At 33.1% G+C, this 232,519-nt stretch overlaps 15 protein-coding genes across 29 annotated transcripts; 6 read left to right on the top strand and 9 right to left on the bottom strand.

The window, feature by feature from the left end:
- The first annotated feature begins 10,014 nt into the window (after nucleotides 1–10,014).
- Nucleotides 10,015–13,513, top strand: LOC112639766 (ester hydrolase C11orf54 homolog). The gene is made up of 8 exons (XM_025414743.1): nucleotides 10,015–10,038; nucleotides 10,532–10,650; nucleotides 11,090–11,695; nucleotides 11,771–11,869; nucleotides 11,941–12,113; nucleotides 12,338–12,605; nucleotides 12,727–12,926; nucleotides 13,315–13,513. Exons 3-8 carry the CDS (start codon nucleotides 11,128–11,130, stop codon nucleotides 13,453–13,455), a joined length of 1,449 nt encoding a protein of 482 aa, XP_025270528.1. The 5' UTR covers nucleotides 10,015–10,038; nucleotides 10,532–10,650; nucleotides 11,090–11,127; the 3' UTR covers nucleotides 13,456–13,513.
- Nucleotides 13,514–17,144: 3,631 nt separating this feature from the next.
- LOC112639767 (ester hydrolase C11orf54 homolog) lies at nucleotides 17,145–19,209 on the top strand. The gene is made up of 6 exons (XM_025414744.1): nucleotides 17,145–17,498; nucleotides 17,574–17,672; nucleotides 17,739–17,911; nucleotides 18,143–18,410; nucleotides 18,532–18,734; nucleotides 19,044–19,209. The coding sequence occupies exons 1-6, from the start codon at nucleotides 17,183–17,185 to the stop codon at nucleotides 19,185–19,187; spliced, it is 1,203 nt and encodes a 400-aa protein (XP_025270529.1). The 5' UTR covers nucleotides 17,145–17,182; the 3' UTR covers nucleotides 19,188–19,209.
- A 2,604-nt stretch (nucleotides 19,210–21,813) lies between these two features.
- Nucleotides 21,814–22,804, top strand: LOC112639758. The gene is made up of 3 exons (XM_025414730.1): nucleotides 21,814–21,955; nucleotides 22,419–22,749; nucleotides 22,796–22,804. Exons 2-3 carry the CDS (start codon nucleotides 22,447–22,449, stop codon nucleotides 22,802–22,804), a joined length of 312 nt encoding a protein of 103 aa, XP_025270515.1. The 5' UTR covers nucleotides 21,814–21,955; nucleotides 22,419–22,446.
- An 86-nt stretch (nucleotides 22,805–22,890) lies between these two features.
- LOC112639768 (ester hydrolase C11orf54 homolog) lies at nucleotides 22,891–24,801 on the top strand. Of its 2 annotated transcripts, none has more exons than XM_025414746.1 (6): nucleotides 22,891–23,059; nucleotides 23,135–23,233; nucleotides 23,327–23,472; nucleotides 23,698–23,971; nucleotides 24,093–24,292; nucleotides 24,602–24,801. In XM_025414746.1, exons 1-6 carry the CDS (start codon nucleotides 22,903–22,905, stop codon nucleotides 24,740–24,742), a joined length of 1,017 nt encoding a protein of 338 aa, XP_025270531.1. In that variant the 5' UTR covers nucleotides 22,891–22,902; the 3' UTR covers nucleotides 24,743–24,801. The 2 variants fall into 2 exon arrangements, with proteins under 2 accessions (XP_025270531.1, XP_025270530.1); XM_025414745.1 differs by having other exon boundaries at nucleotides 23,300–23,472.
- Nucleotides 24,802–41,060: 16,259 nt separating this feature from the next.
- LOC105251081 (gephyrin) lies at nucleotides 41,061–44,301 on the bottom strand. The gene is made up of 11 exons (XM_011257607.3): nucleotides 44,128–44,301; nucleotides 43,668–43,822; nucleotides 43,409–43,596; nucleotides 43,134–43,341; nucleotides 42,703–42,981; nucleotides 42,574–42,640; nucleotides 42,361–42,475; nucleotides 42,001–42,276; nucleotides 41,719–41,858; nucleotides 41,446–41,633; nucleotides 41,061–41,377 (listed from the first exon to the last, which is right to left on the bottom strand). Exons 1-11 carry the CDS (start codon nucleotides 44,156–44,158, stop codon nucleotides 41,147–41,149), a joined length of 1,878 nt encoding a protein of 625 aa, XP_011255909.1. The 5' UTR covers nucleotides 44,159–44,301; the 3' UTR covers nucleotides 41,061–41,146.
- A 391-nt stretch (nucleotides 44,302–44,692) lies between these two features.
- Nucleotides 44,693–49,543, bottom strand: LOC105251082 (CLK4-associating serine/arginine rich protein). 2 transcript variants are annotated; one of them, XM_011257608.3, is made up of 14 exons: nucleotides 49,266–49,542; nucleotides 48,880–48,977; nucleotides 48,637–48,812; nucleotides 48,345–48,560; nucleotides 48,072–48,247; nucleotides 47,842–47,915; nucleotides 47,428–47,775; nucleotides 46,919–47,326; nucleotides 46,740–46,844; nucleotides 46,572–46,620; nucleotides 45,973–46,036; nucleotides 45,800–45,905; nucleotides 45,470–45,718; nucleotides 44,693–45,238 (listed from the first exon to the last, which is right to left on the bottom strand). In XM_011257608.3, exons 1-14 carry the CDS (start codon nucleotides 49,395–49,397, stop codon nucleotides 45,220–45,222), a joined length of 2,220 nt encoding a protein of 739 aa, XP_011255910.1. In that variant the 5' UTR covers nucleotides 49,398–49,542; the 3' UTR covers nucleotides 44,693–45,219. The 2 variants fall into 2 exon arrangements, 1 of the variants encoding a protein (XP_011255910.1); XR_003123662.1 differs by lacking the exon at nucleotides 44,693–45,238 and having other exon boundaries at nucleotides 45,635–45,718; nucleotides 46,568–46,620; nucleotides 49,266–49,543.
- An 848-nt stretch (nucleotides 49,544–50,391) lies between these two features.
- LOC105251087 (serine/threonine-protein kinase minibrain) lies at nucleotides 50,392–131,086 on the bottom strand. Of its 5 annotated transcripts, none has more exons than XR_003123664.1 (10): nucleotides 129,952–131,086; nucleotides 111,244–112,344; nucleotides 79,827–80,077; nucleotides 60,483–60,651; nucleotides 60,087–60,254; nucleotides 59,725–60,011; nucleotides 59,481–59,627; nucleotides 58,842–59,274; nucleotides 57,660–57,758; nucleotides 56,063–56,211 (listed from the first exon to the last, which is right to left on the bottom strand). XR_003123664.1 is itself a non-coding variant. In XM_025414742.1 (10 exons), exons 2-9 carry the CDS (start codon nucleotides 111,392–111,394, stop codon nucleotides 58,141–58,143), a joined length of 1,710 nt encoding a protein of 569 aa, XP_025270527.1. In that variant the 5' UTR covers nucleotides 111,395–112,344; nucleotides 129,952–131,086; the 3' UTR covers nucleotides 56,063–56,211; nucleotides 58,130–58,140. The 5 variants fall into 5 exon arrangements, 4 of the variants coding, with proteins under 4 accessions (XP_025270524.1, XP_025270525.1, XP_025270526.1 ...); XM_025414742.1 differs by lacking the exon at nucleotides 57,660–57,758 and adding an exon at nucleotides 58,130–58,244; XM_025414739.1 differs by lacking the exon at nucleotides 57,660–57,758 and having other exon boundaries at nucleotides 50,392–56,211.
- Nucleotides 131,087–134,182: 3,096 nt separating this feature from the next.
- LOC105251083 (serine/arginine repetitive matrix protein 1) lies at nucleotides 134,183–140,211 on the bottom strand. 3 transcript variants are annotated; one of them, XM_011257611.3, is made up of 8 exons: nucleotides 140,041–140,210; nucleotides 139,425–139,441; nucleotides 138,829–139,185; nucleotides 137,755–138,408; nucleotides 136,481–137,360; nucleotides 136,245–136,293; nucleotides 136,065–136,094; nucleotides 134,183–135,814 (listed from the first exon to the last, which is right to left on the bottom strand). In XM_011257611.3, the coding sequence occupies exons 3-8, from the start codon at nucleotides 139,149–139,151 to the stop codon at nucleotides 134,892–134,894; spliced, it is 2,859 nt and encodes a 952-aa protein (XP_011255913.1). In that variant the 5' UTR covers nucleotides 139,152–139,185; nucleotides 139,425–139,441; nucleotides 140,041–140,210; the 3' UTR covers nucleotides 134,183–134,891. The 3 variants fall into 3 exon arrangements, with proteins under 3 accessions (XP_011255913.1, XP_011255912.1, XP_011255914.1); XM_011257610.3 differs by having other exon boundaries at nucleotides 139,270–139,441; nucleotides 140,041–140,209; XM_011257612.3 differs by lacking the exon at nucleotides 139,425–139,441 and having other exon boundaries at nucleotides 140,041–140,211.
- Nucleotides 140,212–141,130: 919 nt separating this feature from the next.
- Nucleotides 141,131–144,104, bottom strand: LOC105251084 (speckle targeted PIP5K1A-regulated poly(A) polymerase). Its single transcript, XM_011257614.3, has 4 exons — nucleotides 143,749–144,104; nucleotides 143,328–143,431; nucleotides 142,904–143,206; nucleotides 141,131–142,829 (listed from the first exon to the last, which is right to left on the bottom strand). The coding sequence occupies exons 1-4, from the start codon at nucleotides 144,006–144,008 to the stop codon at nucleotides 141,328–141,330; spliced, it is 2,169 nt and encodes a 722-aa protein (XP_011255916.1). The 5' UTR covers nucleotides 144,009–144,104; the 3' UTR covers nucleotides 141,131–141,327.
- A 28-nt stretch (nucleotides 144,105–144,132) lies between these two features.
- On the bottom strand, nucleotides 144,133–145,899 carry LOC105251088 (tRNA 2'-phosphotransferase 1). The gene is made up of 2 exons (XM_011257620.3): nucleotides 145,688–145,899; nucleotides 144,133–144,745 (listed from the first exon to the last, which is right to left on the bottom strand). The coding sequence occupies exons 1-2, from the start codon at nucleotides 145,697–145,699 to the stop codon at nucleotides 144,158–144,160; spliced, it is 600 nt and encodes a 199-aa protein (XP_011255922.1). The 5' UTR covers nucleotides 145,700–145,899; the 3' UTR covers nucleotides 144,133–144,157.
- Nucleotides 145,900–146,313: 414 nt separating this feature from the next.
- LOC105251086 (protein PET117 homolog, mitochondrial) lies at nucleotides 146,314–146,739 on the top strand. The gene is made up of 2 exons (XM_011257618.3): nucleotides 146,314–146,469; nucleotides 146,549–146,739. Exons 1-2 carry the CDS (start codon nucleotides 146,330–146,332, stop codon nucleotides 146,691–146,693), a joined length of 285 nt encoding a protein of 94 aa, XP_011255920.2. The 5' UTR covers nucleotides 146,314–146,329; the 3' UTR covers nucleotides 146,694–146,739.
- LOC105251085 (protein lin-52 homolog) lies at nucleotides 146,709–148,145 on the top strand. 3 transcript variants are annotated; one of them, XM_011257617.2, is made up of 4 exons: nucleotides 146,709–146,895; nucleotides 147,455–147,532; nucleotides 147,618–147,710; nucleotides 147,782–148,145. In XM_011257617.2, the coding sequence occupies exons 1-4, from the start codon at nucleotides 146,865–146,867 to the stop codon at nucleotides 147,913–147,915; spliced, it is 336 nt and encodes a 111-aa protein (XP_011255919.1). In that variant the 5' UTR covers nucleotides 146,709–146,864; the 3' UTR covers nucleotides 147,916–148,145. The 3 variants fall into 3 exon arrangements, with proteins under 3 accessions (XP_011255919.1, XP_011255918.1, XP_011255917.1); XM_011257616.2 differs by having other exon boundaries at nucleotides 147,612–147,710; XM_011257615.2 differs by having other exon boundaries at nucleotides 147,600–147,710.
- On the bottom strand, nucleotides 148,005–150,685 carry LOC105251091 (chymotrypsin-like protease CTRL-1). The gene is made up of 7 exons (XM_020027453.2): nucleotides 149,669–150,685; nucleotides 149,386–149,591; nucleotides 148,979–149,087; nucleotides 148,682–148,863; nucleotides 148,503–148,601; nucleotides 148,237–148,409; nucleotides 148,005–148,109 (listed from the first exon to the last, which is right to left on the bottom strand). The coding sequence occupies exons 1-7, from the start codon at nucleotides 149,854–149,856 to the stop codon at nucleotides 148,005–148,007; spliced, it is 1,062 nt and encodes a 353-aa protein (XP_019883012.2). The 5' UTR covers nucleotides 149,857–150,685.
- A 54-nt stretch (nucleotides 150,686–150,739) lies between these two features.
- LOC105255887 (PI-PLC X domain-containing protein 1) lies at nucleotides 150,740–157,353 on the bottom strand. 3 transcript variants are annotated; one of them, XM_025414720.1, is made up of 7 exons: nucleotides 157,213–157,353; nucleotides 154,196–154,433; nucleotides 153,635–153,889; nucleotides 153,139–153,347; nucleotides 152,127–152,331; nucleotides 151,376–151,646; nucleotides 150,740–151,236 (listed from the first exon to the last, which is right to left on the bottom strand). In XM_025414720.1, the coding sequence occupies exons 2-7, from the start codon at nucleotides 154,290–154,292 to the stop codon at nucleotides 150,996–150,998; spliced, it is 1,278 nt and encodes a 425-aa protein (XP_025270505.1). In that variant the 5' UTR covers nucleotides 154,293–154,433; nucleotides 157,213–157,353; the 3' UTR covers nucleotides 150,740–150,995. The 3 variants fall into 3 exon arrangements, with proteins under 3 accessions (XP_025270505.1, XP_025270506.1, XP_025270507.1); XM_025414721.1 differs by lacking the exon at nucleotides 157,213–157,353 and adding an exon at nucleotides 155,078–155,428; XM_025414722.1 differs by lacking the exon at nucleotides 153,635–153,889.
- Nucleotides 157,354–168,807: 11,454 nt separating this feature from the next.
- Nucleotides 168,808–232,275, bottom strand: LOC105255888 (insulin-like peptide receptor). Of its 3 annotated transcripts, XM_025414750.1 has the most exons (10): nucleotides 231,899–232,275; nucleotides 225,304–225,506; nucleotides 216,720–216,865; nucleotides 177,446–177,826; nucleotides 176,364–176,847; nucleotides 174,972–175,398; nucleotides 173,719–173,881; nucleotides 173,420–173,597; nucleotides 172,671–172,830; nucleotides 168,808–172,587 (listed from the first exon to the last, which is right to left on the bottom strand). In XM_025414750.1, the coding sequence occupies exons 5-10, from the start codon at nucleotides 176,618–176,620 to the stop codon at nucleotides 169,504–169,506; spliced, it is 4,269 nt and encodes a 1,422-aa protein (XP_025270535.1). In that variant the 5' UTR covers nucleotides 176,621–176,847; nucleotides 177,446–177,826; nucleotides 216,720–216,865; nucleotides 225,304–225,506; nucleotides 231,899–232,275; the 3' UTR covers nucleotides 168,808–169,503. The 3 variants fall into 3 exon arrangements, with proteins under 3 accessions (XP_025270535.1, XP_011263725.1, XP_011263724.1); XM_011265423.3 differs by lacking the exon at nucleotides 225,304–225,506; XM_011265422.3 differs by lacking the exons at nucleotides 177,446–177,826; nucleotides 231,899–232,275 and having other exon boundaries at nucleotides 225,304–226,805.
- Nucleotides 232,276–232,519: the final 244 nt, after the last annotated feature.

Raw genomic sequence — 232,519 nt, 5'->3', positions numbered from 1 at the left:
TTATTGTATTCAAGGGCATTTTTCTATTTTGATATTAATAAAGATGTTTTTATTTTGACTCTCTATGCTAATTTTATGGATCTTATTTTTTCTTTTTTTTTTTACTTAGACACATTATAATAACTTATAAAAGGAATAAAAAACAGTATGCTAAAAATACAGCATGTTATAAAACTACTCAAGATATTCCTGGGTTTACATCTTTCTCCTTATACATACAATAAACTCATTTAAAATGTAAAAGAAGTATTTTATAATTAAAGGTGAGAGAGAAAAAGAGAAATAGAGGAAATGTAATTTTATAAATGTATAAACTAACTAAAATTGCATGAAATATATAATTTTATAAATGTATAAACTAAAATTGCATGAAAAAATATTAATTTTTCTAAATAAAAAAATTGTAAATAAGAAATCTTTTAATGTTTTAATTTCTTTTTGCCAGAAATTTTTGTTTAGAAATTGTTCCTATCCACGAAAGAGATAGTTAATTCTCTAATATTTATATCTTATTTTAATATTTATATCTTATTCTTTTATATTTCATCCTGTACTTTTTATTCTGTGTACTTCTGTTACTTTGTACTTTTCTTAACATATGATACTTTCTTGATATATGAAAAATCTAATAACATTACATGATCATAAGTTATATTAATCTTAAAATTCCCCATTAAACATATATGTATATCCCCAATAATAATTTTATTCACTTTATCCTTCCTTTCTATATTTCTTTTATGTTCCTTTAATGTTTCAATATCATTAGTGCCTTCGATTTCCTGTTCTCTATCTTTCATGACTACTAAAAAAATACATATATATATATATATATATATATATATATAATACTATATATCTATATATATTATGTTATAGAGAGAAACAAACTCCAAAAGTATTTCGAGATCGGGATGTTGATGCTGCAATAACACAAGGGCAACATCCCCAGCTTAAGAAGAGGGAGAGTTAGCATCCTCAGACCGACGTGGAGTATCGTCTGCTATTTGGCGGATGCCAGACGACTTTCAACTTTTATTCGGCTAGACTAGCCGGCGCTCTGGCTCCAATAGTCTGGTCGTTACCGCTAAAAAGGGAGACACGCAGACAAAGCGGGGGAGTGGAGAAGAGGGTTAGATTATCGGCGGACCGAGGCAGCTGGATGCGAGAGAAATGGCGAGAGCGGTTGGCGGAGAGAAAGAGAAAGAGCTATCAGAGGGCCAGAGGAAACGCGAGGAGAGGGAGGAGGGGAGGAAAATCCGAGAATCGTAGGGATATCGATTCATCCAAATATCCGCGCTTCCAGCGCGAATACGGGATGGTCCTCGCATCCATCGCGATATCAGATTATCGCGTTATGTTGTGCAACGGCACTTTATTTCCCCTCCCCCCCCTTCTTCTCCTCGCTACCCCTTTCTATTCCCTTCCCTTTTCGCTAACTCCTCCTTCTCTGTCGGGTCGATGTAAATTCCATTATTGGCCGACCGATTCCGCCGCGTTAAACGCGTCCACGCGTGTATATCGGATACTCTCCGCATTTATACGAGCATCTCCGAATGAGATGCTCGTCCGTCGAGCGCGGTTACCATCTTCCTTCAGCACGGAAAATGGATTTCCGGGTAAGCTTCGAGGCTACCGAGAAAAATCCGAGAAGACTTACATCTCGTTCGAGCTCCTTTTTATGGCACCTTCGCGCGAGAAACGTGAAAAGAAACGATATATATGTATGTATCTGGTCTTTGGTAGGGGGAAAAAAAGAAAGCGCAATGGCAGGAAAGATATGTCCAAAGAATTTGCGTTCGTTCTCCCACATCGCGGCGATTTAAACGTTCTATTCGATAAAATTTTGAGAGCGCGCTCTCTAATAAAAAAAAAAAGAAAAATATGAAAAATGCACCGAGAGATGCACGAAATGCGGCACAGAAATCAAACAATTCAATTTTTATATATTACATGAATATTTGCCCTACGAATATTTTAAGTGATTAAATTTTTAAACTGTCAACTTTGTGAGAAAAAAAGTATGTTAGAATGGACGAAGTGCATATGAAATGATATGTAAAAGTAAAAGTATTATGTAATTAAATTATATCATTGTTCCATATAATTGTACGAAGAAAGAGAAATAAGCACATCTCGATTAATGCTAATTTGCGCACATATACACACACACAATTAGCCTATTGCCATTTACGTCATGGCGATGAAATAACAATTCGTTTTGATTAAAGTTTCCTTATTTCAACGAATTAGTTCCCAAGTTTCCAGTTGTCGATCAATCCTCTGTACGCTGAAATATTGTCCTTCTTTCTCTGTTTTTCGATAACTTTAAAGGGATTACGCGAACAAAAAGAACAATTGAATTCCTCCTGAGAAAAATAATCGCGCTGTCAGCAAACCGGCGCAGAATGAATTCTCATAGAAAAGCGGTAAAATATTTGGGGTGGCCTTTCTCTTTCTCTTTCTCCTTCTCTCCTTAAGTGCAGATTAAAACTCGAAGGGACCGAAGGCGATCGGTAATTTTTCTTCCTAAATCGCATCTCTGTAGTCGTGCTCTCTTCTTCATCTATATATACGATATGCCAGAATACACGCGTATATATTAGAAGCATTCGGGTATTATCGAAAAGAAATAATTCGCCGATGCTTTTGTGTTCCAAATGGTTATAAATTGAAGTGGAAATCTATCAGAGGAAAACGAATACATTGATTGTAGACGGAAAATTCGTTCTGAAAGAAACAGATATCTGAAATGGAAGGATCAATATGTTAAATTCTCATCGCATGCGTTTCGTCCACTTCTTATTGAAACATTTTCAATATCGATATGTATCATTTCCACAAATACTTATAGCATGATATAATATTACTCATAAATTTATTAGCGAAATGAAAGCTCAAAGATTTTATTTTTTCTCATATAGAAATACGTAATAATACGAGAATATATTGTAAAGAGTTTCCCTCGATATATATCGTTATATATTATTTTATATTACATCAAGCGTATATTACATTTTTTTTCAAATATTGAAGCATTAAGTTGCACTGAATAAGAGAGAGAGAGAGAGAAATGCAGTATACTATATGTACATTGACTTTATATAGGAAAATTTATATAGAAGATAAATTCTTTTAACGCGTATTTTATTATTAATACACAAAATTGCTATCGTAGCCTATAAAATACTTTTGGAAGAAAAAAATTAACTTACTCTTTTTTAATCTCTTAATCATTACTCTTTTTTTGTTTTAAAAATTTTGAATATAAAAAATCCTAATTTCATGTTAGGATATCAATAAAATAATTGTAATATTAAGTATAAATTATATAACAATGACATTAAAATATTGAAATAACGTTATTTCTCTAGCAAAGAAGATGTTTAGAGAGAAATTTCTTTAATAAGGGTTTTTCTCAACTGACTAATAGAGTACTATTTTATATAATTAAACAAAACAAAATTTTTGCACTTTGATATAATTATTATATTTGAATATTTTATTATTATTAGTAATTATTTTATTTTATTTGTAATGTTATGTTACACATATGCACATATGAGCAGTGGTGATTTATATAAGTTAAATAAAAATTCAGAGTTTCTTAAAATAATATTGTTCTCTAATTTTCAACGATTTCTTTCCTTTCAGAAATTTAAGTCTACGATATTAAAGACTTTTGTTGAAATTACGAAAAGCTGTATTAATATACAAAATATTTGCAGAGAAGATATAGAAATAACTTTTTTCAATGAAAATTAAACGACTGTGCGGAACGTGTAATTGCGCAGGTTGAAAATTAATGACTGTTGAAAATAGCATAACCGAGCTGAAATTTTAAAATTTTCATTTTCATTAAAAAGATAATTATATCTCAAAGTACAATGTTCCTAAATATACAACTTCTATTACTTGTTGGATAGCTCGATCGAAGTTGTGCAGCAAGCAAGTTTTTATTAAACGAATAAATTTATATATGTAGTATTATTTAAAAAATAAATATTTCTTTCTTTCATGTAAATATTTATTTGTTAGATATGATTTACTTGTTAGTTAGATATAAACATTTTCTCTGTAGTATATTTTATTATCTTAATAATAATCATAAGATTATAAATAAATTACTAGTATTAAGCAATTTTTATGTTCTTCATTTTACGAAAAAATATTTAAATAAATGCGCTAATTAAAAATCTATTATATTGTATCAACTTAATGAGTCTATCGCGCTTAAAACATGACCGAAAATTATTCAAATAACGAAAAGAACACATGGAAGTGTAGTTAGTTAGCGCATATAATACAGAAACATATTTAACGTGTGCAACAGGTGGTCGTATCTATGACGATTCAAATTAAATATATCCAAAATTAAATGTATTACTTTGTATCTAACAATATCTTCGGCTTTTGTTATTTTATCAATCGCACAATCAGTATCTTCTACCAAATAATATAGTCAGTCTTATCAGTCTTATCAATCTTAACTTACATTGTTGTATAGAAATTGTTAGTATATTGTAATATTATATATATTCAAATTTTTTAAATTGTGAATAAAAAAATTCCACAAGATTTACAAAATATAAAATTAATTAAATGAATTATTAATTGTTATCATTTTTTTCTTTCTTTACAATAAATTTATATAGAAAATTGTTTTTTTAAATAAGTCTTTCAATAAAAGAAAGTAAGTACCATATTTTTATAAATTATATGCATTTAACAAATTTATTTACGCTCATACACATACAATTTTATAATATAGTTTCTTTAAATCATATACGAAAATTATAGGTATACATGTATAGCAATTAATCTATTTTGCATTTATATTACCTTTTTTGTATAAGGGGAATTTGATCTAATTAGCGAGAAAGTATAATTCTTATATAATATATCGACATACTGATATTTTTGATCATTAAGGACGATCGCATATTCAAAGCACAGCTTTAAGAGTAACTACTTAAGATACAATCTTACTAATGACTCTCGCATTTAAGGATTTAGTATAATGATGCAAATCTTATTTTACGAAACGCATATACATTAAAACAATTAATAAAATCGCGATAATGCAAATCTGAGAATATTATTCTGTTCAAGAAAAACAATGCAACAATCAATTATTTAACACTTTTGTATTGCTTTCTTCATTTATAATTTTACGTAATTCTTAAACTATATATAACGAACTACTATAACTGAACTACTTCTTAAAGCTTATATTTATTGATTAAAAATAATATAAGAGTACGAAGATTCTTAAAAACAGATTTTTATAAAAATCATGTTTATTTTTTCTTGCATTTCTGACGATAATTTTAAAAATTTTGTTTGAGGAATAATATATTGAAAATATTTAAAATTAATAAAATACATTTTATCCATTTTTTAATGTAAATCGTTGAATTTGAACAAGATTCATAGAACTATTATTTTGCATTAATCGAATAATGTTTCTCGAGCAAGGGTTTTGAATTTTCTGCAAGATATAATGTATACATAAAGAAATATGTGTATTAAGTGTAAAATAAATTCGTCTATTTGTTAATTAATGCGTGTCCTTTTGCAAACATGATTCTATGGCAAATTGCATGATTCTCCTTCCCTATTGCGTTCGGTGTGCGTGCTACGAATTCGTGAATAAGGAATCGGTACGGAAAATGGCTACATGTATATATCAAGTGGTTTATTTCATCAAGTTGGAGTATCAAAAAGGGGAAAGAAAGAAGAAAAAAGACAAAAAACTTGCGTCTTGAAATGCAAATTCGCTCGACGATACTGAGCTCTGTTTACGAGATCAACGTGCTACTACTTGGATTAGGCTAAGAGCCTAAGTCTGCGGAGTGTGCAAAAGTGCGAATGTTGAGAAGAGATATTCTTCCAACTCGGAAAGGGCAGGGGAGACTATTTATCCTATTCTTACATATATTTGTAGATGTCATTGTGAAATCGTGTAGAAATAAAAATAATGTAATGCCACAACGATATAACAATAATACAATTACTGTTGCGTACATAAAGATACAGTACATATTATTTTAATAATATTATATAAAATTGCGAAGCAAGAATACATTTAAAAAATGCAACATTATGCAAATCTTTTCGAACATAATATATTAAAAAATAATTGAAAGTATTAAAAGTATTAAATAATAAAATTTAATTGAAAAATCTTATTTTATTAAAAATCAACAAGAGATATATCAATTATAAAATAAAGTATCAGTACAAGACAAATATTATTTATTATATTTTTATATAATAAATCATATTATATATTATATAATATTATTATTTTGATAAATATTAATTATTTCGCATTTCTCTCTCGGCGTATGAGAGATACATAGATAAAATTTAAAGAGGCAAGGAAAGAGAAACAGATACATCATCGGATATCCGTTAATTGGCACGCTCGTTATTTTTCGTTCTGATCGCCAACGACCATAAGCCAGAGCCGGTTAGCCGCGATATCGAAAAACAATCAGAGACTCACACTAACATCGCGACGTGACTTCTACGTGCGATCGCGCGCCGCGCCCTTAGAAAGGGCAAAGAAGAGGAGCGACCTCGAGTTAATTCTCATCGTATATCCTCTTTCGATATTTCCTGAATCGCTTTATCCGTACTCTCTCTCTTTCACCCTCTCTATCTATCTATCTATCTATGTATCTATCTATCTCTCTCCCCTTCTCTCTCTCTCTCTTCCCTTTTATCCCCTTCCGACTTTTTACCCCAGCGCTCCACCGTCAACTTCTCGTTTTTCCCGTCGATCCGACGAGGAAGAGAAATGCGAGAGTCAGGTGGCAGTTATCGAGAAAGAGAGTCGATATAAAATATGATTCTCTTCTTTCCCCTCTTGCCATAAGGTAAGACGCGCCCGTTCTTCGCGAACACCGAAATAACGCACCTCGTTAACGTGTCGTCGTATATCTCCGCGAGATTCTAATTTCTTTTTTCTACCGTAATTCAAGCTATCTCATCGATGCGCTTAAAACTTAAAGAGCTCAAATCGATTATATGTACGCAAAATATATAAGATGTAAAATATACGCTGATGATATTTTAAGGAGCGTATATACACGCAATCTCGATGCGAGACTCCAAGTTTTCGCAAATACGCAAGGGAAACTTCGGTTTAATTTAAAGTTGACAGATCTCTCAATGTAGCACGAAACACGTGTCCACTGTAAGATATTTGGAGAAGATGTCCTCTATTTATCTAGCGCTATATTTCCAGATCACCCGCGTGATTTAAGAGACTTTCAGAATCTTGTATCCAGAACAGATTACTTGCAGGGATTAATCGGATAGAGAGATACGAGAAGATTTTTAATATAAACTCACGCTAGTTAGAGAAATATTACTTCTCTCTTAAATCCCTCCAATGGTCCAACTCTATGTTCGTTTCATCACTTTGACAGAAAAAAATTGAATGGACAAAGCGTCTTATCCATCAATAAGGCGAAAATGAACATAGCGAGATAAATAAAGTACTTGAAATTAGAAGAATTTTGTAAAATTTCCTCCCATTATTATAAATCATCAAAAAGGTATAAGATTAAGTTATTATATTTTAATTTATTTTTGTCTTTTTTCTATTTATTTATTTTATACTTTTACTACATATTCTGCACACACGAGAAACTGGGAGTTAAAGGAATGAATGAATTTTTTATTATTTATAGAAGATTATTAAAGTTATTACTCTATTATTATTATATAAAATAAACTTTTTTTCTATTTTGTATTACATTATTTAAAAGCAAATCTAAAATTTCTAAATTCTAATTAAATAATTAAGTAATTAATTTCGAAAATTAACACCTTTATATATTTTATGAATCTTATTTCATTTATTGTATTTCATTTATTTCATTTATTTCATTTATTCTATATAAAACATTTCCCTTTTTCTCTCTCTATTTTTATCTCTCTTTGAAAGAGATAAATCGCTGGTTGAATCAGGAATTTTACCAACGATTCGCAAAATATTTTACTATTTATCGGTTTCCATAAACATCCTGTACAGATCAGTATAAAATATATTGTAGTATTTATTAATGTATTATACTGCTGCAGTGAGACAACGCGTGGACTACACGTTACTTTTACATGTTACTTTTACAGAATCATCAGGTGCGTTATCATTATCGACTTCATCGCGAATGACAACATTTCGAGACGACATTGAATCGGCTCTCGAAAAGCAATCGAATGCCGAAGCTGGAGGTGTTGACACGTCATCGTGTGCGATTTTAATTTTTATTTCGCCACCTACAGACTCTTCCAATTTCCGGTTCATCGGAGTGAGAAAGCGTGAAAAAGAGAGAGAAGGAGGAACCGCATCCGATGTGCCTGCGATAAGATAATAATTCATAACGCCGACAAAAAAATAGGGACATTTCTCTTCGCGTCGACGCGGCGAGTAAAACTTATACTCGCCCGGCGCCAAAATTTCGACGGTGAATTTTCTTTCTCTTTCTCTCGCATTTTCATTATCGCGCAGACTCCTCCAATACGTAGTAAACGCTGACCTACTATGCATCCGACTTTTCGCGATATTTCATAACTCGCAGCGCGAACATCGCGGGGGTTGACGCGCGTCGCGCGCAGACGAGTTATAATAATGGAGAGCTCTGCGCTTTCGGAAAAGCGCAATAAGCGGACTCTCCTCGGGTATGTATTTTGTGACATCGCGTCGGTTGGAAGGTCAGCACGAGGCGGCATGAAAACACGAAAGAACAGAGAGCTAGAGAATTTCAAATATATACATATACATGTCAGCAGACGCTCTCTGAATTTAATACACACACATAACGTTCCCGTAATACAATAACAAATATTTCTACAGATATGTCTCACGTATACATAATTGGGAAAAGTCACAAAATGCGAAATAAAAGAATATTTAATACAATAAAAAAGTTACATTAATTAACTAATTATCTAAATTAAGTTATTAATAGCCATTACTTAAACGTCGGCGTTTTGTAAAAAGCTTTTATGAAAGGCTCTTTTTGCAAAAAAAAGACTGAATTTAGAGGGAGCCTGCGATATAATCGTTTGCCGTTCAATGAAACGCGTATTTTCGCGCAAAATTACGTTCATTATATCGGCTCGTGATATTACGCACTTTCACACATCCGTTACATCTATCGAATTTTTATTAGATTTTAGAAATCTAATAAATCTAATTATAATATATTACGTATGTCATTACCATCTATTAAAATCAACTTAATCATGAAAATGTAATACACGCACATTTTTCTTTTCTTCTATGAATGTTCTAATTTTGAATGATATAAGTAATATTGTTTCAATAGACTGATGTCTCTTATTTTATTTATGTTACATTACATTTGAGGAAAGAATTTAATTTCTCAGAAAGTCGCTAAAATTTCCGATGTGTATAATGAATAAGATAGATGCATTCTCTTTCTCGCGAAAATCGAGATTTCGAAGAGAGTACTTCGAAGCAAATACGCGACGAGAGGAAACGAAGGTCTTAGGAACTTATATTGATCCACTCCGAGGAGTACCCGTCAACACTCCGATAATGAATTCCGGCTATTTGTTTGCCTGACTGAGGTTCTTCGAAAGAGAACTTTGTGTCATCAGTCGCGTGCGATATCCTTACTCTTGCCATATTGACGGCGCTAATTATTTAGGCATTTATTTCTTTTCGTAATAACGTAAGAAAATTATTTAAAATTTAAGGAAATTATATATATAAATTAAGACAGATGAATATCTGTAAGAAAATAAAAGTACATTTTATATTCCATGTAAATAAATATCATCATCACAGTATCTTTTAGGCATAATTAATTAATCTTTGTGCTCAGCATTTAATGTATGTTTGGAGTTTTTTCTTTTAAAAAATGTGCTTAAGATTATATGTATAATATATACGCTACACTCTTAAAATTTGTTATATTTACGTTTCCAAAGGCTCTCAAACATATTATTTTCAAAAGTCTATTAGATATATTAACTTCACTAGAAGTATACTAAAAGGTATATTTTAAAATTTATTAAAATTTTTTAAGTAATTTTAGCTTTCTTACATAAGTTTTGCATAATAATTTACAAAAAAATTTGATGTATGTGTAGTAAAAATAATTAAATATATTTTGTACATTATGTATAAATATTATTTATATGTACGTGTATATATATATATATATATATATATATATACCATGTAAAAATTATATATAAAGTATTAACACGTTAAAAGATAATGATTTCACCAGGTAATAAACCATTTTAAGTTTTGGGAAAAGCGTTAATAACTTGAAGTCAAATTTCAAGCATGTAAAGCAAAAAAAAGTTTATGAATTTAACATCTCGTCCAAATCATCTCTTTTTATTTGAAGAATAAATAAGAATTTATATTTCAGTTTGTGTGTGTGTTGTGGAATGAATTCAAAATTGATTTAACCTTTATCTTACTTATCATTGTAACAGCTAATCTAATGTTTTGTTTACTCTTTCTGTTACATTTAAGACAACAGTTCTTCTTGAAACGTGCTATGTAGTTACTCATATCTAGCGATCTATGAAAGGAAAAACGTGATTTCAATGATAATATTAATTAATATCACGAATTAAATACCATAAATTTGCGTAAGTCTGAATATATAATATTTATATTATAGAGAGAGAAGTATATATGTTGTGTATTTGTTCGTATTAGCAGATGTGTGCAATAAGATTATGTAACATCTCGTAAATTTTTAATCATTTAACGATATTATTTTAATATATATGCAATATGAAAGATGCAAGGAATCGATTAGTTTATAGAAATATATATCTTTTCTAAAACAAAAATAATATTCAATTAAAGAAATGATCTATTTAATCTACATAATAAGCGAACTTTCTTTGTTATTACCGGATTTACCCATTCAAATCATATAATTTTGTGCGCGTTTCTGAATGTATATTAAAATACAAAATTAATATAATATACTTTTATATTAAAAAATACGAGATAATACCCCATTATACGTTTTACTCTCTCAATTTGATAATCATTTAACAATTTTTAATAATTTCATAGTTATCTCGTAATATCGTGTCCGTCATATATCGAGCATCATGGAGCCTATTCCGCGTCCTGTCCCCAATAATCATCACGAAGATGGAAATGATATTCGACCGAACGATAATGCCATTGGAAGAGATAATCATATAGAAATTGAAAATGATATTATACCAAACGGTGACGCTTTAAGAGAAAATAATCATCTCGAAAATGAAGATGATATTGAACCAAACAATGTCATTGGAGGAGATAACATGAGATTTGAAGATGATATTGAACCAAACAATGTCATTGGAGGAGATAACATGAGATTTGAAGATGATATTGAACCAAACAATGTCATTGGAGAAGATAACATGAGATTTGAAGATGATATTCAACCAAACAATGTCATTGGAGAAGATAACGTGGAATTTGAAGATGATATTGAACCAAACAATGTCATTGGAGAAGATAACATGAGATTTGGAAATGATATGAGACCAAACCATATTAATGAAGGTGAAAATCCAGGTGGAAATATACCCAATGGTTATGCCAGCGATCCTGAAGATGAAGGTCAAGATGTCATGTCAAAGAGCTACCCGTTGGATTCATTATCTCTCGAACACATAAAAAATGGTACGTATATGAAATTCATTATTCAATTAAAATATGTGATATTTTATATATTTCTCTTTATACGTAACAATATAGTTCTATACGTTGGATTGCATCAATTATTCGACGAATTTGAAATTAAGGTAGCTAGCTGCCCTTGTTTAACCCGACCGCCATACAATCTTGCCGCAGTTGGTAAGAATAATAATAAACATTCTTGACTTTCTGTGTTATAAATACAATATAACACATTTATATTTTAATAGGACTATCTGGTAATCCATCTATTTTAATAACGGGTAATGTAAAGAACTTAATGCCCGTCCCAATAAAAAATTCTACAAATAATATTCGACGTCTATTACTACAACGTTGCTACAATTTCTTTGTCATTGGAGCAGGTTATGCCGCGAAGGAATCTATGCCTGCCAACGGTCATGTATGTATTATCGATAATTTTCACACAAAAATAACGTATCGGCTACTATAAAAGAAATACAATGCAGAAACAGTATATTGCTTCATTTTTACAATATATCTTGCTATATACATTAATGTAATTATATTTATCACTAATTTTAATACCCCTAACTTAACTTATTATATTTCTCTCTCTCTCTTTTTCTTTCTCTCTCTCATTATAAAAACCCATTTCTGTTATAGTTTATTATTAACGCAACAATCTCGCCACCTGAAAATGTTATTAATAATAGTCGTATCGGTTATGAGGAAGCTAATACTGGGGAAAGAATATTGAAAATCATCAACGATCCCAATGAAATGAAATGTTCTATGTTGGGCAACTTCTATCTCAGCGAAGGCAGACCAGGAAACGTAATTGAAGTACGCGCTAAAGGTTGCAGAACCAGTGATTATATTATAACATTAATACAAAGTTGTCTCTATCATTATCAAAACGATAAAGATATTGGTAAAAAATTATCTATATGAGAGTATAGTTTGATTAATTGAATAAAGAGATTAATGAACTATAATGAAATTGTTTGATAAAAATATTTCATCTATAAATAATTAAATTTTTCATATTTTAGGTCTAGGTGGTGTGCTTATGACAAATGGAGGACGAGTGATGCAACTTATTACACCAGAAAATTATCCGGAAAGGTTTCGTACATTACAAGATTTTTACAGATGGTTAAGATGGCATGAATTAAAAAGAAATCTAATAACTGTTGGTGCATTAGCCAACATGCCAATCCATTATTTCGGACATTTGAGAAATGAGGGGACTGTAAGTTACTTGTTACATATAAACAAGCGTTATTTTTAAATCATTGTTTTTAAATTTTTCATTGTTAAATGGAACATGATTAAATTACGAATTCTAGTCTTATTTTTTCTGCTTTTATATTTCCAAATTAATTATTATTTACATGCATTTTTAAAATCTCCGCTATCCATGTTAGGTAAATTAATATATCATATAAAATATATCATATAAAATATATCATATAAAATATATCATATAAAATATATCATATAAAATATGTCATATAAAATTTTATATAAAATTTCCTGCTTGTTATCTCGACTATTGTAACATTATTGACAATGTTAATACTTCATTTTTTATGATACATCACGAAATATTTATATGTCACAAGCTTTATGTTTTGCAGATTTTCGAAGTGACAGATAGTTTCAAATTTCATAGTTTCTCCAATCATGATGCAGTCGGCCAATTTATGAACGATGTCACGCCGAATGAAACGGAGTACGTGTGTTACTTCAATGTAGCACAAAAATGCTACTTCGCTTAGAAAGGATAAAGTTCTAAGTTCGCACAATGATTATATGTTTTATTTTGGAATACAAGAAATTGAGAACACAATACATATTAATATTTTAATTATAATGTGACTGAATCATTTAGATCAAATGATCTATGATTTTGTTTTAATTAACGATGAAAAATAGTATCAACAAAACGTTAAAAAATTCGATGATATCTTTCCATAAACTTTCCGTCTTAGTCCGTGCCTAAATAAAAAAAATTTGTTAGACTTCTTTTATCAACAATTAATATTGATTTATGTATGTACAAAAAGTACATATTTTGATAAATATGACTCTCTAAAAAAAATTAAATGACAACAATGGACAAATATAAAGCAAATATAAAACTGTATCTATTGCAGGACGTAGATTTCAATACCTAAAATTATTGTAATTCGTGATGGTATATATTTTATAATATATTTTTATAATTTATTTTATAGTACTTTTTTAAAATATATTTTAAATATGTTTATATTTTCTCAATTTAGAAGCTTCAAATTTTTTACATAGATTTACACATAACTTACTTTTTTTTAAATTACCTTCATCGCGTTGTTATTACATTAAAGACAATTTACGAGTTCGCTCGTGATTTTTAAATTTCTAAATCTTTGATATAAATATATCTTAAATATAAATATATCCATAATCTAAAATTATATTAACCTGTTATCATTTATCAATACGGTCTTATATTTGTTTATACTGTCATTTTTTTATTATATTGTGATGAATGTGTTATATTCGGCAAGAATCAATAATTTGTCCCGACATATTTCATGGGATTAGTAATATATATAAACATATATGGATTAGAAAAGTAAAATAATGTTTTTAATAAAAAAATTAATAATAATATATTATTATACGATAATATATCATTACTCTCAAAATTTTTCGAATAAAATTATACTACAAGTAATTTATAAAAAGTTTGTGAAATACACTCACACGCAACACACACACACACACACACACACGCACACGCACACGCACACGCACACGCACACGCACACGCACACGCACACGCACACACACACGCACACATATTTATATTTATATTTATATATTATATATATTTATATATTATATATATATATTATTATATATATATATATATTATTATATATATATATATATATATATATATATATATATATAATTTATAATAAATTTATAAATATATATGTTCATATTTTACATGTTTATATATATATAATTTATATGTATATAATATATATATAATATATATATAATATATATATAATTTATATGTAATATAATTTTTATATGTTAATATACATATATTATATAATTATATTATATTATATAATTTTTATATGTTAATATACATATATAATTATATATATTTTGCAAGCTTTTCATAAATTTAGTATTTATGTAGAAAGTAAATTTTTTATAAAATGATAATCTATAAAGATTAGCATTTATAAAAAAGACTACGCTTCTTTGTAAAAAATATAGTTTTACGAAAAACCATATCATGTTTATATAACGATACATGTGTAACATCTAGACTCATATTTTTTACACTCATCACGTTATATTTATAACGTTATAATATACAGTATTAAAATCATTAATTAAAAATATTGTAAAAAATTAATAGGATATCATCTGAATTAATTAATATATTAATCGTTACAGTACGCATATTTTATATTAATAGAAGATTAATGTAAAAAATTTAGAATAAAAAATTAATATGTGTGAGCAATGAAAAATGACTTTTATTTCTAAAGATCTAATTTGTAAAATAGTAATCTTAAATCAAACTATAGGCAATACGAAACTTTATTTCTCTGTAGTATTATAAATTATTATTTTACTTCTGTACACAACTTAATTAATAATATTTATTTTATAATTTCTATCTTTTACACTCTTTTGTTTGTACTTCTTTATATTAAAAGCAACACAAAGAATTTACCGTTATAATGTTTCTACAATTTTTATAGGAAATGTAAAGTTTAGAAGTAAAGTATTCTTCGTAATTCGGAAGAAGCAAAACTAAGCATCCGGAAACTGACCATATACCATTAGAAGAAAATTGCTAACACCAGATTCTCGTACAAATTTTACTGCACTATTTACATATCATGTATGTATAAATAGAAGTCGGAAAAGACGAGAACGTTTTGAAGATTGAAAAAATTCGTTTAAAAAATTCTTGGTGACCTTGCTCTGATCTTGGCGACGTTACCCGAGGTTAAACTCATAGCGCCAGTAAATAAATCTTTTGAAATCCTACAACTTTTATCTGAAACATTTTTTTCTGAAATTCTTAGTTTTCGAGATATTTCACCGTTCCGGTATTTTTTATAATTTACATAAAAAAAGGATAATGGCTTTTGCATGAATATTGCATAATAATCTACATAAAAAAATTATATGTGTATATGTGATAAAAGTAATTAAAATTATTATGTACTACTCGGACATATTATATAAATATTATATATATGTATATTATACATATGTGTGTGTGTGTGTGTGTGTGTGTGTGTGTGTGTGTGTTTGCGCTTGTGTGTACAATTGACTTTACAAGAAATTCTTTAAATTTCGCAAAAACACATTTTAACTCGAAATTAAATTTTAAATCCATAATATTAAAGAAATTTTATGAATTTAATTACGAATTCAAATCATCTTTTTATATGAAAAATATGATAAGAATAATATATTGTAAGAATTTACATTTTCAAATTTGCTGGTGAATTCAAAACTTCTTTAACCTCATATTGACTTGTTATTGTGACCGTTAATTTTATAATTTGTATACTTCTTTCGTTTTCTGTTACATTTAAAACGACAGTTCTCCTCGAAACGCTCCGCGTAGTTATTCTTATCTGCGATCTATGAAAGAAGAAACGTGATTTCAACGATAATATTAATTAATATCTCGATCTAAATCATAAATTTTACGTAAGTCTAAATATATAATATCTATATCATATTTAGAGAGAAGTAATATCTATATCATATTTAGAGAGAAGTATACTATGTGTTTTGTATTCGTACATATTAGAAGATGTACATAGTACATGATTATATAATACCTCGTAAATTTTTAATCATTTAACGATATTATTTTAACATATATACATTATAAAAAATGCAAGGAACGATTAGTCTATTAAAATATATACCTTTTTTAAAACAAAAATAATATTCAATTAAAGAAACGATCTATTTAATCTACGTAAGAAGCGAACTTTCTTTGTTATTACCGGATTTACACATTCAAATCATATAATTTTGTATGCATTTCTGAATGTATATTATAATACAAAATTAATATAATATACTATTATCTTTAACAATAGGAGATAATACTCCAATACGTTTTACTCTCTTCATAATTTGATAATCTTTTTAAAAATTTTTAATAATTTCATAGTTATCTCATAATATCGCGTCCGTCATAAATCGAGCATCATGGAGCCTATTCCGCGTCCTGTCCCCAATAATCATCACGAAGATGGAAATGATATTCGACCAAACGATAATGCCATTGGAAGAGATAATCATATAGAAATTGAAAATGATATACCAAACGGTGACGCTTTAAGAGAAAATAATAATCTCGAAAATGAAAATAATATTGAACCAAACAATGTCATTGGAGAAGATAACGTAGAATTTGAAGATGATATTGAACCAAACAATGTCATTGGAGAAGATAACATGAGATTTGAAGATGATATTCAACCAAACAATGTCATTGGAGAAGATAACATGAGATTTGAAGATGATATTCAACCAAACAATGTCATTGGAGAAGATAACGTAGAATTTGAAGATGATATTGAACCTAACAATGTCATTGGAGAAGATAACATGAGATTTGAAAATGATATTGAACCAAACCATATTAATGAAGGTGAAAACCCAGGTGAAAATATACCCAATGGTTATGCCAGTGATCCTGAAGATGAAGATCAAGATGTCATATCAGTGAGCTACCTGCTCGATTCATTATCTCTCGAACACATAAAAAATGGTACGTATATGAAATTCATTAGTCAATTAAAATATGTGATATTTTATATATTTCTCTTTATACTTAATAATATAGTTCTATACATTGGACTGCATCAATTATTCGACGAATTTGAAATTAAGGTAGCTAGCTGCCCTTGTTTAACCCGATCGCCATACAATCTTGCCGCAGTTGGTAAGAATAATAATAAACATTCTTGACTTTCTGTGTTATAAATATAACACATTTATATTTTAATAGGACTATCTGGTAATCCATCTATTTTAGTAACGGGTAGGGTACGAAATTTAGTGCCCGTCCCAATAATAAATTCTACATATAATATTCGACGTCTATTACTACAACGTCGCAACAATTTCTTTGTCATTGGAGCAGGTTATGCCGCGAAGGAATCTATGCCTGCCAACGGTCATGTATGTATTATCGATAATTTTCACACAAAAAAGAACGTATCGGCTACTATAAAAGAAATAGAATGCAGAAACAGTTTATTGCTTCATTTTTACAATATATCTTGCTATATACATTAATGTAATTATATTTATCACTAATTTTAATACCCCTAACTTAACTTATTATATTTCTCTCTCTCTCTCTCTCTCTCTCTTTCTCTCTCTCAATATAAAAATCCATTTCTGTTATAGTTTACTATTAACGCAACAATCTCGCCACCTGAAAATGTTATTAATAATAGTCGTATCGGTTATGAGGAAGCTAATACTGGGGAAAGAATATTGAAAACCATCAACGATCCCAATAAAATGAAATGTTCTATGTTGGGTACCTTTTTTCTCAGTGAAGGCAAACCAGGAAACGTAATTGAAGTGCGTGCTAAAGGTCGCAGAACCAATTATGATATCATAACATTAATACAAAGTTGTCTCGAACGTTATCAACCCGATAAAGATATTGGTAAAAAATTATCTATATGAGAGTATAGTTTGATTAATTGAATAAAGAGATTAATGAACTATAATGAAATTGTTTGATAAAAATATTTCATCTATAAATAATTAAATTTTTCATATAATAGGTCTAGGTGGCGTGCTTATGACAAATGGAGGACGAGTGATGCAACTTATTACACCAGAAAATTATCCGGAAAGGTGTCGTACAATAATAGATTTTTACAGATGGTTAAGATGTCATGAATTAAAAAGAAATCTAATAACTGTTGGTGCATTAGTCAACTCGGTGCCAATCCATTCTTTAGGACGTTTGAGAAATGAGGGGCCTGTAAGTTACTTGTTACGTATAAAAATGCGATATTTTTAAATCATTGTTTTTAAATTTTTCATTTTTAAATGAAGCATGATTAAATTACGAATTCTAGATTTATTTTTTCTGCTTTTATATTTCCAAATTAATTATCATTTATATGCATTTTTAAAATCTCCGCTATCCATGTTAGGTAAATTAATATATCATATTGTAAAATTTCCTGCTTGTTATCTCGACTATTGTAACATTATTGACAATGTTAATACTTCATTTTTTATGATACATCATGAAATATTTATATGTCATAAGCTTTATGTTTTGCAGATTTTAGAAATGACAGATGGTTTCAAATTTCATAGTTTCTCCAATCATGATGCAGTCGGCCAGTATATGAACGATGTCACGCCGAATGAAACGGAGTACGTGTGTTACTTCAATGTAGCACAAAAATTGTATACGGATGTCTAAGAATAATTTCTAATTTCGCAAAGATTATCTGTTTTATTTTAGAAGACAAGAAATTAGAAACTCAGTACTGATTAATATTTTGATAATGTGACTGAATCATTTAGATTAAATAATCTATGTTTTTGTCTTAATTCACGATGAAAAATAGTATCAACAAAACGTTAAAAAATTCGATGATATCTTTTCATAAACTTTCCGTCTTAGTCCTTGTCTAAATATAAAAAATTTGTTAGACTTCTTTTATCAACAATTAATATTGATTTGTGTATGTACAAAAAGTACATTTTGATAAATATGACCTCTAAAAAAAATTAAATGACAACAATCAACAAATATAACACAAATATAAAACCGCATCTATTGCAGGACGTAGATTTCAATATTTTAAAATTATTGTAATTCGTTGATAGTATATTTTAAATATGTTTATATTTAAATATGTTTATACTTATATTCTCAATTTAGAAGCTTCAAATTTTTACATATAGATTTACACATGATTTACTTTTTGTTAAAATTACTTGTTAAAATTAAATTTCTAAGTCATTGATATAACTATAATTTAAATATAAATATAGATATATCTATATATAAATATATATAAATATATCTATATATTTATATATAGATAATCTATATTTATATACAGATTATATTTATATATATTTAAATATAGATATATCTATAAATATCTATAAATCTATATCTATAAATATACAATACATATATCTATAATTTAAAATTATGTTAACTTATTATCATTTATAATCGATACAGTCTTATATTTGTTTATACTGTCATTCTTTTATTATATTTGGATGAATATATTATATTCAGGAAGAATCAATAATATGTGCTGACACATTTCATAGGATTGATAATATATAGATATATCATAGATTAATAATATAATAGATTAATAATATATACATACATGGATTACAAAAGTAAAATAACGTTTCTAATAAAAAAAATAATAGAAATATATTACAATATTATATATATATGTATATATATATATATATATATATATATATACATATATATATAATATTGTAATATATTTCTATTATTTTTTTTATTAGAAACGTTATTTTACTTTTGTAATCCATGTATGTATATATATATATATATATATATATATATATATATATATATATAATATACTATAACTCTGAAAATATTCAGAGTAAAATTATACTACAAGGAATTTATAAAAAGTTTGTGGAATACACACACACACACACACACACACACACATATGTGTGTATACATATATATATTATATATTATATATATGATAAAATGATATATATAATATAAATAATAAATTTATAAATATATATATACATATTTTACATGTTTATATAATTTATATGTAATTATGTACATATGTAATTATATACCTGTATATTTCGCAAGCTTTTCATAAATTTAGTATTTTCGTAGAAGCTAAACTTTGTATGAAACGATAATCTATAAAGATTTTTTAGCATTTATAAAAAGGACTGAGCATTTTTATAAAAAATATAGTTTTACGAAAAACCATATCATATTTATATAACGATACATATGTTATCACATCTAATAAACTCATATTCTTTTATACTTATTGCGTTATGTTTATCACGTTATAATATACAGTATTAAAATAATTATGTAAAAAATATTGTAAAAAATAAATAAGATATCATCTGAATCAATTATATTAATCGTTAAAGTACGCATATTTTATATTAATAGAAGATTATTGTAGAAAATTTAGAATAAAAGATTATGTGTGAACAATGAAAAATGACTTTTATTTGTAAATATCTAATTTGTAAAATAGTAATCTTAAATCAAACTAGAGGCAATACAAAACTTTATTTCTCTGTCGTATAATAGATTATTCTTTTACTTCTACGTACACAACTTAATTAGCAATATTTACTTCCTAATTTACTTCCTAATTTCTATCTTTTACGCTTTTTCTGTTTGTACTTTTTATATTAAAAGCAATACGAAAGCAACAAGAATTTGCCGTTACAATGTTTCTACAATTTATATAGGAAAGGTAAAGTTTAGAAGTAAAATATTCTTTGTAATTCGAAAAAAGCTGAGCATAGTATCTCAAATATAGTATTTTCCTTTATGACACTATATAGTAGTCCTTTATGAAATATAGTATCTTCCTTTTCCTCTTTCCTCTTAATAGCTACTGCATAATAATTTACATAAAAAATGATAATGGCTATTGCATAATGACTATTGCATAATAATCTGCATATAAAAATTATATGTGTATATGTGGTAAAAATAATTAAAATTATTATGTACATATTACATAAATATTATACATATGTATATATATGTGTGTGTTTGCGCTTGTGTGTACAATTGATTTCACAAAAAATTCTTTAAATTTCGCAAAAACATATTTTAACTCGAATTTAAATATTAAATCCAAAAATTAAAGAAATTTTATGAATTTAATTACGAGTTCAAACCATCTTTTTATTTGAAGAATACGATAAGAATAATATAATATAAGAATTTACATTCTCAAATTTGCTGGTAAATTCAAAACTTCTTTAACCTCATATTGACTTGTTATTGTGACCGTTCATTTTATAATTTGTATACTTCTTCCGTTTTCTGTTACATTTAAAACAACAGTTCTCCTCGAAACGCACCGCGTAGTTATTCTTATCTGCGATCTATGAAAGGAAAAACGTGGTTTCGACGATAATATTAATTAATATCTCGATCTAAATCATAAATTTTACGTAAGTATATAATATATAATATATAATATCTATATCATATTTAGAGAGATAAGTACTCGTATACTATATGTTTTATATTCGTACGTATTAGAAGATGTACACAGTACATGATTATACAATATCTCGTAAATTTTTAATCATTTAACGACATTATTTTAACATATATACATTATAAAAAATGCAAGGAACGATTAGTCTATACAAATATATACCTTTTTTAAAACAAAAATAATATTCAATTAAAGAAACGATCTATTTAATCTACGTAAGAAGCGAACTTTCTTTGTTATTACCGGATTTACACATTCAAATCATATAATTTTGTGTGCATTTCTGAATGTATATTATAATACAAAATTAATATAATATACTATTATCTTTAAAAATAGGAGATAATACTCCAATACGTTTTACTCTCTTCATAATTTGATAACCTTTTTAACAATATTTAATAATTTCATAGTTATCTCGTCCGTCATAAATCGAGCATCATGGAGCCCATTCCGCGTCCTGTCCCCAATAATCATCACGAAGATGAGAATGATATTCGACCGAACGATAATGCCATTGGAAGAGATAATCATATAGAAATTGAAAATGATATTATACCAAACGATGACGCTTTAAGAGAAAATAATCATCTCGAAAATGAGGATGATATTGAACCAAACAATGTCATTGGAGAAGATAACATGGAATTTGAAGATGATATTGAACCAAACAATGTCATTGGAGAAGATAACATGAGATTTGAAGATAATATTGAACCAAACAATGTCATTGGAGAAGATAACGTGGAATTTGAAGATGATATTGAACCAAACAATGTCATTGGAGAAGATAACATGAGATTTGAAGATGATATTGAACCAAATAATGTCATTGGAGAAGATAATGTGGAATTTGAAGATGATATTGAACCAAACAATGTCATTGGAGAAGATAACATGAGATTTGAAGATGATATGAGACTAAACCATATTAATGAAGGTGAAAATCCGGGTGGAAATATACCCAATGATTATGCCAATGATCCTGAAGATGAAGGTCAAAATATCATGTCAAGGAGCTTGAATTCATTATCTCTCGAACACATAAAAAATGGTACGTATATGAAATTCATTAGTCAATTAAAATATGTGATATTTTATATATTTCTCTTTATACGTAAAAATATAGTTCTATACATTGGACTGCATCAATTATTCGACGAATTTGAAATTAAGATTGCTAGCTGCCCTTGTTTAACCCGACCGCCATACAATCTTGCCACAGTTGGTAAGAATAATAATAAACATTCTTGACTTTCTGTGTTATAAATATAACACATTTATATTTTAATAGGACTATCTGGTAATCCATCTATTTTAGTAACGGGTACGGTACGAAACTTAGTGCCCGCCCCAATATTAAATTCTACATATAATATTCGACGTCTATTACTACAACGTTGCAACAATTTCTTTGTCATTGGAGCAGGTTATGCCGCGAAGGAATCTATGCCTGCCAACGGTCATGTATGTATTATCGATAATTTTCACACAAAATAGAACGTATCGGCTACTATAAAAGAAATAGAATGCAGAAACAGTTTATTGCTTCATTTTTACAATATATCTTGCTATATACATTAATGTAATTATATTTATCACTAATTTTAATACCCCTAACTTAACTTATTATATTTCTCTCTCTCTCTCTCTCTTTCTCTCTCTCATTATAAAAACCCATTTCTGTTATAGTTTATTATTAACGCAACAATCTCGCCACCTGAAAATGTTATTAATAATAGTCGTATCGGTTATGAGGAAGCTAATACTGGGGAAAGAATATTGAAAACCATCAACGATCCCAATGAAATGAAATGTTCTATGTTGGGTACCTTCTTTCTCAGTGAAGGCAAACCAGGAAACGTAATTGAAGTGCGCGCTAAAGGTCGCAGAACCAATGATATCATAACATTAATACAAAGTTGTCTCTATCATTATTGTCATTATCAAAACGATAAAAGAATTGGTAAAAAATTATCTATATAAGAGTATAGTTTGATTAATTGAATAAAGAGATTAATGAACTATAATGAAGTTGTTTGATAAAAATATTTCATCTATAAATAATTAAATTTTTCATATAATAGGTCTAGGTGGCGTGGTTATGACAAATGGAGGACGAGTGATGCAACTTATTACACCAGAAAATTATCCGGAAAGGTTTCCTACAAGACTAGATTTTTACAGATGGTTAAGATGTCATGAATTAAAAAGAAATCTAATAACTGTTGGTGCATTAGTCAACACGCCAATCCATTATTTCGGACGTTTGAGAAATGAGGGGCCTGTAAGTTACTTGTTACATATAAACAAGCGTTATTTTTAAATCATTGTTTTTAAATTTTTCATTGTTAAATGGAACATGATTAAATTACGAATTCTAGTTTTATTTTTTCTGCTTTTATATTTCCAAATTAATTATCATTTACATGCAGTTTTAAAATCTCCGCTATCCATGTTAGGTAAATTAATATATCATATTGTAAAATTTCCTGCTTGTTATCTCGACTATTGTAACATTATTGACAATGTTAATACTTCATTTTTTATGATACATCACGAAATATTTATATGTCATAAGCTTTATGTTTTGCAGATTGTAGAAGTGACAGATGGTTTCAAATTTCATAGTTTCTCCAATCATGATGCAGTCAGCCAGTTTATGAACGATGTCACGCCGAATGAAACGGAGTACGTGTGTTACTTCAATGTAGCACAAAAATGCTACTTCGCTTAGTAAGGATAAAGTTCTAAGTTCGCACAATGATTATGTGTTTTATTTTGGAATACAAGAAATTGAGAACACAATACTTATTAATATTTTAATTATAATGTGACTGAATCATTTAGATCAAATGATCTATGATTTTGTCTTAATTAACGATGAAAAATAGTATCAACAAAACGTTAAAAAATTCGATGATATCTTTCCATAAACTTTCCGTCTTAGTCCGTGCCTAAATAAAAAAAATTTGTTAGACTTCTTTTATCAACAATTAATATTGATTTGTGTATGTACAAAAAATACATATTTTGATAAATATGACTCTCTAAAAAAAATTAAATGACAACAATGGACAAATATAAAGCAAATATAAAACTGTATCTGTTGCAGAACGTAGATTTCAATACCTAAAATTATTGTAATTCGTGATGGTATATATTTTATAATATATTTTTATAATATATTTTATAGTACTTTTTTAAAATATATTTTAAACATGTTTATATTTTCTCAATTTAGAAGCTTCAAATTTTTTACATAGATTTTCACATAACTTACTTTTTTTTAAATTACCTTCATCGCGTTGTTATTACATTAAAGACAATTTACGAGTTCGCTCGTGATTTTTAAATTTCTAAATCTTTGATATAAATATATCTTAAATAATCCATAATATAATATAAATATATCCGTAATCTAAAATTATATTAACTTGTTATCATTTATCAATACGGTCTTATATTTCTTTATACTGTCATTTTTTTATTATATTGTGATGAATATGTGATGAATATGTTATATTCGGCAAGAATCAATAATTTGTTCCGACATATTTCATGGGATTAGTAATATATATAAACATATATGGATTAGAAAAGTAAAATAATGTTTTTAATAAAAAAAAATAATAATAATATATTATTATACGATAATATATCATAACTCTCAAAATTTTTCGAATAAAATTATACTACAAGTAATTTATAAACAGTTTGCGAAATACACTCAAACGCAACACACACACACACACACACACACACACACACACACACACACACACACACACACACACACATTTATATTTATATTATATATATATATATATATATATATAATATATAATATATAATAAATTTATAAATATATATGTTCATATTTTACATGTTTATATATATATAATTTATATGTAATATAAGTTTTATATGTTAATGTAATATACATATATAATTATATATATTTTGCAAGCTTTTCATAAATTTAGCATTTATGTAGAAAGTAAATTTTTTATAAAATGATAATCTAGAAAGATTAGCATTTACAAAAAAGACTACGCTTCTTTGTAAAAAATATAGTTTTACGAAAAACCATATCATGTGTATATAACGATACATATGTCACATCTAGACTCATATTTTTTACACTCATCACGTTATATTTATAACGTTATAATATACAGTATTAAAATAATTAAGTAAAAATATTGTAAAAAATTAATAGGATATCATCTGAATTAATTAATAGATTAATCGTTACAGTACGCATATTTTATATTAATAGAAGATTATTGTAAAAAATTTAGAATAAAAAATTAATATGTGTGAGCAATGAAAAATGACTTTTATTTGTAAAGATCTAATTTGTAAAATGATAATCCTAAATCAAACTATAGGCAATACGAAACTTTATTTCTCTGTAGTATAACAGATTATTCTTTTACTTCTAGGTACACAACATAATTAAGAATATTTACTTCCTAATTTCTATCTTTTTTGCCTTTTCTGTATGTACTACTTTATATTAAAAGCTACACAAAGAATTGACCGTCATAATATTTCTACAATTTCGATAAGAAATGTAAAGTTTAGAAGTAAAGTATTCTCTGTACTTCGGGAAAAGCGAAACTGAGCATCCGGAAACTGACCGTATATCATTAAAAGGAAATTGCTAACACCCGATTCTAGTACAAATTTACTGCACAGTTTACATATCAGACAAAACCGTTTTGAAGATTATCAATAAAACTAAATTTTCATCAATCGTAATAAGATTCCTGAAGAAAAAATCTTAAGTGTAGTGAAGAAGAATGTTACTCATCTTTTTTTTTTTCTTTCTTTTATTTCGTTAAAAATGTTCCTCCTCTAACTTTTATAGTAATCGAAGAGGACTACTTATTTCGAAGTCCATATTCGGATAAAAGTTTCTGCTTTTCAATATGATATGATCCCAAATTACATGAAAAGTCACACATTATGAAATTACTCCAGTTTTGAAATACATATTACGATATTGAGATAGATTTTATATATAAAAACTAAAAACTAAAACTTTCGCATCTGCTATAAACTATAAAGGTAATGCAAAGTTAAACAGAGAATACCAAGAATATATAATGTAACATACTAAATGTGACTTAATGTATCTATTATGGAATTATATTTATTAATTATTACATGATTTAAATTAATTTAAATGTATTTTTTAAATTTAATTATATTGCAACATTTTTTATTTGAAAACATAAATAAATATTTTTTCAAATTTTTTCAAATTTTTTTAAAAGGCATGTACCACAATCTTCTGTATATGTTTTAAAAAGTTTACAGAAGAATTGTAATCTCAAATATGCGACTATATATTTAATCTACAATTTTGAATTCTTCAATTTAAAACTATTCTTACTGTCATAACAAGAGATATATATTTATTGTGTTTTCAAAACAAATTGCATCGAATAATATATAACATGCATAGATGAGATTAAGAGATGATTTATATTTTCAAGACATTCATTCATACAAAATAAGATCTACAAAATATGATATTTTGTTTATATAGGCGACAATTTCTGCTGTTTTTCAGAGTAAATTGATAAAAACATATTTGCAGATATATATGTATTTATTAAAACTATATATAAGATTTTTAATTCACTTAAAATTTTCTGTCATCATTTAACTGAAAATTATTATTAAATATATATACAAAGACGTGCGTTGAAGATTATTGTCGTCCTCTTCTAGTTTCTTTAATAACTTTTTAAACAAAGCAAAATAAGTAATTAATCATGTCGAAGTAAACTAACATATTTGAAAGTTGCTGAAATTATTTATGTGTAATTAAATACAAACTCTATTACATACTTCGCTATTTTTCTCGTCATTGATGAATAATCACTTTTTGCCACGAGGATTAATTATTTCGCGCGATTATTTTCTCAAAAAAATGGAATGGAATAAATATTTTTAAACATTTTTTTAAAAAACATGTACAATAATCTTCTGTATATGTTTTAAAAAGTTTAGAGAAGAATTGTAATCTCAAATATGCAATCATATATTTAATCTAAAATTATGAATTCTTCAATTTAAAACTATTCTCACTGTTATAACAAGAAATATTTATTTTGTTTTCAAAACAAATTGCGCATCGAATAATATATAACATGCAGGAGCAAATATTATAAATTAGTATTTCATTACAATCCTTATAAACAATAGTTATTTTTCTTTTCAGTGGTGTACTACTGATGAATGAAGAACGTGTGGTGCAACATATTACAGCAGAAAATTATACGGAGAGTTTACATGATTACGCAAATTTTTTCATGGAAAAAATGCTATGAATTGTACTGCATGGATCTAATAGTTGTTGACGCAATAGGCAACATTCCAATTCGAGAATTACGCATAATGGACCTGTAAGTTACTTGTTCATAAACATTATTTCTTAAATCATTGCTTTTAAATTTCTTACTTTCAAATGAAATACAATTATTGTAAACATTGCTATAAAAAAGCATTTGTCAACGATGCTGTAAGTAAACAATTTATCTTTTCTTTCATGTCTATTTCCTGTGTTTGTGCCTCAACGCGTCACTTGCGTCTATTCATTCCTATACAAAAAATAATTGTTAGAGTGTGCTCTATCATCCAGAGTCGGATTTGGGGGGGGGGGGCAACAGACGCTGAAGCCCAGTGGCCTCCACAAGAGGGGGGCCTCCACAACACAAATTTTTGGGTAAAATTTCCTATCGAATAGTATACAACACAAGGTCTATGTATATTACTTGACCATGTTATTTTGCAATAAATTATTTAAACAACATAAAAATTAAACATTTACATTACATATAATTCGCATTATATATGCAATGTAAATATTTTTAAAAATTAAGAATGATGTCGAATATTATACATTAATCTTGATTGTACAGCTTTGTAAAAATGATATATAATTTTTTGATCTTACATTATAACTTTTAATTTTAATATTCTATAAGAAAAGTCTTATAGTATATATTAAAATTCAGTATAATAAATTATAATATAATAAAGTTATAATAAATAAATAATCCTACTATATAAAATATTATATCTAGTAATCCTAACCATCCTAAACAATTTTGGTGATGCTAATAATCCTAGTGATCTTAACAATTCTAACGATCATAACAACCTTAATGACCCTATCTAACAATCCTACTAAGGGATCCTAATAACTTTAACGATCCTAATAATTTCAATGATCCTAACAGTCCTAATTGTTCTGCAAATTAAACCAATGGAAATATGCGATTTTTTGAGATTTGGGGAATATGCCCTAATTAGGATTTTATTACATGAACGCAGTGTTTCTTTATTTTTCGCGGGTTTCTGAGTTTATTTCTATATGTTATTATTTATTTTATGCGTACCCGTTTATTTTATCCGTTTAATTTACGCGTTTATTATGTGCCATTGCACGTTTTTAGATTAATTTACTTTTCGAATATCCAGGCATTTGACTATTTTTGGCCAAGGATAAAGTAACTTTGACCTGTATCATAGATCAATGAAGAAAAAAACCTCCTTCCGTTGCCGGCTACTTATTTTCACATGAGCATAATTTTGCACTCATTTACAGTCGTAATATTATGACCGTTTGTTATCGTCTTAATATAACTTTGCTTTAATTAATATAATGCTATATAGTGTCAAGTTAATCAAAATTAAATGATTACAATTTTTATAATATATAAATTTTATAATATATAAATAATATTATTTATAATAAAAAATTTATAATAAAGATTTACGATAAAATAAATTAATTCCACATTATTTATACATTTTCTACTATATTTTCACTCTATAGTATCATTCATTGGTCTTTTTAAACATTCTTTTTAAACATTACATTCATTGGTCTTTTTAAACATTACATATGGTTTAATAGATTAATAACTTACTTAGATTTATATCAATTAAAGCAAAGTATTTTAATGTTACACTACATAAAAATGATGGACTATAAAAAATTAAAATAATGTCTGTATGCATTATAAAAGTAAATTATTATATAGTATTAAAAAATAAAATTACTGGTATGTTCTTTATGTTTTGTATTTATGTATATTATTTATTTTAAATAAAATAAATAATTGATTATAATTTAAAATTAATTAAAAAATGAAATTTTCCTTTAATTAATATTTCAATTTTGCATTTTTAATAAGTTTTAATATATATTGAAAAAAAACTTCAAAAAATTATATGATTTAATTTGTTCTAGCCCATCCATTTTAAGGTAACGGACCTAGAATCAATCTACAATCTACAATCTACAATCTACATCTACAAGCTCTACACAAATCCGTTACCTTAAAATTAAATAAAAGTTTTTCACTCACCGACACTGATGCGCAACAGCGGAGTTGTCAATATTGATGCTACGTTGTCTGTAACATACAAATATAAAATTCATATAATTAGCAGCTCATAAAATAATTAATCTTTCATTATATTTAATTATTATTGTACGCACCGAATTTTATATCCGATATGTGCAATAATAAACAAATAAATATACAAATAAATATACAATTTTTTAAATTCTAAAAAACCTATTTTTTTAAATAGAAAGTTTTATAGGATTATTTATATACAACCTTTTTATTTTGAATCTTTCTTATTTCATCATTCAGATAAATGACTCAAATAAATACGTGTACGCGATATAATAATTAATATAAATAAATAATATAAATAGTACTCACCATCAGGTTGTTCCGCCGATGCAAGATGCCTTTCCTAGGCCTGCGCCTCCTCTCAAATCATCAGAATTGTTAGGTTGATCTATAACAAATAGAAGATTTAAATTGTAATAACATCATGTAATAATTAATATTTCAAAAGTTATTACATGTATTGAATTTTACATTCGATACATATAATAATAGCAGATTAATAAAATAATAAATTTTAGAAAAAAATACCAATAATTCTCTAATACTTTATAAAAGCTTATATATAGCTAATTTTATAAGATTGTAGATTTTATATAAAATTTATAAAAATCTTTTTCTTCAAAATTCTCTCTTATTTAAACTATATAAATAAAAAATCAAATTATTGCGATTAATTGTTTAATTTAAATTATAATAAATATATTTAATATTTAATATATAATTACAAATAAATAAATTACTCACCAGAAGGTTGCTCTGCCGGAGCCCGATGCCTCTCCTCAGCCTCCTCCTCCTCTCAGTCTTGGACGCACGATACTTTACGGCACTCCCGCACTCACGAGCAATATTTTTATCGCTATTTTCGCACTTTTACGCGCGATACTGAACGGCACTCCCGCACTATTTCGATGCGATTAAAAATTTTATATTTGATCGCGCGATATATATACTTAATATGTATATACTTTTAACGGCACTCCCGGTTTCGGTACGAAAATCCCATTTCATTTATGAGAATCAGCTTCGAGTCAACAGGTCAGGAATGCAACGATACAACGAGCAAGAATTAAGCCCAAACCGGAAAGAAGACGAAACGATTGACGGAAATAGAAGAAAATGAAGTTCACCAACTCTTTTTCGCATAATTCTCCTATCTCGTATCGAACCTGGACCCGCTAAGCATGATTTCAGGTGCTCCGCCCAGACATATTATGCCTCCCGCGGTTGTTATATGCTACACTAGACTGGTGGACGGCAAAAGAAGAGGATACCCACATTTTTTAAATGTTTACATCTAGCAATTTAAAAAATGGGGTGGCAACCCCTTTTACCGAGCGAAAATCATGCCTAGGGGAATCCACTCGACTCCTCGACAGGGTTAACACACGCAGTGCGTGTGGTCGTAGACGAGCAAAGAAAAGGGACCCATTGACGACCATTCCGAACAATCGATCGAGTTCTAACCAATTCGGACCGAATCACTTGACGGAGCACGAAGCACGAGTGTACGTTGCACGGTGCAAGGTGTGCAAACTCGAAATCCTAGTTAATTGGCATCGAAAGTAGAGACTCGTGACAATAATGAAATTGGAATTTTTATAAAAGTCCAACGGAGGCGCGAAAACGCGATGACGCGAGAAAGTTAAATGCAAAAACGCGGTAACGAGACGCCGCCGTCCGAGACACGTTGACGGCACCGACGACGGAAAGTCGACGACGCAATGCGTCCAATGTATCAAATGCACATACCACATATGAGCCACTGTGCGACTCATAGCAATGATGTGCTGGGTACTTAGCTTCCTCTTCAAGCTCCTTGAGATTTATCCTAAATAAAAAAATTTAAAATAAACCTCAAGGCACCATCCAAGTACTGAGCCACCCCACCGCGTCAAGGTGTACCCGTGGGAGGTTGCATTACATAAATTTATAATATAATATAATTTATATATATGAAAGAGAAAGGGAGAAATTTATATTATATATAATTTTATATAATTTTTTATATAATTTGTGTGGGATTGATTATATCATTCAATGTAATCTGACTCATAGTGTTTCCGATTTTTACGTCATATACGAAATAAGTATGTAAGCATTTAGTTAAAATAAAAATTTTTTTTCTCATTATAATGTCTACTTATATGAATATTATTATATATATTATATATAATAATAATATATATATATATATATATTATATATAATTATATATATATATTATATATATAATATATATATTATATATAATAATATATTCCTGCAGAGTACACTTCATTTTCACTGTTAATTTACTACGCACACAAGATTTTTATTAAAACGTCTTAGCTCTCGCACGCTGTTACCAGACTGCATACGCCAGCAGCACGCAACTACAGCTGACAGCTGAGCAGACATGTGAGTGTAAGCATATTTGTATATATAAATATTTAACGAATTAATTGAACGAATGCATTCCGATTCATCTTTTCGTTTGGTATATATAAATATTTAATTCACTATTTGACTGATTGCATTCCGACTCGCTTTTTTATTCGATATATATAAATATTTAATTAACTAATCGAACGATTGCATTCCGATTTATCTTTTCGTTCGATATATATAAGTATTTAATCAATTAATCGAACGATTACATTCTGGTTCGCTTTTTCCTTCGGTATATATAAATATTTAACGAATTAATCGAACGATTGCATTCGGCTTGCTATTTTACTCGCCGCGTTACAGTGAATATTGCACGAGAAAGGCAGGCAACATGCGCGGCGTCGTGCACGATTCGACCGCGCGCAGACGAAAAACGGCCAATTTATATCTCGACTTCCGGATGCGATAGCGATTTCGTTCTTTTTGCATAAAATTCTACACCATTTCGCGGGACTACCGTTTAAATCTCGTCCCGATCGCCCGAGGAGCGGCTGACTTACAGTGAATATCCGAAATCTGCTTCTTGGACTCACACTTAAGTGTAATATTTATATGTATAAAACATACTATCTTAAACTGAATCAATGAAAATTTTTATTGATTAAAAATGTAACATAACTCACTAACAGTATCCCTCATTTAAGTAAGCATTGTGTCTTTTTATAACATTTTTTGCGAATTATTTATATAGAACAATAAATGTGTTTTTAAAATCTGCAAATAATTTTTTAGAAGACATAGTTAAAATGTTTTAAATATATTTTTTTCTAAATGCAAATCGAAATTATCAATGAATTAATGTAAGTTAATTACAACAATATTTTATAGCTGAAAAACAAAAGAATATATGTATATCTAAACATTTATATAGATGATATATTATATTGATATATTATATGATTATATTTATTATCTAAACATTTATACAGATGACATTGATTGCTTTAATTGTAATATACGAATAATATATCAAGTACACCTTTTTAATAAATCGAGTTTAAAGAGAAAATGCTCAAAACTACATCGTTATAAACGAATATGTAAGTAACTGAAATATATGAAATAAATTTGTGCGAGTAACTAAATTGAGACATAAATCTTGTACGCGATAAGAAAGTGATGACAGGCGGACATGAAAATCGGTATTATTTTGGTTTAGTTTTTATCTGCATATCGAGTTACAATAGATAAAGCCGAGTCGAGGCTCGCTCCGAGTTTGTCCTTTAAAAGCAATTAGAGAAAAGGATGCAACGAGGGTGCGACAAGGATGCGAGAAGAAACGCGAATAAGACGCGAGATACTTCGTGAGTGACAAAATCCGAGTTTTTTATTGGATTTAAGGATCGAGGATTTATGATTATTGGCTATCGATTGAGTCCGCGTAGAGTTTTTAGCTCGGCAGTCCTCGCGGATTATTTAGGTCAGGAAAAATTCGGGATGCCAATATATGATACATCTGACGCGAATATTAATCGTTTCGCAAAGGCCAAACACAAATTAAATGTAAATACATTCAATTTTAATATTTTTATAAATCTATTTTCTAATAAAATTAAGTATCTAAATTAATTGATTGTAAAATTAATTATTACGCGCAATCAATTTTTTTGCCTTTTAAACAAATATTTAATATTGTAAATTATAATTATCCAGCATTATCTTGAACATAAACTTTTAATAAAAATTCAGTCTATTTAAAAATATCTAATTCTTATATATAAAGTATATAATTACATTATTGTGAAATATTTTATAAAATATTGAACTATCTTGAAATATCAATTAATACGAAAAATATTTTATTATATTATTTGGAATATTTTAAAATAAAAACTGAAATATTTTTTATATATGCGTTATATGCTATATGATATAATAATTAAGAATAAATTCGAAAAGGTGAAAAAGCAACAGGCATCAATATGTCTAAAAGTAACATGAATGATAAATAATTTATAAATGACTTACATTTTATATTTCGTTGCTCCGTATGTGTTGTTGAAGCTTTTCTCCTTTTTCTCTCTTTTCCGTCCTTTGCTATTTCTTCGTAGCACTCACATTCCGAAAATACGAATAATAATAATTAATTATATATGGAACGATCGCGAGAGACTTTGCACGACACTCCCGATCGCGGAATAATTACATGAGAAACGCACTATTTATTACAAATGCTTCGTTTTATTAATATTATATTAACATGAATTATAAAATCGAAAGATTAATCTAATGATAAATTCGATAATATACGAAGAATATCGTTTCGCACTATCTTACTCGAGTGTCGTCGTGTGAATGATACCGTGGAATGTAATTAGCGCGCTATTGTATACGCTGTCAGGGCCATACATTGTATTATTGTCTGTTCAAAATATTTTACGTACTTTGATAAATATATACGCGAAATTATAAAATCGAAAGATTAATCTAATTGAAAATCATGATAATCGTTCAATTAATAATAAATTCGATAATATACGAAGAATATCGTTTCGCACCACTATCTTGCTCGAGTGTCGCCGTGTGAATGATACCAAGACCGCGGAATGTAAACATTAGCGCGCTATTGTATAGATGTGCGCCGTCAAGGCCAAACGCTGTGTTATTGTCTGTTCGAAATATTTTACGTATTTTGACAAATATATACACGAAATATTTTAAAGTATAGAAATTTAGATTTTAAATGATATAAATTAATTATATAGTTATTTGTTGAAGGATCACTTTCATTATGTAAATATATATTTATATTTACGATTCGATCGTTTTACTGCACGATCTCAATCTGAATTACATTTAAATAATCGAAAAATAGATAAAGAGTCACGAATGATTAATATTTGATTTAGTAAGGGGCAACAGGGGCTGAAATCCAAGGGCCTCCACTACAGGGGGCCTCCACAACACAATTTTTTGGGTAAAATTTCCTATCGAATGGTATACAACACTTACAAGGTCTATGTACATTGCTCGACCTTGTTATTTCACAATAAATTATTTAAACAACGTAAAAATTTCTATTTGATTTTGATTTAAAAATGGTTTCTCCACCTCTTCATTGCCCTAGGGCCTCCCCACCTTTAAATCGGCCCTGAAAATATGTATAACTTAATTTCGAGATACATTATGGATAAAATAAATTTCGAATTACATCTTGATTGCAATTTAAAAATGCATTTGTATAAATAAAATATACAATTGTGTAGTTGATATAATCTGAAAAAGTGATGAATGATTTAAAATATGTATCGTTCAAACTGCGTACAGCTCGAAAATCGCATTTATAATTTACAAAACTATTAATTGATATGACCGATCTTAATTTCATTTTAGCAATTCTTCCCCAAATACTAGCAATTATTTCTGTAATTTAAAATTATCCCTTCAGTTGGTACAATTTTGAATATTCAACGATATTCAACAATAAATTTCTAACTCAACAATTATTACAATACTGGCACTGAAACATAAAAACGCAACATCTAAATCACATTTGCATTAAACATAGACATTTTATTTGTTAAAATATCGTGCGGATGCAGATGCAAGAAATGGCATTAAAACGATGGACCACCGAGGAATACAAAAGTGTCGGCGTTAAATCTTATTCAGTAGTTTTTGGAAGAGAAGAAGAAAAGAGAGAGAGAAAGAGAAAGAATTATCGTGAGAAAAAAGCACGAATAAAAAGATAGGTGTTACTTCGATAAAGTTCGCGCTCGGTAATAACGAAGTATATGTCGCGCGAACTTCTCGAACAGCTCTGTGACAGTTTCAATTTAAAGCGACCGTATTTCCGATAGTGATAAATCGACCGCACCCAGAGACGAGGTGAAACCGTTATCGGTTCGTAAAATTAAGGACGAGAGAATACGAAAGTCGCGTGATTAGCCGACCCCGGATTAATCGTCGAAACAGAGAAATCGAACGCAACGCACACGCGAATAAATGTCGGATTTATGTGCGTAATTGCGGCACCTCTCGACGATGTTAGCACCTCTCCGATACTCCGATACTCTTGTACATACACGTGCGAGCATTATTATCTGCCGTTCGCATATGCATATGCGTATATATACGCGTATATATGTATTCTCACGTTACTCTCGTACACATGTATATAATGAGAGAACGCAAATCAAATAGTACGCATATATTGCGTGCGATCATATATGCGGATAAATATATTGTACTTGGCACTTTAAAGAGGAAATCAGACATAGCATAGAGAGATCCGTAATCTAGAAAGTTATATCCACTTGCACGATTTTATAATATTATATAAGATTGTGAAGAGATATATTCTAGCTCTATCATTTGCAATTTGCTCGTTTCAATATTCGACAAATAGTTCTCGATAATGCTTGATGATATCTACGTTTCGAAATATCCATTCGTGTGTTTGCGCGAAAATGACTTATATAAGTGATAGAATAACATTTTTTACGAGAATTTTATGCGTTATTGAGAATTATTTATTTTTATTTCGCATTATTTTCTAGATAACTGCATAAATAATATCGGGAAAATATACTTAGAATACTTGAATAGTATTGATGCAATATTTTTAGTTATCTTATTAAAAAAATGTATCTTTATTATATATTTTAAGGCAAACTGTTACGCAAACGCATTGTGTCATATATTAGCATAATCTCGCATAAGGTACCCGCATCTCTCTCTCCTTCATAACACGCGTTATAGCATGTATCGATCCGATATCGACATTAGCAAATGCACCAATGCACTTTAATAGTTAACATCTCGCATTATGATTTACGTCCATAACATCATCCGCATTATAAGCTATGAATCTTCAAGTTCCCAGTTATATATATTTTCTCTCTCTCTCTCTCTCTCTCTCTCTCTCTCTCTCTCTCTCTCTCTCTCTTCGTTCTTTTACCATATAGTCCTTTTTTCCAAGGCAATAATAAATTTCGAAACTTTCGAGAGGATTTTGATACAGAAGATTTCAAGTATCGATTTAATATGCCTGTTTTAAATGGATTCGCGATCGATCTTTATACACATATGTATATGCACATACGTACTCATATATATGTATGTGCAATTATCCGTAAAGCGAACATGTTACACTAAATCCTTCTCTCACAAGATTATCTATGTTCTTCGGAGACTTCTGGATTGCTGAATAATTTCAATTACCGCGCAAGCCTCGAACATATATGCTAATGAGACAGACGGCAACCGAGAATTTCATTTGATTAAAGAGAATTTCATTTGAATAAGGCAATTATTAAGAGATTCTAGTAGCAAAGAAATTTTTAAAATAAAGTGCATTTTATTGTGTCGCTCTTCAAATCAGATAATTTCAAAGAAATTGAAAAGATATATTGCAATTCGCGTAAAAAAACGTAGAATTTTTAAAATTTCTTATCCTCCTATGTATGTATGTATAATGATGTATTAAGTGTTTATTTTATATTTACACTTGTATTGATATCAAAGGATGAAAATAATATTTTATTGTCGGAAATATTTACAACATTAAATTGAAAGCTCTGCTTATTGTTAGCAAAAATTTAAATCCTACTTAATGAAGATTTGATTACTCTTTCTTAGTGGAAATTAAAAATTTCTTATCCTATTTAACAGAAATCCAAACTTTGTTTAGCGAAGATTCAAAAGAATGTCTGAACTTCATTAAATACCCCAATTTTTCTTGATATTGGAATAATTATAATTTCAAAGATTGAAACATATTTCTTTAGATAAAATATTAAAATTTATTTTAATACTTTAATAATTTTCAGTAGAAAGTGTTCAATGAAATAAATTCTACACATAATATAAAGATCTGCAATAAAAAATTAGATTATTTTATTCTTTTTGAATCAAAAGTATCAAATTTATTAATCAATATCTAACGATATTTTGTTGAAATATTTATAATAATTAAGTAAAAGAATTTTAAAAAGCATATGATTTTTGTATGTTTAATTATTTTAACTGTATACATATACAATATTTTTCTTCCTTTAGTATTACAAATAGCACTTCAAATAGCATTCTTTCCACGTTCTTGGGCGTGATCATTGGCTCGATCTATAACCAACAAAGTTACTATTCTTCACAAGACGAGAGCTGAATTGTGAATTACAAAGTATTATGCAAGCTGGTGAAAGCTCTGTCTAAGAGATCTCTAGGTAACATTTTAATAAAAAAAATTAAAAATATCTTTTATATATACTTATATTATTATATATTACTATAATTATATTTATATTATTATATTAATTTTAATATATATAATCATTTATTATAAAATGCATAATGTTAATGTTTTTAGTAATATTTTTATATATTCTAAATATATATTGTGTTATATAACGTATATGTGTTGTAAACTATTTATTGGGAAAGATTTGGAATATTTGGAAATTATGGCAATATTTCTTGAATAATATTTTAGCAGCATTTTATATTTTACTAGCATAATATTTGTATAATGAATGTATTACATACATAATGAATGTATTTAATTCTATAAAAAATCGACCTATAAATATCGACCTATCTCTCTCTTATTGATCTATTTATAAAATTATGTTGATATTATATTATATTATAGCGATGTTTAAAATAGAAGATATTTTATGTTATACACATAATATACATATATGTCAAAGAATATATATATATACAAATGTAAAATAATTCAAATATGTTTAATGAGGTTCATTGCTCATTAACAATACTACTTTGTGACACGTTTTGTTATTTTCAATTAGAATCAGATAATATGCGGTAAAGTCTCGAAATACAACATTCCTCAATTGCTTTCTTAAGAAATCTACTAATATTACAAATATATAAATATAAGATTGATTTCAGAACTTTAATTTTTATAATTATGTGTAATCATCATTCTTGTATTTTATTTGTTTCGATCTTCCTCTTTCTATTTTTTTCTTATTATAAGTTTGAATATATTTCAATAGTATAATTGAATACATTTAGGAAATGTTTTAGAAATCCACACATGGGATATAAAGGTATAATATTAAGGTTTGAGAGGCTATTTTGAATGATGCGAAAAGTCATTTTCGCATGAAATAAACCGTTATTTTCTTTATTTCAACTTTTAGATAGATTGTTATGAGATTCGCTTTTTTGTATAATAAATCAATCAAATTAAATAAATTAAAATAAACAAAGTCATAAACAGAAAAATTTACATATATCTCTAAGAGAATTTTTCCATCCAAAAATTATTACCATAATCCATGTGCCGGAATTGCTTGCACGTAGAATTAAAATTCACAATGTCCTTTATGTTGATAATCTGATATTTTAAAATTACCGCAATTATCTCTTTAGGTAAATTCATTATTGTAATCATTTCGGAAAAAATATAGCGAAGCACAAAAAATTTAAAGTTTCAATTAGAATTAACGAATTTAACGTTCTATTATATTTTTGTTTATAAGTAAACGAAGTTTACTATACTAATTAAAGTCAACTGAGCGTTTCCTCTGTTTTCTTATATATTATAATTATATATATTTTCTTATATAATTACATTCGGCGAACTTGACAACATTAGTATAGTTAACTTCTATTAATATTCTTTTAGCATTTGACATAAAATATAATCATAATCTGCCTACTCATTTATTATTTTTTCTTATTTTTTATTTATTCATATCACAATTTATTCACATCACATTGTATAAATTATCTCATTTTTAAAGGATTGATGAATTGTTTCAAAACTTTTTCCTATTAAACATGGCTAATCAAATTATTTAAAGTTAAAAATATTTTAAAGACTTACAAAAAATCTACTTGTTTATCAAAAATATAATACAAAATTCTTTAGAATATTTTTTGAATCTTTTTCTTTATATTGATAAGATATATTTTAATACTTTGTCTAAATTTATAAATAGATATGGTATATGAATGTAATAGAGAAAATATATTAAAGAACGCCATGATTTAAACAAATTAAACAAAGGTATAATATAAGTTAAAAATATCGTATTAATGAATTCAACACATTAGAAGGAGGCATAAAAGTAAATCGAGAGAGATAGCAACATATTTCTTTCAATATCTATAACAAAAAGTTTATTTTGAGAACTAAGAAAAAGAGAGAAAGAGAAAGATATATATATGAAAAGAGAGAAAGAAAATTCTACAGGAGATAGCTAAAAAATTTATTCATATAATAGTAAGAAATATGAAATTAGATATATTATCCCAATCGTTCCCAAAAGTTTTGCTCGCGATTTTAATAGATATTACTTAAAACCGATAAGCATCGCTGGTAGAATACTATTCTTATCTAGCTTTTGTATCTTCGTTGTCCGTCCTGGTAGCATTAAAAGCGCGTTAGCGCCTTTACAGCTAAGTAGCTTACTGCTAATTTGATCCCCCGTACTATAGGCCAACGGGTATATTTCATTATCACTCCATTTCAAAATCACTCTTACGTACTCAGGGCGCGGATCCAAATTATATGTTGACATTAACTGGAAGATATGTATAACAATAGTGCAAGCATTTCCACGTTTTGAGATATAAAAATAATCTTACAAACCATAGCTTGTACTATGATGGGTTCGGAAAAATCACCGCGCATCTCGTTTAGAAGGGGTAAAAGAAATAAATGTGCGGTAACAATAGCAGATACTGGATTTCCTGGTAAACAGAGAAAATATTTCTTTCTGCTATGATACATACATGTTGCAAACGTCGTTGGTTTTCCTGGTTTCATATTTACTCGACCTAAGAGAAAAAGTTCTTCATGTATTCTTCCTGAGAAAACTTTAAATATTTAATATTGATAAGTAAAAAAAGTTAAGGTATATACCAAAATGTATAGTAGCTTTGAAATATCTCTCTAAAATAGGTTTCAACATATCTCTATCGCCCATAGACACAGAACCTGTTGTCACAAGTATATCTACTTTTTCTATAGCTTCCATAATTTTGTGCACCATAGTAGACTCACTACAAAATAATAATTATATTAGTGTAATGTATTAATTTATAATCATATTAATAAATTAATATCATTTAAACAAAATTATAATAAATTAAATATATTAATAACAACATGTGCAAAAGACATAATAAATTTCGATTTATTTACTCATCAATTGCAATTCCAAAATCCAAGGGATAGTAACCATTTTCTTTTAATAGTGTAATTAGAGTTATTCTATTACTATCATAGACATGTCCTGGTTTTAAAAATTCTCCAGCTTCTTGTAACTCATCTCCAGTAGACAATACACCTACAGATGGAAGTTTATTAACTGTAACTTGTTTGCAGCCACAAGCTGCCAGAAGTCCCATCTCTATTGAACTAATACTTGTGTGTGATTTTAAAACTAAGCTTCCTTTTTTTATATCACAACCAATGGGTCTGCAACAATACATAGGAGGAAATAAATAAATATATGGTTTAAAATTTACATAAAAAAAAATATGTGAATAATGAGTTTTATACCTGATATCTTGTCCTTCTACTGGTTGAGTCATTATTTCAATCTCTTCTTCTTCCATTTTATCAGAACTCTTTGATATTAACTTGGTATCTTCAACTTGTACAACCGCTGTTGCTCCTGCAATTAGAAATAAAAATAATAGTGAATTCCTTATGATGAATAAATCAATATAATGTATAATTTGCAGTATAATTATTAACAATAAAATCGCTTACCATCAGGAACGGGTGCTCCAGTATTCACACGTACACAAGTGCCAGGTTGAAAGGAAACCAATGTGGGCTGAAACAGTTGTTTTTTGTAGTTCTAACTTATTACATTGCATATTTATTATTGCAACTTACTGTAGTCCCTGCTTTTACACCACACAATACTTTTCTGCTACCTTTTCCATCGCTTGCTAGTACTGCATATCCATCTTTAATAGAAGCTCTAAATGGTGGTAAATCATAATTGGAATTTATATCTTCAGATAATATTCTGCCATAGGCATCATTTGCATTTATAATTTCAACTTCTCTTTCTTTTTCGATACTTCTACGAATCATTTCTGCTGCTTCTTTTACAGAAATCATAGGAAATGGGGATTCTCTAAGACGTGTTGCTACATTTTCGAAATTTATCTGGAATAAATTAATTATATATGCACAACCTCTTACAAACGTACACATACATTATTTTCTTTAGAAAAAAAAAATATATATATGTATATATATATATATATATATATATATATATATATATATAACAGTTATTATTTATAAAAGTGTCTTACTGGACTTGTGCAAGATTTGTTATGTAAACAAGATGTAATATTATGTTGCACAATGTTATGAGTATCTTTAATTTTTGTTTTATTATCTAAAATCAAATCTACTGCATGTGGTATCGCATGTGCAATTGCAGTTAAGCATTCTGTTGCAGCTTTTGTTGAGCCAGGCAAATTAATGATCAGTGTTTTATTTCGTATTCCACATACAGCTCTGAAAATATATTAAAAATATAAAGGTTACATAACTTTAAACATTATAGAATATAAAAAAACATTACCGAGAAAGCATAGCCATTGGTGTTACTTTTAGACTTGATATGAGCATTGCTAGAGATATTCCAGGTGCTTCTTTATGTATAATTTTTTTAGTAGCCTCAGGTGTAACATCTCTGTTAGAAAATCCAGTGCCACCAGTAGTGAGAATAACATCAGTTTTATTTCCATCGCTCCAATCAATTAAATGTTTCTGCATTGCGCAAATATAATAAATTAAAATATCAATGTACTATACAAGATAATATATGCTTACGTAGTTACCATTATTAAATCCTCTTCATCTTTCACAATTGCGGTGCAAGATACTTCTCCTTTAAGTATGTTTCCTATTGAGTTTTCATTTTTATTATTGATAAGTTTTTTCAAAGTAGGGCCACTTTCGTCTTCTTTCTCACCACTTGCACAAGTATCGCTTACTAAATAATTACATATATACATATATAATAAATATATTAACAACTTGCATCGACATTTACAAATAATAATTAGATCATTCTATAAAATGAGAAATAGTCATTTATTTCCATTAGATTACTAATAGTTAAGAATAATGAATATAAAAGTGCATCATATGTAACCTTAAATATATAATTTAAAATATTTTACAATCATCCATTAAAATTGATTTTATTAATGTATGTATTTTAATGTAAAGTGTACACACACATATATATATACATACATATGTGTGTGTGTGTGTGTGTGTGTGTATAATACATACCAGTTAAAATTGCATATTTTATTAGCACCATTTTTAACAATTTTAATAATTCTTTAATGAATTTTACTTTGAGCTTCAAGTAACTTTGATAACCAATCTCTCATCTAAAAAAGTCAGTGATAGCCATTGATGCAATGATATGTATACATATATATATGCACACAAGATAAAACGATTACAAATTTATGAAGATAAGGAAACGTGTATATGTATACTATATTATTATGAACACATACATACACACATATCTTATATACATATAACAGTATGTCATTTATGCTGTTTCATGGAGTGTGACCATCATATGATAAAGTGAAGTACGTGATACATCTCCAGTAATTCACTTTCGTGTGTAAAAAATCATACTATTAATTATTTTTTTCTTGCAAATGTAAAAACAGATCTTCCAGTCTCTCTACATTATACACACTGAAGTAAAATCTTTAATAAATTTATTAATAAGTAGGAAACACTTTTGTGTGACTTATGTTAAAATAACATAGAACTATTAATAAGTAGTAAACACTAATGTAAATGGTAGCGTACAAAATAATTACTATTTGTCTCCTACTGAGCAATGGGTCTTTATTGTGTTAAATAGTTATCTAACAATAATGTACCTATAATAAGATAGCAAAGTGCATTTGATTCTGAAATATGATTGTATCACATTTCCAATAAATGATTCTTGTTGATCTTGTTGATCCGTCTGTTTTTGCTCTGTTCAACATTAATTACTTTTATATAGCTTTTACTAGCAAACAACGTAAGAAATGCTTACATTATTTTTACAGTAGTACTTCTACTTCTTATATATTTGCAAATATGCATAAATTATGTATAAATATTTTTTATATCAGTTACTTTTATATATATTGTAAAGCAGATAAGATCAAACTAATTTATTTATGACGTACGTTTTAGAACAATTACATGCTTACATGATACTTATTTCATATATCTTTCCTTCAAAACATGAATTTTTAAGCAATTAACAATGACTCAAGGAAGGAATGCAGTTGTATAGGAAATATTCATAATGTTTCAACTTATTTGGATGGAAGATTAACTGTATTCTGTTGTCTCCTGAAGTCAGTAGTCGACTAGGCCTCTGGAATAATGCAAAATAGGAATAATTAACAGCATATAAATTTATTTTATGTACTCAAATGCAATTGCACCGATAATTATTTAAATAAACATTAATCGTCGTTTAAGAAATGTTAAACATTGATTGATGAAATAATTTTCTTTCTGTATTATGTGATTAGTATATGCAGCATTTGCATACTCTCGATGCAATTCAACTTTAATAAATAAATCAAGCGAGGAGACATTTTACCGACTGCTCCTCGGACTCAACGAACGAAGTGGTGAATCTCTGTATTTTCTACGCGATTCAGTTCGGCTCCGATCGCGATCATCGCGTCGATCTCTCTCTCTATCCCGCTCGCGTTCACGATCGCCGTCCATATCACGCCTCTCACGACGCACATGATGCCTTGGACTACGGTTCGGGCTCGGTGTACGAGATATAGAAGAGCGCGTGTCAGAACTATGGCCTTCATAACGATGCCTTCGTTCTCTCTGCCTGTGAGAAGTAAAAATCAATATTATTATCAATATTATTATTCAAATGGATGTATCTGCACGTCAACAAAAAATTATTTACTTTCTACGAAGTTTCAAAGACATTTCTCGTATCTCATCTTCTCGATCCTGTCTTTGTTGCTCCATCTTCTCGATTCTCAACTGTTCTGCCTTTTTGTCTGCCTTATCTGAAGAGATACATCTTTAATTTCCTTTTTATAATACAAGATATTTTTTTATTGCACATCAACTAACATTGCCTGTTTAATAAGGCCTGCATCTTCTTTTTAAGCCGCTCCTGAGGTGTGATTTTCAATGACTGAAAGATTTAAACTCTTAAAGGTTTATAATTAAATAGCGGATATTTGGCATAATTTAAAATTCTAGCCCACTATATATATTTAAATCAATATGTATGTACTGATAATATATAAATATGTTATGTTATTAATTACAAAACATAACTGAATATACATACAAAAAATTTATATCCTCTATTGAATGATTAATAAAACGCAGCTCTAAGCAAAATAATTAAAAAAAATAATGATAGCAATGTGATAACAGTATAATTGAATTTAAATCCGTTGGGTGATATGTATTTTGTGCATATCATGAAAATGTCAATTTCTTTGTGACTCTAACAAAATATGTTCTAAAATATATTAAAAATAAAATATCAAATAAAAATATAAAATATACAACGTTGACACGTCAATTATGTAATACAACAACGAAAACGAGAAGCGCTTTATAGGCTCCTCGTTTGGATGGTACTTATTTAGAGACAAGTATGTTTTGTCTTTATTCTCTGCGCGTTAAGTGACTAAGAAAGCGTTATGGTTCTTACTGACTTTGTGTCCGACACCAGAATTTGTACTTAACCCTGCTTTTGGCTTGTTCCTGAAAAAGATTTAAAATATTCATATACTGACCTAAATATATGACAATTCATATATATTCATTCAAATAATTTTAAATAATTTTAAATATATCAAATCGAGATCGCGTTTGTTGCTTACATGCTTGTGTTAATCGGTGTTTTCGGTGTTGTTGAATTGGATTTTTCTTCATTATCAGATAGCTCTAGTTCGAGGCTTGATGATTTTCCGCGTCGACCATAATACCTATATATAAAAAAAAAATAAGCTTTGTATAAAGTTTATATTAATGTTCGACAAAATCTGCATAACATTTTTACCTTGGCAGTGTTGGTATCTTATTATCGTCGCTGCGCGATCGTTTACAACTAGACTGACTCCTTGACCTTGACCTAGATCTCGATGGAGATTTTGATCTGGAACGAGATTTGGATCTCGATTTTGACGGCGAATAGCGTTTCTTTCGATAGCTGTCCCTTGAACGGCTCCTGTTGCGTGATTTAGATCTGGATCTCGATTTGGACACACTGCTCGAGGATGAGCTCCTCGACTTCTTCAAACGCGAACGAGATCTGGACCTAGTCTTCGATCGAGAAATTGAACGCGATCGAGATCTACTGATACTTTTGCAGCGCGAGCGTGACTTGCTTCGCGTTCGTGATCGTCTAGAATGACTTCTTGTTCGTGATCTTGTGTACTTTCGAGCTCTTGAACGCGTGCCTCTAGATCTAAAATAAAAGAATGAATATTGAAAACATATAACAGATTATAAAACATTTATTTAATTTTTTTCCATATGTTAATTTTCTTTTTCTCTTGCAACACTTACCTAGAACTTATTCGGGATCTACTTCGCTTTTTATCATGTGTTCTATAAGATTTAATCCTACTAATGGAGCGTGAACAACTTCTTGATCTAGATTTGGATATTTTCCTATTAATGGATCTCTCGTTAAAAGCAGGACTATCCGATCTTCGTCGTCTGAGATATGAATAATTGACTTTTCTCGAATTCGACGAAGACACATGTGATGTGCTACCATGAGTTTCTTCTTCCCCACCAAAGCTCGTGATATAAGTAATCTGTCCGGTATTTACAGGCGATGCGGATCGCGATCGCGACTTGGAAGAGGATTTTCTATAAGGATTGTACTCTGGACTCTCTCTAGCTGCATAACTAAAGAAAAAAACGATATAATATAATAATGTAAAATCTATTCGAGGAAATATAACAAATTATTACCTAGGAGGACTCATAACACGACCTATCATTTTTTTTTCTCTAAACGCACGCCGTTCTCTACGTGATCGTCGACCCTATTTAAAATAAAAATAGATATGCATCACAATAAAGTTTTTTTATATATCAGAATAATATTTTAAATATTAATTATATTTTTTATATATTATTATATTACTATAATACTTGAATTAATATAATCATTTAATGTAATCATTAATATAATCATTTACCGAATACATAGCTTTTTCCTCTTCCTGCTTTCGAGCTTGTCGCAAGGTTTCAGCTTCTTCAAAGTCTTGTGTTAAAAAGCTAAAATAATCAGCACCTAAAAGTCCATATTTTTGAGCTACCAGATTCATTTCATGTGCCTGAGATGGTTCTATCTGAGATACGTCCACACATATATCTAATAAAAAATAATGTTATATTAAAAAAAAATTATTCCTTTCTTCTAATATTGATTGTAAGTACATTAAATATTGTGTAAAATAAAATAATTGTACCTAAATCTATATCGCTATCTTCGTCATCTCCCTTTTCCTCTGATATTACTGGATCTCCCGATTTTACTGGCTCGGGTATCGGTTCTTCTGTTTCATAATTATACCCGATTGCAGCATTATTGGCAGATTTTTTCTTATCCTTTGCAGCATCCACTTTTGTGGATGAACCAAATTGTTCTTCCACATGTATCTGATGAAGAAACTTTTCTTCAGTCACTAAACAGAAAGATATTTAGATAAAAACATGAAAAAAATTATCAAGCAATTTTGCAAAGGAAGACAAACAACGTACCACCCAGAAATTCATTTTGTACAATTATACGATAGCGTTCATAATTGATATGTCTATCTTCACTTGTCAGAGCAATATCAACATCAATAGTATCCGGTGCCTCTGGTATCCAATCTAGGTGTGCTCGTACATCGAAACGATCTATGAGATTGTCATCATTGTTCTGCCATGGCATCCTACCAATAAAATGAACTTTTCTCATTTAAATCTATTATACTAGTGCTTGATTATTGCAACACTCACATGTTTGCGGGACTAGCACCTGCGGCAGCTATTGCCGGATCCAAATATATCTTGCATGGTCTGCCGTGTAGTTGGAGAAATTGCGTAGGATCAGACTTCTAAACGAAGCATAAAAGTATTCAATTACAATACAGTAATTCTGAGCCTTCCAATAGCTTTCCTTGTTAATTCAATTTTACAACATAAAAAAACAAAAGTAAGGAAATCCAGGACGTGTAAAAAAAAAATTTTGACAGACTCTTATTATATTAAAAATTAATATATATAAAGTGGAGAGATATTTTCGGAGAAATAACTTAATACGCTGATTTTTTTTTTTTTTTACTATGTAAATTATATAAGGCAACTTGTTAGACGCGGAAAGTGTACATCTTTCGCGATCTTACAATTTTCTCATAGTAGTCCCGTCTACGTTCCGCTCTACGACGATAATCGACCAGCATGCCACGAATCTTCTTTTCCTGCTTGCGTGCCTCATGCCACATTCTGCCGCCGGTCTTCTTCACGGAGAAGCTCATTTTCACCAGGAGGATTAATTTCGCGCGGCTAGCTTGACGTGGATGCCATTCGATCGCCTGTGCTCGCCAAAAAATTGAAGCACTAATAATTGACACGCTTTCTTATCCCACGAGATGGACATATTGCCCTCCAGAAGACTAGTGACCTCTCTCGACGTCGACTGGAACCGTTGCATTTGTACCCTCAGACCACTGGCGGATTATTTTGAAAATGTGGCGATCAATATTAAATTATTTCGTTATACATATATATAATTTAATTTACAAATTTATTATATATATATTATTATGCGTAATAATAAGATTACAGCAATTTGATATTTATTATTCTTATATATTCTTGTAATTATCTAAGTAATTATCTAAGAAAATAGCTAGAAAATCACTAGATAAAGTTACATCAATATAAATGAAGATTTCTTTACCTTTTACTTCAGGTTGGATCATCAAAGTGCACATAATCTCTCTCATCATTATTTGAAATAAGAGAAGAGCATGTATTTCATGCTTTTCAAATTCTTCTTCGAGATAACATTCAACGAGTTTAATTACATTGTAAACACATATTGAATATATTTCAAAATACCCACTTTTATATATCAATATTTTTAATTGCGAGCAACAAATATTTGTGGATCGAGTATGAAATATCAGCGGAAGAAAAAGGTAACAACAAAAGGTGAAGATGGTTTTGTTTATTATTAACCTTATGTAATATCGTTTCAAATTTTCAATTACATTATTATATATATAATAATAATTATAATAATCATCATAATAATGTTATGACAATGTATACACGTTAGATACAAGTTTCATTTTCCTTCATCCGGTATAGAGTTTTTGTTAATTATTTTTTTTTTTCATCTTAATAAATCGGTTTTTTGTTTCCCCCTTTCTCTCTCTCTCTTTCTCACGCACACACATACAAACGTACATACGTATCCACATGTACACATTTTCCTCTCGCTCTTTGCGTTCATTTCTTATATTCTTTTTTTGTCCCGCTTGTGGTGCATGCCATTGCGCCAAACGAGACATCATCAAAACATCACATTACTTCTCTCTCTCTCTCTCTCGCATACTTAATTCTCAAAGGACGCTCGCATATCGCCTCTCAGGCGCATCAGTCATATTATAGTTATATTTGTTTCTGAACACAATGCTTTTACACATGACGTTAGGAAACTTAAGTTACTTTATTTCCCCGCCGCGACACATGTTCCAGTGATTCCGGAATTAAGATTCGCGAGCGCGAGCTTCATAAACGGACTTTTACAAAGACCGCTTGTACAAACACGCATATACACATACACACACACACACATATATATATATTGCATTAGATATATTAGATAAATATGAAATTTTACGTCAAATCATAAAATTGTCAAAAAAAAAAAAAAAAAATGCAAACAAAAGAATCATCATAGGTGTAGACATTAATAAACGATAATTGACGAATATGTTATGTAACGAATGATACGATCGAAAATTAAAAAAACAAACCAGTTGCCTGATTCATTCGTTGGAATTATAAAAAAATTATTTAATATAATACTGGCTGCGTTCAAAAATCATGGTCAGTTATCTACAATCAGCTGTTGTACCGCAATTTCGAACGTACCTTGTAGTATATATGAGTAGAGAAGTTAAAATAAAAAAAAATAAATAAATAAATCTGTATAATTATTTGAAAAAATACAGGCACATGTATAACGTGTGCACATGTATAAGAGATATATTTTTTTATGTTTATAATTTTCAAATTACAATTGACGAATGCGAAGAAAGACGAGATTTGAAAAAGTTACATTTGAACGGCAAATAATGAAGAAAATCCGTCGAAAAGTTGCATTATAAACACTAAAAAAATATATAATATGAATAATTAACACTACAGTAAATACAAAAGTATGTATCGCATACACATTTATCTGCGGACCAAGATACATATAATTAAAACATAATTTTTCGACATATACCATTTTTTCTTTCATCATCATTCTGATCTTAAGAGTTTCTCCTACATGAAAAACAATATATACATAGTATATGTGTATAACTTGAAATACAGCGAAATAAATCACTGGAACATGAATCGCGGCTAGCTCTTACGTTATTAAATGTATACATCTCTGCTGTCTGCTAATTGGCTTAAATACTTTGCATTTTTGCGACAGTTGTTGAGTGAACAAATTCCAAGAGACGGTGATTCTCGAAAATGAAGACGCGCATACATCGGAAAAAGCGAAAGGAATCTTAAGGGAAGTTCTTTTTTCGTTCTGCTCATCGCGGGTCCTCTCTTTTCCATATTGGGAGACTACTAAACATACGTTTAAAACGCATTTCGTCGCGTTTACGTGGCAAATAAAGATCCTCTTATTATTCGCACAGCCACGTTCGGCACGCTCGTTTACGCTTTCAATATTTTACAGATCTCTCTAGCTTGCTTTCATTCGAATGCTCCATCTCCGAATGTCGTACCTATCGTGGCCTTTCTCTTCGCGCACTATGCGAAAAAAAAAATTGTCCCTAAATTTATCCGTCCGAATGACGGCGGTCGTTAAATCGCGCTAGGTTTCGCATCATTATATCTAATCGATCACTTTGTTTCTCTATACAGGTGTTTAAAGAAAAAGAAAAACAATAATTATTTTCAATTAAAATCAACAATTGTCCAAAGCACACAAGAGCTATGAATTTTTTACTAAACGTGACGCTGTGCCCAGGAGCCCATCGTGGAAATTGTGCATGTTCTCTTGATATTGGCTGAAGAAAAAGAGACCAGCATCGAGCGATATATCGCCCTTGTGTGTATACGAATCATCCGACATGGAAGGATTATCTTAGATGTGGATACCTTGTCACGAAACAAAGTCACCGACGAACGAGATTCAAGAGAGATATCTCTCTTTTTCTATTTCTGGACGATAAAAAATAGTTCTGTATAGCTTGGAAAATACGATCGCGATTCGATTCTCTGCGCGAATAATGTTATGAACACCATGTTTGTTTTTGGAACTGGTGAGCACAGCGTTAAGTTTGTAACAATCGGAATTCGGAAGAAGGCTCGTGCGTTGTGATATCTTACACGCGACATTATCTATATCTTATAGAGCGTACTGATTTTTGCCGTTCAACAGGATATTCTTTCGCGAGGAACGCTTAAAACTTGTCACAGAAAATTCCGAACGTTCCGCCCGTTTAATTTCGCTCTCTTTCTCTTTCTCTCTTTCTCTCTCGCTCACTCTCACTCTCACTCTCTCTCTTTCTCTCCACATTCTAATAAATTATATTATCCTGTACAACTTTTTTTTTCCAACTGCTGAAATTATTAAAAAAGATCATTGAGGTAAGGTGCGCGACATATTCTGTTTAAAGTTTTGGATAATTTTTGTGGAGTTTTTTTTTCTCTTTTTTTAAGTATATTTATTATGTCACAGTGAATCTCTCTATTCTTTTTTTTTTAAGCATTGCTTTCGAGCTATCTAATCACAACACAGATTCATTACGACTCTTTGAATTTTTTAACGTATCTTAAGCACTGATTGCCGTAAATCTGGATGCATTATAAAAACATTTATGATACAGGTTTTAGGGCGTATCGTATTTTCTATTTATCCGTTGGAGATTTACATTATTACTGTTAGAAAATTTGTTTTCGCTCGGTAACTTAGTATAAATTCGAGTATAACAAACCTCAACATCTGAGTTGCAATATAGAACGTTTCGCGCGCGTGTGAAATCTTGTTCAAACGTATCCGCAAATGTTTCTGTGTTGCAGGTGTATAAAAATATACAAATCATTCGAAAGGCCGCATGAAGAAAATGATTCTTAGCAGATCGAATGGCTTGTGAAACGTTAGACTTCTCAGCTCTACTCGAAAAAGTATTTTATATTTCTCTCATATATATATTTACAACTAATACAACAAGAAAAATTCAAATCTAAACTTCACAGTGAGACTCTCATTATTACTTGTCCAGAAAATACATTGTAAGAATCCTCTTGGTCGTCTAATACCTTTTTCTTTTTTTTTTCTTTTTTTTTTAGCCAAGCTCTTTTGACAACAGTCGCGGTCATGCAGACGAAATACGGTGCTTATAGCCGCCGCTATCTACGCGTTAAAATTTGTGTACAAAAAAAGAAAAATATAGCAATTAAAACGTTAAAGATGACGGATTAGGAATTATACATGCAGCTTTATTTTTACGAGACCTCTCATAAAGCAATTAAAATTAGATCTAGAATGTCCTAAAGTAGCTACACAGTAAATCGATACGATCCGTCAACAAAATGATTCCGCGTTTATCTTATATATAATATAATAAATAGCATACAGATAAATTATTATCTAAATCTTAGGTCTCCGTGGAGCATTCTTTTTTTCTTTCGTATATGTATGGAAGTATAAAAAGCCGCAATTATATAAAATATATTTCGTAAACAGATTTAAGTATTTCCACATTTTTTTTTGCTATCGTGATTACGAAAAAAGCAACATGCATAATTCTTTAAGATTTCTTTCTCTTTACAGCGTATATTATTATAGTTTCTATTAAAAGTGTCGTATTTTTTTATTCTCTTCTTTTTCTTTCATAACTTATCTGGGCTGTGTAGAGGAATTTATTACGGTTGCATTTTAATGGTCTGCCTTCAGGTACTAATACTACACTTTTACAATTGGTAGTTTCACAACGAAATGTACGATTGCGCGTTGACAATAAGAAAGAAATTATTGGCTTCTATCTTTTTGTTCGTCATCTAGTTTTACAATATGTCAATAATCGAAAGGGATCACATTTAATTGATTAAAAACCATTTCATGGCCGAATAAAAATCAAATCTTGTGTACAAAGAGGCTAATATAATGATCGATGCGAATGGCATAAGCGACCATCGGAGCAAAACGGCAAAAATCAATGACGATTGGCGTTGGAAACGTATGCATGTGAGAGTATACGCGCGTATTGTTTATTATAAAGTATCTAGATTTCTCATATGATTATATTCCATTCTTGATCGATCTTACGTGTATGCTGTTTTTTAACTTTCTTATTACTGTTTTTTTTTTATGTATAAATATGTATTGTTGTTAAGCCGCGCGAACCCCGTTTGTTTAAAGTCCTTGCTCAACAACAAACTGACGTTCGCAACTTGCATCCTTGTATTTTCATTAAAGTAAATAAAATGATTGAGTTTACATTGTCTTGTGTACGTGTGTGTATGTATATGTATGTGTAGGTATGGATGGGTGGATAAGTGAATGTATGTGTTACCTCTTCACACTTAAAAGCTAAATCCTAAAGCTGCACTCTTATCATTCATTCTAAGTGTATTGTACAAATAACTAGTCAACGCGACTGTTTGCTCGCAAGTACTTGCTAAACTGTTTACATCCGTGACATCGTGTATAAAACTCTATTGGAGTACATGCTTACATTGGTAATTCTTACTTTTCCTTCTTTTTTTTCTTTTACACAGTAATAATAGTAATTATCACTTTTTCGCTCTCTAGGCCACACAGTTTGATTGCCGAAAGTTTTCCCGCTCAGAGTTGTTTTCTCTAAAAACTGCTCAGAGTGTTCGTGGAAATCGGGCAGGACCCGAGAGGCCAGCTGGGTTCATCCTCACTAGACCATTACCACCTGTCCGTGCTCGAAGCTTTCGTCAATCATCCGTGTTAGACATGTAATAATATCCACGCTCAATGTGTAGGGCCAGTCAGCTCGATAAAAGATACGAAAATACAGCAACGTAACAGAAATAGAGGTTTACCTCTCCCATATTTTCCCTTTTCCTTTCTTTTCCTCGCATGTTCTCGTTTTCTATCCATTGGTTTTTTTCACACAGTCGTTATCGCCGCCAAGCTTATAGTAAACATCTCCGCTTCTGTGATCTCTTAATCTCAGAGAGAGATTTGAGCTTTGTGACTTGCGTTTGTCTCGTGGATTTTTTCGGGGAAATTTTTCGTTTGTATTTTTCAGAGAATTGTTCAGCCAAACCAACATGTGTCCGAAAAATTTGTTGAATTCTCACTGTCGAAGTTAATCGCTGATTGCGAACACTGATGTGCTTTTTTTTCTTTTTTTTGGCTCTATGCTTCGAGAAAGCAGCATCGGAGAATGACGTTTGAAAATGTTTACAAGCCATTTCCTTTTCCTCTTCTCTTGCCTCTTTCTTCGTCTACGACAATAACATAGCGTAGACGAACGTTCAAAGTATGCCACGATCTCTATCCGGTAATAAATCAGCTAAATCGTCTTCCTCTTCCACCAATCTTGCAAATTGCCTACAATCAGCTGTATTGTCCACTTCTACCACCTCAGTGAATAGCGACCGGGCTCTGTTGGACGCAGACACCGACCATCGGGCTATCTTCCCTCTCCGCTGGATCTCGCTGGTTACCGGTCGACACCGTCGATGGTTGTCTGACCATCCCATGCGCGTCGGCGGTCGAGTAGCCGTAGTTGTAGAAGTTCTGCTGCTGAATCATCGGCGAGGTCATCATCGCGGGCAGATGGGGTATATTAGGAAGAATTAGGCTATTGTACGATCCAAGGGAGCTCTGTATCAGGGAGCTGTCCATGGATTGCATGGACGTCGTCATCGGGGCTGACGCGGGCGCCCCGGCCGATGTCGATGGGTAGCCCGTTGTTATGGCACGCCGACCGCCCGTGTGACGAGGCGAGGACTCGCAGTCCATGGGTTGATAACCGCCACCAGGGAGACTCGACGCCTGCATCTGCTGCAGACTGCCGCCGCTGCTGCTGCTGCCGCTGCCACCCTGTCCCGACATGGTTACCAGTCCTGGGACATCGAGAAAGGAAAAAGTCAATTTGAGAGGTCGAGCATTAATTTTTCGATATATATATATATATATATATATATATATATATATATATTTATATACATATATATATTTATACACACTAAAATGCCATAATCATCCACGCAAATCGCTCTAGCTCTTACAATTGAATAATGACTAATGGGAATAAAGAGAAATAAAATCGTCAAACGTCTACAGGGACATGTTTGCAGGCAATAATCCACCGCTAATACCTTTCTTTTCACGCACATTCCTTTGGCGAAAATGACTTTCCGATCATGTGTTTCCTTCTTTAAATACTCATCGTACACTAAAATATTAAATTGCAAATACTACTCTCTTTAATACAATTTCTTCTTTCATCTTGTAAATTTATGCAGTTGATAAAAATTAATCAAATTTTACGTATAATTAATTACGATTTTAAATTTATTACGATCTTAACACCTACGATGCTTTCATTACAATTTATGTTTGCATTATATTTGTAGAATATATGCGCTTATAGAGTATGATTGAAATCATACAAAATCATTCAAATAATTATATCATATATTTTACAAGTTTTTAAGTTAATACGAAATTATCTGCCTGATTTGTTCGTTGTTTATATAATATTACGTAATCGCGATGCAGCGTAATCTTTTCTTAATTATGTACGTAATAGTTAATGTGCAATTGGGGCATAACATTAGCGTAAACTTAAGAAGAGGGATGTATGATAAATGCATATATATATATGTATAAGTATATATTACTGACGGACAAGACTTATTTCACAGAAACGTTACTATTTCATGTCCCATTTACAGCATTGCACTTGATAAAGTGCACAATGTAAGCAGCTAAAGCATGCATAAAAAAACTAGAAGACAATGATGTGACTTTTCTACAAAACAGAAATTCGCAATTAACACAGAGATGCAATACTTTTAGTTGGAATATGTTCTGCAATCGTGATAAAATGCAATCTATCTCCGACAACATTCATATACAACGATCATTAGTTGCTTTCAATCATCGATGAAAGCAAAATGATGAAAAAAAAAGAAACATATTCCAGCAGTCTCACACGACGTTCTTTATCCTTTTATTTTTTTTTTGTCCTTATATGTTCTAAGATATTGTCATCAAAAAGGACAGTCTTATATAATAACGAATGATCGACCTCGAAAATGGGCACTATATAAGTTATATTAAATACATTAATGTTAATAAAATTAAAGAAGACACGGGCTATAGAGCAATGTCAATCCGTGTCTGTCAGACGGAATATATCTTTTCAAGCAAGCAAAGGCTTCGCGCAATACATCCGAGGCCAGGATATGATTATTAGGGATATCGTTAATCTTTCAGCATGTGTCTGTATATGTATTATGTGTGTGCGTGTGTGTGTGTATAGGATTGTTTGTTAGATAGAACTTACTTATGTTAGTAAGTAAGATTAGGGTTGGGGCCTAGGACAGGTCGTCGCCGCCCCGCGGATACGACAGTCATCGAGCCACGTATTGTCCCCCCATCATATCTACGGGCAACAACAAGTATCGTTTAGTTTGCGCAGAAAATAAAAAAATGTATTATTAAAAGAAAAAGAGGGGGAAAATCGAGGGAAGAATCAATTGCGAAATTGTATGTATCTTACGAAATTATCGTCGTTCATTCATACGTTGTCGTTGACATTGCCTAATATATTAAGTAATTATTTGATTAATTAGGTTCTGGTTTTTATAGAGAATAGCTAAAAAATATCTCATTTCATATTATGTAATATATAGGACAGATAATATTATATTAATTAATATAATGGTGGAGAATTTATTTTCTGCACAAATTAAAACCTTCCTAAACTCTCAATATAAATACAACTGTCCGTCCTGAATTTCTATTTATATCTACCTTGTGCTTAATTATTCAGAAATGGTCAATAACAGCTCAGAGGTATCGTTAGCCACAATCAAACGTTTCTGTCTTTTAAATCGTTTGCAAGAACGGTGGAAATTCCTGTAAGCAACTGTCAAAAGACTTTATTGCAGCCTGAACAGAATATGTGATTGCAGTTAGATATTTCTTTCTTTCTTTAGATATCTGCCTCTTTTTAGATATATTATTTTTATATGTATATTTTGTACAAAATTATCTATCGATAAAAAATGGGCAGTAACAATTGTAAATTTTCTTTCTGTATCGGCGTTCACATTTGTTGAAAAGGCCGATTCAGAAAAAATTACGGATTAAATATATCATCAGGCAATCAAGTATGATATTAATAATGAATGATGAATGAAATCAAGCGACATAGAGCCATACTTTGATAGTAAGATTATGTTTCTCGCTGCAATTAATCGTTTAACGTACAGTTATTGTGACAGAATGCAAATCTGACATGTTTTCAACTTTAATACATTTAGAAGTAGTCTGCGCTTGATTTAAGATATCATACGCGGAATGAGCAAGAGAAACGCGATATAATAATGTTGAAAACCTGCCAGAGTTTCGAAGAAACTCAGATGTGAAGCACACAAATGCGTAATTCGGATTACTTCTCTCCTCTATGTTACACAATGATTCGGCGAAATCGACCGATATCGCGCGATGGTCAACGACTCACCGTGATCCTGGCTCATCGACACCACTGCCGGACTCGTGCTCGCGCTATTGGCAGCAGCGACATTCGTGTTGGTCCCCTCATCGGCCGTCCTCTTAAAGAAGTTGTGTTGGAGCGCATAATACGGCGTTACCCTCGTCTTCGGATCGAAATCCAACATCCGTACGATTAGGTCTTTGAACTTGAGATAATCGGACATCGAGTGACCCGGTTCTCCTATCCTCCTGCCGCCGGGGCCGCCGCTCTCAACACCTAGAATATCGTGTAAGCGCCTCGTGCCAGGAGGTTTGTATTTTTTACCATCCTTGGATTTTTTCAGCACATACGAGCCATCCGTGGGGACTTTGTCAAAGTACTTCCGCGCCTTGTGCGCTTGGTCCAATATATGTTTCGGCGGCATTCCTAGTACTTCTACAATTTTGTTCATTTGATCGACCTGCAAATTACGCGAAAAATCTTCTTTAAACAGAGATTTACTTTGATACAACAATATATGTGCATTCATCAAGCAAATTCATATTTGTCATATGTTCTTAACATAGTCATAAACTCCGATAGCATCTCGTGCTATTAATAAAAATTATCGAGAGCTATGGACTTGATTAAAGAGAACAATACACAACGATCAGGTTATTTTATTACCTCATTGGCCCCACTAAATAAAGGTTCTCCCGTGTGCATTTCTACTAAAATACATCCCAGACTCCACATGTCTATCGCGAGGTCATAAGGTATTCCTAATAGAACTTCTGGTGATCTGTAGAACCTGGACTGAATATACTGATATATCTACAAACATGGAAAAAAGAAGAAGCAAGTGAGACATGGATCGAAGAGCGACTCGAAGAGCCCGCGCGGGATAATTAACATCTTATGAGATACCCACTCTTTGTCCAAGTTGACATGAACTACCAAAGTCGACTATCTTTATCGCACTTCGTTTGGGATTGCATAAAAGGATGTTTTCGGGTTTCAGATCACAGTGAATGATGTTCAATTCCGGTGTAGACAGGAACAAGAGGGCAGTACACAGTTGCTGTGCAAACTTTCTTGTCAGATTTAATGACACTCCTCGGAAATTCGTATTTCTAAGTAGGTCATACAGATTATACGACAGCAGCTCGAACACCAGACATAAGTGATTTCGCCACATAAAATGCCTCTTTAGTTTAACTGTAATCAAAAGAAGAAGGAGATGAAAAATTAGCATCACGCGTAAATATATCATTCTTACACAAGTAAACGTACCTATATAATACTTGTTGTCGGTATCCGCTCTGTTCATCATTTCCAATAGCCTAACTTCAATTTGCGCTTGATTTAGAAAAGGCTTCTTGTTCTTGATGATTTTTATTGCCACTTGCGTCTGCTCTTCGTGATCAAACGCTTTCACTACTTGGCCAAAACTGCCTTTACCTGCAAACAGAAAACATGTAAAAAAACTATGCAGGATAAACGATTGAAATATCTTTTGCAACCATCACAAATTAAGAAAGTCTTGTAAAAGATATTGTACGAAATCTACGAGAAACAATTATTTATATCATTGGAAAATATCTCATATCAATTCACACGATACAACAATTATTCCGATATTTCTTGCGCAATAACTTATGCTACTTTTTTAATTTTTTTTTCTCTTACCTATTAATGAATCGATCTCGTATCGATCGAGGAACTTTTCCCCATTCTTGATAATATAATCGTGATTATCGTCGTCCCAGCCATCGTTGTAGAGTTTCCTCTCTTTTTTATGTGAGCCATCCTCTCCTTGCATCTGCTGTGCCCTCCTTTTCTTCTTCGCATAGTAAACCTGGAAAAGAAGTGGATATAAGCAATCGTTGCGATATTTCTCATGTATAAAGGTCAAAATTCGTTAAAATTCACACGCAAAGATATTGAAACGAAAATATTATTACAATATATAAACTAAATAATTTTATAAATATAACAGTCTTGTATTTTATATATTATTATGTACAATATTTGTCTATATATTTTTCCTTGTTTTCGATTTACCGGATTTTTTCGCATTATTTATTATTAAACCGCGTTTTATAGATCCTAAAATTGGATCATAGTCCTTTTATCAGGTCGCAATTCGTGTAATTATCACGTTTATTGATAATGAACGATATTGATAATGAAAATTCAAACAATTGATCGGTTGAAAAGTTCGTTTATAATAACTCATCAGTTCAAAAGTTCGTTTATAATAACTCATCAGTTCAAAAGTTCGTTTATAATAACTCATCAGATCAAGTCTAATGGAATTATACATAACAAAGTACATCCCAAAGTTATATATTCGCACAGGTAGAACTTAGGTCCATGACGTTCCGCGAAAACGAGGAGAGAACGCGCGTCCGATCGATCGCTTATATTTTTCACGACGTATATAAATCCGCGGTTATGCCGCCTTATTCGCCTGTAAAGTACGCCCTAGTCAAAATGCCGTCACGATTATCCGCCCCTCTCTCTCTCTCTCTCTCTCTCTCTCTCTCTCTCTCTCTCTCTCTCTCTCTCTCTCTCCATCTCTCTCCTCCGTCTCTCGCTCTCCTAAAAAGCGTCATATTCGCCATAAATATCCCTCGTCTACGAGGAAGGTGGAAGGACGGCGCGCGACGAGAGGGTGGAAGGCGCAGAGCGGGGGCGGACGGGAAGGGAAGCGAAAGGGAAAAGGGCGCAGAATCCGATCTGCCGCCTCGTCCGGGAATCGATATGCTCGCGACCACGTGAAAACCATGCCGTTCGAAAGCGCCGTCGGCTGTGCGACTCGAAGAGTCCGTCGACGACGACGACGACATATTCCCGGACTCGTGTTCGGTCGGTCGTGCCGTGCGAAATTTTCGGAAGAAAGCCGGGGATGAGGAAGAGAGGAATCGACAGGCGGCAGGAGGTAGGGGGCGAGAAGGCTCCTCGCGGATCGGGCAGGATCGAGGTGGTTGTTCCACTGCTGGCACGCCTCTACCACCCAGGTCATCGACACGGTGATGGTCAGCGCTGTATCGGCGTCTAGTTACTCTATTTCGGCATCGATTGTGTGTACCGTCGAAGAAGTATACGAGGGGTACTCGGTGCCGCCACCGCCATCGCCACCACCCACCAGCCCCCTGCCACCCACCCCCACCCCCGCCCCTGCCGCCCACCGCCACCGCCGCCACCGACGCCGCCGCTGCCGCGGCGCGGCTAATGAACTCTCGATGCCGGGGCTCTCTTCCACACTCCCCGGAAGCGAATCGCCCCGACGACGGAGCGCTTATTTTTGACTTCGACTGCGTGTCAGCTCAATTTATAAAAGGAAGACCGGCTCTTCTTCGTTGTTGCTCGTGCAAAACGGAAGAAACGCGCTAATTTCCATGTCTCGTTGATGCGACAGAAAGTTTCGCAAGAACGTAAAAACTGTCGCTACTGATGAATGCAAAGAAAGCTATTATCATGTGCGATAAATCGACAGAAGTTTTCGTAAAAAATTGTCAAGACTTTGACAGTTATTTATTATTTTTGACAATTCATTCGAAAATTCTTTAAAACCCCCCTCAAAAATTCAAAAATAAAATCTTTGTATATAAATGTGTTATTTTAATTAATTAAATATATCGAGGAGTCGTATATTTTTTGAAATAATATCACAATTTTGAAATAATATCAGTTGAATTCTTTTTATTCAGGAAGAATAAACGTTTCTTAAGTAAATGTTTCTCAAGAAATCATATTTCTTATGATTCATTAAATTTTTCGAGAAAAAAATATACAGTAAAAATTAATATTACTTTCATCATTTTCAAAAATTCAAGAAAATGCTTACTATATTTGTCATTAATTCACGATTGTTTAAAATATAATTTCCAAGTTGTTTTAATTTATATTTAGCGAGGTCCACTTTCTTTGACAGGTGAAAACAGTCTCTTTCACAGGATTTCCAAATAAGATTTTTTTACCCTAGATTTGTACACTAGAGTTTAAGAATTAAAGCATTTAAAATATCGCATCTGAACAAATGGCATATCGTTTTTTTTTTATTTTAATTTATAGGTTCTGTTCGGGGGATGAGATCGGAAATCCATGCGGGATCAGATGATCAACTACCTTCCTACGTGAAAGTTTTCGCGAGCGAAACATTCGTATATGTTTGCACTGAGAAAAAACAACTTGTTAACTTAACCAAACCGTTTATTAAATTATTATTTTTTAAATTGAAATATTTAAATATCTAAGTTAAATGATGTCATGTTAGATTTAATATGTATTATTTAATTTAAATAGTTATAATAGTTATTTTAAATTTAAATAGTTATTATTAAATTATTATTATTATTAAATAGTTATTATTTAAATTATTATTATTATTAAATAGTTAAATATTTTAATTAAAAGAGTAATAATTTAGTTAAATAGTTCAGTGAAGTTAACAATCTTTTTTCTCAGGATGGCAATCCATGAAACGCCAGGTTAACATTTTCATTAATCGTAGGCGCGACTCTTCTAAGGAGCGTGACCTCATTTCGCGTAATATGGGTTAGTCGCGCGGAATCGGAAATTTAATTCTCGCGCACGAACTTTTCTATTCTCGTCGCATTTTCAAAACAGGATTTTTCGATTCAACTTTTTTCACCCGCTGCCGGGAAGTAGTCCAAACCCGATCCGAGGGAGGAAAGGGATTTATCGCTCGCGATAACACGAAAGTCACGTGACGCTTGATCTACCGCGGAGGACAGGTAAAAAACTTGCATATTAATTCATATCTTAATTTCGGAAAGATAATCCAAGCGAAAATCGAGTTTCGCAATTCCATACAAGTATTTTCCATATTTTTCCAGACGGGAGACACCTTGGACTTATTGTCACTCGAGATTAGATACCATGGCTCCGGGCACGTGTCAATCAAATCGATCACTATCCGTCGATTAGGTTTCGTTCGTACGTAGATAACGCGAAGACAGAGAGATAAGCAGGTTTAAAAATTTGTCGAACCAAGCCTATAGATTCATGGTCATCTCTTCTCCCGTTATCTTCCACCGAGCCTGTTATCATCGCGAGCAAAATCATCGAGGGACGCTCAACCAAACTGCTGACAATCTATCCTTCCTCCAGTCACTGAAGGATTGCTATCGTTTGTTCTTTTTCGCTTCAAGTGTGATGGCTCTCTTTCTCTCTCTTTTTCTTTCTCTTTCTAGCTTAACTATAACGATCTGATGCTGTAGCGAGAAAGAACGTATGATCAGGGACGGATACCTCTATAGAATACCGAAAAATTATCTGCACGAAGCATGTTAATTCAAAACATTTAATATGCAAGAAGATAAAAATGTAAAACACACATACATGATATTATATAATATTATAAATTAAGAAATTATAATTTTTTTTTAATTTTACAAAATCGAAGCGACCAATCAAATTTTTGTTAAAAAAAATCGACTTTGAGATAATCAAAGTATCTGTTAATCTTCTGGAATACGTGTAATTTTTTAACGACTTGCCTACAGACAATTAGTAAAGGCTCGTGATTGTGAAAAATAATTTTATGCAAGAATTTATATCATATTTTATTTATAATATTTATAGTAACATATATAATATATATAATATATTGTATGGAAAAAATAAAACAGAATAGACATAACATCATGAAAAAATAAACGAAGCATAAGGAATCGCATCATATTTTTTTTCTTAATGCAGAAAATATTTTTCTTAATGCAGAAAATATTTTATTTAAGTTTTATTACGTTTAATAATTAGATTATTCGATATTTCACAGATTCATATGTGTATCTCGATGTAATTGGTGTGCTTTCCTGTACATATTGAAAAAATATAGCTATCGTAATATGATATTAAAGCTAAAAAATGGGGGAAAAATAAGCCTTGTGCGATTGGCACCTCTAGTTTCTGCCTTCCTGTCTCTTTTCCTGTCTCGCGTCATCCTTCTTCGCGCATGGTCGTCCTCTCTCTCGTTTCTGTTGCTATGCGCGAGTGCACGAGACCGGCCCCATATGTGGTACGTTCATTAGCTTTACCGAAAGCAGCCCAGGACCCACTGATGAACGCCCAACGAGAGAAAAGGAGGAGGAGGAGGAGATGTCATCATTAAGGGGAAATCAATTCCGAATTACGAAATCTGTCATAAGAATTGACACAGTAAACAGAGCCCATATAAGGACATTTTATTGCTCTCCTCATGTGTGCGTCATTCTCGACCAATGGACTTGATTTGAGAGCGAATTAGAACGAAATCGTAAGAATTAAAATCGGAAAAATTATGCAAAAATTTTTAGAGTCGATCTCTGGAGGAAGGATAACGATTTTCTCCACGATCTTCTTCCTGAACGAATGATTAGTTTATTTCGAGGTCCGCTCGGCGCCGATGATTAGTGCGTTCTTCGCGTTTTACGAACGAATCTCGCTAAGTAGATTTTCGCGTCGCGAAATCTTAAAAGGTCCGTTGAAACAAAACGTCTTGAAAAATACGAAGTTGGATTAAATTATCTCGCAAGGATTCCACCGCTTGGGAGAAGTTAATTGCGACGTATATTAATGGCACGGATAATCCTTTGGTATCCTTTCGTTTTCTCAATAAAATTTATACTTGAAACATGAAGGTTGCGCAATGAATTTCAATAAAGTATTTATGTAAAGAAAGAAAAATAAGATTTTAACAGAAAGACTTAGAATTTTTTTAACAAGATTGAAACTATCTTATCAGCTAATGCAAAATTAATTGTAAGCAGAATATTACTTCGAAACTTCTCATTTTAAAAACAATTAAATTCTCAATGAAAATTATTTTAGAAAGATAGAATAATAAGAGAAAATGCAATTTTTTTTTTCTAGGAGAAAGAAAATCTACAAAACTTGGGAATTACGTATAAAATGGCTTATTATTAGACATCAACACGTCATTCCCGTTATTGAGTCATGTTAAGCGACAGAGTGCTTATAATGGTACAGACTATAATAAATCTATAAATCTCTTTCCGAACAAAATGGAATTTTCCCAACTTTTCCGCTTAATAAACTTCCGCTTTCGCGTACGCAATTCTTGTTCGCGAAAAGGGGAAATCTCGGCGAGTTATTTATAAATCGCGTTTGGCAATACAGCCGTCATTCATGCCGCACATATTAGAAAGCACGTACATACATGGTAGACTTGCTGAGGAGCGGTATAAACGCGATCGCATCGTCAGCTGACTGGATGATGACGAGTCGACATAAATTCCGACGCGGCGACGTCACGCACGACAGTTAGCTTTACATTCCGCACGCGCCGCTTTTCCGCCCCGTTTTATCGCAATTTTGTCCACATCGCGTTGATAAAATTGGCCCGTAAAAATGCCTAAACGCTATTTAACGCACGTTGTTGACACGCAGCCTGTCTTTTTTCACCTAAAAATTGAAAGAAAGGCGAATTAGGAGGATACGAAATACATTTATAGGTCGATAATAATTTCTTTTTTTGCGATATATAGGAAGAAACTTAATTTTTATCAGCTCCCTGGCAAATGTATCACGAAGAAAAATTAATAATCGGAGAAAATCAATCGACGATGACATATACAGGGTGGCCCCGAACGTTCCAGCCAGACTTTGAGATCTTATAGGAAATTTAATTCTGATCAAAAAATTTCCTATAAATATGGGTCGAGAAATGCTTCCTTAACAAGTTATCGCTCAAAAACCTCTGATGAAGGAAGAGCAAAAGGTGAAAAATAATTTTTTTTAACTAACTTTTATTTTATTTTCATAAAAGGAAAAGATTTTTATTTTTTATTTTTATCGTTTTTTTTTTTTCAAGAAATTTATTTAGTTTCATTTTATTTTTATTTCATTTTCTTTTCACCTTTTGCTCTTCCTTCATCAGAGGTTTTTGATAACTTCTTAAGGAAGCATTTTTCGACCCATGTTTATAAGAAATTTTTTGTTCAGAATTAAGTTTCTTATAAGATCTCAAAGTCTGGCTGGAACGTTCGGGGCCACTTTGTATAATAATCGCGAACAACTAATACATCGAGAAGCTCCGACGTCTTGGGACAATCTGATATAATCCTCTGTTAGAATGCCTTAGTAAAATCTATATTTTATGCATACGTGTAATATATGCGTGTCAATACATGTATCAGATCTCTTTTCAATGTCTCGCCCTAGATAAATCTCATAAGGAATCTATCCATGACACATGTAAAACGCGGTCATGTTTCTTTTTGACGCTATATGTACTAGATTGCGACTGAAATGTCTTATCTTGCAATTTTCAAATTATACCGAACTTGTAATTATAAATTGTCTCGGATTCTGAGTAAAATTGACATATGTATTCACCTTTCTTTGGCATTTTCACAAAAATGGGACATCTACGGGCATCCGTAGCACGAGTCAACGTTATGGAATGATAGTATATATGTTATATATATTTTTTACAGACTCCGTAGGAGTCATCCTCTGGAGGAGGATTTGCTCGAAAGAGAAAGAAAACGAAGGAATGCTACGTCATTGGATGACTACGAAGCCGTTATGAATATCTACCTTGCTGAAACGAAGGCCACACTTGGAGAATGTAAAGAGAAGGAGAGAAAAGGGGGAGAGAAAAACGAGAAAAAAGGAAGGAGAAAGAAGTGACATAGAAAATGATCAGAAAGGACGATAGATAAGAAAGGTAGGTGGATAAGAAAAAGACCTGAAAGAAATCCGATTCATATCTAGGATATTCGTATCTTGTATTTCAATAAAAATACGCGATAACAATAAGAAAAGCGATTCTTCTTCATGTATATTCATTGTTAACATTTAGATTTCTTTACTTTAATTTGTAGTTCTTTTTAGATTTTTCAAAGTATCTAGTTTTAATTAAATCGTAAAGTCAATCGCTTTAAGACAGATTTATTTACTAAAATATATATCAAAAATTGAAAAATTGTAATAATGATTTTTCTTTCAAAATAATGCCTTTCTATTCTAGAAACTCGGACAAATATATTTAATTAATTGTTTTTCCATTACATTTAAAATAAATTGACAATAGGAAGTTTAATGTAGTCTAAATTTCTCTTTTCATTTTTGACATTTTAGATTCCAGATACTTTTCATTCTTGCAAAAATGCCATTAATTTAATTGGTAAATATCAAAATTCATTATCAAGCAGAGAGCATCAATGTACATCCAAGACAGAAGTAACTGTAAGATATTTTTCCAATTCTAGAAAAGAATTAACGGAACAACTGCTCGGCGACTTCGTTCCTCGCTCCGACCCTGAGGAAATAAGAAGCCGATGAGAAGGAAGAGCGAGGTAGAGATAGAAGAAACGTGATCAGGACTACCAGCCGAGTCATGAATGAAGTGACAGACGAAACGAGCGAGAAAGCCAGCGGCGGCGGCCGTTTCGCGACCTTCCGGAACGTCTCTACGTGCTACTTCTTCCTTCTCTCGCTTCGAAACAGACAGTCGTAGAAATCATAGTCTAGCCCAATGTCGCGCGCGATATTTATTGCAACGATCGACAAATATGAAAGAAGAAAAATGGAAATATAATTTCTATTTATAGAAAACTATTTTTTTTACCACAAAAAATTAAAAAGTATAAATAACAAATAATCACTTGATGACTGGATTACGTCGATATTTATAGTATATTGAAAAGACTGAAATAGCAACTAGATAATTATCAATATTTATTTATTTTTTCTACAATTTTTTTTAATCATTAAATTAAAAATATCGTTCTGCAACTTATGTTTACGATATTTCCAAGTAAAAGTTAATATTTCTTGGCATAATTTTATTCAATTCTAAAACAAAAAATTTCAGACAATTTATTAGAGTCTGCACGTGTGAGAGGATTTTCTGATTTCTCGAGAATGTTTTAAATAATCAATATTATAAATTTTCTCCGTATATGCTCCTTATGTGTACAAAATATCCAAGTTGCTATTTCAATTTATCATTTCAATACACAATATAATTAAAACAATATTTTTAAATAAAATATATGTCTCTGGAAAAAAGAAAAGACATCGCGCGTGCAAGAAAAATCCACTCGTGACGCTTTCGAAAGTCTCTTGTAAAATCAGCAGTATATTCTGCCCTTTCGAAAACGCTTCTTGAACGACTCGACGAAGTGCAGGGTGCAGAAGAGCGTTAAGTCGTACCTGCGACACCGTTTCTGAGTCACCGAGCTCGAGCAACGGTCAACGGAAAGTTTCGGCACAAACGACAGAGAGGCGATAGACAGAGGGAAAGAGATGGAGAAACAGACAAAGGGAAAGAGAGACGGACGAGAGTGCGCGAGAGGCTAATCTATCTCAGCAGCGAAATTATCGACGAGATCGGGACGGGCTTAGAAAAGTAATAGATAATTAGCGAGGGGGACGCGCGATTCGCGCTCTTCTTGTTTCGGGGTGGATTCCGAAAAACGCACGGACGGCCATTAATTTATCAAAGCGCGGGCGTGATAAATTAGAGCCCTCTTCTCTCGTGTCCTGCTCCTCCCCCTCCTCCTGCCCCGCGGTCGCACCTAGCTGTATGATTTATCCCGCGAGGCAACGCCACTGACCCCGCGACGTATCCTCGGGAGGAAAAAATAAAATTAAAAAATATATATATATATATATATATATATATATATATATATATAAACTCGAATATCGTCTCTAATTAGCGACATAAAAAGAAATCGAAATCGCACATGATCTCGGTGGCCTGCACTTCCCTTTTTTCCGATACTCGGATTTCGGGTTAACCACTTCATGTTCCGATAATCTAACAACGCTCTCGATATTTCGAGAGATTTCAAAATTAGACGGTAGAGATTTCATGAGCAACACAGATAAGGGAGAGATACCCTCTGACGCGCAGCTTTATCTTTTCTTAAAAGAAAAAGATGTAAATAAATGATTTTATAGCTGGCATGTTTTTTTAAAGGGATATATTTTGAAAAAATTTTCCCCTTAATCCTTTTAATTAAAAGACAATTTATAATATATAATAATAATAATAATATATAATTATAAAAATAATGATATATAATTATAATAATATATATAATTATAATAATATAATATATAATTATAATAATATAATATATAATGATAATAATTATAATAATATATAATTTAGAAAATTTATAATAATAAATTTTCTAAAATTATAACATATGAAAGGATTTAAATTGCAAGCAAATAGCAACATCAGATGCAATCGAAAGTTGTGCAAGTTTTACACAGCGTGCCTATAAAATTTGTATGAATGATTGAACTTCACAATCAATATACTTGAGTACTTTGATATTACCCAGCACGAATCCGCGAGAGAGACAAGCTCGTTTATCTCAGACACAATCGTTAGAGATACGTGAGGATCAAGCTAAACATCAAATATCAGAAGAAACGATCGTGTACCCCGCGTTATCTTCCACCGAAGTTCGGTTTTACGGAAGAACAAAGTTCGGTTCCTCGGAAAGTTCCACCGATCCCTCGTTTTTCGATCATCCGAGGACTAGATCGAAGCCTCAAGGACGACAAGGCCGGAGTCGACCCGAAAAGGTAGGAGAACTCGAACGACCGGCAACTATCGTCGTCCCTTTGTGCGAACGATGCCGCCGTCGCGAATTTGACAGAGAGAGAGAGAGATTTCGGCGAGATTTCAGCTCGAGTAAAATCAGGGCGGACTTTCACGGACGGGCGACACAAAACAAGGAGGCAAAACGCAAGACTACCATCCCTCTGTTCCCTCCGACTCCGAAAAGAAGCGGTCGTTCGCTCCTCTCTCCTCGGAGCACACATAAAACGTAACGCTTAGTTGCACATCAAGCTCATCGAGAGGCGGACATTAGAGTGAGATTTTATTCTAACCCATTTACATCGAATTTCAAGTACACACAGCTTCTCGTCACCTCTCGCGAATTGCTTGTCTCTCTCTGTCTCTCTTTCTTTCTCTTTTTCTCTCGCTTCTTTTTCATTTTCTCTCGTTTCACTTTAAATAACGCAATTATATCCGTGTGTCTTTTTGCTAAGAAACTTCTTTCCGCCTTTTCTTTCCAATATTTTTTGAAAAATTGCTTGGAAAATCGCTAGATTTTAGTTTCTTTTTTTATCAATCTTTCATCAATAATTATACAAGTTATACGTATAAAATATTATTTAATTTTTAATAAATTTTTATTATTTAATTTAAAATAATATTTAACAGTTATTTAATTTCTTTATATATTTAATTCTCCCGTATTTCTTTTATGTAAGTATTGTACAGAAAACGCGCGTTAAAATGATAAAGTATATGAATCATATAGATTATAGATAAAAAGAGATAGACATATTGAAATTTTGATATAATTGTTGTTGAAGATTATCCGCGGCAGAAAAGAGAATTATATTTAATGTATGAATTAAGACAGATAAGCGAATTGCGTTGTTCTTAAATGAGTGATCGGTCAACCGTGACTGCTGGAGAAATTGCAAAAATTTTCGATTCTCTCTTCGCTCTATTTAAGTCAGTTATTACACCGTATACTCTTAGTCGCATTCTTTTATACAATTTTATAACCACGTTTCGTACTAAACTATATGAAATATTTAATTTTGCGAGAACGACCAATTTTCATTTTAAATTCATTTTATTATCCTAATTTATTTATTTCTAAAATAAATAAAAATGATTTTGAAAAACTGCCTTTTAAATGCGGTTCATCTATCCTTGTCAAATTAACTTAATTCGATTTTAAGAAATAGATATATCATCTGAAAAATTTTTATCAAGCATGATTGAATTATTCAAGATGGAGAAGGTACAATAGTTTGACAATTTCATGATAACTGTCAAATCAAAAAACAAGCCTAGCTTGAAAAAATGTCAAATTAGCGTATATACATATTATTCGTTATTAAAGGAGTCGAGCAAGAACGCGATCGATTTTTCGCGAAAATACCCGACAGGGAGAAGCGGCTAGTTATGACTGCTAGAAAGGGTGGAAAAACGGCGGCCGTTAATTCGCGAAGGCTTCTCTGCTAATCTCGCGCAGCCTCAACTCGATTCTCGCGTCTTTCTTCCTTCGTCCTTGAATATTTCTCTCATATTATGGCGCGCACGCGCGAAACAGGCTACAACATCGCCAAGGATTTCGTAGAGAAGTTAAGAAAGTCCCTCATAAGATGGTTTCCGCCAACCATGTCTCGCGCATCATTACGTTATATTGCGCGACGCGATAAACAGAGTCCGCGTTATTCCCTAACGAGTTTTTAAAGGAGGGACTTGCGAAAGTAAAATACTGAATGGCGACAAAAAAATTATCCTCTTTTTTTTCTCGCGAAAATATTCAGGCAAAAATTGACGGATTCGTTAATTAGATCTTTTCCAGATGTAGAATTCTTGAGGACGCAGAAAGCAATCATCGGCAAGGTTTTCTCGTCGGAGCAGCTACGTTGAATTCCGAAGTGTTTCCACTCAAACGGCATCTCCAGTGTGCACGGGTCCTTACGTTACGTATACGCGGAATGAGCGGATGGCATCTGGGTCGTCTTTAATTATTCGCGAAGCTATTCTGACTTGTGACGAGAGCTTCGAGCGATGAGATTCGATTCCTCGTTGCCTTCCTCAACTTAACACGCGACCTACGATCTCGCCGTAAAACTCTCGTGCGACGCGACGTTGATTATTTCACAACCCAAGATGAAAATGTGCCGAATGGACGAGCAGCCCAGCTGATCGATTCCTTCCTCGGGGGAGGGAAAGGACATATTTATCCTACAAATTTTGGGCATGCGTATCTTAAAGAAAAAATTCGGAATTATTTTTCACATTATTTTTTAGAATATTTTAAAAATTTACATCTTGTAAATTTTGTTTCTCTATTTTTCCTGATTTAAATTTTCATCCCTCGTAAAATTATAAATTACAATTAAGAGCTTAAGTAAGTATTCTAGTTCCTCGTGCAACTACACCAGGTTGCAGATGCACATTCGATGCGAATCCATCGTCGCACGACAAGAAAGAAGCCACGAACAAACGCGCGGTGGTTGCACTTTCGACCCTCGACCCTCAGGTCAGGCTGCAACCGATTTAATTTCAAATTTAAACACCGTTTGAATTTAAATTTAACCGGCGCTGCCTGATTTCACACTGCGACTCGACGGCGAGTAAAATCCAAAATATTGCGAGCATAATTCAGGCTTATTCCTCGTATTTGGCGTGCTAGAAATCGCAAACTTACTACGATAATCGCTTATGTTAATTTTAATGAGATTTTAATGAGAAAACTACTATGCGAGACAATCTCTCGATATGCGTGATTTGATAACAAAATGCACCACATTAAAAAGCTATCGCTCTCAAAAGTTCTTGAATTAATACACTCGAGATACAAAAATCTTAAAACAATAGAATGCTAACAAAAAAATTATTTAAATTTTAACAAAAAAATATATTAAATTTTAACAAAATAAAATATATAATATATTAAATATAATAATATATTAAATTTTAACAAATAAAAATGTGATACATTTATAAGTGAGCAATTTAGATGATACTTTAACAAGCTGACAAATTAAGTATATGTCAGTAACTTAATGAATTATGATCTCAACACGAAATTTATATCGATTCGCGCAACGTTTCGGTCTCTCTCTCTCTCTCTCTCTCTCTCTCTTTTTCTCAGAATAAATGACTATAATGTAACATATAAGTTCATCGATGTGTGTAATTTGCCAAAGTCGTAATACGATTCAACGACGATAACACGCCGGAATTAGCGCGCGATCGATAGCAGGACTGGAAATATCATTTCGCGAAAGTGGCTCGCGAAATTTTCCTCGGTGACTTTTCGAAGGAGACGACGATATTATAGATTCTGAAGAAAGAGTATGAACTTTTAGGGAGTGGCGGCGCACCCCGTGCCCTTCGCTCAAAGATATCGGCTGATTCCGAAGACTTGGCGAGGAGAAAGAGAGATAGAGAGAGGGAGGGAGGGAGGGGGAGGCGGCGAGGGAGGCGAGAGAAAAGTGAACTCTCTCGGACTATTTTCTCTCCTCGCGCTCGTCCTTTTTCGCGTCTGTCTCACATACGAGAACCACTTCGCGGCCGCCGCTTCGATTTCGCAAACTTGCCTAAACAAAGTGTCGGCGCGGCTACGCTGCACAGGGAGACAGACAGCGTTTCTCTCGTATATATGTTAAATATTTCGCGCCCTTGTCCATTGTTTTCCGACGCGCGAATTGATTTTATTGGCTTTTCGACTCGGGAATTGTTCCACGTTGCGCGCCACGTGTCGCACAATATTGCGCACGTTGTCGATCACGAGGGATAATTTTGATTTCGGGGGAAAAATATATAATGTCGCGAAAAAATTTCGATTTAGCTTTCCTCGACAAGAGAGAGACTTTGATGTATTCGCAAAAATATTCAGAATTAAATTTCCGAAAAAAGGGAAAGCACGAGCGAGACTTTTGTAAAGAAAATATTATTTTTCCTTATTTGATCAAAGAATTTGTAAATCTCTATCATTTTTATATCCGGTTAGCTAAGTAAGAAAATATCGAGCGAGTCTCTTCTGATTTTCATTTCTAAAAAAACAGAAATTGCGCACGTTGTCGATCACGAGGGATAATTTTGATTTCGGGGGAAAAATATATAATGTCGCGAAAAAATTTCGATTTAGTTTTCCTCGACAAGAGAGAAACTTTGATGTATCTCGTATTCGCAAAAATATTCAAAATTAAATTTCCGAAAAAAGGGCAAGCACGATCAAGACTTTTGTAAAGAAAATATTATTTTTCCTTATTTGGTCAAAGAATTTGTAAATCTCTATCATTTTTATATTCGGTTAGCTAAGTAAGAAAATATCGAGCGAGTCGCTTCTGATTTTCATTTCTAAAAAAACAGAAATTGCGCACGTTGTCGATCACGACGGATAATTTTGATTTCGGGGAAAAAATATATAATGTCGCGAAAAAATTTCGATTTAGTTTTCCTCGACAAGAGAGAAACTTTGATGTATCTCGTATTCGCAAAAATATTCAAAATTAAATTTCCGAAAAAAGGGCAAGCACGATCAAGACTTTTGTAAAGAAAATATTATTTTTCCTTATTTGGTCAAAGAATTTGTAAATCTCTATCATTTTTATATTCGGTTAGCTAAGTAAGAAAATATCGAGCGAGTCGCTTCTGATTTTCATTTCTAAAAAAACAGAAATTGCGCACGTTGTCGATCACGACGGATAATTTTGATTTCGGGGAAAAAATATATAATGTCGCGAAAAAATTTCGATTTAGTTTTCCTCGACAAGAGAGAAACTTTGATGTATCTCGTATTCGCAAAAATATTCAAAATTAAATTTCCGAAAAAAGGGCAAGCACGATCAAGACTTTTGTAAAGAAAATATTATTTTTCCTTATTTGGTCAAAGAATTTGTAAATCTCTATCATTTTTATATTCGGTTAGCTAAGTAAGAAAATATCGAGCGAGTCGCTTCTGATTTTCATTTCTAAAAAAACAGAAATTGCGCACGTTGTCGATCACGACGGATAATTTTGATTTCGGGGAAAAAATATATAATGTCGCGAAAAAATTTCGATTTAGTTTTCCTCGACAAGAGAGAGACTTTGATGTATCTCGTATTCGCAAAAATATTCAGAATTAAATTTCCGAAAAAAGGGCAAGCACGATCAAGACTTTTGTAAAGAAAACATTTTTCCTTATTTAGTCAGAGAATTTGTAAATCCCTATCATTTTTATATCCGGTTAGCAGAGTAAGAAAATATTGAGCCAATCCCGATTTTCATTTCTAAAAGAATAGAAATTGCTCTTCGTATCGTTGCGCTTATTATGATATTAGGGGAAAAAAATTCCGTTTGCGTTCCTTAATAATGCACTCCGTATTTAGTACTAAATAACGCGGTAATACAGCAGTGATCGCAAATATTTTTCACGATACTACCGTGGCGTTGCTGAAAGTAACTGTATGAAATATTCAGCGATTAGAAACATAATGTTAGGGCGCGGGAATCGTTGCATTTTATCGACATCGCGCGCCCAGCGGTAACCCCTTTATTATTTCACGTTCAACATATAGATTGGAATCTGTAATGTTAGCCTAAATCCATTATTATCACACACATCGTACACTCGAGCGCCGTTAGAAAAATTACAACGTTGAAACATGCAACAGGTTCACGACGCGTCAACCCCCTTTTTTGTGCAGTTTGCGGCAAAATTAACGCAAGATTACCATGGCAAATATCAATCGGTCTCAATTTTTTTCTTTTTTTTTAATTCGCGATGACACCTACCGCCATCCACTACAATGCCCTTTCAAAAATTTCATACACATATACACACACACACACGAGGGAGAGGGATTGAAATTTATCACTTGAAGATTATTCCTTATAAACGCGGGCTCTTTCTTAAGGTATTACGATAAATCGTGAACGAGAGCGCGACGATAAGCGCGACCGCGACGAGATAAGACTCGGATTTTCCTCCGGTGGTAATATCCGGTCTGACGCGCTCCTTTTCCTGGGAACTTACGATTCCGCGAATAATCGGTGCGACGAGCGACCGCTCGACAGAGAGAGAGAGAGGGAGAGAGAGAGAGAGAGAGAGAGAGAGAGAGAGAAAGAGAGAGAGAGAGAGACGGTACGGACCGGCACGGTTGGCACCTAAGCGCATAGCTAGTCGACCTGCATCCATGGATATGCAGGATTCCGACGTCGATGGACCTCATACCACTGGAATGCACTCAACGAGCTACAGGCTCCGCGTACTCCGCAGGCCCCGGCTCTCTCTCTCTCTCTCTCTCTCTCTCTCTCTCTCTCTCTCTCTCTCTCTCCCCCCTCTCCCCCACCCCCGGACTCCCCCGTCTTCTTCTCCTCCTTCGAAAGGCACGCGCTTCTTCCCCGGCATCTTCTCCTTTCCATTTCTCCGTCTCTCTCCAGCTTCTCTTTTCGGCCTTCTTAACGCTTACCAGTTACCACTCTGGATATGTTAATGGCTTCGGTCGACCACTTGGGTTACCAAGCGCGAATCTCTTTGCCGGGAGTCGAGTTCTCGGCGGAATACTCTCGAGCCATTGAGCCGATCGATCGATCAATTGATCATCGGAAGTGAACTTTTGACACGTGACGCGCTGGTTTATTATTAATAGTCGGTGTGTATATTGTAAGATTGAAAAATGAGTTATTTCAAGCTCAGCCCCTTGAGCGTAAATATATATTATAATAAACCTACCCCCTTATCGAGTCGCTGCTTTACTTTCATACGATTCCTCCTTAACTTGAAAGACGGTCGCAAAAATAATAAAGAGTAACTGGAATATAAAAGCATAAAATTTCTCAGTCGAAAGAGTTCGTAGGCTTTCACATTTAGAGATACGCGTCCTTCATCGATACAATAGGATAACCCGAAAGAATCGCGAGGGTGGCCACTTTTCGAAATTACCAAAACTGCTGCAATAAGGGTAGAAGAAACCGTCTATTTGAGCTCCGTTACTTACCGTTCGCATTCTCGAAACGCTTTCAGTAATTTCGAAAAATGGCCCTTTCTCTTCGATCGATCTGTCTCACTCTACATGCGTCGTATCGAGTTGCGTGGGCGTATGACTTTCGGAAACAATGAAGAATTTAAAGAATTGACAACGAGCGAAGGGCGCAGCCACAATGCGGACTCTGCGGGCATTCCTTATAATTACGTATCGGTCCATAAATATAGCAAAGCCCCGCGAGCTTTATTGCTCTTCGATTGCGCTCGATCGATCGATTATGGATAAATAGAATCGCGGCGCCGCGTCGCGAACCATCTGACGATTGATAGCGCGCCGACGTTGTTTCCTTGATAAAATGCCACGGCTTCGAACGCAACGGTATGCGCGTCTTATCAGCTTGGAATGTGCGCGCGCACGCACTTCGATCGCCGATAATTTGTCCTTCGGAAACGCGGAAACGTCCCTCGCGTCAATCGTATCGATCCTGATCAACGCGTGCATATAATTATCGAGCGATATAAACGTAACCGAGGAATATAAAGGATTCTCAGTGATCGTATTTTTATCATCAATCTCGTGTATCGAAGAATTTCTTCCCTTATTAAGGCTAAATTTGTTACTTTAATGATTAAAATTGTCGTCTGATGATTAGCGATGAAAAATTTCATATTTTTATACAAAGATGTTAAATGTGTTCGATCGGGGAATTAATTTTTGGATGCTTGTGCTTGATTAAATTATTGTTGCATGAATTTGCAGAGATACTTATATGAATAGGAATGAAAATCCTTTTGAGTTTCTATTGTAAAAAATTGTATAAAAAAATTTAAATATCCATTGTTGCCGATTAGACATTAAAAAATAAAGGCGAAATGCGATCTGCGGTAAAGAATTTAACGGCTTTTCATATAAGGAGCGCAAATAAGCCTCGTGTTCCTCCCACACTCGCGATGGGATGATCCAAGAAGCAAGTTCCTCGTGAACTACATACACACATATTTCGTTTCTCTCGTGCGTGGGCGACTTTCTGTCGACTCGCAATCCCACCTTTGTCCTATACATTTCCGAGAGACACGTTTATATTATCGTTGACGTCATCCGTGATGCCATAATTGTCCAATCAGCTGTGACAGTCGCGAGGGTCGGAAGTTCCCAGGCTATCGCGATTTCGCGATCCATTCACTTTTTTCCTACACGACCAGATAATTGTCGCTTATACGATCGCACATTACGATTGTCCGATATCGAAGGGTAATCTGCATTTTATAATCTTTGCTAGTTGATTCGTTTGGAAATAGAATCTTTTTATCTCTTATTGCAATATTATTTCGATATTCGCTGATTAATTTATTAAAAAGAGCCCAAATTTAAATTCTATAGAAAGCACATGGTTTAGAAAAAAATTTTAAAGATATTTTACACGCGTATTGATTGATAAATCTCAATCTGAAAAATTCAATTCGAAATAATTTTATAAATTATTTAAGAACATTTAGAACATGAAAAAGGCGTAGCTTGTGTGTGAATATTATTTAGAATGATGATTATTTATCAAGGACTGTTTGAGTGTACAAAAATATTAAATATATAAATATAACCAAAATAAATTATTTACAAGTTGCAAGAAATTGCTGATGATTTCTCTGAATATTTTCTTATATATTATCGATAAAAGTAACGCGAGCAAGATCAAAACAATTATTTTTAACATTTACATAATAAAGTTATTTAGTCTAAATTCAAATTAAAATTTGGATTTATATTAATATAAATTATTATGTAAATGCTTAGCCCTAAATGTGAGAAATTTTTTACTAATTTAATTGCCTCCTATACATTGTATCATACTATAAATTACAGCAAACCATCTTCTTGTTAACGAAGATCCTACAAATGTCCTTTCCCCCCACAGATTTTCCTCTATGATCGATCCATAAATTCCGATAGACTATTTTCTCATAATCCAGATATAGATGCGCGCATCTATCACATGTCGCAAAGCGTGGGAGTAACCGAACAAACAATGCACGTAACCCTGTAACTTTATTTTCGGATATCTCGATCTCTGTGTCTGGTCGATATAAGAACTCGGAATATCCGCTCGGGCGATAAAGAGTCGCTTTTAACCTCGGAAACTTTCCACAGTTACATTTCGGCGGTCGGATAGAAAATGAAATAACATTCTGATACAAGTCAACAGAGTATCCCGCGTATCTCTCTCCCTCTCTCTGCCATTTTCAACATCCTCCTGCAAAATTATAGCCTTGCCACAAAATTCTTAACGTAACAATTACCTTAATAATAACCGTATTGCACGCGTAATTTAAATCTAAATCTAAAATAAGGAAACTTCAATTCCTCTTGACATTCTTAACAAGATTTAAATCGAGATATTTCAGAGAGACGAGAATATTAATTTGCCATTTTATCAGCTTTTTTTCAAATCGCGAGAGAAATACACAAATAGATACGCGAGACGGGAGGTTGACAGGACGCGTAAGAAAGGAGCCTGCTTACCTCGTTGATGTGTTTGTAGGTCTTGATGAGGTCGACGCTGAGTTTCCTGAGGGGCGCCGTCGCTGGATCGCGAAATCTGTGGGGTATCCTGGCCTGCATGGCGTGAATGTCCGAGGGGGTCTCCTGCGGGACCCCGCCGGCAGCCCCGCCGCCCGTGGCACCAGCACCACCGCATACCGCGGAGGGCATGGGCTCCTCGGCCACCAGGCGCCCGTAAAGGGGCGCACCGCCGGTCCCCGTCCTCCCGCTCACTGAAAGCATCAAGAGACAAACGGATCAATGCACGGCTCGACGAAAAGTACTCGCTTTTCGTAGTACACCTTACTTCATCTTCCGGAAACGTAACTTGTTATCGTGTTACTTGGCCCGGAAAGGGAGAGGGTGGATATATTTCATGGGTTTGTTTGATTTCATTTGATCTCATCGACTCTTAAGAATGTTTACTTATTTTCCAAATATTGAGAATTTAATGAAAATTCTACAGAAGTTCTTTACATATGTTCAGAATCTTTAGTACAATTTTGAAATCGATTCACTAAAGCGGTCACAAGTTGCAAGGATTTTAATTTGCACCGAATTAACATGTGTTCTTAGGGAAAACGTATAACCACGTTGGTTCAAATGACAAAAACACATGGAAATAATATTCAGAATTTGTTTAAAATTTGCTTACAGTTATCTCTTTAAGTTAAACGCGGAAGAGAATTTACCGGAGGATTGCAAATTCCAGGAATGCAAAAGAAAGATCTATTTATATCATAGATCTCGATATATCATCGAAATATTCGCAATTTGTCTGTGAGTTATTTTCATCGTTTCTTAAGGATGTTTTGTATCTATTTTCAAAATATTGAGAATTTAACGAAAATTGTACAGAATGTCCTTACATATGCTTAGAATCTTTAGTACAATTTTTAAATCGATTCACTAAAGCGTTCACAAGTTATAAGGATTTTAATTTGGATCGAATTAACATGTGTTCTTAGGGAAAACGTATAACCATGTCGGTTCAGATGACAAAAACACATGGAAATAATATTCAGAATTTGTTTAAAATTTGCAAAAGTTTAGATACAGAGGAAATATTTGGTCAAATAATATTATACAAGTACTAATTGGTTAAAAAGATATTAAATATAATTCAATGAAATTAGCCATGTATTTGACACAAGGCGAAATTCTCTGCCAAAAGTGAATCATTTTGATTAACAAAATTCGGAATATTTCGGTAAAAACGCAATAAATATTAAAAAATACATCTCTGCATTGTAAGTAAGATCAAATTGTAATATTCCACACAATTTCTCATACTCAAAATACATCAAAAGTGGATATATTTGTCAATATTGATTTTCAACTACTTTTTCGGATTGTACATACAAAGCATCCTTAAAGCATCCTTAAAGATTCGATTTAAAGAAGATTTTAAATAAATAAACTTGTATTCACAGATATTTATAGAGATTGCTTTTTATCAAATTGTGCCTTAATTTTAATATTATTTGTCTTTTTTAGTTTCTTTAAGCAAGTAATTCCTTTTAAAAACAGGTAAAAATTGAGAAATTGATTATCTAAAATCGACATATTTTATACACTGTAGAAATATTATAAAGATATTTATTCTGTAATAAATTATTTAATTATATGTAAATGTATTTCAAATTAAAATAATTTTTTCTGTTTTATAAAAACAACCTTTGATAAAATAGCATATTTTAAACTCTGACACTTTGAAATATAAAAATCAGATTATATCAATGTACCAAGCAGTTTCTTTTAGAAATAAACAATAAACATAAGAGTAAGAATTAAATAGATTATGATCATAGAAATAGATTATTATAGACATTCTTATTTGAATTAATTGTAATTTTCGCTAAAGAAAGTCACAGAAAAAATTGTTCAAGCTTCAGAAACTCGATGCAAATCAATCCAACATGTAAATGAGCAACCAATGAGCCATAAGCTTCTGATAAGTAAACAGACCAAGTTCATATCACTTCTGATAAAAAGTGCAGCGTATTAACTTTAATCGCCGAGAAACAGAGATATATCGGTTTATAAAATCTATTTTGGTATTTTTCTTCTAATCTATTTAATCTAGAGGCAAGTTTATGTAGAAAGATTAGTAAAATTTAAGATTCTAATCGTCTATATTTATATAGGAAAATCTTGTTAAAAAATATTATTTTTTGAATTCTTATTTATTCTGTATATTATACAAGAGAAACCTAATTTTTCACTTGTAACACACATCTTTCCCTATTTCTTAGTTGTGTTCCTTTAAAATGATTAGCCTCAGATCGCGTGAAAAGTTATCATCCGTCTCTCATGTTATAAAAACCGTAAAAGAGCGCGGAAAAAAAATATAAATAAAAGATTATAATAATATATGTTATTCAATGTTGATTTTTGAAATCTGCATCGTGTAATTGCAAAGGAGAATTTGATTGCATCGTTGTACACATCACGAGAAATAGATCAATGTGTGGCCGCAAGTTTATAATCAATGATCAATATTTGTATGTTTGCTGCTTGATGTTGACGTTTATCTGTTAAGTTTATCATTAGGTAATTAGATCCGCGGTATTAATTAGGCAACGTCAGGTAACCAAGTTGCAAGTTGTTTTGATCGATGCCGACTTTTCAGATTAATGCTGCAGCGAATAAAATCCTGTTACAGATAATGTACAAACTAACGCAAAAATAAATCTAATTTGACTGCCTAAATGTGTGGGCGTGTTTGTTTACACAAGCCCATAATTACTTTTTACTCATATAAATTAATCATGAATAAGAATTATCGCCAATAAAAAAAAAAAAGATTAATAATATGTATAAATAATACAATGAAAATATCACATAAAAATAGCGATAGAAATTTTACGCACATACGTTTGCGATTATAATAATTCGCAATTATATTTTCCCTTAATTTCAACATTCTAAGAGATGCAGATAAAATAACGATCTTGTCGGTGCGACACTTCTTCTGACGAGAGGATGACCGTTTATCCAAACATTTCGCCTGTTTTTATCGTCGTTAAAGCCGCTACGCGCGACGTAATTAGCATTGGAAAAATTTCGCGGAGAGAAGTATCTCGCGTTCGTAAATAAATATGCGATTAAACGCGACACGCGCCGCGCAAACGGAATCGGTTTTGTTGAAATTACTCCCGGATAATCCGGTAATAATACCAGAGTTACCGGGATTAAATGCGCGCGCTTATCTTTTTGCGCGAAGATACCTTTACACTGGCGATAGAGCTTTCTTCTAAACTGTACGTGGTTAATAATCTTTCCCTTAAATAACGCGCAACCTCACACGTCATTTCGATACATTTTTCCCCGATAAAAAAAATCTAAGTTTCTTACAAATCACCGCGATTGAGCGGCAAATTGTCATGTTCCTTGAAAGATATAGGGGAGGAAAAAAATTGGCGTGTTTATCGTTTGAAAGAGAATCGCAAGTTCGAGCTCCTAATCGAGTTGGAAGCGAGGCGCGGGACCTAAATCTCGCGGAAGTTGAACAAAGAGAGAGAGAGAGAGAGGGAGAGGGAGAGAGAGCGCGTATGCGGAAGTGTCGATAATTAACAACTCCGTCAGAGGGATAGAGTGTGCACCGGAGAATCGGGACGACGGCAGTGGCGGGCGGTCGTTAATTTTGATGTACGACTCTCCGTCCGTCCGTCCGTCCGTCTCCGTCCCGCTTCGGCTCTCGCTGGAAACATTACTGTCATTTTAACGATCCTGTTAGGCGGCGCAAACCGGCTTAACGCCGACCGCTTGATGCCGCGTTAAACAACTCCCTTCTTGGACTACCCTCGTTTCGCGGTCCTCACGGCATGATCGTAACGCGTCGAATTTACTTTTACACGGCTTGTTAGTCTCTCTTCAAGTGTGAATACATATGAAAAAATTAAAGGGAAATTATCTCCGATACCTCGAAAATTGAGCCTCGTATTGCCACTTATTTTCGTAAATTTTTTTCGCAAGAAATATTTATTCTCTCTCTTTCTTTTCTGATAAAAAATTTGTTAATTTATGGAACGAGAGATAACTTTCTCTTTTTGAAAAATGCGAATGTTTCATTTACTTCGAATAGCTTTAAAGTTCCTGGAGTCCAATTATATAAATTCATCTTCAGGATGTCTGACAAAATAAAGAATGCAACAATTTTAAATATTAAAATATCAAATTATATATATGTCTTCATTAATTGTTTACTAGTACGTCTTGCAAACAGTATATTTTACAATAATATTGTTTTGGAGCGTGGTTTCACAATTTATTAAATAAAGTTTCACCGCGCTTTATTTGCAGTGTATTTCGATAATAAAATGAGGAATCAAAAGAATGCGCACAACTCGGCTCGAACAAATGAATATGTGATAGATTGAGACAACAAATGAATGGACAAGTGTATAAACGAATGAATGAATGAATAAGCAATAGTGGATATAAGCGAATAGAATGCTTATTGCACTTTATACGATACTCTTTGCGAAACATTATAGAATATTTCCATACAAGTTTATCTTTGCTTAAAAACGCGATATCGCTCGTAATATAAATTTATTATTATTACGTAAATGTGAGATAAAAATATTATTCGAAATATCAATATCCATATCTTTAATCGTCGTGATATAAATATCTAATGTTAACAAAAAAGAAAAATATATTTTATAATTTAACGTGAACGTTTTGTTTACATTTATATAATATTTTATATTTTATTTATATTTATATTCTATCCAGTTTACTTATATTCGTATTCATTTCTTTTAAATTTTTGTTATTAAGACTAATTTATTTTTTATTTAAAATGATTAAATAATCGCAAGTCGATCAATTCTTTCTGCAAATTTACAAAATCTAATGATTACCTCATCAAAAATCAAATAATTGTAAATGAAAAAGTTTTTCGTTCAACTTATAAATTAAAATTGTTGTACACTTATATATCTAATCGCGCAAATGACATGACAAATTTGCACCTGAACGCAAACTGTGAGTATAATTTTTCACTGAACTGCTCGCCTGAGGTGAATAATCATTAGACGAATTGCTAATCGATAGACAAATTTAGTCAAGATACAATCGAGATGTGTCTATACGTCTTATAAATTACGATGTACATTTTCAACAACCTCGAAGAAACGAAGAGATCAACATCAACGAGAAGATCAACAGAAAGGCAATAGTCAAATTCTCCATCGTGACAGACGCGAGAGACAATAATTCACCCAGTCAACCGTTCGTCACGCGACTTTAAAGCACGTACACATTATCGGAAGGTGCGAAAAAAAAAAAAAAACCCGGGCGAGAGGTACGCACATGTGCGAGGACGAAGAAAAAGACGAGAGAAAAGGGGGGGAGGGGGGGAGAAGGGAGGAGAACGAGAGAAAGAGACGAACGGGCGTACAACGGGGGTAACGAGAAAATCACGACTAGGTCGGGTTAAATTTGCGGGCTGTCTATCCTCTTTGACCTCCGTTCCTGCTCTCCGAAAGCTTGTCCCCCTTCCCTTTCCTTTTCCGCCCGTTTCCACCCTCCTCCCGCGTATACACTCACCCCGACCTCCCCCGCGCCTTTTTTTCCTTCCTCCTTTTTTCACGAGCCATTACGTATCGGAAAGCGGAGAGCTAACTCCCGTCCCGGCTGCTCGCTCACCGTCGTGCTTCCATTTGAAATGTAGGCCAGGGCGCGGTTGAATGAAAAAAATATTCATTAACACGCGGCGCGCGAGTCAGCGGTTCTCCGTACGCGATCCTCCCCCTTCCGCCCCCTCTTCCCGGGCGCTTTCGCGTACGAGCGAATGCACCCGCACCGACGATGATAATCGTGAGGCCAATCCGATGTGAGATGCAGACGAAACGTCTCGTTTGCATGTCTGCGTCTTGCACGACATGGCCTCCCGGTTGATTGGCCGCGTAATCTCTCCCTTTTCCATAGAGGGTGGAGGATTTCGAATATACGTGGCATAGTTTGAAATCAAAGACCCTTGATATCGCGATATCAAAGAAACTAAATCTCGTATGATTTTTTTCCTTTCGTACGTTATAAATTAAAATAAATATATATTAAATTTATTAAAATTCTTTAATATGTATTTAAAAAAAAAAAATTATATATATATATATATATATATATATATATATATATATAAATTCTTCGTGATTGGCTTATTTATTTTAATATATATTTTAATATATATCAAAGAATTTATATATATATTAAAATATATATATATATATATATATCAATTCTTTAATATAAATTAAAATATATATTAAAATAAATAAGCCAATCACGATCGAATAATAGAAGAATCATCGAGTACAATTAAACTTTTCATCTTGGAATTTTGAGGATTCGCGAGAAGTGCAATTTTTTCCTGTCATCTATATTTTTTTAATGATAATTATATATAAAGAGCTATCCTCACGTATAATTCCAACTTATAAACGAATGATTCCGCAAATCAGCGATGGAGAATGCGCTGGATGTGAGAGGTCCGAGTATCGTCGACGAAGATTTTGCCCGTTCCAAAAATATATCCCGGCATGAATCGTGAAAAATTCAGGCGAACATATCGATACAGAAACAGGAAGAGGTCGGGGGGGAGGGGAGGATTATCCTGTCGGTCGATATAGGCGCGCCATTGCTGGAGAAACTGGAACGCTTCACGTGAGTACGCGAACTCGCGCATGGAATTCGCACGCGCGGATTTTTTTTTCCCTTCCCTTTTATTTGCTTCTGCTCCTTTATCACACGCGCGAAGGGCTGATGCAGATTCGAATTCGAGATAAAGCACGGATGTATGCGTATCGGGACACGAATCGGTCTCGTCGGATACGAATTATGGAGCACGTGGCCGCATAAATCTGTGTGCCATCTGTCACGCTGTGTTTACCGTCCCTCATTCTCACCCTCGAGACGTGCAATTTTGGAACCCCAAATCCCGAAACTCGGATAAATGGGATCGATTTCGACGGTGATGAAAGGTAACGTAACTGGCGTTGTAACTTAACAAAGTCGGCGGGCAAAAATTTCACCTCTTATCATACCCGATGAAGAGACGAAGTACACGAGAAAGATTATGTGTACGCGCAAAAAAAGACTCCTTTACGAAAAACATTTAATTGTCAAAAAAACTTAGATTAAATATCATTTAAAACATCCTAAGCCTCATTTCTCTCTCTAATTAATTGTAATTTTAATTATATAACTATATTAATATTTATATAACTTTATATAGCTATATTATTTATATGATTATATAATATTTATATAACTAATATTAATTAAAATTTTATATAATTTCATCGCAAGATATATAAATATTTTTTTCGACGCCTAATTTATTTACAAACTTTCCTGACAAAAGTTCAATTTCATGCTTCTGTATATTAAGTATAACTAACATGATTATATTAAATATAATTAAATATAATTATTACAACTATTTCGAGTTGTGCTTGCAAGACGCTCTTTATTATCTTTCGCATATTGCTGCCATGTTCGCGAGTGGTCGTAAAGCCTGAGTGAGTGGGAAAAATTCGCGATGCGAAATGCAGAGGGGAAATAACGCGAGTTGAGCACCGCGATCGCGAGAGGTCACGAAAGGCTGACATAGGCCGTGCGATAGCCAGCACGCATTCCACTTCCATTCATGCTTCTTGATCCACCTCTTTGCCCCCCCCTCCCCCTCCTACCCCCCGTTCACCTCTCTCGCAACCCTACGACATCCCCGTTTTGCTCTCCCTTTCCCCACACGCTCTCTCCGAGGGTGTATTTGCAGGTACGAGGGGGGGGAAGTAGCACGCGCGCGACAAACCGTATCTCTTTCCTCGCCGAATGATTCCTCGCGCGAGAAACTGTCAGCTCTATCGCGAAAACGATTCTTCTATCTCACCCTCTTCGGAGATCCTATATCGAGATACGAAAAGAGACAAGTGACCTGAAATCTGCTCCATCTCCTCGCGTAACGCGATTAAATTTGTTTTTACCTGGATGCATTATTTATATTCAGAAACTGACTGTAAGAGAAGCGGATCGATATTAAAAAGTATACACTGAGGAAAAAATTATCTTGAAATAAAAAAAATTTTAGTTAACTCACGAAAGCTATTTTTATTCGGTGGGTACTAATCACGTATTTTACTTGTATTCGAAACGTTTGCTTGCTTAAGTTAAGTATTTATTTACATATGTTTAGAAAAATATATATGCTTAAAATATATATAATTTTTAATTAAATATTTTTATATTTTAATTTTACAAAATATTTATTGAAATGCATTTTTCATTCCCAAAAATTTTAAATTTTTTAACTTTAAAAAATAATATATTTAACTTAATAAATTATAGTATATATTTTACGAAAATAGTATTTAAATATAAAAAATATATAAATGAAAATAATGTACTTAATATAACATGCATATTTAATTAAAATTAAATGCTTTTGCTTAAATGAAATAAACAATTCCTTTCATTTAAAGCAAAAGTTTCAAGAAAACAAATTTATTTGATTTAAAAAAATTTTTCCGTCAGTGTATAAGTTACTTTATATTTATTCTAGCTTTTTGCCTTTTTTTCGTTAATTAAAACGGAACAAGAATGTGATAAAAAATTAATTTTCCTCCATCCTTTTCGATTTACTCCGAAACAATTATCTTCCTATTTGTGCAAAAAAGAAAAACTAAATTGACCTCGTAACAAAGTTCCTTATAAAAAATTTGATTATCCTTTCACCTCTGTGATCCGAATAATATTGAGACGAGAGTTTCTCATGTTATGTAGTATAAATCCGCGAAGAGTTATTGAAAGAAAGAAAGAAAAGACCTATTTTAACTATCTCGGGAACCAGCGCATCATCGCTCGCGAGAATGTACCGGGTGAATCGCATTAACGCGACGCGTCTAATAATCGCTGCAGGTAACATTCATCGTGATGTTTAAAAAGCGACGATTAATTACGATCGCGCAGGAAACGATCATTATATTTCTCTCCTTTCCTAGAGAAATGCGGACGAGACATTCCTCTTTCCTGAGCCCACGTCGCTCGTGTAAAAAAATTATGCTAATAGAAAATATCTTCGTTTTCTCTAAGTGTCGGTAATAAATTATCTTTTTCTCTCGCTTTCTATATCAGTAATTGATATTTTCATTGCCGCTGAGCGCTGCCACCCCCGTTGGGGAAATCTGTATTTAATTATTAGTTCTTGATAGAGATATCAACAATACATTTCTCTACTTTACTCTCGATTCGAAATGATTCAGTCAGCCGATAGATGATCAACTCGTAGAATTTTTATTATGAGACAACTTTCGCGTTTATTTTTCGTATTAAAAACGTTTGAGAATTATAATAACTGTAATTAATGTAATTAATACCTATGAGAAAAATTATATTAACAGAAAAAAATTGTTTGATATACTATTCGTGGAAATTCTGACAATTTTTTTACTCCATAAAAATGAAACTACACTTTGTTTATTACGATTGTTCGATTTTCCGTTATTATTATAGAGATTGAAAAGAGGTTTTTCCTATTTATTGTATATCGAAAATAAATATTTGCAGTGGAAAATAAATTCTTGTAATTAAAGTCTTTAATTTAACGAGAAAAAACATTGCAAACTGTTTTCAATAAAAAATTCAACATGAGAAGAGCACAGTGGGCAAAGAAAAAATTATATAGACCGTCGAAAAATATGAGAAGAAACTATCTGACTGACAATTAAATTATATCAGGTTGAAATCTCAATCGGACATGTCCAAAGTCGACATCTGCACCACTAAGATTGCGGCTTTATTTCGTTGGCCACTGGAGTACATTGGGTACACCCGGTACAATCGATACGTAATACGTGTCACCGTTCATAATTGGCGTCTTCTCTCTCTCTTTCCCTCACTAGCCGGATTATACCAACCTACATGAGGAAATGCCAAAGCTTTCCATAACTAGTGTTACTCGCTTCATATATATCATTATATATCGACGAGTGTTCTTGTCAAAAAATCAATATTTGATGTGTTGCGCTCCGAAACTATAAATTATTATGAGTCTATTTATTCCGTCTTAGAATACTAGAGTACTAGAACGACTAGCTACAAATAACACGATGTATAGATATGAAGCGATAGATCGCGATATTAACCCTTTATTTGCTAAAACAGTTTCGAGGAAGTGGATCAATAGTATATATCCACTATTCTGTTTCTGATTCCTTGATGCTACCGATATATCGCGTGACGTAACAATCTATTTCGTATATAGAGTCGTATAAAGGAAGACAACTTATAAATCGTAATATTCCCTCTTATCATGAATTTATAGAATACTCTATTTCGTCATTATTGTTTACAAGATTTGAATATCTACTTCTTTACCAATTGTATTATGAAATATGATTTGTGGATATGAAAAGAAGGTCAACCATACAAGTGTGATTATTTGATTATCAGCATATAAAAATATTTTTCCTCTCTTATTATTGCTATTATTTTAAAATATAAATCACACACCGGCACCTCTTGAAATTGAAACAAATCTTAATAATTTATCATCTTTTTTATTGAGCGTAAAAAACATTTTTATTTTTGCAAGTAGATATTTTTTTGAGATATAAAAAAGAGAGATATATATAAAAATAATAAGAGATAATTCCCGAGAAATAAAAATCATGAAAGAGAAGAATCAGAATTTTCCATGACCAGCATTGCTCGCAAACTCCGCGACAACGAGGATGACGACGACAGCATCATATTGATCGATAAGCAAGCGCGTCGAAAGCAATGTATGTACGCTCTCCGCGAATCATGACTTTCGAACGCGAGCCCCGGGGGTAATATCGAAATCGCCAGTATTATGATAATTATACTAATGTGTAAAATGTGTATCTCTCTTGCATCTGTCGACGTGTGCCGCTGGATCAACTTCTCTTACGTAACTGTCGATCGAAAAAATCGAGAAAGAGGGAGAGAAAATATTTTAATCTTACAAATTTTTCTATATATATATATATGTATATATATATATATATATATATATATATATATATATAGAAAATATCTCCTTTTTTAATGTTGTATGAAATACTTTTAAATTAACGCATTTTTCGAAAAATAAATAAATAAATATTTAAGGTTTGCAAAACTACAGATTTTCGACAATTTCGCATGATATGAATAAACTTCTGAGAGAAAAGGCAAGTAATTAAGAATTATATAATAATAATTGAAACATTTCATGTATAATTTACATGAGTAGAAAATTCTTGATTTTTTTATCGTCACAATTATCGAAAAATCTCGCGCGAAGGATTAAGTGGTAAAAATGATCGCGTCGCGAAACGTTTGCTTATGTTTGTCTAGCAGATGCTGCGTAGGAGTGATGACAGGGTGACGGAGCGAGGCTCTTGCAATCAGAAATTCTCGTATGCGCAGTCGAAAGAGACAGAGAGAGAGACAGAGAGAGAGAAAGAGAGAGAGAGATGGCAAGTGCGAAAGAGAACAAGGCGGAGCGGAAAGACAACAAGGACAGATGGTTGTGTAAACCTATGTACACAGCAAGTCGCATGTGACTCGAATACGAGACAATCCTTCCGTCTCTCCGTGTCCTCCTCTTTCTCCATTTGCCCCGAATTCTCACGAGAGACCGGCAGATTTGCGAAATCCCGCGCTAAGGACCGCGGAGTGCCGTAAGTCGCAGTCATCGCGGACACTATCCGCTCGTATCTCGACCTGTTCTTAAGGGGACCTACTACTCCGAAAACGGAGGGAGGAGGGGAGGGAGATAGATATGAAAAAGAGAGACTGGCAGAACAGGAGGGTTGACGCGAAGGACAGAACGCCAGTAGCGAGAGGTAGAGACGAAGAGAGAACTCGGAGGTTTCATCCGAAACTTCTCGTCCCTCGTTTGCATAATACGTCCGAGGACGTCCGTTTTCCTCGTCCTTTTCGCCCGCATCCCTCTTCGCGAAAGGTCGAGAGCGAATTAAGGAGCTGGTGTTCGTTCCAAAGTATTTCGGCGCGAAACGCGTCCGCGTGCGTATTTATATTATTCAATAAAGAATAATTTAGCTATGTATTAGTTTAAAATATATATTTTTGTTAAATAAAATTATATATTTTTTTATTAAAAAAATATATAATAGCAATATTATATATTTATATCAATATTATTATTACATTTATATTAATATTATTTATATTAATATAAATATAATAATAATTTATATTATAAATTTATATTAATATTATTATTGTGATTGCATTGATTGTGAGGCAATCTTAATAAGATAAGCTAGAAATAAGATTCTTAATCGAAAGAAAAGGATCGATTCGCGTCGAAGAAAATTCCTTCGATTATGAGGTATAACACGTGAAAGTAATAAGACGATTGCGAATGTATCGAAATGATGAACGATGAAGACACACATCGACATTGATTCGATTCTTTATCCTTTTATAGCATCGTTGGCGATATTGTCACTAATTTTTAAAACTCATCGTTTGAACTTAATTACCAAGAAAGAAAGGGAATCAATTTTTTTATTTTAAAATGTTCGCTATTTTCTTTGACATTTTTTTCTTCTTATGTTACTCTCATTTGTCATGTAATTATGCTTATTTTTATTACGTACGAAATTCAAAATAGTCGAAATGCTATCACGGTGAATTTAAAATAGAGGAAATCACATGATATGTCATAAATATAAACGTTTATCTTTATGTATGTCCTCGCAAATATAATGCAAATGAATTTTTTAAAGAATATTTTGTCGCGTATCATATCATTGGTGTGCAACGTAAATCGATTTTGAAAGAGAAGCGATAACGTTCGGCGATAGATAGTGACATGAACACTGTCATAGCCGACCAACCTGTCATTAGTTTTATGTACTTGAAATCGAGGCACTACAATATTGCATCTCTTGATTTGATTTGCTCTTATTTCCGCACGTGCGTGTATGTGCACACATTATGTCATGTTGTTAATAGAAATATATTTCCTTTTCTCCATTGATCCTGTTGACTTGTGATGCAAGCGGAAGATACGCTAGCAACACGTGTTTATTTTCAATGTCTCTACTTGTCTCTACTTTCATACACCATTGATACAAAAATAACGGGAAGTTCTATCACAAAATATACATTTAATAATAATATACAATATTTAATAACAAGCACACGATTAATAAATGTTTGCGATAATACAACAGGATGTATATAAGCAACGACAGATTATGCAGGATTTATATAAGCTAACGACATGCTTGCAACGTAAATAAAAATTGATTAGTCTTGATATATAAAATCCGTCAAAAAAGTTCGAATCGTCAAGTATCTTGAATATCATTGCGTGTGATATATTTAAAAAAAGTATATATTAATATATTGAATAATTATATTAATAATATATTGATAATATATATATATATATATATATATATATATATATATATATTGATAATATATCGATAATAAATATATTGATTATATATTGATAATATATCGATAATAAATATATTGATAATTACATTAATCGTATCTTAGATGACTTTTTTACAAGATTATCTTAAATTTTGTAAATGGAAGCCCTATATTTTTGCTATTATACTAGTATTCTAGTAGCTGATATTTTCAAAATAATATAAATTTCTTTTCATTAAGGAATTTCTGACTTCAAGAGAGAAGATCAAACTAATATCGCTATAAAAGTGCAACACTTCATATCCTATATATATTTTTTTTCTTAATATTTCTATCGAAAACATCAATTTTCAAGATATTTGAACGATCTGGAATTTTTTCTAGTGGAAATCTCTCGCGGGTGATACTTAATATAAATACTTAAATTAATATTTTATATATATACAACGGAATGCAATTTTGTAAAGAAAAGAGAAATAAATACAGAGAGAACTCTTCAATGTATAAATGTTATCGGCTCTTTATTCACTGACCTCGTCCGATCTTGCGGCGCATTGCATATCTCTCTTTTTTTTTTTTTTTATCTCGTGCGATCTACTTTTACGTTCGAACGTGCTTTGACATGACAAATATGCGTTCGAATCGTAACTGATAATTGCCTGTTACCGGCAAAACGTACACATGCGACTCATCGTTGTTCGCGATGGCGGCTATAAAACTAGCGGAATGCCAAAACGTGACAGATACATTTCACTGCATCAAGTGCGCCGCTTACAAATTCTTCTTCTCGCTCTCTCATCCGTGAAAAATATTTGTTCGACACAAGAGAACAAAAACATAATATCTAAACAGGCGTAAAAAAAAATGAAAATTACCGTGCAATTAATAAATACTACAACTGTCAAACGTACACACTTATATATTCGAGACATTTCGTGCGAGTGCAACATAAATAATGACAAGATAACAAGAAGCTTTGCCGCTGTTGATTCATGCAAAATTCGCATCAATATATCGATTCTCTTTCTTCATCTTTCTTTGCTCTCGCGCACGTTGGTCTAAAAGGCGAGAAAAAGAGAGAAAACGCAATCTCGCATGAAGATTGCAACTATGCGGACGTTCAAGATCCGGCTATTCAAGGTTCGACGAGGGGAGATGGGGGAAGGGAAAGGGGGACAGGGGCAGCTCTCCTCAAGAAGTAGCTCGGTTGCGGCTCGTATGTTAAGTATCCCCCCTCCCCCGCTTTGTCTCTGTTCATCGGCGCGTTTCTAATCACTCCTTCGTTCTACAATGTAAGGGAAAAGCTTATTTTCTTACAGCGCGCACCTATTCCCAGTCGTATACAGAAATAAGAGGTCTCCCCATTTCTTTCTCTCTCTCTCTCTCTCTTTCTCTCCGCGTCTCGTGCCACACGGTATATTAATATGCCATGCGCGATCTATTCAATGAGAACGCTAATTAGAAGGTTTTCAAGTCACAACTGAGTCGCGCGATGTCGCGTACTTTTTATTAAAATTATAATTTAATTAGGCGACGATTGCGCTCGCGGGACATCGCGGCTATTATTGAGTTTAATTGAATAAGGGACGAGATAAGCGTGCCACGCGGTTGAGTTGGCGTCACGAAAAGAAATTGTCATCCCCCATTACGCGGACATATTCTCCTCCGAGTTAATCGGCGCGATTAAGCCTCGTGACTTATTCCCGGATAAGAAAAAAAAATCGGTTTAAAAAAAAAGAATAATATAAAATTTACACTTGACGGCTCGCGCGAAGGCCGTTCACCCTTCGGTATAGGTCGGCGAGTTTTTCGACAGCCGTCCTGTCCGCGATAAACGGCGCGGATGTTTAATCGATAAACAGGTGCTTAATCGAGGAAATTATATACGTCGAGTTATTTTTCGTGCGTGCGTGAGTATGCGTGAGAGAAACTCGCCCGAGTCTTTTTTTTTTTTACCACCCTCCTGCCCCTCTCGCTGCCACCCCCGCACCGGACGGACGCGGCTGCGCGCACGTAGGTGCGTGCAATACGTGCGTGTCCGCGTGGTTAAGAAGAGTCACGCGTGCGAGTTAACGCGAAAGATGGAGCGGAACGGGAAGCCGGCTTCTGCGCCCGACGTGATCGGCGGCGGACACTTATCAATCAATAGATGACGAAATTCCTATTCCCCGCGCGCGTCTACGGGGACTTTGACCGGTTAAGCACGCGTTATTTGCGTGGCTATCCGAGAAATCTGTCGGGCGATAAGCCGCAAAATGCCTCTCTTTTCCATTTCTTTCTCGCGTTCCGAAGGTGCTTCGGACCCCAAGGTTGCTAAAGCTTTGCTATCTCGTTTTCAAAAATCGAATAGTTTTCCATTTGCACCGCCGATAGTTGCGTTCTTATAGCCCCATAGATATCGTAAACAATCATGGAATTCTATAGTTTCCAAAGTTTTGACAGTTGATATGATTTAGTAGTTTTGGTCTTCAAGAAGGATTTCGAAACAATTTCTGAATCTTAATATAATTAAATTAATTCTGAAAAAATTGTTGAAAAATATTTCATCTTAAAACACACTAGAAATATATCATATCTAAAAATATTTCATTATAAATCAATTATATTATTTCTTTGATATTTCTCGTCGACGTTTGAAAAATAAAGGTTTTTAAAAAAAATTTACTCTCGTTGCAAATTGATTAAAAAAGATTATATAATACGTTTAACGTTGCAGAGAGATTTTTCGTTCTTGGAGAGCGCATATTCCAGTTTGAGGAACACTGCTCCTTAATGCGAGGGAAACTCTTATCGCGCGCCACGCAAGACAGTATTGGCCGCCGATATTGTTAACGCAAAGCGACAGCTTATCGGAACCGCCAAACTTAGCTTTCAAGCAAAATATGTGTGCGGCATGTTTATTCGTTCTGGCGGCGGCGATTATTTACCGCCCACGCATGGCGCGCCGTGCAAAGCTTCACACCGCGGAAAATGTTTACCGGTCTTGCGCGCGTAATTTACGCCATGTACAGATAAATGTCCAGAGTCAAATGGCGATAAACAATGGGCCTGATCAGCTGTTTTGCACGCTAAAATAATAAAAGAGAACAATACTGCGTGAACTAACAAAAAAAAAAAAAGAGAGAGAAAGGAAAAAATATTCAGCGCGAACATCTGTACACCTGTCTCGGACGCAAAATTGCAATTAGGCGTCCGTTGACGAAATAATCATGAAAATTCGGCGCATGCGTATCGGTAGTTTTTATTTTCATTGTACTCTCTCCAAGTAATTGTAACGTTTAATAAAATATCCGTCAATCTTAAGGCTTTACTTTAATGTAATCTGCAGATTACACGGATTGTTTTCGAAATACGTATCATATGTAAGCCCGAATTTACTCGAAATGATTTTCTCTATTCGTCAAGTAAATTTAAAAACTAATCAAAAACATTTGTAGTCAAATATAGTTACAATTAAAGTAAAAAATTTAGCTCAATTAATTTATTAATTATGTATAACAATAAAGAGAATAAAAATATAATATTAATAAAGTAGTCGCATGAAATAGTTAAAATGATTTCGATTATTTTTTAGAATTATTTTTTTGAACAATATATAAATATAGAATTGTGAAATACTGTAAAAGCGATTAATTTGAACAAAAATCTAGTCAAATATTCGGATTAATTTCTCATTTTCGGTCGCTTCACTCTTAAAATTATGCCTTTCTATTTTAATGAACATTCAGAATCATTAAATATTTTCGACATCAACAATTTACAATTTATAATATTTCTAATATTTATAATCCATAGTCAAATGGCGATAAACAATGGACCTAATCTTAAAACAATTAAATAGCAATTATTTCTGATGTTTTTAATTTTGCTTATAATTCTCTCTTTATATGTTCTTACAAAAAAGGACAAAATTGCTAAAACGTAAATATCTTCAATTTTATTACTCCTACTGATTTATAAAAGCAATTACAATCGCCATTAGCAATAAATTAGCGACTAATTAACATCCAACTATGCCAAAAGTCTCTGAGTTTTATTTCTAATCAAGTGCCAGATTAAAATAGTAGAAATATATGTACTTTAACTCATGAGAACAACAGTAAGTTTCGCCAAATCAAGATCAAGATAAGTATCATTTGATAACTCGATTGACCGAAAGAAAGAAAAAAAACCTTAAATACTTTAGGTTCTGTTGTTTAAACAAAATCGGGTAGGCCGAAAGGAATTTTCAGATAGGCAAATGAGGGATTGATGTTGGAAGAAAAAAAAATTGTAGAAAAAACGAGATCTTTCGTAAGAACGATCCTGACGAAACGACATGTCGGGCAGCTATCCTGCAGGACGATGCTAGTAAGAAGGAGCGTTCTGACTAGGAGAGAGGTAAAGTGTGATAAGACCGAGCGAGCAAGGGAAAAAGAAAGAAGACCGAAGAGAGAGAGAAAGAGAGTATGCGAGCGAGAGGAGGAACCAGAAAGGGGGCCAAGGAAGGCTAAGAGAAGCCGGCATAGCAACAGAAGGACCACTTCGAAACGAACAGCCAGTCGAGCGCGCTTCTGTTAGTTGCTGGCTGATGCTGCCACTGACTATGAAATCGCTCGGCTGCATCGCAGATGAACCAAAGCGCGATATAAAAGCAACAATTACAAGATAACGAATGAAATTTAAAAAATAACAAAAATTTAAAACAAAAGTTTTGTTTTTTCTCTCTCTTTCTCCCCTTCTCTCTTAAGAAAACAAAAAAAACATGCTAAAGAATAGAATTTAGAATATAGAATATAGAATATAGAATATAGAAACAAATAGGAAAGAAAGGAGAGAAAAACAAGAAAGAAATATAAAAAAGGGATAAAATAGAAAAGACAAAAGAAAAGTAGCAAGAGACGAAAAGCGAGAGGAAAGGGACAGGAGAGAGGAAGAGAAAAAGAAGAAAAGAGGGAAAAGAAACGCGGCAAAGAAAGGGTAAGGACGAACGAGAAAGACAAAGGGAATTAGAAAAAAGATGAACAGAGAAACAAGAAGAGACGTGGGCAGACGGACAAACAGACAGAGAGAAAAAGCGAGAGAAAAGATGGAAAGCGAGGGAGAGAGAGAGAGAGAGAGAGAGCAAGAAACAGAGGGAGCAAGGAAAGAGAAAGAGAGAGAGAGAAAGAGAGAGAGAGAGAAAGAGAGGGAAAGAGAGAGAGTCAGAGAGAGAGAAGAGTCGCGTATTGATCGTGTCGCACGGGGGTGGAGCAACCGTCGACCGACTGGCTGGTCTACCTTCCATGCGAGCCCGTCGCGCGAATTGCGGGGAAAGGGGTTGAACGGGGGGGGGGGGAACGACAGAGGAGAAAAGGGAGAGCAAACGCGCGCGCGGTCCTTCGGCGGTAAGGGTTCTTCGTCGTCCCGACGTACAACGTCTGGACCGGCGGAGGAATAGAGGGGATGCTGGAGTCGACGATGTCGTCGTCGTCGTCGTCGTCGTCTTACGTGGAGATAGGGTGTCCTCTTCGACATTGATTCATTTTAATTGTAGCTCGATCGTCTCTTTCCCAGATTTCCCGTGCCCCCTTTCGATAGAGAAACGATCCAACGGTAAAATGATTGTGCACGTTAGGATGGAACAGTCGTTCAACCCTTCTGGTTCACGCGCGCAGGGCGCGTTTCGCATGGGCGTGAAGGAAAGCACGCGGAGAAGAGCGGAGGGCGTAGGGATGAATGCCCTGGCGCTTCCTCTCGGAGGCGCTGCAGTCGATGGCCGCGCGATGGGAGACGCGAAAAGGGTGCGCGAGGGGTAAAGGCGGATGGTCCTTCGCGAACGAAAAGAGCTTCCTCGTGACTCGCGCTCTCAACTAAAAGGTGTCTGGCATCGGTAGGATGGACGCCATCTTAAAGATAGACGCGTAAAAGATAGATAAAGTGTTCGATGCGCGGCGGACATTCCACCCTTTAATCCTTCGCGTCCTTCAGCGCCCTTCACCACCCCTCGTTGAATCACGGAACGACGCTTAATGACGAGGAGATGGTACTGCGACTGAAGGATGCACGAAAGAAGCGACGACATCAAAGAGGAGAATAGTCCTTGGACGAAGGGAAGAGTCTATCTTCTTCAGATCGCTAATTCTTAGATAAACTAACATCGATAAAATTATTATAGAAATTTTATAAAATTTTATATATATTATATAAAATTATTATATAAGAAACTTATATAAGAAAAATTATATAAAATTGGATAAAAATATTCTTATTGTCCCTCTTAAAAAATAATCAATAGAAATAAATAAAAAGAAAAAAATTCGCGAAAATAATAAAATTTCATTACATATATATAAAATATCGTAATCTTTGAAATAAATGCTATCTTCAAGATCTGCCGTCTTCGAATCTTTGAATGAAATAAAATTTTTTTTTCAATCCTCAAACGGGACAAATAATCCCGGAACAACTTTCAGAGATAATCTTAACATAAAATTTCATTACAACAATATAATTGGAAATACTAGAAAACAATGTCGACCTCCGAACCTCGGAATGCAAGAGAAACGAATGCTCTGAAGAACCGTTGCGATAAACGACTCAAGTTTACGCTGTCTTTAGTCTTCGTCTCTCTCTATCTCTCGAGTGCGTCCTCGAAACAAAATTTCGTTTGCGGCCACCTTACGATTATCCTCGATCACTATGCCTGCTATCCTCCTCCCTCTCCCCTTCCCCTTTTTATCTTTCCTACCGTTTTATCTCTCGGCGAAATCGTTTTGAGGAAAAAAAAACATATCTCAAAGAGCCAAATGCTACCCTCTCTTCTCCAACATTTCTGAATGTCGACAAAAAGAAAAGCCGCTCGTCGATATAACAATACGAGATTTCAAAGCAGGCTTATGCGCATGTATATTTTACACCGCGAGATTAAGCACAATTTCTTTGATTAGAAGCGCGACTTTTACCCAGGTGACAGAGAGAGTGACAGACAAGAGATTCGGAATATCCTGCCGAATAAGTGCATTTCGAGCGAGCAAGTGATACGGTTTTTTCATGTAACGATGATTAATATATTTTCTCTCTCTCTTTCAATAACTACAATTTTAATTAATCAAAATAAATATACCACTGCGAGCAATCTTTGAGAGAGTGCATTATGATATAAATATTTGTATAAAAATACCGCAAAAATACACATATAAACAGTTCGCAGATAATATTTTTTGAAGGAGCAGTGATGCAGAATACAGGTGATCATTAACAAGGATATCCCGTAGATCGATGATCTCTAATCTCTCTCTTATTTTCGAGCAGTGCTTGTTTATATGAAAAGACGGCCCGATAAATTTCTGCATGAGCGAGAAAATAATTTCAGAAATTAAATCTGGAACATTTCACCTGCCAGATGACTTGTCTCATTATTAAATTAGCCATCTCCTCATGCAACGGTAGTCTTATCGCTTACATATTTCTAATGGTGGTGCTTACTACAGTTATCTCTTTAAGCTAAACGCGGAAGAGAATTTACTGGAGGATTGCAAATTCCAGGAATGCAAAAGAAAGATTTATTTATATCATAGATCTCGATATATCATCGAAATATTCGCGACTTGTCCGTGAGATATTTTCATCGTTTTTTAAGAAGGATGTTTTGTACCTATTTTCAAAATATTGAGAATTTAATGAAAATTGTACAGAATGTCTTTACATATGTTTAGAATCTTCAATACAATTTTTAAATCGATTCACTAAAGCGTTCACAAGTTTATAATTATTTCCATGTGTTTTTGTTATTTGAATCGACGTGGTTATACGTTTCCCATAAGAACACATGTTAATTCGATGCAAATTAAAATCTTTATAACTTGTGAACGCTTTAGTGAATCGATTTAAAAATTATACTAAAGATTCTAAACTTATGTAAGGATTCTGTACAATTTTCCTTAAATTCTCAATATTTGGAAAATAGGTACAAAACATCCTTAAAATTTGCAAAAGTGTAATTTAGATACAGAAATACAGAGGAAATATTTGGTCAAATAATATTATACAAGTACTAACTGGTTAAAAAGATATTAAATAAAAAAAATTGTTTTAAAAAAAAAATAATTCAATGAAATTAGCCATGTATTTGACACAAGACGAAATTCTCTGCCAAAAGTTAATCATTTCGATTAACAAAATTCGGAATATTACAGTAAAAACGCAATAAATATTAAAAAATACATCTCTGTACTGTAAGTAAGATCAAATTGTAATATTCCACACAATTTCTCATACTCAAAATACACCAAAAGTATATTTATATATTTCGGATATATTTCGTCAATATTGATTTTCAGTTACTTTTTGCTGGGATTATACATACAAAGCATCCTTAACAAAGACCTCACGAAAACTTTATTTCTCTGCGAAATAAACGCGGAGACGCATAATTTGTCGTTGTATCGCAAGATAGTCCCGCGCACGCCGTTTTTTTTTATTCTTTTGTTTTTTTTTGTGACAAGTCGCGACGCGGAATGTCATATGTCACTGACGTTTCGCATGCACAATAGCGTGGAAATCAACAAGCCGGTTACATGCTGATCAAATATATCGGATGTCTACCTACAAGTAATTGTATCGGCCGTTGTAACATTCACCCCTTTATCGTTTATGCTGTAGTATTAATTACCGCGATATATTAGTATCAATTAAAAAAATTCTGGAAAAAATCACACGAATACTAATGAAATTGGTTTATGAAATTTTTAGATAATACTATGCGTTTTCTTTCGGCAAATTTCACGCCGAGAGAAATTGCGAAAGCGAAAATTGTTCGTCTTTGTCATTATCAGCACTTTATGCGGAATATTAGATAAAAAAGTTCGACAACATAACGCAAGAAAATTAATTAAATAAAAAAATCATACGAATACTAATGAATTGGTTTATTAAATTTTTAGATAATACCGTATTAATTACCGCGATATATTAGTATCAATTAAAAAAATTCTGAAAAAATCACACGAATACTAATGAAATTGGTTTATTAAATTTTTAGATAATACTATGCGTTTTCTTTCCGTCAAATTTCATGCCGAGAGAAATTGTGCGGGAGCAAAAATTGTACGTCTTTGTCATTATCAGCACTTTATGCGAAATATTAGATAAACAAGTTCGACAACATCACGCAAGAAAATTAATTAAATTCAAGCAAATACCTTTTTAAATAATTATCGCGTTATAGCACAAGTTTCGAAATTGATTGCGATATAATACTTTAATTAGAAATTCGCGCGAGATGCAATCGGACTTGCCCAAGCTCTGTATAAGCTAATAATCTCGCAATAACAAATATCTATCGGTCGGTAGAAACGCTGCAACGCATATAACGCGGAACGTCGTGTAAGCCGCGCGATATAGATATACATTAAACTCGCAGAACCCTCTCCCGTCCCTCTTCCCCCCCTGCCTTTTGTTCGTTGCAGCATAACGCGAGATGTGAGACGCAGTTGGAAAGAAGGAGCGAGACGAGAGGCAGACACAACGCGGACGGAGAATGCGGCAGGAAACGCGAGATCAGAGAACAGCAACACATAGAGACAAACTTGGCCCGATATCTATTCGAAGTGTTGCGCTCGCTCGACTTACACCGCCTATTGTTCGAAGTATCGATACTGCGCTTCCGGTATGAGATCTTTTCGGTATCGCAAACCTTGATGTTGACTAGAGTATCAAATAAAAAAATATCAGCGCACTTGAAAAAGGATTTAGCTATCAGGAGAAAGAGAAAGAGAGAGAGATTAACATTTCTTGTATATAAATTAAATAAATTAATTTTTTTCTTCATAATTAAATTAATCCTCTCCGTAATTTTATAGAGCAAAAGAATCGATAATGTCGCAAATAAATGGCAAATAAATACGGTTCACCTGATATTGCGAATATGTACACTGATTAGTGTCTACGAAGGCTTTTGGAAATGCATTGAGTTCAAATAATTTTAAATTGAAAAGATAAACATAAAATCGATTATAAAGTTATAATTGTTTTATTAAATAGTGCGCCTAAAATTACACACATAATCAAAATTAATACATTAATTATTATTTTTTATCCAGCATTATAATAAAAACATTATTCAATTATATTATAACAGAAAAGAATTTTTTCTAATGAAAATTCAAAGTAACAAAATGTTCTTGGACTCCTTTAAATATATTACAATAACTTAAAAACCATTATTTACTGTCATTTCTCATACAGAAATTTTTCCTCTTATTCATATTTCAAAATAAAAAAATTATAAAGAATATTTTTTTTATAAATTAAATGTTATCAAGAAATTTTGCTGATAAAAAAATAATCAAAAATGTATATACAAAATGTTCAACTTTAGTGTTTCATAACTTTCTATCTTTTATATATTTTTCCGTTTATATAAATGCGATTATATATTTCAATCTTATAAAAATCCGTTTTATAAGTATAAAAACATTTCGATCACACGTATAGAAAGAAAGTTGTGCGCGTTTAAGGGTTAAATATCCGGCTTTCAATGAGTCGCAACTTTATAAGAGTTCTAGATTGAATTCACGTTTATACGATTTCTCTCTCACTTAGAACTGTTTTAATCCCGATATAGGGTTGCACAAAGTGACCAATCGTTCAATATCCACGATTACGCTATATAATAATAGTTTATAATTTTCATCAAATTGCTTGATTTTCAATTTGTAACAATAGAGGAAACAAATATAAATATATATAAAATTAAAATAATTATAACACATTCCAAAGATTATAATTTAATTAAAAAATGCATTTTTCATTGAACGGATTTGTCCATATTTTTTATATCCACGTGGGTTAATTTTCTTGGAACTCACTTTTCTCATAAAAAAAAAGGATCTCGAAAATCAGCGATTGAAAATTAAAAGTTTTCGAAAAAACGACCAAACAATTCAGAACTTTTTTTCAGTCTTCATTTCATTTTAAGTGAATTTTATAGATTGGACGATTAGTCGTGAGAAAATAAAGTCTAATGCCGGAAGTAAAGTTACGATAAACGACAATCTCGTTCGACATTCACGCCAAGAAAAGATCGATTAGATCAAAGAATTCCTAGATGAAAGACGACGAATTTGTTCTAGATTCGGAACAACTCATACATTACTGCAGCTGATGGTGTGTATTCATGCATTCGTAAAGATTCGCAATTCGCAAATTTACGCACACGTGTACGCGAGTACGGAAGGGAGATATCTGGTGGCACGATAGGGCTATATAGACAGTCTATGGCCTCCCTTCTGTCGACAACCGTAACCTTGCTGAAGCCAATCTAATTTGAAAATTGGAGAGGTCAGTGTCGGGAAATCGAGAGGGACGGAAGAGAGGGACAGAGAAAGATGCAGCGGATAGTGAAGAAGCCGCGCAAAGGGTGGAAAGGAAGAGTGGGAAGACTTGAAATCGCTCATTGTATGTCGATTTCGAATCGCTTATAACGATTCACTCGGTATCGTTTAATTTTGAAAATATTTCGCGTCTCATATAATATCGGAAAGAGATCAGAATGTTTCGGTTAAAATCAGGAAAGAAAAGATATAATTGACTACAATTACAGCCATTCGATGTTTCGAGTATTTGAGAAAAATACACAAAGGACTTTGCTATTATTAATTAATTAATTGTTACGAATCCATATATTGTGATATAAATAAAAAATAAAAATCTCGCGCAAAATGTCGTCAATCATGTACGGCTTGCTTATATACGAAGAAATTAAGGTGGAAAAAATGAAGAGGGTTCTCACGAGTCGTAAGGTGGAAAAGGTCAAACGACCTCGACGACCGACGGAGGGAAATCCCCTTTCATTCCCTTCCTTTCTCTCCTTTATAACAAGAAAACCACGCGCAAGAAAATTGCGAAGGTCGATTCGGTGATTACACCATTGTCACTATTATTTCATTAAACGAACGCAGAAGGTACGACTCGCTCTTTACTTCGCTCTTTCGCATTTCCATCGGAATGAAAACGTACAAACTCCTCGTATACGTGCGTGCATGTGCATCTTCGATGTGTAAAATCTTTAAAATATTTTTGTTTAATATTAAAAAAGAATAAAGTAATCTGTGAGGACTCACACACATACACACAATTATTTCCATTCAATTTCATGAATTTACATCGCGCAGGGAGAATCCTTGTATACCCTTTCTATTTACGCCCCCGCAACGATAAGCACTGTCATCATTATTGTTTCCTTCGTCGTCCGAAGAGAAAAAGAAATGGAAAAAGCAAGGCTGATTATCGGTTATTCGATAACCATCTCTCCCAACTTTGACATTAACGATCTTCTCGCGCTTCATTAGGCAATAAATATCGCCCTCTCGCCCTCTCGTACGTAAAGTTTGGACACGCCGTGAAAATGGCAACGACTAATTGAAGCCGTCTCGAGTCGCAGTCATCGTATTTCGTGTTTGGCAAAAGAATACGACGAGAAGAAAAGCTGAATCGCCATAGCTTCGGACAATGAACGGCAATAGACGCGAACCGAGACACCCTGATATTATCTGAAATCGCGGTTTTGACATATATATTCTAAGGACTCTATATTTGCACGTCCTCTTTCCTTTACTCGCTATTTGGCACTATTTTTCACGATTATCTACGAATATATTTTTTACATATTTTTATATTTATTTTATTATAAATATATTTTTATATATTTCTTATATTTATTATTTTAATCTACAACATACGAATGTTTATCTGCTCCCTAATTTTTAGCTTTTATATTTATGCAAAATACAATTGATCCTCAGGGGTTCTTGGTAAATGGTGAAAAAGGAGAAATTACAGTTAAATTATATTGATTTTACTTTTGTAAATGAGCAAGATTGGAAAGATAAGAAGAGGGAGATAAGGACAGGATGTATTTAATATAGCAAGTACTGGACGTGTTGTCACTTATGTTAGGCGATTCGAGCCGCGATTATTTTTTCGGACTGTCCGATCATAATCAATATATAAAATGACATCGGTATTTTTTTCCCCTCGCAATAGTACTTTATATATCAAGAATTACATCTTTCACATCGACGATCTCATTCTCTTCTACGATACATTTATTACCTTCTCTTACCTCGCGTTATTTACCTTTTTAATGGTTGCTTACGGAAAAATACATGAAAAAAAAATAAAATAAAATTTAATTACTCTGTAGTGCATATTTAAAAAAATCACACAAAATTTAGTTCTCACTAAAACATGTATAAATTTAAAGTTTATTTTTTCGCATTTATCGAGTTTTAAATCAAATATCACATTTGCAACGATTCCATTGATTCCAGACTTAGTCTTTAAATTCTCTTCAACATTCAAAAAATAAAATCTCATATAATTCTAATAAATTTTATTTCCTCCCTTCACATTTATATTATGAACGCGATTAATTAAATGGAATAATACACATAGATAACATAAATTTTAAATTTAAACGTGATCAAATGTCATTTTAAAATGAAAAAACTGCTGTATAAAATCTCTTTCTTTCTCTTATCATTCTCGTTCCTTTCTCTTTTTTTTTTCTTCTCAAGAGGTCAACGTCTGTCGATATCGGTCCAGAACGGTCAAAATGGTCAGTAGGATGCACAAGAAAGGAGCAGGGAGGGAAGATGCTGAGTCGAAAATACATATATACGTCATTCGATAGCCAGCCGGTCGAAGTTTTCGGATTGTCTGAGAGTCGTTGATCAGGCATCGGTCCAAAAACCGGCCGTGTCGTCGCGACGCTCGAAATTTGCATCGCTATTTGCACCGCCGATCGTGGCGAGAAAGTCGGGAAAACTTGACGTGTATCAAGTCCTTTTCTCATTTAAGCTTTATCATTCGTTAGCTTCACACGAGTATTTAAGCAATCAAATTGTTATAATAATATCGAGAGCATCAAAGAACTATAATTTCAAAGAGATTTTTTTAATTTTGATACTATGGAATAGCATTTTAGTTCATCTAAATTATATCGATTCCAAATTTTTATTAAAAAAAAAAAAAATAAAAGAAAGACTCGAAAAAGAATCCATGCATTATTCCAAAATTGAAACGAAAAATTATTGTCTTTTGCCGAGTGGTAAAACCACTATTCTCGTCATAAGACAAGTTGCGCCTAAGGAGGTCGGGTGTTTGCCTCTGTTTAAAAATATACGTCATATCCCCTTCCATCCCTCCCCCGCTTCGCGTCTTCTCTCCGCGTGGCCTACTACTCTTTGCTTCCTTCTCGTCTTCTCGTCTCTTTTTCCCTTTTTTTTTCTCTACTATCGTCTTTTTTCACGCTTCACGTTCATCCTCGCACGCATTCAAATGGCGAAAAAGAGAGAGAGAGGAAAGAGAGAGATGGCGACACGTCGATCAGCAGCGTTCAATGATTCACGACGAAAGAGTATTTTGGAGCGACGATCAATAGCTAGTAGTTATACGAAAGCCCGCGATTTTCAGCAGAGTAAAATCCACACGTGGAGAATTTCAAATCCCGTTCCTATGATCCACAAGATCGCGATTCACAAAGCATAGATCTGACTATAACGACAAAAATAATTTAAGACTATAAAAAATAATATTGTATGAATAATGTTACCGAGAAACTTGTAGCTTTAAATGTCGAGACAATGATCTATAAAATCTGTTGCATAAAAGTGACCCGATATATCTTTTTGTCAAAAAAAAAATTTTTGAAAAAATTCAGATAGATCAAAATAACGTATATTCTAATAGCTTCAAGATTTATTCTATTTGTGTTTTGAAATTGTTAATTTTCTTTAGCAATAATATATAAATTATAAAAGAGTAAAATTTAATAGCGAGTGATATTTAATTAATAATATAAATAATATTCACTTCTCTTCGGACAGGATTACATATGTCAAATTTGGATCTTTGTTCGTTTTAATATTGTGAATAAGAAAATAAAAAGATATGATGATACATGTACGAGAAAATTTATAATTGCATATTATAAATAAGAAACGCGGCCGCGTAAAAAAATTTGAAATCTCTGGACAATTCGAAAAAAAAATATATTCCCGAAAATCCAAATATTCTACACTAATCATTATTAATCTTCTGTTAATTTAACGGTAAATTAGCCGTTCCATTTGTGATTTTGTCGTTCAGCCATTATTTTCGGATTCGCCTGAATGCATCGAATTTATGCGCAAAAATTTTTCGCAAAAAAATCATACTATTACAAAAAATCGAAATTCTCTTCTGCGTATTTACTCATCTTAGTTATGGATGGGAATCGCACACGCGCGAGGGAAAAGGCGAGAGAGGTAGAGAAAAGAAGGGGGCAGCCCAACTTATTATCACGATAATTAACAATTTCCCAAGTCATCGGATCGCAAACACTGCTTTTAACATTGAGGTCGAAAGAACGTCAGGTCACACGTCGCAACACCGCATATCGGCGGCTCTTCAACTTTTCTCTCGTTCGCACTATGCCTTAATTATGAGAGATAATGAACGATCGATTACAATGTCATTGTCAATAATCTTATGTAAATTTTGTGTCGAATTAAAAAGTTATTTGTTTCCTCTCGATTATAGAGATGCTTACGTGGACGGTGATTCTCGCGAATGTAAGATCAATATAATCGATTAAGATATATACTTATATATATATTTCATTTCATATATTTGTATAAAAATTATTATGAAAATGATTGAATATAACACATTATATATTGTTTTCGAAAACGTGATTTCATGTTCCTCTCTCTAGATTTTAAAAGAGATTCTTCAACGATTAATATACATATAACTTCTTTGAGATATCTAATCAAAAATCTAGAAGATTATTTCTAAAAAAAATTGATAAAATAAATCAAAATATTTATATAAAATGTAATCGTTATGTCATATTCAAAGTCTAATTTTAACTTATTGTTGATATATTTTAAAAATGCGCCAACTTTGACTTGAATAAAATGCAATCTTGCAGAATCTCTTATTTCGTCTTGTCTAATTAATCAAAATTTATTGTGTTCTTAAATCACAATAATATTCCCGCATATTTTATTTTAAATTAAAATATCCTATACCTATTATATAATTTATAAATTTTAGCATGATCTTAGATTTATACCACAAAGTAAAATTCTATTAAAGCAAAGTTCGTTCAAAATTAAATAAAGGAAAAATTTTTATCTATTTACGAAACAAAAGAAATTAATCTTTCGAATATTCTTCAATTTTAATCACTTTTAAGTCCAAGAGTTATTAATTTTTTAATTCTTCAATAAAATTAAAAAAATAACAACAACCATATAAATAAAATTAAAAAGAAAATGCGAAAGATCTGGCGCTTTGTGCATATAATTAACGATTTAAGTTGAAAAATGATAACGTTTTTCCACGATATCTTACGATATCTAAATTTCCGATTAATTGTCACAATTAATATCCCGTAATCGCGAGGAACGCGAGAAGAAACAACATTATTGTCAGCAGCAATATTATCGGTTAGCATCACTGATCGAATAAAAAATAACACTGTCGTGATAAACACGGATACATCATCCGCAGCATCGTGCAGTTTCCTTCCTTCGTCGCCGGCTCGTTAAACGCGATTCATTATCGGACGAGAGGAAAGGTGAGAGGAAAGGGGGCGAGGGAGGGAGGATGAAATCGGCGCCGCGCCTTTTTTCCCCCCTTTCATCTAACAGCGAATAATGAAAGCCCGTTTGGCTAATATATATTGCACCTGCTAATTCAGGCCGTCCTAAAGCCCGCGGTTATCGCACGTCGCGATGCACCTGCATTATCGCCGCCATCATCTACTAGCGTTGTAGATCTCGTGCATGCATGTATCATAACGTCGATCTCTTTTCACTTTGCTTTGCGCGATGTAAACGCTAAAAGAGAAAATAGACGGCTCGATAAAATCGAACGAATAATCCCGCCGCGATTTTTTCATCCATTTCTTAGATGTCTAATATTTTTCCAAGAGATTCGTACGAAAAATCCTTTCTATGACAAAAATTTAATAGCATTAGAGTTAATTTTGTAGACTAATATTTATAAGAACAGTATTTTGCGAGTAAGAAAAATGGCAATATATTAAAGGTCTGTCGCAGAGTGTTATTTTCGAAGATGTGAAAAGTGACGAAAAAATGTGACAGCCGAGCGTAAATGTCAATTGTCAAAAGCCGGCGTGCCGTAACTTACAATTACACCGCTCATATTTTTCCTTCATAACACTAGCCTGTCGATGTTTCATAGCGCGTGCATATAAGCGTGTCAAAGATCAGGGATCGAAAAAGTAGCGGAGATACGCGTTTTTTCTCTTTCATTATGATTCATTTCTGATTAAGTGAATGGTAACTTTTATACGCAATATTCAACAATATTCTATTTTTAATTTAGACATCCCGCGAAATATATTGGTGATTCTCATATAAAAAAAAAATCAAAGCCGCGAATATTAACTATTTCGACAATTAACGTGCTTTGAAATGGGCTTACAACAAAAATCTAAATGTGCTATAAATTTTTTAAATTTATAACAATTTAAAGCCCTTCGTAACAGATCGACAAAAGCTGTTATTTACCTGGATTTTCATTTCAATGCATTTATACCTCGGTGTTAATTATTTTGCTTTTATTGTTTCGATACTACCAAATATAAAAGGTAAATTTTAAATTTTATAATGATTTATTTGTTAAACGGACTAATCCGAAATTACGTTTGTGCTGTAAAATTAATTTTACAAAGATTTGAAAAATTATATTGCTTTTGGTATCAAGATTTTCTTCCCAGCTCGACTCGAAATCTTTCCGACATCGCGCGTTCCGGATCGAGAACTCGCGATCAATGTACAGACTGCGAAATTTATCCCCTTTTCTTCTCTCCGCCCCCTCGCTCTTAAACCGATAATCCGTTTCCCGAGCGCGCACGTGCGCTCATCAAAACCAAGGGGAGGCTACGAAGGGAAAGAGGGGAGAAATGAATCTCGGAGATGCGTTTACTTACATTGTTGCTTGTGCCTGGACTCCATGAGCATCATTTGTTCGTGTTTGTGCCACGCAGCGTCGGTAGTGTCAGTTCCGGCGATGCCCCTCGCCCCCGCGGAGGGTGGCTGGACACCTCCGCGTGCCCCACCGCCCCCGCCACCGTACTCCATAACGGCGGTGGCACCCTACTCCGCCCTTTCGCTGCTGCCCTCGGCAGTCCTCAGACGCTCACAACATGGAGCCGGTCCTCTCTCGATGCCGCACACGCAACTGCTCTCTATATTTCCTCTTCCTTTTTTCCTCTCCCCTTCCTCTCCCCTTTCTCGGTTCTTGGCTTTATCCGCGATTATTCGCGTTCGCCTCTTTCTCGACGATTCCTACGCCAATATATCGGCCCGGTCAGCCCCCGTGAGAGAGACTACTCCTCTGTAGGAGGGAGAAACACTGGCGATCCAGATTGGGGAGCATCGAAACAACGTCCAAACAACTGTGACGTGACGTATCCTTTCGCTCTCTTTCGTCGTCGTCTTCGTCGTCTTGCTGTCTTTCACCCGACGATTCGGCCCTCTTCTTCAGGAGAAGCACCTTGAATCTTCCCCTCGTTCGAGGGAACTACTCTTGAACGTTTCGCTTCCCGCTTCTCGTCGGCTAGGGCGCGTTTTTCTCGCTCTCATACGAAAAATAGCTCTTATTTACACGCACACTCACGAGAGACTCGTCTTCTCTTATATTTATATATATATATATATGTATATACATATATTTATTTTTATATGTATCTTGTGTTTCTCCCGTTCTCTCTCTCGTGTTTTCTCTTTCTATAATATATATACATATATGTGTATTATGTATGTATATATATATTTTTTTTTATCTCGTTCGCTCGCTCTCACACTTTGACTAAACTTTTACTAACGTTTGGCGGTGATCCGTTGCGGTCTTTTTTTCTTTTCCTTTTCCTAAATATATATGTATACAGTCAGAGGGTTCAGCCTTCGTTTTTCTGTTTGTTAGCAGGTGCGTATTTCGAAAGGGGGAAGTGAGGAGTGGACCGCCTATTCACTTCGCGTCGCTGTCAGCCTTCATGCTGCAAATCGGCGGCGGGATAATGCGATAACACCTGAAATGAAATTATAAAAAAATATTAATATGTTGACATTGTACTATAGACGATTTATATTCGGCGAAATTTCGTGCTATCGTTGCGGATATTGCATCGAAAATATTGTGTATACTGTGCAATTCCATAATCACATATATGTATTGAAAAAGCTTAATTTTATATAATAAAAATTTTTCTAATAAATCCAAAATATAAAATTATATTTATATAAATATATATATATTTACATTAAAAAAAATTTTACATATATATTAACTAAATGTATAAATAATTTTTATTAATAATATATATTAAATAATGTATGTATATATATATATATTTTTTTTTATATAAATATATTAAATATGTATTACAAGAATTGCAAACTTCAATTTTATACATTATATTATTGCATTATATATATATATATATATATATATATATAATGCAATAATATAATGTATAAAAATTGAAGTTTGCAATTCTTAAAATGAAATTTAAAAAATCTGAATATCTCGTCGTAAGACTCTCGATAAACCATGTGACGAGCCGGTGCCCCATCATGAATGAATAATTTCTACAAAGTAGCAAAACGATCTGTATCCGAGAAGCGCTGAAGTTACGGATATTATTGTCGAAAATCCTACCGAAATCGTTGCGAAAGCGGCAACTAATTCGCTGATGCAACAAAGTTTATTTCGGTTTCAGTAGCAAACTAGCAACCGTTACATTAGCACAGATTGTTGCAAGCCGGCGGCGCAACATCCAACCTTCGGACCAATCGTCCTCCAGATGCCGGTTCTCAGACGGTTCGATTGCGATTCACAACGTCCTCGCGCGATCGTACTCTCGATATCTCAATAATTCATCGGCTCTTCTCTCTCATCTCGGCTTATTATTATCCCGATTATACTCTTTTTACGATGAGCACGATTGAATGTACGACTGTACATGCATTCGTTCCATTAAGGTGTCTCAAAATAAAATTCATCTCGTATAGTAAAATCTGGGATACGCGGATTTAAATAGCGGATCGGGTCAGCTTTTCGCGTACATCGATCCGATCCGCGGTAACACGTTTCACGACATATTGTCGATGACGGCCGTAAAGCTCTGAATAATTTTGCCAACTTATAATATCCATTTCTTTTTTAATATAATTTTACAAAGCTACTCGTCGCAAACCTACACGGTAAAAAACATTTTGTATTTCCGTTAAAATTTTCTCGTGTAAAAATATTTGTGTTAAATTTTTAACATACTCTTATGTTAATGTAACATATTATCTGCGTTATTTTGACATTTCTGCGTTGAGTTAATATTTCGTTTCTAAGAGTTAAAACAACACAATTAATATGTAAATGCACGAATTTTTGATGAAATATATTATATGTTAAAATGAACACATAAGTTGTGTTCAATTTTTCTCTCTATAACAGTTTCCATATGTTAAATCGACATATCTCTTCTGTTATTTATTATAAAAATGTAAAAATAACATTTTCTTTTAATTAAATTTAACATTATAAATATGTTAATTTAACATAAACTTTATTTCCAGATGAAGTTTAAGTGTTACACTTTTGTGTTAATTTTTAAACATATTACTTGTGTTATTTATTTACATACTTGCCTTCTGTTAAATTAACATTAAAATTAGAGTGGATAAATTGGGACATGTGAAATATGTTAAATTTAACACAAAATTTTTTACTGTGTATATATTAAAAATTCTTGAAAATTTTTTTAAATATCTTGCGTATTTTAAATTATTTATGTTAATAAAATTAACATAAATAAGAATTACACTCGAAATTAAGATATGTTAATTTTATTAACATAAAAGCTTATTTTGAACTACATATTTTAAATTTGTAACTCTAGCATTTCATGTCAAGCCGCCATCTAATTATGTGCAATTTTGTGATAATTTCAAGTATCGCTTCTAAGATTTTATATACAAATAATGTTATATATAATTTTCTATTTTTAAATAAATATCTATAAAAGAAAAATGTAAATAACATATGTATACGCGGATACGTTCAGAATTTAAGTCGCCAAAATTGTACTGAAATTATACTGAATTTTAAGCTCGGTCGTACTAAAATTATTTTTATTCAGATATTTAGAAATTAAAACCTAAAAATTAGAATTTTAGAAGATGTCGAAAAGCTTAAATTCGTTTGAAGCTGGCTTTACGATCGCGAGAGTTTTAGTTGCTCGATCGATCAATCTATCTTCGACCATGTACCACAGAGATGACGGCAAGAAATGGCAAAAAAGTCGTGGCGACACTCCCCGCAGTGGCATGAATGGTCACGATCGACCCCCTACACGCAAGGAAAAGCTCACTTTAAAGCGGGTAATCACGATAGCACGTCCTTATCTTAAATATATAAGTATCTCATTAATGTATACATATTTGGCGCACGCACAGGAATTAATGGAAAAACAGATTAAGAGAGAGAGAGAGAGACAATTATTAATTTCCAGGTCATCAATCGGACCAAATGAATGAAAAATAAGTCGAATCAAGATAATGCCAAGAAATTTGAAAGAAGAATGTTCGAGCTTCACACTTTAATTAAAAGTGTTATTATTCGATGTGATTTAACAATTGTTTAACACATGGATGTTATAGCAATTGTTAAACAATATCCAGCAAAGAAACAATTTTTTATGAAGCAAAATTTTTTATGAAGCATAATTTTTTATAAAGCAAAATTTTATTTCTAAATTTTCCTTTTTTTTATAGAAATTTTTCCTTTTTTTTATAGAAATCAAGCTTTACGTAAATAAATTTTAATAATAAATTTTAATAATAAATCTTTAAAAACTGTGTTCTGTCCACATAATATGTAATAATTAATAAAATTTTCTCCCTCGAATCTTTTGTATTGCGTCTAATAATTTTATAACTCGTTGCGATAATCAATACGTATCATTAAAGATAATCTAAAGTTAATATTGCGACGCAGCCGACAAAAGTAGAGCAAACGGATTCACAAGTGGTACGCAAGTAACCCTTTGATTGAATATTTAATATTGCTCAAGTCACATGCGGAAAATCATGTCGATCGTCGAAAAGCATATCATTTCCCTCGCCTGCCCTATTTTCCCGCGTTATTTTCTTCCTTCTCCTTTTCAAGTACCTTCCATGAAGCAACTTTATGACGACGTTTAACGATATTCATGAACAAAAATGTGTGACACACGATCCGCTTTAGATTCGAGAGGTATCTTTAAATACATTCGCGAACAAAAAAAATTGAGTAAATACGATCAAATATTTTTATTGGAGTTTAGTATCTGTATATACGTTAGTATATATCAATATCAGATAAGTGAAATCCGTTTTTCAACTGCCAAACGTATCAATCTTGAATTTTCAGTCGATAGGAAATCATTATTGTAGCATCTCTCCAATCCATATTTATAGTTCAACTATACATATATATATACACATATCCATTTTTAAAAAATTTAATTATAAATTTTTTAGTATTTATAGTGTCATCAAATGCTTGCTTTTAAACTTATTAGTGAGCTTTAATGCTTTTTTCTACAATATTAATTGTTAATTAAAAAAACCGCAAACAATGTTTATGCTAAAATTATAATAAAACACGTATAATTCTCTTTTAAAAAATTTTAAAAGAAAATTACTTCTTTCTCAAAATTTTTTCATGAAATTAATAAATTAATTTTAAATAGAAAAAAAATAAATTTCAAAATAAATTAATTTCAAATAATAAAAAAACTTTATAAATTCAGTAAAGATTATATTTCTTCATTGTATAAAATTATTATTATTATTTTATTGCTATTATTATCTTTATGTTCTTTCATTATTATTAATAACGCGTTTATACATTTGAATTTAATATGCTAAATTGACTATTATAATTGAGCTATATAATTTTATAGATACGTTATGTGTATATATATGTATATGCATAAAATATTTATAAATCATATAAAAAATTAAATGACGCAATAATTTGTTTAGGAATTGAATTTTTTATAATGTTTATAAAGCTTTGCAATTAATTTCTTACAACATGTATTTTTATTATATCAATTTTTAAATTTCTTACTAGAAATTTAAAAATTGATATAATAAAAATATAAACAAGTATTTAAGTCTCGTTTCTTTGCACTTTTGGAAAATTATTTTTATGCTGAAACCTTTTTTTTAATCATACCTGAAAATTTTTAACTCGAGGCCGACTTTTCGATTCTATTTTCTCGCACTACCTCTCTCTCTCTCTCCCCCTATATGTGTTATATAGATTGTCTCAAAACTGCCATTATTTTTCGTATTTCATCAATGTACTATGTTTATACACTAACATAAGCTAATCTATAAACTAATTTGTTAACAATAACCTATAGTTTACAGATATATTTTCTCACATTTCATATTACAAATATGAATATAAATTGATAATTGAACTATAAAAATTCCATTGAAATATCAATTAATTAGAATGACCGAAAAAAGTTGAGAATTTTGTATTTCTTCTAATTATTACAATTCATTCAAACGCCTCGTTCTCGCATAAATAAAAGCCATGCCGACAATTCTGAGACAAGCCTTATATACCGTAATGTAAACACAATTTCTCGGAAAGCGTACGACTGTTATTCAGCTCATTATAGATTTCGATCAACGACAACAGCAATCGAAAACAACGACGACAGCGAATTGCACACCGGTGCGGGCGGCGGATTAAAACGCGGTGCAAACGCGGGACGGATTTTCTTGGTCGCGATGGCGAACATATGTTTCCTACGTAGCCACGCAGCACGTACCCGAGAGCTTTTGTTCACGGCGCGCCGATCGATTCGAGGGATCGTGCAACATTGTGCGCTCCATAGAAACAGAACGAAGCGCTCAGGTTTGGGCCAGGTGGTCTTCGCCCTTCCCCACTTGACGCGACGGCGGAACACGGCACACGGCAGTTGGTAGGAACGCGAAACCCGCGCGCACCGCATCAACAGCTGTTTCGCGCGTTTATCGACGATCTGGAAAATCTACCCGATTCACCACCGTGCGCCGAGACTGGCTATCGACTTGTCGAGTCGGACGAATAACGAATGTTACGTTGCGATGCTACGTATCGTAGTGATGCGTGTTTACATTGTAACGTTTATCAATATGATATCATTTCAACCTGATGTCTTCCTTTCCCTTCCCGTGAATGAGACATCAAAATTCGGACATAATTAAGTGCTAATTTATTGCTCTAATTTCCAATTTATCGCTCCTACCAATTAGCGGGAAATTGATATTTATGGAGTGACATGAGGGTTGATGTAATGTTACGTTAACACTCCCGAATTTCTCTCCGAAATATATTTAGCGAATTGTAAATGAAAAACAAATACCAATTTAGTAATTATAGTTGCTAATTGTTAATTAATCGTGTTACACGATATTGCAAATAAATTTCAAAATATATTAATTTTTATGAATGCAACAATAGATAATACTATAACTGTATAAAATAATGAAAAATTAAAAATTAAAAATATCAGCTTTTTTCTGAATTAATCATCGAAAATTCGAGATTAGAGTAAACATATTAACAATAAATTAATGTTCACTTATGACACATATATCCGAATTTGATTCCTAATAATGGAAGTGTCAGATTAACAGAGGTCTCAAAATGTGGGATCTAATATTATCATACCTATCACTATCATATCCATAGATAAGTGAACGTCTAAACACATAATCCGATCGACCAGCTCTAAATTCATGTCCCAAAATGTAAATCATACATATATACAGACACATACACACACAGAGAAAAATGTATACTGTATTCAAATAAATATTATCATTATTTTATATCAAATAATATTATTTATTTTAAGTATATCATAAGTTTGTATATCCACAAATATATTATAAGTTCACCATAAGCATTAAATTTAATTGAATATATTCTGAATTTTAGTAAGTGCAGTATTTTAGTCAAAAATATTAAATTAAAACAAAAATTTGGTTTGCTTACTATAAGAGTTGACTTAAAGTAAGTTTGATTTTTCTTTGATACAACTTTACAATATTCTTGAAGAGAAAATAATTTCTTCTTTTGAGTACATGATAATGAGATTTTCTCACACTTGTGATGAGTATAATTTAAGACTATTATCAAGAATATATTCTTTATTAAAGAAAACTATTACTTAAAAAAAGAAAAATAAATTGAGTAATCGCTTTTCTTGATAGCAGAATAATATTTTTCTCTGTGCACACACACACATCATCGCGAATATAAGCGAGCAATAAGTTTACAAATAATTAACCTAGCAAAATTATAAACGTAACAAAATTATAAATTATTCACCCATAGTTATTCTCCTGATGTCTCTCCGGATCTCCTGTTCTCTCGTTTCTCCTTTGTTGCTTCCTCATGGCACTTATGCGACACTCACGAAAAGTTATTACGATTACACGATTAGATTAGGTTACGATCGCGCTCGCTTTAATCTAAAAAATACGACGATTGTACTTTCCATTCCAATACTTTCGACATTAATCATATTAATGCGATGCGTATTTTATTTTACACTTTATTGCGACGAAAAGATGCGAAAATCATAAGATCGTGATTCGTTTAATTTTTGAAAAACCACGCGGTCGAATTCACACAATGTTGTTCAATAGTACGCACGCACTTTATATATATTTTACTATCTTTTATTATAAATTTTAATTGTAATAATGAACGGGGAAATGATCGCGTACTTGTCATGACTGTGGTTCGTGAGATACTACGCGACTCGCATTGTTATCTACTCGAGTCTCGTAAGAATGACAACAAGGTGACCGCGTGTAAACACTAACGCTCTCAGATAACGACGCGAAAATTTGACGGCGCGGTTGTTTATACGCGATCATCTTATTGTTTGTTATCTATTGAAATAAAATTCGTTAAATATGTATGATTATTTCCTACAATTTTATTATATAATAAAAAACAACTGCCATATATAAAATACGTATATATTAATATAATATTAATTATACTATTAATTATAATATTTATTAACGGGAAATATTATGTGAATTCGATCGCATGATTTTCGAGGAGATTGTAAAGATTTCGTGACGCATCCTCTCATCGTAATACAAAATAAAATGTCCAATATCACATCGCAAGTACTATGAAAAGTGATGGTGTTGGTGATTGTGTTCTGGTTATTAAGGCGCGCGAGATCGTAATTAACTTTGTTTTTTTCGCAAGTAAATGCCATAAAAGAGCAGCAAAAGATGAATGTACAAAGAGAAAAAGAGAAGATTGTGAGGCATCGAAAGACGGCGGAGTAATTATGGCTGGATAACTTATAATTAATATTAATTTATATTAATTTATTGTCATTTATATAAATTAATTATTCGCTTATTTTTGCAATAATAACATTATATTGATATAAGATATAAGAAAATGTAAAAATAACTGATTATAGGTTACGTTTAAATTATCGTTTGCTCATGAGTCACATGCATATGTCAGATTTAATGATTGTATATTTCGAAATTTCCGTTAATCTTTCATCCATCCTACAAAGTTTCAAAAAAGAGAGATAAAATATATTTAATCATACCGAAATAATATTTTATAACAATGTAAAGCGACAGTTATATGCATATAAATATAGATGCATAAATATTGAATATAGGTATTTCAATCGGAGAGAAGATTTACGTGATGAACAAAATATCATTTCTATAGGGAATGAATTTAAAAAAAAAATCTGATAATAAAAAAAATATTATCGATTCTTAAATAAATTATACAAATAAATAATTAATATAAAATTTAAATATGCTTATCTATATCTATGATAATTAACCATTCTGCGATGAGCATTTTATTCCAAATAGAGGTTTTTTGAAATTTTAAGGTCACTTTTTTGTTTAAAATTATTTATTTTCACTTAATGCACAGTATCATCCTAGTAGAATCACCAAAAGAATCTATAACTTGTGAGATATTTAAGAAATTAATAAGTTTGAAATATTATGACACAAAATATTTTGTAAAGTATACTTTCCGGTAACTTTGTTTTAATACTTTTATAAGTCAAACAACGAATTGAATTGATTTTTTGTATAATTCTGTCTCCCTTAATATATTTTTTATATATAAATATCAATTTTTATGTAACAAAAAACATGATCTGATTTTGTTTAAAAAAAAAAAGTAAAGCTAATCTGAAAATCTCGCAAGTTGCATCCGCCTGGAACAAAATGTATTATATCACGGAATATATCTTCTTGATCAAACATTTATGTGAAATATTTTTTTTTTTCTAAAAACACATACTTTACGATTTAGTAGAGATAACTTTTAGTGACTCATCTCAATATTCACAAGCAGCAAATATTTCTTGTTTACAGCGCGGCCAACATTCACGCCATATTAGGCGGAACGTGCGTTTAAATGCGTTGCGATGCAGCGCGCGGAAGAGGTCGGCCGTCACATCATAATTAATGGCTATTATTATCCAGACATTCTTCACCAGACTAATAATAATACCCTCGCCCACTTTCTACGATCTATTTCTGTCCGCTTACGTATTACGCGGAACGTTCGCGCGCACGTTGATACGAAATGAAATTTTCGGCATTTATTAATGATTTCGCGAAATTGTCGATAAATCCGCGCGAGGATGTCGATTCTCTTTTTCTAATTTTTTAATAAACCTTTTATAAGTTTAATCAAATAAAGTTGGCTTAACTTTTTTTAAACGTAAATCTCCCTTAGAAGTGCTATTACTTTTCATTAAAAAAAATTTTAATTACTTAAAGTTGATGTAATATAACTCTAAAATCTTGGAATTTTATTCTTTTATTTAAAGATCAGTCTTATCATAATTATTTAAAGTATTTTATTTAAAGATCAGTCTTATCATAAATCTTTCTTTTTTCGAATATTTATATTTTCAAAAATTCTCTTTCTCATTTTCTTATTAAATTTCACTTAGAAAATCATATTTAAAATATATCAATTTAGTAACTAAAATTTTTTTGTGCTTACAATTTTTCCATTTTATACCGTAAAAATGTACATACGTATAAATCACAAAAAAACTGTAATAATATATTGCGCACAAGGCAAGTACAATATCGATCTATTCTCGGGCAATAATGTTATTAAACTGCAGCATACAATTATAAAGTATGGAACGTGCGCATATAGTGCCTAGCAACATTGGGAAAATGTATCCATATTCTAAGCTATGCAACTATGTCATGGTTATTGTGTGCATTCACTTTCAGGAATTTCAAGACGTCACCTGTGCACGAAATCTCTGCAGTGAATAAATAATTCGAGAAGCGAGAGTAATTAGGACTCATGTACCGTATCGAGGACGTTTACGGTTGTTTCACGCATGTCCTAAGATGACTGAAGATAAGAGGAAGAGAAAAATTGTCGCGTATTCTTAATTCGCGGGACATCGCTCAAGAGACGTTAATCGATATCGTGGACTTTAAGCCCCGCGATGTTGCAGAGTATCGTCTTATTTATTTATATTTACAAGTGCGCGCGACTGTCGCTCGTTCCTCGCTTCCTCGTTTTCGATGCAAGAAGACAACGGCACTTTATCCTTGACGTGAAAGTCGTTCGCTTTTCTTCCCTCATCCATTGACATTCTCGTCGCGACGTTGGCGACGACATCTCTCCCGTCTCTCTTCTCCTCTCCCCCTCCCCCCGGCCCCCTTTACCCTAGGCTCGTCTAAGACGTCGATATTGAAAACGCGTGACTAATGATTATTGGCCGTGGCGTGTTTAACAGCTGAAACGATACGCTCGATGCATCACGTGACTCCCATCTCTTTCGCTCGCTCCTCTTTGCAGAAAAAAAAAGAAACCTCGACAGATACTACCGCCAAAACGACTCGTGAGAATCGCAAATAAGCGAAGAGAAAAATCCCAAATAAGCGATTAGAAAAATAAATATATATTATATGTATTATATATAATATTTAATTATATATTATATAATTTAATTAAATTTACTTATATATTATATAATTTAATCAAATTGATTTGAAAAATTACAACTATCATATATATCAGCGAGAACTGCTCTATTTATTTTTTATCTATTTATCTATGATATTTGTTATAGATGGTTATCATTATCTATTGACGATAGGCGATGTAGATACTTTAGTTTCAATTTTAAAAATATTTTTGCCAACGTTTCTTATGCGTGTTGATTTATGCATATTGCTTGCAATTAATAATAAATACACACATAATTGCAAATTATATACAAAGTTATTTAAATTATGGTCTTGCTCGTAAAGAGTGTCCCTGCCATATGAAATGCTATAACGCGTAATAATATATATAAATAACACGTATAAATAATTATAAAAGTACACACACACATATATGCACATATGAATTATATCGAAAGATAGCGATCTACGAGTGCACGTGTTGTTCCTTCAGTTAATGAAGCACGTATTACACTAGAACTCGCACGGTCGCTTTAATGCGTTAAAGCGTACGCGGTGAAAATACGAGTGCGTTTTTGCAAAGGGGCGAGAAGCAAAAGAAAAATATGCACGTCCATTGCGACGCAGCGAGTTGCGGTGAATAAAGAAAGGGAAGAAGAAAGAGCCCCGGAGTTGCAATAGTAGCACGGTGGTCGTTGCACCTCTGTTAACCTGGCACTCCTGCCAGAGAAATCGAACTCGAATATACAACATAATTAAATGCTAATTTATTGTTCTAGTTCGAATTTATTGCATCTATCAATTAGTAATTAGAAATTAAAACAGAGATATGGAAATGTACATATAACGAGTTATATATATTTTATTCTTGCAAGTAAAAAAAAGATATTTTTTTTTAATTTGTCCACAGCAAATTAATCCAAAAAAAACTAATATAATTTCATCAATTTTATTAAAATATACTGAGAAGTCTAGATAAAAAATAAATAAAAGATAGATAAAAATATATGAAAATTGTGTATAAAATTATGAGAAAATAAATAAAATTCTCTAGAAAAAGATAAAAAATTCCAGTTGCATAAAGTATCCGTAATTGTACGATCATTAATTCGATGAAATGTAAAAAGACGATATCTTTCGATTGTCGCGCGACGTGCACAATCCGTAATAGCGCCGCGGGGCTAAGAGCAAGTCGACCAATAAGTATCAGCGTGGAACGTGTCGCCTATTATTAGACGCGTCGTTTCCGCGTACGGACACGCGGAGAATCGCGTCACATGTGCACGCGGCCTGACGCGCGAGAAAGCGCCATACGTCGCACACGCGACGACGTGTCGTCGCCGAAGGCAGGGAAGCCCGCGCATCGCATCATCGTATCTCGTCTAAAGCTCCAAGCTTTTCCAACGCTCGCACCTGGACGAAGAACGAAAGGTTGAAAATTCGAGGTGATTTCTTGCAAAATAGCGAGTATGAAATATATCTTTTTTCTAATAAAATTATATATAATATTTATATAATTTATTATATATTATATATAATTATATATAATTTATTACAATTATATATAATATTTTTAATATAATTTTATATATAATTTTCTAAGAGTAATAAAATTATATATAAACCTTGTAAATAAAAATAAATAAAAATATTGTAAGTAAAAATAGATAAAAATGTTGCAAATAAAAATTATTTTTTTATTATTGCATCATTTATATTATTATATCTGTTTCCTCTTGGTAATGTTACTATGCGAAAATTGTACACGTGTTCTCGCTCAGGGAAAAGAATCGTCGCTTGTACAGCGGACATACCTATCGGATGTGTTTGTGCGAGAGATTCATACCGTAATTTTGCCGAAACGGAAATCGACCGGCGCGTCGGAATTTTAAACAGACGTCCTTTCGTCTCGCGTGTATAAGATTTAATTGCAACGACCGTCACAGCAGGCTTGCTTCGCTAAAAGCAGATATGTAAACGCGAATTCGTCCCGCGCGATTCCGCTTATTGTGCATAACTCGAAATTACATCGAATCGCTGTTCATTAATGTCATAATGCAGTGAAAAATGCGCGTGGAATTAACATTCTTTTTTGTACTTGCTTGTACTATGTTTGACCGAGACGTCGAGACTCGGTAGAGGAGAGGGAATCTATTAAAAGGATTGTTATTCGGGATGCACTCTTTGTCCCTCCCTCTCTCTCTCTCTCTCTTTTCAATCAGACGTAGATATTGTCGACGGGAAAGGTCAAATAATTCCTTCGACGACCCTCGAAATATGGACGCGGGCGAAAGGTCAGAATTTTACGAGAATATATTCCTCGCAAGCGCACGTGGTTAAAGGGTAACGGGACAAAAACCGAATCGCGCGTACCAACTAAAATCTCGACCTTAAGTGGGTTTCTCTTAGGTATTTAAGTAGAGACTTAATTCATCGCACATTTAAAGCAAAACATCAATCAAGAATGATGCAAAGTTATTTCAGTTGTGAAAGAAATAAACTGACAACGTAAAGGCAGAAAAATTGATGCAGAGGTGTTTAACACATGTCAAAATATGTATAAATTTTATCGTGTCATGTTTTTCGCGTGGTACGATTTTTGCTTTTTATGATCATTTCCTCGTATTAATTCGAAATAGTGTCATCTTTTACATTATTATAAAATATTATGTATATTTTGAACAGATATAATCTCTCTCAAGATTTTATTTCAAACTTTGAACTCCCTTCCTTGTAAGATTTTTCACTGTATAATATTTCAACTATTTCCTCATTCGATGTTAAATAGAATTTTCTCTTAAAAATCAAAGCATGTGCATAATTTTTTAATTGTTAAAAATTAAAAATAAAGAATTTATACATGCAATTTAATTTTCAGAGATGTGTGCAAATAAATAATAAGACCTCTACCTCTCATTTTTGTCCCATTTAAATTATATAAAGTAAATTTAAACTTTCACCTTAAATTTAACGCAAAAATAATTAATTTCACTGACAAGAAGTGTCTATAATTGAAAATATTTCAACAGCTTTATAAATATAAAATTATTATACGCGCGCTTATAAATTCTTATAATGCATCTAAAAAGTTAAACACAATTTTAAAATGTATTAAATATATCATAAAGCGTAATTTTTCAAGCTTTATATTTTCACACAATCATTGGAATTTCAAAACTTTCTTCTCACGAGGCTCAATAGCACTCGATCGACAATAACCACGACATTGGTAATCGTGCCGGGGCATCCGGCTCGTTTTATCGACGCGACTTCTTTTACTGTGTAAACGAAAGCGTGTTTGCGCCTGATAAATGGAAAAATTCGAAAAAGTCTCGTCACGGGTCGGAATTTAACGCAAGTGTAACTCCGATCTGATAAACGTCATCTGTAACTGACCTACCATCGATATTTCGCACGTGTCTCCTTCGACTTCTCCGGCTTTCGCGACTGCACGAGTCGAAATCGCCGAAAAATATAATCGAATTCGTGGAATCTTACGATTGTACGTGTGCTTCTCGAGAGCGATGAATCAATTAGGGTACACATTGCAGCGATAAGAAAGATCGTCAACGCTGATTAAGCAGACGTTGAAATGCGTCGGAAAAAAATTGCTTGATTGACCTCTAAGTCAGCGCGATTTTTTTTTAATTCGGGCTGTACATCTTCTGCAAAGTATCCCCGTATCTATATCTTCATATTGCGTTACAACGATCTTATCGAGTGATTTTTTTCATTAAACTTTGTACAACATAATCGCCGATTTAAGATACAGTCTGCGCTTCGTTAAATAATTAAATCATGTAAAAAGAGACATTGATAAAACTAAATGTTTTATATATTTTTATTAAAAAAAAAAAAAAAAAATATATATATATATATATAAATGTACATTTCCAGCAATAAAATCGTGTCGTTTTATCAAAGGCAAATCAAGTTGTTGAAAGTTACATTTTATCAATATTTTATTTTCAAAAGCACGATTTTTACGTTGAAGGTAGCTTTATTTATTTGAATAGCGATATAAATTTATTTTTCAAAAAAAGGAAAAAAAAATGGAACCACACGATCTTTGCGCCGACGCGATATCTGCGCGAAAAAGTAGATTCGTTCCAACGGTAATTAGTTTATAACTGGAATTAAGAAGACAATGCAGTGCATTCCGAATCCGAGAAATTACACTCGGAGGAACGGATGGAGAAGACGTACAGAAACAAAATCACATTAATCGATACGAACGGAACGGCATAGAGAGAGAGAGAGAGAGAGCCGTATTCTTGTTTTAAAGTGCAGACATACGCGTCGTGACTCAACATGTTTCAGAGAACAGCATTGTTAGCGTCGACGCGTCGAAAGTCATACCGAATCAATAAAGTGGATCTCTGCACGATGAGTGCAACCGCGACGTAGGTGGCTTCCTCGAGGCGAATCTCCCGAGGAGAAGATCCTCGATTAAAAAATAAAAAGAAAAAAAAATCGGCGGCAGCCGTAATTTACGAAGTGGTCCTCTGGCGCGAGATCGTAATCGCGGATGTGTCGTTGTTCGCGGGCAATTTATTGATTCGAGGCACGTAATTTAATATCAAACTGATAATGACATCGCCGCGTCGAAATTAGGATCTTATTTCGCAAAGCTACGCACGTACACGTGAATCGAGCAGATTGATGCTTGAAAACACAATCGATGAAGCTATTGTACAAAGATGGAATACACTTGCGCATTTTCATGCAATCATGCATATATATAAATTGCAGTCAATTACAATTAGTTTACGATTGAGAAAATTATGAATGAGGGCAGAATTACGTAACTGCCCCATTTCATCGTAATTATAAAACAATTTTTAATAATATATTAATAAAGAATTTTATATTGATAAGAAATTAATATATAAGAAAAGTAATAATATATAATAAGGAATAATATATTAATAATATATATTAATAAGGAATTAATATACAAAAAAAAATAACATTGTACTTATAAAACAATTATTAATAATATTATTAATAAAAAATTTTAGATTAATAAAAATTAATCTAAAATTTTTAATATATAAATAAAGTAATAATGTATAATAAGGAATAATATATCAATAATATATATTAATAAGGAATTAATATACAGAAAATAATATATAAATATAGAAAAATAATACATAAAAAAATTTAATATGTGCAAAAAGATTACCTAACAGAGGAATCGCGTAAAACTGGCATATCTTCGAGGTCTGCGAAATGCAAAAAATCATTTGCGTATTACCGGGAATAATTACGAAAAGAAAAAAAGAGTTACACTCGTAATCCGCAAATCCATTATTAGTCTTTTTTTTTACTTCTCGAGGCTTTAATTTAGGTGTGAAAGAAAAAAAAAGGAGCAAACACACGTCTCGATTGACTCGAGATAAGGTATATTTAGATAAATGTGTTGTATCTCTTCTTGGAATCGGTCTGTATCAATTTTCGGGGGGAAGTCGACGCGTTAACTTCGAGATATCGAATCGCGCTCCCTCTCCTCGTCGGTTTTTCCCGCCTTCGGTTTATTACTTTTTCGGACGACACGCGCAATAACACGATTGCGCGATAATGCGAAACACGCGATGCAACGACGCGGACTTATTACGCGGTTCTTTTCCCACGTAATGTCACCATTTGTAGAAATTTTTGCAGTAAGAAAAGAAATTTTGACAGCATGTTTACGATATCTGGCGATAAAAAAAATATCGTCTTATCTCTAAATCTTTTGTGCGTGTATATGTGTTCGTATAAGAATTTTATCGCATCATAATGAGTATTAAAATTCCAGGGAAAACATTAGGAAATATATATGCATGGAAATTACATTTTTAAAATGTCTCCAAATATTATGTTATCGAATTATTGTGTGTGCCGTACATTTCTCATCGTATAAATATTCACTTTTCGTTTATATCTTATCGTTTTTTTTTATCAGATATTTAACGTTTGGTTTTTCCTCCTTATATTTTCCAAATTTCACTAATACATTTTCTATCTAGGATTATTAATTGTAAGCTATTTTCGATCAAAAACGTTTGATATCTATGTCATGATTCAGAATTCAATCTGACAGTTTGATATCTACAAGTATCTGATATGTGAATAAGATTGACAGATAAAATAACGATATAAAATCAATCGGTAAAATATGTCGGTTCAAATGATTTAACCACAAGACAATCCCGATGCATAAATATGCAGAAAGCGAGATCTAATGACTTTAGGAATGACTTAGTCCAGGAAGTGTTACGACGTTAACGAATCTTAATGTGCACACTCGTTTATTTTCAGGTTTTGTTCCTCGAAACTCCTTACAACTGTAAATACGACGGCAACACTGGTCGTAAACCTACCACTTGCAGTTTAATAACACGATTGCGCGATAATATGAAACGCGCGGTGACGCAAGGACGGACATATTCCTGTATTAAAGACGTATTAATATAAGATTAATTTTGTCACATCGATTTTGTGCATTCGAATCAAATTTCGAACTTTTTTTTTTGAAGATATTTTTACCTTCTCCGAAAAATAATTGTAATTAAAAGAATAAAATTAATTGCAAAATTATGTTTTGCAAAAAACTCGTCTCTCGAAAACGAAAATTTTCTCTAGTCACACTGCACCAAAAATAGCCACAGAATGCTCTCTAAAATCATTGATCAAGACTCTCTTTAATCAAGAGATACGAAGAAAGTAAATATAATTTTAGAAATTAAAATATATATCAATTTAAGTGATAATAAAAATATATAGATAGTATGTTATTTATAATTTTATTGCGATTGCATGTCAATAAACTTGCGACAGATGGAATAATTACACTGCAAATGCGTGAATATTTCATATGCCATACTATTCACTTTCTCATTTCTTTTTTAATGACGTGCAATCGTGTACATTTTAGATGTAATGAAGAATCGAATAAATGACACGCATTAAAAAGACTGGAAGAAATATTTAAAAGATTATGCAATTAAATAACACAATCAAACTACGTTAATTTTAATATGTATATATAATATTTTAATAATAATATTTTAATATTAATAATTTAATATATATATAATATATAATAATTAAATCCGCTTAACTCAATTTTTTCCTCCAGTCTATTAAAGAATAGAAAAATGTAAGAAATATTATCGATATATCGAGCGAATCAAGACACATTACTCCGGCAGAGAGAGAAAGAGAGAGCGCAATCGACGAAAAAAAAGAAAAAAAATAGAAGTCGGAGTCCCCCTCCCTCGAGGCGCTTAAACAGCTGTTCGGCAGCGGCGCGGCAACAGAGAGGCAGCGTTAATACTTACGACGAGCTTTGAGGTTAGGTCCGTCGTCGTGGAAGGATTCGCGGATCGGACGAGGGCGCACCTCGCTGAAAACGCATCTCTTCGCGTGCAACGAGCCTCCGCGCATTTCGAAACCGGGGGGCACGCTCGAGCGGGAGACAAACGCGGACGAACGCACGCTTACAACGCACACGTAAACAATGCGCGACGCGACGACACGCGCTCGCCTTTCGACCGTTCGATCGACTGGCGCGACGCGAGCGGTCGAATCTAACCTTAAAAAAAACTCGGACGATGAGAGCAGAAAGAATCGATGTTGCGTACCTTGGACGCGGCTCCTCTCTCTCTCGCACAGGCGGGAACGCGTTTTTCCCTCTTCGATCCTCCCCTCGGACGATCCCGACGACACCGTGGAACAGGAGACGAGGTACCAGACGGGGGTAGAATCTCGAGGAGGAGAAAAACACTCGGCGCACGACGACGAGGAAGAAAACCCGCACTACCGGGCGCACTCAATCATACAGATATGTGTATGTATGCGTGTGTGGGTGTGTTACATACGCGGCACACACATCACGTACGTTTCACAGATTTAACAGTCGCGCACTTCACTTCACAGAACGTGGGGGGAGGGGGGAATGAAAACTGAATATATATATATATATATGTATATCTCTCCGAGATGTGCACTGGCGGGAGGAGAATCACCTTATCGCCGAGCTGTCAACGCGCGCTGATTCGCGCGCCAACTTTTCGAGCGCGAAAACGACGCGACGCGGCTTCGCTCGCGAACGCACGGAACGACTCCCTCGCTCGTCGCCGAAAAGCAAGTCGAGCTGCCGCGAAGAACAGTCGCGTTTGACAGCCGAGCGGAGTCGGGGATCTGACAGTTGGAGAGCGCGCGCGTTGTCCGGTCTTTCAGGTTATGGTCGTCGGCGTCACCGCGTGCAGCGCGAAATCCCACGATGGCTCGCCGATCGCCTGGCCGTACTCGGCGATGATTTTCACGATTTTTCGACGCGACGCGAAAATGGAAATTCTCCTCCTCCTCTTCCTCCAAGTGGAGACTGAGGGGGTCCCCGGACCCCACGGGACCGACCGGGCGCCTTAAGGACGCGCCCCGATCTTCCGGCGTTCTTCCTCGACCTCGATCACGAGGCGCCCGCCGCCTCCGTCGACGCCGGCGCTGCCGCCAGACGGATGGGGGAGGGGGAGAGGCGACGGAGGAGAAGAGCGCGGTGCGGACGTGTACTACCGGCTGACACCCCCCGCTTGAGCGTCGCAATGAACTCGCCCAGTGTACGTAGGGTCAAAAGCACCGCGGCAAAATAATAACAGAACGCAGTCGCCGCCGCCGCTGTCGCCGCCAACGACGTGCGAGCTCGGCGGTAATCGCCGCCGCCGTCGTCGTTGTCACCGTCGTTGTTGCCGTCACACGAGCGCGACCTTCCTCTCTCTCCACCACCACCAGCAGCAGCAGCCGAAACTAGCCGTAACCGGCGACGGCGTCGCGCGAGAAACGAGACAACGTCGACGAGACTGCACGATAACAATGTTGTTGTTGTCGTCGTCGTCGTTGCTGTCGCGCTACGGTAGCAGCGCGACGGATGCTGCCGTTAATAACAACGTCGCTGATGTATTTGTTATTGTTTTTGATGCTCACGGGATTTTTGCGGCCGCCCGAGACGCTCCTCCCGGGATCGTCGTCGTCCTTGCTGTCGCTCTTCTTCTCGTCGACGACGTTACTGTTGACGGTGACGGTGGTGGTTGTTCGCGGCCGCGGGTTTTGGCGGGTTTCCACGGGCGACGAGCGCGCACACCACTGGCACACACCGCGGCCGCCGTGCATTCACCTCGTCCTCGCAGCACGCGCCGCCGCCGCCGCTGCTGCCGTCGCCGTCGCCACCGCCGCCGACACGCACCGACGAGCGCTCCTCCTCGCCAGCTCGCGTCGCAGCCGTGATCGGCCTCCACGAGGTCCCCCGCGGACGCCTCGTAGGAGCTGCACCGGGTTGAGATTGTTGTCGCCGCCGCTGCCCCTGCTGCCGCTGCCGATGCCTCTACCACTGCTGCTGCTGCTGCTGCTGTTGCTGTGCCGCCACGCCACACTGAGACACACGAGACGAGGTCGTTCGACGCACCACTGTTTCGCGGACGCGCACGAATGAGCACCGATCACGACGAGCCCGCGACGAGCGCGACGCGTAACGCGCGACGTTCTCGCAGCACACACGAGAATCGTACAACGTCCTAACCGCGGGGACACCGCATCGCTTTCACGGGCGAACATGGAGCTGGATCCATGCCGAATGCTTGGCGAATCGGCCGGCAGGCGGCGCACTCGGGCGCCACCGTCGTGACGGAGAGAGAGAGATAGCGCGCGCATATCTCGGCACAGCCTTCGAGTACCGCGCCGTCGCGCGACCCGCCGCAGGTCTGCCAACGCGATACCGCGCCGCTTGACAACAGCGAATGCGCCCGACTCCCGCCAGATGGCGCCCCGCGCGCGGTGCGCGCACCGCCGGCCCTACGCGTCGCGTCGCCCCCGCAATACCTAGGGTGATTTCGAATCGATATCCGGTGAACGAATTAAACGTCGATATCGAGCGAATTGAGATGCCGGACGCGTTTTAATTTACGAGTAGAAAAACCAAATTAATCGTTATTAATATTACGTTATAAATTACGAGTAGAGAAAGCAAATTAATTATTTGATATAAAGCTCAACTTTAAAAAAAATAAAATTGTCACGCTTTGGTTCGTGTATAAAAAAATCGACAGACATTTCGGCAATTGCATTTTAATTTTCGAGCTTCTCTGTATCTCTCTTTCTGACTTTGCGAAAAATGTAATCGCGAGGCAAGTATGCATAATTTCGCGTTGATTGCTAGAAGACTAAGAAAATCGCGATTTTTCGGGAAGAAAATACTTATCTTGAAAAGAGCTGTTAATTAAAGATGAGTCGTTAATCGTATTCGTAATAGAAAATAGATTTGGGATACAGTGATTTATTCTTCCATTTCTGCTGAAGTCATTAGGAATTACACGCGATGATAAGGCATTTACATCCGAACAAGGCTGACAAGGGAATTATTTGCCAGCAATCTTTGATCGATGAACTGGACGGTTCATAAACGCAAATCGCGTTAAATTGTAATATAAATTGTTCGCCGGAGCAATCGACAATTGCGTATCTGAAAATTAAAACAAAACAATTTAAGTATATTATTTAAGTATATTATTTAATTTAAGTATATTATTTAAGTATATTATTTAATTTTGAAAAGGCGCATTAACAATTTATATCAAGTTTAAAAGTATCAAACCATTTTTTTCAAAATATTGACGGATATACACAATTAAATAATCACTAAATTGTAAAAATGGTTTTTTTTATTGTATCATATACAGATATACAGATCAATTAATTGTATTGATCTATTATGTACTTCTATGTGCACGTTTATATATTTATTCTAAAGTAATCGGTATAGTATATGATTTATGTATATAAATATGTACACTTAAAGTAAATAAATTAAAGTAAATAAATAAAAATAAATAAAATGTGTTTCATATATATATCATATAAAAATATCACTAAACTAGTACAAAAAAAAAACAATTAAGAAGGAAAAATCACAAATCTGTAATATCTGTTATATCTATATAACAAATTTATTATAAATTATGAAAATAAATGACTTTGCTCTTAGTAAAATAATCTTTTAAAGGCACACATAATTATAATTAGAGGAAAAATGGATAAAAAAATAGATAGCCTCACTCTTGTAAAAGTATTATTACTTATTTAAATCAACTATTAAATTTGAAAAGCTTTACGTGTGCACAGAACAATTTGGTACATCATAGAAAGTATATTTAAAATATGAGAAAATATATATGTATATACATACATAAATTTTGCTCACTTTTTTCAACACATTGTCATCACAATTTAAATACTTATTGAAATAAATACAAATTTCGATATTACTTAGTGTCAACGAAACTATATAATAGAAAATCATACATTGTTAAGTGATATACATTGAAGATATATACATTGTTAAGTGATGGAAAACTTTATTAACAAGTGCACGCATACTTATAATGCATGACAGGTAAACATAATTATTATATTATTATTCTTGAGGTGAGATGGCACTCGATAAACTGTTTTCTTTATAAAAATCATATGTATAACGAAGAATAAATCAGATATGGCATGTATATAGTTCTGAATTAGTTTACAATAATAAAAGTCTTAATAAAATGAGATACGCTATTTAAAAATAAATTTGTTTATATAAATCCGTAAACATATATATTTTTCTCTTTTCTGATATATTTCTTCATATATATATATATATATATATATATATATATATATATATCTCTTTGCATAACATTTTCCGCATAACTATTCTACAATGATATTTCTATAACCATGAGAACAGATGGTCAATGAAATATCCAATCTTTAACAAGAAATAATAATGACCTATGATAAAAGGAATTCTAAAAAAAAATTATTTTCACAAAAAAATTCATGTATACTTTTTTGCAAATTCCATAATACATTCCATCCATAATCTTTATTGTTTCTGCTGTAAATCTTCATTACATTAGCGTTATTATGTATCATACGTTTTCTGTGTGTGTGTATTTATAAGGTTCATATATTGTTCTACTAATTGTATGTACTTTTTCTTTTATTAAATTGTCATATTTTTATCGCCAGTTATGCATATATAAATCTACAATAAAAGTGATAATAATCAAACAGTATTAATCATTGCGTAGTATGCAATGTTACAAATATTATAATACATATTACAATATTACATATAATATTATTCTGATTGTGACAAGTCTTGCAATGTGAAAAAGGAGATAATGATGTGGTTTTTTTTTCCAAACACTGTTCCATTATTTTTTTCCATTATTGGCGCGATTTGCACAATCCTTTAGTTAAACACATTTATGTAGAAATATTTGAGCATATATTTATATAATCCTCTTCATTCGGAACTCATTATGAATTCATGTTTAAAAATTCATCTCCCTTCACTTTTTTGATATCAATTAAATTTCATGTACATAACATCACAGAATAACAATTTATGTGTGGTTTTTATGATCATGTTTAATATAATATTCCTTGTAACTTTCAATATATACATATATACGTTAACATGAAAGTCATTAAAGTTATCATTACTGACATGATATTCTATTCGATGTATGTGTAATTAATAGTTTTAAAACTTGCCCCGAAAGTTTCCGCGATTTCGATACGATCTTCCTCCCTTTCCTCTCAAAATGTGACCTTTGCCTCTCAAAATCTTTTCCCTTCCATGCCAATCGTGTTCTCTTTGGAATGTATGGTCATCCACTAATTCATCGTCGGATTCTTCCAATTCCATTGGACTTTCTCCGCGGCTATGATCACTCCTCCTGTCATGGTAATCGTCGCGTTCCATAGAACGTCTATGATAATCTGGCGAATATCTGCTATGATTATAATGATCACGTGCTGCAATATGAGTGGAGAATTCATCTCTATTTCTAACAGGAGATTCTAATCTTAAGTTTCTAGATCCATGATCTACAGATTCTACATGATGTTCATGCTCGTCGGTGGATCTTCTAGAAGGAGATGTTTGTCTGTTCCAAAAACGTCTCTGCGAAGAATTATTTAAACTCCATCTGAGATCGTCGACGTTACGAAAACTGGAAGCATGCTCATACGGTTCCCGTATCCCGCTCCGATCAAGACGTTCCATTATCGGTCGCTTGTCTTCCTTTATTGGCGACTGGAGATCGATTAATAGCTGTGTAGGCGAATATACCTGTGTTGCAACGTCAACCATGGTGACATATACTTGCACGCCCTTCGTTTCCGTTTCTAATTCATCTGTTTGACAGATCTTCTGATGCATCTGAGTTGTCGATTTTGGAATCGGTATCGGCTGTTCCTCTTTGTTGCTCTCTTCCCAAAATATCTTGGTTTTGCCTTTCTGAAGAAGTATCGAATTCGATGTATGATCCTCGGCGTCATTTTTCGTATCACCTTCTTCATTGCGATCATAGAAAAATCTGCCCTTCATCTTTAAACGTGGATCCTCAAGTGGAAGCTGGCACAGCGCTTGTTCGCAATGCCGCATTATTTCAGGCTTGAATCCTATTAGTGAAAAGAAAACAGATTCACGTAGAATCAACAGCCGAAGGATGTGCATGCCGTAATGCTTATAAAGATACGCATGTCATGCTTCTTGTAATCTTCACGCACATTAATCATACAATAGGGCACACAAATGTCTTTATACAAAAGAGTACACTTTGATTATATATTAAATAGATACATCGCGCAACTTTCACATACATGAAGCGCGCGATTATAAACACTTTATTAAAAATGTCATGATTCTTACCTGGATATAGCACCGGTATATTAGATGGATCTAGAGGATGTGATAAAAAATATAAAAAATTAATATTATTTGACAAATTACATCAAATACTTTTTATGATTGATTAAAAAATGAACTGTATATAAAGTTCTTCTATAAATTTGTCAATGAAACACGAAACAAGTAAAAACATACTCGCACCTTTGGCTGAAACAGACGCTTCCAGTAGACTGGATAAGCTGGTTTTTTGCTGTAAGATCAAGTCATAAAAAAAAGGTTAATCTATTTTCTGCATGTTATTCATTTGTAATTGAAATAACGCTCCATACGATGAATCAAAATAAATTAATATCCACTAATTTCGATGTAGCGATAAACGCTTCCTCGAATTTAAAACAAGATAAAAAGTATTCATCGTAATTATGTATTAAAATTACTTTTGGTTTGGAGATGACCGGTGGTTCGGGTGTTTTCATTCGTTCCTCGTGCGGAGCATGAAATTCAGTGTACGATGTTGCTGATCCACGTTCCGCGTAATTCTGTGACGACGTGGACGGTGCAGTCGAATGATTCGAAGATTTGCTCGAAGATTCAAATTGACGAATCGGCGATCGTTGAACAGAGGTCATAGTGTGCGACGGATTATATGATATTTGTGTATGATCCATCACCGGTGCGGGCACAGGTTGTGGCGACGGTACCGGCGTAGGGAGCAAGGCTGGACAGATGGTCGATGGCGGGGGTGGTGGTTGAATAGGAGGGGCGACATTCGACTGATTATACATGACGGGACCGGAGGAATATTCGGCTGGAGGTAGGATGTGCGATGGCATGGGCAGTGGCGGTGGCATGGGTTCGAAATTCATTGACGGTACACCCGGCATGGATTCGAAATTCACAAACGGCGGTCCACTCGGGATAGGTAACATAGATGATGACGGCAAAGGCGGTGCAAGTGGACCTGGTTGGTGCATGTACGTCGAAGGCGCTACAGATGGTGGTGGTGGTGGTGGCGGTGGTCGAGGTTCCGTTTCTTGTTGATACACAGGTGGATTGAGCAGCGGTGCAATTCCTTCCATTGTTGCGGGTGGTACATATCCACTGCTGTTCACACCGGTCGGCATCATTGCTTCGTTTCTCAATTGTCTTGCCAGTTCGTTAATGAAGGGCGACCGCTTCCTCGTGCGCTTCTCCACAGATCTGCTGCGCGTGCGACTTCGGCGACGAGGGCTGTATCGTCTGCTTGTGGGCGAGCGGCTCGAGCGTCTTCTACGTTCCATACTGCGGCTCCTCCGATCGTGAGATCGACTTCTTCGGCTTAACAATTTAAAGTAGTTACAATTGCGATGTGTTAAGATAAAATTACTAAGATACAGTCTCTATTACATTAGTAGATATATATGTCTGTATACATATTTCTACATACATTACAATAAGAATATAAAACGTTTAATGCAAAATGCTTGTACAGCTCTCTCTCTATCACATAAATAGTAATAAACATATTTGTATAAAATGGCTCTTATAGTACACACAGGTACACGCACGCATACATACGCGGAACATACACACGTAGCGTAAAAAAGAATGATTATTTTTAAATTAATATGGATTGTGATTGATGGATTTTTCTAAATTTCTCTTTCTTAAATAAATAAGAAATCGAAAGTCTGAGAATTATATAATAAAAATTACGAATTATTTTTCTTACCGTTCATGTATCCATTCGGCGCGTCTTCTTCGCGATCGTTCAGCGCTCCACCTTCTATCTGCGCTGGATCGTCGTTCCCCGCTAAGTCGTCTAGGACTCCTTCGACGATCTGGACTTAACATGGGACTTCTTCGGTCGGAGAAATATCGTGGTGAATTTTTTCGTCTGCCTGGACTGTATCGATGAGGACTTCTATGTCTCTCCGCGCTTGTTCTGAAAGGACTCCTACGACGTTCCGGACTAGCTACAAAAGGACTCCTTCGTCGATGAGGACTCGATCGAAGTCTATCGGGAGTTCTGCGTCGTACCGGACTCGATCTGGAATAACGATCGAACGATTTGCTCCTGCGATGTTCTCTGCTTCGTTGCGCTTCGCGCTGCGCTCGTTCCCTATTTTGTTCCTCCGTGATGCTCTGAATGGCTTCAGTTTCCGTACCAGGTGGGACTACATTGTCCGAATCAAGCAAATGCTTAATCGCCTTCTCCTTTTCGGCAAGAAGTTTACTTTCAGTATCTCTCTTCGTTCGCATCTTGTCCCGTTCGATATCCTTCGTGCTTTTCAAAGGGTCTCGACGAATTTCCTCGCGTTTCTTCTCTTCTCTCTTCGGCTTTACACGGCTGTAAGATCCTTTAGGCTCAGGACGGTGGCGTTCCCTATAATTACTCTTACCATCATTTGTTTGCCAAAGAAATAATTATATATATATAACTATTATAACTATTATAAGTTTTCTTATTACATGTAATAAATACAGCAAAATATACAAATTGTCTGATAATATAGTTTTGTAACTTATAATTAAATTGCTAAAATTAGAGTGTAATACATCTTCTATAATATAAATTAATGTAATTAGAATGTAATTTATCTTCTATAATATAAATTAATGTGATTAATTCAAATAAAAAAAAAAGATCACAATTAATTATAATTCTTTTGTAATAACTGGACTTGTACATAAAAACATTTTGTACAAAAACACTGTATATGTATATGTATGTGTATGTGTATGTATGTGTACACACACACACACATACAACATAAGAATCATTTATATACACTAAAGACACTACCTAGAGGATCGTCTCTCTTTTCGTTCCATCGCATTTGTTTTGTCTTGCTCATTTTCGCGATTTCTCTCTTCATCTCCTTCCCATGCATCTACGACGTCCAATCCTTGCATAAAGTCTTCGTCATCAAGGAATTCTTGTAGTTCTTCATCTGGTATCTCCTTAAGACCCTGGATTGCACGTTGCACATCGTCATTGGTATTTTTCAACGAGGAATCCTTGAGTAGCTCATGAGGTTGCTTTATATGTATCTTGGCAGTAGGCTTCACGTCTTCTTGCTTTATCTCCACTTGACTGTCATCTTCTTTATCATTTGTATCGGTCATGTTGCTCACCAACTTATACGATTACTTCAATAATCTGAAGTAATCAATGTAGAATATTATTTTAATTATATCAACTTTTAAAATTTGCACAAAACTTAATTACTCCGCTTGTATTTACATTGTTACCACATTTGCTTCAATTCAATTCTTATAGGAAAGGTGATATAACATGCTCGAGCAAGTAGTTAGACGCAATTAGTTGGTTTGTGCTATTTTTTTAATTATATGGCTAGAGTTTATCGCATGTAATATCATATTCTATAATCTCTATACCTTATTCTTGAGTATGTCTGTAACATAACAAAGTTATTCAACATGTTCATTAAGATTCAATATAACACTGCAATTTTTAACAATTAGAAATACCTGTTTTTGCCAAATTCTATAACATTGATAAGTAACTGACAATGTAATAATTCAATTTGCATAAAATGTTCAATATAAATATACCTAATTGATTCAATCTAAGAAATGAAACAATAACTTTCTTAAATTAAATTTTGATTAACTTGATTTTAATTTATCAAATTACCTGCATTCTTTTAACAGAGATAAAATTATTTTTTATTACTTGACATATATATATAGGGAGAGAAATTAAATTAGAAATAAATGACAAATAATGTATGCAGTTGGAAATTTTGCTGCAGATAATTCTTGACTTAATTAGGCCGATTAAGTTAATCGGAATTTAGTCGAAGGCTTAAGATTCGGGGTTTTCTGTTTTGTCTCCGATGTGTAATCGTGAAAAAAATGTTGGGAAAAGAGATTGCAATATTATTGCAAAACTTTCGCATAAATGCACGTATCAATTATCGAACGATCGCTAAAAAGATAAAGATGCAGTCTTGCTTCAATATAAAGTGTGAATGCACGATTAAAACAATACCCTTAATGCGAAGAATGCACGCGAGTCCCGATGAAAAAGTCCTCTCTTTCTCTCTAATCCACCATATTGTTCATCTAACCTAACCCAACTTTCCTGATTAGATCTTAAATATCCTGTACGAGATTTCACTCGTCATCGTATATATATTTATGCAATTTTATAGAGATTATTTTTGCTGTTACACCTTACATTTATTAATAACGATAAATGCGCATTGTAACTTCCGTATTATTTTTTTTTTATAAACCGTTACCAATTTTACACAGAGTTATATTCAACAATCTCTTTATTAATAGGGCTGTTCTTTTTAGGTGAATTAGAACGGAATAGAATGAGACAAATATATATATATTTAAAAGTGTGAAAGAATGAAAGGAAAAGAAAAATGATGTGCAAAAAATTCTACTAAAAAGAACAAACCTAATGTCTCGTATTTCGTACTGGAATGAAATGAACAGAACTGAATCCGAAGCGATATTGGATATATATATGTAAAAAGAAATATCTACATATATATATATATATAATATATATATATTTTTTAACTTCGTTATTTAATTTCTTGCATTTAAAATGACATAGTTAAGATTAGACATGTGTAAGATATTGAAGAAAAAAAATTGTTATACATATAATACATATAAGTAAAATATATATAATTATTACAATTACTCTGAACTAATGAGCTTTAGTGCATATTTTCTTATAATCTAAAAAAATAGAATACAAAATGTATCGAAAAATAAATTAAAAAATTTTAAATATACTGTCTAGTAAAATCTATACCTATCCTTCATTATAAAAAAGTAAAATCTGTACCTATCCTTCATTATAAAATACAAACATTTTATACTTGTAAAAAATTGTATTTATTTAATATTTAATTTGATTATGCTGAATTATAGTTCGCATATTATATATGAAATTCATTAATCACATATATATTCAATAAATATAATTATATATTAATAATATGAATATCGGAAAAAGAAAATTTAAATCTTTTTATATTTTCTATCTTAAAATCACATTCTTTTAAATTTATACATTTTCTTGAAAAATATATATATATATGTATCCTAAATGGGCAACATATATTTGAACCTAATATTACCTAATATTAGAATATTACCTAATATTAGAAGAACCTAATATTAGAAATTAATGACTTCTAATGTTATTACAAATTAAATTACATTGATGAAATTATATAAAATATTGTTAATCTTTGGTCCATACATGCTAAAATGTGTATGTGATATATACACATACATATGCACAGGACCATCACGGTTTCTTGTAGTACAGTAATTGGCTGTAAGTCTTTTTAAATTGTAACATATGTAACAATGTTTTCTCTATTATTTTTGGTATCCAACTGTTTACAAAGCATTCAAATTGTCGAAAGATGTGATTCTGACTATCCTCATCGTTTAAGATTATAATTACTGCTACAGGATTATCCGCCTTTTCTAATGTACATATAAAATCTAGCTTGATGTTATTCGTCTCATCGTCCAATTGTTCCATTACCTTGTCTGACATAATAGCTTCTTTCTCCAATAGACTTAATTGAACGTCCAATAGAGTTCTATTATTTTTCTTTCTGTTATACCATACACATTTATTGCCTGTGCAATGAAACGTTATTTTCTGATGACTCCTAGTATGTACATCGGATAATACTTCAACTTTTTGTTGTTTCGCTTCTTGATCAAGGAGTACCTCGACTTGTAATTTAAAGATCATTTCGAAGATATCTCTTATTAAATTAAAAATCATGAAATACCAATTATCTTTTTTATACTGTTCTTTGTTAGAAATATCTGTACGTGTTTCAAAGTCACTTGGTAATCCAGCATGAAGGAAACGACCAGCCCGTATCGTACTTTTAAATTTCTTTTTTCTTTTTTTCGTCGATATTAATTGAGGAGGTACTGTACTAAATAATATTTTCAATAAATTTTCGTAATTATTTACTTTAGCGGCTGCACAAATTTCGGCGCTAAATACGCAATAATGTTGGAACGCTATTAATGCACGGTCCGATGTAATTGCTGCTGTATTCTGATTAAGTTCAATTGGATCTTGAAGGCATAATGGTTTGTGAACATCTAATTTCTTGGCACTATTCTCCATGATGCAAGTTTTGTATCTGTCCATATAATCAGGTAACTTGTCTATTTGCGTAAAGTCAGCTGCTAAATATGTTTTTCCGTCCAACAAACATATCACACATGAATTAAAGTGAAACGTGGCATAAAAAGAGAAGAAATTGTGAAATAATTCTGCAATACTACTGCTGTTGCTGATAGGCGGTAATACGGTATTCTCATTAAAATTTACTTGCCATCCGTACATAATGTGCGGAACACATGTTTTTTGAAGATCTAGTAAAGATGGAAGAAGACCGACTGATTCTTGTTGAAGATAAAAGATAATCAGACATATTAATCCATAACTAGAAATTCTTCCAATACCGGAAACTCCAAAATGCCTCGCCCAATACTTGATGAGCAGCATTAGTGGTCGTAATCGAGGATCATGCGATGCACAATAATGTAGGAAATTACTTTTATAAATACCTAGACTATTCTTGAAAGAGATATCGCAAGAGACATTAGTCGGTATGTAACGAAATTTTATAATAGGCGTTTTTGCTTTAGGGATCGATATTATATTGGAAAAAACAGACTTCATGCTATACATAATTCTCCTTACTCTTTTGAATATTGTTAGTGTTAGCATATATGGTGGAATATCTGGTTTATGACAAGCCGGTGGTAAACCTTCAACAAAATAGAAATGTTATTTAAATATGTATAACGATATTGCGATACAATAGTAAAATAATATCTCTTACCAATTTCACCAACGTACATATAAATATCCAAATCACTCTCTTTAAAACTCAAACCAGCTACTGTCGAACCAAATTTATATGTTTGACACTCTGGAAAGATTGGTCTAAATATCTCATTCAAGTGAGTGCAAATGACATCGTATCGTGTTTTTAATTCAAATTCAGTAAGCTGTATTGTATTCAAAAGCGCTGTTAATTGGCCATCAAATGTTATTTCAGTTTCAATAAAACCTTTTATACGATCATAACCTATTGGATCTTCTTCTTCCTCAGTTTTATTTTGTATATTATTAGCTTTTTTTTCTAATGAAACAATAAACAAACTTGTATTACATGAGAGAAATAGGAATAGTAAATATATTTATTTAAAAAAAAATTTGTAGTATATAATTATAGAGTAGTATATAATTATAGAGCTAAGTACCTCTGTTAAATCCAGCATTTTCTCTATTTTTCTTAATTCTTCTCAGACATAATTTTTCATTTGGAAACCAATTTGACTTGCTCATTAAAAGATTAACAGGTGCACTGCAAATTACAAAGCAATATAAATAAAATATTTTATAATATAAGACAATGACTTAAAGATTTGTATCTAAATACTTTTAAATATTAACAGAATTTTATTTTTTTTCTAAATTTGGATTGTATAAATCATAATGTAACCTGATACATTACAGCATATCATTTTTACCAAATTTTAAGGAAAAAAGAAATAACACTCTAATAAAATTCTTAATATATTTAAAACTGTAATGTAAATCATTGTGCATATGCTAGAAAATTAATTATAACTAACTACAATTATAATTTTATTTCTTTTAGTTCTTCATTATAAATATTACCTATCATAATATTCAATCCATAGAGAATTCCGTCCAAAACGATCCCTTTTAACTGCACCAAACTGGCGAAGGAATTTCGCTAAATCCTCTCGCGATATAGTTTTTGGTAAAGGAGCAATACAAAGTGATCTTCCTGGTAAATAATACTGATCTTCTTCTCGAAACTTATTCTCGTGCGATTTCACTTCAAGACGATTTGAACTTGTAGCAACTTGATTATTTGCATAGTTAACAGGTTCAGCAGATGGTTTAGAAGTCATTATTAAATGCACAATATATGCAGTTGTTTAAATAATTGCTAATTTATCTCCCTCTTTTTTACTCTTGCAAAATATTTTTTGCTGATATTTCAGTTATTTAATAGTAAAAATAATATGTAAAAATAAAAAGTTCAAAAAGATTTATATTTTTAATCAAAGCTCAATGCTTGACCATATTTAGTAATTACTCTCAGGAAATATTTTGTTTCCACAAAACCTTTTAAATTTCCAGTGCAGAGAATAACACCATTTTCAGATTCAAGAAATATTAAATCTTTCTTCGCCTTCTCAAAATTGATATAAATAAAAAGTTCTGCACTTTGGCGCAAGCCGTTAATAAAATTTAATCCCTTGGCAAAATGAATATGATTTCTTTTCATACGCGATAAACCTTCATTTTTTATCGTCGTCCAATATTTAAAATAAGTCCCATGAATTATATCAAATTTTGCATCGTCGAGTATTCTCAGATTTAATTCATTAATTTTAGATATGGAATGACCCTGATTTGCTTTGATTTCTATAACACCATTAGCAATATTGAGAGTAAATCTCTGTTTATTATTATTTTCTACTACTCTCTTGATATCATCAATGGTATAATGGGGCAATTTGTTCAATAACTCATCAACTACAACAAAGCCATTTGGTTTAATATTTAAGCCTTCCTTTATAGCGCCATGACGTAATAGATATGATAGCTTTTTGCTGAGAACAATATCATTTTTACTTTGATCCTGAAAATAAAATAAATAACATATCTTATCATTAAGATCATTAGTCAGAATCATCATATTTAAACCAGGCTAAACAGATTTTTGAATTAATTCTTAGAGAAATTCTATTTTTCATGTGTTTTATAGAGAATGAGAAACTATTTAATAAAAAATTAAAAATACTGTTTTTATTACTATTATATATTAAAATATAGTAGTAATGATTAATAGTATATTATATTAATTTATAAATATTGCACTGTAAAAATAAAATCTTGTATATGATTATAAATCAATATCTTAATAATATATATATATTTTTAAGAATGTATGTATCTAAAAATATATATTTTTAGATACATACAAACATTACATAATATTATTATTAATTATATAAATATTTAATATTACATAATATTATTATTAATTATATAAAAATATTCAAACCATATTAAACGATCATATAGTATTTAATATATTAATTTCTCGACTTGGACACATATATATATATATATATGATCTCTCTCTAATCTTTCTCAAAAAATACCTTGAATTGCAAGTTATTTAAAATAATTACAAACCTTACTACGCGATATCAAACCTAATCCATAATTGCATTGATATAAAATATTGATATAAAATATTGTAGACATAAAAAAATTTTCAAAGTATAGATTAAATAATCTACATATTTGTACTGATTGTACTTGAAAGTTTTCAAGGTTACAGATTAAATGCTTCGCTTATTTACATACATATACATAAGGTTTTGCAGAGGTACCTCAGTATTTATTTTCTTCAAGTAAAAGTGAAGTTATCAGAAAATATTTCTAATATATGCTTATTTTCTATATTTCATGTGTTATCAGTACAAATCATACCGCAAAGAAAGAATAAGATAGCCTGAAGAAAGTAAAAAAAATATAGCTTTTTTTAAAACTTATTAGATCACAAAGGACTAACCTTCGAAAACATTAAATAACGCAGTTTGCGACTTTTACCTCACACTAATTCGACTCTTTCTGCCAATTTATAGGTGTACATTTCAGCATTTAGCTTTCTCAATATGAAAAATTTGTAGATTGTTGCAGCAATCTTGTAGTAATTACAAAATAGTAATTACAATATAATCGCGTAATAATGTCTGTTAATACGTTTTACGTCACAAACAAATATGTATTTAGATTTGACACTCCCAAATCACAGTGTTAATATACAGTAGCGCACTCTGGCAATTTCAGCGTGGGTTAAAATCAGAGAGAAGACTGGACCATTCTACAATGTGACCAATCATGGTTGATTATTTTTGAAATAATCAACCATGATTGGTCAATTTGCCTATGACTTACGACTCATTGTAGAACAGGCCCAAGTCTTCTCTCTGAGAGCACTCTTCTCTGGTACCTCGATGAGACCATGGGCCTGTTCTTTTTATCTGCTGCACTAGTGCAATTAGTTAGAGTGAAAGAAAGTATGTTTGTCTCTTTTGAACTTATTGCACTAGTCTAGCAGTGCAGCTAAAAAGAACAAACCCCAATGTTCAATGCTCATGCGCAGAGGAGCGTCTCCGAAAACAACACTAATCCCATCGTGCCTCGCGCGACCATGTGCGACAACTTGACGACGTGTACCATTCTTCGAGAATGTCCGAGAATGTCAACAGCGTCTAAAGTCACTTTCGGTTTATGCTGCTCGGTGTCCGTTGGAATAATAGGCTACGTTCATTACAAACAGGCATACGACAGGTAAGTGAGTACGCGCGTTATTTCTATTTGAATAATTATTACTCGAGGCAATTAAATGACGGGCTGCTTTACGTTATAGGGAGCAACTTCATTTGGGGGTAATGCGCGACATCGAGCGACGAGAGCGTCGAAAAGTGCAAAATGTCTACATTTTACAGCAACAGGCTGAATTGACCAAGGAATTGCGCAAAGGGATGACGACGGTTCAAGAGACGAATACGTAACGCGAAGCTGTATTCTGTTGCTCCAGACTTTTTCTAGAGGATTGAAAAGAGTGCGTGTGTTTCAAGTATCCTGTCCCGTCAAGTATCCCACTCCGTTTTCCTTCCGTCGATTTTTCTCATTGAAAAAAACATTTTCATAAATTTCAATTTCCTTCCAATTCGACGAACATTATGGCCGCTGAAGAATCTGTGGATCAACCAGGTAAGTTTGGAGCTTTGGAGAACAAAAGTGCAGAGATAAGTTTGTCAGAGTACACTGGTTAGGCTGGTGTATATAGTGAGGTTATTTATATATACCAAATATATATACCAGATATGTTATGTAATGCTCTCTCTTCATGTAATTTCTTAAACTATTTTGTATTATTTTTTTCTCTTTTATTTATCTTTCCTATTTGTCATCATGTCGTTAAATAGTTCTTTTGTGAAAGAGAGAAACAAAAAATAAAATCGAAGATAACGATATCCTTTTGAAATATTATTGTAAATTTAAAGATGCAAAATATTAAAAGGTTAGATTTTATTTTCTACCAATGTATCGCTTGTTTCGTTTAATAATTTAGGAAAGAGAGTGTAATTATGTATTTAAAAAATGTTCAAATTCTATAAATTGTGCACAAAGTATTATATAAATTGATCTTTGTTATTGAATTAAATTTAAAACTAAATTCCAAGAATAAAATAATATTTTGCATTATAATGAACACATTTCAAGTACAAGTTCAACTATACGAGTAAAGTGATGAATTCCTGTTTTATAGATTTATCTTGCGTAGAGGAGAGCCTAATGAGTCTAGAGAAACTGGATAGAGCGTCTCCCGATTTATGGCCTGAACAAAGTGAGTATCTCTTTTTTGGAAGATCTCTTTTTGAGATATATATACATAATATACATCATATATGTAGCGAGCAATGAAGTTCCAGGTGTGCATGAGTTTGTCGCTCAAAATTCACCGCAGACAGAGCCATGTTTTTGGACTGCGAGTTTTTCAGCGGACGACATAAGTCAATTGCATCGTGAGTTAATATGCGTTAACATATAATTCTTCATCTTGTGTTGCTAAATATCGTAAAAAATTTTCTTGCAGAATTGGGTAATTTAACAATGACCGGGCTTATCTCGGAAGTGAAAAAACTGCACGATTTAGCTTATCAGCTGGGTCTAGAAGAAGCTAAGGAAATGACGCGTGGCAAATATTTGAATATATTTAAACATAAATAATATTTCATAGTTAAAAAAATAAAACTCGTGAAAATGCAATACCAATCGGTGTTCTTAAGTACCATTTTGAGACGATTGCATTTGCAATCTTAGGAATTCTCTAAAATCCATCGTGTGTATCTCTGTACATTTATGAACGCAGATGGAAAAATGGTGCTTGAGTCGCAACTAGACCCATATGATAGGATTCCGACCTGATAAAAAAATATACATATAAACATGAGAAATATGACTTATAGTATATACATATATATATATAGAAACATTATATATATATATATATATATATATATATATATATATAATGTTAGTGTAATATACCAGGAAGTATGTGTTCGCATATTTATATAATAGGGGACTTCCACTGTAACCTGAACAAGGTTCACAGTCTCCTTTGGCGCACAACTCAACAGACAGACCTTGGCTTGAATAATCTGAGCATTGCTGCTTAGGTACGAGTTTTAGTTGTAATGATTGTTGCGTCGGTGGTTGTGCTGGATCACAGGGTTATCGCATTTGAACATCACACATAAACACTGCTTACAGTTTACTGCTTTACGATAGTTTGTTTAATTAATATATAATACCTTTTTGACCGGATAATTTTCCCCAGCCAACAACGGTGCATGTACTTTCCAAGCTGACGTATCTATCTTCCGGTATAAAGCAGATTGGTTGCGCTGTGGCTGAAGAAGACCGGATGTGCATTTCATTAAGACCGATCACCAAAACGTTCTTACATATGTATACATTGAATTGTACATACCTGTAAAATTGATAGCCTTCTTCAGGCGAAGTAAGGCAACGTTATTGGAAAAACTTGCGGCGTCGTAGCCCGGATGTTTTATTACATACGATATATCATGGCTACTGGTATTGTGTCCGCAAAACAATTTATTGCAATCTGGATCCGACTCTGTATTATATTCACCAATAAGCACAGAGCATCTAAATACGAATAAAAACCGTTATAAATTATTGCATGCTCGATTCCAGGCTTAATTATACAATCGAAAATATTAGTAAAGATTATTCGTTATATTTTGGACTGCTATATACATACAATTTGTATTTGTCCGATTTCGCGAGTGCGCATGTAGCTGTAGTTAATACTGTACGCTCATTAACAATCACGCCACTGCACGAGTATTTGATCTCACTCGTTAATGTATCTGAAAAACGAATTCTTGCTAACAATCTGAAAGCGCATGTCTTGTATAATAAAAGAAATATAGCTAATTAATCTCTCCTTCAAATAGATAAACTTGAGTATAGTTTGTCGTATACATAGTGTTACTGAAGCCGCATTGAGACAACTTCATTGAGAAACTTAAGGAATTCAAGTTTTAACGCACTCAATGAAAAATTTTCAATGACGTTATATAATACAACAAATACTTAAATTCTCAATATTAAGAGAAAAAAATGAGCGGGTTCTGGGACACATATAATACAAGCACAAATACTTGCTTGTAAAACCGATCCTCGCGACGAAAGGATACGATCCTAAATTATCTATGTTATTTTGAATAAGACTCTTTCCGCATTGAGATTTCGAAGACGATTGTGTCAGATACGCATCCTGATTCGTATATATCGGCCGTTCGGAATAATTGTCTACGCTGCAGCAAATTTTCATGCGCGTTCGATCATATCCGCAAACAGCCTGCCGTAATCTGTAGTCGAAAAATCTGCGTATGTATGCATGTACGCGTATATATTTTATAATGCAAAAAATATGATATGATATTACCTGTGGGCGGAAAGCTCGTTTCGTTCCATTAAAGATACAACCGCCGGGCAGTAATCGATGAATGTGCATTTCTGATCGCCAGGGCAAGAGAGAGAATTATTTTGGCACGTATAATATCGATAATCCGAATGCTCGCACGGTTTCGAAGTTACTATTGGCAGTAAAAGCAGCAGCAATAAGCGGCACATTTTTCTAAATATGAATATAAATAGATGATCACTTTTAAAAAAATCTCTCTACTTTCATACAATATTCGTATAATCAGTCGTAATCAATTTTAAGAAACTCTACTCTAACAAAAAAAATTTTCTCATAGAAAGAATGACAGCGTTGATCTGTAAAAAATTATCGTTTACTTCCAGAGGAAAAATTTCCTGCTCTAAATTCGTTGTTCTTTCCGTACGCGACTGATAACGCAAGACACTGATGCAAATGTATTTTTCGCATCCGCGACTAACATCATCTATACCGGATGATGAACTGATTTCGTTGCATCGTGCGCTTTTGTGCGCAACAGATTTGTTTCTCTCGGTTACCTTGACTAGAGCATTATTCGCACATCCGGCGGAACTGCGATTAGCAGGTAAAAAGTGTATTATACGCGATTCATGCGCGAGTTGTCATTATGCTTTATCTAGATTTCTTAAGAAGATGAGAGGGTTGATATAAACCTTTTATACGAGTTAGCGTTAATTAGCTTAAATTGAAAAAAAGAGAATTATTTTAGAAGTTAGAAGTATTTTACAAGATATTTATTTTCCTTCAATTATAGACATTGTCTGTATAATTGCGTGATCTAGATTTCTTAAGAAGAGAGGGTTGATATAAACCTTTTATATTTTTACGAGTTATCGTTAATTAGCTTAAATTGAAAAAAAGAGAGAATTATTTTAGAAGTTAGAAGTATTTTACAAGATACTTATTTTCCTTCAATTATAGACATTGTCTGTATAATTGCGTGATCTAGATTTCTTAAGAAGAGAGGGTTGATATAAACCTTTTATATTTTTACGAGTTATCGTTGATTAGCTTAAATTGAAAAAAAGAGTTAGAATTATTTTAGAAGTTAGAAATATTTTACGAGATATTTATTCTCCTTCAATTATAGACATTGTCTGTATAATTGCGTGATTCATCTCCTTTATATATAAAATTTATTGTATATTCATACACTATAACTCCACAAAAATAGACTATGGAATCGAAATAATAAGTTATTAAGTACTGGCATAAAATTTCGCGCGTTGCTTGGCATGATATGAATTATTATTTGAGTGCATTAACAAACTTTGGTTTGTGCAATTTTTTTTAACTTTTACGCAAAATCTTAACAATGCGAATTTCGTTTTTCGTTCCATTCGATTGCAGTTTCGATGATGCCGGACGATCGGACGAAGTCGACAGCGACGATATTGGCTGTATGTTGCCACTTGCTATTATACCAATTTGTGACATTGATATTAACTTTCTCCGCCATCTCACGAATGCTTCCAAGTCTATTTAAGATTACGTCCCATGTATTAGGTGTTAATTCTGCCATCGCTGATCTCGGTATCGCTCTAGGATACCTGAAATCAGATAAGCCCAATTGGAACAAAAATATTCATTGAACGATATAGACATAATAAAAAATAATATCAAGTATAATTTATAGCGCTATAAATTTGCAATGTCTGTCAGCATCAGCTTTATATGAATTTTACACACCCGAGACTTTCCGTTTCGATACGATTCAGATAGTTAAACAAATCTTCGATGTTTCTGACGTTTCCCCATTGATGTGTCACGCAGGGCCATATGCTCTCGTAACGATTGACCACTCGTTTTTCGTCGTAACCGATTATGAGTCTTTTCCCAGATGACCAGATTGTATTCAGCGTGCTGGTCCACCCGTAACTCTTCGGCAAGTAGTATCCGGCAAATTGTTCCTCGAGAAATCCAACGAAATTGTGATGCACTCCCAGATTTTTCCCAAAACCTAGTACCAAAAAATTAAATGAAAAAATCTATATTATTACGATAAAGAGAGAGAAAGAGAATTAATATATCTTATTATTAAATTATAGTTTATTATTATTGGAAAGAATAAATTATATTACAAGATAGAGGAATAAAAAGATCTTATATTATTGCGATAAAGAGAGAAAAAAAGAATTAATATATCTTATTATTAAATTGTAGTTTATTATTATTATTATTATTATTGGAAATAATAATAAATTATTATATAAGAGAGAGAAATAATACAAAATAAATATTGTGCATTTTATAATTTTATAATATATCTACACTATATATATGAATATATAATAATAATTATATAATAAAAATATAGTTTTTATATCTATAAATGATTAATATATATATATATATATATATATATATATATATATATATATATATATACGAATATTATTTTGGTCTGATCAAATGTTACGAGCGATTTAAGGAAAATTACCAACGGGAAATTCCTGGATGTCGAATATCACGATCTCGTTTGTATTATCAAGAAAGGTCTTCACTTGGTTCACGACATTTTGCATAGGAACAGATTTAAATACCCCATGATTGGCCCACCATATCGAATTCGTGTTAGGATAGTGTCCGACCCTGATGTCCAGATATCGAACCCCATAGATCAATTGCGCGAGCACGTCCACATCCTGCAGTTTAATTATCCTAACGATTACCAGCAACGGTTATTCTATATTTAATTTTTATCTGATTTCAATGTTCCTAGATTTTATCTGATTGCAAGTTTGTCGGCCATATTGAATTATAACAGCGAGAAATTATGTAAAGATTTTTTTTTAGTTTTATACATCAAAATATATTAGTTTTTCTAATCTCGCGTATTACATATTTGAGATTCTAAATCAATTTTTGATTAAATAATAAGCGAAGTTTTAAGACATATAACAATCCTCATTATCAAAGTGATATGTGAAATAACTAATTTATTTCGTTCTATCATACAAAAGAAAAAGATTTGCATAATTTCTCATTTCTGACATTTCATAATTCGATATGCCTGCGACAAGGAAACAGGATCCTTACTGTAAGCAACATTCAGAACTGTTTGCTAATTATTTGAATGACAATAAATTCATCTCTAGAGAAACAGTTCCGATAAAAAAAACTTAATCTTTTAATATATTGTTTATATTGAAATAATTTAAATCATTTTTAAAATACTTTAACTATTGCATATTGTTTATAATTAATAATTTTTAAATTATGCACAGTCCTTGCTTCTTTCTGACAAAATTTTATCAATCGAATCACTACAAATATTTTTATATTTAAACTGAAAGGACATCTCCTTTCAATAAAAGAATCTCCAAATCAATAAAAGAATTTATGAAAAATTAATGCCATAGAAATATCTTGTGTTTTAACGACTTTCGATATAGTGTAACGAGATCTTTTTGTTTTACCTAAAAAAAGTATCCGATTCTTCAAGCAATTACCTGTGTTATTACGAATTTCTCGACGATGTTCTCAGAGTTCGCCTGCTCGTGTATCGCGTACGATGCAGAATCATGTGTACCTGGTAGGAATATCCTGCTCATCGATAATAATCCTAGGCTGTTCCTCCTCTCTGCCATCCACTGAGGATGCGTTTGCAGACAGTTTGTCAATCTTATTGTGCCGTTTCTTAACCAGGCGACATAGTACTCTAATATAAAAAAGCTCAAGGTTCAAAAATATATAGCTAGATATCCTATTAAGAAAATGTCGCGAAAGATAACGAGACAAGAATTTAAAAAATAGAAAAAAAACGATAGAGAAAGAAAGATAGAGAGAGAGAGAGAGAAAGAGTATTATCTACGCTTAATAACATACATGAATGTATAAAAAATGTTTGTAATTACATCGCTAGATTGTGTGGAAAAGATTAGCGCAATCTCCATGCATAACCCGATTAGTAATCTATGTCGTAAAATTATGTAATCGCGTACGTACGTAGACATTGTTGAACAAACATGAGACTCGAGGTGGGGACAAACGTGGCCTGTACTCCGGTCCTCTCGATACCACTCGGCGCGTTTGGTATCAGGGTATAAATTGGCTCGAGGTCGCTCGTGGGTTCGCTCGTGTAAAGAGCTATCGTATCGCCCGGTCGATACTTGACGTGGTTCCAATAAATCTCGATCTCTCGTATCATTTTAATGGACATTATGGGCGAGATAATCAGGCCGACGTGTGCGCGTTGGAAATCTAAAAAGAAAAGCAAGTGTACGGAATGTTCAGTCGAAAGACCTGTTTTACGTTGATAATCCTCGACGACGATTTAAACGAATTATTGCGAAATTAAGTACATGTGTACGTATGCATAATTACGTAAATCTCTGCAAAGAAATCGCAAAGAGAAGGTTTTCCTGAATTCCTTTTCTCGAATCAATCGAAGGATATGATGCCGAAAGCAATACAAAGATGCAATGATTCAATATTCCATCGATCGAAGCGATTGTTAATAATCATTATACATTATAATATCGGTGATACCGTGATTTTATAACTCACCATCCCCAGTTTCTGGATCGCAGAATCTTCCGATCGAAACGCAATCGACGATCATTAACCAAGGGAAAAGGGCGAGAACGATTGCGAATGGCCTCATTTTCGTTGACGAGTTATGCAGGAAACCTCGTTAGTAAGTAAAATCTATCCGCCTCTTCGTCGGGACGTCGACATTCCTCTTTGTGCCTCCACAATCGTTTCAATTCTCTCTTCCACGAAGACTGTTTACTATAATATACCACTAGAAAAAAGACGTCGGCCTTAGACTTTGCTCCAATTTCTTGTTTCTGCGTACACACACACATATAATTCTTGAATTTAAAAATACCGCATTTTGAAAGTTAACAATCTCGCACATACAACATATTTCCATTTTGAAAAATATCGATATCAATAATATCATTAATATTGATAATGTCAATCAATAATACATTAAATTATTTGATTTAATAAGTAACGAAAACAATTGCTCATAACTCTCACAAAATCTCTAAATCATAATAATTTTTCAATCGAAGACTCCCTGCTTTTTGTGATGAATATAATATTTCAAAATATTTTTCATATGAATAACATTTAACATATTTTATAATGTATTATTTAAAAGTTCAATTATTTAATATATAAATTTTATTGTTAATATTTTTATAAATATTTATCGCGTCGGAGAATTTATACTTATTTTAGTATAATATTTTCTTCACGTTCTATTATTATCATATGATATGTAAGAATTTAACAATATTTGCATAACTAAAATTACAAAAATTATTCCAAGCTGCGAAGTTTGAAGTATCTTGTAATAATACAATAATATTAACACTTATACAATAATCATTTATAATAATCATATTTTAAATAAAAATATCTAACACACACACACACATTTGTGCGTTATAATGTTACGATACGATAATCGACTGAATGGTCTTCGATTCTTCCCTCGGTTCGGCGCACTCGTACCTCTCTCCGTTGATAAATCGTGACTGATCGTCGTTGTGATCAAGTCAAGTTGTGCAAGTTCAAGAACGTGTGATGTCGTGAACGCGATGACGACAGATTCGAGAGATAGCTACTCTAAGTAAAAACATCCGCATAAATCATCAATGTTAACTGTTTATTTTTTCCTGTCCTATATTCTAATGTTAGTAGCAATAATTATTTATTTTTTGCATTCGTCACAAAGTTCTGTAATCTGTATTCTTTGCTTGTATATCGTTGCTTTTAAGGAAAAAACGAATATTTTCTCTTCGATCCTCGTTTTATTTAATATACAGTAATTTTCGATTAATAAAAATAAAAAAATAAATTTAAAAATAGATTAAATCAATAATAAATAAATTTAATAAATAGATTAAATAATAAATAGATTTAATAAATAGATTAAATAAAAAATAGTTAATGAAATATTTAAAGATTTTCTTTTGTAAAAATACCGCGCGCGGAAAAAAATGATAGAAGAAATTCGAAGAAACTTTCAATTATTTCGTAATCATGAAAATCTGCTTACGTAGAATGTAACACTCGACACTCGATCGAGATCGTTGAATCGCGTGGGAGGGGGGGGGGAAGGAAGGAAATTACATACATAACGCGACTCGGCGATATTTCTCCGATGCTGATCCAACAACTTTAGATCACACGTTGAAGAACGGGAGATTTCTTACCGAAAATTTATTACAAAGAGTGACCGCGAGATCGGTGTAGCTGACTCCGAGGATCGAACGTTTAGATCATTTTCGTTCACTTGCCATCAAAACAACACGCAGATGCGTGAAGTTATGCGGACGATTCGGTATCACGCGAGTTTTAGCAAAAAAAATCTGTCGAAGTCAATGTGCACGTGGCTTGGTTCGCACGAATGTTTTTTTCCTCGACAAAAATATATCTCAGAAGTAGCGCAATATATTAGGGGTGGCGAATATTGTAGCGCGGTGATGGTATAATTAAAGGCCGCTTTGTGAGGACGACTGTCGATATCAAAAGAAGAAATTTTAGGAGTGCGAAACGTAAAAAGAAGAAGGAAGAAAAAGGAAAAAATGAAGGGAAAGAAAGAAAAAAAAAATAAAATGAAAAGAAACGAACAAGAAAGAAAGAGGCAAGAGAAACAGACATCGAACTTGCTGTTGATACGTGCTTGCGACATAGAGCTGCGCGAGCTGCAATCTTATGTCGTTCCACTTTCTACAACGTTCGACGTTCGCATATTACCCATACATACTTTGTATTATTAACGTTCGAAAACAACTGAGTCATGCTACGAAAGTAAGATCATTTGCGACTTCAAAATTAATCTACGCAGTCTGTTCAAATTAAAATTATATAATAAAACTATTATAATTTTAAATATTAATTATACAATAAATTTATTTAATTGTACTTAATTAAATTTTTACAAATATATTTTTATTAAATAAGTTTCTTTCAACAGAGAGAGGAAAATTATTAATTCTCTTTTATTCCTTTTTTTTTGGAAGAATATTAAAATCATAATTAAAAAAATTATATTATAAATAAATTTCTTTTTAAATAAGAGACATACATATATAATCTCTATGTATATCTCTCTTTTCTCAAAAAAATTAGATATAATAAAACGAGAATTATGTAATTTTTATTTTTAAAATGATCTATTGTATTCCGAATAAAAATGCACAATATGATTATTCGCATAAAGCATAAATAGTAATAATTGTTATTTGGTGTTAATGATTCACATAATAACGGTTCGCGTTTATGCGTAAAAATTACGAGTTTTTTCCTCGAGTAAATCGCCGGTATGCAAGAATCATTAAGTAAGAAGTGTTAAATAGATCTTGACACGTAAGTTTAACGCTAATGAAAATAGAGGAATATTTGCGGAGTCTGTACTCGTGAATTACGCACAAAAGTATATTTACTATTTAAACGCTTAATTCACGATAAACTGTTGTTTAAATATCGAGAGAGAGAGGAAATCAAGAGAGTATTTATAATTAATCACGTGGAAACATCATAAGAAAAATATTTTTATCACGTACCTGTTGACTAGCTTCGATGAAGTTGGAGAGAAACATAGACAACCTTCGAAATATTTTCACACGTGCATTGTACATATACATGTAGAAAGAATAATCCCGACTATTTTATCAGCGACTGTTACGTCTCTCTGATGGCAACATGCGATTCAAAAATGAAAACGGAAACGAAGGCGCAGAGCATACGAACATGCTTCGCTTGTATCGCGCTTACGTAAAAGAATCATATCTACAGTGTTATTCACTTCCGCTACTCGTGATCTCATGGTCTGATGATTAATTACTATGCTCTAAAAAACGTATCGCAGGATGTTGCGAATATTTCAAATTTACTGGAAAAAATAGAAAAAATTATAAATCTAGATTTTACGCATTACAAATTTTTAATACAATAGAAAGGAATTGGTAGAATTATTAAGAAATATTGTTACATAATTTAATCTCTTTTTTAAAAATTATGTACATTAATTATTCTCTTTCTTATAGTTTCATATAAGATTTAAATTTTCAAATATTAATATTTTGCGCAAAAATATTTAAAATTAATAATGAGATGACAGAATTATTAAAGGACAAGCACATTAATCCATGAAATATAAATATAAATATATATATATATGCACGATGATGACAAAAAATTAAAAATATCATTTCTTCAGTTTTCGAAAAGTATTGACTATATATTGATAATATCAATGTTCTACATGAACGATTTATAATTTGCACTTTTGCAAAGAAAGTAGAAGGTGAGAAAATAAAAAGAAAATGCATTCTTCGGATTTTTTCTCATCTTCCTTTATTTTACAAAACTGAAAAAAAGAAAACTTCTGCGAGAGTAACAAACTTTTGGCTTATGTGACTAGTTGTAATACTTAGCGGCAATACTAAATTAGTGCAGTGTAAGTATGTACATTTGTGTTTACAACGTTTCGACCGCAAGAAATCCTGCGGATTTGTTTGCAAAGCAATCGTAACTTTTATCCTAATTCAAGACTCGCGTTGAAGCGAGCACTTCGCGCATCGCAAAAATGTTCCTACGAGATATACAGAGAGAAATGTTATTTTTTTTTCATTTTTTACTCGAAGAGAGTGCCGATACATATAAAGGTAAATACACGAGAAGGACAAATGTACAAGAGAGATTAGTAAATGTCCCTTCATAATTTCTTCGCCTGTATTTCTCCGATTACCTTAGTCGCTAAAAGTACGTATTACAGAATGTAAAATAAGTTACACGTACGCATGGTTCATTGTACCAAATGAAATGTTGACACACGCGAAACGACACACACAGTACACCCCGTACATGTGAATTTTAATCATCAGTACATCTCTTATACGTATTTTAAATGGTATAATGAATAATTTAACTTATAGATATACGTAAACTACTTTAAGATAAATGTTCATAGTCTCTCTCGTGGAAGACACGGTATGGCAGGATTTTTCCTATTTTTCATTTATTTTTTTATCTTTTCCTTTTGATTACATGTCCCTTTTAATGCAAACGACGATACGATTTTGGGCTTCTTTGCCACGATCGAATGTCTCGAATATTCTTTTTTTTTTGTTTGCACTTTTGCCGAATCGGTTTTTATTATTTTATTACGATAGAATAAAATTGATGTCTCTGTAATTAACACGTATACCGAAAAACCACGAAGATCTGCCTTCGGGATACAATACAATACTGCATTTATTAAATTAAAGAATGTTAAATAGTAGTGATACATTTTAACGAATTATTTCTCATGATTTACTTCATTATTTATGTAACGCCATTTTGCGATTACAAATTGGTTTTATTTTACTGACGATGCATAGGAAAAATCTATCGTTTATTCATTTAAATAATATTGTTTTATGAAAAAAGATAAAATAAAAATTCAATCATTAATAATTAATGACTGACAAAAATTGAAGAATCAGATCCCGAATAATATAAACTATATAGACCTTTTAAGGAAGTGAGGAAGTACTATATGTACACAATCGTGTATAAATCTTAATATTCATGCGATAAATTACAAGGACGAAAGCTTTGATGCGTTGTATGAAACTTTTCCTTTTAAACTGTCATCTCTGTTTACGTTGCAACTCTTCGTCGACATTTTATGTAAACAAGAAATCATCGTAAACTTCAAGCTAATCGAGACATCAAACAAGATCGTGTGTAAATCAATTCACAGTTATTATACGAATTATTTCTCAATATGAAATCATAAATGAATTGCGCCGCAATTTTAAGTTTTAAAGAGTATGCGGATATTTTTTTTTATCTGTTATAAACTGATACGCTTTGAATTTTTGCGCAAAAATTAAAATATAAATCGTTCGATCACGTGGTCGATAAACATTACACAAATAATTGTAAGGAAATATTCATGTAAAAGTAAATACTTACTTTGATAACAAAACCACTGATTAGAGACAGCAAACAAATATTATAATGTAAAAAATATTATATATTAGAAAACAAAATATAATATTATTTTAATATATTTTAATAATTTTTCAATGCTTTTTCTCTTGTCACGAAAAGTAAATATTTAGTGATTAAAGTAAAATTAATTTCTTATAGCTAGAATTTAACCCACGAATCAAGTCTATTATATGTACATGATTCGATTAATAAAAAATAATCTTATCTAAATATGTGATCAATAATTATATTTTTTTCGTCCTTGAATTTTGCAAATTTAATTATATCTAAAATGAACTCTCGCATGAAATTGTTTAAAACTATTTTATATATTATATGTAAAAAATAACATATATACGTATACAGGCGAATTATTCGTCTAAGACCTAATTTGCGTAATTTTCTTATAGTAAGGAAAGAAATAAGAAGAGAATTAATCTGAAGAAAAAGTACATATCATGAGCTTTTGTGAGTCTTCTACAGAGTATTTGCTAGGAAATATTAATATATAACATTCAGGATAAATTTTCCTGCTAATCGGTATTTAAATTTTTTTTTATTTTTTCTTAAGGTAGTTTAAGCACCATCACTACTATCATATATATTTCGTTCGTAATAAAAATTTATTTAGTATCATTCTTTTATTATCATTTTGATGTGTTTAGTTAGACTCACTCTATATGATATTTATGTATAATACATAATTCAATCAGGCTGTCGTTTCATGAAATGACTTGATCAATGCGCAAAAAAGAAAAGGAAAGAAATTATTAGAAATGACAGAGCGGTGACTAATTTAAAGCTAAAGTCTTCAGTATCAGTCCATTGAAGTTTTCATGCACGTGTAAATAGGTACATGGTGCACGTGTGGTCGTATAGCTACTGCAACTAGAATGATAATTAACCGGAATTGATTTTCGGATTTTCCCATTTTTCAGGATTGGTTCGCAATTTTTCCGATTGGCGATCTGGCCGATTTAATTCCGATGGCTTCTACTATTCGTAGCTTTTGAAAAATGTGTCTCAAAATTGGCGAAAAATTGATATAAAAGACAAAATTATGATAGTTATAACAAATGTTGACTGGCAACATATTAATGGTATTTCTTTTCTTTCTTTCTTCCAGTACAACTTCTATTGAATTATTATTAAGATTGAAGTATTTTTATGATAATTAACGTTATACAGCAACTTTCCACCAATTTAATGATAATTTGATGATACATATTACATATCGCATAACAAAGTACAGAACATCCTCTTTTTTTTATAATGGAAATTCATCGGAATTATAGCGATTTAAATCCTGAAGTATGATATTCGTCAAAATTATATTATTTGAGAATTTTACAGGCAGCCATGACAAGAATATTAAACATATGTTCGATAAGACGGAATCAACGACATACATGCACACTAAAGAAAAAAAAATTGAAGATTGGCAGTTTAAGATTAAAAGAGAATTCATTTCTCACACAGTATCTTACTTCAATCTTATAACAGGAACATATTTTATTCAACTGTTCATATTATCATTGTCATAAATGCATATACATTATATAATAACTGTCGAAATCGAACTATATTATAATAAAATGCATGAAAGAAAAAATGTGATAAATATATACTATTTATAAAATAGTACTATAAAAAAGAGGATAAAAAAAAGAAAGAAATCCTAGAACAATTTCTTTTCTTTTAAAAAAAAATTCTTAAAAAAAGAAAAAATACATAAAATATATGCGAGGTTCGTAAAAAAGAAGAAAAGAAAACCTATGAAACATTTCATATATACTGTTTCATATTTACTGAAAATCTCAATCTTAAGAGTATCTATAACGATAATTCGTTTCTTGATGTATGTATGTCGTTGCACAAAAATATGATTTCAAGTGACAATATTATAGAAATAAATTAGTCAACTTTCTTTTATAAATACATGTAGTTCGTGCGATTTACGTCGCATTTATGGTCATGGCGTTCTTTCTTCTCTAAAGTAAATAACACTAAGACTCAAAGAAACGGCGTTCGCTTTGATTCGCTTCGATCAATAGCGCGCACATGCCGACTTAAACTTAATCTCTTATACGTACTTAATTAAATACACGATTAATTAATTAATAAATCGAAGTGCTGTACAAGTGACGTAGCGCGATAGATAACGCTTAGGTAGGACTACACAATGTGTGAAAAATTCTTTTAATAAATACAATACCTTAAATTTTACATCTTACGGCCCGAGGAAATTCCTCGGTGTTATACTTAAAGTTAAGATAACATCGCGCAGTAATTATACAGATTAAATGCTTACACGCAAGCTTACGTTATACTTCATATAGCGTACATTAATACAATATATGTACGTGTATGTATATATGTATATATATGTATATATATGTATATATATATATATATATATATATATATATTATTAATAGTATTACTCGTGATTGGACCATTCGTAATCGAAATATAATAAATTAATCGCGATTAATCCCCACTAACTATAGAATTTTTCTGAAATGCTACCAGATTGACAAGCAAACATTGACCGAGACACCGGTCAAATATGTGCCAGCTTCGCAGTCATACATACTTTATTACCGAAAAGAGAAAAAAAAAATGACGAAAATAAAAATGAAAAGAGTTTCTCTTTCCTCTTTGCTCTCGTAATTACGATAATTTTACGTGCTTGACATTCGCATAAATTAGAAGGAAATCCGTAAAAATCGATTCCTCGCCTCCTAAGGCATTATACTATAATGGTTTATTGAGAAAAGAAGTGCGTTTTTTATATTTACTCGCATCTAAAAAATCCGTTATTATCTTTATTCGTCCAATGTTATATGTACAATGTGCATTGACACGATGTGGAAAAGAGCTCAGGATACTTAGGTCAGGATACTTACTTAGACTCTTTCCTTTTACAATGTAGAGAAAATATAGGTCATCTATCTACTTTTAATGTCGGATATTATCTGCGCGAGATAACTTAAACGAGTAAAATAAAAAGCGCGAGCATTAAGTGTAAGATAAATGCAGCTTAATTTGTCACGTAATTATATATATATATATATATATATATATATATATATATAATATATAATTACGTGACAAATTAATATATATATATAATTATATATATTATATACATTGAGCGACTTCGTAATTGCAATTAAACTGAATGCGAGTATTTATTTATACCTGTATTACAATCCCCTGTAAGAGAGGATAAGGAAGCAACGATACAACTGCCGGTTGATTGCGCTTTTTAGATTTGGTTTCGATTAACAAATCCGCGCTCGAATAAATATGCTTCGCTTTAACTAGATTATGACCAGCTCCGGTCAATAAAATGATTTTATGTCGCCGTTGGTGAAACGGGGCGTGAAGTGGGGAAAAAAGGCGCCTCTGACTAAAAGCCTCGAGAAGAACAATTGATATATTTCACATTGTGCGGGTGAATGATGACTATAATTATATATTCGAGCGTCTCTCACGGATATAAATCCTTTCATTAGTTAGCATAATCGGCAAAGTTGCAAGAAGTTGCGTTAAATTGCGAAATTTTCCTTCTTTTCCTTAATTATTTACAACATTCGTTTGCACACTCTCACCAGTATTTACATCTTTCAATCACTTCGAAATTTATTATAAACGCGAAAGCATCATTATTGAGTTGCTGTATCTTCTCCTCGTTTTATTCGATTCACTGGTTTCACGTAGGTTTTCATCGTGAATCACGATTCGAATGATTGCGGGTGTTCGCAACTACTTGACTCATAAAGTCGATTACGATCGAGTTGAAAGGTTGGAATGACGCATATACAATGTGATTAATAATCGTGTTCTAGGAGACTGACTAGGTGCGCGCATGATATTTGAAGGAACAAACTTAACGATTATAGGAAATACGACGACGCGAATCCTTGAATTCTCAACCTCGCGAGGCATAACATGATTCATATAATCGTCGTCTTTTATTATATCGATAAATCGCGTTAAAGCTTTTCCCTTTTCTCTTTTTCATTCACAGACCTTCGTGCTTTTTGAATGCGACTCATCGACCGGCGATTAAAAAAAATTCAGCAACTTTTATACGTGGAGTTCCAATAAATATCTGCGCTTAAAAAGCGCCTTATGAATATAAGAATAATCCGGATTGCTCTTAGACACTATATAACTGAAATGCACTGTCATTTTGTGTAATATTTAATTAAATAAATGCGATATAATTGCCAAGAAAATGCATTTTTGCTTTCATCAAGAAAGGATTTATTCGATAAGAATTCTGACTTTAATCAAAGCGCTTCCTCCTCTAGGGATCCAATACTCGCGGGCGTTCAATTCGAGACCGTGAAAAAAAAACGAGTATAACTTGAACGAGAATACTTGATAAACAGGTTCAGTTCTCTATATGTTTAATAATCGCAAAACTCCCGACAAAGTTGAGAAAAAGAAATTTTGCACGATCGCGTGTGTAGCACTTATTACAGCGGCGCGCTAGTAATTTCAGTTATATTCAAAAGACTGGAAATGGGAACTCGGTGCCATCATCTTATTAGGATGAGACAGCTAGTAAATTGATCATTCAGTAGTAATTTGACGCTTGCACGCGATTCGACAAAGAAATAAAATGGGGCCTTATATACGTGTGTTATTGTTCGAAAATGACATTTCGATGCATATCTTGCTGCTCGCCAGACAAAAAGCGAGAGAGGAGGGATGATATTTCTGATAAAATAAAGTGAACAGTCGCGGGAAAGAAATCGAGCGGAAAACGAAATCAATCTCATTGCTCGACGTTGAATCGATAAAAAAGTTGGTGATAAAAGAATGAAATTACTTATGTATTCTCCTAACGTCATTTCGCTGTTCGAGCTGTGATGAGGAAATGCTCGTTCCTTTTCTTCGCGGAAAAAAAGGCAGGAACACGATGATATTCTATTTCTAAGACCCTGATATAATTATAGTGCGCCTTCCTAGCGAGAGCTTCGTGGAGAAAGCGGTCGATACAGTACATGACGTAGCACGACGCGTTTTGCCATCTCGAAGGAAAGGCTGTATACTTGATGTAGCTTAAGAGCGAGTTCTTATAATATGATATCAAATATAAATTCTATATATGTATATATATTTATATATATATACACACATAATAGGAAAAAAATAAATACTTAAATATGTGTGTGCTGTGTGTATGTGTGTATGTACGTGTGTATATATTACTTTTATAGCAACGCTGCGGCAGAACTATAACATTTATAAGGAGATATTAATGTTGTAAAATTAGTGATATTTAGAACAGCTCGACATATACACGTGTTAGCTTAAATGCTGCAGAATAATGATTATTATTAATATTACCTTAAACGCGTCGTACCGCCAATTTGAAAAAAGACCATCCATCAGCTGATCAGTCGGAATCGACCGATTAATCAGCCTCGAGATGTTTCACGGTTACGTCACAATGCAAATTTGCCTTTAAACCTTATTTAAGCTTAGCCCGTTATAGTAAAATATTATAGTGCAGCGAGAATACACTCTCTAATCGTATTGCTATAGTAAACCGTCCACGCGGTCGTAGATTTCTCTCCCAATGTGTGCCAACAATCGGCGAATTGCAACAAGTGAAAAATATATATATATATATATCAACTTTGTGATACTTTTTTCTTTCTTTTGCATACTCGATGACAGATACAAAGATGAGCGATATAAATAGTAACGCTGTTTCTATATATAATTTGAATCGTCACACATTTTTTTTTTTAAGCATTCGAATATATGATTTCATTCTCTAATATTTTCGTTATTTAATTAATTTTTTTTTGAGATATTAAAGCGCGAACAAACACGCAATATTAATCGTTAGTTTTATGTATATATATATATTTATATAAATAAATTTTATTTTTACGCGCATACTCATAATAAAGCTACATGATGTTACTCCGAATTATACAAGAAACGACGTTTATTCCTATTTACCTTCATCTCACCGCTATATCATCACGAATGCAACTTTGCAATAAGAATACTGTCAAGAGTTGGTATTCGAATTTAACTATCATAAAGACATTTATATATTTTTAATATGACGTCGAAAGAGTGGTAAATTACCTAAAAATCCAGTACTTACAGATTTTATAGTTCATTCGTCAAAAATGTTGAAAAGCAAAAAATTAAATTGTACGTACATGCGTGTTTTAATCAGAAATGATTTCTGTTTAGTACTCAATTCGTTACATAACAGGCAAACGATAAATTTGACGCGTAATATTTGAAAAGAAATAAAAGTAAATAAAAATGCATAAATATTAATTTCACGTTGACATAGATTGCCATATACGTTTAATAAATTTTGCAGCTTTTCAAATAAACTAAATATTTCTGCGATTCTTGAATCGACCACTTCTTTAATCCAATTGAAATTCAGTAACATCGCCGACGATTAATTTCCATGCATACAGTGACGTTTAATTCTTATTATTAAAGGAACTCTATTTATATTAAACCTGTTTCTATCCGAATCGCGTTGACTGTCGCGCTGTACAAGAACAAAAGATTTAGTCGATATAATGTAATGCTTGAATATTCAGAGACTGTAATATGAAATTTAGAGATTGGGATTATTACTTACTCGGGAAAGCGGTTGAAATTACATTTCATCGCGGTACGCGTCGCAATTAAGCCGGTCGTTATTACTAATTACTACTGTGCACTTAGTCTCGCTATATGACGCGATTATTACTCTGACCAAGGAGTGCGGAACAGTTAGAGAAATATTCGCGAGGGGCTCGAATCCCCGGGAATTCTTCTTTCGTGCATCCCACAAGCATCTCGAGTATTTTCAGATATTTTTTTTCGCGATACCAAGTTTATCTTTACAAGGAAATATGACTGCATTTAGCAAAGATCGGCACTCGATCGTTTGATTTTCGATCCGAAGTGGAGAAATAATCGAGCTTTGCAATTTTTTTAAATACGTCAAGTTGATCTCTCTGTTGTACGCGTATGTTATTCTCTTTCGTCAATCGATACATATATATATTTTTTTTTGATTTTTCGAAAGTTATTTCTTCTAGCTTCGAGACGATTCTTTGAGTTGAACGATCGATGCGCGACATTTAAAAGTCTCTAGATTGCATTTAGATGCGCGGTGTCTCTCTCTCTTTCTCTCTGTTTTTTTCTCTCTGTGACATACACACACATATACACACTTCTTTCTTTCATACTACGTACAACATTTTTCACCATTATTATTCAATCGGAAGATTGGCTTGTTCCCTTACCGGGACAACGAGATGATAATTTTTATACTGTACAATCTCTCTGACAACGAATACGATATATTATTAAAAAATTCGGTATTATACTTTCTTTCTCATAAGCATTTTTCTATTATTTATACACATTCTCTCTCTCTTTCTCTCTTTCTCTCTCTCTCTCTCTCTCTTTCTCTCTGTGAAATCTCTATCGTAGATCCTATCATAATTCTGAAATGAATTTTTCCAAGATATTTAAAGTATTAAGGCAAACAAGGAAAATAAAAATTTTCCTTCTGTAATTAAAATGAAGAAATAATACTCATAATATTATTGCAGAAAATGAAGAAATAATACTCATAATATAATTGCGGAAAATAAAGAAAGAATACTCATAATATAATTCCAGATATTAATTTCGATTAATTTCTCTTAATACTATTAAAAATGATTTCTTTTTGAATTACTTTACGTAAAAGAGATTTGATATTTTAACATAAAATGCAAAAAATCCTGTAAAAAACTACACAAATGAAAACAAAGAGATCAGTATGCGATATAAATTTACATAGAATATATGCACATAAAATATAAATCTACATTAATTCTGAATTTTTAGAGCTAATGAATGCGAGGATTGTGGTTGTTTAATCGAATAATTATATTTCGCGAACGCGAAAGATACTTTGTGTTATTTTTTTTTAAAGATAGAAGAAAGATAAATTTGATTTCATGTCAATAAAGATGTTTGTATATTAATTTCTGTATCAGATGTATTCAGCAAAAAGGGTGTTAGTTTGCGGTCGGGCGAGAAATTTGTTTTCGAACCTCTCGAGTCAGATTTCACGCATGTGTATAATCGTTCCACAGCCCTAGTTAATCTATGCTCCAAGCGATTATCGTACCGTTTCAAGATATGATGTCATGACGAGAGATTCAAGTAAGCACACCGAATAAAATACAAATGTTTGCTGTAAACTCACATGTTCGCAATCAGGAATAGAACGAACGACAAAGGAATTCTGCAAAGAAACGTAAAGCATAGAATAGAATATATTGACAGGACCTGTTCTAATGAGATATCTCAACGTATTGCATTTCTACCTATCATCTAGTTTGTCGTTACTACCTACTGATTGTTTGTTTACATCATCCAATTCCGTATCTGCAAGAGATTCGAGGCTAAAGAATATTTTTCAAATCTATATATTATAATTCCATGCCGTGCAGAAAACTTAAACGTGTGATCTGACCGATGTTCCTGACTTACACCCGCTCATCAACCTCCACCCCCTCCCTTCTTCCTCTGTCGGTCTATATTAAACTTTTATTTATTTTTTTTTTTTAAGACTTGTAAAGATTGTAGACACGCTCTTATTGCAATAATTATCTACGAGGTACCCCGCACTTTTGCGAGGGAGAAACTTGTAATTTTATATTTACACTTGCGAGGGTAAAGTTTGTCTTTTTTTAAACTCTCGATAAATTAATTACAGGGACTATACGCGCAAATGTTGCATCCAGTTCTATTATCTTACTTACGATAACTGTGTGTAATTAGAGTAATTATTTACAACCTTGAGATTATATGTCGTAATAACTTATACGGATGCGACAAGGAACTCTGGTTTGGGAAATCGTTATTCTTCCACCTCTTAATCCTGAAACAGCATTCCTCGAAACGATCACGATGCAATGTAGATAATAAGCTTATAACAAGATCAATAATTAATATGTACATCGTGTTTATCATTTGGCGATATATCGTGTGTATATTTTTATTAGAGATCTCTCTTCACACTCATTGAATATGCATTCATATATATTTTATATTTGTATCTGATATTGCAATGAAACGAAAGAATATCCACCAGATTCTGGTCGATATTTTTAGCGATTGTTATATTTGATTAATCAAAAATGAAAATTTTTGATTAATCAAAAATGAAAAATTCTGAATATCTTTGATCCAGAATCAAAAAAGTATGGAAAATAAAATTATGTTAATAAAGTAGAAATATTGGCAAAAGTATCTTTTGGAATTCCATGATTATCGCACGTTGTTTGGGAATAGCTGTTTCAGAACTTGTTTGCAAAGGACATAGAAAAAATTAACTCTGAAAGGAATGAACAGTCGATACATGACAAAAGGACTCAGAACTTCCGGGCGTATTTAAGAGAAAGAAAACACGAACCTATGAAGCTGGTTTCAGCAAGCTGATCCAGATAGAAATATTACGCGCTTATATACCTCTATCTATTGTTTGATGGCCTAGTTTATATTACGAACACAACACCATCTTTCCCGAGGATCTCTCCCAGCATTGCTATCCACCGTCAAGATCTAATTACGTTTGGTCCGCAACGAGAGAAGGACACGAAGCTCTTGTTGCCGCGTTGGCGAACGAGCGACTTGGTAACATCTTTTCTCGTCCAACAGTCTCGTCAGGACCACTCGCGTATTGCCCTGAGTATTTGTTTGTACATTAATATCTACAGGTTTTTCCGCAAATCTGGTGATCAACGAGGGCTTCAAGCGGCGTTATCTTTCTCTCGCGCTAAAATTTTCTCGCTTAATATAATTTATATATAACTCGATTAATCTCATCGATCAAGCGGAACATCCTCGAAGTTAGTTACATTACCAAAATGCTGGAAACCGTTCTTGAAGATCCGCCCGCGACTGGTGCCTGCCTTCATCTGATCGAGCAGCGTCACATTGTCCTCGAAGTCCTTCACCCACCTAGCGGTCTCGTGACCCCAGTGGAATCGAATCGGTGCGGCGTTATGGTAGACCTTTTTCACACCGAGACTGCGTATCTCGATTCCCTCGTCCGAATGGTAGAAGGACTTCTCGCAAAAGTCCTGATTTAGAAATGGCTCCAACTCGGTAACGATCTCCATGAAGGTAGGACGTTCGCTCGGTCGCCACTTGAAGCACTTCTCCATGATCTTCTGTACAGTCTCGGGGCAGTTACGTGGTATGTTTAGCATACCCTTGTGCAACACGTGATGCAACACCTCCTCGTTCGAGAAGCCTTGATATGGTATCTCGGCGAGAGTGAGTATCTCATACAGAACGACGCCAAACGACCACACGTCAGAATCAGACGTAAACACACCATCGGAAAGATTCTCCGGCGCCATCCAGCGTATCGGCAGCAAACCTTTCTTGCCGATTTTGTAGTAATCGGTTTCGTAAATGTCCCTTGCCATGCCGAAATCGCCGATCTTGCAAACGAGATCCTTCGATACCATGCAGTTGCGCGCGGCCAGATCGCGATGGACAAATTTCTTCGATTCGAGATAAGCCATACCGTCTGCGATCTCCGCGGCCATTCTCATTATTCTGGACGCATCGGGTACCATTTGGGTGTCGCGTATCCTACGTAGATACGTCTTCAAATCGCCGTTCTCCATAAGTTCCATGATGACGAACGGCGGGTTACCCATGGAGACCACGCCCAGCAGTTTGATAATGTGCCACGTCGAAAAGTTCTTCATGACCGAGGCTTCATTCAAGAACTCATTCTTCTCCCGTTGACTGGCATTTTCGGAAATCGTTTTGATGGCCACCTGCATGGTGCCCTCCAAATAACCGCGATATACCATGCCGAAGTTACCTAGCCCGAGCTCTTCCAGGATCTCGACGTTTTCCCTAGGAACTTCCCAGCTGTCGATGACATACTTGGTCTCCGTAATGTCCGGATTCACACTGGCTATCAATCGTTCCTGCGTCCGTTTCTTCTGATGACTCTTGATAAAGAGTGTCGCTGCAATCATACTGATGAGTAGTACAACTAGAGTCAACAGCGTCGCCAAAATTATCTGATTGTAATCCGATAGACCGACGGAAAAGTAAATCACGTTGGTGAATGTGCCATCACCTGCCAGCGATGTGGAGCGTATTCTCAGACTGTATCTACCCGGACTGAGGTTCCTGATGTAATGATTGTTATACTTTTGTCCAGTTATACTTTTGCGACCGGTGGTCGCATTGCAAGGTATGCATTCGGTGCTTTTTTTCGCATCCTTCACGTCCAAATTCGTATATTCAATGGTGTAGGAGACTGTAAATGCGTTTGGATCTTTGACAGACTCCCAGATGACTTCGACTATTGTATCGTTCGAGACGTGGACCTTTACATTATGAATATCGTCCGCGTTCGGCCGCATTTTGGTCCGAGCGTTCGCGTATTGAATGGACGAGCACATTGTCTTATTGTCCATCTTCACACCACACGCGGCGATCGTGATAGTGTATAAAGAATAGTGACGTAATGCTTTCAAGTGATACGAATTACGTTCAGCAGTGACATTATATATGACCGTCTCATCGTTCATACGATTGATCACGACATTGCTACCCATAGTACTTGAAGAGACATTTATTACTGTTTTTTGCCTGTCCTGCGCAGAGGACAAATTATTTGCCAGGTCGTAAAATTTACTATCTAGTGAATTATAGGTATTGAAGACGCAATCATCCTTCCAGCCGGGTGACAAATAACTGAGGGTTATATTACCATCACAGAATATTTCGAACTGCTTAGAAATCGCGAGCTTCGCATCTTTGGAACAGCAGGAATTAGGATTCGAGATGAGCGGAGTCTTAATTGTCACCTCGTGTATCTCCTCTTTTTCGATTTCGCTGGTGATCAAGGTATCGGTGCAATAGTCGCGGGAAGCAATTAATTCTTCGTCGTCTGATTGAATCGTACTGGAGATCATATAGTAACCTATGGGACCGTTCGGATAGACTGGCGGGGCCCACTTGAGCAGAATCTCGCTATCACTTATTACGGTCGTGCTCACATTTGTCGGCACTGAGGGTATCGCGCTCTTTGTCCGGAAAAAGATAATCTCCGACTGACCCACCGGACTAATGAAGGAATTCTTATTCCTCGCCGTAAATGTTTTTACGTACGCAGCGTACTTGGTGTACGGCTTTAAATTCGTAACATTTTTCGAAACGGTCAAGTTCGAGCCAGATGTACCAACATCTACGATCTGCCATGTGTTATTGCCGCAGGCATTCGCCTCATACATTACATTTTCATTCTCGGTTTCTATGTAATTTAATAAATAATTGAGCAGCTGCTGGCCTTCCGATGGTTTGTAGCTGTCCCAACTCAGAACCACCCAATCTGCGACCCGCTCTTTTATCGTGATATTTATATTAACGATATTGCAGGCCACTTTATCACCATTCGATTCCGGTTGTACTTCGAGATCTGTGAAATTGGTGATGTTCACCGTTTTACCGAATTGCTCTATCTTGGAGAGACAAAGTTTGGGATTATAATGGAAGAATAATCTGCCTCTTTCTATTGTTATCTTTTGAGACGGCGGGAAGAGCGAAGAGAGATTCGGATTGTCCAGGACTACGAAGCTTGCGTTATTAATGTCCAAAATTTCGCCTTTGATCACTTTAAGCTTCTTGAAGAAATCCAAGGATGTGATCGGAAAGGAATGCGTTATTTTCACATACTCGGTTATCTCCTCGATTAAACCAAACGCGTCTGCCAATTCGTTCATTATATTCGGATTTCCATTTCTGATTTGAAACTCTAGGGCGCCTTTAACCACCGTTATACCGCGAAAACTCTGAGCGTCCGAAATGTGACGTATGATAGCGCCGCTTCCGATCTTACGGCACTGACCTTTACAAACACGACAGGTTGTTGCCTGTAATGTAAAATCAAGAAAAGAAAAATCAAGAAAAAAAGAATGCGCGAAGCATAATATAAGTAGATGCAAATATATCATACATTTTTTTCGTCGATATCATCCTCGAAACCATCAGGACATTGAGTAACGCAAGAGCCGTTGAAAGGCCGCCAGGTTTCTTCCGTTTTAGAAAATCTTCTGACCTGGTTCATCTTCTGGCATTCGGCGTTGCTGATGCAGCGTCTCGACAGATACGCGTATCTGCCAACAGAAAAATCCATGTCACTGTAGAACAGATCTTTCGAGTGCGAAAGATAGGACATGTATTATGTATATCATACAAAACTTTGAAACCTTTTGACATTATGTGCGAAAGCTGTGAACGCGAGAGTGTAAGGTATAATATGCAGGCTTATGAGCAAATTTCGGGATATTTTATGCTAAACATCTGAAACTAATATCTTCTTTCGCAATTTCTTACTTTTCAACATTAGATCTCTTGAACATATTTTCTATTTTAATAAAATTTTTATTTCTAATTATCTCGAAATAAGAGTTGCAGAGAGAAAGGAAGCAATCGAGTAAATTTCAAAATTAAGGAAAAATTGACACATCAACTTACTAAAAATTAACAATAATGAATAAACGATTTGGGATAATTTACACAATTTAAATCGAAGTAATCGCTAAGTAATCTATAGATTTATTTTGCACGTCTACTTTTTTTTAATTATTTTATTTGTATATAAGATATAAATATGATAGAGAAAATATAAATGTATATATAAACTTATAAAGTTAGAATTTTACTCCGTCATATTGCAATTGCATTTGTACAAAAATTACTTACAACTCAGGTGGACAGCTTTCGATGCATCTCCCGTCGTGACGATAATTCTTGCACACGTAGCATTCGCTGTCGCTCGGGCCATAGCACTTTCCGAGGCATTGTTCGTGACATCTTGACCTCTCTAGTAACTGACAGTGTTGGGCGGTCCAACAATAACCGCCAGGACACTGAGAACATCCTATAATAATATTATAATCATTTGTGCATCGCAATCGCAATCTTTTCTCTGATAAAGTTTAGCATTTTCGTTATACTTTTATATTAAAAAAAAAAAATTCTTTTTTTAAATCATCTATCACCTTTCATGTGCGGGCAATTCTGTTCATTCCTGTTATCTTTAATGAAATTCTCGCCTGCCGGCACGATAACGCTCCAATTTAAAGTATTCGTGAAGCAGAGAGCGGGATTTTTCTCGATGCGTACACCGCCCCGAGAGATCTTCGTCATACTGGTGAGACCGATCTGTGAAAAAGTTTCGTGGAATTGTGAGTCAAAGGTCGAATAGCCGGTTAATTTGATTGACTGATTAACGTCACTTGACCCAGACCATTTAACCAGGTCCTACAGCAACAAATTGGACCATACCAACACCTTCGAACTGACTGGACTTGATTCGGCGTGGGAATGAACGATCGCAATATGAATTCTACGTGACAAACGAGCGTCACATGCGCGTACGAATAAAATTCCTAACATACGCGCGATATGAAAAATTGCAGTTCTACGATGTCGTGTATCATTAAATGTCAATATTAAATACAATGAACTCGCACTCGGGCATCGAAAACTCTTATAATTCTTCTACGGTGAGATATGTGTAGGATAAAAAATAGATACGAATTTTCTCCAAATCCCAAATTTAATAACCACTTAAAATTAACATCCGCGAAATATATTAAAAATATTGATGAGTATATGATCAGTATTAATTAATTTATTTATCATGAGATTTTTATGAGATTTATTCATTAACGAGAAAGAAAAATTCTTCGACAAATAAAATACAAGTGAATCTATTATAAATAAATAACATCCGCGAAATATATTAACAACATTGATGAGTATATAATCAGAATTAATTAATTTATTCATTTAAGAGATTTATTCATTAACGAGAAAGAAAAATTCTTCGACAAATAAAATACAAGTGAATCGATCATAAATAAATACAAAAGGAAAATATAAAAAGTATAACGTTTTGCAAGGATAATAGCTAAAAATTGAAGTAATTGCGAATTTAAAACTAAGATATCAGAGAACACTTTTCAATTTACGCAGAGAAAAGTTGTTATAATTATTTAAAGTGCCAAATTAATTTTAGTAATAGAGTCCATGTTAGATTCATGTTAGATTCACTTTAAATGAGCATAAAAAGTGGGATAACACGAAGAAGTTTAGAGTACACGTTAAGAATTATAATTTAATTAAAATTCTGCTTTAAGCTAATTTCATTATTAAGGAAGACAGAAAAAGTGGCAAAATTAAGGAAGATAAAAATTCAGGAAAAGGAACAAAAGAAAAGCCGAAGGAAGAGCTCACGCGAAAATCTTACCTCTTGCAAGTTCTTCATCTCGTAAATCATGAAGGCGTAATCCGTAAGAAGTATATCGCCCCGGATGACCTCGAGATTTGGGAAAAGTTTGGTGAGGCTCTTCAGACCGTCTACGCGATATAAAAGAAGGTAGCCGGTGATCTCGCGTAATTCCGGAAAAGTGACATTGTCGAAATCGGACTCGGTATTGTTCTCCATTAACACGATCTGAAGGAAACCCTCGATCACGTGGCATTCCTTCAATAGCGAGAAATTGTTAACGTTATTCCTGATATCTACGCTTTGACAAATGCCATCCGCGATAGTTATGTTCTTGGGTCGTCGTCCTTTCTCGCGTCCCACCTCCTCGCTCGATTTCACGTGAGACTTGGGCAGATTCGACGATTGACTAGACTGATTGTCCTTGGGCATCCCGACATCCATAGATCTGGAAAAATCGCGTTTTCATTAATTACAGCATGCAATGAATTTGTCGATTCTCTTTTCGATTTACGGAATTTTACGAATTACTTCAAGTATCCGATTATTGGAAGAAACTTTGAACTATCGAGATTCTATCTCTGTACTGTTTTATTGAACTTTAAAATTAGTTCCTATCGGTCAATATTGCGCAAAATTATGATGTTGCCGTCGAAATTTTCGTCAAAAATTGATTGTTTTTAAATACCTTGACAGTTAATAACTCTGATGAATGGTAAATTTCACACACGTTTTTAATAAAATAAAATACATGCGTTCACATTTTTGCTGAATTTTTAACGTAAAATTGCTCCTTTGTTGGGAAAACGTAAATGCTCAAATATATTCTGCATAGATTTAAAAGAGCCTGCATTTAAATGAACTTGCTTTTTGTGCGTAATACCATGAATCACTTCAACCAAGTAAAATTAGCGAGGCGTTTAAAAGCCGTTAATTACTTTAATAAGATCAAAGAGAATTTCAATAGCGACAGGAGTGCAGAGAATATCGCCGCGTCGCAATCTCGACGATATTATGTACACGTAATAATTGATCTCCAAAGGAATTTATTGGCTAAAATAAAATTACTTTGCGCTTATCATCATATTCAAATAAATACCAAAGTACGGCAAGTATGAAATTTATCGAATGCTTTGCTCTATTTCGAGAGGCAATTTCTGCATACGCGGCATCTTTCGTTTTGAAAATTCGAGAAGTAGACGGATATCACGTACAATATCTCCGATTACGAAAGAATTCGCTGACATCTCGAACAAACGCAAAGTACGCTTTGACTCTAAGAAGATCGAGATCATTTACAAATTAAATAATTTTCATTTAATCGATCAGATATACATCTATGTTTTTTCACAAAAAAATATATATAATATAAAATATATTATTTAATATATCATACGTGTGTTTCTAACATACTTGGAGTCGTCGATCGCTCTGTTGTTTCTATAGGGCTTGTCGGGCAGGAAGCCGAAGTTGTAGGCCGAGTTTCGATCGAACTGCTCCTCCGAATCCTCCTCCTCCCTCGTCTTGTCCGCGTAATCGCGATCGTGCTTGTTCTTAGAGCTTTTATCCCGGTGCTTCGTGGTCGACTTCGACCACCTTTTCTCCTGGCAGAGCGCCAAGCTCACCACGCAAAGCAGAACGATCAGCAGCAACGACTTCCTCGTCCTCATCTCCTTGTCTCATTGAAACACCGCGTGCTCGGATCCAACCGTTGAACGTTCCCGAAGTGTCTTATCCCCACGTGTCGTCGCCCCAACCACCACTTTCCCTCTCTTATGATTGATCGACGATTGATCGTCGACTCTGCGAGCCAGCCCCTCTCCTGTCCGTTTACTTTTGTCCCTACCCCCGGAATCTAGATCGTCCGACTATACTTTTGCTGGACTTCTCGGGAGAACTGCAAAGTAGACCGTAGTTTCCGTTAATGTTTAAAGAAAGACCATTTGAAACTATATACAACAGTAAATGGCTATTGTATTCAAATCCACTTTATCTTGCTGGCATTTTAAAGGCCCATGATAAAAGATAAAATGAGAATGATACGCGATAAATAACAAAAATATACAGAATATATATATGAAAGAAAAAAATATTAGCGTTTTAATGCGGGTTCAGAATCATATCGTATGAAGAGAATAAACATGAAGGAATAAATGTTTTCGACTTCTATAGCAATTGACCTTTTTCAACTCGCGATTGCTACACATTGGAGTTCAATGCTCAGACATTTAAAAGTATCGATAGGAAAATTTTGTTCGTTTTGTGCAATGCCACTTTTGTAATTTAAGGTTTCTGAGATTGATAATAAAATGCAAAAAAAAAAAATGTTTCTTTTAGTTGTAAGCTTATTCTATAATGTATTCAAGGGGGCTCGTTAAAACTGCATATTTAATGTCATCCGAAGAGATAAAGTGGCATTCTATTCTATTTCAGATAGAATATAAACACAAATGCTAAATACACACAACGAAAGCATTATTTCTCGTCTCGTGTACCTGCGGATTAAACGATTGAACGGCCGAGAGCTTGCAGCCGCGAGAAAAACACTCCGAGTTATTCCGCGCTCCTGTCCTCCTCCCTCGTATAATCGATCGATCGTCCCAGCATTTGTCCCAGGCTCGCGTAACCCTCTCCGATTCTCTCCTCCCGGACGCGTTCGTTCTCCGGGTGACCGGGATTTCGAACGTTAACTCTTTCCTTCCGGTCGGGAATCAGAAATCCTCAGGAGTCCGCGCGAGTCCTCTCGGTCGCGTAGCAATGCACCGCGAAATGTCTCGAAATGCTCGACTGACGTCGAAAAGTGTCTTCAGAGTACCTTCTTGTTGAAAATGAAGTACTTTTTAACCTTCATAATTACGCCGTCGCGCCGAAATTATCTGTCAAACACATAAAAGTCGGAGCTAACGTTTAACGCAAGACTTTATAAGAATTTAAAATTATTGCCGACTCTTAATTTAGATATAAATAGATTCTAATTTAGAAAAAAAATTGAAATTTAAAAGCTTAAATTGTCGCGTGTTATTATTCTGTGAAAAATAATTTAAACAAATTATATAAAAAAAATAGAATTTTTAAATTTGTATTTTAAAAATCTTTGTATATATTTTTTCGCCTTTCCGCTATTCTATTTTAGAACAGTGTAGTGTGAATGTTTCATGTTGCGCAGAATCTAATCCGCAATAATGGACATAGCTTGCGATGATAATTGTCTTATAATAATTATACACGCGCGAATCGGATTTTAAAAATACTTAAAAAAGATAAAGAAATCTTATCTTTGACTCAAAGAAATTTATTTGGTTTTTATTATTAATTTTTTGACAAAATTCCTATTAGAATAATCTATTTATAGTTCGCCAAATTATATATTTAGATTATATTTCTCCACACATTATTTTCAACATGATATTTCCATGCAATATAGATACGTATACTCTGACTCTAATGCAGCAAACTTTGCTATGGTTAATTTAATTAAGCAAATTTGCATAAGGTGAAAGAAGAATATTTAAGCATATATCCGCTAATTAAGACTATGTAAAAAGATACCAACGTTCTAAACTGATTCGCAAGTTAATATAATAATGTGAAGCTCAATTAAAGGCATCGGTATAATTTTTATATTGTGTTGTTTGGAACACTTTGTTATTAAGTTATTTATATTACACTATATTATTAAAGTTATATTATTTGAATTTTAATTAATTAAAATATTTAAACATAAATGTGAAAATATGTGCTTATTATGTTTTCTTAATCAGACAATCAAAAATAGTATCAAAAATTTGTAGTTTGATCAAAACGTAACAGCGCAAGTTTCTCTGAAAATAATAATATCTAATAAAGGAAATAAAAATCATAATTACATTTAGAAGAACACGTATTCATATTTGTATGAATATAATTAGAATGAAACTTTAATAGCACGTGATATAACTGTGATACAACTAATTATAATCAATTTCAAATATGCAATATACATGCAATATAATTATGTATGATATAATTAATTATAACATTTTCATATTTTTATTGACGGCTTTAATAAAATAATTAAAATTATTTGAATACGATACGGTAATTTCTATAGAAATTTATTACATCGGAATAAATGTATGATAAATGTGTATGAATCAAATGTAGGAATTTTAATTTGAATTTTTTTAAATATTATTTCATAATTTTAAATATTATTTCATAATTTTGTTAGATTCTAATTTTGAATCTTTATGGGTATATATATGTAAAAATTGAATTGCTAGAATTCTTATCTATTTAAACTATTGTCTTGTATATCTCAAATAAAAATTTCATTAATTTAAATCTAGATTATTCATTACAAATGTATAACAAAAAGTGCATCAATCAGATGTCGATCTTTTGTATTAATTAATTATTTCGTATTAATTATTTAATTATTTTATTAAATAAATTTAATCATATTGTGAAACAGAGAGAGAGAGAGAGAGAGAGAGAAAAGGAAGATAAAGTTTAATTAAAAAAATTCATTTTTGTAAAAATTCAGTTCAATGCCTATGGTTACATTAAGCGTGTCCCTGCGGTGTCATAAATACTTATTCGTGATAATTTCATTGCAAATACATTCGTGCACTCTTCCGCTTCTTATTTAATTAGAGCAAAGTAAATGGATTCGCTTTGGATATTCCGCCAGAGAGTATATTTACTAATTAAAGTCAAATAAATTTGTCTTATTTGAGATTTTATTAACAGATAGAGAATTTTTGCTAGAGAATCAACGAAGAGAAACGTATGTATTTTATTCTACAAAAATATAATAAATATAATCTTGAACGAAATAAAGTAGATAATATATCTTGAAGGAAATAAAATAGATATAATAAATGTAAAATCTCTCATAAAGGCTTAAGACCTTATTAGACTAATTTGCATATAAAGCGATTCTAAAACAAGCTTCTAAAGGCAAAATGTATTCTTTGACGAGACTTTGACGAGATCATAAACTTCGAAGTCGATCTCTCCTATCGTTCTTAATTATCTTTTGTCTCTCAGGATCTTTCAATTTTCAATATTAAATAGCTTAGAGAACTGCTAAGTATCAACATAAATAAGATTCTGTTAAAGTGAAGTTTATATTTAAATTTAAATGAGAGAGAGAGAGAGAATAATATTTTGTTAAATATTCTCGTTAAATCTAATTGCTAAAAAATCTTTAATTTTTTGCTGTTTTATTTAAGACGTAAAGATTGTAAATATTTCTTGCATTACGCACGTTAAGAAACATTGATTTTAAAAATTGATCAAAAGGAGTGCGATAGACAAGATTCTACAACTTAATATAAAATTACTCTGTAAATTCCAGATCTTGGCTTAACTCGTTTTTCTCATTTATCGTACTTTTTATCCGCTTTTCCTTCTTTTACGCCGTTCATTGCCGTTTATTGCTCGGCAATATCAGATATCTACCTTACGGATTAGGACGTTAGCAAGGAGAAAATTCGCGTGAGCAGAGTTTTCTCGAATTTATGTCTGAAAAACTGTTCTTCCATTTTGGCTCTGAGAAAAGCCAGCTTTACGGAAAAATTACCATAAACCTCCGCTGTTATATTAACATACCGCATCAATGTAGAAAGTGCAGCTACAATGCTGAATTTCACGAGGATTTTCAGCGACGATTTTCGTCATTTCGTCACTTCCCTGCATTTTATTAACCCATTGTAAGGGTTCTAAGTGATTTCCCTAAGTAGAAGTGATTTGCCTAAGCTTTGAACGTGAGAATAATATATATTCGCGTATTTCTGTCGTCGTAAATTAAAACTGTTGACTGTACAGTAGGCGCTAATAATAACTTACCTTAACAGTACCTTAACAGTACCTTAACATATCAAATTGGTCACATTCGGGACTAATAATAATTAGACGCACATTAAGCTACACAGAGAAAAATGTATACTGTATTCAAGTAAATATTATTTATTTTAAGTATATCATAAGTTTGTATATCCGCAAATATATCATAAGTTCATCACAAGCATTAAATTTAATATATTCTGAATTTTAGTAAGTGCAGTATTTTAGTCAAGAATATTAAATTAAAACAAATATTTGGGTTGCTTACTACAAGAGTTGACGTAAAGTAAGTTTGATGTTTCTTTGATACAACTTTACAATATTCTTGAAGAGAAAATAAATTCTTCTTTTGAGTATATGATAATGAGATTCTCTAACACTTGTGATGAGTATAATTTAAGACTATTATCAAGAATTATATTCTTTGCTGAAGAAAACTATTACTTAAAAAAAGAAAAATAAATTGAGTAATCGCTTTTCTTGGCAGTAGAGCGATATTTTTCTCTGTGTATTCATGCATCACTGACTATTAGTTAGAGAAGAAACCGACAATATTTGTTTGGAAATTATATCTACAATCTTTTATAAATTGCATTTAGAACTGTTAAACACAGATGTGTGTGGACACTATTTCAAAATAATGTCGGTTCCTTCTTGAACTAACAGTCATGATGCATGAGCAGTCTGATGCGATGTGTCTAGCTATTATTAGTCCCCAATGCGACCAATTTCACATGTTACGGCACTATTGGCGCCTACTGTACATAGTTTTCCACCTCAGCCATCTTGGTTACGACGTCAATAGCGCATAGAGAGACCGCAGCTTGAAAGTTATTTCAGATTTCAGAGAGCTTCGACAGCTGTCATTATTCCCGTAAAACCGCGAATAATGACAGGGATTGCGTCGTCGGATCCGCGACGAGGTTTACGCTGCGTTTCAAGAGTTCTCTTGATTGAAGTGACGCGGCTTCGTCGACGAGAAATGATTTACAGCGACATAAAGGCTTGTGTCGGCGCGAATCTCTACTCGCTTCTGACGTCATATCCAATACCAGGTAATGTACGTGAATTTGCGTTAAAGGTTTTCCACCTACGTATCTATCTAGGTACGTAGGTGGAAAACCTTTTACGCAAATTCCTGGTTAAAATCAGCAACCTTCCCACCTACATCCACCGAGGATAACAGTATCGCCCACCGTTTCGTGGTATGCGCGAATATCTTAATTCGCTCTATAAATATCGCAATAACGATCGAAGCGAAAAGGAGAGATAGCAGGATAGGGTGGGAACAAAAATAGGAGAATCTCGGCGCGGCGCCATCGTCCTCGATCGATTAAAAACCGGATACACGTACGATAAAACACGAGAACCACGTTCCACGATAAACGTATACTTAGGAAGCGGAAGAACGCATTGTAAACTTATATATATTTTTTTTTCCAGAAGAGAAAATCCCGGAATTATGAAAAGTGCAATTGTCGTGATTAGTACATGCGCATAAATTCAGAGAGTTTTAAAGCTTAGCGTGTTCCAAGGTAATATAAGATCCTTGTTACGTATGTTTAAGTAAATGATTTGCACTTTAAAGAGCGTACAAATTGTTCGTGTAAAGTCACAATCATTTTTCTATCGTAAAAACTTGAAGCGGTTGCTCTTATCCTGTCGATCGTCATCATTTTCGGAGGGCTCTACTTCATTCGCGCTTTCATTTTTCATCCTATAATCCTTGATTATTCTTGTATAAATAGAGAAGTCAAACAATGCAAATGGCTCTGTGAGCTACATTTGAATTAATATTAAATTTTTTGCGGCGCCGATCGTAATTAATTCTCTTTAAACGGGAGCGAATCAAAATACGCGCCTTCAATTTTCTCTTTGGATTCGTAAAGGAAGAAAAAAAAAAGGAAAAGCAAACAAGTGTTAACACGGATTGTTAAACAGCGAGAGGGAATAATCTAAAACAATTAAGCTTATCTCCTCGATATAAATCTGTCAAGATTGACACTCTGCGGCAGATTCCCCATATCTCGCTCTTCTCGGGGTACAGAAGCGCGGAATCCCAACTTCGTCATGGACTTTTTTTTTCGCTCCTCTTTTTCTCGCGTTCTCTTCGTTTAAACACGAGCGAACGGATGAAGTTGGATGTTTTTGTCGGACGATGGAATTCCGCAGCGTGCAGCGAAGTAGACAACTCCGTTGGCGATTCCGACATGCGAGGGATTCGTTCTCGAGATGAATGGGGAGGCCCTGCTCCATAATGTGTTTTGCGCGAATTGGGCCCGAATGCTTGGAATATATATATCGAATAGATCGAATATTTCGGTATAGTCGGGTCGGACGGTCGGTGAAGTCAAAAGAAGTCAGCTGCTGCGCGCCGCCGTCGCCGTCGCAGCTGCTCGTCGGTGCCACTTTGTGGCGTCCCGAAGGGAACGGCTGGCACATACAACCGGATTTGCGAGAAGTGTGACGGGCGAATAGCTCCGGATGGTTTACGATACGGGAAGTGTGTTTTCGGATCCTCATATTTCACGCGCGAAGAACCTAAACGCGCGCGCGTATCTATTATTATTTACGACTTGTTTATTCATTTACCCGCTCCCTCGAGTGGATGTTCTCGAGAGGAAAAAATTAATATCGAGTGAGTAAAATATAGTATTTACTTTCCTTTTGCGTTATTTTCTTACGAGCTTTCTTACTCGTTCGATAAAAACTGTAATTTATTTTTCTAATTATTTCCACACAGAGAAAAATGTATACCGTATTCAAGTAAATATTATTTATTTTAAGTATATCATAAGTTTGCATGTCCGCAAATGTATCACAAGTTCACCACAAGCGTTAAATTTAATTAAATATATTCTGAATTTTAGCAAGTGCAGTATTTTAGTCAAGAATATTAAATTAAAACAAAAATTTGGGTTGCTTACTACAAGAGTTGACGTAAAATAAGTTTGATTTTTGATATAATTTTACAATATTCTGGAAGAGAAAATAAATTCTTCTTTTGAGTACATGATAATGAGATTTTCTAATACTTATGATGAGTATATTTTAAGACTGTTATCAAGAATATATTCTTTATTGAAGAAAATTATTATTTAAAAAAAGAAAAATAAACTGAATAATCACTTTTCTTGGCAATAGAATGATATTTTTCTCTGTGCATGTATTTTAATATGTAATATTAATAATAATAATTTTTCTAATTATTTTCACGTATTAATATAATTAAAATTCATATTTTACAACATATTAATTTTATAAATTATACTACGTGTAAATTGCTACATTGTTGCGAAAACCGGTTTGTTTGTTCCAAGAGCGAGTTTTAACGTACTTTTTACAGAGAATGAGAAAGCATACCATGCACATTTTATTAATAAATATATGTCGACATGAATAACCACAAGCGTTTTGAGAAATATTCTGTTATAATTATTGAAAAGATTATTCGGCTTCTGTACACAGAAATAAAGGACATTCTTGTTTTGACAATACATTTAGTTTTAACATGAAAATCTTGAAATGAGATTATATCGCGTTAATTAAAGAAAAATATAATTGCTTGAATAATTGCTTACTTGAATGAGCCATTTTATATAGTTCAATCGAGAAAAATATATTCTTAGGATTTAATTTTCTTGAACGGAAAAGAAACAATGTTAGATAGAAAATAACATTTTTAAATCAAAGATTATAATTTTCTTAAAGTACAATCAAACAATTATATATTCTTGAGATGACAATTACAATATTAAAATAAGACGATAATATTGTTGAAATTTAAAATTATTAATTTCTTCTAAAGAAGAATATAAATTGTTACGTATATACGAAACAATGAACGCGTTAGTTGAAGTATATAAATTTTGATTTGACTTATTCTTTTTCTGTGTACATGAACAACGAAGAGCAGAACTAACGAACGCGCGCCAAGTTTTCCGCTCAACACCACAATGCACATCCATCGTTTACACAGCTTGCTACATTGTTAAGGATGCTCATTTCCAGCAAGTACTGACACCTTGAAGTGTCTCAAAATATCTGTGTGTCCTATATATACGCGTTTATATTTAAGTATACCTAGGAACGCGCGCGCGGTTGACGGATGGTCGGACAGTCGTTGGACTGCCCGACGAGGAGAGAATGACGAGGGGGAAAATACCAATAACGGCAAGGAACCGACCGGAAGTTGCAGTGTTGCCAACAAAATCGGCTTCACAACGCTGCCCGCATATTCGATGATATAAAAATGGCCGCACATTCTTGCTTGGTACATACTATTACATGATGTTCTTTGTCGCACTCTCTCTTTGTCTCTCTTTCTCTTCTCTCTCTCTTTCTCTCTCTGTTTCCTTCACGTCTTGACACATTCTTGCTCATTTTTCCTCCCTTCCCCCTCTCTTTTCCTTCCCTCCCCTCTTCCCTGCCACCAGTTTTTCTCTTTCCTTCTTCCACTGCCAATTTTTCGCCCAGCAACATGCTCCTCTTTCTTTATCCTAACGCGACCCCTGGCTATATTCTTCCTTTATACTTAGTTTTTCTACACACTTAGATGTGGCGCGTCGATTAATAATGGGCCTGCTTTACAGTGTTGCACAGCGGTTTCGACGCTGGTCGTTTTATTCGTGCGATCGTTATTACTATGTTGCACAGCCACCGCCGGCGCAAAACCAGTTTTTGATCCTCGCTCTATGGTAAGTTATAGGTGCCCGGTTCGTCTACTACCTTGTTCGTAAATATAACGCGCGAATATTTTCACGCGCGCCTAGAAATGCTCGACATTACCTATGTCGTTTAATACGCCTTGGACACATGATATTTTGCACGTTACGAAGTGTATAAATATCAATATATCAATATTATAATCATACGACGTAATCTAATATGTGGGGATGTCGACGCCGATATCCCCGATAATATCGTAATAAAACGATCTCGTCCTGCATATCAACAAGGGATGCGTTTCCAATAAGCTGAAAAAAGTTTAAAACTTTTTTCCAAACTCCCCGATCCGTCTTTCGTATGATGGCTAAAAAGTTGCGAGAATTTTTTTTTACGGATTAAAACAATCTCTGAGGATAAAAGAAACTTGTGAAAGTTTTTCAAAATTTGTTGCATATAAAAAAATGAAAAATACAAGTATTTTTTTACAACAATGTGACAGCTAAAAAAAAAAACAATTTTCTTCATGCTTGCTTGGAACTTCCCTTATGTTCTTTTTTGTATCGAGATATGATATCTTTAATTAAGGTAAGTGTAGCATTAAGACTTTAATATCGCCATAATTTTGCCTCGACATTTCTGATATCATCGAGGATCTAGCTTCTTAAAAATCAAGATGTTTTATTCAAGAAATGTTTTTTATTCTTCTCTTTCGTTCATGGTCATGTTCTTTCTACGATTTTTCGCACACATTTTTCGATTCTTCATACGTTTGTCGGTACCTTCGCAACGAACCTCTTTTGTTCCTCGACAAGATGGCTTTCGAAGTAGAGATTGAATTCTGCACTGCTAACAAATGCGCTTCAACCAGACTGTTGCCTGAAAAGAAAGGAGCTCAGAGACGTACAGAGAGCGTGTGGTGCCCCAGAACGAGCACAATGTAGTTAAGCTCTTTCCTTTCATACTCAGAGGATTTTTTCCGAATTAAATTAATCCACAACACATCTCTGTGTATTGCATGAAGTCCTAAATCCTTCTTTTGTTAAAAATACTAAATAAAAAAATATATTTTCTCATTCGTAATTTATCTTTTCGCTAATTATCAATTTTTTGATCTCTCGAGTGAATTGATTTGTCCAAAAAAATCCTAGCTATCTGAGATTAATGAGAGAAATAACGTTGCTCAACAGCCTTATTATATCAATATTTTAAATTCAGTTTTGATGAATAAGTATTCGCAACATTGAGCGAATTTTGGGGAATTTATTACTGACGGAATCCACGTCAATATAAGCAGAAAATTGAACCGCAAAGTTGAAGTAAAAGAAGTGCATCCACCTAACACGAACAAATCAACAGTGAAAAATTCACATTACATTTATCATCGAATGAATAAGTAGGGGCAAATAATTTCTCCGTCCTTGCGGCGCTCCCATAGACTGACATTCGAAGGCATCTGTGTTCTGCCGTTTCCCCGCTGTTCCCCCAGTCCACATCTCTGAAGGGACCCACCTCCTTGCAACCTTGTAGTCGCCATGACGGCCACATCATGGTTTTATAATGGTTGCTAAAGTTATGCGAGATCAATAATTTTGACGCACTTTGTGGACAATGTTCGATAAAACTATGACAGTTGACCATCGATATTTCATTGCTCGCGATCTCTTTTTCGAATTTTTTTATTTGTAAAAAGGAAAATCTTTCTATCGTAATGCATAATTTACAAAAAAATTGTCCAAATAATTTACAGGCACAAATATACGAGCAAAATATGAGGAAAATATTCACACATTTTTTTTTAAATAATATTTTATAAATACATATATATGTATGTATGTATGGAATAAAAAGATTTATATAATATTTATATAATATTAATATGCAATAACAGAAATAAAGAAATTTATGGAATTATAATTTTTAAGGACTGCAATTAAAAAACGCTAAACTACACAAAATCTCGAATACTTTCTTGAAAGGAAAAAATAGAAAAACCTCAAACGAAAAACCTCTGCATTATACACTAATTAAATTGCAGAGCTCGCGTCTATAATAATTTCCAGAACCTTAAAAAAGAATCGCAATATGCGTTTACTAAAAGACTGCCACTCCGCGAGATTAAGCTTTTCTTCGTACTTCCCTTTTTCTGTGCACTTTATTTTTTGCCAAGCATTTTAACCACGGCACGTTATTTCTCTCTGCCCGTCGGTGATGACTCGCAAAATTTATAAAACATTTTGTTAAAATATACTTTATTGGGTTGTTCGCTCGTTAATTAAAATTATTAATGCGACAAAATATATTTGCCCTTTTTCTCTCATATTATAGTTTTTCTCTTATAAAGTTGACCTGACGTTTTTCCGCGAAAATTCAATTGGACATCAACCATTCGTCACCCGTTTTTAATTTTCGATATTAACACGTAGGGTGCTATATCGCCACTGGTGGAATATTCTCTTTCTATGAGAGAGAGTTCGTATGTGGGACATATACATTTTGCCTTCAGCGACGCGCGGCCATTCGCGTGATATTTATATGACGCTACACACAAGTTATATATACGGACTTTACATCAATCAAACGTGTTTGTTCTCTCGATGCAACATCAATTACCTTAAACAAGATGATTTCTTGTCTTTGTTATATATTTGTTGTAATAATTCTTTTTTTTATAAATGCTGAAAATATCGTAATATTTCATTTAGTGTATCGATCTTTATATTTTTAGCCAAAAAATCCTTGTTCAAATAAATTTCGTAGATACGCGACAACGATTTTAGAGTGCAAAAGTTTAAAAAAAATGTGTAATAAAATATACGTAATGAATGAACAAATTAATTAATATTGAAATAAAATAAGGGAAGAAAGAAGCGAAATAATGCAAAATTCTCTGCATTCTTAAATCATCTTGCTGAACAAAACCTCATATTACAAGTTTGAATTTCTGATTCACTCTTTCTCTTTTTCAAGCGCTTCAATTACCATTGTACTCTATGGGATGGGCATCGAAATGAGTTTCGCATCAGACGAAAGCCATTAACCGCAGTCTGAAATTTGCTCAATCCGAAGAACGAGCAAGAGAAGATAAAATTAATCTTGTTGCATGCAAATATTTTATGTTTTTCTTCGCAATATAATACTTTGTTTAAATATTCAGTTAATCTAAAATTTAAATTTGTAAGAATTATATGAATATATTTATATTCTTTGTAGTAATCGGACAATATTAATCTAATTAAAATGATTATTGTATTAAAAACATTCAGATATATGTCATTTGTGAAATTTTACATTGTGTTGAAGGCAGGTAAAATGGTAATCACTTTTAAAAATTCATGAAAGAATTCTACATATTATTATTATATTCACAATTTGTGAAGCTCGGAAATAAAAACAGACAAACCTTCCTGACATCTTGATTGTATACATATATTCATGTATTGTATTTTTGATTTAATATATTTTAACATCCATATTCATATATGCATGAGTGCGCTTGTATGTAACCTAAATTCAATATTGAAAAATAGAGAATTCTGTTTCTTATTAAAAATTTAATAAAATATTATACGAAAAAGTTTAAAAATATCTAACGACTATAAAATTGCAATAAAATTGAAAAATGCATGATTTAATAAATTTATAATTAACTTTAATGAAAAAATATTTTTACAATTCTGCGAATCGAAGTATATATTTTCTATTTTTTAAGCATTTAGATTACTGTTTTTAACGGAATCATTTAAAATTATATTAATTTATAATTTTATTGAAAGTTTCTGTTTTAAATCTCTAGATGAGAAATTGTTGCTATTTATTGCCTACTCTACTGAAATACTCCAAAATAGAAATTCAATTCCTAGATAAATTAACTTTTCGAAATCTTCTAGAATCCATAAAAATGAGAAAAATGAGGTTGAAAATAGAAACAAGATTTCAACTCGGGTTGTTCCATCTTCGAATATTTCGCGGACTCATTCTCATCGACTTTATGTCAGCTGCGCATCAGTTTCATGCAACACGATACATTTAATTTAACGCTCGCAAACATTGGACAAAGTAGCTGTCCATTTAAATCGTATTTCCATAGTGAAGCATGGAATAAAATTCGAAGTTGATTGCCCGTATTTCATACATTGTAAGTCTCTTTTATTCGAATTTTCCCCAATTCTGCTTGCAAATTATGAAGGAAACTAACGTAACGATATCGTTGCCAACAAATTTGAGATGTTCACATTTGGAACTTTATCTTTAATAATTTAACATCTTTGGGAAACTGGCGGAAATTTCCTTGTAATGTGTTTTAATGAGATGAGATCCAACGATGCTTCGAGATAAATTACGCTTATTTATATCCTTTAATAAGTTAAAGGTAAACGTCGGGTTAAATTATTTGAGGATGATTTGCGAATAATTTCGCTGAACGAAGAAAGAGAATTTCTTTTCTTTTTACCTGAATCGGTGCATTTAGAGTTTAAAAATTGCAACGCTTGGCTGAATCGAAATGTTTCTTTAATATCTTGAAATTTATTTTTTAATGCTAAAAATGTTACAGATGGAAAACTTGATTCAAAGGTTTTATCTGACCTGAAAATTAATCGACACTTTTTTCCGCTGTTTAATAGGAAGAATTAAATTATATACTTAAGATGTATATTGGAACGCCCCTAAATAAAACATTTTCAGATTCCGTGTGACTAAAGCTTGATGTCAGGAAGTCGATTGAGCCTTTGTTTGCCGAGCAAACAATTTCACGTGCAAACCAAACGCACAAAGTCGATTGACGAACATTCGGCGATAAAGAAATGCGCGACTTGTCTAGTTGATAATTTCGAAGCAATGATTCAAGATCAGATGATTCTACTTCACTTCTTCTTAAAATCTTTGCATACTTCACTTCTTCTTAAAATTTGAAAAAATCCTTTCATTTAAATCATTTCACGCGGAATAATCTCTCACCTTTCGACAGAAAATCGCGAATTAATCCTCCAATGAAAAATGCCAATTCATTCAAGATTCATACCTTAAGAATGTTTTATAAACTCGATACTTGGAATAAGAATATTTCATGTGCAAAGAAATATATATATCAAAGTATCAATAATTTTTAATGCAAAAAATATTCTTATTTTTTCTCTAATTATTATATATGAATAATTTGAAGTATATTTACAACTATTCCCATATAATTAATTTATATACACAATTAAAATCCATTATAAAATGTTCATACATGCAAAATAATTTTTGCTTGCAAAATTAACCCAGCCTCCGTCCACGCGATTGTCTGCTGGCGTCCAAAAATTAAAAAAGGCCGACACCACACAATATCCTCCTGATATCGATTACCTCAATACATGTATGAAATCGTATTTCCTGCGCACTTTTCTCATTAAAGAGTACGAGTGAACTTCAGAAAACACATAGGGAGAGACTCGATTAGTAACCGGCGTGAAACAAGGAAACTCGTTTAACCATCGCATCGATGTAACCCGTTTCGCGAAACAAGTTAGAAACAGTTCCGTACGTGGCTTTAGGTTTTATGACGCGCCTCGATAAATCAGTGCGCGCGACGTAAAACTTGTTGAAAGCAGCGTATACGTGCTTACGATAATCGTGAGTGAAATTATAGTTCGGTTTACGATGATCGATGTCTTTAGAAATTAATTATTCCGGAGTCACATGTGGCGAATTAGAGGGCCACGTGAGAAGCAATCGAGCGGAAAAGAGATGGCCGACTTCAACCGAAGCACTTTACCTCCTTATCTGTTCGCCACAGAAACGGAACATCCCGTTTTCTCTTTTTGACACTAACACGATCGATTCCTTTTCGATATCGGTTTTTTTCTTTCCTTTTCGTTTTTAAATTAATCACTTAATTAAACGAGACTATATTGAGATGGATTTCCGCAATGGTTATTAATAATAATCATTTTGCTAACGACCATTCATTAATTAATCATTAAGAATGAACATTTTGTAGCTTATTAAAATTCTCTGTCTTGTCAGTAATTATTTCGGGTAGCCGAACAAAAGCTTCACGTGTGTCGATTAATGTTTTTGATAATGAATGAGAAATTCTGCTTCGGACGATTATCACCATTCGTGAACTTTATGCGTCAGGGAACTAATTTTATAAAACGTATATATTCTTCAAAAAAGGAAAAAATCAGTTGTAATCTTTTTTACAAACATCCGGATTTAAGTTAAATTAAGATTGCAAAGTTGCTTTTTTAAAATTTTAATAATCGTTATTAGACATATTTTTGTTTTCATTATAAACATCTTATAGGATACTTAAAGGCACATCGAGGAAGCTATCTGCCTTTAAAGGAAAATAATTGCAGAGTACAAATTTATGAATAAAAAATGCAGAAAGCGCTTCGACGTAAGATATTGGAATTATTGAGCTTTCATATTTATTGTACGAGTTTAAAATCATCAATAAATTGAGAGATAAAATGCGCGAGGGAAAATGCATTCATTACAGAAATTATCTGTGAAATGTAATAAAAACTCTTTTAGATACGCACATATAATTGAAGATTATAATGTATTGCAAAACAGATAATACCGACATGTGTGAGCTGACATGCGAAGAGACACTGTTTCGATAAAGTTACCTCTCACCGAGATATATGTATACCAGTCTGTCTGACAATTCACGCAACATGCAGCATGAAGCGAAAGCGCAACGGTGCAATTTTTTAATTGCTACATAGACGACGTTGTATTCCCGCTCGCCATTAAAGCGTGGGATTAATGGGCGGAATGTGCAATGATAAAAAATAAATTTGCGAGAGAAACAGAGATAGATAGAAAGAGAGAATCTTCGGCTTGCTGTCCGATCGTGGATTTTTTCGCCTCTTGAATTTCAACAAAAAAAATTTCTTGGCATAAATCGATTTATTTAATTCAAATCAAATTTGTTATTATTTTAATAGAATATTAAAAGAGAGAGGAGATGAGAAAGCGGAATATATAGCGCCTATATATGTTTAATAAATGTTTTTAATATTACTATGAATAAATATCTTTATTATATTCTGTGAATCGAAATTTTTTTTTATTTCAATTTTCAATCTAACATTTTGCCTTGATATTTTAAGGACAATTAGATCATTTTTTATCAATAATTTTGCTGAAAATCTCTTTTAAATTTTAATAAATAGAAAACTTCGTTTACTGTCTTTTTGAAATTCAAAAGAAGCAATCTCCCATATAAATTAAATCTATCGAAATCCTCTAGAATCTATAAACGTCAGCAAATGGAGGTTTAAAGTAGGAGCAAAATGAAGAGCCACTTATAAATTTAGAATATTACATTTAGACAAGGACTAAAAGAAACTGAACCACTTTCTAAAATAAACACTTTTTTATTTACATAAAACTGGTTCATCATTCTTTTATTATTACAAATTATTCAATAAACCATGTATGGTTATGATAAAGATTTTCGAATTTTTCCTGAAATATAGGCAATAAACAAAAAGTTTTCCACTTGAAGGTTTAAAGGAGAAGTTCTTGGATAAAACTACAAGTAAAATAGTTTCCAAAGAAAGAGTAATCTGACTGAAGTACTGAAATAGATGTTGGAATGAAAATGGAGATAAAAAAAATTCTGTCTCTAGCGATATACTGCAAACTCAGTCGCAAGTGATCAGTGAATGCTACTGTGTTGCTGATTATTAACTTGATCGATTATCGCACGTAAAATAAAAGCAAATTGATCAGAAACCAATTTTTATAAATTCTTTGACTATTTTTAATAAGATTCCATAAGAATTTTCTGATTTTCCAAAATATAAAAAGAAATTCCATCAGAATTTTTCAGATTTTTCTATAGAGGAGAGATAGACATTTTGTTTTATATCTATTGTCATTGATATTATTTTTTTATATCCGACTATTCTATTTAAAAAATCGTATATATGTGAACGCAATACCAATCAAAAGTATTGTATCGTTTATAGAAATAGAGGAGTCATTATTTTAGTGAATAAGAAAATAATATTTTTTCAATATTCCTAAATTATATCTTATCATCGTTGTTTTATACTTTAATTATTCTATAAACATGAAAATAACTGGGGAAAGAAATAAAAGCATAATCATATTTGCTCCTGCATTTTTTGAGGGTGAAGCAATATTTTTGACTGGTACTGTATAACTCCAATATCGGAAATAAAGTGCAGACAGAAAAAATACCGATATTTTGGTTTATTCGATATCGAGAAAATATTGACGACCTAAAATATCGTTCCTTTAGTCCTTTGAATTTAATCAATAAGAAGCATCATAAAAGTTGCGCTCAAATCGTGCAATGGTTATAGCCGCGCGTCGTCTCGTTAAATTTGTCTGCATCGATCTCGTCGCGATGCACATCTGCTCGAATTTTTATTCGACCGAATAAAAATATATCTACCAATGCGAAGCGTCGAAGTCACCGGGGCAACGCGCGATTCTGTTCCCGTGTATATCGAGAAAAAAAAACAGTTCGCGTATATAAACGTTTGCGCACAAAGGGCAGGAACCTGCCCGATAGAGTCGGAGATGGAGTTACGGTATTTCAATAAGAATGCCGTATCGGGAACGCTTTACTTTTGATACGAGGAGTGTTTTTGACGTCGATATCCGATTCAGTATCCCTCAGTATCAGTACAGTCGATGCGCCACAAAAAGGACAACGCGGTAGAAAAATCTCCAGATTTTGTAGATTTATTAAAAAAAAAAAAAAAAAAAAGATATACATGCGCGATATAAGAATAGAGAAAAATAAATAAGAGAGAAAATAAAAATAAATAATAGAGAAAAATAAATAAGAAAAAATATAAAAATAAATAAGAAAAGTTATTTAACACGCATAAAAATGTGGAAAAAATGAACACTTAATTTCACATGTCGTGCTTTTCGACTCGGGTGTGAATCGTAAATCTAATCGTTTCTCCATCGTGTTTTACGCTTTCGTATATACGAACGAGTGGTCAATATTTTATTTTTCGCTTCCGTTAAACGAGCCTCTTTATTCTCGGCACGTCGACAACGGCGCTTATTGTTAGACGTGTCAATTAATAAATCGCGCTCGGTAACCGACCAGAGGGAAGGGCGATGCTGCGACTTTGCGATGCCACGAAGTTGCAACCGCTCGGCCGCAACGCGATGAAAGCCAATGAGATCCGGTCGATGATCCTTCGTGGTTTTTATAACGGATCCGCGAATTGGTTCTCGAGTCGACTTCTCTCTCGTGTCACTTAAACTAGTCGACACGTGTCGTATTCGCGAACCATCTTACCACAAAATTGCAACGAAGTTTCTTCGCTTCGCTTCACGTTTAACGGTCATCTTACAGCTTACAGCTTGCTGCTATCTTGCGCCTTATTTGCATAATTCGCGATATATCTACAAAGTATGTATCAGTCAGGCAGTTGAATTAAATGTCAGACTGCGTTTGATGGATTATCGAAATGCATTGCAATTAGGCGTACGTTGAGCAATCGTTTCTCTGACTCGTGTCGATCGGCCGTTTCCGAAAAAAAAGGAAAAAAGAAAAAAAGAAAAAAGTTGCCGACAGATAATAATTTTAAGATCAGGAACTTTGTTGAGTTCCGTGCGGTTATTAGCGCGAAGTATGTAGATAAAGTTGTATTCACGGAACCGTGCAAGCATATCGGCCGTATTTTTTCGCGTATTTTTTTTTTCGACTTGTGACACGCGAGCAGACACGTAGATCTTGATATTTTTTTTCTTCTAAATATACAATAAATGCTTCGTCAGAGTTAAATTTTGATGTTACTTATAAACGACTATTCCAAGTATGCCGAGGATACATATTTAATGTACTTTCTCACAGATGCAATTCCAGATGCAAATTTCTCGAGTATTATGGCCGTGAGACATTTCACAAACTTCTGGTATACTTCGTGTACAAATTGGTTTTCCCTTCGCTTCTGTAAGAAAAAAAAGGCAGCGAGAAATAAAATTCCCCTCTTTTTTCCAGAATGCAAGAGCTACTTTCTCGCGAAAATTACAAACTTACGACTACGAGAAGTCTTTTTCTCCTTTCCTCGATCTAGTCGAGCACCATGATGTAGCGCAAGATTAAGAACATGTCAGATCCCATCTTGGGAGCTACTTTTCCCACAATATTCTTCAGAGATTACCAGCGGACTTCGCCGTCTCGTATAAAAGAAGTCGAAGTCACTGCGTTTCTCCAGCCAATTCGCATTGCCCTTTTTGAAGACATTCATCCCACAATCTCAAGATTATTCCCTTCCTTTACAATCTTGAGATCGCCTCGCCTCGATCCCGTTATCCGCGTGAAATGCAACATTGTACGCCATTAACGCGTAGTAATGCTGATTTTATCATTGCGTATCTCGTGTAATTATATATGCGTAATTATTTTTAGCATTTCTAAATAATTATATGAATTTACAATCATCAAGTGTAAAATATGTACATACATACAAAGTTTATCGGTTTGTATATTAAAGAGCTGTTATTAATTGCGAAATATACCGTCGTTCTTATTTTCTTATTTGCGTACAATATCATTGCATACATGAAATAAATTTTATAAAATGTAATAAAAAATATATAATTTAAAAAAATATATAATTTATATAATTATTAATTTATATAATTATATTATATATATAATTATATAATTATATTATATTATATATATATATATATATTATATTATATTATATATTATATTATATTATATTATATTATATAATATTATATATAAAATATATATATTAATAATAATACATATATTAATAATTTTAACAATATAATTTTATTAATAATTTTAATAATAATAATATATATATATATATTAATAATTTTATATATATAAATATACATAAATTTAAAACGAGCAAAAACGTATAAGAGCAAAGTCAAAATACGTGTAACTGACAAAAACAATTGTACGAAATTGGAAACACCATTAGCACAGCACATGGATTGTCGCATTTGCATATTCTACATGTATGAAAGTTCTATCCATGAGCAGTTCTGGAGAATAGCAATAGAGAGTATCATATGTATGCCCTCGTGTGCCCTCGAGAAATCTACCGGAATCGTGAAAACGATTATGGACTTTGATAGTGTTCGAAAATTCCGTTTATCCTTTAGATGTCGGAATAAAAAGGACATGAGAACTCATTCAAAAGTGTTATCGTATTTTCGTATGTCATTTGCTTGTTTATCTTTAAAATATCATTTTACATTTCTGTGTTACTTTTTCCACGAAATATCACATTCTTTTTGATTCCATTATATAAATTTGGTAAACATAAATACTTTTTCTAACTACTCCCGCTTTTCTAACATGTTTTTACATGTTGTTTTTACAGTAATTGTTTAACTTTGATATTACTTGACATTGTCTTTGATATTTTTTGCTTGTATAATTAAATTTTATTTACACAATAAGTTGAAATATTTGTGAAATATTTATTTACGCTTCTTAAAGCCGATTCTTTATATTTATAAATACTTTTTTATGCGGAAAACAAAATATTGATATAAAAATATTTCTACATATATAATATTAAGAATAAATATTATAAACCTAATAATACTAACAAAAATATCTATTTTAAAAATAATTTGTTAATTTAAAAAAAGAGATACATACATCAGATGCTACACAATATACATACATATATAGATATACATCTATACATACATAGATGCTACACAAATATTTTAATATATAGATCAATGTGTATCACAATTTTTATCTAGATTATAATTTATATATTATAGCATTGATATTATAGCATTGATCATTAGACAGAAAACAATAATTTTAAGAAAAAGATGCTTTAGTAAGTAGAGAAAAGTAGAGAAAATCGGTTATAGTTTAATATTAATAATTATATTACAATAAACATAATTAAAGATTATCAATAATCGTTGATGTTTTTAACATGTGACCGATTATAAAGATCATTTTTATGAGCGATTATTTGACCATTAATTCTTTTTCTAGATATCACTCTATCTTTTAGCAATATATGATTGACACGACCGCGTGATGAATGTTGTTTTCAAGAATTTAAATCTTTTATCCAATATTTTACCAAATCGATCAAAAGTATACTTATAGAAGTATACTCATGTAATTCGAAATTATCGAAAAAAATTTTCTGTTTCCTCTTTTATTATGTTGAAAGTTTCCAAAGCTTGAAATCTTAAAGGGACTCTCAGGTAATAAAATGTGCATACCAGCTGTCTTCATCGAATGTTGCATAAAGAGATGGCCAAATTCCGGTCAAAATGAACAGGGTTTAATCTTAACTGAGAAATAAACTACTACAAAACTACTAAAACTACTACAAAACTACTAAATTATAAAACTGTATATCTTTAATAACCTCAATTATATTATATTACTTTTTATTTAATACTCCATAATACTAATTTATAATATATGATCAAGAAGAAAGAAGGAAATATCTGTATATTTATTGCCTTATTGCCTATGTAATTATTGCCTATGTAAAAGCAATAATATAGTAGTGTGAAATGGTAATGCCTCCTAGAACTAAAGCAATGCCTACAATAATGAGTTGTACAGCATGCTCTCAGCGATTTATCGTTCGAGTTGTATTGGCAATGCATAGCAAGAACATAAAGATTTCTCTCAAATAACGCGTTAGAATTTTATGTATTTAAATTATGTGGAATATCTGATGTGCTTCGATAAATATGCACGCGTGAATACACACATATTTATATATTTATATTGTATAATTTCCTTTGAAAAAAGTGTTATTATAAAAAAGTGTTATTATAAAAAAAAAGAAAAAACTGTCATGTGTGACTTAAACAAAATTTAATATGAGAAAATTAATACCAAACGTTTTCAAAATTTATCTGCCAAATATTTAAGAAAAATATTTTTAACAATCTTTTATCATCATAATTCATTAGATATAATAAATTAAAAAATATAATTCTAAGATTCTCTCTTCATTCAGAGGAATATTCCAAAAATCCTCTATGAAGTGTTTTTATGCAAATTTAACGTTTTCAGACATCACATTCATCACGGTCCGATTCGAATATTTTTATATTAAATTCGGCGACCTAGAAACCTCCCGAAGTAATTTTCAGATAAATTCAATGACGCTCAAGGTATAAAGGGTATTAAATCATTTTTTTCAACACTTAAAAGAATTAATGAATAACATTAATCTCATAAAATTTATTTAAAAAAAAGATGCATATATAAAGAGATATTTAATTAAATATAAATTTATACTCCCCACATTTATCTCGTTTTGTTCCAGTTAAATGAACTAAATAACTAACTTTAATAAGCGAGATATTAATATCATTCGTAATAAGATAAATTAAAGATTACCGAAATTCGTAATTAGATTATAAATTAAGATTATATGAAATTCGTCAAAAAATTTTCTGATAATCTTTTCTTTGCAAAAGGAAGAGAATTCTATATGTAAATTTAAATAACTATAGTTAATATGCTACAGGAAATCATAAAATTTTATTATAAAGAACGATTAAGCGCTAAAAATATTTCGTCGCAATTTTCAGTAGGAACTTCTTCAAGCTTTACGAGTGTCAGACCGCAAATGTCTGATTAAGAGAAGTTTTTATGACGTAGGCCCATTGTTTACTACCGTGAGTTCACGTGTTTTATTACGGTTGGAATTTTCCGTGCGTCTATCGTTAACTCCAACGACGAAGACACTGCAGACATTTCGGATGAAACAGCAGACACCGTTTTAAAGAAGTAATCGCACGCGTAAAATGGCAAAAATCCAATTCCCGTCATCATTCCCCTTGCTTTTATCGTGGTATTTCCTTCTTGGCTTGCGTTAATTGCGTGGCCAGGTATATAACGTGGTAATGACCACTTACCATCACTATAGCGATACACTGTAAACGCACGAAATTGGAAGTCATATTATAATTTTCGACCAATTTTGGCTTGTACTCTCTCTTGTGTTTTCGCATCTCATAAATAAAAAATATATCGAATATAAAGTGCGATTACTACGTGTTACGTTGCCGGTGCAAGTTATTAAAAAAATATCTGGTTAATGAACCTAACCTATATTAATGCTAATTTCTTACCAATTAATGAATTGTAATTGCACATTACTTATATACACCATGTCATTATAATATCTTTTTTAAAAAATGTACTTTAATTTTCTAAATACATTATAAAAATAAATATAATAAAATGGATATATACACATATGTATATTATATTCATATAATAAATTTGTGTAATTAATATAATAAATAAATTAATATAATAATAAATAAATTAATATAACATAATAAATTGGTGTAAATTGTTGTAAATGTGTATATAAAAACACAGAGTTATATAATTTGGGAATTTTTATTAAAAATATGTCAGAACTTTGACATTTCGATTATAAATTCGATTATAAATTCGACAAAAAAGTTTCTTCTCAACAGGATTTATTAAACAAGGAAAGCAATAAAAATGTCAAATGTCTCATAATTAAAAAATGAGCTTTTTTCTCTCATTTTTTCCTTTTACACATACACATGCATGTATGCACTTTTGTAAGCTCCAATTCCATTACACGGAGCCACGATAATAACGTCTTTTAAGTATGCAAATAACATCGGATTCTCGTGAAATCGTGACTGCACAACTCTCATGGATGTATAAATATATAATTGCAGGCAAAAGTGCACGCACGAGTGAACGTGTTATGTTGCATTGCCGGCCTCTTTAATACTTACTTCGCTCTAGCAAGTTTTGTTGCAGCCTCGAGCTAACTTCGTACCACAACCAGTGTTGTATATGTATATGTCAAATGTAATGTGCATAATATTTCTAAGCGCAGCTACATTATAACTACTGATAATATTTTAACGCTAAGAGTTATCTTCGTATCGTTAGAGACTCAACATTCTGCGGCAGCCATGCAACGCGTATTCTCGGTTTTCAAATCGGATTTCTCTTTTACGTCCACTGATCGCGGGAAAAACTTTAGGTATCTAGTTGCACAGATAACGTTTCACGTAAAACATTGCGGAAAATAAAAAAAAAGAGAAAAAAAAAACCGGCTGAAAACATTTTAATTTATATTTTTCATTCGGTGTTTTTATAAAAATTTTTTTCATAAAAAATTCGTAGCAAATAACAAGTATCTTTGTGAAATTTACGCACATTTTAATTTTTTTCTAGTACAACTTTCTAAGTGCGATGATATATTCCAAGTACTTGATATTAAATTTAATACTAAAGTTGAAGAACTTGAATGAACGAATAATTAAATTGCCGAAGATAAGGAATAATCTTTATTTTCTTTTTAATTCAGCCGTAATTTCAAATGTGCTTCAATCGAATGTATTTCAAGGCGCTTAAAATTAAAAATAAATCATTATAAATAATCACTTTCAATTAAATTTACAACGAATAATTAGCTTTAAATTCGATGAAGATTATTGTATATCTCTCATCTGCATGCTATGTATATACTTTTGTTATTATTTACGTACTAGAAAGGAAAAAAATTTAGATATAACGTATGTCAACATGCGTCACGTTCAGATTAAAATGCGACCGGATAAAATGGCCGGTTCTTTAAATATGCCGAATGAGAGCGACAAGAAAATTATCTGCCAATTGCAGCGCAATCCAAACGACGTTTCATCGTAATGAGATGTGTGTTCGTACGTTATGAAAGACATTTCTAAGAATTAAAAACAGTCGGCACGATCCCGCCTGCCCATTCATAACTCGGCGCGATAACGATAACGAGACGATAAGTCAGACTCGTGCCTCGGTTTTCGATTTTGTTCATTATATCGTGGTTGAAAAACTGAAATCATTACAGCGAATACGATTCCAATAAAAAAAAATCCTTCTAAATAATATATCTATTCTAAATATTCCGACAAAAAAATTTCAAAGTGAGAAATAGTGAAACGAATATGTTTGATAAAAAGAGACGCTCATCACGTAAACAGAGAGATAGCGGTTCTATTAAAAAAGAGAAATTATTTTCTTCTATGAAAATGTGTAATTAAAGAATATCCTATTTAATATATAAAAAATATTAATAATTCTATTTAAGATCTCTTGATACTTCGTAGACCAAGTGATGTATAAAAAAATCGGAAAACGCTCCTGATTTATTGATTGCGTCTTTGTTTAAATGTCTATGTAAAGTTTATATATAAAAGAAATAAAAAATATAATTTAAAAAAATGTGTACCACATCGTAGAAAATATTTCGAAAAGGAAAAATATATCTCTGGAAAAATCATTTTGCAAGTTTTATCTTAGAGATTACACGCGCGAAGTTTCTCATCAAATGTCCTCCATTTCAACATCTTTTACAAGCATTTCAATCGGAAAGTATTTAACTTGTATATATAAACTGGCATTAAGATGAGCAAGCGAATGTATTAATGTTAATAAATTATCTAGAGTCTATACCATCTCTTTACACAGTGAAAGGCGCACTGTAGATTTTATGAGTTGACTTCGACGCGTTGCAAATTGGAAATGTTCGAGAAATATACGCATTTAAAACTTATACGATGTAGTTCTTCCGTTACGTCGACTAACCTTTCGGCGACGTGCTGCTTTTCATCGGTCATATACGCATATATACACGCATACAACGACACGTATATTCATTCAGCATAATACCGTGTTGTAATATCGTGAATCGGTGCACATTTAGCAGTTAATCTCTCGTACTCTGAACGCAATATATTTTCTCTGATTTTACAAGTTGCATAAAATAGCAAATATTTAATTAACAAAATATCAAAATAGAAATGTTGTAAATTAAAAAACTTTCCTAATCGTTTGAATATCTCTCTCTTTGAAAATATATCATACTACAAAATTTTATAGAAAATTCAAATTTTATAGTTGAGGTAAATTCATAGGTAACATGATTACCATCATTTTGTAAGATGGAACTTGAGTGAAATATATTGAAGATCAAAATCATCTTAAAATGAAGATGATCGGTGAGAGATATATGGTTTATCTTTTATAAATATTTATCAAAGTTTGTAATAATAATCTTATATAAGAGAGTACATAATCTTTATTTTTTTTCTAAATATGGAATGGTGAGGTGATTGAAAAACATGTTGCTTTTCGGTTGTAATGTAATCGGGATCCAATCAGTAAAATCGAATTTTCGCTGAAGATAAAACAACGAGGATAATCTAAGATAATCCCTATGTAGACTGTAATCGTATTATCAGCTCATTATCACCTGGCAAAAACAGCGTAACGATTTGAGAGGCTCCTCTTAAATTTCAGACTTTAATTCCATTTCAGTACTATACACAAATTTATCCACGCGCGAAAAATTGGCTTTATGTAAGTGTCCCCGCTGACGAAGCCAAACATAAAATGTTGCAAAATGTATTTTCGAAAATTACTAGAAATAAAAAAATTACTAGAGAGAAACTTTTTATAAAATATATTTAAAGCTTTTACGAGTTAAATGGTAGATATTGTAAACAGAACACTTTGAAGCGTATTCTACCACGTTCTTTTTATACGAATGCATCCCTTTGGAAACAGAATGTTTTCATGAAGATTTAAAAACAGTCACAGAGCGTTTCACAACCAAAGTCACAACCAAAAACTATCGAAATTCTATCAATTATTGACAACGGTGGATCGTGTTAACACGTTGCGAGTATTAAAAAATTGTATCAAATGTTTGAAATGCATTTCATGCGGTCTCAAACATTTATCGTTGAAAAAAAAATTTTGGAAATATGTATAAAATATGCGATAACCTGGTTTCGCGATCAATTGGGTCACCAGCATTTTTAACAGCAGTGGAATTTTTTGTGCGTAAAAATATTCAGTCATGGTTTATTGGATATCACATTAATTTGTCGAATTAATTCACGAGTTATTGGAGCGTATCCGAGAACTATGTATGTCAAACGCTTTTCCCGTCAAATCGGCTTTCTCTGTTTTCCATTGATCACCTCAAAATGTAGCCTGATATAGAGACATATGTAGCGGTTGGTTTACATTTCAGTTACGAATTACGATACTCGAATGTACGTAAACGCTGTCAATTCACGTATGATCAAACATTCTTTGATGCCATCGATAAACACGAGAAACGATCAACGCGTTAAATGCGCAAGAAAGAGGTATAATTACAAGTGTGACAAATAGCCGATTCGCAATCGCAAAATCAAGTTACTTGAAATTGCAGACGAGCAATTTCCAAGCCTCACTTAATCAAAATATTCTTCAAATGTAAAGAAACGAGTCAAGAAATAAGCAAATAATAAAAAAAATAAAAATTCACTAATAAATAGATATATTAAATGATAATAAATTTTCCATTAATATGATAAATAGATATGTTATATGATAATAAATTTTCCACTAATACATAATATCCTAATACTTACAATTAGTAAATGTCAAGATACTCGTATATTAGACGAAATCAATTATAAAACATCTTTATGATAATAAAATAATTAAATTCTCAAAAATATATGTATTTTTAAATGATTTAAATGTTAAATTTTTTTCAGAGCCACAGAATAAATTGCCGTAAAAAATTTGCATTAAAATCTTGAAATTTCCATTTCTACCTTATATATTAATACTATACAAAACGCTAGAATAAAAGAGATTCGAAAAAATGTATTCAATATCCGGAAAAGAAACAATTTAATATAGTTAATTAATTTCGTTGCGCTTTTCGATGTGAATATCGAAGCTCGAGCTCGGGGGAAGACTAACAGTTTGATTTTAATATTTCAATATATCACTTTTCATCGCAAAACATTGCGGCGGTATTCCTGCGTGTTTTATTCCAAGTATTATCGGCCGCATTTTATCGATAAAAATAATTAATTGTTCCGCATGCAAGATCAAATCAAAGAGATCAAACGTGAGCGGGCTGAAAATTTACAAAAAGGCATCGGTGGTTAGCAATGCAATTGGTTGCGAATAATTCAAGTGTAACGATCGCAATTATAATCTCGTGAAATTTTATATTTGGGTGGTAATTATAGGATGTATGATTCGCCGGCAGTTTGTGAATTATGAAATCAATCAACGGTATTTAAAGCGGCGTTAATACGGTTTACATCAGTTTATCAAAACTCTCGTGTTATTTAGTATAATTATGAATATTAATTATTTTTCGTGTAAACATCTCAACTTGGTTGGAGAACATTAATTATCGTAATTTTGAATAATTAAAATATTCATACATATATATTATCGATATTAAAGAAATATGATAGCAAGTTCGATTGAATACGTTTATGTGTACAGGGTGTTTCTGAAATATCTTTTAACTAATAAACATTTCTCGGCAAGTGTTATGAGAATATCCCATAGTTTATACAGGAATTTTTCAATCCTATCTCTATTCGAAAGAAATTGTTAAAAATAATTTTTGTGCAAGCCTCGATGTGTTTCATAAAATAATACAGTAGTAATCCATGCATTTACTTCGATGTACTGATTTATTGCTACACAGCAGACTTATCGAATCGTCAATGTGCTGTTATCGTTTATTCTCAACAGAAAGGAAGTGATAAAGCATTGTGTTTGAATCACAAATCTTGCCAGAAATTTCTCTAAAACTCTGTTACAGACAAAAAATATTCAATGACTGAAAAAGAAAAAAGGAATTTTCAAATCTGTGCACGTGATTTGTCACCCTTGAGAGAAATAGAGTACGTAAATATCTATTTAAATCTACTCTTTATTACGTAATAACGATTTTCAATGTTATTTATACCATTTGAAAATAAAAGATAATAACTTTGAAGTCATTACGTGTATCTGACATTTATCCAAATTGAACGTAGAAAAAGCCATAAAAATTACGTAAATGTTTCACTGAAATAACTTTTATAATAGCACAAAAAAGGCTTTTATAAATATCTGAATAGCTTTATTAACGAATTTATTTAAAATATTTTTTTGAAAATATTAACTCTTTTTTTTTATATTTTACATTAAAATGGAATAACATTTATTTTATCGAAGATATATTGAACGCTATTTAAGAATTCCATCAAAAGTAGAGTTTATATTTGTCTATCTGTAAACAACATTTGTTTATATCAAACCTTTAGATCTGTTATTGAAAACACCATCGATATACAAGTTCGTTATCACATATGATCCGAAGGAAATATTTGTTGCCGAAACGCAAACATATAAAATTTGACAGAAATTTAAATCGGCGCTTCAATTTCACTGGAATCATCATCTTTGACGCGGAGGAGGACGCAATCGAGAGACCTTTGTCCTTATCCAGGATTCGAAATTTTAGGTCAGCGACTAATATTCATCAGCGATATTTAAGCTAATATATCAAAGGTAAACGCACGCCAAGAGTACTCGGGGTCACACGAGTATCGATAGCACAGCAAGGTATTTTAAAGCACATCTCTACTCACCAATCAAAGTGCTTACGTTTCCAAGTAGATGCTTCTATCAATGACCGATAAATGCGGTTGGCGTACGAGGGAAAGAGACGGAAAAACACGCTTCTATTTACCACACACGAGACAATGATGGTTCCGGACGCGTGACGACACCGATGACACTCGATACACATATGTATCGCGCGCGATTTCGCGCGTTTCCGGCCCTCGGCGATAGCGCGGATTTACAAAGGCGCGCACTTTCGATCCGTGACATCGATTCGGCATTCGGGCGGCTTTCCATTGTTATTGTCGACCGGCCGATATCGACGGGGCAAGGCAAAGGCGCCCTCGAGAGCACGTCAATAGCTGACTCAGAGAGAGATAGAAAGACCTCGATCTCGCAGCCGAGGGCTAACAATATAAAATACGACGAGCGGCAAGTGTGTTGAAGCCGACCATAATTAGATAGATGTGACGTAAGAAGAAGCTTCGGCCCGATTAAAGGGGACCGAAATTGCTTTCGATCGTCATTTTCTCTCTCCTTTTTTTTGCACGCAAGCAGAGTGGAGAACGTTGCGTCATCCACGTTATACCATGTACACGCATTTTGGCAATGCGTCGTAACTCACGCGGTTGTTCGAAAATTGACCGCGTCATACTTAACCGTTTTTATGTTCGCCGGCGAGGGGTAAAATATACCGGGTGTTTTGTGCCGACTGATCCGCTCGTGTTCAAGCGGAAAATGATTTCCCCTTCGCGCGATTATTCTGTACGAAACATTGTCCTGTGATATAAAAAGTCTCATACATTTTTCTCTCTCGTGGAGTACATAAAAAGTTGACTCCTAACTAATAAAGCGATCCCCGCGGACCTCACTGTCTTTGTTTCATACTCCATTTTTTTCTTGCCCTCTATTCTGAAAAATTGCACCATCCACTTATCTTTTGCTTAAATGCTTCTTTCCTGACATTTTTTTTGTTACAAGTAACTGCATATCGCGTGACATCAATTAATAGTGAAAATTGAAGCACGTAAAATTTTGTATAAATATATAAAATTTGTAAAATTTTCAGTCAGGGAAAAATAATCTAAAATAATCCTTTTCGCAGAGAGAAATTTGCAAACATAAATAAATTAGAAGGTACTCATATATCTTTAAAATAAATTAAATTTATAATAAATTTAATTGGCTTTTTGCTGAAGTAATATCTATATTATTTTAGATTCTTTTGTATATTTGTATACTTTGCTTGTCGTGGTATTACATTATTTTCCGAATAATTTTACAAGCTTTAATTGAATTTATCTCAATCTAATAAAACTTACGTCTTTCTAATCGTACATTAATATAAACATCTAGAACAAAACCAATCGCTTCAAATTCATTCCCTCTTTTATCGTTTAGGTGTGCAATAATAATTTCAATTTAAAACGCACGTGCAAACACATTATTTCATTCATCGTAGAATTCGAGGAATCGGAAGTCATAACGTTATGTCGTTCGAACGCGACCGCAAATATGATTTTTCCTAATGCGCGCGATCCCATTTGCGAGATAATCAATTGACATTTGGCGTTAATATCGGTAACGGTAATATTTGAATAATCATTGAGCGAGAAATGCAAATCGATTATTCGACTAATGAAGCACTGCGCTGGCGATTATCGTTATTACGATGAGGTAATTCGAGCGCGTAAGTAGGTGTCTCGCCGACAATGTCGGTGTCGCGTTTGGTGCGATAACGCTAGTTTATTATAGCGCGCGCGCGCCCAAAGTCTCGAGTTGCGAACAATAAGACAGACATACTGTATGTTATTGTAGAATGTGATTATAAACTTGGATCAAGTTCAAATTACTGAAACGACTCCGTTTCATGGAGAATTAATCGACGCGAATCGAGCGTTGAGAAAAAAAAAAAAAGCGCCGTTTTCTTGCCCATCTTAAAAATAGATAACGCAACAAGTAAAAAAAAATTTTGCAAAATAGCCTCGTAAATAAAGTCCACGTATCTTTTTTTAGGACAGATATGTGCTTGTGAATGAATCCGCACATTCATATTTATGATATTCCATATCTTTCAAGGTGCAGGAAACTAATTCAATTCAAATTTATTTTTATCGACCACTCTTGCCCACAAGGAAATGTCTCATTGCTCCATAAAGAGCGAGCATATTTTTTTTAAACGGATGTAAAATATTTATTTTAGCTTTTTCATGCGTACGCTCTTCATATTTAACTTTGGATGTTTAACTTTTTCTTTATACGAACGCGAGGAAGAGAATTTTCAGGCCGCGAAAAGTTGGAATGTATTTTTTTTCAGTAAATTCTTTCTTGTATTTCAGAAGTCTGGTTACTCTATTTTTTTAAGAACATATACATATCACAGAACAAAAATTAAAATGATTTAATTAATATTAATATTATAAATATATTTTAATAAATAAGAAAAAATGTCAAATTAAATTTAAATTTAATCGTTGATAATTTCAACTTCTTAATTTTATGTTCCACATACATTTAAGTTCAGAATAAAAAATTTAAAAAGTGGTCGTAAAATAAGTGAGAATAACATTTTCAAAATTAATGTTCAAATTTCATGAAATTTTCCTCTCAAATGAATGTCTAATGATCAAGAGCGAATCACGATTAAAATTTTACGATAAAACTGATATTGCACAAAATGACAACGATATCCATTTTAGAAAACTGATATTGTATCGCGATAAATAACATTTTTTGTTTGTTTTTCATCTCGCACGAAAACAATTGATTTATTTTTCATACCCATTTAAAGTAATAGTTAAAATGCGAATCATCCATGTGACAATATCAGATTAATGAAAGATGACGTCGTCTCGTCGCTTTATATTTAGAGGCAAATTTATGACAAGATTTGCGAGCGTGCGAGCATTCTTCTCAATCAACACATTATTTCGAGAGTCGAAAACACTGAATGCCATAAATCGAAGAATGAAGGAAGACGATATATACTTCTCTAGGGAAAATCGTTTGATTGATATATCGAACTTCTGATATCGCAATTTAAATTGATGGAAAATGAATTCTGACTTTTCAATATCAAATCTTTGATTATCTATCGTTTACGCAAGAGAATATATGTGTAGTTAATTATAAAAAAAAGTTATTATCTTTGTATTCGCCGCCAATCTTGCTCTATTTTTGAACTAAATAACTATCTTTCTGAATTGAATTGTAAATCGGTTATTTTTTTCGTTACTTGTTCTATTTTTGAAATGTAAGCGCGAAAATATAACAAATCAAAGACGATGAAAAACAATATCTATATTCTATTACATGATACTATTCTCTTGAAATAATGAAGACAAAGCTGTAAATTAATGTGGTATCGCTTTTAAAGTAAACGATTAAATTATGTCGAGACTTGAAAATGATAATCGAATGTGTTGAAAACATAAACGCGACGATAATAACTTCTCGCAAACAAGCTGATTTGTGTCGTGAGAATTAGAACGATTAGAATTAGACTCTCTTTTCCTCCCCACGTCGCTAGAGAGATAGAGCTCCTTACAGAATGTTTTCGAAGTGAAAAGATCCGCATTATATTGATTAATTGGCAGTGATGGTGCGCACACAGACTCAAGTGTTTTCAAGCGTAAATTGCCCATGTAAACAGGAAACTCGTGAAATTATGGCGATACTTGTAATAGAGTTTCGCATAATAGAGGCTTTTAACTTCTTTTTTTTTCGTGTTATATAAAAAAATATAATTTACTTTAAATATAAATTGCGTAAAATTTCAGTCGGAGAATATTATGGTCAGTTTACCAGGGAATAATTCGAAATTAATCTTCCAGAGGTAACATAATATGCAGCGAATAACCCAACGTTGTTGTATAATGTAATTTTTCCAAAAATGAAAATTATTCTGTCGTATATAATTATTACAGTTAAGTAACTCTTTCGCATAGAATTTAAATATTTAAAGGCTATTAATTTCACACGCTAAAGTTTACTATTTGAAATTGTTAGATACATTAATTAATAATCAGCAAATAATCGATCCATTTATTGTCTATAATCTACATATAATATTTAAAATTAATGTATAAATATAGTTATTATCAACAATAAACAATGATATACTTGTAATTATGTGAAAAATATTTTTTTTAAATTGAAAAGATCAGAATTAACGCGAGTATTTAAGTGTTAAATTCTAATTTATCTAAAAATTAATTGTAAAGCGAGTCTTGTCATGGAGAGTGAAAGTAAACTTTTGAAAAATACTTTTTGAAGTAAACTTTTGAAAAATACTGAATAGCATAGAACTCCCGGATAATAAATCATGAATGCAATTGTAAATCGAAAACCGATTTTTTTTTCAAAACTGCCTCGCAAAACTAAATAAATAAAATAATGAAAGATAAACGGTATTTTCGGCCGATGCAATTGATGGATTTATTCCCCGGTTTCGACTTAATCAAATCCTCGATATATTGGATGCAGTAGAGCTCTGCGGTTTCTGGCGCGGTACCTTTGTATCGATGAATCTGTTGTCATGACAACCCTATGACAACTGAAGCTGAAACGCGTCGGTATAATGAGCCCAAAAATTTACGAGATATCTTCAAAAATTCAAATTATTCCGAAGCCGAACATTTTCAAATTTATCGACAAATACTTTTCATTTCCTCTTGCCTTTATTTTTTCGAACAAAAAAAGAAATGTAAAAAGGACGCAATTTCTGAATATGTATGTATATATGTGTATATATATATATATATATATATATATATATATATATATACATACACACAGGGTGTCCCAGTTATCTTCCGTCATCTTTCAAAGACAGATTCCTGGGATCATTTAAAGACTATTTTTCCTCAGCGAAAATGTCAATAAAGGCCATCATTTTTTGCATGTTCCCGATTTTTGTCATCATATATCTTTGCAATTAAGTCATAAATTAAAACTCAACTAATAAATTCAATTTAAAATTAATCAAAGAATTGATTTGAAGTGATTTTGTTAATATTTTATTTCTACAAAGCTTAGTTTACGAAAAATTCCTTATTTCCAATCACTTATAATTCGAAAATTATTAGTGCCTCGACATTTTCGTTGAGGAAAAATCGTCTTCAGATGATCCCAGGAATCTGTTTTTGAAAGATGACGGAAGATAACTGGGACACCCTATATATATATATATATATATATATATATATATATATATATATATATATATATTTATATATAAAACGGCCGATTAACAAATTTCCGAAAAAGAAAAAAAAAGTCGTGGGCGCGAGATGGCAACTTTACTCGACATACCTGGCATGACTGCTGGTGCCTTTTGGTTAAAACCGGAGAGACATCAGAATCTAGTTGCGACCGCAGAAACAACAAAAGAAACAGGCCGCTATTGCGGTAGAATTGAGCGCGGTATATTGTAGATACAGGCCAAGGCGTAGCAGGATCGTAAATTATTCGCAATAACGGAGCGAAATGCAGAGTAAGGGCGCATTCACACCAGATATATGACCAAAGGAAACTAAGCCATGCGGCCAAAACGGGTACAAGAGAATATCTTACGGAATGCGTGAATTTATAACTGTGCTAAGTGTTCGAAATGCGATGCTTGTTTCTGATGCTCTTTTTATTACATTTCCAACTTTCAGTTGAATTGCATCATGACGTAAAACCGGACGCGCTAAATTAAACGCGAGAGGGGAATCTTTGTAACATTTAAGTGTCATCTCTGGAAAAAATTAATAAAAGAAATATCTTATCGTATTTCTTAAATATTGCAGTTTAAATAGTCAAGTATATCATTTTTCGAATTGAAAACTCGAAGATTTTCCTTCGCGAATTTTTTACAGTATTATTAATAAAATTATTCTCGCAAACAAATTTTTATCACTCTTGTTTTATCGTATTTTTTCACCTTTTGACAGGATATGTTTTATTGGCATTAATATAAACGCCTCGTCCAATTAATTTCGGGATTCGTCGGGAATTTTCCGTGCATTCATCATTTGTCGAGGTAATTCCAGCGCTAGCGGATCTTTTTAAAATAACGACGTTTATGAATCATGTTTGTTTATGCTCATTCATGCGCGTTTTATGCGCATTCAAGCGCGTATATCATACATTAAACTGATCTACAATATTCGCGAATGTTTCATGCGATTACGTCCGATTTAGACGAGGTGGATATTTTCTTACACCTGACTAAAAATTGAAAAAATCTTGGCGATTTTTAAGCAAAAACTGTGACATCGATATATTTTTATTATAAAAGTTATTTTCCTAATTATAAATATTATTAAAATAAGTTTTGGTGAGAAAAAAATAATTATATATTAATCAATAGTGACAATTTGAAGTTCTCAAGCGATAAATGGACTTAAGATAAGGTCTTTTATTGTGAATACAAGAATAGAATAAATTTCAAAAATGTTAAGACATTAAAAAAATGCATCTTCGAAAACGAGCACATTTATGAGCGCACCTTAACTAAAATACGACGAATTCCCAAAGATCTTATTATTCGTATTGCATTGTGGTCCGCAATGTCGAATAATGATAAGACTAGGGAAGTTAAATGTCAGCTCGATAACGTCGATACTACCAAATTAATGTGTATATATTTTGCGAGAAACGTCGATATGCATTTTTAATGTAATCATTATTTTTAAGCATCTTTTTCTGAATAATTTATTTCTCTGAATTATTCAGACGAATCTATCTTTCCTTAACATACTATTCTTCCCATAATTAACAGAAAAGCGACTGTCGAAATAAATGAAACAAAAATAAAAAAAATTATAGGATGATTAAAAAGAATAATTAATATCCTTTGTCAATACATTTTTCATAACAACACTTTATATACAATGCTTTAAAAAATATTGAAAGGTGAGTAATTATTGCCACAACTTATCACCTCGTTTCCATTTATCTATGCGCAGGTAAGCTATAACGAGTCGCAAATGATCACTTTCTCGTTGTTGCCGACATAACGATACAAGGTAGTTTACATAAGTATGTGTCTCTTTAAATTAACTACTAACTATATCTCTCTTTTTGCAAAGTTTACACGTTAAAACGTGACCTATGCAGAAAACTGTAATCGTGGAACGGTAGATTCATATTTTTGTGTAGATACGATGAAATATACGATGTAGGAAAATAATTAGAGATATTGTGCAATAATGTATTCTGAATAGGATAAACGTTAATGTCATATCAAGTCGCGTGACACATAATCATGTCTCTAAAATGAAGGTTGCCATAACAACCCGTTGGGGTTGCTAACGTTTTACCATATTCTAACAGGATCGTTACATACAAACTGACACTTTCCAAAGCGCTAATAAATTCTCTTCCAATAAATCTTCATTAAATTATTGCAAGCCAAAAGTGGCCTAATTCATCAATTCATCAATCACTTTGTGAGAAACAAGAAAGGTATAAATAAAAAAAATAGACATTAATAAATTTAAAAAAAATACGCAAATTACTTTTTCCACATCTCATATTATTATATTATATTTATATTTTTATGATGAAATTATATTTATGATTAAATTTTTATGATTAAATAATATTTATATTTATATTTTTATATTTCTTTCTAAATATCGCTTATTATGTAATATTCTCTTCTTACGTGTAATTATTGCCAGTTAAACAAAACTTTATCTTTGGAGCTTCCAATTATCGCGGAAAAATTGACAAATTCGCAATTTCCTCGATTTATTACGGCACTCCTTGACCTTCCGCAATCTTTCTAGTTGTTGAAATTTATATGACAAGTTCCCGCTGTAAAACGAAACTTCTTATTGTATTATTATTGCTCGCTTATACGACCTGCGTCGCGGCTACGAGTCGATGATGTTCTTTCGAAAATGGCTAGCGAAATATATACACGCAGAATGTGCCTCATTCTTATCTCGATTGCGTAACCTTCAGCAACGTCGCACGCGTCCTTTGCTTTGTTTCTGGCGTTGCCGACTTCGTTTATTCCTCGTCACGCTTATTTCTACGAAACGACGAGCTCTTTACGCGCACAAATAGCGATATGATTTTAGTTTTAGCGAGCTCACGAGCTAGTATTTTAGGCGATGCAAATCATTATACGACGCCCAAGTTCCGTCATTCGTTTATTTAGAGGCTTTCCATTTCAATTTTCGCTCTAGTTTATATTTCGACGTTTTACAATCGAACTGGATCCATCAAACAAGAGCTTGGCAACGTACATTTACGAGCTTTTTTTTTTATGATACGTTAGAATGTTCGCGCCGGGAAAAAATTTCTGACGCGTTTCGAGCATAAATTAGAAAAAAATATTGATTAAAAAAATAATAAAATAAACTTGTAAATTTAGAAAAATACAGTTGCAACTTTAGTAACAAGTGTCATCGTTATATATGTGTGTATATGATTAAACAATTATCATATGTTAACTTTATCAGTTGATTTACAGGAGTTTATAATCGATATTTATTTATCGCGAGTAACACATTTGCAAGACGTCGGTGAAATCGCAGGCAAGTTGGAGCACGAAACCGGCAAATAATTACACGACCGAACCGCAATCAGCGAATTTCTTCATAATTTGCTTACGTAGAAATTCGAGCACAGCCATCAGTTAGTCACGATATAATCCCAGCTTTGTCATCAAAGTATTTTCGTATACGCATAAACGTCGAAATTACTTTTTTAATGCGTTCCCTAGGTTTCCTAAGAGAAACGCGAATGATAAATTATATCCAAGAATGCGCAAAGGAATTTCGAATAATAATTAAATATGATCTCTACGAAAAAAAAAACTGTAGTACTTTTATTATTTGCGTTCATAAAAACTTATATCCGAAACAACAATCAAAGTAAATATTAAATATTATTACATATAGATATCAAATTTTAAGCTTCGCCTATCTATATTTGAAATTTAATATCTATATTTAGACTTTGCCAAAAATTTCATATTTATATATCATAATATTACCTATCCTATATAAAAAAAGAAATTTTTTTTTTGTAACGGGAGATTTTTACGAGAGGAGGGGAGAGGGAGAAGATACATATCCCGCGGGTTATTTTTCAATCGGAGGGATTCCACGGTAAATAACCAGAGTTTTTTTGTGCAAATAATAGATAACGTGGCCTTGCTGATGGAAGTTTTCCCCGTCTCGTGTCTACCGTTAAACTCGTTAATTTGTTTTCTTTGGCGAATAAGTTGACTGTCACTCGTGCGCATGTTTTACGGCGTGACGCTTTATGGAAGGTCGAAATCGCTAAAAAATTGGGAAATAATGGGAAGATTACAGTAATTTGACGTAAACATCTTCGTCTAATGCGGAGACATACGAGGTAAACGTCAGTGTCGCTGACATAATCCGCACTTTCTACTTTATGAAGTATACTCTGCGTTTCAAGGTGATCATTACACGGTAATGTTCGAGGGGAGATCGAATTATACGCCATCGATTTTTCAGTTTTTTTTTTGTCTACCTGTATCTTCGATCTCTGTGCCTCGCGTACAACCGACATCAGCTTATATCACGATGATATTATACCGGTCGTATATCAATTTAACAAATTTATAATACTCATTAGCTATTCGAGAGACTGTCGAATTATAGCGATAATTTATTTATTCGATTGATCTTTCAAAATCGACGTTATATTGATCGATTTGAAGCCATTGCAAAAAAGTAAAAATTGCGAAGTAATTTCTGAAACATGTAACAAGACTTCATTCTGCAGATATTTTCTGACTCTTTAAGAGCATCTTGCTTTAAGACTCGCTAGAATCGAGATACTGCAAATTGCCCGCGGCCAATCAGTCTGCCATAATCGCAAAGAGTTTTATAGAAATTTTCGTTCGGCTTTTCTATAAGTTTCTTCGATAACCAATTAATAGTCTCGATCAATTCTTCATATTAAGCTTAAATCGATCTCGAGAGATTCGAAGTATCTACAAAATGTCGAATATTGAAATTTTTGCAAAATCGACGAATTCCATAAGCCAGAAATTAATAGTAATAGCATGGCTTTAAGATAAAAAATATAAAACCATCAACACGTATATTTTGCGTAAAATCAAAAGAGGATCCTTTTGTTCCTTTTTCTTTTTCTTTTTTTTTTACCAAAGTTATGATACATAAAATGTGATATTTTTTTTACTCGCAGGCGTTCGCAAAGTAAATTGTTTGCTTTTAAAACAGCATGCGAGAATAGCACGGATGGCATGTTTGCATACAAAACGTGATCCTCCGGCATTCGCAACCGGTAATCGAATATTAGCCCCTCTCCGTTCCCTCTCCGACTATTCTACCCGGATATTCTCATTAAAGACACGTCATGCATGAAGCGCGGTGAAAGAAGTTGCGAATGAAGTCTTGTACAGTCGTAGCACACTTGATCCGTCTAGAAGTGCGTATCGACCACCACAAAGTGTTGAATAAAGTGTTCTGTGACGTGTCCAATAAACTCGATAAAGATTTGATTAACTTTTAATATTAATCAACTTAATTAAATGTGATCAAGTTTTAATTAAATAAAATGCGACGATATATATTAATTTATCGGAAATATCTAAAGATTATTTATTTTGACACTGAAAAATCACGTCTCTTTTTCTTTTAACATTTATCAAGATTTCTGTTTTATGCGATACCCAGGTGGTTTCGAAAGCATTCTGTATTAACTCTCTAGCTCTCTTTCCTTTAACAAGTTAAGGGGTAATGAAGAGGCGCAGCTTCAAAGGGGCGATGTGGTTCATTAGGTTTACGAAAGAGTTTACAACCGTAAAAGGGCGGACGGAAATGTTCGTGGATACTTACGTGGGGGCTGTAGATACGGTGCCTTTTCTCTTAAAAGTGGGACTGGCCGATGTCGATGGCGCGTCGATAATAAAATCAACACTGGAGCACTGCCACTGCCTTGTCCCACATTACTTGCCATGCCGCTAGATAGCCCCAATAGATCACTATGTAAACAAAAACGAGAAAAAATAGAGGTGTATTATAAGACGATTCACTCGACTAGCATTACATAGTTCTTCAATATGATTGTCTTTTTTCATCTTTTCAGTCATATTTTTCTTTTTCAAACTTTTTAAATTCTTTTCATTTTTATTGCAAAGTAAATAAAACTTCCGAATTTAGTGTAGTATGTATGTAACTTTTAAAGTTTAGTAAAAAAAATATATATATGTAGTAATTTTAAAGATTTTCTCCATCTAAAATATATATTTCTACTATCTTTGCACTCATTTTGTTAGAATCTATCCTTCTTTACTATAAATCATTATAATAATTTATGAAAAATAATAAAGAAACATGAATCTAAAGCTATTTAAACTATTTACTCTAGATATTGTAGATATATGTTCTCAAATACAATAATTTCACTTAAAATTGAAATAAGAGAAGTAAGAAATTTCTAAAGAGAGTTAAAATTATTAAAAGATTAGGAAATACAGTTTAATATATAATATATATTATTAATAATATTATATATTAATAATATTATATTTAATATATAATATAAATTAAATATAAAATTGATATTACAAAAGTTTGGCATATTTGAACCTTTTTGGGAAAAATTGAAAACAAATTTTTATTTTTATAGTCTCTTTTATAATTTCTTAAAAAGTTAAAAAAGAAAATTAAAAAAAAAAAAAAAAAAGAAAGAGATATATTAAACAATAATTACACAGAGAGAAATCTACAAAAATAAATACAATTCTTTGAATAAAAATTAAATGGTAGTCATTAATTAATTAGGCTACTAATAATCAGGGATTAAACAGTATAATTAAGCTAATTTTAATTTCCCTAATTATCGTTAAAAGAATAATTGGTGGGATCTAAAGTGTAACATCCGTAAGTATTACGATCCCCTTTATCATTAGCTCGTTGCTACGCATCCTGTGATCAGTTTTTGACATTTGTCGCGCGATTATTTCCATAAATTGGAAAAAAAGAAATTTTACTTATTTTTTTTTTTAATTTTTTTTTTTTCATTTTATGTGATCCAATTACGTTTTGATTTACTAATTGTAAAACAACGGTGCTTGCGAAAAGAGCCATTCGAATGTGTGTGCAAAGGTCTGTGTTGTTTTTCAATCCTTCCTTTCGCTAAGGCAATTATGAATGAAAGATGGTACGTCGACATTGAACCACATGTGTGATGTATACATGTATGTATAACGTGAGAAAACCTCTTCTGACAGCGAACTATCAAACAAGTTTATTTCGTAATCGATATTTTGATAAATTCGCTTGGCCAGATGTGATAGAATCGAAATTTTCGAATCTTCAGTCCCTCTTCTAAAATTATCGTATGCTCAATCTCTCGGAATCACTTACAAAAGCATGTATATGAGGAATGCAAACAAATAGACGTGACAAAATCTTGTGACAACAGATTAATAGCTGAATAAATTGATTTACTACTCAATATCTTAATATTTGTTTTGTTTCACGAGATATAATCGAGCATAGAAAGCTATTTTGTAGAATCATGTTGTTCTCGTGTCTCCCGCGTAGTTGATAGAAAGTAGGTCAAGCTGTATCAGTTGAATTTAAAGAACTGTCAAAGATCTTATCTTCTTATTTGCGACACAATGTTGTTTAAGTTTTCAAGCTAAATCGATCGGAAAATTTTACGTTTCGCATTTTAAATTTAAAATTTTCTCACAATGCTATATATTTTATAAAAAAATTCCGTTAGTATGCAAATTTCCTGTAAATTATAAAAAATACCTCTTGCGATAAAAAACTTTTCGTTCATGTTGTCAAAAAATTTATAGAGAATTAATACTTTAAGATTCTACAAATATACAAAGAATCTATATTGAGAAAAAAATAATGTTGAATCAACAACATCAAGTGTAAATGGAATTTATTTTATTAATTCAGTGTAATTAGAATTTACTTTATTAATTCAATAACATTATAATATTAATCAAATCAATACATCATGATAATGATATGTCATGATCACTGATTTGATTAATAATGTTATTGAATTAAAATAAATTCCAATTACACTGATATTGTTGATTCAACATTATTTATACAATGCATAAAATTAAAATCATTAAAAAATGTGAGGAGAAATATAAATTCTTGGGAAAAATTTGTTAAATGTTTTCAACACAATACATATATATATATATATATATATATGCGATTTCTTAAACATTTAATGCCACATGCCACCTTTACTGAAAACGCGTAAATAAGTACGCAATTTTCTGTTGTTAATGTCCTCTTAATCTTAAATGTTTAGCACGACTGAATCTAATTGAGAATGATTTACAACGTCTATAAATTAAATATTGCGTAGAAATACACATTTACAAATTTGCATAAATATAAGTTGTTATATCGATGTATAAATTTTATACGATGCAAATATAGTTTCACGCGGAAGACCTTACATTTTGGAGCAATTGCTGTTTAAACGAATATAATTTTCATGCTTGAACAAACTTGCAATATGCAATTACAAAGTGAATCCCACATAAACCGAATCAAATTGTACATGATGTAAATAATATTACGTGACTTGTGCATTCCAGTATAATTAGAAATAATCAGAATAGATAATAAAGCCTTAAATTAACTTGATTAACTTTCTGGAAAATAAATTGCTTGAAAGCTATTTGCTGCCTTTTGAAACATTCATATATTCCATTGTAAATAAAAATGTACGTTAGAAAACGATAATTAAATGTAATTAATTGCATTAATCGTAAATACAAATTTGCAAAAGTAAATGTTACAAAGTTATTCGCGTATTATCAAACGCATTGCACATGATTAAATTCGAATAAAATTGAAGTATTCATAACACAATATGCAATTGGATAAATAAATATTATAGTAATTGAAATAATTTTTACAGCAATAATATATTCTTTCCGCACAATTGCCATTTTGTAAATTTGTTAACAATTTTCTTCAGAAAGTGATAAGTATTCCTGATACAAACAGATAAAGAAATTCTCGATGCGGGAGATCCATCGCTTCGTATGAAAAATATATTTCTCGCGATTATAACGAAGTAATTGACCCGACATTAATCTCTGCGACGTTATTGATCGAGATAACCGACTAGATATAACAAGAATAAAAGTTTCGCGTGAAACGAGATTAAATAATTAAAGCGATCGTAATTCATTCCGTGCCGTTTTAATTTCGAGATCCTTTACCGGTTTGCTCCGCCAATCTTATTTCATGCGGAAGCGAATTGATTTCGCGTCGCAAAATTTGCTCAGAACAACGAGTCATACTTCTCCGAAAATTAAATCATAAAGACGACGAGGACGAGGACGACGACGAGGAACGAACGGCTAAGAGCGATCACGCGCCCGTTTACTTGGTCCTATCTCCGAACAGGTTGTCGTCGTATGCGCACACACTTTCGCAATGGAATCCCAGTTATTTCAAAGGCACACACGCGTGCACACGCATAGCCTGTTCCCGTTGCCCGAGATCGGCGTGCGTGAGTGCGTGCGTACGCGTGTTACATACTACCGGAAAGAAGTCGATGGTAAAATACACATTGATGAATGTATGCGCGCTTCTTCACCTCTCCTAGATAGGTTTGCTCTTAGTTGGAAGAAGCGCAACGTGTTCGTGTATAAAGTATCGAGTCGTCACATATCAAGTATTTGGATTTCCGAGAATCTCGAGCTTACAGAAACAGCTTGTTTTATTCATGTAAGTGCGCCCGAATAATTAAGCATGAAAATAACGTCACGTTCAGTTTTAGCGAAATTGCGTTCGCGAATTTCTTTCGATAATTTTCGCGGGAATTTCTCTCAAATATTACCATACTCGCGTAACATTGCTTTTAAATTAAAACGCGATGTATCATATTATTAAGAAAAAAATGGATATCGAGTGTGGAAAATGAAATTTAACATTCAAGATGAAATGATTGAAAATTCTAATATTTTTATATTTTTTCATCTATTTCCTATATTACATTAAAATAAGAGCATAAAAGTAATTTATTTTGAGAGAAAAAAAAGAGCAAGTGAAAGACATTTTCAATCATTAATCATTTAAAAACGTAATAACTCTGTCAAGAAAAATTTCAATTTTTCACTATTAACGATAAAAAAATTTAAGTTTATAAAAACAAAATATTATTTTTTTCTTGAAGAAAATTTTTATAGTGTCTGAAATAAAATATTGACACCCAATACGATTTTTTCTAATTTCTCATGTTACTAGAATGCCTCTCGTTAATATATTAATGATATGATTATGCAGATAAGCATTTCTAATTTCACATAGGAAATATAAGCTCGGAAAACAGTATTGAAAGTTTTATATGTTATATATATATATGTATGAATAGACGTTAGGATTTCACTTTGCGACGAGAGATACTTTCGCGACATCGTGACATTCAGGCAAACTCGAACTTTGGGGAAATTCGCTTCGCTCCCAAAGTACCTTCGCTACTGGTACAAATGGATAGTAATATCACTCGGCACTCAAGTGCTTAAGAGATATGGATGATATAACATCTTTGAAAATTCGTCCTGTGTACATTGTGCAGAATTTTTGCTTTGACATTTGTATATATATTCTATTTTTTGCAACAGAAAACATGTTTCTACGTCAGTTCTCTCAGCGCATTTATCTTCAAAAATTTATCTATTCTAAGATATTACCCTCCCAGGTCAACTACAGCAAAGCGGAAATAGCTAAAAATTTATAGTCGTGCAACACACACCATATATCTTTGAAACTACGTTACTTTATATGGATATCAATCAGCATATATGATGCTCTTTGCAAAACTTATTTAATTTAAAAAATTTTTTTAATTCGTTAAAAGAAAGGAAAGCTGTTTTCCAATTATAATTTTTAATTTACCTCTGCATATAATTATTAAACTATTGTGTGGTGTATTATTTATACACACTACGTCAATTGTATCTTCATATAATTTCGAGGAATGGATATTTATATTCGTATCACAAGGATGTGGATATAATTAATCTGCACAAACGGTTTTGATTATTATGCAGCGTCACGATTCTAATTTATAATAACTATATGCTTGTAACGTGTCAGTAATATCATTCTTGGCAATATACTCCGTCATATATTCTAATTTTAGAGAAATAAATGGACTTTAAACCTGTTTTTTAATACATTTTTACGAAGATAAATATTTCCTGTATGCAATAATAGTAAAATTTTGAACTTTCCTGAGTGTGAAGTTAGCCCCTAAGTTTTTTTTTTAAATCACTTTTTTCTACAAATGTACAGACGAAAATTCAATATGCGAATTTGCAAACAAAAATCTATCAATTATATTGATTGAAAATCATTTTTGAAAAAATTGGGGGACTAAAGTTGACCCCCCAAAAGTTTTTTTTGGATAACTTTTATTAAAAGTGTGCAAATAAAAATAAAAAGATTTATTCTTGTACAAACAATGTGCAATCGAATCATAAAAAAATCAATTGTTTCTAATATTGGATTGTTAACTTCAAGTGTTTGGCTTAAATTTGTATTTTCAAAATTTGTAAATACAAAGCATTGTGTTACAATGATTCATTTCGCTGCACTTCTAAGTTTACAAAAGGCATTAGTCGACTCAATTTAGAAATTCTATTAATGGAATAGTATCTATCGAAGGCACTGCCTGTTCAATAATAAATTCCGTATGTTTCACGTGATCTTATTTGTGAGAAACTAACTAATATATCATTTATAGCGACAATTTTCAAAATATTGTAATATTTTTTATTTTTGCTCGAACCGCTATATAACTTGCTAAATTTTTCACGATATTTTCTGCTTGGTACAATGTGTACCATGCATACTACGTTGCAGCAAATGTAAATATCGAATGAGAGAACTATCCAACTTTTGTTGACACAAGAAATACCGCAAAATATTGTACTATTTGTATTTGTTGTTTTTTTATTTACAAATGTGAATATATTTTCTTGTTCAAATAATCGCTAAATATATCAAGATTTCACACAAATCATACACATATTAAATATATAGAGTCCTCCTAATTATTTAATTTATTGCTTTTTTATCAACCGGACGCATTATTAGTAAATTAAGAAGCGTCGTTTAAGTAATTATTCTATAATTTCACGAAAACTTTTATACCTAACTGTGGATATCTTAGCGGAAACAATTACTTATACATTCTATGCTATTTCAAATTATAATTATAATTATAATTATAATTATAATTTGAAATAGCATAGAATGTATAAGTATAATTATAAATATAATTTATATAATATAATTTATAAATTATAATTATAAATTATAATTATAATTATTTATATTTATTTCAAATTATAATTCCTCAAATTAAGGGAAAACCGACGAATTTTGCACGTAGTATGTACCTATCAATTATTTCAAATGTAAAATAATGTTTGTATAATATCGCCTAAAATTTTAGAATGTTTTATAGAGTTTATGTTTTACGTTTTAGAAAAAAGATAAAATAATTAATTAGTTCAATCTATATATCTAATAGTAAAAAATATATAAACTGTTATCAAAATGTGTTATAATTGTTAAACAAAAAACTGTTTAATAAATTGATGCGTAATATCTTTTAATAGATCTACATACGACATAAGAGACACATCATCCATTTAAATCAAACGATATTATATTTTTTATTATGCTAATGAGAAATCATTAATCTTTCGACTTAACGCACAAAAATATAAAATATACGCTTGATCGATTTATCATATTAATTAACGTACATGCTTGTCTTGCGAATTGATTATGATATAGGAGACGAATAAAATATGTAAAAACTGTTTTAATTCGCATACAAGGATATTTAATTAAGCAACACTCGCGGGATTTGTTCTCAATTTTGGAAACACATGAATTACAATAAACGAAATTTTCCCGTGGGTTTCCATGTTTGCTTTCAAATTGCATTTGATAAGAAAACAATCCGAAATTTTGCCTCTCTAATATCTTGCCGAATTTTGCATTATTACAGATATTAAATCAAATCGAGAACTCATTTTCATATCGCTCAATCGATACTTTAAGAGATAAGCCAAACTGACTTTTGCTTATTCATCGCAAAATTGGAGAGAAACAAGTTTCGATTATTTTCTTTTAAAAAATCGACTTACACGATACCGAGATTTTCGAATGAATATGAATTCGACTTATCACAACTCAGATTCGCTACGTAAACAAACGCGATTAAGGCTATAAATTCGTGCAAACTATGTCCTTTCTGCTGGAATTAATTAAGTATAAACTATTGTTTTCTTTTCTATTCATGCTTTTCAAAGTCGCACCGCGTGTATAATTAAATGCTTGTACTGAATTTTTAAACTTTTATCTATGTATCTCATGTTTTTTCATATAAGCTAAGTAACGTCTCGTATTTTCATATTTTTACGCGACACTGACATAGCTTATCTCTCACATAACTAATGTTACATAACACATGTTATACAACAAATAAATTGTCTTTTAACTCTGCAACGTTTGTTGCAACACATACAGAACACGCGTTAAAAAATGTATATTATTAGATGAATAGTTGGAATAAAGAAAAAGAAGGAATAAATAAAAAAAGTGACAAGTAAATTATGAGTTAGAGTTTTTTTCTTTCTGTCTCTGTTATATAACTTTTTTAATTTTACGTGCCTTCTTTTTTTAATTTGTCTATAATTTAAGTTTTTAATTTTATGCGTAAACTTTGTATCTTTAGCTTTTTCTGAACCTTAAAGATCTTATTAATATAAATGAATTTTACCGGAAGCATTTTCAATAATAATGCGTTTCGATGAAATTAAAAAGAAAAGTCGATATCTTAAAGTTCAGTTTTTTAAAAAATGTGAAATGGAATTTGTACAACACTCTGCATATGAGTCAGTATTTATGTAATGTTTGTTAGAATTTTATGTATTTCCAAGTCTGCGGTACATTTTTGCGAAAACTAATAATTTAAATAAATCAATATATTCGAGAAATTATTGATTCTCGCAGAAATCCACCATGATAATACCTTATATCGAATACCTTATATAACGACACCGTTGCTACTACTGTCTAAGGAAAAAAATACGCCGATAAACCGCGTTAGCGAGTGTCGCAATTGTGTTGTGTTTACACAACACGATGTTTAACTTGTCACGCGAAATGTACGACGCGCACAGGAATCTTCGTTTCGCGTCGTGCCAAATTTTTATCAAAACAATACCATCGCACGATCGATGTAAATATAGCGTGACGACATCAGTCACGAGCAACGATACGCGCACTTTCTAGCCAACTTGGAAATGGAATTCGAAAGGACCGATATATATATATATCTCGCAACTGATATTACAATAAAAACAACATCTCGCAATGCGAGAACTTCCATACTCACTTGGTTTTCCCTCGGCTACTCCGCCAAGAGCGAGATCCGTGTGTGCGTCCAATGACATCCGACGCTATCGTAGGCGCGAGACGCGCATCTTCGTCGTAAACACAAGAACAACAACGGGGCAACACACCTTCTCAGGGACGTATCGCACGTGGATTGAAACGTACACGTTGGATATCAACAGTGGAAGGTCACCGTCGGCGTCGCTACCAAAGAGAGAGGAATAGAGACGATGATAGGCGGCGACGTGCTCGGGAACGGGAACTCGTAAAGTGCGTCGAGACGCACTTGGACGGATCGTGAGAGCTTCCGTCGAGAATTAGCCGACTCGAGGAACGCGCGTCGACGAGACGGAACGTCGGTCACGTGCAACGTTTGCGCTCGACGGACGCTCCTAACCTACCCAGTGGGAGAGGAAAATGATGACGATAACGACGACAACGACGACGATAATGACCCGTCTCGCCGAGATCGTAGATACGTACTACGAACGCGGTCGCGTACTCGCCCGAAGACACGGCCGCGCATCCGCCGATTCATGTCTACTGCTCGCACGCGAGATATAATACATAGTACGACGCAGCGAAGGGAGAGCGAGTGGGGCGGGAGGAGTGGGGCGGAGTGAGGGTCGGATGCGGCGGAGTGGGGATGCGCAGCTGGGAAAGGGAAAGAGCGGCGCGAGGGTCGAAAGCGCGAGGGAGGGGGGAGGGAGGCGGCCGACGCGAGGGGCGACGATGAGTGAGAAGCGTAGGAACAAAAGTTCCGACGCGTAAAAATATTTCCGTGTTTTTGGAAGTGTGCGTCGCACTCTTTCTCTCTCTCTTTCTCTCTCTCTTTGGCACCGAGTGTTATTACTACTCGGGATAAGCGGCGGCGTCTTTTTTGCCCTCTTACCCGAGGAGTCGAGAAGCGTAAATGGCGGAAGACGAGGCGGTGGGCGAAGGAATGATGGAAACGCTGACCTTTGAACGATATTTTTCGCGTAACGTTTCTTCTCGCTTTCCAACCGGAGAGAGAGAGCTCCTTAAGCGATTTTCAGACATTAAGATGTTTGCGAGTGATACTGCACGCGGTTCTTACGACTCGCTCAAACGAGAGGCCAGACGCGGTAATGAGATCTCAAATTGCATTGGGTCTCGCGCAGGATTCCCTTTAGAAATGCTCGTCCCTCGAAACAAAGAATATTCAATGTCGACGAGAGTCATCTGCATAAATTTCCTCTCCCCGCGACTTCCTCCCTCCTTCATATTAATTTAACTTTGCGCGAGAAGTTATAACTGTATACAACAGGTAGGCGCCAGATAATCAACAAGGAGAATGGGACCGGAAATTTGCTATTGACATCACGTGAAAAGAACGTTACGACCACGCGCTTCGAAAAATTGTGGTGCTGAAGACCGACGATTCTATATGAATGGCTTTATTGCATGCGGAAGCGCACGATTGTTCACGGTAGAGATAATTTTCGCACGATCACGTTCGCATAATCTAGAGTTAAACGCGACACGCACTATCATCATTAGCGTAAAAAAAAAAGGAGGACAAAACGCGCCTCTTCGCACCTATAAGTCTATTATTTACATTTATTTACACGAACAAATAAAAGCGCTCGAGCAAAAGAGGTGCAGCCAGCTTAGGAACTCTATTAAAGGCGCACCGATGTTAATCCCTCGACGGCATTGTCAGAGAGATCAATGATATCAATGCCGTCTGAAGATCGCGTATTCAAACCGCACATTTTTCCATCCTCGGGGATGACTCATTAATAAAGCACAATCGATGCGACTAATGAGCATGCAATTAAGATTGAATGAATTTCTACCTCAAGATGTTATCGGATATATCTTGTTTCTCGCAATATCTTGCTGCAGAATCATATTTTACGAATCTCTATAAATACGAACGCCATTATAACTCCGTATTGCGTAACGTTAGACAAATTAGAGTCGGACAGTTTCATTCAATGCGAAATGCACGTTATCCGTCTTGTACCTCTTTCTCTCTCCCTCCCTTTCTCTCTCAAACTTGCAAATTGCTTCGTATAATGTACAATGTAATGTTTTTTATCGCCCATGCCATTCTCGAGATAGCGGCTTCCTGAGACCTTTAATTTTCCCTGCATTTATCAGATCGCACTGAGCGAGGAATATGTATCACTTGTCACTAAATGACACGAATCATTTCTCTCGGTGATTACGTAAGAACGTGCTCTTTCGAAAATCTTGCCGAATTCGCGTCACAGTTGATCGCGTATCTCGATTAAAATTCGCAAATATCGCAAAATTGCACTTCTAAAATAAACACAACGTCGATCTATCAGCATTGCGAGAAACAAAAGTGATTTTGCATTTCTTTCTCGACCGGAAAGAGAGAGAAAAAATCGAGGAAAATAATCTAAATAATCATAACTTACAATGTAATAACGAATGATGATCGAGATAATTATACATGCTAAATGTGATAGCTTTCGATCCTTAACCTTCTTGTGACGCGGCAAATGATCGATCGATCGTCTGGAAAAAAGTTGCATATTAGTGCAAGATATGCAAAATTATGCGTCGGCGTAGTAATGATTTATTCAGCTATTATGCAGTTTCGCCAGTAATTTTGCGATTATTAAAGTGGAATACACGAAAGAGGAGAAAAATAGCGGATTCGCGATCGATTGCACATATTCGCGTTTTCCGTGAATTTTGAACGCTAAATGCACGGTGACAGCAACATGCTGAGCTTTTCAGAACAATTCTCGATTCGAACAGGACATTCTCTCTCTACCGTCCCAATCAATGTGCTATTGTAAACGTTGCATCACTAGAAGCACGTAGAAACATGCAATTTTAAATCTTTCAAGCTTCGATTTACATTGCTATGGCCAACACAGAGGGGGAAAGCGTGTTTTATTAAAAAAAAATTCTTAAATTATTTAAATATTTAAAAAAATGTAAGCTAATCCAGGATATTCCAAGCAAAATACGGGAAAAGTATCCTAGTTAAATACGAATTTCTAATTCTGATGATATGCATATGAACAAGGAACACGATATTTCATATTGGACATACAGAATTCAGAAATTCGTGGAACAGCGCTCGTATTATTACATTTTACATTATTGGATAATGTAAAGTGAAAATCGCGGTACCGAAGAATCGTGGTTGCGATATAACAAGGACTGTTTACACTCGAAATTTCCTGTACTAACGTTTTATTAAATTGCGGATATCCTTATTCAGATAATATCTGCTTTTTGCATGCGCTGATTTTAGAATTAAAATATAATAATCAAGAGATCAATTAAAAGATACAGGAAATTTATGTAAATTTAAAATTAATAATTAGGAATTTGGCTCAAATAAATGAATAAAAATTAAATCACAATTGGCATAAGAGCCACAATTACCGCGCTCTTATGCTAATTTTGATTTAATTTTTATTTATGCAAATTTGTTTTTACAAAGAGATAATAGAATTTTGTCTCATTTTTATTCGAATACGATTATTTGAAAATAAAATAAAATCCAATCTGTACTTAATGCATAATTTACGATTCATTTATGTCACTTCTCTTTCACTTCCATTGGTCATTTCCACATTTCGAATGTTTACGATCATTCCTATTTACGATATTACGCATCTAGTTTCAAGATAAAATATCGCCCTCTATCGTATCTCGAAAAACTTTCCAAATAATAGATAACCGACAAAAGAGATAGAGAACAAGAGAGACGGTGATTGGAATCGCGTGTCGAAAATTGAATAAAAATATCCGAAAAACTCGATTTCCTTCAATCTAAATTAATTGAATTTATCCGTTAATTTTACAACTCGGTTAATTTATTCTCCTGAGAAAAGTTTTTCCTAAACTCGTCCGCCCCGAATGAGATGGATTTATTGGCAAATGCGTCGTTAAAATCGTAACACGAGGCTCTGTGGGGTAGAGGTACGGCGATCTTACGCAATGTGACGCGCAAAAGCATCGACGGAGCCTTCCCGTCGATTGATCCCGTAGAGAAAATGCGTTTTATTCGATATTAATTTCTTTTTTGCTCCAACATCACCCATGCCATATTCCCTCTCGTACAGAGCAATAACCTTGACGATTTCCGAATTATTAATTCGTATCTCGCGTATACTTTTATAAACGCGAATCCCTAATTTATTCAATTCAACAACAGCACTTTTTTTTTTCTTAGTAGTACTTTTCTCAATATTTTTGATAAATTTATTTTGCAAAAATAATTTTTTAATTTAAATTTTTTTATTTTGACTTACATTACACGCGCGATATTGTTGCACTTATGATACATTGATTTATGGATTTAATAAGTGTATTATTAAAGCAACATTTTTTTTTAAATGAAAAATAATTTTTTAATCCTTATTTAATCTAAATTACACGCGCGATATTATTTATGATACGGATCGTTTCCTCCTGTTTGCGCCATAAAATGTGCCATAAAACGTAAAATCCCTCTCTCTATTTAATTGCTTCACTACTCATATTTACGACGACTATAATATCGAATGTTAAAAAAGTGTCTTAATATTAATCGGAAAGAAAGAATACGTCGCATTAGATGTTCGTGACGACTCGCGGTGAAAAAAAAGTAAGCAATACTGCGCAATAACGTGATCACGTGTCGTGGGAGCTCAATAATCACTCCAAAATAATTGTTAATTAATCCTCAATTTTCGATAAGAAAAATATTGCTTATCAAACGTCATTAGCCGTGGGTTATTGATTTATCATTACTTCGTTTATCTCATTAGAAACGGTCGTAATACACAGCAATAACGCGTCGGTCAAAAGGGCGTCTCTCTCTCTCTCTCTCTCTCTTTCTCCCTCCTTCTCTCCCTCCCCCTCTCTCTAGCGCAACAATCCATTATCTAATTCACGATATCCGATAATTCACGAACTACGACTCTAGCGATATCCGAGCGGATCTTGCCGAAAAGTAATGTTTGTAAACACTGCGAGCACCTCCACGTTTTTCGCTCGAAGGGCTAGAGATGTACACAGACCGGCGATTCTGCGTCGTAAAAGGCACGCAGACGTTGGGTCCTGCCGGACAATGCACCGTCGTCGTCCTGCACCATCTTCGGATCTGGCGGGTCGTAAGGAATCCGACCGTAAAACGGGAAAAGAGAGCGCGCGCGCGCGCGCGCGCGCGAGAGAGAGAGAGAGAGAGAGAGAGAGAGAGAGGAGACGGAGAGGGCGGATCTCGCATACGAGACGCTTTTATTCCCACCGCATATTTAGCAGTAAAACGCGCGCTCTAGTTGGACTCCCGGCTTACATTTGACATTGACACGATTCTCATATTACGGCATACAATGCGCGTCCGCGTCGTCCTTGCAGGTGCGTCGCGGGGGAAATGTAAGGTCGAACGGGGGCACTTTTAGACGCAGCACCAACCTTCGGATCTCCTCGCGGCGTAGGTGGATAGACGTCGGCTTTTCGACGCGAATCGTTCGAACGCACCAAACAACCGTCGCGGATCGAATATCGTGGGAGCGCAAAGGGAGAGAGGCGAGCCTCGGCGAGAATCGCCTCCACGTGAATCCACGACTCGCGTCGCTCTCGCGCTTTTTCCGTCGATCGGCCTTCTCGCCCAATCGCGCGAGCACCCTGCGCCGGCGGCGAACGATCAAAACAGAGGAACGAGGGCGCGCCGCGACGCGACGCGGCGCGGCGGCGGCGATGGGGGTGGGTGGGGGGGAGCGAGAGGTCGCGGGCATTGAGCGGGCGCGACGGAGCGCGAGCGCGGGCGCGCGAGGGAGAGGGAGAGCGTGAGATAGACGGCCGTGTCGTGTCTTGTATTGCGTAGTAAACGCTTGAATGGATTGCGTCACGCCGGGCCAAAGTCGGCTGCAGGGTGGAAACCGCGCGCGACAATACTCCGAAAAACGTCCCGATGGCGGGCCCACGTTTCCCCCTCGTCTCACGTATCGCGCACGGTAAACACGAGGCGAATGACAAACGGCGAATGACACGGCGCGCCGGGTCGCGTGCGTAAGGGACGCGGAGACTCCCCGATTAAGGCGAGCGAGCGTCGTCGCAATCGATCGTCGCGCCTGTACATCACGTCGTAAGTGTTCCGGTTAGCCCCGTTAACCGCGGTGCGCAGACATCCTCCCGTCTCGCTCCCGTGCTCGACGCCCACGTGCGTTCACACGAGTCTCGGGCGCGTCTCGTGCACAGTGTCCCCGCGTTCCTCTCCATCCCGTTCGCTCCGTTCTCATCCCTCTTCCGCCAACACATCTATATATATATATGTTTCTAAATATATATATATAACACACGTATGTGCGGTGCGTATGTGTACGACACATGTATATACATGTCATTTATATTTATGCGCTCTTGCCGTCTCTCTCGCTCCTGCTCCCCCGCGAGCCGCGTCGCGTCGCATATTATTGTCCGAATACGTGATTGACGTCGAAATTGGCGACACTCGGCCGCGCTCCTGGGCCTGGGAGTGCGCGTCGTTTGTCCGTTCGATTGCTCGCTTTTGTTTTCGCGCAAGAAGACGACGCGTTCGCGAAGGCGAAGGCGATATCACGTGGGCAAGCGTGCCCTTTCGCGACGAGAGCACTCACCTCGTACGTGTCGTACGTCGCGCACGATTCACGTGCTCGCACGTCGTAGCTCGTAGCAGTCGTGTAGCAGTTGGCGGAGGCGACAACGCGAAGTTGCCTCCGATCGGCACATCTCTCCTCTCACTCGTCTCCCCGTTTCTTCCGGGAATACGTATCCGCGCACCGCGGACGTAGGTACGCGCACAAACACATAAGCACCCTGCACGACTCTCTCGTGACTTTGTATCACGCGAATGTAACAAACTCTCTCTCTCTCTCTCTCTCTTTACCCTCGAATACGACGCGCGCGCGGCTCGCTCTTTTACCGAGAGCAGACGACACACTACGTATATACCGACCCACGAGTCGGCTGCTACTGCTCCAAGCCGCGATTGTACACACCGACAGCCGAACGCGACCACGAACGTGACAGCTTTATGAGAAACGTCACTCCCGCGCGACGCGAGCGCCGCCACGCGGTCGCATCGCGAATCGCTTGCAGTGAATTATTTCAGAGTGCAAGATAGGTTTCTTAACGATCGTCGATTCGATGGATCTTCCATTGGGCGGAAGGATTGTCGAGGAAAAGAATCGGTAAGTGTACTATTAATTAATTCACATTTTCGCGTGAATAATTCGCCC

This window comes from Camponotus floridanus, unplaced genomic scaffold (assembly GCF_003227725.1).
Source record: "Camponotus floridanus strain SB8 unplaced genomic scaffold, Cflo_v7.5 scaffold89, whole genome shotgun sequence".
Taxonomy (NCBI): domain Eukaryota; kingdom Metazoa; phylum Arthropoda; class Insecta; order Hymenoptera; family Formicidae; genus Camponotus; species Camponotus floridanus.
Note: the sequence above shows the minus strand (reverse complement) of the source record. Positions and strands in the feature narration are given on the sequence as shown.

Excerpts from the sequence above, each read along its gene's own strand:
- LOC105251091 (XM_020027453.2), bottom strand. The coding sequence starts at position 149,856 with ATGTGCCGCTTATTGCTGCTGCTTTTACTGCCAATAGTAACTTCGAAA. Across the intron at positions 149,088-149,385 it reads CGCGAGGATCGGTTTTACAA|ATACATTAACGAGTGAGATC; the intron begins GCAAGTATTTGT and ends TTCGTTTTTCAG. Across the intron at positions 148,864-148,978 it reads AAATCGGACAAATACAAATT|ATGCTCTGTGCTTATTGGTG; the intron begins GTATGTATATAG and ends ATTCGTATTTAG.
- LOC105251086 (XM_011257618.3), top strand. The coding sequence starts at position 146,330 with ATGTGCGACAACTTGACGACGTGTACCATTCTTCGAGAATGTCCGAGA. Across the intron at positions 146,470-146,548 it reads TACAAACAGGCATACGACAG|GGAGCAACTTCATTTGGGGG; the intron begins GTAAGTGAGTAC and ends TTTACGTTATAG.
- LOC112639766 (XM_025414743.1), top strand. The coding sequence starts at position 11,128 with ATGGAGCCTATTCCGCGTCCTGTCCCCAATAATCATCACGAAGATGGA. Across the intron at positions 11,870-11,940 it reads ATACAATCTTGCCGCAGTTG|GACTATCTGGTAATCCATCT; the intron begins GTAAGAATAATA and ends ATATTTTAATAG. Across the intron at positions 12,927-13,314 it reads ATTTGAGAAATGAGGGGACT|ATTTTCGAAGTGACAGATAG; the intron begins GTAAGTTACTTG and ends TATGTTTTGCAG.
- LOC112639768 (XM_025414745.1), top strand. The coding sequence starts at position 22,903 with ATGAGATTTGAAGATGATATGAGACTAAACCATATTAATGAAGGTGAA. Across the intron at positions 23,234-23,299 it reads ATACAATCTTGCCACAGTTG|GACTATCTGGTAATCCATCT; the intron begins GTAAGAATAATA and ends ATATTTTAATAG. Across the intron at positions 23,473-23,697 it reads CTATGCCTGCCAACGGTCAT|TTTATTATTAACGCAACAAT; the intron begins GTATGTATTATC and ends TTTCTGTTATAG.
- LOC105255888 (XM_025414750.1), bottom strand. The coding sequence starts at position 176,620 with ATGAGGACGAGGAAGTCGTTGCTGCTGATCGTTCTGCTTTGCGTGGTG. Across the intron at positions 173,598-173,718 it reads GAATTGCCCGCACATGAAAG|GATGTTCTCAGTGTCCTGGC; the intron begins GTGATAGATGAT and ends ATATTATTATAG. Across the intron at positions 172,831-173,419 it reads GAAAGCTGTCCACCTGAGTT|ATACGCGTATCTGTCGAGAC; the intron begins GTAAGTAATTTT and ends TTCTGTTGGCAG.
- LOC105251083 (XM_011257612.3), bottom strand. The coding sequence starts at position 139,151 with ATGACCGATACAAATGATAAAGAAGATGACAGTCAAGTGGAGATAAAG. Across the intron at positions 138,409-138,828 it reads AAAGAGAGACGATCCTCTAG|GGAACGCCACCGTCCTGAGC; the intron begins GTAGTGTCTTTA and ends GAGTAATTATAG. Across the intron at positions 135,815-136,064 it reads TATACCGGTGCTATATCCAG|GATTCAAGCCTGAAATAATG; the intron begins GTAAGAATCATG and ends TTTCACTAATAG.
- LOC105251081 (XM_011257607.3), bottom strand. The coding sequence starts at position 44,158 with ATGGTGCTAATAAAATATGCAATTTTAACTG. Across the intron at positions 42,982-43,133 it reads ACAAATCTTGCACAAGTCCA|ATAAATTTCGAAAATGTAGC; the intron begins GTAAGACACTTT and ends AATTTATTCCAG. Across the intron at positions 42,476-42,573 it reads TGGAGCACCCGTTCCTGATG|GAGCAACAGCGGTTGTACAA; the intron begins GTAAGCGATTTT and ends TTCTAATTGCAG.
- LOC105255887 (XM_025414720.1), bottom strand. The coding sequence starts at position 154,292 with ATGAGGCCATTCGCAATCGTTCTCGCCCTTTTCCCTTGGTTAATGATC. Across the intron at positions 153,348-153,634 it reads GTTTGTTCAACAATGTCTAC|AGTACTATGTCGCCTGGTTA; the intron begins GTACGTACGCGA and ends TTTTTATATTAG. Across the intron at positions 152,332-153,138 it reads AGAAATTCGTAATAACACAG|GATGTGGACGTGCTCGCGCA; the intron begins GTAATTGCTTGA and ends ATTAAACTGCAG.
- LOC105251085 (XM_011257615.2), top strand. The coding sequence starts at position 146,865 with ATGGCCGCTGAAGAATCTGTGGATCAACCAG. Across the intron at positions 146,896-147,454 it reads AGAATCTGTGGATCAACCAG|ATTTATCTTGCGTAGAGGAG; the intron begins GTAAGTTTGGAG and ends CCTGTTTTATAG. Across the intron at positions 147,533-147,599 it reads CGATTTATGGCCTGAACAAA|CGAGCAATGAAGTTCCAGGT; the intron begins GTGAGTATCTCT and ends TCATATATGTAG.
- LOC112639767 (XM_025414744.1), top strand. The coding sequence starts at position 17,183 with ATGAGATTTGAAGATGATATTCAACCAAACAATGTCATTGGAGAAGAT. Across the intron at positions 17,673-17,738 it reads ATACAATCTTGCCGCAGTTG|GACTATCTGGTAATCCATCT; the intron begins GTAAGAATAATA and ends ATATTTTAATAG. Across the intron at positions 18,411-18,531 it reads TCAACCCGATAAAGATATTG|GTCTAGGTGGCGTGCTTATG; the intron begins GTAAAAAATTAT and ends TTCATATAATAG.
- LOC105251084 (XM_011257614.3), bottom strand. The coding sequence starts at position 144,008 with ATGACTTCTAAACCATCTGCTGAACCTGTTAACTATGCAAATAATCAA. Across the intron at positions 143,432-143,748 it reads TGGATTGAATATTATGATAG|TGCACCTGTTAATCTTTTAA; the intron begins GTAATATTTATA and ends TGTAATTTGCAG. Across the intron at positions 143,207-143,327 it reads AAATGCTGGATTTAACAGAG|AAAAAAAAGCTAATAATATA; the intron begins GTACTTAGCTCT and ends TTGTTTCATTAG.
- LOC112639758 (XM_025414730.1), top strand. The coding sequence starts at position 22,447 with ATGGAGCCCATTCCGCGTCCTGTCCCCAATAATCATCACGAAGATGAG.
- LOC105251087 (XM_025414739.1), bottom strand. The coding sequence starts at position 111,394 with ATGGAGTACGGTGGCGGGGGCGGTGGGGCACGCGGAGGTGTCCAGCCA. Across the intron at positions 60,652-79,826 it reads CCTACAAACACATCAACGAG|GTTTACTATGCGAAGAAGAA; the intron begins GTAAGCAGGCTC and ends CTTCTTTTCCAG. Across the intron at positions 60,012-60,086 it reads CGACAACAAGTATTATATAG|TTAAACTAAAGAGGCATTTT; the intron begins GTACGTTTACTT and ends TTTTGATTACAG.
- LOC105251082 (XM_011257608.3), bottom strand. The coding sequence starts at position 49,397 with ATGAGCTTCTCCGTGAAGAAGACCGGCGGCAGAATGTGGCATGAGGCA. Across the intron at positions 48,813-48,879 it reads GGTGCTAGTCCCGCAAACAT|GATGCCATGGCAGAACAATG; the intron begins GTGAGTGTTGCA and ends TTTTATTGGTAG. Across the intron at positions 48,561-48,636 it reads ACAAAATGAATTTCTGGGTG|TGACTGAAGAAAAGTTTCTT; the intron begins GTACGTTGTTTG and ends CTTTCTGTTTAG.